The sequence below is a fragment of the Brienomyrus brachyistius genome, chromosome 22, assembly GCF_023856365.1.
Source record: "Brienomyrus brachyistius isolate T26 chromosome 22, BBRACH_0.4, whole genome shotgun sequence".
Taxonomy (NCBI): domain Eukaryota; kingdom Metazoa; phylum Chordata; class Actinopteri; order Osteoglossiformes; family Mormyridae; genus Brienomyrus; species Brienomyrus brachyistius.
The window spans coordinates 1,960,209-2,204,001 of record NC_064554.1 but is presented as its reverse complement, the minus strand read 5'-3'; the positions used below and the strand labels follow the sequence as shown (position 1 = coordinate 2,204,001).

Here is a 243,793-nt window from a genome sequence, read left to right as displayed (position 1 = left end):
CGTAGGCATAGTTATAAGATGCAACAGTTTAAAAAAATTCGTTAATTTGACTTTGGCAAGTAACCTGATATGTGGAAAATGTATATCAGACATGACAGCTGCGGCTTATCATGTTCATGGATGAAGAGCAACAGATCCCAAGTATTCGGCTGTCCCAGAAATAAAAGTACAGAGGCATTTTAGCATCACAATGGAAGAACTGCGTAACGCTGTCTTTTCCGGAACTTTATTTCGATAGATTTCTCGATTTAGCACTACCCAGGTGGTGTTCAGTAGTTAGAAACCTTGTTGTTTATTTTTAATCACAGTCTTCTAATAATCAAAACAACAAAAATGTATATATATATAAAACAGATGGAAAAAATGAGCCATATGTACTTGATTTGTCATTAAATATATTCATACATCGTTATCATAATATATTAGTCGTAATATGCATCACAGAACACATAATGGCCTTCTGTAGTGGCCACAACTAAATCTCGTTTAGTGAATTTATTGAGAAAACAACAAGAATTCAAACATCTGTGCTGTAAAGGTTTGGTCACGGAGTGAGCTGTTCTAAAATAACCCTCTACTGTCTACTAAAAACTGAAAATATAGCTTTGCTGTGTTGGGACATCTACATGAAATTGTGTCTGAATTTGTACGTGGAAACACTGATGAGCTGGAAAATAACATTTTTCATTTCTTTTGATTGTTTGCAAGCCGACGGAATTGACGGACTGTCATTGTTTTAGTCAGCAGTGGTGTCCGTGCTCACGTGTTTGAAATAGTGAGTGTGGACTCAACAAATGTGGGTGCAGCTTGTACAAGGAAAACATTTACAGAAGGGGATCAGGGTTTGTCAAACTTCTGAGTAGCGTATCAGAGGCACAGCCAGTCTGTTTATTTACATCAGCATTAGATAAAATTCTGTTAACCTTTCGCTTGCCGAATATCCAAACAAGCAGGACCGGCTGAATCGTTTTGTTTTTCGTCTATTTATATTCTCAATGCCTATGTCAATGTGGACTAATGTCAGCTCAAAATCCCATGAACAAAAAATTTGTTAGAGTTTCTTTGAAAAGTTACACAAGATGAGTTAAAAGGTCTGAGGCGTCGTTTGCTCCAAGGGTCGTTGATCAAAGGGAAGTTGAGTAGTGACTGTTTTTTTCCCCTCGTCTTGTCACCTGACACGGAAACTGAAGTCAACTCTGAGGTTTTTTTTTTTTAAAGGTTTTGAGTTTTACATACCATTCCTGTTGGAACAGCTTATTGGCAGTGATTCCTGGTACCCAAAGGTCACTCAGAAAGGACACTTGATTTACCTCCCTGACTCTATAGGAAAATTCTCAATGCTATGTATTCATGATGTACTTAAATAGATATAACTAAGAAACAGAAATGCGATACAGCAGCTTGATTCATTCCATTAACGCATTATGTGATTCTGTAAAATGCGCTGGTTTATATACTGGTAATATTAGGTGCAAACTCAGCAAGTCCACGAAAGTGAATTCCCAAAGAGAAGAACAAAGCCGCATAGTGAATCTCCTTCACAAAAGGTACTAACAAAATCTCCCTAAAATTCTCTTCATGTTTCTACACAAGGCAGTGGAGTGCGTCTCCTCCTGTTCCTGCACTCCTGTCTCCGCCTGTCTCTCCCTCCCTTGCTCCTGGCCTCCCCTGGCTCGCTCTGGGCCGGATCCGTCACCTTTAGGCTCTCTTGCACTTGCCTTTCTTCTCTCGTTGCTGGAACTTCCTGAGACGCCGTGCCCACGTGTCCTTCCACTGGACCAACAGGCTTCCCTTGTCGGCCACGACGCCCCCGCCGCGCTCAAGAGAGCCGTCTCCCCCGTCGTCACTACCCAGGAGCAGGTACTTTGTCCCGTGCTTGATTTTGGGGCATCGGCAGGCCACATCCTTGGCCCTCAACCACAGGGGTTGGTCGCCGCGTCGGATGCGGCTGCTGCCTTGCTTGTAGACGGAGATCACATTGACGATGAACTTCCACCATTCGCCGACTTTGTCTCCCTTCAGGACGTGCACCTGAAGAGCTGAGAGTCAGCAGAGAGGGAGAGATAGGCAGGGCAGTTAGAGAAGATCACCTCCCAGAAACACTGGCACCTGTCGTTCTCAGAGGGATTAACCTGCGTGAGAACTGTCAGTCTTAAACCTAACAGAAGGTTAGACCAATGAAGTCCGAGGTGACTGAGATTGAGAATGGGACACAATTCACCACTGTGACAATACAAACAAATAGCTGACCAGTTGTATTTTAACGAGGTTTTTTTTTTTCATTTTGACCTTTGCCACTTTGATTTTGTGAAGGGGGGTGAAAAGCCCAGAATGAGGAATTTTTAGCTCAGGGTTTGAACGTGGTGTTGGACGCACTCAACAGCGACCCCACTAAGGAGCCTCTGAAAGTCTGAAAGACCCGGCCAGCGGAGCAGTGTCACGGGGCATAATCTGAACCCGCTACAGGAAGTCGGTGTCTTTGTCCCCAGATGAATACAAACAGCTGCTTTTTAAGGTGCTTCGCCTGTCCCAATAGCGGTGCGCAGAGCATTCAGGAGCGAGGGAGGGGTGGGCAAAGGAGGGCAAATTGCTTGTAATTTCTGGATGAATAGAGGCTGTTGGAATCAGTGTGGCGCTCTTTCACAGGACTGCCTTTCACCAGCTGTGTGTCTTTAGGCTGAAGGCGGCTTGTTTCCTCTAAAGAAAAGGAAGCAGGGCTGGGGTTGGGGTGGGGGGGGGAGGCTTTTTTATTTGCCAACTGAGCAGTAGGAAAAAATAGTTCCACAGACTTCCAAGAAGCTCTGTGACACAGCGAGGTGTCGCGGCCCGGGCGTGTCCGCGGCGATAATGTTCGCTGGCGAGGACTTGGCTGAATAGTCACTCTCCAGGTCGGCTGACAAATTCGCCATCTGTTTTGGTGGACCGTGCGCCATTGTCCGAGGTTTGCCTCCAGGCGGACCGTGCGCCATTGTCCGAGGTTTGCCTCCAGGCGGACCGTGCGCCATTGTCCGAGGTTTGCCTCACGGTTCTTTCGGGAAAAATGCCCAGAAACGACAGACTCACTGCCACGGGACCGAAATCCCCCACCCTCCCCTTCCACAGCAGTGGTTCTCCTACTGGGGCCTCAAACCTCTAACATTATGGTCCAGTTACTAGGCTACCTGCTGTCTGGATGAATGGGAAGAAAGACTCTTGCTGTTTTTGCTTGTTCGGGTGAGCGCCCCCCCTCCCCCCCACCTCCCCGACCCAAGGTGCTTGGTGAGGGAGGCTGGTACGACAATAGCTGGTAGCTGCCACCCTGTCAGACCGGCACTCGCCGGAGGAATTGGGGGGGGGGGGGGGCGGGGGTGTGAAAGGAATGGGGAAATTGGCCAGTGAAAGACCTATTGAAGCATGGAATTGGCTCAGCTTTTGTCCGAATGGACAATATGGGGGGGGGGCAGCTTGGTGACAGTGTGCCTTCCACTGTGTTTCTCCCCCCACAGTTTGCCGATCATGCTTGCTGCTCACTGAAGGAGGGGGGGCAGGTCAGATTAAACCGAGCTCCCTGCTTCTCGCAAATCCCAACCCTGGCCTCGGTTCAGCTGACTGTCCAGGTCACTGGTACAGTGGAGCCAGCTGGGAATACGCGTGAGCAGCGGCAGCTCTGGACGTCAAGCAGGAATTCCACCATCTCTCTCAGGGGGATCCCAGGCTGACCATGTTGCTCTTGGAGTTCCAGACACATCAGTGACCTCTAATGGGTTTCCCTGTCCCTTCCTTGGAAAAATGCAGCGATCGGCCTCAGTGAGTGAAATATAGCGAGTGTGTGAGGTCACACGACGCCGCCACCACGCACAGCTGCAGTGAGCCCCTGCTGCCATTTACACGCTCGACAGGCGCTGACTGCTCACGAAACAAAACCTCACACTTGTTAAGCAGATAATAAATCCACAGCCAGTCCAATTTGTTTTCTTAAACAAGCTGATAAAAACAGGCCTTTGTATTTCCTGGCTCGTGCCTGCCACGTTCAGACACCGCTTCTGTGTATGTGACTCAAACTCAACTCAAAGCTTTTGCATGCTAGTTGGTTCCATGTAAGAGGCTCCATTGCGGGCGGACGTCAGTTTTCTTGCAGGTTAATTAAGGTGGAAAAAACACACTTAGAAACCTGTGTTGTGTGTAAATGGTCTGTGTCGGCGTCTGTGGAACATTTTTCATACTGATTGCACAGCAGAAAACACCAGCTTCTAATTGACTGTGCTTTTTACTGGGAGAGAACCCCCCCCCAATGTGCAAACTGTATGATACCCACACTCAAAAGCTCGAGTCCTCATAGACCCCTGCTGCATGCACCCCCACTCACAAATTCTGGTTTAGAAAAGGAGGGAACGGCTTGCCACCAGCAGGGGGTGCACACAACACTCTAATACAGTGTTTCCCTATCTGATCCTCCGGGACCTGCAGACAGTCCTGTTTTTTTCCCTCCCAGCTCCCCTGTGGACTGTCTGGCAGGAAGCTGGGAGGGAGCAAAAACGTGGACTGTCTGCGGGTCCCGGAGGACCGGTTTACATGGCTCTAAAAGGCCCAGGTGTGGCTAGTAGCTTTCAGGAACCTTTGTTGTCATTTTCTGTTTTGAGATGGCATTGGCGTGGTGTCCCCCCAGGTGTAATGCTACTTATCTGGTGCGCCTTCATATGGGACACAGGTCGCGATCTCGACTGCAAACTCCCACCCCCAAAATTAACTCACCGTAATCTTTCTTGCAGTACTTTTTCATGTTGATCTTCATTTTTCCCTTGGTCACCTTGCAGTAGGTGTCACAGTCTGCCAGTGGAATAGAGCAGAGCAGGACGTGCATTAGGTCGTCATAAAAAAAAAACCAGGTAAAGAGAGGAACAGGGATTCCTGCATCTACAACAGACCAGGCTGCCAGGTCGGTGTTGAATTGTGTTGTCAAGTATGACTGAGCTGTGGCGCGACCAGAATTTTCAATCAGGGGTTTACAAACCCTGCGGCCACTCTTTACTATGGAACCATTTTGCCATAATACCCCCAAAGCCACCCCTGACCCCCCTGGCCTCCCAAGCACAAAGACTCATATAGGAAAATTAGCCACCCATGAAGAAAAGCTTTTTTTAGTGTCCGCTGATGTAGGACCAAGTAGGAAAATAACTCCCACTGGCCAAGCACCACTGTGATCAAAGTGGCTGGGGTCCTACCCAGAGTCCCCAGGGGTGACGCTTGTGGACCTGCTGTAATCAGGCCAGCATTTGGGTACGTCATACTCAGGCCTAAAGCGAAGGGTAGCAAACTCTGAGGGTGACGATACACAAGGCAACTTCTGTTGCCAGGCGATGACTTTCCTACTGATATTGGACAACAAATTTTTATTTACAAAACTTTGATCAGCAGTGGGCAATTTATCGTGATCATCCAGACCCAGTTGCCCCTTGTCTCACCTGGTTGTCAATTTCCCGGCAACATTCTTCAAAAAACTGCCCTGTGTATTATTACTTTTAGAGTGCTGCCCCCGAACTGGGCTGACAGAAAACAGGAAGGATTTTCCAACCAAGGCTGAAAGCTACTAATGTATGAATCTATTCCTCTGATGCCAGTAGCGTAGCACTGTGATTATGACTATGATATGAAAGATTGCACATTCTGAACCTAAAACAGAACTCACAAGTTAAAGAATGTAATTGCATTCTGTGATATCAGTTGTCGACTCATTAAAAAGTCTATCAGTTCTTGCTTTAGGCCACAGTAAATATCATGTTTCTTTGGGTCATTCATTGATGTGGCTCTTTGGTTCCATGCATGAGTAGCTTTCCTAAAAAATAAAATTCATAATTTATCCTAGGCTTCAAAAATTCTCTTCAATCTATATTTTTGCTTTTGTATTGTATCTCTGTTTCCATCCCCATGAGGTGGAGGGCTGGGTGCAGAGGAGGGCTATTCCTGCCAATCTGGCTCTCAACAGGCTGTTCCTACACTAATTCAAGGGCCATGGGTATGGAGGTTCCCCTGTGACAACACATAGGTGTGGATGTGGAACCTTAACTCACATGGTCTCATTTCACAGTGCTGTTCATCCTTTACTGGGTCATATTGACTCATTTGAAACCGCCATGAGTTGTCCACCCTGAAGGACATCTGTCTCCATCTCGCTCTTGAACCACAAGTCAAGGCAGACACATCGGGGAACCACCTGGTCCTCAGAACCCCTCCAAGACCCAAAAGGGGAATGTCTCTCACAAGCTGACCAGAGATTGTTCTGAAAAATGTCTTCAGCAAATGTAAGTCCTGCGTGATTTAAATCAGTCACTGTTCTGCCAGGCAGTTAACCCTGAACATCTGATTTGGTTTCACCTTTGCACAGGTTTCTGTTCGCTTTGAATCTGCAGCTCCATGTTGTGACCCTAGTCAGATTCTCTCACATGAGTGTCTGTGGAACTTTTCGTCACAGCGTGCACATTTAACGCCAATGACCCTGGGGGGCTATTCCATTCTGTTTCCTGTCCCTGCACAGGAAGCCAATGAGACAGACCGCAACAGAGAGGTTAGAGCTCAGGAAAATGGTCACCTGCTGGCTCCGCCGTGCTGCTCACCGAGGTCGAGGGGGGACCCGCCGGGATTTCTGCTCACAGAGAAAAGCACAGACGTCACCGTCGCAAACAAAAACAAACAGGGCAAGATGCAGCAGCTGGAGGCACAGTGGTTAGTTGCTTTTTTTGATAAAACGACAAGGGGTCGTGCTCTTGGACCTACTAGAAGTTCCAGGTCTCCTTCAGTTAAATATCCATCGGATTCTACGAATGATTCCTAACACCTTCAAATTATGTCAGTCTTTAAGCATCCGCCTGGTAATTTTATCACGAGGGATACATTGTGGAAGAAACAATGGTGAATTGTAATTGAGCGTTTCTGGAACAGAAGCAGGCAAATGGGAGATTTCAGGGGGCACCTCCCTGTTCTTTTTGTATCCATTTGTCATTGGATAGTCCCTGTACCAATTCGGATGTGAAAACTTGATTCTTTCTGTCACCTCTGAGTGGTTCAGGAAGCTTAACGGCATTGGGATGCAAGGGTAGCGAGGACCAAAGACAGAGCAATACTGGGAATTTTTTTAAGGTTGGGGGCATAAGACAGGCCATAATTCATGCAGACGGGTCAACCTTGTCATTATCATATGTCTTGAATTGATGAGTGACAGGTGAGGGGGCACTGTGGGGGCCAATCAGTATTTAGCGGGGGTCAGTATCCCTATGGGCCCGTCCCTGTATACACCCCTGACCAAAGAATATAGAAAAAGTTCACAACGTGGGTCGATTCCAAGGAGTAACAAGGAATCGGGTTTCCTTATGGTTTGCTCTTATGTCATTGGCTGATTGTCTTTTGTAATGATGTAATAATATTGTAGAGCAGTGTTTCCCAACCCAGTCCTTGGGGACCCATAGACGGTCCACATTTTTGCTCCCTCCAAGCTCTCTACAGGCGACTGGGAGGGAGAAAACTTTGACCACTAAGGGCCAGATTGGGAAACTCTGACGTAGAGTAATGATGATGAGCAGTCTGTACATGGGTACACAGGAGAATGTGACTGTGGCTGCGCTGGTGAGATGGGGCCAGCCCACGTACTTATGCAGGGTGCGATGGGTGAGCGGCTCTGCTGGTAACCCTTAGCACATCGGTTACAGGTGATTCCGGTCACGCCGTCTTTACAGGGACACTGGCCCGTGGTCTGGTTGCAGGTCTTGCCAGCAGCTCCCACAGGATGACACTCGCACGCTGAGAGGGATGAGATGAGAAAAGAGGCGAGAGAAATGGGAGCACAAAGGGTAGGACCAGTAAACGGCAACGGGGGGGGGGAGACAGGGGAGTGGCAGGGGCATGGGGGTCACCCTGGGCTGAGAGCCGGCACAAGACAACAGTGGGGGTTTCTCAAAATGCATACTTGATCGAACTTGTGTTCTCGTGTTCCCCGTTTTATGTCATCTTCCATTTCCGATGACCAGATCCAATACTCAAGGATAGAAGTATAGAGGATGGTAAAAATCCCTGAATGTCGTTCTTGCCTCGCCCCAAATATTAAAGATACATCGATTGCATCCTCGCCGAACGAGACCAGTCTTCTTGCGGCCAAAGTTTGTTCTTGGAAGTCAAGTTGACAAGACCAGTCTTACCAAAACCTCAAGTGCGATCTTCGTGTTCTTTGCATTGAGAAACACCCAGTATTCAGTGTGGACTTCAGTTCTTAAGGATCAGGCCATCGGCCATTTCACAGTATCCCCATGGGCCCCTGTTCCATGTGATAATTCTTTCTCTTTCCCCCTGGTTCTCAGCACCCAGCTTCCTCCTAAGCCCTTAAGCAAATTTGCTGATTTTCGCAGCTGCGATGCAGCTCATGGCGGCTCTTGGAGCTCGACCAGAGACGAGTCCTTTATTGTTTGCCCGGCTTCCAAGTCCCCATGTCCTTGAGTCTCAAAACGTCACCCTTCATTTTCTCGATAATCCTCGATAGGGGTTTTCATGCCCCCACGCAGCGTGTGACCCTGCACCCCCGAACGGACAGCCCTTAATTAGTTGTAAATGTCTTCGTGCTCTCTGAGGCCCTCCCATCGTTCCCAGTTTGGCGATGTGCCCTATGCCTCCCCACCAACACAAGCATGGGAAACATTTGTAGTGGAAGCTTTTGTGGGTGTCCATGTATCGAGTGTGGAGATCCTGTGGGAGGCGGCATCTGAAACTCCGCGAAAACCCTGTCACCAGTTCAAGTCCCAGAGTCTACTTTCCAAAAATATGAAAAAGTGTTTATTTTTTGGTAAGGAAACACCAACTTTAGCATACAACTGAATTTCCAGAGCGCCAGTGATGGACAAAATGAGGCTTCATGAACCACCTGCTGTATTTTTTCACTCCACTGGATGGTGCTCTTGGTTTAGTTTGTGGCATGTTTTGTGCCCTTTGTCATTCAACGAGCTCCAAATACAGCAAATAGTTCATGAAGCTTCATTTTGTCCATCACTACAGAGCACTAAATTTCATAACTGCAAACATCTTATATATTTATAACATTTATGACAGAGACGGACTGATCATCAAGCGTGATAAACTCTGCACTGAATTTTTTTTGCGTTACTTGCGTTACATTGCAGCCTTCTTCGCTGGAACGGGTCTATTTTTCAGATCCTCATATTCTTTACTGTCTCGATTTAAGGTGAGCAAAGAAATTTGTCGTGTTGAAATGTTTATTGGTAGATGCGCCTCTTGAAATCTCAGCAGAGCAATGTTTGCAAAATGTCTAACAACATTAAAATAATTCCACACAGCAAACATTTTTCTAACAGTTTAGTTCATGGGTGGCAAAGTAGTGTGCGTCACCAGTGAATATCGGCGGTAAATATTAGGTCATCTTTAACCACTGGCTGACGGCCGATTGTTGCTGTATCAGTCGATACCGACAGATGGCCGATACAATCAGTGCAGGGGCAGCGACTTTACCCTTGGGGGTCCCGACCCGGTTCTGTACTAGTCCTTTGACTGGAAGTCTAGAAGAGGCCCTCCCCACTGAGAGCCTTTCAATCGTTCTTCCATGTAAATTTTATCGCTGCAAAAATGACTTCATTTAGAAAAGCAAAATACATAAATCATTCATTCAAAGACTGACGTGCTTCATAAAATGACAATAAGTATTAAATCAGGGAAGTCACCAAAAAAAAGCGTATTTTAACCAGAATGGATTATTGTGGTCTGTGAAGCCTGACTGTGTCAATACAAGCCATATTTTGGAGGCCATGTAATCTGTTTATGTGCTTTTGTGTGCTTTTACAAAAACATCATTGGTCCTCAGTCATATTCTCCCTGTTTTTTAAAATATATTCCCCATTAACTGAGCAACAAAACATTTTCTGAACACGGGTGTGACTGGACTGCTTAGAAGCTGAAAAGGGGTGTCCTGCTCCTCTCTGGAAGAGGTGCAGAGCAGCCTGTCTTTGGCCCTGAGACCTTCCTCAGCAGGAGATGCGTCCCAGAGTGAGAGAGACGAGACGCAGCATCATTACGTAATTCAGCCAAAGAATGAGAGACAGTGCTCAGGGGTTTGGGGGGGCAAATCGAAACTGAAACATATTTAGCTAATACAAGCTGATTTAAAACATTTAACTGCGATTGTAAGAAGTGGCTGCAGGACTGTATCTATATTTGGATGAAAGGGGGGTGGATCTGTTGAAAATGAGGATGAATGATGTTAAAATAGACTCCCCCCCCAGCCATTAACTCATCAGGAGTCCAGATCACCATTCCACGCTGGTGATACGGCCTGGACACATGGGCACTGAGTCCAGACTGCCTCGTGTCTGTTTACACACTGGGACCTTATTTGCACGCAGATCAAATGGGGGGGGGTGGGTTTGGCACAGCTGGAGCAGAGCCCTGGGGGGCTCGAACCCTGCCCCAGGTCCGCTGAGCTTCTTGGGGCCCGCTGACTGCTCCGTGATGAAGTGCTTGACAAAATGGAACAAAATAAAAGCCAGCAAGGCTTCCCCATATTTACACCACAGTCGATGAGGGATGAAGCCGTAAACCTAGGAAATATAGCCGTAAGCATTCCTGACCGCCTCCCGGGGACGCTTCCCCTTCAACTTAATGGCTTTCCTCCTACTCAATGAACTCCTGTGCAAATGAGGTGAGCATTAGAGGTTTATTTCCAGAGTAAAATATCTTCCAAGCGGCGCTGTTCTCATCTGACCGTGTCTTTTCAGTCCAATCCCTTTCCCGAAAACCCCGGAGGGAGGCCGTTCTCATGACTTAAAAAATAAACAGAGCCCCCACACCGATGGCACGGGGCAGAGTGCGTACGCGCGTCACCTGAAAAGAGCACGGCGGCGATGCCGGATTGCGAAACGCAGGGCTGGCTGGTGCTCGCAGTCGTGCTGGAACGTTCCATCAATACGCATCATAATGTTTCAGAAACGCGTGTGGTTTATTCATTAGGAGGACGGAGCCAGTCAGAGGCTCATTCCTATTGGTGCTCTGCTGTCCACCGCGCTTCAATTATAGTTTGTCAAAATATTTAAGCTGGCAAGCAGGGAGGCTGTGCTGCCTGTCGTTTGTCTCCACTGGGTCATAGAAACAGGTTATTTATTGTGAATCTGTTCTGATGCAGTCATGCTAAAGTGAAACTGAGGCTACATTAGCCGTAATTAAATTAGCGCCAGTACCCTGGATATTGTCAGGGTTGGCTCTGACCTCGGACTGGAATTTGTTTATACTTATATTATGAGACATAGCACTGGCTGTGTGGAAGTGAGGAGTAAACTGAGAGGGGAAGTCCCTTTTTAGGAAGGGCAGGGTGCGTGTGTGAGCGTGTGTGTGTGTGTGTGTGTGCGTGCGTGTGCATCGCGACTTGGCACCGAGTGCGTGAACCCAGCACTCCTAATGTCACCGAAAGGACACTGGAAGGTGTCAGGTTTGGGTCCCAGGTGCTTTTCTTTGTAAGTGTTTGTTCTGTTTTCAGAGAAGAGCTGTGAGCGAAGAGAATGTTCACACAGTGACTGACACGCCACTGAAGGCCAAATTCTAGGAGAGGGGATTTCTTTCTAATCCGTCCGATACACTGAATGCTCCCAGACCACATCAGACAGGCTGCAGAATCAGCCATTAAGCCATCTTACTCCTCCGGGCAACTAATTGAGAGATCAAGTTTGTGATGTTACCTACCATAATAACTGCTGGGTTAGTTCAAATGACACCCCCCCAGAGATAATTCGTGGGAGGGGAATTATACAGGTGAACTGACAGAGAAATAGTTACCCTTGAGCACGGGGCTCTGGTGAGAGGACGCTGTCTGTGGAATGTCAGGCGGAGCGCTGTGTCCCGACCGCCTGGGAGTCGAGACACAGCGAGGATGCGGGAAAAGCGGCGGATTACGGAATGGGGTGGGGACGAGGTCACCAGAAATCCGGGCACTTCGGTGGGCTTGGGAATTCTGCCCTCTTTACCGTTTCCATTTAGACTGAAGGTTCCAAGCGATGGCATTTTCCAGTGTCTATTGGCCAGCTCTTAATCCGTAACAGAAGCACGGAGTGTGTGTCACATCTGAAAGAATATCGCAGACTAGATCCAGCAAACCGTGGTGCAGGAGAGAGATAGATCGGAGAGCAGGTTTCCGGGGTATTAAAGCCCACAGTGTCTCGCACCCCAGCTTTAGAAAGAAAGGTTTAAAGTCTCAGTCACTCTCAGCTTACAGGTGAAGCGGTTCCTCTTTGTTAAGTTGCAGGCTTCCGCCGCTGTGTTCATGGTCCGTGTGAATATTGGCGTCTCTTTGCGTTGTTCTGCTGGCTCTGTTCTGGCCACAGAAAAACATGCATCCCCCCTCCCCCCACTATCGCCGAAAGACCTACGGAGCCTAAGAGCTGAACGCATCACATCCACAAAACGGACCCTTAAAGGCATCTTGCATATAATAACATGCATGGTCCACACAGGGATAAATACCTCTTTGCACTGCAAATAAGCTGGATGTCAGGGCTGCCCTTGACTTGATGGGCCTGTTTGTAAAATCTGTCTTCAGGTTGCTCCCATTGGCTCTGAAATGCTGCCATGTCTGTGCTTTTTTTTCTTTAAACCTCCACACTGGGCAATACTCAAGGGCAATACTCAAGGGCAATACTCAAGGCTAATACTCAAGGGTAATACTCAAGGGCAATACTCAAGGGTAATACTCAAGGGTAATACTCAAGGGTAATAGTGAATTAATATTTCAAAATAATTCATTCTGTCAGCAATGATCATTTGGGGGGGTAAGTTGATCTATTTTCTCTTAAGCACTTCCTTAAATGAATGTCAAGGCTGGATTCTGGGGAGACTGTGAAAAAGGTTAGATATTCTTATGAATCCTCATACATTGGGTGTTTCTCCATATGCATACTTGACCGTTCTTGTGTTCTCACGTACCCATTTTACGTCATCTTCCATTACCGAAGACCAGTTCCAATACTAAAAAGAGAATTACAGGGGATGGTGAAAATCCCTTTATGTCCTTGTTCTTGCCCCAGCCACAAATATGAAGGATGTACCAGTTGCATGCTCACCAAGCGAGACCAATCCCACGTCATTAGTCTGTTCTAATGCCAAACCACTCTTGTCAAGACCATGAGTACGACCCTTGCGTTCTTGGTGTTGAGAAATACCCATTGTATAGTGTGTCTGTGTGCGACGGCGCGAGTCGGAGGCAGTGCGGTACCTTTGCAGGCCTTGCGGTGCGAGATGTTCTTGGCCAGGTCCCGATAGTAACCCTCCTTGCAGTAGTGGCAGTGCCGACCCGCAGTGTTGTGCCGGCAGTTGAGGCAGACTCCGCCGCTCCGCCGACCTGACAGCTTGTACAGCTCCATGTTGAAGCGGCAGCGGCGCGCGTGCAGGTTGCAGTTGCAGGCTGTAGGAGAGATTGAGGGGTGGCCGGGGGGGGCCTGCCTGTTAGTGCAACGCCCTCACTATCGCTGAAAGGCTCCCTGGCTCAGGCACTATACTTGTGAAGTAGCAGACTGATGCAGGGCTGCCAGCTCTCATGCATCTGATGTGACACTCAAGCTATCACACTCTCACGTGCACGCAAGAAATCTTACGTCAAAGCTATATTATTCCATTATTAATATAAAATTAGCTACATCAAAAGCGTTGGGGTAGGTCACAAACCCTACGGACTATTTACAAGGTAATAAAACTCTTACATGCATGTAAATGAGTGTGCGTGTGCGTGCAGACTCGTCTCGAATTGAAAATCTCACGCCAGCCAGCTGACCGAATTTGGCTTTAACACTATTAGGATGAAAGTGGCAGAACCCAGCCTCAAAAACACCACAGGATCCACATAATGTGGTGCTTATAGGTGGAACTTTAAAGCTGGTCAACCAGCAACCGGCTTGACATACACGTTTGAAACTAAAAGACTGACATAGACCAGACCGGGTTTAGCAGCATACAGATTGTTCTGTGTAAACACAGGAAAACTAACTAACAACATTAGCCAAGTAGGAGAGGGCTGCGCACTCCACCACCGCTACCTACGTAAAACCCTCCTTTATTTTTTGCACACCTTGCATGCTTCACATGACCAGCCCTTAAAGCGGCAGTAAAATAAAATGAGAAGTACATTACGTAGCATTACGCGGGGGAATCCCCATCCTCGTTTGAGCCTCACAAGCGGACGGAATCATGCACGACTTGGTGATATTACAGATCACGGCCACTGCCCATGTTTATAACCACCATCCGATTTCTGTCTAGACGAGTGCTGATATATATTTTTTTTAAATCTGCAAAGTGATAAAAATCATGATTATACAGGTCGTGAGAACACCCCTGTTATTCGAATGACATCACCGCTTACGAGAGCTTGTTCCAGTGTTTCATTAGGAAATAATGGATTACTAAAACAGATGGCTGGTCTTGGGGGGGGGAGACAGGAGAGTGTTTGGCGAAAATTTGGAATGATCTGGTCTCCTGGATCGGAGAAGCAGTTGTGGTTTTCCTTCGCCTGTGTCACACGCAGACGGAGCAAGCAGTGTGAACAGGGGCTGCTTGTGAAATCAACAGTTACCATAAGGGCCATCCTTCGGTTTAAGGGTTAGAACCGTGTTTTGCATCCTGGTCCTCAGGGACCCGCAGATTGCCCCTCATGAAATCTACAGGGAGCTGGGTTGGAGCAAAAATATGGACTAAGGTCAGTCAGCAGTTAAGGAACTTCATTCAGCTAGACAGTTGTAGATAAAGAGCTCTGCCATTGGCTAGAATGTGTGGCTCAGCACGTTAGTGATTGGAAGGTGATTGGTTCAGATCCCGTGTTTGGCAGAAAAGACCCTTAACACCTGCAAAATGTTCCTGGGGTGACAGATAAATGTCTGACCTCAAGCCTGTATTTGTCTTAAAGGAAAGCAAGATGGGATGTGCAAAAAAATGAAAGCATTCCAAAGTGCCTGCACTTCTGCAAATAAAGCGCTGTTTCATTCAACCTGTTTGCTATTGTAAAATTATCCTGATGCATGATGGGTGACCCATGTGTCTCAGGTTATCTGTCTACTGATCAAATACTAAGTGTAATGTCATGGAAATTGAGTGTAAATTAATAACATGGTTCACTCTGTGCCCTTATAAGTACTTAGGTTTACTTTTGACTGAAATTGACTGTTTGACTGTAAGTAACCTTCCCCTCTTATGTCTGCACACCAGAGAGCAGGATTAGCGATTCACATCAGCAGAAATGCTGACGGACGCGTATAACTTAAAAAATGCCAGTCAAGTCATTGTTTTTCTGCTAGCCACTTAACGTTTCGCTACTCAGCCTTTGTCCTGTACTAACTCAGCATCAGTCAAATTTCAATTTCTGCATTCCCCTTGCTGGACTTCTTACAAGACATTTGTATGTCAAATTCCATTTGATGTATTGACTACGTTGTGCTCAAGGTAATAGCCAGTTTACTGTTTCAGTTTTTTAATTTCTATGGCACGCTTTACTGTAAACAAGCGTGTGCAATAAGACTTCTCCTTTGAGCAGATTTGAACTGGGGAGAGAGACGAGTACCAGCATGAAAAATCTTGTTATGCCATGTAAAGAGAGTACTTGGAATTCTTCAGGATGGCAGAATAATTAATATGTCCACAGGGAATTTAAAGACTGGAGTAGAATATGATCCAATGTTCTTCACAATATGGATATCAGACAATTACCATCAATTGAGGAAAAGGCTATTTACTTGGAGAGAAAAGGCGACACGTTCATGTTGTAGGATCCCTCAGCATCATTCGGGTGGACAGTCTAAGCCGATGCATCTCACCAAGGCAGCGATTTAGCTCGCCACGTGCGATCAGTGCAGTGGGCTCCTCCTTCCTGATCTTCCTTTCTCGGCTGGTCAATATCGGAATTTTTCTAAAATAAATACTTTGAGTATGAATTTCAAGGCCGGCTGCTGTCCTGTATGAATAAACAGCCAGGAAGGCTGGGCACTAGTGACACGCCATGGATTCTTTTATGAGTTTCCGGGACGCTTTTCACGGTCTGTGCAGAACATAAACAGACTGGCGATATCAGGACACTTCCTACTGGGAAAGGTTGATTGAATTTTTTATGCGTCACTCTTAAGTGATTCACCATTTTGGCAGTGCATACATACTGGAAACTTGAATATCAGTTATCCACCTATTTATTTTGAAGTTTGTTATTTCTTTGTGACCAGTTAGCGAAAACTTTACTTGAGGGGGCACAAGTCACTTAGTTGCTACTCAAGTACAAATCAACAAATATAGTAGCTGCATGAAATATGATTGATTAATGATGAACGGACATAGGATCAGCATGCAACTAACACTTAGTTTCTTACTTAATTAATGCATTAAGTAAGAGTGTAGTACTATTATTTGTGCCCCCTGAAGTAAAGTGTTACCATATTTGTCTGTCAGACCCCACTGGCCTAGAATAGCTTTAGATTTCACCCCAAAGGCATTTTGTGCTTCTCTCCTTGGAATGCTGTCATGCGAATCCCGAACTGTGTGTGGTAGGAGACTCAGCCATCTCCGTCTTTGCCGCATGATGCTGGTGGAAATACTCTTTGCAAAATGTTCTCCAGAACCTCCCATGAATGTCGTATGGTGTTTAGGTCTGATGACTGAGGATGGCATGAAAGACTTTGATCTTCATCCTGCAGCTTGTCAAGGCACCATTGAATTTGTTTAGCAGAGTGTTTAAGGAAATTATCATCTTGGAATGAGGAAGCATTGTGAGGGAGAGTGTTTGCATCACTGGGAGGAGCTGGACCCGTAAAACAGCCTCCTATCCCCCAAGCGGAGCCATCATGGATCCCAAAGACTCCCCCGACACCAGGAGGCGCTGTGTGGGCTGAAGGCATCTTTCTGCTTTCTCTAATCCTACACCGATATACGGAAACGTTATTGCCCAGGGTCTATGCTCCTTACAGCAGGCTGTGTGTCTTTGTGAAGCTCAAGGTGTGCAGTTTTTGTTGTGACTGCATCACAGGAGTCCCTGTGTCAGTTTAATAGTGACGTTCGAGGCTATCTTTTTGTCTGGTGATCGACTAATCTGTCAAGCTTTGACTTGCAGCCGCTGCTCTTCTTTACCAACGCAGTTTGTTCATGTTTGGAATATTGCTGTCCTGTTCCCTTTACTAAATAATTTCAAAATAATTTCTAAATAAGTTTTGTGAATGATGCACAAACTGCGTGGTGTTTCTGAAACTCTGTTAGTTGTGTCATATTGCTTTGAAAACAAACATGTCAAAGTGCTGATCATCAGTCCTCACTTGTAACTGACCTATACTGCTGATACTCGACCCATGGCTCACTTTAGTAGTTGTGTTTGTAATTGTGATTTAATTGCTTCAAAGTCCTTTTTCATGCGGTTTCCGTTATTTTGTCTGCTGCCTATATATGTACATATGTATCGCATTAATTTGTCATTATAACTGTGGTTTTGATAATCGTTATACTACAGCAGGCACTGCACAGTTCTTATATACATTTCTTTAATCAGCCATTTTTTAGTGAATCACAGTGCAAACATTGCTTAATATTTATAGACACACGTAATGGCTACTTTTACTTCTGAGTTTTTTGTCTTTGCATTTTCCATCTTTTATATAAGGTGACTTTTTAAACATACTGCAATTATCATTTTGTACATAATCGTACAGCTCATCATGTTACACATAATCGCAGCACACTGGTCAATTTATATGTTTAATTATATGCCTTAAATGAGTTAATTTAAACCACAATGCTATATTTTCAAGGTTTTAATTTATCTGCAGACATGGAAGGAAGTACCTCAGAGAAAACCAGCTCGCTCTTAACAAAGAAACCCCCCCAGCACAGAGCTGATTAAGCTGCCATTTGTGTTCAAGACGAACCTACCCCCCGCCCCCTCCGGCACTTTATCACCAGTTACATGCATCTACAGGCGAAAAAAGCACAACCGCGTCTCCATTTCTACTGGTCGTAATCGCGGTGCAGCGTAGCTCTGTGCCAAGCCTTATTATAGGTGGGAAAAGTGTCTCATTAAAATGTTATGCTGTCAGAGAAATCCTGAGACAGTCAGCATCATTACTGGCCGTTTACGCTGCATAGCACTTGTCGGGAAAGTAGACGAGGGTTTTGAGGATGATAGTTTAAACCCTGGGGCGGGAAACATTTCCTGTCTTGTCTCTTTGTGTCTAGGAGAAATCTGCCAGGGGGGGCAGTTTCCAGGGGCTGTTACATAAACTCCATCAGAATGATGCCCAATTTCAGGCTTAAGCCCCACAGATGGACCCCCCCCCTTTATGCGGTGGCTCCTGCACACGACTCACTGTGCGTGACACTCCCCAACTGCCTGGGTAAGACGTCCAGTTCAATCACGTTTCTGTACTTGGGACGGCTTGTCTGGAGAGACAGTCTGGGCCCAGGCTCTGGGAATTCCACATGGCTCTGCTTACCCTTTAACACTCATGCATGCAGGTCACACGGTGCTGGGGGGGACGGTGCCATGTCCACTCACTGCACATTTGTTCCACATGGGGGGTGACCCTCAAACTTGCCTTGAACTGCATGTTACAGAAATGTTCCAGAATATGAGATGAGCCCATCTGCCAGAAGTATAAACTATCTGCAAATAGTGACTCGACTCTGTTGGGGCAGCACTACTGTAATGAGGGCTGGAATCTCACATCTGCTCTGTGTGTGATTTCTATGTTCCGCTTATGTCCAAAGATATGCTCTCAGGCTAACTGGTGTCTGAATTTTCCATAATAATTGTATGCCTTTGCACCAATGAGCTTACAGTTCTGAGCTATGGAATGGCTTTAATGTCTAAATTGCTGGAAAAATCTAAGCCCATGTTATGCCATGAAGTGCAATGATCCTTTGTTTGCCCTGGGATGGGCTGGCTGTCTATGAAGGGTGTACCCCTGCTTTGTATCCTGTGCTGCCTGGGATGGGTTCCTGCTTCCCCCCCCACCGACCCTGCACTTAGAGTAAGCATGGATACACTCTCAGTGTGACATCAAGGATGGTTCCTTGTCCTTCATACAGATTTCAGGGTAACACTTTACCTGACGGGACACAGAAACTTAGTAGTAACTCAGTTACTACTGAAGTACAAATCACAAACAAATATAATAACTGCTTATGATAAAAGATGCATCACAATTCATTAATTATGAATGAATATGACATCAGTATGTAACTAAGACTTAGCTTGTGGTTAATTAACACATAAGTAATACCATAATACTAATTTATTTGTGCCCTCTCGAGTAAAGTGTTACCAATTCCAGTAAATACTACACAGCTCAACTCCCTGTAGCTGTAATGCAGATTCTCGAGGTCAGCTAATGCTGGCTACTGCTGACTTCAGGCTGAAATCCCCAATCTCTGGGTGGTCCTAAAGCTGGATCTGCAGAGTGGTATTACTGAATTAGTGACTGTGCTGGTTCAATATGGCCTAACAGAGGCGGGGGGGGGGGGGGGACTCCATGCAGAGGGCTCTCTCCGTCATCCCCCCTCACAAATTAGGAACAGCTCATCCACACTGACTTCATAAAGGCTTATTATTATAACCCGGCCCCTCTTTGAACCAGATTCCATCGGCGGGTTTGTGGTTCCGAGCTGCGGAATGACTTTAGCGGCTGTATTGGGATTTTGCGCTTTTTAAGGGGAACATTTGGAGGCAAAATTAAGGAGATCATTGTCTGTTGTGAATGCAAGAAAAATATAAGCCCATATTATGTCAAGAAATTATACTTTATTTGCCATCTGCATAGTACAGGGATATTGGCATACTTCTCTTTGCCTACTTTGTCATGTGCAGGTGAGAACAAGCTTGGGGTCACAGCAAAGGGTCAGTAAGCGTGCAGCATCCCTGGAACTGGGTGGTGTGCTAAGGACCTTGCTCAAGGCAGACATGTGACTATTCTGCCAAAGCTTGAGCCGACAACCTTTTATTCACAGAACCAGAGGCCTAGCTCACCGAGCCACTCACCATCCTCTTTGGGCACTGATTGCTTTTCAGACTTGTTACACCAGGGGGTGTGGCAGGATAAAGACCTCCTGTTGTCCCTGATTAGGTAGAAATGGGAGAAATGCTAAAGAAATCACCCTTCCTGACTCCAAACATTTTCACACTGTTTCATATTATCTATTTTTTATATTTTTATTTGTCTCTCTAATTTATCTGTGTATATAACTAACAAACACGAAGGAACAGGAAATTCGCACCACTACAGGGGAAGCCTAACAACAGTCACAGCAGAGGTCAGATACTCAGATCCAGGTCAGATACATGTCAGATATTCAGATCCAGGTCAGGTACAGGTCAGATACTCAGATAAAGGTAAGATACAGGTAAGCTATTGGTCTGATACTCAGATAAAGGTAAGCTACAGGTCAGATACTGGTCAGATACTCAGATCCAGGTCAGACACATGTCAAATATTCAGATCCAGGTCAGATACTCAGATAAAGGTAAGATACAGGTCAGATAATGGTCAGATACTCAGATACAGGTCAGATACTGAAATATAGGTCAGATACAGGTCAGATGCTCAGATACAGGTCAGATATTTAGATACAGGTCAGATACAGGTCAGATGCTCAGATCCAGGTCAGATATTCAGATCCAGGTCAGATACAGGTCTGATACAAAGATAAAGGTAAGATACGGGTCAGAAATTGGTCAGATACTCAGATATAGGTCAGATAATGGTCAAATACTCAGATACAGGTCAGATACTGAAATATAGTCATATACAAGTCAGATACAAAGATAAATGTAAGATACAGATCAGATACAGATCAGATACTCAGATACCGGTTGGATAATGGGCAGATACTCAGATACAGATTAGATACTCAGATACAGGTTGGATAAGGGTCAGATACTCAGATACAGGTTAGATTGGAGCACTACCAGTTGAGCCACTTGAAGGCCATCAGACCATATGGAACACGGTGGATAATTTTTCTAAAGAAACAGATAGGTAAAGCATTTCTGGGGTAGGCCAGGGGGCAGGTGCTGTAAGCCTGCTTTTAAGTGTAACTCAATGTGTTAGCCTTCTGAGCTGCAGGTTATCTCCCTCAATCAGTCAGTCAGCATTACATGTTCAGAGGTTAATTAAGCACTGTTGTTTCTGTTGGTCCACCTTTTCAAAGGTCTCCGCCATGCACCAGCTGGCATGGGGGCCCTGAGGATATCAGGTTAGCGCTGACCTGAGACGGCAATAAAATACAGCATTTAAACCAAATTATAGCTCCATTTAGCAACTAAACAAACCTGAAAAAGCACGATAACTGCGTTCGGTCCTAAAAATGTCACGTTACTGACTCCTTCTTAGCCTTTGTGGCACAGCATTACAGGTCCGTCCCATTTTTTCCCTCCCATCCTTCTGTGAATTTATTATTAGCAATATAAAATATGTTTCCTATCTCGTATCCTCGACCATATCATCGGGTGTCTTCTGACACAGTGGGTGTGATTTCCTCCCCCGGGTGAGGAAGCGGTTCTGGCCTGCAGGCAGGAGAGGCTGAGGTCCCATACTCACACGCCATGGGAGGGGTTTAATCGCAGCTGAACAAAGGTCTGCCGCCAAATGCCTCCATCTCTCTATGCAAAAGACTTTTTGCCGCATGTCAATCCCTGTCCTTTCCACTGCACAATGGGATAGATCCGGCAGTGAACCACCAGTAAATAATTATTCTCTCACGTGTATATGCAGCTATACATCGAGGTTTTTTTTTTTTTTTCTTGAGCTTGTGTGCACAGTACACACTGCTGTGTGTTGTTTTCAAATGGTTGTGGAGACTTCTGGGTATTGTTGATTTAGCTTGTGCTGTTGTTGGCCTGCTGTGTATGGTAACGGTGCTCATTAACCAGTTATAGAGCTGTTTAGTACCTCTCCTGATTCATTTTGATGTAGGTTAAAACCCTGTAGGCCAAATAAGTCCTGTTATTCCAGCTGGCCAGCATCAACTATTCGCACTGACCCAGTGTTAGGTCAGTATGCTAAATAGCTAATATTTCCCTATAGCGTTATATTTCCTTTACTATTAGAAATATGTCATGACATTTTCACACTAAAATACATTCATGCTGTGTTGTATGCAAAATGCATCTGCTTGTTCTAGCTTATTTTAGGCTACAGTAGAACCATAGGTGAGGAGCTTTTGAATGACACAGCAGCCTATCTCCAGAATGGCTGCAGGTCAGACCCAGTTTCATTCTCTGCTCTGTAACTTGTGCAGCTTGCAGGTCTGAGTGGGTCCTTCAGATCCCGCCTACAGTCCAAAGACAAGCGATTTGGCTGAACTGGTACCTCTGTATTCCCATAATTCCATGGCCTGTTCCCTGTCCTGGACCATCCTTGTGTGGACATTGTCATGTGTCTTGTGCTTTCTGAGACGGATTCCTGGCTCAACAGGAGCCTGCACTGGATAAGTAGTTTTGGAAAATGGGTGAATGAACTATCATGAAATTTACGGCTGTTGGGCCTTTTAGGATCACTTGTTTACTCCCTGTTGGAGAACAATGCGGTTCTAGCTTTATGGGTCTTGTGCCTTTTAGGCTCACTTGTTTACTCCCTGTTGGAGAACAATGCGGTTCTAGCTTTAGGGGTATAATTTATGGATCCATGAGGAACAGACTGTAGGACCCACTGGGAAATGATCCTGTTGCATTTATTTATCATATTTTCCTGTTAAGATTCTCAGAAATAGACACGTCCATGAAGAAGAGCCACACTGTGAATAAGCGGACAGCCATTTTAACTGTTATACATTGGGGGGGGATGCTTATCACACACACACTGTATAACAAAACAAATACTAATGACTGGCTTCTTTTATCTTCTGTTTTAATCTAATTCCTCTCTTCCGTGAGTGTGTTACTGGGTCTCCTAACTTGTGACATTTTCCACCCTCTCCTTCATGGGATCTCCTACTCTTGGGGAAACCAAATACTGTATCTCAGAATAGGAACCAGCCCTCGCTGCCTGAATGAATAAAGCAGTGGTTCTGCTCTGTTAGGGCAGACGTGAAGCCCCGAGGAATGACTGCACATCCCCAGTGCAAATTTAAGAGCAGACATTGTCATACTTGCTTAGCAGGAGCTTCCAACCTCAGATTTTTCATTTGATAGCTGTCTTAAGTAATATAGCTGGATATGATTCTTTAAATTATGTCAGTTGTGAACACGTGATGAAGTGTTTCTCCCAGAAGCCTCCCACCTCTCCGTTATTGCTCTGCTTTCCTAAACACTGAGCTTCCCATCATCAGCATGTCCTCCAAGATGCATGGGCATGAAGTCAAATCAAGTCACTTTATTTGCTAGCTTTTGTGCAAAAGTCCCACAACTGCATCAATGAAGACGTGCAAATACAACAAAGCACAATTAAACAAGAGAAGACAATAGTGCAATCTGAGCACAAGTCTGGCACAATCCAAGGGTCCCTGGATGGTCCATGGGATTCTTGCAGCTCAGTAGGAAGAGACAACTGTCCACCACCCAACAATCTGCTGTCTATCTTTTTGTCAAAAATATGGTGCACCTACTTCCAAGAATAGTAAACGGTCATTCTGAGAAGTCAAAGTCTTCGCCCAGAGACTTCAAGGTGGGGTGATGTGAAACTGCCCCCTGTTGGTAGTTTCAGGTCTTTCACCCTTACTGTTGAATGGTACTAGTCGCCTTTTATTTCTGAAGTACTAGTTCAGCCAGGAGCAGTTGTTACTGGGTGACCTTGCTGTCAGTCAGTCAACAACGTGAGTCACAGTCGGCAAAGCCAACGCGGGCTCTTCAGCACCGAGCATTGGTTCACACAGATATAAAATGAAAAGTTTTTTTTGCACCAAGAAGTCTGATAATGAGTCAATAGACAAACGCAAACCACAAGATAAGTAAAATCCGATGAGGCAAATATAGGACAGAAGCCTGGAAATCATGATAGATGGGGTCCAGTCAGACATATTTAACATCCTTTCTGTTCAAAACTTTTTCCTGCAGTGCTGTGCCTGTCCTGAATTATGTGTTGAAAAATCTACCAAAATAAAGGCTGGTGACCTTTTTACTGAGGAGTTTTCTCTAAAACACTGGTCGCCCCAGATCTCACATGTGAAACGTGTTTCAATTATGTAGAGCATGCGGATACACTTGTTGAATTCAGGGCAAGGAGTGGAGAGTGTGCCTTTCCACCTGACATATAATAACGTACGTGAACCGTTGTTCCATGTCTCAGGATGTCCTTTCACCATTGATGTAAGGCCTGTCTCAATTTATTTTGTGACACAGATCATGGTTTAAAAACACAAAACCTTCTTAAACTAATGAGAAAAAGAAGAGTTAAATTTCATCACTCTGTTGCAGAAAATATGAAGCATGACCTCAGATTTCAGCTGATTGCTTTTATGAAAAGGGGAGAACGTCACTAAACAAGGGACTGGTGGCCTCAGGGCCCATTCTAACTGTTTTATATTATTTCCGGTACTTACATTTGTTAGCGACAGCGCTGACAAATGAAGGCTTTTAAAGGATATGGTTTACAGCTGGGCATTTAAAGGATACTGAGTAAATCGCTCGTGGGAGTTTTACTTACATAAAATGTTCTGAGGGTAGAATGAAAAAATGATTGGTTCAGAGAGATGACCAATTAAATCATAGAGGAGGTGGGTTCAAGCAGCTAGAGGAGACGGGGCCAAGACATCTGATTGGTTGGTCCCACCTCCTCTAGCCGCTTAGGCCCACCTCCTCTATAATCTGATTGGTTATCTCTCTGAACATTTTTAATTGAACCTCAGTGCATTTATTTTGCAAGTAAAATATGTAAATCATGGATGGTACAATAGTAGTTTGAATTCTACTGTAGTAGCTGATGGAGAAGAAGCGGTGGATTTTCTGTGGGCTTGTCATCCTGTGTGTGGATGAGGGTGACTTCTACCACAGATTAAGGACCATAAAGCAAGTCTTTGCTCATAAATATTTATTTTTTTAAGATGGATATCCTGAACTCAACATCAAATCACCGGCAATTTCATTGTTCTTCTCAATCTGTTTAGTTTTCTATCCTAACATTTTGCTTCAACGTAGCCTAATTCATCCACAATTCATTCATAGTTTTTCTGGTATCGGGTTGTGTGACTGCTTGTCACGACTGTTTTATTGCCCTTAGGAGAGAGATATCCTGGCTATATGATACAGGGGCAGCATGTGGCTCAGCAGGTTCTGTGGTTGTGACGGGGAGGTCGCCGGTTTGAGCTCGGCCCTGGCCGTGGCCTAACAGTCACATGTCCGTGGGCCCTTGAGCGAGGCCCTTAACCCCCAGCTCCATGATGTCACTGCTGGAGGCTGCCCTTCGCTGCCAAGCTTGCTCTCACCTACATGTGTCATGGGGAGCAAGATGGGGTCGGTGGAACGAGTGTTATACCTCACTTTGAATACCTAGAGGACGACTCATCAGTCTAACTTTACGTAGCACCCTGAATAAATATTACAAAGCTTTTACAAAACAAGCAGTAAATGCTGATAAGAGTTTCGGCAAAGGTGACCTACACACATCGGGGGGGGGGCAAGAGACCCCAGCTGGATAGGTATACGCAGCATAGCAGAGAGCTTTGTCGGCAACAAGAACAACCAATGGGAACGTTTCTCAAGAAAGGAAACTTCCCTATCACAATAAAGAGATCTCATATATAATTAAATCGAAATTTTTTAAAGGATTTAATTTTGCTGCAGCAGTACTGCACTGAAGGAATTATACCAGTATAAGTAATATTTCTCATTGGATGCACAAAATGTTAAAAAATATACAAACTGCAAGTATGTGGCAGTGGGGACAATGCGGGGCTCCTGGCCTGACTCAGGGCTGACTGGGTCTCCATGTCAGTCAGCGATGGAGGAGCATGCTTTCATCCTCTCTGCCGCATCTACGTGGTGTTCACTGTGTGTGTGATGCCCGAAGCAGCTCAGTGAACTAGAGGATTAGCTTGGGTGTTTCTCACTTGGATGGGATGTGATTTCCCACAGCAAGAATCCTAGCTAGACACAAACCCTAATCCAACAGAAGTTGGTTGAGTTTCACTTGACCTTTGCAGAACATCACAACGTTTCATAGTATCTTTTTTTTTCCCAAAATGACGGAGATTTACACCCTACTCTGCAGCTGGATATTTTTACAGAGTCGCGATCTGGATGGATCTCACGATCAGTCAGTGATACTGGAAATGCCCTAAAACAATAACAACACGACTGTAAGCACTCTGCCTACTTACAGGTCACTCACATCTTCCCCAAAAGCCATAAAGAAGAGAAAGATGTATTCATGGAGATCAAATCAGAGAGACTGGCTGTTACTCTCCTGGCCTACAATAAATGTGGGTAAACTCCATGTATGCCCAGTGTTAGCATGGGGTCCGCACTCTGAAAACGTACCTATTAAATTGTAAAAAAAACTTTAGCGATTACTAAGATTCTTCTCTCTGCTTTCTATACCAGCAGGCAAGCTTGTTCAGGCAAAACAGTTCAGCGATTCACTTCTCTTGCCAGTCAGAGATATCTTTAACTGAAAGCAAACACCTGCATTTCTAATTGTGATTAGTTGATGCGACGTTACCTTCCCACAGCACAGCTCAACTGCCAGATCGTTTCTGGTTATTGGCATGGTGCAGCTGCCAGGTGTATGTACCAGCAGTGAGACAAATAGCTTTTTTGTGTTATTGTCTTATTTTATTAGGCACAGACTTTTACGTGGCTTTCCTTCAGGCCAGTACCTTAACAGAATTTGAAACGAATAGAAGAATGAGTGCTTGTGATCTCCCGAACAGGAAAAGGAGTTCCTGTAGTGAGTTTGACAGTTAATTTGGAATTCTATGACACTGTGCTTTTTAGCTTGAGGTAACAAATTCATTAATGTACCATTTAATGTTAAGTTCTGTCCTAATGGAGGGAACAGCAGTTGTTCTTTTATTAACTTTTGGAATCATTTTATTTAACTTCTATAGTATATAACATCACAAATGCTTCCATGGACGCGAAAGAGAGCACAGTCTCTGTTTGCACTCGCTGATTGAGTTCACACAGAGTGTATATTACTTCTGCTTCTTTTTTCAGTTGATGGATTACTCCCCACATGAAAATGCTTTAACACGCAAAATACTACCCACTTTGCATGAGAAATGACAGATATTATTGATTTTGACTTCTATTTTGACTTGGATTAAATGCACTTGGCAAGGAGCTTTTCATATATCGCCACTAGCACTGCACCCGGGCTACTTTTAAAAATGTAGTTCTCACAAAGGGATGTGTGCTGTTTCTACAAACGTACAAGATGAAGCATCTGTTTTGATGTGCTCCTACTGGGAGAGACGCCTGAAGTGTTTGGGGAATCATCATTTTCCTCTTTTTTTGTTGGTGTCCTGTATTGTCGCCTCTCTCCCGTGATGCTGTGTTCACAGAACGTGCAATCGTTCGGAATCCCTATTCGTCCGCAAGCCTCATGCCGGGGAAACTCCAGTCCACAGGGGCCACTAGGTCTACTGGGTCATCTGATTGCCTAACTGCAGTTACTACTGGGACAAGAATTACCTCATGATGTGCATGAACAGCCTCACAACACTGTGAAATCAATTTATGCTCCTGCTAGTCACAGTCTTGTGTTCTGTCATTGTTTTTTTTTTTGTCTTCACTTACTTTTATTTCAGAGTAATTGCATTTTTATCCATATGGGTATTTACTGCCGCGTTTCACGTTTAATCCCTCTGCTGAATGACGACAAAGAGGTCTCCAATGACACTTAAATAAGCAACTTTTAGGGTGAAAGTGAACACTATACTGGTTAAAGCCCATTATTTTGTTGTTGTTATAGGAGACGTACTATCCTGAGTCACTTCTGGGACCATAAATCATTAAAAGAAAATTATGAAGAAAAATATGGATGCTTCCTTTCTCAAGAACATTATGTACCCCGTGATGAAACTGATTTATCTTCGGGTTGCATTACACCTACGTAGGCTGAGTAAAAACTGTACTTAAACCTTCCATAGATCTTCTAGTCTATTGGAGTAGCACTTGGTTTTTTGGAATCTGTTCTTTACCGCGGTACCTGCAAGTGCGCGCGCGCGAATGTGTTCCAGAAGAAAGTGAGATTTACGGAAACGCCCGAATACTAACGGGGCTCCGGGCACAATCGAAACGTTTGTGTCGTAAGTTACAAAAAACCTGTCATTTTGCGCAAATTTGTAAATGACCACGTTTGTCCAGCAGAAATGGCCTTTAAGCAATTAATTCTAGATATTTATTGTACTGTATTAATCAACAGTGAAAGTAATTCAAAAGTTTCGAATTTTGGAGTTTAAATCGTCTTTTATTCGCACCGCATTGTGGTTAATTTAACGTACGTATTGTTGGCGCCTGATAATCCCAAATGTCTTTTGTAAAATTTACGTCAGCTTTTCAATTATTATATAATATATATAAAATCATGTTCTGTGCCAAGAAATGAAAGAAAGAAAAGAATTTGGGTGTTTAAATGACACTACATAAAACTTGGAAAAAATATCTTTCTAATCTCTCCGTCATTAAACAAAATCCCTGGAGTACTGTAGTTTCATACACAGACGGAATTATCTAAAATGATTAGATAATATTTCGAATTCTATATATACCTTGATAATGAGTTAATACATTTAATTACTTAAGTGTTATTATTTTAATAAGAAGAAGCAGAAGATAATTGCATTTTATTTTGCATTCTGTTCAAGTGGTTTCTTCGATTTAATTAACTGCCTCCGTGTCGCCTCTTATACTGACTTTCATATACTCTACCACACTATTATGTTTTAATACTGGTAGGTCAAATTGTATAAACAAATAATCGGAATTAAATCTGTACAATCAGGACTTCTGTACAATTAAAATGGCATACAGTTAACGCGATTTAAATCGGCATCTATTTTGAAAGCTGAACGGAACTGTACAATGTAAATGGCCATCCCTGGGAAACCAATGATTGACTGTCCGCTTTGCCCGGGGCCGGAATCGCATTGTCTGAGCGCCGCCAATCTTTAACCGCATTCATCATCGCTGCACAAACACCTGCAGTTACGGCACTGCAGTGGAAGCGCCGCCTTCCTCTCCTGTAGTTGATCGGGCTGTGGGGAGCATAGCCCTAGGGCACGCGCTCGCGGGCCAAGAAAATAACGCCGAGAGAATTATTATTATTATTATTATTATTATTATTATTATTATTATAGGATGACGTCTATTTGAGAGGGACCTTGATTGTATGACCATCCAATAGGCACTGAATGCATCACAAAAGTGAACTTGAACTACAGGGTACTGATTGTAAATATTTAATTTCATTAATAGTCACGGTATTATGAATATTGGTTTTCGAGTTGCATGTGACAAACCACGAAATTATTTAGTCTATTTTAGGCCAACTGTTACATTCATTTATGAGACCAGCTACACGGCCGAGATTTGCGACATTGCACTTGTCTGTGTGCTTATTTTTATATTATACTGCTAGATGTTACACCTGTTCAGTCGTTTTCCACCAGTTGCATCCTGTTTACTTCAGTTAAACTGCAGAATCCCTGCAGAAGCTTTTGATTGCTTATTATTTATCATAATAATTAAACAAAACAAAGCCCTTTCAACTGTGATGGCAAAGGTATACATTGGCGTAAATAAAATGTTTTCTTTGAGATTTCTGTGTCAGTTTTACGCACTGATAAATTACTGTGTGGTGATATGAATCAGTTTGCCTGAAAATGCAATGCAGTTGCGGTACAAACTTTTATATCCGCATTTACATTATGACTTAAGGATTTTTATAATGCGTAAATGTGTAAGGAGTGTATATATTTTCAAAGTTTAATAAATGCACTGGCCTTCACAAGATCATTCACGATTGAAGTAATAGATAGTTAAATAGCATGTAATCATCCTTCCGGACACATGTAAATACCAGTTATGATTTTGCCCTATGTATTATTTATTTTACGACTAAAACTTAACCGTCTGGGCTACATGAATTAAAAACTAACCATAATCTCCTAATTTGATGTTTTATAAACTTACGAATTCCGATTTCTCAAAGTCTACTACTAAATCAATCGGTTCATTTATGAACGAAAAAATGTGTCTATCTAAAAAGAAAATTGCTTTCATTTGCAAAATAGTGCAAGAAAAGATCGCAATGTTATCTTTAATTACGCATTATATAAATTATAATAAATAAACTATCAATTAGGCCTACGCCTAGGTTACTGATGTCCATGAATCGAATCCCAACGTTTCTTACTGTCATACAAAGGAAAATATAATCTTTAGTGTAAACGCAAAAATCTTATCGGCCTATTTAGCGTCCTGGGATGCAAATCAAGATAATTTGATATAAAATAGTTTGCTGCTTGTGGAGGTTTGCTGAAAATGAATCTAGCTGGGAATGCTAACAAATAAAGAGAGAGAAGCAAACAATTTGACGGACTTACCGACACATTCGTTAGCTTCTCTAGCGGTTGCACGTTGCCATGGACGGTCATAATGGAAAGGTTTGCATCTGTCACACTCCGGCCCAGCGGTGTTATGCTTGCACTCACACACCAGGTTTCCATCTCGGTCTTTTACACACCTTGAAGCGTGTCCATTGCATTTACATCGCCCGCCGACCTGCAGGTCTGAAACTGCATAGAAATAAGAGTCCCGCGCCAATTCCGAGTCGTCTTCATTCTCATCGCCAAAAGTGTGCAACCGGTTGAATGTCACCTTTATGTCGGTGGCTGTCACCCAGTCCTGAAGGACGGGAGAGTTGTCAAAGTCATGCGCCGAGGGTCGACCATCCAAGGTACTAAACGCTATAAGACCCCCAGAAAGAGGATGCATTTCCGTATGAGAGTCCGTGCAAACGGCTTCTTGTTCGTTCTGCTTAGTGATTGTTGCTTTGTTCGCTCTGTTGTACATCTTCTTACACTGTGTTGAGTAGAACTGAAAGGGCACCCACGATTTTCCATAGTCCATTGATTTATAGATGGCCATGGATTCAGGTCGTGGGGAACAAAACTGAAGGCTCACATAGGTGACCTCAAACTTCTTGCCCAGCGACAATGACAAGGTGACGTTTTGTGGGTACTGCACGTAGTTTTCCGACTGCCAGCACGTGAGGTTGTGGGGGTTGTTGAGGTCTGTCAAATATGCCGGTGGGTGAGACTTCTTGGGGTCCTGGGCATCGCAAGTGTAGCAGTTCCTGTTCCGTTCGTCGCCTTTCTCGGTCACCACACAGTATCTACTGGCGGGCATCCCGCAGGTGCTGGAAACGCGCACTTCCTTTCCGAAAGCGGAGTTCACGAAATCAGGGATGCACCTCCGGGGGTTGCCGTTCTCGTCGTAGCATGGATCCGGCGGAGATGTCTGGGCTGCGAACACGCTCATCCCGTAGCCACAAAGCGCCCTTTCGGCCATTAGGGACACAGCCACCAAAGTGACCCAGGGTTCCAGGATCCTTAACATTGTAATCCCCGTTCTTCAGTGTCTCTTGCGCTGAAATACACAGCCGTGGAAAAAGGTATTCTTTATTCTTATATTCACAATCTTACCGGATAACTCTACACGTATATTTTAAACATAAAATGCAAAGAATACGAAACATTAAGCTATAAGCATGGTACATTTGCACTTCGATGCTATATTTTAAAAAAAACGCTAATAAATAATACCGTATAGGTGATGACAGATAAACACGTATGAACAATTTGGTAGACGTCTTCACACAATTACAAACATAAAAGCAACATTGGATAGTATATACTACAAATAACAAGCTGTACCATTTGCTTAAAATACATAATCAGATACAGGTACTAAACGCTCTTCATACATTGTCAATTAAATCTTCTTACGAGGTCAAGAAATGTCCACATAGGGCACTTTACGCAGAATTAACAGTTCAGCTTGGCGGAATAGTATAATTTTGTAGTCAGTTTTAAAAAAAAGTCTCTTCTTTCACAAGTTGTCTTAACGCTTTTATTCGTGTTTCTCTCTGGGAACTTGGATTCGAAACTACAGTATTAATCCCGATGTAGCCTCCCCGTGTCCCTCAAACTCGACACCCCCTCCTTCCCTTTGCTCCCTCTTTCTACCTCTAGGTGTCTTGCCGCAAACACAATCACTATAGAATGTCAAGAACCAGTTAGGTCACAGTAGCGTTTGAGGTCCTTTTAATGGAGTGACACCCAAAACGGAAAAGGAACGAACAACGACATCCACTGGTAGCTTATCAACACACACACACACACAAAAATCTAAATCGAACATACTTCACAATTCATCACTGGATGGCAGTACTTTGCTTTGCATTTTTAGTAAAGTGGTAACTTATCTTTAATTGATTTAAACGCTCGAAAGACTGATGATGTGAATTATTATGTTGTCACGTGCATGACTCGATTAAGTTTATTTCAGAGACTGAACTATATACCTCTAATCAGATGGCGTAAGAACGTCATGCACAATTTATGCGTTCATGACTTAGTCACCTATTTCAAGTAAGACCAATATGCATATTTTAAATAACTTGAAATGCTTATTTCTAGAATAGCAGTGTTAAAGGAAACGGAACGTATAACTTAATATGGAATAGATAGGATGCAATTTAGTTATAACCAAAAAGACAGAATGAACTCCGTTTGGAATGTCGACCTCCAGTTCAAAGTAAACCATAAAAAGGCCAGTTATTTTGTGGGAAATCAAATTTCCCATGCGTAAACAGCACGCCCAATATCACGTTACTAATAAAATCTGTATATAGATCATTAAAAAGCAAACAATTTTCAAACCAACATTTAATTTTATTCTATATAATAAATATTTCACTTTTCATATTTATTAACACCATGGGTTAATAAACAAAAACGTTGTGTGTATATCATATATAGCCTATATTCTTTACATTTCTGTGTTGTTGGTATGTGGCTTAAAATTCTTGAGGACACAGAATTCAAAAGAAAATCGCTTACAACACAGAATATTTGGTATTTAATTTATTGAAACATAACGTATGCAAACGAAACCACAAGTATGTTCAGCTAAACCCCTTACGCGGCGCTGACACGTATATTCTATTGACTCGTAATAGGTGCCAGTTTATTGAAAAACATAATTGCAAAGGATGATACTGCCACCAAAAGGGTATTTGTATATTTAAATATTAAGAGTATTGGAGTACAGTGCTATGCGCACCCGATAAATTAGTAATTGTTCTGAACACTAGACAAACATATAGGCCTACATAATTAATATAACTGATAAGTATTTTGAAAAAAAAATACCACAAGCTGACTTGATTAAAATGTATTATTGCTGCCGACTGTGATATTCAAATTCTACTGATGTGTCACTATTTTCTATAGGAATCTCAGCTACATGAAACCGTTACATATTTTAATGCTAAAGTAAGCAAAGGACGGGTGTCTTTAGACCAACAACAGTATTATAACTCAAATAGCTTAAATAAATACACCTTAAATATATATTTTCCTTCCCGACGACGTGAAGAAATATTGACGTTTAGTCACGTGCTTATTATTATATGCAAATTAAATAGGAAATTATAACTTGCAAACTAACAGTGTTAGTAAGGCGTTAATGAAGTTTATTTTCATCTTCAGATGATATTTCTATTAAAAAACATTTTTGACTATGATTGAGATTAATCCAATTTGTTCCATACTGGAAAGGAAATTAAGTATTCATTGGCGTTTGTCTATATTTTTTGTCTGATCCCACTGAGCAAAGATACGTCAAAAATATTACTTTTGAACGTCGTGTCGGACATTAAACATTGACGTCCTATGAAGAGCCAGAATTAACGTTTTGTGACGTCTTTTAATGACGTCTTCTGAACGTCCAATATTGGGTCCTGCACCTGACCTGCACGTCCACAGACGTCCAAAAAATCTCTAAGATTTTGAACTTTATATCAATGCTTTAGAGGGATCGTAGTTAGACGTCCAAATACTGAAGCTGATTTGCACGTTATGCGGACACAGACAGCTACCGCCACAATACATACATCTGGCAGCTGTCTCGTGTTTGCTGGGATTATGACAAAGCAATAATAACGATATTCTATCCATCCATCCATTTTCCAAACCGCTTATCCTACTGGGTCGCGGGGGTCCGGAACCTATCCCGGAAGCAATGGGCACGAGGCAGGGAACAACCCAGGATGGGGGACCAGCCCATCGCAGATAACGATATTCTAATCCGCTTTAAAGATATTTTCTTTTATGGCAGTTAAATATATAAAACGCTAAAAATTGTTTAATAAGCACTAGAACGGCGACGAATGCATTAATTTCCGTTTAGGGTCTTCGTGATATAACGCACAGATTAATCGTAAAGAATTTAAATATCCAAATCGTATGTATAACATGTTTTCTACGCAGCAGACAGAGTTTATATTATAGTATACATGTAACGTATGGATCATGAGATGAGGCCCGTAATACTGATCTGAAGTTTCTATTGAATTGACACCTCGCAGCTTTGGCCTACGTGTAGCGGAGACCGGGGACAATTGTAACATGGGTTAGTTGTAACAAAGCCTATTTCTCAAATCAGGAACGATGTACAAATGACATGTCACTCAGCACATGCTCAGTTTAATCTTTGTTTTACACGTGAACTATGGGGGAAACCGTAACATTTCAGTCCACGTGTTTGAGGCTAAACCATTCTGTTTGTGTTACAAAGATAAAACCGTTTAATTGAAGACATGTATTTGTCGGTGTGTAGTCAGATTTCAAGGCACTTACCTTGAAAAGCTAACTATAAGCAGAAGTGAATGAACTCTTCCCTTTACCTGTGTACAGGGCTGCTCTCCCGCATGTGATGTCACTCGCGCTTTTAGACTCACGCTCAAGAAATCTTACGTCAAATCTATATTAGTTCATTATAAACCTAAAATTAGCGACAGCAAAAGCGATGGGGGCAGTTTGCAAATCTTACATATTATTTACAAGGTAATAAAATTGTTACATACATGTAAATGTGTGCGCAGACTTGTCTCGAACTGAAAATCTCACGCAAGCCAGCTGACCGAAGTTGGCAACCCTCTATGTAAATTGTGCACAAGTCAGTAAAATACGAATACGACATACAAAATCTTAAAGGAGAAAAAGTTCTATGGCCATCATTATGTACGTAATGTGTATTTACGAGCATTTTATCTTAGTTATTTTAAACTGCAGCTCTTTAGTGTAGGTAGTCGCACTAGGTGTCGCTGTGTTCCCGTCTAAAAAGTCTTCAGGAACATATTCATTTGAAATTACTTCCTGCAGCATGTTTTTAGTCGTGAACTTTCATTATATTCGCATTTATTGCAAATGCTCACCTGTAACATTATGTTAATCATATTTTGGTATATTAATATTTAGTCTTGTGAATTGTATAGCCTAAATATTTAAATGTTTGGGGATTGAACAAGAGACTACAAATTTAAAACGAAATATAAAAAGAACTTAAATAACAGGTTGCCGTTTTACAAGTATCTGTGATAGACGTGTAGCTTATTTATATACTGTATGACCAAAAAGACCGCTGGTCTACAAACTGTTGCATGAAACACAGAGATGTAAGAGATGTATGTTTGTGTAAGAAATAGGGGTGGCGTCACCAGGGACGGATTATGAGTTGTGTGGGCCCCTGGGCAAAACGTTCGCGAGGCCCCCCCCCCCTCCCCCCAGCACCACCACCACAACCACCACAATTCAAGGGCCCTTGGCAGCCAAACGCCCTCCCTATAGGGTCAGGGGCCCTTGTAGGCAGAGGATCAAAGAATGTAGGCCCTCTAAAATAGACAAACGAAAATACATTGTTGATAAGCATTGCAAATTGTTTTGGGCTAGGGGCCCCACGGGCCCCCTGCACCCCAAGGGCCCCTGGGCAGCGGCCCCACTGGCCCGGTCCGTAATCCGTCCCTGGGCGTCATGCCTTGCCCGTCATGTCTGCCACACCCCCTTGTTCTTCTCCCCAGCATGACTGTAACGAGCCCCACTTATATACCTGTCAATCTTGCGTCTCGTTCCTGCCCCCATGTTAATCATCCCCAGCTGTTTCCTGTTAACATTTAGATTCATTCGTGTTTAAGTGCATCTCAGGGGTGTAACCCTTCATTCCATCATTGTTACCTTTTCGCGCTGTTCTTTGTGCGATCGAGTCCCCTGCGAGGGTCTTTAACGGCACCACAGCTGGAATCTGGATCATGCTTCTCCTACCGGCGTGACACGTAGGACATAATCAATTCGCCAGTCAAAATATTTTTTACATGAAAACTGTCACAACGGACTCATTTCATCTGAAAAAAAAAACAATAAAACCCGATTACAACATCCGACAAAAGGTGCAACAACAGTTTAACGTAGTATGACTAAAGAAATCAAATCAAATTTATCAAATGCACAACCGCACAACATACAATAGATACAGGAAATGAAATGAGTATCCCTGAGAGCTCAGTAAATTAATGGAAAGTAAATGAATATCCATCCATCCATCCATTTTCCAAACCGCTTATCCTACTGGGTCGCGGGGGGTCAGGAGCCTATCCCGGAATCAATGGGCACGAGGCAGGGAACAACCCAGGATGGGGGGCCAGCCCATTGCAGTCACGGTGCACATCTATGGAAAATTCCAATTCACTTCAGCATGTTTTTGGACTGAGGTGGGGCGAGGGGGCGAAACTGGAGCAAACCCAACAATGATATGGGGGGAACAAGACCATGCAAACCTCACACATGTTAAGCTAGGGTCGAGTCTCAAGCATCGGGGGGTGTTCCACGAAGCAGGATTTAAGGTAATCTTAGCTAAATGGACTTCACAACAGCTTCACCTTACATTTCGCTCAGACAACCTTAAATCTGACTAACTAAGCAAGTAAACCTGCTTCATGGAACACCTCCCTGGTTCCAGAGGCGTAAGACAACAGTGTTCACCATGTGCCCCCTTTATCTTATTTAATAAAACTTTAAACACATTTTACTGCTCTCCCTTATAAATGTTATCATTGTGTACACTTTTTAACGCTAACTATGCTGTTGTAGAAGACAGGGGGGGGCTCTGACCATGTCAATGTCCCTCAGTTGACGATACACCTTTTGTGAATTGCATTGTAGTGCTACTAGTGAATTTGTGCACTATACATTATCCACATCAAGCACCTGTGAATCCAATTTTAGCACTAAGCACAAAACCAATTAACCAACCACATAGATTCCGGTTTCTGTCCTTTGGCAGCTGTGGCCTTCCTGTGGTTCTGTTTGGAGGACCATGCCTACCTGAGCCAGGGTGTCAACAGAATGTTACACTTGTCGTTTGGTTATTGATTCGTTGATGGATGGATGGATACAAAGGTGAAGGTTTGGTTTCAGCATTGGGAGGCACCAAATAAGCCTCGTACCCTCTGCCCCCCTAAACACACATGCATAGTAGTTCCACAGTATCATTTGGGACAGGTCCCTACCGTCCACACCCAGATATGCGGCCCTGAGTGGATGGTTGCAGGCCCGGAGGGGCCAGTCGGGAGTCTCGCGAGAATTCTCGGTGGGCCTCTTAGCTGTTGTGCTGGTCAACAAAATAATTTGACATGTTTAAAATTGAGCCGTTTGGAAAGAAAACAATGTTACAACTTTAAAGTTAAACAACAACGCTTAGGAATGCTAACTAGTGAGGTTTCTCACACGCACCCAACAAACCACGATTGCCCTACATAGAGAAACGCGCAAATAGGCGGCGCACTTGTCAGTGTGATCGTTCGTCATTTCGAGCTGACAGCTCAGAGCGCGGTTGCCAAAGTGCCACAACTAATCGCCTGCTATGGCTAATTACTGGAAGTTTCTCTAACGATGTGTGATAGAAGTGGACCAGGCGCGGCTGAAAAAGTCAGATTGCTATACAGTATAATATGCTACTTATTTATTTTCTTCTTAAAATGTCAGTAATAAAGTCCCCGGGGTAGTAAGACTTGAACTGTGGCATCATTTATCAAAGTTCCCCCAGAACGAGGACAAAATTGACTGTTTCTGGTCACCCTCTGCTATGACGGATGGATGGATGTATGGATGGGTCACAGCTCAACAAAAAAACTGCCCATTTAGCTAAACCTGCAGGGGAGGTTCTAGCTATTGAAAAGATCAGGGGCTACATCAAGTTTACCTGAGGCTTTACTTTTTTGTTTTTGGAGGGTAATTGGCATCAGGGCTAAAATACTCGGGGCTATACCCCCGACCTAACGTCGCCCCTGGGCTAAAATACTCCGGGTTATACCCCCGACCTAACGTCGCTCCTGGGCTAAAATTAGACGCAGCTCATGTAAGTGAATGTTGTAGATGACTACTAGCCACATGTAACAACACTGTCCTTTACTGGAAATATAGCAGCATGCAAGAGGCGTGAAACTGACACCAAGCCGTCAGCTGAGCTTCAGTTCACATACAGCGATGACACGGCATCCTGTTCTGCTGTAGCTGCTAACAACGTCTGATGCGTTACAGTCGGATATTCTGCAGCCGCTCCGTACTGAGCCCGTCTGTTCTGATGGATATGGCTGTGTAGGTATTAATTATTTTTAAAATAGTCATTTATGAGCAATGCAATACAGAAAAAGCCGATTTTGTATTTAATAACAAATGTACTTTTTCGCGTAGCAGTTTTGCATTTGATAAGTGATTAGTTACTGTGGTGCGTGTGTTTAGATTTGGCCACGTTTTAGTCCGTCAACATAGTAAATTACGTGGATGAAAGATTGTGTTCATTTTGACCTCTGTAAAAGAAGCCTAATGTCACAGTTCAGGGGTGTAAGTTGTATTTTCCCTTTTGGCCTGATGTTAATATAATGCGGTGTTTGATTTTGATAAGCTAAGATCTATCTAACCTGGGTTAGTTATTTTTATTTAAATCTATTTGAAACAAGAAGCATGGGTAAGTATTTAAATACAATGCTTGTAAATGTTCCTGTTATGAAAGGGTTTGACAGTGGTACACGTATCGGCAAGCGAAATATACGGAAACGTTTTTTTAACTACGTGTGTAAATCGCTGCAGTACCTCAAGCTGAGGAATGGGGAAGACAGCAGTCAGTAAAAGAGCAAGTTTTGCGAGGGCTGGTGGGCGGAGCGCCGCTGTATCTAACCCCCGATCATTACCCAAGGTATACTAAAGGACAGAAAAAGGCCAGAGGTAAGAATAGCTTTTCAGTTATAGTACAAGAATATTTAGTTCCGTGGTTGGGGTTATGCTCGTTTTCCTTTTCGTATATAATGTATGAATCATGTTACAAAACTAGAAGGTAGACTTTTCAATTAAATGGGTTTCAGTATGGATTAAATGTGATCGTTCAGCCGGATATTTGCGATAATAGAGCTGGCAAAGTATGAAGGTGAAGTGAAATGTCGTTTCAAACGTGACAAACGTGTCCAGCAGATGTGAGGACCATTGAGAAGAAATGCCTTGGTAGGGACATACGCGGCTGTCACGGAGCTTCTAATGTCTGTGTTTGCAATTATAAGTTTATGTACGTGAGGCTTCGCTTTACTTCCTGTACCCTATATTTGTGTCTACTGTTATGATAGCATTCCACGTGTCCTCATTCCTGCCAGCAGCGGTCGAAGCTGTTCATGAGCTACTTTTATTACGGGTTTCTTACCATTGCAGTACAATATAATTCCCGAGTTTGCAACGCAGCAAAAACGGGGACTGTCTGCGCGATCCCGAGGACCGCATTGGGAAACACTGTGCTGGACTATTTGAGTTCAAGGCTATTGTGGTCCTAGGATAGGAGTACAATTCCCAGTGCAAGAATATCTCTCTATAGTTTAAAGCCAAACAAGATGGTCTCCCTTGGCCCAGTCCCTGACCTAAATCTATAGTGTTCTATTTGGCTTCAGGAAGGGTGTGTTATGCTATAATCCTCTGTTGATAGTGATGTATTCTGGTACTTCTTCTGACATGATGTTGATCTCACACACTCATCACCAGTAGTTGACCTAAACATAGGTACACACTGGATTTAAATTGCATGTTTCCACTGCTGAGTAAGCTTTTCGGGGCCAAAACAACGATGATTGTTCTGTTCCATAACCTCCATGCCCTGACATGTTTCTGCTCCATATAACCTCCTTGCCGTGACGCAAGCGAATAACCCTGCGTGCAGGCGCTGTCACCAGAATGTGCTTGAAGAATGACCTTTAATGCCTCCTGGGACTCCACTAGGGGGAGCCAAAGAGCAGACACTGCAGGTAGGATTTGCTCTCTTGTATGTGGATCCACAACATAGAGCTCAGGCACCAGGTCGGGGTCAAAATAGGAGCAAATTAACACTTAATGTACAGTCAGGTACCATCAATGGATGGAGTAAAGAGATGCAATCAGTATATTATTTGATACCTTTAGAATATTTTAGAATTTCCAAAAGTCTGATGGTCCTATGCAGGGGAAGGCGATGGCCTGGTCTCCATTGAATCGAACATTTATCGCAGCCTCCAAACCATCCTCCGGGAGCTGAACAACCACACCTTGACTGTGTCACAAAGTAAAGGTAGGGTCATGTCACCGATTACACAACCTCAGGACTTATGTTCCTTTGATGTTACGGGGGGATATTACTTGATTTCTCTGTGTTCATTATTATCTAAAGTGACTTTCACAGCCATTCTGTGGGGACTCATAGCTTTGTATAGTTATGTTGTCGTAGATAATTATGTTGTTAAATGTAGAACATGAGATTCTTCACTCAAAAGTCCAGTTCTGTCGGCATCCCTGCTGGTCATGTTGGATCAAACGGTCTTCTGGTCTGGCATTAGTAATCTTCAGTTAGACAATTAACTGTGGTAAGAGAAGATCAGGGTCAATGCGAAAGCGTATTAAGAGGTAAACATACTTGTGCATCACCGCTTACGCATCGCTAATGTAAACCACGACTTGCTTCATCACTGAACGTTTCTCCTAAAGGAGTGCTACGATGGACACTGCACAAGAAAGTTCTGGAGAGTCCCAAGCACTGTGTGCTGCTTGTGAAGATACTTGTGAAGGAACTGGAGAAGGTAGGTGCTTCAGTGTGGATGCAGGCTGGTACAGACAAGTAGAGATGGAGATATTTGGCTGTGGCCAGAGCTCAGTGGGTTGTCAGCAGCATGGTTTAGTTTCAGTGCGACGATGAAGACATTAGTATATAACAAAATGGAAACATTTTAACGTTTGCTGGGGGGCTCGGGGGTTTCAGGGGGAACTACAGTAAGATGAGTTGTGTGTGCGACCAATGCTGGTCCTACATTGTATTTTTGTATTTCAAACCACATTATGCTTTCTTGAGATACTCATTTTGATTCATAAGGTCCATTATCGGCTGGGTTCGGATTAACCTGCAGATTCAGTCTACATCCAGGCCGGACTTTGAAAACCCCCCCGATCTAGTTCTTGCTTTGTCTTAATTTTTCAAATAAAATTTCTAGTTATAGAAACTTTAAACTCCTAAAAAAATTATTGGCTCAACTTAAAAAAATCATGCTAACAAGTTGCATGCCTTAAAAAATTTATTCTGGTTTCAATTATCGAATATACTATATGAGTATTTCTAAAGTAAGATTAACTTAAATATTTAAATACAGCCAAAACGATTTGCCTTCTACAAATCTAATTAAGTTAATGCAACTTGTATCACTTCAGCTTTTGAATAGATATAAAGTAAAAAAAAATATCTTAATATAAATTGACTAGTGATGTAAGAATTATTTTGGTATCCCACGTCATCCAGCCCGATAATGCTGTGGTGCCAGCGAGATGCGCTGAGCATGCTGGGACATTATATATTTTTTTAACTTGCTGTCCATCTTACGGCGTTTCTCCACAAGATCAGATAATGTGCTTCTAGTACCACAAAGTGCTGTTTTTTTTAAGATCATAAAAGCGGATGCTGAAGCAGAACTAAAAACGTGGCCCGTACGGAAGAGAGAAGTATTTCCATTGAGTTATTAGCAGGACTAACACAGGAACCCAATAAACCACAAACCGAGCACATCTCCGGAACACGGGGGTCTGATGCTGGACAGTAAGGTACACAAACGGTGTGTGATTTATACAACGCTGAAAACATGAGAGGATCTGACAGGGTTCACTTAAGACATGGGCAAATACACAAACGATAACTGAGAAATACAACAAATATTAACATTATCAAACAAGGGGCTGAGTACAATGTCCCAGCATGCTCAGCGCACCTCGCAGGCGCTACAGTGTTATCTGGCTGTACGACGTGCGATACTAAAATAATTCTTACATCGCTAGTCAGTTCATATTAAGATGAGGCTTTTTCTTACTTTACGTTCTGTACGGAAATTATAAGTCAATGGAAAAGGGAAAGTACCGACAGTACCGAATCAAAAGTATAGTACCTGGTGCTAGAAAAGCACCCAAAGCTTCCTCGTAGCTGAAATTCACTTCCAGAAGTTTCAGTAACTTAGCATTTTCCATATGTTAAGGGAGGGCTAAAATCCATCCATCCACCCATTTTCTTAACCGCTTATCCTACTGGGTCGCGTGGGGTCCGGAGCCTATCCCGGAAGCAATGGGCACGAGGCAGGGAACCACCCAGGATGGGGGGCCAGGCCACCGCAGGGCACACTCACACACCATTCACCCACACATGCACACCTACGGGCAATTTAGTAACTCCAATTAGCCTCAGCATGTTTTTGGACTGTGGGGGGAAACCGGGGTACCCGGAGGAAACCCCACGACGACATGGGGAGAACATGCAAACTCCACACACATGTGACCGAGGCGGAGATTCGAACCCGGGTCCCAGAGGTGTGAGGCAACAGTGCTAACCACTGCACCACCATGCCACCCCGAGGACTAAAATATTTCTTCAAAATACATATATAACTAAGTTTTATTTTGACTACCTTTTAAGCATAACTTGTTTTGTTGGCTAAGCAACAAAATATTATTATTATTATTGTTGTTTGTATAATAAACAGTGTAATTTCTGCAGGTAAAGAGATTACAGTACATGACCTACATCATCCCGCTGCTCCACACACTCATCTATGCAGTTTATCAGGTCAGTTTGCTTTCCTATGGTGTGTAATTATGCTGAAAAACTGGCGATGGATGGATGGTCGGTCTTAGGACCTTATTTTGAAATCGCCCACATTTCTGGGTTGACGCATTCTCGTTCAGTCCCTTTGCTTCGTGTCATGGAGTCTCTTAAGAATGGAAGTGTCTGCAGTCGATTTCTAGAATGTTCTCTCGGTTGGTAATAAGCAGCCGCCCAGCTACAGTGAAGATTTCGTTTCGTTGTCCACTGCAGTCGGTTTACCTTCCGGATGACCTGTGTCAGAGGACCTACGATCTCTGCAAGCAACTGCTGACACTGCCTCACCCTTATTGCACTATAGCGCTCGCCTATGCCAAGCTAATTAAAATGGAGCAGATCACTCCAGGTACAAAGCCTTTGCCAGATCCCGTCGAAAACACGTTAGATTGTTGGTGTGTGGCGCACATGACTTGCTTTTAAAAGATTTAAAAAGATTAACACTAAATTGGTTCTAGGGATTGATTCTGATGGATAAAATGGTGATGATGTAGCGCACATGCAAACATATACAGTTACTAAGTACAAAGCAGACAAGGTGCAAATATTAAAGAACACGGTACACAAACAGAATGTTGAGGAACAGAATATTGGGATATTAAGGAAACAATTACTTGCAGACAATAAATGAGCGATAGTATTACAGATTGCAGATAGCATCCGATTTGTATCTGTGAGAAGACAGCTGACTTCCTGACGTGTTCTGACTTGTGGTGTCTGAAGGCAGTAGGCAGGTACGATCCCCCAGCAGTGTGTCGAGCACCATGTTCTTTTTTGCAGTGAGTGGAAAGTCACAATGAAAACATAGCGTTGTTGAATTTGCGCGGCATATCTCAGCACATTAACAGATGATTTCAGTAAAATGTGCGCTGCACTGCTTCATCTCGTCTTAATGGGTTAAATAATCTTCCTCCTCCTGCTTCCAGGTGCCCTGTATCAACGGCGGATCATTGCAGAGCAACGACTGCACAACAGCAGCTTCTCCTTGCAGGAGAAGTGAGTATTTGCCAAAATGCCGACCACTTCCCCTCTACTCCCTCCCTCAGCCAGGAAAGACAGAAGGGCTTCTTCTCTGCCTTTTCTGACACTTTTCTCAGGCACCGGCCAGCCAAACATCAGCCGCTTCCGCTGCCCCACTAGCAGGAGAGTGAGGGACTCTTGGCGTGTGTGTGTGTGTGTGTGTCTATATATATATATATATATATATATATATATATATATATATATATATAGAGTTTGGTGGTCATTGTTGACACACCACAGCAACGAACAACGAAATGTGTCCCCTGCATTTATCCCATATGTGACGGTGTGACATAGCAGGGGGCAGCTAATTCAGCGCCTGGGGAGCAGTGCTTGGGGGGTGGTACCTTGCTCAGTGGTACCTTGCTGGTCGGAGATTCAAACCTGCTATCTTTCAATTACAAGCACGCTTCCCTAACTATTAACCCACCACTGCCCACACACACACATATTCAGGCATGCACGCACACACAAAAAAGTGACAAGTGTGTATGTTACACAGACGCAGAAAGTGCGGCGGGTTTTGGCGTGAATGGAAAGAGAGCTCAGTAAAACCGCGCGAGACCATACTGGCGCCCTGTCTCAGCTCTGAGCATGACAGAGAACTGAAATCCGTGTAGCGAATGAGGCAGCCAAGCTAAACACATGCAGCAGAGTGAGTTTTAGAATGAACAACGGGAAAAACCTTTATTTCCAATTAATCTTAAAAATGAAATAACACTCTGATTTCCCCTCTTCAACAAGCAATGAGAGCTTAGTGCAAAACCACCTCTCGATGACCCCCCCCCCCCCCCCCAAACCAGCCATACAATGATCTTACGCAGTAATACACACACTACAGCATGCTAACAATCAATAAGTTAATCAACAATAAACTTCCTTCAGTGTGGCAGTCCTTGAGCACCCCCCCCTCCAGTGGGATCCTAGAATTTCTCCACTGCTAAAAAATCCATGCAGTGTCTACCTTCCCATACCGGTGTCCGGGTTGATGAGGTATTTAATGCATCCTAACAGAACGGTCACGCAGCACAGCTAGCATGCATGCATGCGTGCACCACTCTATCCCTTTTCTCCTGCAGCAATTTAAAAACCTTTCCAACTTCCCATTCCCGATTAGGCAGTACCTGCCATCTCCCGTTCAAACTCATTATCTTTATCTGCTGGTGTGGTACCTTCAGATTGGAAGTGTGCAAATATAACACCCATATTCAAAAAAGGGGATCAAAGTAATTCCGCAAACTATAGGCCAATCAGTTTAAATTGCATAACTGGAAAAGTCATGGAAGCTATAATCCAAGTGAAAATGGTAGATTACCTGAATTCAAATAACATTCTGAGGGAAAGCCAAAATGGATTTAGGAGAGGTAGATCCTGTTTAATGAATTTACTTGAGTTCTTTGAGAAATCTACAAGAGAAATTGATCACAAAAAGGCCTACAATGTGATCTACTTAGATTTCCAGAAGGCCTTTGTTGTCCCCCACAAACGGCTCTTGCTTAAGCTCAAGGTTGTAGGGATTTTAGGAACTGTAGCAGCTTGGATCGAAAACTGGTTAACAGACAGGAAGCAGTGAGTAGTTATTAGAGGCACAATGTCACAGTGGGCCTGAGTTCATAGTGGGGAACCGCAGGGTTACATTTTAGGACCATTATTGTTCCTAATTTACATTAATGATATTTACACTAATGCATACAGTAAACTGGTTACATTTTCAGATGACACCAAGGTGGGTGGTGTAGCAGATACTAAACTAGCAGCACAGAGGCTACAACGGATCTTGATTTAATTAGTGACTGGGCTGATACCTGGCAGATGAAATTTAATGTAGATAAATGTAAGGTAATCTATGCAGGGAGCAGAAATATAAAGTACAGATATTTTATGGGTTCCACTGAAATATAGGTAGCTGATTATGAGAAAGACCTCGGTGTGTATGTTGATGCTTCCATGTCCCACTCTTGCCAGTGTGGGGAAGCAATTAAAAAGGCCAATAAGATGTTGGGTTACATCTCTAGGTGTGTGGAGTTTAAGTCAAGGGAGGTGATGCTACTATTATACAATTCCTTGGTAAGACCTCACCTAGAATATTGTGTGCAGGTTTGGTCACCATACCTTAAGAAGGACATTGCTGCCTTGGAAAAGGTTCAATGTAGAGCGACGAGAATGATTCCTGGTCTTAGAGGAATGTCTTATGAGGAGAGGTTAGCTGAGCTGAATCTGTTCAGCCTCAAGCAAAGGAGACTAAGGGGGGGACATGATCCAGGTATATAAGATTGTAACAGGTCTGGATGCTGTTCAGCCAAATGGATACTTTAATATCAGTTTAAATACCAGAACTTGTGGCCATAGGTAGAAATTAGCGGGAGAACATTTTAAACTGAATTTGAGAAAACACTTTTTTACACAACGCGTAATTAGAGCAGGGGTGTCCAGTCTTATCTGCAAAGGGCCAGTGTGTACGCAGATCTTTAGGATAACCTTTAGGTCAGCTGTCCAAACCCAGGTGTGAGGACTCTTCAGCCAATCAGTCCTCTAATTAGTAATCTAATTAGGGAGTTGCAGCGAAAACCCGCATACACACTGGCCCTTTGCGGATAAGAATGGCCACCTCTGAGTTAGAGTATGGAATAATCTTCCTGCTAGTGTAGCTCAAGCTAAAACCCTGGGTTCCTTTTAATCAGAGCTAGATAAGATTTTAACAACTCTGAGCTATTAGTTAAGTTCTCCCCAAATGAGCCTGATGAGCGGAATGGCCGCCTCTCGTTTGTAAATTTCTTATGTTCTTACACCAGTTATTTGAAAGTAGTACGGTGAATAATCATGTTGCCACATACCACCCCCTGCAGGAAACCTTGTACCAACCGTGGACTCTCTCCTTCACCCCCCAGGGTCTTCGTGTTTGCCGATCCTGCCGTGTTCCCAGACTCCCTTGTGACCGGTGTGACGGCAGATCTGGAGCCGGCGGCCGCAGCCCCTGGCGAGCTGGACCCTGTGGGTGCGACGGTGTTGCACACTCTGCAGGCGGCGATGGGCGAGTCCTGTAATGGGGCCGTGCTGAAACAGGCTTTGCAGGTTGGGTACACGGTCGTCGTGGGAACAGAGCGCTGGCCACTGATCTCACATGCCAATTGTGTGGATGTTCCTTTCACACTTCAAAACGCAGCCTGAAAGTTTCAAAGACCAGGCATTTCGCAACAGCCGACAAGCGTGTGCAACCTCGCATACCCAGGGTGGCAGATGTGAAGTGTTATACTGATAAGACTTGTGAATTAAAATCTTGGTGTATAAGCCACAGATGACCCTGACAACTAGCAGAGAGGAAATTTTCTTCTTAGTCACTGATGTGTCAATGATGTGTTTCATCTGCAGAGGTCATGAGTTCAGGTTCCAAAAGCAGAAATCCAGACCATGATTTTGTTTCAACCCAACCAGTTGCGCACTCTGTGCATGTGACTCTTTATACACAACTGGTTGGTTGAAACAAAATCATGGTCTAGATTTGTACTTTCTGGACCTGAACTTTCCACCTCTGTTTGTCTGTGACAGAGCCTTGGCTGCGTGGTGGAGCTGTTCTTTCATAAGGTGGTGTCCACTCTGGCCCAGCACACGGGAGATGTGGCAGCAGACCGCAGCAGTTACTGCGCCAAGCTGCAGCGGATCTATGAGGAGATCCTAAAGACAGCCAGGCTGGGTGCGCAGGGGGAGGGGGCACTAACAAAGCTTTTGCCTGCATTTTTCTTGTCAGCCAGTTGTAACTCTACATTATGATTGGTCGCTCAGATGCCCCTGAGGGTGGCTCCTTGTGCAGCTGTTCCCTACCCAACCCGGAGATGAACTTCCAAGTATGGAGGGAAGACAATGAGCTGTGTGAGTGGGCGGAGCCTGTAACAGTTGCCCCTCCTCACTTTTAGATGTTTCTTCACACATACATAGAGCTGCTGTCACATTTGATTTAATACTTACTGGTGCTGGTTTTCTTTCTGTTCACCAACAGGGGGAGCAGTGATTAAATTCGTCCGGGCAAGCTCACTGAATTACAGCCAGGAGTGTGAGGAACCGCCCACAGCCAGCCTGGGGGGAAGGTCTCGTCAGCTGGTCACGTCCACAGACAGCGGGATCATGGGGGACATAGGGACACGGGATCAGCCGTCTCTGATCCGGAGGCCCGGCCAGCGAAGGAGGCTCACCCAGTCGGACAGGATGGCGCTGATGAAGGAGTCCTTGGAGGAGCTGCACGCCACCACCGGTGCCCCTCTCCCCAAAGACGAGCGGCCTTTCACAGCCCGAATCGTGGTGATGGGAGACGACAGAACCGTCGGCAGACTGGCTAAGGCCTACCACTCTCTCAGGTGCCTTCAAAGTCTGAGGCAGTCAGAGAATTTTAGGTTTAAATGAGGTTCCCCTAAGGAGAGGTTTGTTCTTCTAGCCATCCAGAAAGATATCAGCTTTTAGGAGAATGGAACGTCAACATACTTTGTATTGCTTTTCTCTTCATTCACCTATATTCTTTGCCAATATGCACTTTCTACTCAGACAAATAGCTTTAAGCATTTACTTGGACTAGATGTATGCCCAGTACTGTATGTTTATAGGAAAAAGACAAAAGGCATTTTAAGAAATATCTTACTATTTTTAATGAATTCTGTAATGAATTTGTAGGCAGAGGGAGGCAAGATGTCTGTATTTAACTACAAAGGTGAGCCTGGAGCTGTACTACATCCCTGTCACCAGTGAGTCTGCTGTAAGCCTTTCTGAGGAGGTGAGGATGGCGCCCCCTAGGTGTTGGTATCGCTCATTACACCCACCCATGCTGATAATTTGTTACTTTAGCAGAGGGTCTTACCAGAGTTATGTATTACACTGCACAGCCATGGAATGCAGGTTATATGCATGAAAAGATTAATCAGGTGCACACCAAACAATATTTGAACCCAAAGCACATTGATTGTCACTGGTACGAATCTCTTGATGGTGTTTTACTATCTACTGCTTTAGGGAAACATTTTCCCCCAAACAAATTTGGCTGTGAGCTCGTACCTGGAAAAGATCGATCCGTGGTATGAGTGCAACATCAGCAGCTTGGGACGCATGATTCCCAAGATGGCGAAGATGGTAAGAGCCTGCAGGCGCCAAGACTTTCTTCTTAGTGGACTTAGTGGAGTGCAGAACGTACCATTTGGGTGTCGTTTCAGCCAGCGAGCCCTAGCAGAACGCCTAAGTCTGATTCCTTCCTGCCCGACGTTATTTCCTACTACATCCGCACGGCCATTCAGCCTATCTACCTCACTATCTACTCTGTAAAGGTACTGGCGCCCCCCCACCTGCCTCTGTGTGCTCAGACTTCTTAGAAATATTTGTATAATATTCTGCACCATCTAGACAGACATTCCTGCGGAGTTTTTTCACACCAATTCACAATTGCAAGCAGGCAGGATCCAAATCAGCCATGAACCCCCCAACCTCTAAAGACACACGGTCCTCCCACAATATTGGTAGCGACACATGTCCTCAACCCAAACCTACACTCTTGATTGTAAAAGACCTTCATTTGATCAAATAGAATTTGTGTATTTTTACTGATTCAGAAGTATAGCAGCAGACATTCCATGAGTCTGCACCAGTGTTTCCCAACCCAGTCCTCGGGGGAACCCCAGACAGTCCATGCTTTTGATTCCTCTCAGCTCCCAGCACACCTGTACCAGGTATTCGGTGTTCCTGATTGGCTAGGAGCTGAGAGGGAGCAAAAAGGTGAACTGTCCGGGGTTCCCCGAGGACTGGGTTGGGAAACACTGCCATAGACGGTCCACATTTTTGCTCCCTGCCAGACAGTCCACATTTTTGCTTCTTTCCAGTTCCCGGAGCAAAAACGTGGACTGTATGTGGGTCACCATGGACCGGGTTGGGAAACACTGTATCTATAGTATGCTTGAAATATAGAGTTCCTGCGTGTCTATCCTGGCTCCAGAATACTGACCATGACTTTCCTTGTCAAAGATCAACTTCTTCAATCCAGGAACTACTCCTGTGGAGGACGTGTTTGTCTGTCACCTAGAGTTGGACTTCCCCAATATCAAAATGAGTCATATAAATGGTACCGTAAAGCAATTGCACCTGTGATGTCATTTTGACCTCTGGCTCAGTTCTGTCTAGCTGTTCATTGGTGGTCGTTTCATTCTCTTCCAGAGGGATCATTCAGGATCACAAGAAGCACAGCAGAGATGGAAGGAGTGATGATTTCTGTGAAATACAAGAGGGTAAACATTTCATTGAAATATCCCTCCATTCGTGTATTTTGTCTTGATCATAACAGGGAGGTCATGTGGGCCGAAATCTAAATTTGAGATTAATCTTTAACTTTTGCAGTTGTCTGTCAGTAGTAGGGCGGAAGACACAGTGGTTTCATTAAGAGTATGGTCTGCTTTCATTGACGCCATTCCCACTACTGAATCAGAAGGTAATCACAGCATTTGCTGATTGCTAATTTATTTTTTGAGTTCTGTGTGAATACTCATGCTCGCACTCACCCTGTACTGGTGGCCACAATAACATCGGGGACCTCATTTCTGTCTTATGACAGATCCAGATCTCAGCTGCCTCACCGTGAATTTCGGTAACTTTAAAAGTGCGCGGGAGGTCTCTGTCAGAACGTGCAACATTAAGATCAGGACCCTGGAGAACAAAGCCTTCTGTGTTTGTCTGGATAAAGATTCACGCAGGACCTTCAAGGACGTTCAGTGGTAAGAAGGGCTCAGAATCTGGCTTCAGAATCCATGTTGAATGGCACATTACCAACAGTCTTAAGGCACTTCTAACTGAACTGAACCCAGACAATAACTGAGACCGCAGACAAACCCTTTATCATCATTTTAAAGCCTGTAAAGACGGGAGTTCACTCTCTCAGTCCTCAGGCAGAATGAACTTGCACATTATATAGTCCTGCGCAACCTCTGCTCCTGTCTTACATGCCTGTTTATCCAGCATTCCTGTCTCACAGTGTGGAAATTTCCCGCTGCCTCGATCCGGGGTTCAGCCTTCAGAAGTCCTCAAGGCCTCAACCTGCAAATTTCAGTCTGGGGGATACCAAGGATACTAAGGAGGATCAGAGCGCCATCCACAGTTTACCACTGCCATTGAACACTTTCGTTGGTGCAGGTCATTGACTCCGCAGAGGTGGAAGTGGAAAGATTTACAATGTTTACAACAGGTATCCCCAAGCCAAGGTGACACACCAATGCCTGCTCCACAGCCTTCAGACACTGAGCTACGACCTTCTAACAGCATTGTGTAGACTGAGCTTGCCTTTCATTCTTGAAAACAGGAAGGTGTAACCTTATTGTGCTTCATGTCAGGACCAGAATGCCCTTACATACAAGAGCAAGTTCTGTTTTGTCACTGTTAGCTGCTCTTAAACTTATTGTGTCAAAAGACCTGATCTCCAGGATACTCCTAACAGGTGATGAAACTGTCAAGAATTATTTGAATGGGGACGGGCGGGTTTTATTGATTCATTCTCTCATTCACTGTCATGCAATATGTATTAATTTTATGTGGTGTGTGTTTAGGAAGGACAACTTATCTTATAAGGTCTTGAAAAGTCTGTGATCTATATACTGAACATCTGAATGTACGAATGGGAAACTTCGGTATTTATTGCACAAACACTATTGTGTAAATAGTAAGAAACTAATTTTTAGTTTTGAAAGAGGGACAATTTTAATGAGTTAGACGTAACTCATGTTGTTTCTACAGATCACAGTTCAATAGGAGTTTGTGCAACCACTTCTCATTGTTATTGCCTTTTATAGTGATTGCCAGGGGAGACAAGACAGACCATACTGGTCACATGAATAAATTGCTACTGTCTAACTTGCCCAACCTGTTTCCTGGCGGTATTCATATGATATGTATCAACAACAGTAATACTGTGCAAACAGTAGTCAAAGAAAATGTTTAAAGCTATTCATCTGGGTAGTAAGTATATATTCGCTCAGAAAAAACACACAATTTAACATTATAACACACGCAGATTAACAGTAACACAACAAATAAAGCAAAATTTCTTATTTTCCCCAAAAAGTTCTTCTTGGACTAGAAGAACGTTGCTTCATATCCTAAACCTCCCCTTTGGGGCACTGCAACCTGTACATATATTTGGTAAATTTGACAACCAGCTCTAATTAATCAATTAATTAATCCAATGAGCTTGACATCCAGAAAATATTAGTCGCATACTTATCGTTTGTTGATCTGTTTCTATTAGTTATATAAACAACAAATAAAATAAACTATAGATAAGCTGAACGTGGTGTGTCACACCCCTCATTCCTGCTCCCTGGTGTGGCTCGCCGTTGCTTGTTAAATCTTACCTCCCGTTACAGCCCTTGTGCGCCTCACCCCAGGTGCCTCTCGTCCGCTCAGTCGCGTTCCCTGCATTAAGCGCCCGTCAGTCCTGCGCTGAACAGTCCGGTCATTGATGCTAATTCCTGTCTGTTTCGACCCCTCGTCGTCCGTTTCATTTGCCTTGTCTGTATTGTAGTCACCTTTAATGAAGCCCCTTTTGATTTCTCCCCGACGCCTGCCTGCCAACGCTTCCGTCCTCGTCCTTGACGTAACAGTGTCCGAGTGACCGAGTCAAAAAAATACACGGGTGTATTGAATGGCTACTGAAAATATTGGGGTTAAGATGAGACGTTTTGAAACAGCTACAGTAACACATTACGAGACATAATATCATAGTTTTACACCAACATGAAGATCACTGAAACATTTTTTCTTTGAGTGAAAATACTTTTGCACAGTATTGCACATCTAAATTTTTTAAAGGCGACATCTAATGGAGGAGTGGAAACTCGTATATGACAATATGGCCTTCGTGTACTTCTATTCTGGATACGTGAATTTTGCAGTTTTCCACTACTGAATAGGGACTCAAAGCATTATTTTCAATGATATTAAAGATCGGACTGTCGCAGATGGCCGTTGTAGATTTCAACAGAAACTGAGTATATGCTGGGGCAGTAATGTAAAGAAACTGAAAGCGAAAAACAGGACTAACATTCTGAAGTAGTAAACGGAAGCCTCGGGTGGTTATTTTAGACGCGAGTGACTTCCTTCACAAGGAATTATCTGCACGCCTGCCTGTGACGTTACCTGTCCTTCCACGCATTTACCCGCAGGCGTATTTCACCTGTTACGCATGCGCAGTGCTGATCCCGGCAGGGGAAGCCCCAACCATAATGCTGAGCTTCGGGAAAAAAACGTCCAGGTGTGCGCAGGTGCCTTCTGCTCAGACACAGAAAAATCCATCAAATATGTTTTGGTGAAATGTTTTAGTGTAGACGCCGCAGGATTTGACTGACATGACACAGGAGAGTCGTTCAGAGGTTCTTTTGAGGTGGTAAGTGAACCATCAGCGTTAAGTTTTCCCCAAACTATGACGTGTCAAAAGTTTCGAATAGCCATTTGCTTTTATTCGGAGTTCCGTTTTAAAAGTTCTCCTTTCAAAGGCTTCACGTTTAACTTGACTTATCGGGGAATAAACGGTGTGCATATAAACGCGTTTGTGTAGGTGCCATTCTATAATTTATTGCGTGCTTTTGACAGCTTGCCAAAATGACTAATTGTTAGGTAATATTCGTACGTTAATCGTCATACATATTACCATAATGATTACAAAGGCGAAATAGTAATGTTCATAGGTGTATTTACAAACCTTTATGTCTGAGAGCTGATGCCCATCCTGTGGGCTGAGACCGTATTTTGACAGTGTTAAGTTTCTCCAGGGGAGTGAAGAGGAGGAACATGCAGTGGGACATCCGGGGAGCGGCGGTGGTGGCCAGCGCCTTCCGCTTCCTGTACGGCTGCGCAGAGGCCTGCCTGCTCCCATTCCTCACCATATATATGCGGCGCCTTGGCCTGGCAGCCTCCATGGTCGGTGTGATCATGGGCACCAAGCACCTGGTGAGCCTCGTCTGTGGCCCCGCCTCCGCCTTTCTGGCCAGGCGTCATGACAGGCGGCGAGTTGTGGTTACAGTGTCACTGCTGGGCTCTGCGGCTGCCTGCCTGGTCTTCCTGCTGATTCCCTCTGCTGTCGAGCAGCCACCAAGTCCTCTCTGTAATGACACCTCGGGGCCTGCAGAGGGCGCTGTGGTTTCTCACGAGCTGGGTGACTTCTCCTTTCAAGCCAGCAGTGTCACGCCCAGTCCGAGCTCCATTACAAACCTGTCATTAGGTTATGACAACACGGTCTCCTACAAACCCATGCCCTCAACCACAGTTTCGGTCCCAGAGACCTATGGTGTGGTGAACATGTCCAGTGCACACAGTCACGAAGGGCTCTCTCTGGAAAATCACACAGAATACGTAGGATTTGTGAGCAGAAACCCAGAAGCAAACGTTTCTTTAGGTCAAAATGCATCGCAGACCTTGCTTTCTGGGAGAGTATCGCGGTCAGCAGACGCAGCGGAGGAGTGGAATCGGAGGCGAGGCGAGTTTCTTGGGGGCCTGAAGGTGATGGATCCCCAGCATCAGCTCTTCTTCCTGCTGCTTCTGGCAGTCAGCCTGTGGGTGGCTCTCACGGCGCCGCTGGACAGGACGGCCGCCGATGGATTGTATGAATACCTAGACTTCGTGGATGCCACTGACCGGCACCGAGCAACCCAGGCCTGGGCTTTCCTGGGGGGTGCATTTGGGGCATGTGGTGCAGGTCTCCTGGTCAGCAGGTTGGCCTGCCTGGTTTCCAGCAGCCGTGCCATCCACTTCTATGGTTACACCGTCCTCGCTGGTCTTGCCCTTCCCACCGTCTTGCTTTTGCCCATGTACAGGCACAAGAAGCAGGAGGCCGCTGGGAAGATGCTGAAGGCCCTGCGGCTGGTGCGGGGGCACCCCCGGGCACTGCTCTGTGCCTTGACGGTCTTCCTGGCTGGGGCAGCCAGGTCTGTAGTGAGTGACTTCCTGTTCTGGCAGATGCAGGACCAGGGTAGCAGTGAACTCCACATGGGTCTTGCCCTCACCCTGGACCTGCTGTCACAGTTGACTTTCAACCTCTTCAGCAGACACCTACCCCGTTTCCTAACGGTCGGCCGGGCTCTCAGTGCGGGCACAGCCTGCTTGACCCTCCAGTGCCTTTATAGCTCTTTCTTGTGGGGTCCATGGACGGTCCTGCCTGTCCAACCATTGGTTGGCCTGGGTGTTGGCGCCCTCTGGTGGGCAGTGCATGAGGTGAGTGAGGACATCGCCACGCCGGGCACAGAGAGACACGTGCTCGGTATATTCCAGGTCATGTCGGCGGGCCTGGGGGGTAGCTTGGGCAGTTTTTCTGGGGGCTTGGTGGTGCAAAGATTTGGCGTGCCGATGCTCTTTCGTGGAGCAGCGGTGGTCTTGGCGCTCTGGACTCTGGGCCTTCCCATACTCCAGTACCAGACCCCACACCAGAGGCGGATCAACTATTCCCAGCTGCTGACGGCTGACACGAGCGAGGCCAGCGACTCGGAATCGGACCAGGACCGAGACTGGCTGGCGAAAGCAATGCATGACGACAAAACCAACAACAACAATTGGTAAAAGACAAACTTTTACTGGTGGATAAAAAGCTGCACTGTAAATGACCAGACTTCCCATTAAAAAGACATTTTAGTGGTATGGATGAGCCTTGTCCTTGTAAATCCAACCACGTTAGTGTTATTGGTGTAATGATGACTGTTTTCTGTTTTCTGTTTCACATTCATCGAGTACAAAGTGTGTCCTTTGTCTCTCTAGCATGTGTGAACATCATTATGTCAAATTTTTGGATGGAATTTTATGGGCAAACATTGAGGCACACTAACAAAAATTATAACCGAAATTTGCAATGTGAAGTTAGGGCTTTGATGCTACCTGCTAGTCTGACTTAGTGACAGCCAGGTACCTAATGGTGATACTTGAAGAAATATTAATTTATGAAATACTTTGAACTGGTTGAATTCAGATTAGTAATGGTTATGCCAGTAATGGTTAGAAATGTAGCACTGTAAATACAAGGCTGTGAAACACTTGTGGGGGGGGCTGTTGGGCTCTGGGATTTAAAATGGGGGGGGGTTACCTAAGAAAATGTGAATGGACTTTTCCCCATGGCTTAAAATTCGAGGCCATGATTGATTGTCAGGCCTATATTTCTGATTGTTTGGAAAACACACCTTTCAGGTGAAATATGTTGTTGTCACCCTGTGTTTGTTTCCTTTATAATCTTCCTAAAATGGTTTAGCAGTGACTCCCTGGACATGTAAAAAACAATGGTGTTAATAAACATCAATTAAGAAAATTGCTACAAGCCATGTTGGTGGCTTCAGTGTACGACATTTTTGCATGAGTTATTGTCATATTACAGTATGTTATAGATCTTAAGACATTACATCCAGAGACTTAGGGGGCAGCGCGTGCCTCCATGGGCTTAGCTACTGTGTTTGTGATCAGAAGGTTGCTGGTTCAAACCTGATCTTGGCACATCTGCAGGCCCTTGAGCAAGGCCCTTAACCCCCATCTCCCTGGGTGTTGCTTTGGGTGGCTGTCCTTCGCTGCCAAGCTTGCCCTTATCTACAAAGAGAAAGTTGGGGCGGCATAAAGAAACTTTCCCCACAGGGATCAATAACGTATCTATTATTATCATTTAACCATTTAAATTATGTATATTCTAGAAATATGAGTTAACTTTTTTGTTTGGTTCAAGGCAAATGTCATGCTTACAGTATGTCCCCTTAACTGTGACAGGGTGTAGATTCTTTACATGCTGGTATGAAAACCGCACGTCTTGCATAAACGTATTTACCTGTCATTTTAGTTTTTGTGAAAACGTTGAGCGCAATAGACTTGTAATGTGCTATAGGTACACGTCAGTTGTATTGCAAGCCTCACAGTGGTGACATTTTCTAAGTGCAAAAGTGTTTTTCGAGAGTCCACGCTAGATGGCGCTCTTAGCTCAGATGGTTCGCCAGAAACCCACCAGCCCAGGCTCGCGGACGCCGAGCACAGGAGAACGTGCTCGTTTGTCACATTGCTGTCCTCATGGCTGTCCATCAGTACTGGCTTTGCAATTAGCATCCAACGGTCTGTAAATCGCTGTTTTTTTTCGCTAAGGAAACGGGGAAACTTTTTTTTTGGTCCAGATCTGTCATTTCTTGGAGTAAACAAGATATGGAAAAACAGCGTAAATCACTGAAGCGACATGAATCTGTGGAGTCCGGAAAGGGACTGGGGGAATCCGCCGACACAGGTAACGAGCGAAATGCACGGCAGTGGTATGCTAAACCATTCTTTTAGATTTAATTTTAATGGTGCGAAAACCATAGGATTGTCAATTATCGTCTGTATGCAAATAAATGAATCTCAATTAACAATGACATATTATCATACGGAATAATGAAAGATTAACTTTTTTTAATGTGACAAGGTCTTTTTTTACTTGAAATAAAACTTTTTTTTGAACGTGCTTTAATTTTGTTTTCATGTGAATGAACCTTCATAATATTTTCTGGGTTGCATCTCAAAAGCTGTGTAATAAATAAAAAAGACAGTGTCCTGGGATTGACATTATAGTTGTAGTATTTCAAAGGAAAATATGTTTTTACTATGAATAAATCTGCTGTTGAATAGATTAAAATTACGTGAAGTACTGATAATATATTGCACACGCTGACAGAATGAACCATTTTAAATCATATTCTGTACTTTCAGTTGTCGCGCCGTCAAACCAGGTCTTGTAACGTGAGGAATTACTTACGCTTGCATAAGCGTTAAGTGTGTGTGTGGTTGTTTGTGTGACTGCGCATGTATGTGTCCTGTGATGCATTGACATCCCATCCAGGGTGTACCCCAGCCTTGTGCCCTATTGCTGCCAGACTCCCTGCTGACCAGCAGAAGCGGTTCGAAGATGGATGGATGCTTGAGTGTCGATTTCAAATCCGAAAGGGTAAAATGACTGAGCGACGTTTTGTCACGATTCTATGAAATAGCGCCTTTTGCCCAAATGGTGGCCGGCTCTGTAGGCGCGGCGCGTACACATGGAGCCCGCCGCGTGGTGTGAAGGCGCAGGACAATGTGCAGAGGTTTGTTTCCAAGACAACGCACGGCATGTTTAATCCTCAGAGTGATTCTCATTTTTACGGAGGAAAGGTTTTTCCGTTATAGGGGTTTAAGTCTGAATGCCAAAAATATTTTTAAATGTTCAAAAAATTGGTTTAAATGGACTGATCTCAGAGTGTATCCACAGCATAATATTGTGTTAATGGATATGGCTAAACCATTAAATTATGGGGGGGCTGAAATGGGTGGTGGTTTCAGCCACCCCCCCCCCCCCATGCTTAACCTGAAGTTATGCTCTTGGGCCTGTACATACGAAGGCATGTACATTTTTTTCCACCAAAATATCATTTAGCCTTGAGCTGCTCTTTCCCAAATGGTTTTCAGGTTTTTGCCCTTCCTGGCAGTTTCTCTAATCTGCTGCCTCTGGAATTGCTGAGTGATGCTCATACGGGTGACACAGAGCATAAGGTCTGAGTTCATTCGGAGCTGCCTTTATTCTGAGCTGCCTTCATTCTGAGGTGCCTTCATTCGGAGCTGCCTTTATTCGGAGCTGCCTTCATTCGGAGCTGCCTTCATTCTGAGCTGCCTTCATTCTGAGGTGCCTTCATTCTGAGCTGCCTTTATTCGGAGCTGCCTTCATTCGGAGCTGCCTTCATTCTGAGGTGCCTTCATTCGGAGCTGCCTTTATTCGGAGCTGCCTTCATTCGGAGCTGCCTTCATTCTGAGCTGCCTTCATTCGGAGCTGCCTTCATTTGGAGCTGCCTTCATTCGGAGCTGCCTTCATTCTGAGCTGCCTTCATTCGGAGCTGCCTTCATTCTGAGCTGCCTTCATTCGGAGCTGCCTTTATTCTGAGCTGCCTTCATTCGGAGCTGCCTTTATTCTGAGCTGCCTTCATTCTGAGCTGCCTTCATTTGGAGCTGCCTTCATTCTGAGCTGCCTTCATTCTGAGGTGCCTTCATTCTAAGGTGCCTTCATTCGGAGCTGCCTTCATTCTGAGCTGCCTTCATTCGGAGCTGCCTTCATTCTAAGGTGCCTTTATTCTGAGCTGCCTTCATTCTAAGGTGCCTTCATTCGGAGCTGCCTTCATTCAGAGCTGCCTTCATTCGGAGCTGCCTTCATTCCGAAGGTCACGTATGAGAGAGTCATTAATGAACCGAGTTTTCTCTGAGAATGTGCTCCTGCAAAACAAACCCACACAACAATTCAGACAGAAACCTGCAGGGCAAAAGAGTGTCCTTCTTTCTGCAATATGGCATCTCTAATCATCTGTCAGGTTCACCTCTCAGCATCTGGCGTTCCCAGGCAGAGCACATGCTGCTTAGGAAATTGTGGAATAGCATTTTTGAAATATGTATTTTATCACAAATACAAAACACCACCGGATAAAGTAACCCGTCGAGTGTTCCGCCATACAGCCGGCAACAAGCAGCACGGCTGACTGTCTCCATGGCGACAAGTCACTGCGCTGGACCATTTCTGCCCTTGTGGCACCAGAGATGCCGCTTATGCCCAGTGCAGCAAGTGAATCTCATTCAGTTTTTGAAAGGCGTGCAGAAGTGGGGTAGAAGCGTACTGCCTCTTTAAAGGGAGAGAGGAATGGGAAGCAGCAGGTAAGGTCTGTCTCTGAGGAGGGGCGGGGCCTTGCAGCCTCACCACACAGGTTACGGTACCCAGTGCTGATCATGTGATCACATGCCCCATATAGCGTTTAGATTAAAGGTGTTTCTCAATAAGCGTACTTCACCATAATTGTGTCTTCAGGTACCCGTTTCTTGCCCCGCCCAGAATATTAAGGATACATTGGTTGCATCCTCGCCGAATGAGACAATAGAATCTGTCCCAGTACTTTTCTCCATATACTATATTTTCTATTATCTGAGCAAGTTTACCTTTTGGGGAGGGTTGGGTTGGATAAAGAGAGTTGGACGAACCCTGCGGTCTCCTGTAAGGCCATATAGCAGCCCTCAGGGACTGTAAGGATGTTCCTTTCCTTGCAGAAGGAGAGGATGTCATCTCCATGGCAGACTCGTCCATCACCATAGAGGACCTGGAAGGGGAGCTTTCGAGAATCAACCGGATACGGGACCTACTGGTCCGGAGGGAGTCGGAGCTGAGATATATGTGAGGACCAAACCTGTGTGACCTCCTTAGCGAGCCCTTCTACTGTAAGTTAGCGTTAAAGTTAAATAAATGTTTTCCATCATGTCCTGCAGGATGGACGACATCCAACTCTGCAAAGAAATAACACGACTGAAAAGGGAGCTTCACAAATTGGTGTCTGCCCCAGGTACTGCTCGGCAATGAGAAGAAGCGCGTGGGGAAGGTGACGTGGCCGTTTCTGCTGCGGTTTCCTGTCTGATTTACACATCATAGTGCCATGAAAAACAACACAGTGCAATTTTTTGTAGAATCAAAGGAAGGTGTTGCATTGAAACTGTCAGAAATGCTGCATTGGACTGCAGCTTACAATTGCAATAAAAAAACTAACAAAGTGTCTCTGAAAAAGGTCTCTGATTGGAACGGAACAGCATGAAACGTGTAGCTGTTTCTGGGGAGCAAAATATTTATCCTCTTTTGAATGAATTTTACTCCCATTCTTCAGGTGTGGAAGAGCTTGATTCTCTGACCTCATTAGAATGAAAACACTGCATGTTCGTCGTGACATGATCACACGCAGCGCTTATTGTTGACGATTCAGCTCCATCCGCAGCTGTTTGCCTCTGGAAGCTTTTCCCTCCGTGACACACCCTCTCGCATGCTGATTTGCGGACCCTGCTGCAGATGCAGACAAGTCCAGCGAGGACAGGGAGAAGGAGACGGAGCTTCTGCGGCAAATCCAGAGACTGGTGGAGACCAGGGACTTCCTGGTGGATGACGTGGAGCTGGAGAGGCTGAGGTGGGACTTCTGTGCCATATGGTTCTTCGTTCAACTCCCATGTGCAACCCAGATGATGTACTCTTCAGAAAAATCAAACTGACTGCATGAATAGGTAAAGAACTGTAAGTAGTGTCATTTGATTTGCATAAAAGCATTTACAAGTCTCCCGCAGGGAAAGAGAAGAGGACAAGGAAATGGCAGATTTCCTGCAATCCAGATTCCCAAGGAGTCTGGTGGGCAAAGGTGGGTGTCTTCATGTGTGCGGCTCATTCGTGGGCCTGGAGCGCGTGGACATTTGTTTATTACATATATAGGCAGTCCCCAGGTAAAGAACTCCCACTTACGGTCAACGCATACTTACTAACGGTCATAAAGAATCAGGATCTGAAAGCCTACTATATTCAAATTTTGGGTTAAAAACATTGGTTCGTAATAATGACTGCATGCGCTACTTTGTGACGCTCATGTGAAAACATCGCGCAGCTTCAGTGGTTCGGCGACTTGAGGTACAGCACAGTACCGTATATCGTTACTTTTTTTATTACTCTATAATAATAATTATTATTGCTCTGTTATTGTTTTTCTGACTTACCTACAAATTCTACTTAAAGACAGGATCTCATTCGTAGCGTGGTGACTGCCTTCATGTACGTACTCGATTAGCATACCAGGGCTCTAATGGTCGGAGCTGATTGGATGAGAAATTCCATGTGACTGTTTCCTTTATGCCCCGCCATAACCTCCAGACTGCCTCCATTACAGCTTTAACTTTAATCTTGCTTTATCAGGGTCAGTGCTATTGTACTAATAAAGGGAGATACACTGTGTGTCTTTGTTATTGTGCCAGACTCTTTAGCTCAGCTTGTCTTCCGGGCATATTTGTAAAGCTACGTACTTCACATGGTTTCCCTGCTGGTCTTTGGACAGGCATCCCGTCCTCCAAGGAACGTCAGTCCTCATCTCCGTTGGTTCCCAAGACTGGACTCACCCTGCTCAAGGAGTGCTGTGGGTTCAACTGCACGGTGATGTAGGGCGCAGACGCGCTGCTGGAGACCGCAGTGGGTGGGGAGTGTTCAACCTCCTCTGCTGATAGTCTAACCAGTGCCATCGTTTTTATATCTGGCGTCTTCTGATTGTCAGAGGACTTGTGAAGACTGAAACGCTACAGTAGAGCATTTGGAGGAGGATGCATAAGCGCTGTACTGATGATTCATGGAACTTGATGGAATCGTCGACGTATTGAGAGGTTCCCTAAGATGGATGCATTGTTCTTGCAAGAAAACAAACCTTTACCGCTTTGTGCACGTTACACATGACGGCTCCTTAGCCTTCTTTCCACCTCTTCCTCATCTCTCCAATGAAGCTTCAGAAACTCATCACACTGCAGGTGACCTTTAGCTATAAACTAACACGAACTTCTCGATAACAAACTGCGAACCTGCATATTTATAGAGAAGACGATTTAAATCGAGCACCTTTACTGGGCACATGCAGGCATCGAGAGTCTGGCTGTGAGCACGGTGGGGGCCGATTTAAACCGGCAGTTGCTTGTGACTTTGAGACGCCCTCCATGGGTCCACTAGCCCTGTATCCCACTGAACCTTTGCAGGGCCGGGCTGCTTTATGCAGAACCTTCAGGATCCGAACACCATGCAGAGCGTGGAGATCTGGAAAACCACAGAAGACCCTGATAACAGCATGGTGGCCATACAGTATCTCCCGACGACAGCCCAGCTCTCCTACTGGTCCGTGGCGGGATCCACCAGTCTGCGTCATTACAAGCGTCAGAAGCCCTTTTCCTGCTGGTCCAGTTCTTAGTTTCTCTGTTTTGAATGACTATTTTTGATTGAATGATTTTGAATGAAGAGGCAGAAGGAACAGGCATTAAATTTGGACATTTTTCTGTGCATCTGTATTTAACACTCCACAGTTTTCTAGCTTCTTTTGCTAAAATCTGATTTGTCTGAAGTTCTGTCATAGTTCAGTCAGCCAGCCAGTAGCTTCTTACCCGTATTTAAATGAATTAATAAGCATCACTTCAGTACTGACTACACAACGGGGTTGGATTAATCTGCTAGTCTCTCTCCTCTTGTGAATATGTTCTGTGTTATTTCAGAGGGCAGACAGCAGCATGTGATATTTCGAATCGGTTGCATCTTGAATAGCATTGCAATTTGAATAGCATCTCCATGGTTACCAACCATTACGGTTATTTCTGAGTGTACCATAATGTTGGAGTTCTGTAAAGCGATCAAAAGCGTCATAATTTACCGAGCTACACTGTGGCGTTTCTGAATATCGTGACCTTTCGCATACATACGGATGCCACCCTGCGTCGAATGAATAAATAATTCTTTCTAATTGTGTGGTTATAATAAAGTGCACATTTGTTTCATACTTTATAATTTTCTTACCGCAGTCTGCAGCACAGTGCTTTCGGGGGTTTCTGATTAAGGTTTAATAATAAGCTCCCTAAATGTAGCCTTCAAAATGTATTTTGGCCCTATTTGCATTTTAACTGTAAGCACCTGTTAGGCACCTGAATACTAACACTGTACATAGTGTGAAACTAAAAACCAATACATGTTTGCATATATGCTGAGATGGTTCGTGCAGATATGTAGCCAAGCAGCAAAGGGTCTAATCTCTCTAATGTCTGCATGTCATGCACTGCTTGTGTGATACGGATGACAGATATCGTCAGGCTGTATGGGAATGTGGTGCTGATGCGGCAACTTCAGTCCAATTTTAAGAATATCATAGACAGCCAGTGTCAGATATTGTCATGACAACAATCCAGGAAACTAACTGTGTGGTATAGAGCAAAGACAGAGGAAACTGATAGGTGCTGTTTCCATGTCTTAAATTATCATGTACCATCTTTTACCATCTAGACAGCATCCCATCTAGGATGTACCCCAGATTTGATTGTCCTATGCTGCCTTTAAACTGCCAAAGGAGATAAATATCTTTATGGTGTCAGCCATTTTATACTAACCCAGATCCAACCCTAACCATACCTTGCACAAAGCGTTAACATTTATTATGCATGATTTTTTTCCCCATCAGAATGCTGCTTCAGTGAGTTTAATGGCCGAACTTACAGCACTAAGAAAGGAACTTAGGACGAAGCTTTACAATTTAGAGGCATGATGCATGTAGCTAACTGATGCCGCAATGAATTTATGCTGCTGCTGATCTTCTCCAAACATAATCTTAATCGATTGAGTCCATTTTTACGACTGTTGTCACCAAGTACCTAAGGTGTGCACTAGGGGTGTTTCTGACAATAGAAAAATATCAGGGGTCGAGTCAGGTTTACCCAGGGCTTGGCTTTTTTTTTTTATTTGATATACTTGGGGTTATGGCCCCCCAGCGATCGGATCTACACTCTCGGAAAAGAGGGTAAAAATCTCTACCTTTGCTTGTCACTGGTGCTGTACCCTCAAGGGTCTGCCAGTTGTACCCTTAGTTGTAGGTAAAGGTACCTTTTAAGGTACAGAAATTGACTCTAATTAACATTTCACTACCACCGATGGTACATTAATGCTGTTTGTACCTTTGGGTTGTTCCAGTTACCAGGGCAGTGAAGCCCGTAGTGTGCCCAGTGGGTTTCACATGGACGTGTCGATAAAGGTGATAAGGATTTATTTTCCTGGGATTCCTGATCAATCATTACCAAGTTATCTCAGTTCAGGGTCAGATCCATATTCCCCTAACCGTTCTGTGGTGGAGACGAGTCACTCAAGATTTCATAAGGGCAAAGATAAACTGTTAACCACAAATAGTCTTGTGCTATTCACTTAAAAACTGCTTAAGAATAAAATAGCTTACATAGACCTGGTGAGGCTGTTCACCAGCGAGAGTAGGCAGTGTGAAAAATGCTGCTTTTTGATGTGTCGCATCGAAATCAAAAAGCAAAGAGGAATGTGCCGGGAATTTCTGATAAGCAAACCATTATTCCACAGATTGTCGCGGTTTTATTGGTGCTCCAGTAGAGGGCGTGGCAGAGACACAAGCCAGCCTGTCTGTATTAAATTGCACCTGGGTAGCAGTATGACTGTGATAATGAGCACAGAAGCACAGTACACATAAGAATAATAAAAAAAACATTCACTACAGAACTATTTAAATAAAAGATGGAAATTTGAACTGAAATACTTTCCCTACACAATGCATAATGGAGATGATAAAAAATGCATCAATCTAATTGTGACGAAGCACAAACGACCAGATTGAAGACATGTTTTTGGAATATTATGAGAAGATCCAGCTCTCTGGAAAAGACACTATTGCTTGGAAATGCTGAAATGATCTACAAGATGGATGGCATCAATCGACAGTAATGAAAAGCAATTGAGAAGAATGAGGACCCAGAAAGATTTTCACAAATATTCTTGAGACCTGCTGTATGAGAATATTGTGTTGTTTTCATTTCACTGTACGTCCTATATTGTGATTCATCGGTTTAATAATTTATAAATGTAATTTCTGTCGTTCTTGGTATTCTACTGACCTCTGCTGGCGTTGGAAAATAACTTTCAGTTTAAAGTTAAATCAAAAGTGTTATAAAAAGTTTATTTACATACAATGAACAACAACTGTTGAAAGATACCGTCCGACTGCAATGACACCGACCAAAATTTTCAATGTGTCAGTTTTGTCTATTACATTATAGATGTCGCCCTTTTTCTTTTGAAGGCCGATTTTGAAGTTTGCCAAACTTTAACGCGCCGAGCCGTATAGACATTGGTCTTGTAGATAATAAAATCCAGTACTACATTTAAACAATGACATAAATAAACTATTAGAAGCTGAAAATGTGATATAAAATTAAAAAGGAGTGTAATTCTAATAGCGTTCTGAATTTAAGAGGCGATATTTTAGTGTTTGTGTCTTACACTAGGGGGCGCTGTTATAAAAACACGCCTTAAGAATACAGATGGAGTGTGCAAAGTATCGTTGCATATGTATGTGAATGAATGGATACGTTCGTTTTCGGTCGTTTTGCTGTATTTGCCGAGAGACGGCAAACAGCATATCGTAGACGAAACACAAGCGTTCTGTACACCTCCAAGTTCATTTTTGAACTATTTTTCAACTAAGCTTGTCGGAAAGTCATATGGTTGACATCACCTTTCCCGGTGGTGCTACTGAATTTTGAAACAAAATCCCGTTAACAAGGAATCCCAAAGGCAATCCATAATTACAAGTTATTATTCTTGCACTTTTATTATTTTATCCGCTTGATTCCCGTCAGCGTTATCACTGTCGTACGAAATCCAGTTACTTATTAATATAATCCAGTAGGTGTGTCTGCGTCTGGCGGTAGAAATTTAGTATTGCTAAAAGTGCGTAGAGCTGTCCGTCTACAGCACACGCCTGTGGTACTACTTACTTTCGCCCTGTAAAGGTGAGAGCCGTTCTAACTGTTATATATCTATGTGGTTACGGTCCCGATAGGCGGGAGTAGCGTGGGTCGGGTTTGTTCGATTAAGGAGGAGCCCAGTGCTGGGGGTGTAACTTCGGAGTTTGGGGCAAAAAGGGAGTAGAGGTGGGCTAAGGAAAGGCATTGAGTGAAATTAAATCAAGAGGAGCATTCATTTATTTAGGAAGTTGCCCTGGTTTGTTCGTAAATTGCATTGGGTAAGTTGGGAGCGTATTTTTTGTAGAATCCTGATGGCTAACGGAGGACTCTTAGCTAGCTTGTAATATTTTATGTGAAAATGCGAAATTACAAAAATGTCAAAACAGTAATATTTGGAATTGAACACGTAATTGTTAATGTTCGTTTCTGAACAGATGCTGGCGGTCATGGAAAGGTAAGATGTTCCATACCTGTCAGCTTTTGTAAGCTAAATGCGTGCTTGATTGTGGTTTAACATCATCCGAATTTAGCTGGGTGGCAGCCTAGCCTGCTGGTCCATGTAGCTGTCACCTATGTAATAGACGGTGCCTGCCAATGCAGTACTATCAAAGTTATCTTACAGACGTCGCTTATTTAGGAGTTGCATGCAGATGCATATAATACTCAGGAACAGTTATTTTGTTTGCTGTTAGTTAACTAAGACGCGGTCATTCTTTAGTTAGCTTACCAAGCTATCCAGGTTAAATAGCTAGATGTATTGCATTGCAAATTTATTTTTCTGCGCTCTGTGGCTAAAGGGACAATGAAATGTAGACTAACACCGCATGTTATTGTAGTATATAAGCAAACGCGGCGGCCCCGCACCGCTGTAATATCGTGCTGCAGTGCATCTGCGGTCCCTGAACCGCGTCTTACGCTGCTGCCGCTTGGCACTGCCTATAGGCGGGTCTGCAGTGCCTCCCTGCAAACATAACCAGTACAATAATAAGATGGAAAAACCGCAACTGCTTTCGGATACCAGAGCCTATCTGCAGAAAACGCGATCAAGCTAAATAGGGAGGATTTTAGCCAGGAAAACAAATACGAAGCATCATTTATATGAGTAAATCTGGCTGCGGGAAGTGTCCCCTCTGCAGTATTACCTAGCGCCATGGTTATTACTACCTGTCTGATATGCACGGTCAGGTAATCTCTGTGCCATGACATAAATACAACTAAACCGACCAGGTTTAACGTATAATTTACAGTTTAGCGAGGCGAGAGGCAGCTCAGAGGTACTGCCTTTGCACAGGGTGTCCAGGTCCCGATCCCACTGTGCTGCAAGGGGGGGGGGGATTCATTTTTCGTTTTGATACTGGTTAATCTGACTGGTGTCAAGGTGGACTGTACCTATTATAATGTGTTCTGCTAATAAGGTCATAAATAAAATTACGAAATTATAAAGACATCAGATATTGATACTGAGTTAATATGATACTTATTGTTAAAGGTAGGATTTTTACCTGTTGAAGTGAAGAATCATCGTTTTAGGCCGTCATGAATACACACACACACACACACTCACTCATGTATAGATAGATTTTTTTTTTGTTTCTAATAGGTAGCATTTATTTTACTGCACTTTTTCCATATTACAGTATTACTCTAAAGAGAGGAATTAATTCTCTGGGCCGGTCAAATGTAAAACGATTGCTGTTCCTTTACGCATTATGAAGCAGTTTATAAGATTAGTGGCGATGATAGATGTTTTATTAAGTGCCTGGTGCTGAATTTGTGTGTCTTGTTGAGGAAAATGGGCTATGTCAGCCATATTGTGTGGGTTTTGCGAGCTCTCGGGTAGCTGTTATTTGTTTGAACAAAGTACTTAAACCAATTTGAGTTGTTCACATTGAACTCAAGGGTGAATTATTATGAACATAACTGTTTATTATTGTTTCAAAGCATGTTGTTAGGAACTGTGCTGATACCATTTCTAGCAATATTTGTATGTGGAATTTTTTGTGAGAGAAAGTCTGTGCCACTACTGAGCTCATGTATTAAACTGTTAAGGTGTCTGGGGGCAGTGTGTGGCTGTGCAGGCCGGAAGGTTGTTGGTCGAATCCCAAAGTCAGCATAAAAATCTCATCACTTAGTCCTTGAGTGAGGCCCTTTACCTCAGTCGCACCAGGGATGGTCTATTCCTGCTTTCACGGAAAAAATGTACGTCGCTTTGGATGTCTGTGTTTGCTAAATAAATAAAAATGCAAAACATCTTCTCCCCTAGGACTCCTGGTGTTTTTTGACACTTGGAGATGGCGCTGCATGGTCAGGAGGACGCCGAGAAGTACTTGTTCGTGGACCGGGCCGTGGTCTACAACCCGGCCACCCAGGCTGATTGGACAGCCAAGAAGCTGGTATGGGTGCCGTCCGAGCGGCACGGGTTCGAGGCGGCCAGTGTGCGGGAGGAGCGGGGGGATGAGGCGGTGGTTGTGGAGCTGGCTGAGAACGGCAAGCGGGCCGTGGTGAGCAAGGACGACATCCAGAAGATGAACCCGCCTAAGTTCAGCAAGGTGGAGGACATGGCGGAGCTGACCTGCCTGAACGAGGCGTCCGTGCTGCACAACCTGAAGGAGAGGTACTACTCAGGCCTCATCTACGTAAGTATCCTCTCCACCTGGCCTGGGTCTCAGTCTCCTGCACATTCAGCTTGCTGATGTCGTGGAAAATTTCCATCACACTCTGGGTCTTTGGGTCCTTACCTCTTAATGTTGGAATTTAGCAAGATGTGTGCAAATGCATGCCAGTTTGCATCCCTTCTCTAGTAAAATATTCTCGTTTTTGTCCCATTCTGATGTCAGAACTGGCAGATTGTTTGCATCAGATTCTTTTATAACGTCATTACATTTTTAGATGCTGATATAAAGTTTTACAAGACTATTAAAGAAAACTCTTGAGATGAGCATTGTTGACGTAGTCGTGAATCCCTTACTGAGGCGTGACCCTATGAGTGACCCAGAAGTGTTTTGCTCAGGTACCCTAGTGACACTCTCTCACTCCGGCAAGCTTTCTAGTCTCACGCTGCTCCGGTCTGTAAATCCAGATCGTCACTGCTCATAAACACTAAACAGTACGGTTGCAATGATCTAGAAATTACCTGTTGTCCTAGAAAAGACGCATTTGGGTGATTGTGGCCCAGTTTGTGACACGTATTCCAGTAATAGAAGCCAGACTTGGAGCGGCTGAGCCACAGGAGAGCGGAGCGGCAGGCTGAGCATGTTCCCGGCCTTTTCTCACGATGAGTCTCTTTCTCCATCTGAGATCTGTCTCATGGTTTGATCACCAACCGCGTTGTCGCCTCTGTCGCTTCTACCCCACAGGACGCGGTTTGCATCACACCTGCAGACCAGGCGTTTTTAATCTGCTGCCTGTCACATGGCTTGCATAGGGGATGTTTGTTCTCCTGACGGGTGGCTTGCTTGGTCATTGGGTAGTGCTGCTGCTTCGCACCTGCAGGGTTGTGGGTTCGGATCCCACCTCCGCTCTGTGCATATGGAGTTTGCATGTTCTCCCTGTGTGGAGCGGATTTCCTCGGGTGTTCCGGTTTACAAAGACGTGTGGATAGGCTAATTGGTGTCATTAAATCGCCTGTAGCGTATGATTGTGTGCAAGCTTAGGTGTCCAGCCTCGTTCCTTATGTTGCCTGGGACTGGCTCCGGGTCCCCATACCAGGGCACGTGGATAGATGGATGAATTTTTTATTAACTGGATAGATTTGCGACCTGTTAAAACTGGGCTGCAGGTCACTGCAATCCCTGACTTAGATAAGCAGGTTTTAAAAATGGCTGGATCCGTGGGTAGTTTCCCGAAGCATTTTAGGCGGAATCCTGCGTGTAACACTGCTGGAGAAGAAACAAGAAAGCAGGTCAAATTATTCATGGACATGGGGAGGTTTCAGCAGCCAGGGGCCTAGTGGTCGGGGTCTTAAAGTGCTTAAAGTCTCCACCCTGTGAAAGCTTTCTGGAGAGCGACCCTGAAGCGTAACTTCTGGGAGTTAAGGTGACGGCTTGCGGGGTGGAGGTGAAATGAGAGGGCTGACCCCGAGCACGTCTGCGAGCGCTGATGGAGGGAGGAGGTCATAGGAAGCCCCCCCCCCCCCCCCCAGCTCCCTGTGGAAAGCAGACGGCTGGGCTGGCTCCGTGCCACGCCCGCAGAGCTACAACCGGCCCATTGTCTCAGTGAAGAGTCCACAGCTGTCTGCGTTTCTAGCATTCTTCGGTCTCGTGCTTGAAACCGTTTCTTTGAGTCGAGAACCAGCTCAGCAGCCGGATCCCCCCCCCCCACACTTTTACTCCCTCCCCTGCACGTCCCGCTTCACTCTTACTCTCTGCCTCCATCTGTGCCCCTCATTTGCCTTATAATCTACGAAATGATTTTCATAGCCTTATGCTTCCAGGTGTCACTGACTTTTGAGGAGCTCAGGAGCTCGGATCAAGTTCCAGAACATGGGGAATTCAGCGAGAGATTTAACCATGACGATTTAGCATGGAAAACTCTCTGTCCCACTCCTCTTCGCTGCAGAGTGCCTTTATCATACTGTTATTCATGGTGCTGTTAAATCTTTATGAGACATGGTCTGATCTGACATGCGTACCAGGACCTCATAATGTTTGACATAAGTTGCCAGAATTTTTTGCAGTAAGCGCGTTTGTGTAAAGACACACAGACAATAAAAACACCAAACGTGTCTGGGGGACACATTTTTAGCCTAAACTTCAAGAGTGTTATATATATCGTTGGTCTGTTTCAACCCCTGCAATTACAAACAGAAGGGTATGTCTACATAGATTCCTAAATGGTGTGTAAATATTGCCTCTTCAGTTAGCTGGTAGGTCCTCGGCAGTTTCTGGGTGTAGGAAGATGTTTGTCGGTAGGTTACGTTCCACTGTTGCCGTTGATTTTATGAAATACACAAACCGACGTCCTACAAAATGTTAATATTGCTGCTTTCTTATCTTCACAATCATACCTGCATGATGATTACTCTGACATGCATATATTAACAAATTTTAATTTAACATTATATTTTGAATAAAATATGTTTTCACGATGCCAGCTGGGATAGGACACTGCGGCCTTGATGTTCTGTGATGTATTGGCATCCTGTCCAGGGTGCCCCCTACCTCCTGCCCTCGCCTTTCTGGGATAAGATCCAGACTCATTTCGAATCTGCATTAACAGTCACGGAAGACGGGTGGACAATGATTTCTGTTTTATTTGCGATTATGTTTAGGATTAAAGAAATAAATGATCGGCCAGACAAATATCCATTAGGCTCTTACTTCTTCAGTTATAAACTCTGAACTCCGTCTTGCAGGGAAGCCTCGGTACATTTCTTACGCTAAGCTCTTAAGATCCGTTTAATTAAAAGACAATGAAAGCGGGATTGACAACAGAAACAATGGAGATGAAGGCTCTTGTTCAGAGACCTTAGCTGGATGCTCTTTGCACTTGTTTTGGTGTGGAATTGATCCAGAGGATGATAAGAAGACCACTGGCCCTTCTGCGTTCTTGGGGAAGACCACACCTGCTGACATGGCAACAGGCATTATTTTCTCCAGCCTGATCATCACCTGGGTAATGGCTGATTGATCTGTGGCTCTCTGTATGATGGAAAACGACCTTGCGTTCCAACAAGCTACAGAAGTCTTCTCAGTTGGATCCAAAGTGCATCAAGCCTTTAAAGACGACTGTTAAAATTGCAAATAAAGGCCTTTTAATTCGCCATCAACATGTATCTCCTGCTATAGTCCAGGAGGGAAAAAAAGCCTTCCTCTAACTTTGCCAGACTGTTAATATAGGAGATTTTATAGTCTGTGCTTATCTAGTTCATAACCAGGGGACTGTCTGTATGTAGGTACTAGATTAGCCTATTAGGACTCTAATGGTTGGAGCTGATTGGGTGAGAAATGCCATGTGACTGTGTATTTCCTTTATGCTCCGCCTTTCCTGCTTGTCCTTGCTGTATTCTGTGGTGTTAGTCAGGGACAGGAGACTCTGTAGCTGATGCGCTGCTCAGCGGTTACATTCTGACCTTCTGTTGATCTCCTCCTCACCGTTGGAGATTTACATTCCCCCCCCACCCCCGCCCCCTCCCAAGTTACCATATCGAAGCCACGAATGTAAACGAGACAGACACAGAGCATAGTCTAGGTCCTGCAGTCTTCCCTGTGCCTGTGATTTTGGGTTCCTGGGTCCTTTGATGGGCCTCCTGGCCCCTGCGATCCACGCCCTGTCTCCAAATCCCCACGCTGGCCTTCCCTTTCCTGCCCTTTGCTTCCGGGCGTTGATCCTCTCCTGTTTCTGTGGCTCAGCTGTGGTTGTTAGTGTGTGGGCGAGGCTCTTACACCAGGCAAACAGCCCCCGTGTCACAGATAAATAAGCTTTATTTAGCTCCTGTCATCAGATCCCGGAGAATCAATTTCAAAAAATGCTCTATCCGGCTTTTGAATAGACCTGAATTGCTATTGCCCAACGCCCGTGTGTATAAGAGGTGAGCTACGTCAGCTACATTGGATAAGAGGATCTGCTGAACCAATGCAATGTTAGTAATGTGGCCACAGACAGATAAAGCCATTAGATATCAGGGTCAGGCACTTCCGGCTGCAGTGGCTTTGCGGCTCCTTTATCAGGTCCTCCGCTACCAAACCCTCTTCTGCTGAGCAGCCTGACCACCACTGGCCATTTGACTGACTGCTGCCTTTGCTCACTCCTCTTCCAGGAGACTGGGTCTTTCTCAATATGTGTACTTGACCATACTTGTATTCTCATGTACCCGTTTTACATCATCATCCATTGCCGAAGACCAGTTCCCATACTCAAGAACAGAAGTGCAGAGGACGGTAAAAATCTCCAGATGTTGTTCTTGCCCCGCTCCAAATATAAAGATACGTCAGTTTCATCCTCGTCAAACAAGGTCAATTCATCGCATCTCAGGTTCGTTCTTGGGAGGCAGGTTAACAAAACCACTCTTGCCAAAACGGCAAGTACAATCCTTGTGTTTGTTTAGTCTGAAAAGTGGCTGATTGGTTTGCAAGTTGGACGCTAAAGTCATTTAGTGATTAATGCAACTGTTTCTGCAACGGAGATGTTTGTTGGTTCCTTCCAGGGGCTGAAAAATGACAAACTTTGAAAAGATCTCAGTGGTGATTTTTTTTTTACATGAGATGCTCTGATTATTTTTCCAGACCTACTCAGGGCTCTTCTGTGTGGTGATCAACCCCTACAAGAACCTGCCTATCTACTCTGAGAACATTATCGAGATGTACAGGGGTAAGAAGAGGCACGAGATGCCCCCCCACATCTACGCCATCTCCGAGTCAGCCTACAGGTGCATGCTCCAAGGTAAGTTGGTGCGAACGAGCAGCTCAACACTAGTTAATGGTGAGGTTACCTCAGGGGCTCATGAAGCTGTAAGATGAATACACACCATTGCCACTCCACTCCCCCTCCCCTGGTCCTTTTGGAGGAACTATCTGAGGATATAGGGGGGGCCTCTCACAACTGAAATAGTCATGTTAATGAGCCTCAGCTGATGGCCCAGATGACCCAGCTGACGTCTCTATGCAGAAAAGGTCAGAGAAGCACAGACGGGTTTATTTACCTCATGAAACGCGGTTATTGGCTGTATGTGGATAATCGGTTTGCCATTTCAGAGGAGTGATGTGACTTTAACGTGAATCAGCGCTCACATCCCTCAGCCTCTCGTACGGACTCGCGTGCGTCACACGTGGCTGATTCGCTGAAGCGGCCATGGATCCTGGACCTGAAAACCAAATGTCTTCAGACAAAGGAGGATTTCCAGGAGTTGTGTTGAAAACACATTCCTTTGAAGGGATTTCACCCCATACGCTACGAAACGTTACGGAGAAACGAGTTGGTGTGTGACAGAAGTAGGTCACTGTCACAGAGAGGTTTGCAGGTCAGTTCCCCAGAGGGCAATAAAGTCAGTAAATAATTTTTCTATGTTAAAATTTAAAAATGGTATGAATTTAAAAACATATCTATTTATCAAATAATGAAAAAAGTAGCTTAAAAAATAGTATTGCCTTTTTGGGTCATAGCAGGACTGGGATTTTGGGAATGTCATTTTTGAAAAGATGCCACATTTTGGACGAGGTCTTCCATCTCGATCGCTGGATCAAGTCAGTGAGATTGTTTGTTTGTAAGGGCCAGTGGCCGCTTCGTGTCTGAAGACACTTCTGCAGATAGATGAGAGGCAGGAGAGGGACCCCCTTTCTTGGGTGTGCAGGTGTCTCGTTTTTCGTAACGCAGCCTGTCTCTTCCAGAGATTTGCGGGCCTGCGGTGTTTCATTCAGCCGCTTGACGCAGCGCCTATGGCCGCCCTGATAGGAAACATAAGCTGTGGACTGAGTTCGTTAAGGGAGAGGAGTCTCGCGTGCGGCTGGGAGGGCCCCGCACCCCCCCATAACCGTTCGTCTTCCCTTCTCCGCTTTTTCTTCCTACTGTAGATGGATCCACAGCCTTCAGTTACTGTCTGTCTAACCCCCAATCCATCAATTCAGTCCGAACATCTATTTTGTCTGCTAATGTTATTGTTGAGCAAATGTCCAAAAAATATCCAGGTTTTTTGAGAGAATTCCTGTAGACTTCTCTGGAAATTTTTTAAAAAAAAGTTTCATTGGATTACATGAGGACTGAGTGAGTTTTGGGTACCGATTCTGTGATATATGATGAGCAAGCCTGACTATTATGGTATTGGTGGTTTCATCGCAAAAATGACAGAAAATTGACAGAGTGTGGGGAGTTGTGTGTATGTCGAAATGGAGGGGTTTCCTCTGTGTGAGTGAGTGATGTGAGTGTGTGAATGTGGGGTCATTAATCCCCCCCTCACTTAGAGTAGCACTGGACTACAGACGGTGAGTCAGTCAGTCAGTCAGTCAGTCAGTCAGTCAGTCAGTCAGTCAGTCCACGCTGAATAACACACTTCTTTATGTATTTCTGACCAGCTAAGCTTTTGTCATACTTTCCATGCTCATCTGGACAATTATAGCGCTGTGTCATGCATTACAGGGGGTTGGGGGGGGGGATTCTTCCTCTCATACTCATGCCGTACAGATCTCGGGGGGGTTAGGACAGCGAGGTCATCTCCCTTCCGCAAGCCCGTCGTCATGCAGCGTGTCCCAGAAGCGCCCAAAGAGCCGGAGATCCACCGCTAGCACTGTGGGATCGCGAGCCTGTCGCATGTCTTTCACGCTGCGCTGCATTTTTCTCCTCGGCTCTTAAGAAATTCGAGCGGGAACAAACTTTCCACGGCAGGAAACGCCCCCCTCCCCGCTCCCCGCACCGCCTGCCTGTTGTCGTTCTGCATTCCAGAGCATTTATTTACAATCGTGCTTAAAAAAGGGCTCCTTTCAGCATGTCTCCCTGTCCCTGCCTGATTTGTGAACACGGCCGAATGAGCGTCTGGCCTTCGCTGGCAGGGCGTTAAAGCGGCTCTGTGGGGCGACTCCTCTGCAAAGCCGCCGCGCGCCGATGCTCCGTGAGTCCCAGGCTCGCTCTGATCGCGCCCTTAGGGGAGCTTTCTGCATAACTCGCCCTCCCTACCTGCTTCACTCTGCCATACTTCAGTTTTTGAGTTTTTTTTCCGAGTTGCCATTAACAGCAGACATAGTTTTTGCTGGCAGTTCTGGTTGTGGAGGCTTTGGTAACAAAGCGAGACCCAGCAGCAGAGGAGGTCAAAGGTCACGGCCTTAATTAATGTAGTGTTGGTGGTAGGCGGAGCTTCATTGTGTTTGTGTAGGGGACCCTGACGCTGCAGTGTAAATGAGGGTGTGTGTGTGTGTGTGTGTCAGGGTGTGCAGACGCAACAAGGAGAGAGTCATCTGGACTTTGATTGGTGCAGGACATGAGCAGGGGGGGGGGGGACGACCAGCCACAAAGGGGGCTTTGTGTAGACACTGGCAGGGTTTTGGGGGTGAAGGGTGATCTGAAAAAGGAGGCCTTGTCTGTTTCTGCAGAGCTGGGCCCCCCCCAGTGGGCTCTGAGTGATGGGACAGGTGTGTGAGAGCACAGGGCTGTCGCCAAGGGGGGGGTGTTCTAAGCGGTTGAGTGATTTAAGCTGCAGACCAGAAGGTTGCTGGTTCAGATTCCTCAACAGAGGCATATAAATTGATTTTTTTGGGTGTTAAACCTGTCCTCGGCTCCCCACCTCCCCATCGGTTTTCACAGAGCATCCCGACTCATCATTTTTGCAGATTGTGGAGGTATTTCCCCCTGTGCATAGTCCCCCCCCCAGATGCCCCCAAATCATGTTTTGTTTAAATTGTACTACAGCCCAGCTCTGAGAATAAAAAAGACATCAGCGGGGATGGATGGAAAGAATGTGCTCTCCCGATCCCAAAGGCCGTGTCGGGTTTTCTTCATGCCGATGGTTTTTAAGGCAGAGGTGGCTGGGAACAGGCAGCTGCATTGGGTCTTGTTCAATGAGCATCAGGGTGCCACTTAAAGATATGGAGAATATGCAGAGTGTGAATCCCCATCCACTAGCCACAGCTCACACCGATGCCTCTCCCACTTGACCCTTGACCACTTTTCTTTGGGTGGACGCTTCTACGTATAATATATATGTAAATGCTTTTCTTTCTTTTCTGTTTCCAAGCAGTGCAAAAAAAAATAAGCTCCAAGCTTAGCCCGGATTCCATATTTTTAGCTCCCAGTTTGCAGCCTGCAGGCTTCTGACCAAATCTAGTGTGTAGCACGGTGGAAACACACTGAAGGGATCTCGGTGCGTCCGGGACGATTTGCCGACTTGCCGGCTGCCTCCGGCTGAGCCAGCTGATCATTTTTATGTGAGTTTCTAACGTAATCGACATGAAATTCAATCACAAATCAGCAGTTGCTTGGTGGATTGGATTTTATTGGGCTGGATTACCGCCAACGGGCCGCCGCCGGTGGGAGGCGGGGCTTTCGGTCAACGCGCATTTCCTTGCAGCAGCCCGTGACGGATGGCGTCCTGCCGTCGGGATTTCGCCGAGGTGCTCGGTGATGTCCTGCAGACTGCGCTTCACATCTGCCGCTCATTATATCCCGGAATATTTTCCGCAATCTCCCCTGTTGGCTTTTGGCCCCCTCCAATGAGGTGCAAGAGGCTAATTTTAACATTTCTGGAACATGTAGTCAGGAAATGCTAATGTGCACCTAAACGAAACCATATGTTTGCTTTGGCTCGGCCAGCCACTTGAAAACTGGCTCCAGCAGCCACTGCGGCTAAGCTGCCTGTCCCTAAAAGTCCAAGCAGGTCAACGGAAGCCCAGATTGAAAAGGTATCTTCACTCGATACTGAAGTGTGTGCTGACAGTTATGCTGCTACTGCATTTGGCACACAGATAAATGGATGAAGATACACCAGTAAATTGATCTCCAAGCTACTTTGACCCTGCCTGCCTAGCGATTGACACAACCTTCAGCCAATCTGATCGCCCCATCTATGCTGTCAAGTAAAATGAGTGCCCAATGCATAGCAGTGTCACTCTGTATACTATGAACTTTTCCATTGTTTCTTACTGTGGATTCTTCAGCAACAGGCATGGTGAGTATTTGGTTAAAGAGAATGGGCAGGAAGTTCATACTTGCTCTTTCGTCCAGTAAGCTTTAACAGACCTCAGATCAGTGCTTTGTGTGAGTTTGGCTTGGATGTGAAAGCCGGATTTTATATGGAGTGTTTGTCAAAGAGAGCAAGAAAGCAGAGGGATATTCCTTCAGGCCATGTTGGTCAACAAGAGGAGTGTGCAGTGAAGCAGCCAGTGGGCACAAGTGCACAGCACCAGCAGAAGGGCTGACCACATGCTTTGTGCTGGTTTTGTTTATCTTATTGTGCTGTGAAGGCAGTAACCGGATGCTAATGATGTTCTAAGGCCATAGCCTGCCTTTGTCAGTCCTTTAATGGGAATGCAGAAAGGATCATCCTTCCTCTGATTGGTGGTTTGACGGGGACAGATCTGTCTCTCTATGTGACATCATGACCATTCCTTAGTGTGTGGGGTCATCAGCGGGGACCGGAATGTGCCGCCGTCATCAGTCCTCCATGGATGACTAATCATAGTGCAGTTAGCAGTAGCTTGGATGACTCGTGACATCCGATGTGCCCCTGCTCTTCGCAGGCTTACTGGGGGGGGGGGGGGGGTAGCATGGAGTCCTGACCGCTGTGTTCACTTTCACCCGTGGTGTTCCGCTGTGTTCACCATCCAGATGACATTAAATTTTGAAGCTGGGTAGCGCCCCCCCCCCCCCCCCTCCCCTCCCACCGCCAACCCTCATTCCATTCAGAATCATCACACAGACTTTCCTATGAGGACGACGCCCCCTACAGGTGGCTCTCTAGACTTCTGAAAGGTCTCGCGTCGTCAGTAACAGCTGTCATTGTTATTCCGGAAATCTCCTACCACTTAGCCGTAGGATACCGCTGCTGTTAGTGCACTGGTTCACCTCCGTGCTGTACGTAGCTGGCCCTTTCAGCCCAGTATGTGCTGGTGGTGTCGACCGGACAGCCCACTCCGCTGAGGCTCACGCTGAGGCTCACGCTGCGGCGCCAGCACAGGAGGGAACTCAGAGGCGCTCCGCGGCCACTCGTGTTACCGCCATGGGCAGAGGACCGGGCCAGGGGTCCGTTAGCACGGGAAGCCGTGCCAGAAACATGTCTGTGGAGTGGAATTTAAGCAGGTAAGAGTGCAGGCTTGTAAGAGGGAGCTGTGGACTGTCTGGCCGGGAGCTGGGAGGTAGCAAAAATGTGAACCGGCTGTGTACGTCCCGGAAGGAAACACTGGTATAGAGGGTCCTGATGTGTCCACCCAGATATCTGCTTTCTATGAATTTACTGTATTTTTCTTGACATCGGAGGATGAAAAATGCTGCTGGGGGGGCCTCGTTGATGCCACACGCCCCGTGTCCTGGTCCCCCTCGTGCTAGTGTTCCCCACAGCTCCATCTCTCATTTTTCACCATGCAGGCCACACATTCCATGGTTCTCGGTTCTTTCCTTCCTCCGTTCTCTCCGTTCTCTGTTTGTCTTGGAGAGTCTTTGGGACGTCATCACCGCGGATTCAGCCTATTCCATACATGGCCGGCCTTGATTTTCTCTAGCTGAAGGAATTAGTTAATAAATAAATAAACAAACAGGCGTAAGAATGTGTCATTCGGGCGGGCGGGAGTGAAGAGGCTGGCCGCCTGGCAGGGGGGCTGACAGGAATGCGCGGAATTCGAGAGGCTACTCCTTTAAGCCTTCTTTGGGGGAGTCAGTGCAGCATGGCAGGGGCAGTGTCTCTCAGTCGAGCGAGATGGACCCCATCCTCCTTCCTGTGGCCCCCTGAGAGGTCCGCTAGAGCTGCTCCAGGACTCCCAGCTTCCAGCGTGGTTCCAGACTAATTTACGGGTCAAATCCACTCATCCCGCCTCGCTACTGCTTGCTGATTTGCTCTTTTGCCTCGTCCAGCAAAAAAGCAAATTGTGTATGAGTGTCTGAATAGGCGGATGGTGGTATGAGATCATTCATCCCCTTGGCTTATGGAGCCGCACCTAGTCTGGATTGGTTATCAAGCCCCATGGCAGGAGCCCAAAAACCACAAAGTAATGAAACCTATAGCTGCCATCACCAGTGTCCCGGAGACGGAGGCATCCTGCATGGACGCCAGGCACCGTTATTGTTGACGGCTCTGGGCTTCGGGGAAATCTGCTTCTCTCTCTGGCCCCAGAGGCTGGCTTTGGATACCCGGACACCGCAAATGCCGTTCTTGGGGAAAAGCCACTGAGGAAGCAGGTATAATGTTCGGATCTCCTCACTGAGGCCTAAGCTCCTGGGAGTTGTACTTGCCCAAAAATGTTCTGAGGGCAGAAGGAAAAATGATTGGTTCAGAGAGATAACCAATCAGATTGTGGAGGAGGTAGCTCCAAGCAACTAGAGGAGGCGGGACCAAGACATCTGATTGGTTGGTCCTGCCTCCGCTTAAAACCTGTACAACTGAAGGCTCAAGATTCTTAAATGGAGTAGTTTTGTTGTCATTATTAGTTTTGTCAACATTAGTTTTGTTGCCCTTTTTCGGTATTGAAAAATATTTTTGGACAGTATTTCTTTATCCTGAACAGAACTAGTCACACAGGATGGGACTTGAATATTTTATCTTTGGAAACAGGGTTTTTGTCTGTGCTGTCTGACTGACTGTCTGAACATAAAACAGCATTTTAAAACTAACTGCAGTGGCTCTCTAAGGTCACTTTTCATGGCTGCCCCCGATTTCCCCATTTGTATGACTCTGTATCCCGTACCACTCGCCTTGTTTGATGGGATTCCTCTGTCACACTTGTAACGTCTTGGAGAAGAAATGTTATCTGCATTAATGAAATGGGGAAGACCCATGTGACGTGACCAGCGGTCCCAGGGAGATAAGTGCTTGGTGTGAAACAGCTTGATTTGTCACAGAGCTGCCCTCTGTCGGGGAGGGTGTTCTTCTTGAAGCAGTAGTTGGCTCTTAGAGAAGTTGATCATACAACGCAGAATGCAGTTTTCCAAAACGCACATATGTGATGCAACTCTCGTTTCAGTTTCCAGAATTCCATGAATATGCACAAATCATAACCGCAATTATTGTGTAATTTAAAACGTATTCCGAGATTATTCTTTCCTATTTTTCGGCACAGCATAGTTGGCAGCTGTGTGTTTTTCCTCAATTTGCACAGCTGGGATGGGTTACATACCTCTCTTAAAGGGGCATTGGTGAGTCTACTCTAAGGGATTTGAATCTATAACATTCTGGTAATAAATCAAGTCCCTTAACCCCTACATCACAAAAAAACAGCTAGCAGATGAGCTCATTTGTATAACAGATTTCCACTCAGCCCTCCTTAGAATCCATTAACATCCTTGCTCATTATTTGTGTGGAAAATGAAATCTGTTTTCTTCCACAGAAAATTTCCAACAACCGTTCATTAGCAGTGAATCGGCAAAGGTGGTTGTCAGTGGAGAAGCAGTATTTAAAGAAATACACTGGGCTGAGAATCACGCACTGTCTTACGGAGTCTGATGACCATTGAGGTGCAGGGGGCGAGGACCCCCATGCGAGAAGAAGCTCCTGATTCACCAACTGGACATATGACTCGTTAATTTTCTATTTTTAAATTTGTATTATGGGATGTCATTGTATTTTATCATGTATCTGGCTTTTGCCCCCCTGGGTTTAGTGATATTCACAGTGACATTATGTACCGTCTATTACAGGACAACTATTCAATATCTATAATTCTACTGAGGAGGCCTGTAACTAGATAATGAACAGTGTGTGTGTGTGTGTGTGTGTGTGTGTGTGTGTGTGTGTGTGTGTGTGTGTGTGTGTGTGTGTGTGTGTGTGTGTGTGTGTGTGTTTGGGTTACGACACTGATATCTAGTAAAATCATTGTTTAACACTCCCCACTATACATGGCCAGGTCCGTGGTATGTGAATGTGGGGAGGGTTAGCCCAGAGCAGTAGGTATTTTATTAACTTCCTTTAATTTGCCTTTTCCAGCAATACCTTTATGGGGTGAGAACTGAAGATAGAGGAACAGAAAGTGATTAGATGTGGCGGAAAGAGCCCTTATGAGCTTCACAGGGACTAAACGGCAAAAAATTAAGGAGCCACTTCCTACTTCCTGTCTACAGACACTGGGCAGCACTATAGAGCAGTGTTTTTTCAAATCTGGTCCTCGGGGTCCTGGGAGGGAGCAAAAATGTGCTAATGGGAGTTTTACTTACAGAAAAATGTTCTAAGGGCAGAATAAAAAATGATTGGTTCAGAAAGATAACCAATTGGATTTTGGTCAGATGTCAGACCAACCAATCAGATGACTTGGTCCTGCCTCCTGTAGTTGCTTGGACCCGCCTCCCCTACAATCCGATCGGTTATTTCTCCGAACCAATCAATTTTCATTCTGTCCTCAGAACATTTTTGTGTAAGTAAAACTCCCACGAGCCAAAAATGTGGACTGTCTGGCAGGGAGCTGGGAGTGAGCAAGAACATGGACCCCCAAGGACCGGATTGGGAAACACTGCTATAGAGGGTCCAGATGTGTTCTGAGAGTTAGCATGCATATGGTTTGACTGCATTTATGTCTCTGAGGTTTGGGGTATGCCTTTGCTGGTGCAGGTCGGGGTGGAACTTGCTCCCCGAGAGTCCAAGTCGCTCTACAGATCCTCCTGTGATAAGAGCAATAAACTTTAATGGAAATTTCTGTTCTGAAACTTTCCATGGTGCTCACTACAAGGTGGCTATCCAGGGCCGATGCCTGCTTTGAGCTCCTGCTGAGTCATACACGTGGGGAGCAGATTCGCCCTGTATGTTAGTCCCACTTGGCTAACACACACCATATCTGTACGTATCCCTTTGTAAGGGTCCACTTTGGCGGTGTCAGTAAGGGGTTTGACCCCACATGTATGGCCTTCCACCTCCTTTAGCTTAGCGTAGCTTTACCGCCAGATGGTAAAGATGCTAATGCTTATGCCTCCGTCAGTCACAGCTACATTTAGACAACCTCAGCCACCCCTGGATCCAAGGAGGAGATATTGACGGCCCTGTCTTTGCGTCTCTCTCCACAGATCGGGAGGACCAGTCGATCCTTTGCACGTGAGTAAAGCCCAGAGTCGTTTCTCCTTGACAGCCATTTTAGTCTGAACTAAATCTGCAGGATGCTTATAACCAGTGAGGATTTGGGACATTTTGTCCAATTCAGTGGCCAGACAGCCAATGATGGGATATATCCTGTAGTTTGTACTGATGTTATGCATTTGTGAGACCAATGCTTATTAAATAAGTCCCTATATCCTGCTGTTTATTTTTTTTCTATTCCAATAAACTTCTTGATTTGACATATAAATCAAATATTTTCCAGCTGCCAAACATCCCTTCATGATACCAGTGCCAGCAGCTCCCCTGTCCCACAGATTTGTTTGCTATTTTCTTTTTTGCTATTTTCCCTCTCATGCTTTATTTAATATCCCAAAAGTATTGTGGGTTTCGGTGTGAGTGGCAGTGGAAAAAAACAAGGGAGAAAATAGGAATAAAGGGAAACATCGAGTGAGCGTCTTGAGTTTCTGCGTTATTTGGAAGTTAAGTAAAGTCTGCATATTTCTGCGTAGCCTGTTATTAACCGCTGTGTTTGAGATGTAGCCTTACGAATGCACTAGGAGTCGACTTCAGAATCCTCAGACGTTTCACACAGTTATAAAAGCTAATTAAATAGCTCAGCGTTTCTGCGGATGCTGCTGTCATCACCGATCTGGGGAGATGATGTGGGGCGTGATCAGATTACAGCCCCTTGGGGCCCCCACTCGCTGCGGCTGGTGAATCAATGAGAAGAGAAAATGAAGAGCAGAGACCCCTGAGTGCGGACAGGAAGGTCCTGCTGCCCTGTCTGCCTCATGTGTCGCCGCTACTGTTTTCCCGTCCACGTAGAGGGGAATCGGGAGCCGGGAAGACGGAGAACACCAAGAAGGTCATCCAGTACCTGGCTCACGTCGCCTCGTCCCACAAGGGCCGGAAAGACCACAACATTCCCGTGAGTTCTGTCATTTCTGTCCCCGCAGATTCCTGTCTCATTCTCGTAACCCCCTCCAACCCCCCCTCCTTCCATCCCAGTGTGCCTGAGCAACAATTGCATCTAGAATCCCCCTCTCTTTTGTTTGTTAATGAGCCAGTTTGCAGTGGAATGTCAGTGGACTGGCCTGCCCCAGTAAATGGTGTGTTTGTTCTTCTGGGAGACTCAGGGGAAACTGAACCCCCAGTGAGGTCAGCGTGAAATGAGATACCCCCCACTCACTCACTCACCCGCCCACCCACTCACTCACCCGCCCATCCGCCCGCCGGAACTCATCACTGAGAAGTGAATAACGTGCCATCGGCATTCAGAGAGGGAGCATGCTGAGTCACGTGACCTCTGTCAGGTCCACATGATCTGCGGGTCGCACTATCTGCTCGTCAGTCAAGCTGAAGCGCGTTACAGCTATTCGCTAATTCAGCAGGTGCTGATGGACATGCACACGCTACCTTTAAGGCTTGCAGTCGCTCTTTGCTGATTCATCCCCATTAAAAATGTTACCCATTGCATTTAGAAACCTTTTCTAGGCCACAAGCCGGACCTTTTTTCCGCATCACCTTCTGCTCTGAATGCCTGAGACATGACATTAAACATCATGCCTTGTGTATTTCTCCTTTTTGCTATAATGCTAATTGCTTCTGTTTAATAATATGTCAAACGAGATGAATGAGGCGGGATTTTTGGTGGGCGTGCTGTCTCTTTGCGAGCGCAAGGCTGCCTGCGTTAGAGCGTGCAACCAGTGTGCTGTTCCCGCGCTTGTGAGACCTTGTGTTTGTGCTTGTGTCCCCCTGTGTGGGGGGCAGGGGGGGGGAGTATGTCTAACTCTTCCCTCTGTTCGTTTGTAACAAGCAGCCTGAATCGCCTAAACGAGTGAAGCTACAGGCAAGTCTTTTTTCTCTTCCTTCGGATAATAATCCAATCGGAACTCTCATCAGAACTCCATGGCTTACATTCTTGAATCAGTTACATCCATAAGACATTTTGCAGACCAATGTATTGTGTCAATATGAATGATAAAAATAGCATATTTATAATATTTTCTGCCTTATAAAAACATCTGAGGATATGGACTTGAAATGTTTAGCATGTAAAACTATTATTTTTTCCTGGTCTGGCAATGACAAGTATAACTTATTTAATTTATTCTAAATATAACTTTAAAAGCTCTTATTTTTGCCCGGAGTGGTGCTAGTATAATGTTGTGACAAATCCAAGCCAGACAAAGGTTTTTTTGGTAGAAAAGTACAGGCCCAGAGGGCTGTGGTATTTAATTTCAGAAGTCAGCACCACAGACAAGGAACTCAGTCCCCTGATGTGGCGGTCTAGAAAGTTCAGGTCCAGAACATAAAAATCCAGGCCAAGGATTTGTTTTAACCAACCAGCTGAGTCCTCTGTGACTGTGTCTCTTTATGCTCAACTAGTTGGTTAAAGCAAAGTCTTGGCCTGGATTTCTACTTTCTGGACATGAACCATCCACCTCTGGCCAGATCTTCGGGTGTCATAGACTCCGAAAGCACGCCCTGTCCTGAGAAAACGAAACTGTCCATCACAAAATCCTTCTGCGCTGTTATTTCTACAAATGCCTGTTCTTTCATTTTGTTTTTCTGCAACAAACCTTTGTGACTCTTCAACTTTTCATTCACGCTTTATCCCCCTTCATGACATCTGCTTTGGCGGCTTATTTGATGTAAATGCCAAGGATTGTCTCACAAATGAGTGCACAGTCAGACTGAAAAGTTGACACTTTGGGCCCTCTGTGTATCGCCATAGCGCAGAGGGCTGCACTGAGATTAAAAGTAGCCCCCCCCCGCTAATGGCTGCACAAAATTTCACAAGTCCTGTTTTTTCCACATAAAAAATGAAATGTCAGCAGTCCCTGGAGGATTCTTGTGCCAGCAGGCAACTTTGCACCTCAAAACAATTCAGAGAACAATTACTTTATCTGCTTTTTGTTGTTCTTTTCTGTAGTTTCCTGGATACTGTCCATCCTGGAGAGTTTCATAAGAACATGTGAAATGAGCCACACGTGGTGCAAACAGACACCCACCGTATGAATGAGGAATGTGCTGTTCCTTAAATCTGGGCTTAAAGCCTCCACGTCAGGATCTTGGTTAACGTTTGATCTCGAGCGCGGTTTTATGTGGCCAGCCGCGTTACGGTGGCCTGGCTGATCTGTGAAGAGGCAGCAGGGATTGCGGCCAGCAGAAATGGGTCAGCCTCCCAGTTGGCTAAGCCTGGGCTCACCCAGTTTTGTTTCCCAGAATGCTTTGCTGTGCCTGAATAAGGAAGCCAGGCCTGGATCACTGAGCTCTGCCCCTATTCTTAGCGGCTGTCTTATCCATCGGAGCAAAATATGAGACACGTGTCACCCCTTAGTATTGAAAAGGTGAGGCTCGTGGGAGTTTTACATACACAAAAATATTCTGAGGGCAGAACAAAAAAATGACCAGAGCTAACCAGTCAGATTGTAGAGGAGGAGGGACCAAGACATTTGATTGATTGAACCTGCCTCTTCTAGTTGCTTGGAACCACCTCCTCTGCAATCTTATTGGTTATCTTTCTGAACCAATAATTTTTCCTCCCACGGCAATGGTACGTTGGTGAGCCATGTCACTAGTGCAGTTATGTTGAAAACACACTCACACTGCCAACTGTGCCCGTCAGCCCACTAACTCCTAACACACACTGTGGGCACACACACATGCACTCGCTATTTATAACAATGAACATTTAACACTGCACGTAACATCACAATACAGCACCATGACATTTCAGTACATTTACAAATACATTTACAGCTATTTACAAAGTTGACACCAATCTAACCTGCCGCACTCGCATTGCCTGATGGTACCTCCAGTGCTATAGCACAGATTTTTTAAATGATACTTTAACTGGCTGCTCACTGCCTTGTTATCTCCTGGACAGGGGGTTTCTGGGCTTCTCTAGACCGCGGCCTGACTGTGGAATTGAGGCTGTTACTAATTTGGATTTGGATGTTGCTTGTTGTCTGTTTTCTGTTCAGCAACTGGGCCCAGAAAAATGCCATGGTGTTAAATTGAGTGTTAGATGTGACGATTAAATCCATCATCCTATGTCTCAATTTAGCCATCTTCATGAATTAGTCTGAAAGACATTAGCTATCCGAAAGGAGTTAATGATAGAAAAGCCCAGTTACACGGACTGAGCGGTATTCCTCGATTCTTTGCACGGAAGGCAATTAAGCAAGAAAACAGGTCTCAGTTTTCCGCTTGGGCTAATAAGCTGATGACAGGTTCTCTGAATCTTTGAGCCGGCAAAGTGCTGCCCTCTCTGTTCCATCAGCATATGCTCTCCTGCATCTTGCCACCCAGGTTCACTTTCGGCTGGTTTTGTTCTCTGGACCAGCACCCAAATCTCAGTGGCCATTTCCAGCTGGTCCCTCAGTGTTTTCAGTTCTCATTTCCTCTTTAAAATGAATCGTCTGAGCATGTGTCGTGGTGAGAGGTGGTGATCCCCAGTCTCCCCTCCCAGCCTGACGTCACACGGCTTTTCAGCAGCTCCTGTACCTTTCAGGGCGAGCTGGAGCGTCAGCTTCTGCAGGCCAATCCCATCCTGGAGTCCTTCGGAAATGCCAAGACTGTGAAGAACGACAACTCTTCTCGATTTGTAAGTCTGGTCTAACTCTCCTGGTAATTTAATCATCTTAATAGCTTACTTTGAACTTTGATGGACTTGGTCATTTCGTCCATCTGGTGTTGTGGCAGGAATGAGGAGAGCATTTGTAGGCTTTGGTGTATTTGAGTCTTTGGCTGCGGGGTGATGAATACTCAGCAGTAGAATGGAATTTGCATATGGCTTTCTGTAAGCTGTGGTCTATGCACCTGGAACATTCCGTCACCGGATTGTGGTGAATCACGTGAATCGCTGACCTCGTAGTTTTATTTTCCAAGATGTGAAAAATGAGGATCAGGCTGCAGATTGCCTAATCTGTGTGTGTGTGTGTGTGTGTGTGTCTGCTTGTTTATGCAGGGCAAGTTCATCCGGATCAACTTTGATGTGACCGGTTACATCGTGGGGGCCAACATCGAGACCTGTATCCTAAGAGACAAGGGAGCCCAAAGTCTCAGCCTAGGGAGCAAATCCGGGTTCATTGCCATTTGCATGGATACCTGCTCATTAGATGGAACTGTCACCAGTCCAAAGAGGTTTCCATGTCTTACTCTTTCATCAAAGTAATTATTTTCTGCGCATCTATATCTAGTTGTACATCTGTATCCCAGGAAACCTTAACTAGCTGGTGACCAGTTTAGTTTGTGTTGCCAGTGCTACTCAGAAACTAGCACAGGATTTACAAACAATGCTTTTTATCATTTTTCCATCCATCCATCTGTCCATCCAGCTATCTATACCTAGTTGCACATCTGCATCATTTTTTATTTTGTCAGAGTGGAAAAACCAGCCTGGTCTCTTTATTTAATTGTAGTAGATCCCTGGTGGTTTACGGAATGCCTTTTACAGTACTTGCAGATATTGTTGATCCTAAGAATGCAGAGCTGTTCTCAGTTCCAGCTGTGGTCAGCTCCATCACTCAGCTCTGTCACTGGGATCCTCCCAGTCTTAGCTGGGTCAGCTCGTCGCCCCCACACAGGAACCACCGGCAGCTGACGTGTCCTCTTTAGCGCCTCCACTGGCATGCCACTCAGATCGTTTGATCAGTCCTTGACCCCCCCACCCCCCAGATCTGCTGGAGAAGTCGCGAGCCGTCCGGCAGGCCAAGGACGAGCGCACATTCCACATCTTTTACCAGCTGTTGGCAGGAGCCGGCGAGCACCTGAAGTGTGAGTGAAACGTTGTTACCACCTAGACAGTCCAGCTATTAACACACGTTGGGAGGGGCCTGTGTCACATGGTACAAGAGCTCAGTAAAAGCTCCATCAGCTGTGCATCAGTTTAGGGCTGGGTGATATATCGATAAAATACCATATCATTCATCGTCATGAATTTGAATATTGTCGTGAAATAGCCTAAAGACTTGCTTTTCTTGCATTAGGCTTTCTGAGTTAGGATGCACTATAATGCACAGACAAAAACAAACTTAAATTAGATTTCAGTTTGAGTGCATTCAATTTGTTTTTTTATGTTCTGAATCTGAAGGGTAATTTTAAGATAATTTTAAGCAAAAGTGATGCATTTAAGTAAAGAAATTATATTGAAATTATCAATATCATTTGTATATGAAAAAAATGATCTTGACAAAATATTTTGCCATATTGCCTAACCCTACTTGAAATGACCATGTTTTAGAAATTATTCTTAACTAGTTGGGAGTTAAATACTGCACTATGGATACAGTGGTAGACATATTTGAGAATGAGAGGATGACGACTTTATGGTGACACGCTACATTCCTCCCCGTTCTCAGCGGACCTGCTCCTGGAGAACTTCACCAGCTACCGCTTCCTTTCCAATGGCAACATCCCTATTCCTGGGCAGCAGGACAAGGACATCTTCCAGGAAACCATGGAGGCCATGAGGATAATGAGCTTCTCCCATGATGAGATTACAGGTGTGAGCTACAGGGCGCACACATGGGGGCCATGAGGATAATGAGCTTCTCCCATGATGAGATTACAGGTGTGAGCTACAGGGCGCACACATGGGGGCCATGAGGATAATGAGCTTCTCCCATGATGATATTACTGGTGTGAGCTACAGGGCGCACACATGGGGGCCATGAGGATAATGAGCTTCTCCCATGATGATATTACTGGTGTGAGCTACAGGGCACACACATGGGGACCAAGACAGAGTGTGGCATCGTTAAGGAAAAACACAAGATGTATAGGCATAAAAATATGCAGGTTCTGCTATTTTGGTTGGGACAAGTGTGGAGAAAATGTCTCCATAATGGTATATTTCTTTTGAAAACATGTACACGAAACAATTCATGTTTTGCAAGGACATCCTGATTTTGCCAAATTTAGTGTGTCCCTGAATCAACAAGGGAGGGGCTGGTGTTTCACTTCTTTAACCAATCACAGTCGACATCGTATGACATCACCACATTGGGCCATTTTTTCTTATTTTAAACCTATTTTCAAAAGCTTCCAGCCATTGAGCCGGGGGACATGGCTCAGCGGGCTAAGCCCCTGTGCCTGTGATCACGAGGTTGTCAGTTCAAACCTTGTTGTTGTTATTATTATTATTATGAAATAAAGACGCACCCTTACATTGGTCCATACAGCCTTTGCAGGGGAGCATGTTCCTGTGTTTTTGTTTATCCGTGTCCCTTAATAAAATGCAGACACAAATGAAACAGGTACTTTAGGAATCGGTGCGCCTTGCTACAGAAAACACTGGTTTTACTGAAGGTGGTGACATCATACAATGAAGACTGTGATTGGTTAAAGAAGTGAAACGTAAGCCTCTCCCTTGTTGACCACATTGACACATTGAACTCGGCAAAATCAGGATGTGCATTTTGCAAGCCATAATAGTCACCAGATTTGAAAAAAAAAATGTTTATCAGTTTTCATGACTTTGTTGTCTGCTAGCAGTCAGGCTAAGTCAGAACATCACTGGGAACTCACAGCCAGTAATGTAAAGTGCGTATCTTTGTGTGTATACAGTCTAATCCTCATGTTTACCAACTAAGGAAGCTCATAATTTAACTGGGAGAGTATGTGATTTGTAATGTATATTGCTTGAGCCCGCCTGACCTCGCTGTGACCTTCCTGTGACCTTCCTGTGACCCTGTCTCTGTAGCCATGCTCAGGGTTGTGTCCTCAGTGCTGCAGTTCGGGAACATCGTATTCAAGAAGGAAAGAAACACAGACCAGGCCTCCATGCCCGAGAACACAGGTACTCGCAACCTCACACTTCCCTTTTATTGCATGTTTTCATGGAGAATATTCCAGAAGGAGGCTTTTCATGCCTATTACAACCTCTTTCGTCCAGCTCCTCCTCTCTCTACTCAGCTACATGGTCAAAATTAGCAAACTGTTATCATTTCTGACCAAACTGTCTGGTCTCGCTGTAGGTGTCTAAACAAACTTCTAGAGACACGCAGAAGGAGACATAAATTTCCTGAGTTTACTCCATAGAGTTTACTCCAGACATAGAGTTTTCTCCAGAGAGGCATAACTAGGCTGTGTTGCATATTCTTTTTTTTATTTATTTCTGTGCATTCTTAAGCGGTTAGGAAACTGAAAGTTGGTTTGGCGGTGGTTTTGCACTAGAACATATGCCAGGAGTCATTTTTCCTTAACACTTTTCTCCATTAATGGTCTGCTCTTTAGCTCCCGCGCCTGTCAGTGGGATGAACGATGTGTTGGTCCGTCTTCAGGGCCAGTTAGCTGGTCATCATTTTTCTGTCACCAGAAACCGGCTGTGTTCACAGCAGAGCCATTTTCCACTTGGCGTCGGCATCTATAAATAGGTGTCCACCAATAACCATTCCTGGTGATTTCATCCCCTAGCTGCCCAGAAGCTGTGTCACTTGCTGGGCATGAACGTTATGGAGTTCACACGCGCCATCCTGACTCCGCGCATCAAGGTCGGCCGTGACTACGTCCAGAAAGCACAGACCAAAGAGCAAGTAGGTATTCCTGAGCCGTGACAAAGATGGGGGCCGTAAAGCAAACAGACGTACACACACTATCAGGATTCCTTCTGTGCCTTGTTTACATCAGTACATAGGAATTCTTACTCACGCCATCCAGTCAGTAACATTTAACATCCAACAGAATTAGTACAAAACAAGACAAAGGCATCGCTAAACACCAAAGTAGACATAAAACTAAGTACTGTAGAGGTATGTATTTGTGTAATAAATATAAAATAAATGGAATGGCTGAAACTAAAAATATTACTAAAATAAAGTAAATAAGTGAAATGAATATATGAAATAAAGATAAATGAAAGCTATGGCTGAACCAGCAGTATGACAGAGTAAAGTATGATGAGCGTTCCTCACCTTTTTGTAGTCTGTGACCATTCTGGCTTTGCCCAGATCTGAAACTCCTCTGTAATTTGATATTTGCAAACCTTATGGACCTGATTGCAACTGTAAAGAAATTGTTTTTTGTTAAGGAATTGTTTTTTCCTGCGTCCCTGCAGGCAGACTTTGCGGTGGAGGCTTTGGGTAAGGCCACCTACGAGCGCCTCTTCCGCTGGCTGGTTCATCGCATCAACAAGGCCCTGGACAAGACCAAACGCCAGGGCGCCTCCTTCATCGGTATCCTGGACATCGCCGGCTTCGAGATCTTCGAGGTATTGGGTAACGGGTTTTTAATCAGACACAAGGGTCAGATTACAAGCAATCGGCTAAACGTTTCAGCTAAAGCAACTTGCATTTGAGTCTCTTCGCTAGTTCACTTTGGCTGTTCAGATGGTAATCCTTTGACGCTCTGTGTGATTTTCTGTCTAATTGGAAACGAATGATTTTCTTGAAGCTTAAGCTCAAAATAAATAAATCACAGGGTCCTGATGGCATCTTACCTATAGTGTTAAAAGAGATGAGGGATATTATTTGCCGACCCTTAACTTTACTGTTTCAAAAATCCTTATCTGAAGGTGTGGTACCTTCTGATTGGAAGCACGCCTTCATAACGCCTATTTTTAAAAAAGGGGATAGAAGTAATTTGTCTAACTATAGGCCAATCAGTCTAACTTGTATAACTGGTAAAGTTATGGAGGCTATAATCAAAGAGAAAATGGTAGATTACCTGGACTCTAATAACATTTTGCGGGATAGCCAGCATGGATTTAGGAGAGGTAGATCCTGTTTAACAAATCTGTTGGAGTTTTTTGAGGAAGCTACTCAGGAAGTTGATGATAAGAAGGCCTATGATGTCATCTACTTAGATTTCCAAAAGGCTTTTGATGTTGTCCCCCACAAGAGGCTCCTACTTAAACTCAAAGCGACAGGTATTTTAGGTACCGTAGCGACCTGGATTGATAACTGGTTAACAGATAGGAAACAGCGAGTAGTTATAAGAGGCACAATGTCACAGTGGGCTTGCGTTCATAGTGGGGTACCGCAGGGTTCGATTTTAGGACCACTATTGTTCCTAATTTACATAAATGATATGGATACCAATATATACAGTAAACTGGTGAAATTTGCAGATGACACCAAGGTGGGTGGTGTAGCAGATACTGAATTAGTGGCTCAGCAGCTACAGTGGGATCTTGATTTAATTAGTGACTGGGCCGATACCTGGCAGATGAAATTTAACATCGATAAATGTAAGGTGCTCCATCTAGGGAGCAGAAATATAAAGTACAGGTATTTCATGGGTGTCACTGAAATAAAGGTAGCTGATCATGAGAAAGACCTTGGTGTGTATGTTGATGCTTCCATGTCCCATTCTCGCCAGTGTGGGGAAGCAATAAAAAAGGCCAATAGGATGTTGGGGTATATCTCCAGGTGTGTGGAGTTTAAGTCAAGGGAGGTAATGCTAAGATTATACAATTCCTTGGTGAGACCTCACCTAGAATATTGTGTGCAGGTTTGGTCACCATATCTTAAAAAGGACATTGTGGCCTTAGAAAAGGTGCAGCGTAGGGCCACAAAAATGATTCCTGGTCTTAGAGGAATGTCATACGAGGAACGGTTACTTGAGCTAAATCTGTTCAGTCTCAAGCAAAGGAGACTGAGGGGGGACATGATCCAGGTATATAAGATTCTAACAGGTTTGGATGCTGTTCAACCAAATAGTTACTTCAGCATTAGTTTAAATACACGAACTCGTGGCCATAGGTGGAAATTAGCGGGAGAACACTTCAAGCTGGATTTAAGGAAGCACTTCTTTACACAGCGTGTAGTTAGAGTATGGAATACCCTTCCTGATAATGTAGTGCAAGCTGAATCCTTGGGTTCCTTTAAATCAGAGCTAGATAAGATTTTAACGACTCTGAGCTATTAGTTTAGTTCTCCCCAAGCGAGCTTGATGGGCCGAATGGCCTCCTCTCGTTTGTATAGTTCTTATGTTCTTATGTTCTTATTTGTCTGATTTAAAAGAGAAAGAGTAAAAATAAGAAATTTCATCTGGATGTGGGGGGGGCTTCTTTAAGGAGAGCTATTCTCCAGCATTGGCATTTGATACCCAAAACTCCAGACCGTGCCACCATCGCTGAACCATAATAGTCTCAGATAATTTGATTTCAAGGCTTTTGCCCTCAGCTGGTTCATTAATTTTCCAGTTTTTCTCCAGTTCCATCCAGCAATATGGCTTATAGACACAGAACAGGTTGAAAAGCTATTACCGGTACTCAGATGTAGTTATTCAGTGATGTGCCCCCCCCCCCCCCCCGCCTAAATTACCTTTGATTCTATAATGGCCTAAAAGAGAAATTCCAATGAAAGTGTGTGATTATTTTCATAATTCGATATTTGCAATGTGTTCATGATATTAACTGTAGTTGAGATCTGCATCAGCAAGATATTATTTCATTTTTATTGAAAAATTTGTATTACTGGCAGCTGTGGAACATTTCATAGGATTCTCACGAAGTGCTTTATGAAGCTGTGTCTCATGGAAGACTGAAGGTCTCAGATCTGCAGTATTAAACATGCGGCAACTGTGGTCACACCTGCCTGTAAGTTTTGGTCCACTGTGGAATGAACTGCAGCCGTCCAGTGACCTACTGTTGCTGTTTGATTTATTGTCTTAGCAGAGTTGGCCTGTTTGCTGTTTGTAATACCTGCGATTTAGTGTTTGTAACTATGGATACGTCATTCCCATGAAAAAAAAAGAAAAACATCTGCAGGTTTCCGGCCGTCTTGCCTGATTTGTTACAGATGTTAGCCCTCGAGGCAGAAATGCGACTTGCAAAAAGCCTCGACTCATAATGAGGGCAGTTAAGTCATTTGCTCACACTGTACCAGAGGCAAATACCACACTTGAGTGTGACTTCTGTAAGTCTGTAATTCATTTGTGGATTTTCAGCATCCGCAAGCTCTCTGGTTTAGAACATACAGGTTTATTATTACTGGACAACTGTGTTTTATATGATAATTCACATACAATCAAGTGTAGGAGCAGTGCAGTTGGGGGCACTTGGACTATTACACCCATGCAGTTCTCCGTGACCATCCATCCATCACCGTGACCGCTTAATCCCAACTGGGGTCGTGGGGGGGACCGGAGTCCATCCTTGGAATAAAGGGCGCTTGCAGGAACCAACCACGGGGCCTATTTAAACTCACCGATCAACCTGTCCTGCACGCTTTCGGACCGTGGAAGGGAACCAGAGCCCCTGCCGGAAACCCACATGAACATGGGGACCGAGGACACAAGGACCGGGGACCGAGCCCATGACCTTCTTGCCATGAGGCAGCAGCACTGCGTCCAGAGTACCTCCCGCTCACCATGTGCTCTGTCCTTATTCTGTCTCCTCTGTGTTTTATTGTCCTGTAGCTGAACTCGTTCGAGCAGCTGTGTATCAACTACACCAACGAGAAGCTGCAGCAGCTCTTCAACCACACGATGTTCATCCTGGAGCAGGAGGAGTACCAGCGGGAGGGCATCGAGTGGAGCTTCATCGACTTCGGCCTGGACCTGCAGCCCTGCATCGACCTCATCGAGAAGCCGGTCAGTGTGCTGGAGTCTCTGTGTAGGTGTGGGTGTTAGAAGCTACAGAGACCTTCATGTGTTTCTCTGTTTGAGGGTGAAATCTCACCTATCACAAGATACCTGATCTGAGTTTTCATACAGCAGGAAGACTGTAATCTGAGGGAGCCTCTGATCTGTCAGACAAAGTGTCTTGAAGTTACTGGTAATCTTGGATCGTAATGGACAGGTGTTCATTGACTATCTCTGTGCTCTTGTTCTTACGATGAACTGCAGACAAACCCTCCAGGTATCCTGGCCCTGCTGGACGAGGAGTGCTGGTTCCCCAAAGCCACAGACAAGAGCTTCGTGGAGAAGGTGGTCCAGGAACAGGGCACCCACCCCAAGTTCCACAAGCCCAAGAAACTCAAGGATGAAGCCGACTTCTGCATCATGCACTATGCTGGCCGGGTAGGAGAATCCTCCCTCAGAAGAAGATCCTCCATAATTCCAAAGCATTTGCAGAATTAAGTTCATACCAGGTAAACAAGGTGAGCCTGTCCAGGTCCAAATGGGTCCAAAGGCTGATGTACATCCCTGTTTTCCTGAATAAGTTGTATTTGACAGATAACACGTACCTGATCTGTATCACAGTTGGATCACTCTGTCCTGTAGGGTCGGTTTAATTTATGCACTCCCCCCTCCCTCCCCAGGTGGACTACAAGGCGGATGAATGGCTGATGAAAAACATGGACCCTCTGAACGACAACGTGGCCACGCTCCTGCACCAGTCCACAGACAAATTTGTGGCCGAGCTATGGAAGGACGGTACTGACCATTTGTGTTGAGGCGTGACTTGTGGATTTGATGTTTTCGAGTTAGTCGATTCCCAAATAAATGACAGTGAATGTCCTTGTGGCATGTGACCAAAACTTAACCAGAAATTTTTAACTTTTTTCTGCTTGTATAAATAACATTCAAGTAAACAGAGATGTTTCTCCTCCTTGTCCTTATGGACTACTAACCAGTGTTTTTCTCTTTCTGTTTGCGTGAGCTGGATCTGTTCTTCCTGTTGCTTTGTTTTATTTTAAATGTTCTGTCCCCCCCCTCTTTCTCCACATTTTTCAACTCCTAGAGATTCAGAATTTTCAGAGAGCCTCTTTCTATGACAATATTTCTAGTCTTCATGACCCACCAGGTGAATGCACATGTTGCTGTAGACGTCCCGGTTGTGTCGTGTCCTTGTAGAAGATTCTAGGCTTGCATGGTGCGCCTGCATTGTCACGATGCCTGTAAATGGTTGACGCCATCCTCTTCGGTGTGCAGCTCTTCCATTTTGGGGACAATGCTGGTTGGTTCGCATTGGCATAGTGTGGGAACTGCACGTTCTTCATCTCCGATCTTAGGAATGCCTTTCAGCAATGCTCTTTTTTTAGACTCGAACCAAACGACGGTAGCATGATAAACCGCAACTCAAATTTTTAAGTCCAGTTTTAAATGGACATCTGGAATCCTAACTGCAGCCTTGATTGTTTTCTGGTGGCTCCCTGTCCTTTTTTTTCCCAGTGTTATTTGTGGTGAGTTTCAGTGCCATGAAAGCAGAGTCGTTCACATCCCCGTTGAAACAGCCGTTTAATCATCGGCGTCAGCCACGCAAAGTGGTCACCGAAGGCTTTCAGAACAGAGACTCAGAGCAGTAATTCGCTCTCACCTGATTCTTCTCGGTTAACATGAGTGACGAGGTCAATTTCTGAGGTTTTCAACAGAGACGGGCAGAGAAATGGAGATGAGAAGCTCACAATCCTCTACGGCTTTGTTTCTCGTGTGGCCTGCGAGGAACGAACGGAGCTTTGACTGGGATCAGCAGAATAAGTTTCCCTTTTTTGTGTGTGAAATAAAATAGAGCAGAATGAGAAACACATGTTTCCTTTGACAGAGTCGACGGCGTCAATGCGGCTTCTGGCACAGGAGCAGCTAAACCGTATCTAGAGAGCATTCGCATGTTTCCTGGGCAAACATCAGGAAAAGCCTCAGGCTTTCGGAGAATTTCCGGTGGCTTCTGCCTAACGCCTGCGAAGTGGCATTTTTGGAGCGTGATCTTAAGCATGAATGATATAACGCCTAGCATGTTATTTACCGCATTGACTAATGACTTAAACTTTCACTGTCGATGAAATTTATGTGCTGAAAATTTGGCGTTTCAGCATGTTGCGATTCTATATGACACAAGACATTTATAGTGAACAAAAACAACATGGTCGACATTCAAAATGATATTTGATGGGCTGTTTATTTTAGGGTGAATTGGACTGAATGTACTAGCATCTTCTATCCAAACCTTGGGACATGTGTTCATGAGTCCACCCCCCCCTCCAGCCCTGTCTAAGAAACCAGTTAGAAGATGGATGACTGGATAGAACAAAATATGCTTTTTGGACTGAATTTCATTGGCTATTGAACTTCATATAGTTTAAAATTTTAATTGACAAATCTGTCTCGGCTTGACTTAATTTCTGCAGCAAATAAAGTAAAAGTGAAAACTGGCCACAGCACTTTTTTTTTTTTTTTTTGCTCGAATGATTTTTTTTTTTTTTAAGATTAAACATTTCCCATGTGGCATCATGTAGTATTTAAATCAGACATGAGATGTAGCACATTTTTTTTCAGTAAAAATGTCTTATGCTGCTAAAAATGGTAGCACACAGGGCTAATAGCCCTTTTATTATAGGAAAAGCCTACTGATTAGCTGACCAAGTCAAAGATTGCTGAAAGGTGGAGTGTATTGATTACAGGCCTGCATATCCAGGCAACCAGCATTGAGCCTCCTCATTCGCTGAACTAAAATGCCCAGTTGAGAACTGAGCCTTTTCATTGGCTGAACTCATCTCTAATGTCTCCTTTTAGGTGGTTCAGAACTAATGAACCATGTGACAAATATTCTTTGGAACTCCTTTGGTTTGTTTTAGATTTGAGGGGGGGGGGGGGTGACGGGCAGAACCTGTTTAAACTCACAGCGACAGAACTCTTGGGCCATTCTGAAATCCTTCATGATTCGCAAGGATGTTCGTAAATAAAGTCTCTTGTGATTTGTAGATATTTTTAATACTTTTTGGGTATTAAGATTTATTATTAATGAAAGAACAAACATTTATTCATTTACATTAGTTTCAGTAATTAATCCATCGGTATTTCCTGAGTTGACCGAAAGTGAATTAACAAACAAAAAAATGGGCCCCCCTTTCCAGTCAATGAAATGCAACATAGTGGGTGCTAACCTGGTATTTCACAGTAGAGGAAATGAAACCTTTTAAAGGACCTTCCCCTATTCTAAACCAATGCTTGTACTTGTAGATGTATCTGTTTGTGTTTTTGTTAGATTTGCCTTTTTTTTCTTCCTTCTTGTCTGTTTTGCTGATTACGCTTTCATAGTTTTCGGTCATCCATCTGAGACTGTCCCCTCACACCCAACTCAGCTTCCATAGCCTGTAGGCATAATGTTGACCCTCCGTCACCCTGACCATGCTCTGCAGACAACCTCCTCCTAGCTACTTAGCGCGCTACACCTGCTTCGGCACAGTCAAGGCTCCATCTCACCGTTACTCTCCGCCACACTTTGCTTGCCGGCAGTGGACCGCATCGTCAGCCTGGATCAGGTGGCCGGCATGAATGAGACCGCCTTCGGATCTGCCTACAAGACCAAGAAGGGCATGTTCCGCACAGTGGGCCAACTGTACAAGGAGTCCCTCACCAAGCTGATGGCCACGCTGAGGAACACCAACCCCAACTTTGTCCGCTGCATCATCCCCAACCACGAGAAGAGAGTGAGAACGTCACCTGGCCATAAGAATATCTGTATTCTGAAGAGAACAATCATTTGAGGGCAGATGTGTTATGGCAGGGGTAGGCAATCATATCCAGAAAGGGCCACTATGTGTGCAGGATTTCCCTAATTAGATCACTAATTAGAGGACTGATTGGCTGAAGAGTCCTCACACCTGGGTTTGGACAGCTGACCTAAAGGTTAAGCCTGCAAACACACCAGCAATTTGCCTACCCCTGTACTAAAGTTTCTGTTCTTGAGTAGATACATGACATACAGTTACTTTTATTTGATTGAAGTCCAGTCATATATGTTCCATAAATTAATAAAATGTCTTTATTTTTTAGACTATGTTTTTTATTTGGATATTACGTGTAAAATATTATGAGTTGTCACATGAAATATTCCATGAAATAATTCCTCTGTCCTTGCATACCATGCCAAACAGGCCGGGAAGCTGGACCCCCACCTGGTTCTGGACCAGCTGAGGTGTAATGGGGTTCTGGAGGGGATCCGAATCTGCAGGCAGGGCTTCCCCAACCGGATCGTTTTCCAGGAGTTCAGGCAGAGGTATCCCTCCTCTGCCTCATGCATCCCGGCATTAGCTGGAAAACTGCACTGTTGCTTCTTTATTTATTAAAGATTAATCTATTTTTTTAATAGATTAATCTATTTAAGTTGTTGTGGCACAGAACGACTGGATTTACTTAGTTCTATAGTTGTCAGCATGCTGGACCACAATAGAGGATTCGTTCACGTAAACAAAAAGAGGTTGCACTTTGCTTTGACACGGATCTGTCGGAAGTCTGCACACACACTGGCGAGTTTCGGGTTGTGTGCTGAAGCGGAGTGCAACCTCTTTTCGTTTACTTGTTTTATTTGGAGAAAATTTGTTTTCTAATGGTGCCCAGAGACACGGTCGTCAGTCTTCGCACTTCAAACCCTGGATGCAGCCCGCTTACTGTCTGTTTTAGGTATGAGATCCTCACACCCAACGCCATCCCCAAAGGCTTCATGGACGGCAAGCAGGCCTGTGAGAGAATGGTAACCGTCTCCGACGTTGCACAAGGGCTTACTTTAAAAGTGAAACATGAGACAAGTGCTTACATTACCAAGATTAGTTTTAGTATTGAGGTAAAGGGTACTAACTAGAAAATAATTGCAGGATGATTGGATTCTAACACAAATTTAGAAGACAGACAAGATTCGTAATTAGGTTACTGTGTGCATATGTGGAGCAGGTTCTGCTATCTAATGTGACGATCTAATGCGGGGCCCCTCTTGCGTGTTCAACCAAAGATCCAGGCCCTGGAGCTGGACCCCAACCTGTTTCGCATCGGCCAAAGTAAGATCTTCTTCAGAGCCGGGGTGCTGGCCCACCTGGAGGAGGAGCGGGACCTTAAGATCACCGATATCATCATCTACTTCCAAGCCGTGTGTCGGGGCTACCTGGCTCGCAAGTGAGTCCACTAGCAGCAACAACATGCTTTGGATTTCCAGCCGTTAAGACCGTTGAACCAAGAGCAGCAAATAAGTTGTCGATTTTGCTTGATTTAAAAAGCTAATAGATAAAAACGTGGGGGGAAATGCTGCTCAGCGCTCTGCTGCTTTCTCATCCTTACTCATCTCCTTAGTGTGAGAATCCTGCAGGTCCCTCTGGTCCTCTGGAGACTTTATCCTTATCATCCGTCTCCAGGGCCTTCGCCAAGAAGCAGCAGCAGCTCAGCGCCTTGAGGGTCCTGCAGAGGAACTGTGCCGCCTACCTGAAGCTACGTCACTGGCAGTGGTGGAGACTTTTCACCAAGGTACCAGACACTCCATCTTGAATGATCACCTCCATGCGGATCCTGCTACTCCACAAAGCCCTCTTTGATCGCACGTCCTGATTTTGCCAAGTTCGACGTGTCCCTAGGTCAATAAGGGAGGGGCTTGTGTTCCACTTCTTTGACCAATCACAGTCTTCATTGTGTGTCATCACCTCATTAATTAAAGGCAGATTTCTGGTGGCAAGGTGCACAGATTTCTAAAGTACCTGTTTCATTTGTGTATGTCTTTTATTAAGGGACACGTCATAGATAAACATAGACAAAACACAGTAATATGCTCACCTGCAAAGGCTGCATGGACCAATGAAAGGGTTCGTCTATTTCATGATTATAATAGTAATTAGAATAATAATAATTATTATTATAACAGCAACAAGGCTTGAACCAGCAACCATCCGATAACAAACCCAGAGGCTTAGCCTGCTGAGCCACACGCCCCCCCTGGTCTGATGGTTGGAAGTCTAGAGTTTTATGAGAAAAAAAAATCTCCCACTGTGGCGATGTCATACGATGAAGACTGTGATTGGTTAAAGAAGTGAAAAGCAAGCCTGTCCCTTGTTTGACCCAGTGACAAAATCAGAATGTCCCCTTTTCATCAATCACAGACCTTCCAGCTCCCGTTCCTCCATCCATAGTGTTGGGAATTCTGAAGTCGGACACAGCTGCCCGGAATGCTGTCTTACGTTCAGTCCGTGTGCTGCGGGATGCTTGCCTCTGTACGCTTAGCTAATGGTGGCCGTCCTGCACAGGTGAAGCCACTGTTGCAAGTGACCCGGCAGGAAGAAGAGATGCAGGCCAAGGATGAGGAGCTGATCAGGGTGAAGGAGAAGCAGAATAAGGTGGAGACCGAGCTGGTGGAGATGGAGCGGAAACATCAGCAGGTACAGCACTGAGATCCTTCCTTATCACCACAGAAGGTCACATCTTCCTGCCTTCGCTGTTCCACGAATGTAGTCCGTGTGTTTCTACGAAACCAGTAAACCCTGTGTAGTTTGGAGGAGTGTGCGTGCCAAGGGTGCCACGTGAGATCAGAACGGTCTCATCACAACCATCCACCGTGCAGCTCCTGGAGGAGAAGAACATCCTGGCAGAGCAGCTGCAGGCGGAGACGGAGCTGTGCGCCGAGGCCGAGGAGATGCGAGTCCGGCTGGCGGCCAAGAAGCAGGAGCTGGAGGAGATCTTGCATGACCTGGAGGCCCGTGTGGAGGAGGAGGAGGAGCGTAATCAGGGCATGCAGAACGAGAAGAAGAAGATGCAGGCGCACATACAGGTGAGGCTCCGGGACAGCAGATATGCCGGATCCTGCCGGAACATATTCCAGAACCTCTCCGTTCTATTCGGACACCAATCTGTGAGGATCCTGCAGCTCTCTGGTTAAAAAACAAAAACAGTAACATATAAAAATAAAACAAAATGAAATAAGCACATATTTTTGTAGACCAAATTTCACGTCCATTATTAGTTTAAATTTATTTTTAAAAATATGTAGCATGTTTTTAGCATTGTGTTTTATATATCTTCCGGGACCTCCACCCGCCTTGTACCCCTCTGCCCTCATATGCCCTTTGCGTTCCGGCACCTTCTAATTTACTAATGTACATGCACTCTGCTGGGGTTGTTGATTCATGTACCTGGTTTTCAGTAACTGATTCATCTCATTTTGTTAAACCAAGAGCAATGAAATTAATATTTATCATAAATATTTGAAGACTGCTACATGAAGATAGGTATTCTTGGCTGAAAACAATTTTATTAAAGGGGAACTATTATACTCATTTAGATTTACATGCTTCAATGTTCCAAAAACACATAATTTTTCTCATAATGCACATCTCTATTCACCCTCTGTCTGAAACGCTCTGTTGAGGCTTTAAATCTTACCCCCGAAGAGCCCAGTGTGCTCTGATTGGTCAGCCTGCCCTACACGTTCCTCCCCTGTCTTGCAGCCTGCAGACAGAGCCTAGCAGGTAGGCATCCAATAAGGATTGTGACATGAGGTGACCTCACCATGTCACGGAAGTAAGGGCTGGAATTCCAACGAGGCGTTTCAGGCAGATTATAGAACAGTGTTTTCTGTGGTGAGAATTACTCCCTTTGGCGTGTACTTCAAGCCTTAAGACTTTGCAGACCGTCTACATGCATGTAAAGCTATATGACGCTAAAGGAGAGGGGAGAGGGAAAAACCAGAAAAACATAACAGGTCCCCTTTAAGTATTTATGTAGTTGTTCACCTTAATTGATCTCATGATTTTTTGCAAAGGACCTGGAGGAACAGCTGGATGAGGAGGAGGCAGCCAGGCAGAAGCTGCAGCTGGAAAAAGTGACAGCAGAGGCCAAGATCAAGAAGATGGAAGAGGACATCTTGCTACTGGAAGATCAGAACTCCAAGTTCATGAAGGTAAGCTGAGCTACAGCGAGGGGCTGAACCAGGAATGAGTACGCTATGACCATAGCCCCTCTAAAGGTGGAGATGAGCTATGGAACTCTCCCATCACCTGCAGGAGAAGAAACTTCTGGATGACCGCGTGAACGAGATCACGTCTCGGCTCACCGAGGAGGAGGAGAAGGCCAAAAACCTAGGGAAGACAAAGAACAAGCAGGAGATGATGATGGTGGATCTGGAAGGTAAAGGGACTGTGACTGTCATACAGTAACACGCCTCCGCATCCTCAGGAAGTGCTGGTACAAAAACGTCCTCATCTTCCGCCTCGTCGTGTCCCACAGAGCGTCTGAAGAAGGAGGAGAAGACGCGGCAGGAGCTAGAGAAGGCTAAGCGAAAGCTTGACACAGAGACTTCGGATTTCCAGGACCAGATCGCTGAGCTGCAAGCGCAGATAGACGAGCTTAAGCTGCAGCTGGCAAAGAAGGAGGAGGAGCTGCAGGCCGCACAGGCCAGGTACCACAGGACAGAAACTCACACTGGCAGGATGTTCTTACCACAGATTACAATGGGCAGCTTTTTCCATATTTATACAGCTGGACTGTTTCTGAGGTCCCTTTAGAGCACAATAGCAATATGTCTCTAGGGATTTGAACATGCAGCATTCTGGTGTAAAGTCCTGCTTCTTAAGCACCATACTGCTCACAAGTCCAACATGTTACCAGGTGTCAAACCAACATGTGCGATTTTACTGGGCTGAGCTGGAAGCTGCACATGGGTCCCCCCCCCCCCCCAGTTGCTTTCACTTAACAGTGTGACCTCATTTTTTCCAGTGGGTTCTACCACTTGGTCTCTCTGTGTTCTCAGACTGACTGCCGTCCAATCAGATAAGAGCTTCTGTGGGCCCTTAATGGGTGTTATTAAGACCTCAAGGTCTCAAAATGCTGGCAGACTTTGACGGAAGTGCTGCCTGTTCTCACATGCTTAAAGGGGCCCTTTGCCAAGTGAACATTGCATGCATGCGTGCGAGAGATTAGATCTTCTGAGGTTAATTCAGATGGATGTGGATCAGACTACAAAGAATATCAGAAGTATTCCATGTGAGGCTGCATACCTCCGCTGAATTTCATGACGATTTGTTTGTGCTTTACTAACCATTTCCTGATAAATCAACTTTGACTTAACACGCTGTTCAAATTTTAATGGCGACCAAATGTCGCCTGAATGTAAACGATAGTCATAGTGCTGACTAGGGCTGTGGCAGCTGCTCAAGCAAAATATCCATTTGCCTTGTCGATAATATATTCTTCACAGAAACGTCTCAGTGTACTATTTTGCCTATTTAAAACTAGGTTTGAAAACAATCAGTGGGCTAAGTCTCTGTGCCTGGAAGGCCGCTGATTCGATCCCAGCCACAGCAGAACAGGCACATCTGTGGGCCCTCGACCACGGCCCTTAAGCCCCAGCGCCACCGCAGGTGGCTGGCCTTTGCTGCTAAGCTTGCTCTCGTCTACATGTGTGTCATAGAGAGCAAGATGGGGGTCAGTAAAAAGAGCGTTTCCCCACAGGGATCAATGAAGTATGATTATTATATTATCCATCCATTTTCCAAACCACTTATCCTACTGGGTCACGGGGGGTCTGAGCCTATCCCAGAAGCAATGGGCACGAGGCAGGGAACAAGCCAGGCCAGGGGGCCAGCCCATCACAGGGCATACTCACACACCATCCATCCACACACACACACACACACACACACACACACACACACACACACACACACACACACACACACACACACACACACACACACACACACACACACACACACACTCTCCTATGGGCAATTTAGCAACTCCAATTAGCCTCAGCTAATTGGAAACCCCACGACGACATGGGGAGAACATGCAAACACACATGTGACCCAGGCAGAGACTCGAACCCGGGTCCCAGAGGTGTGAGGCAACAGTGCTAACCACTGCACCACCATGCCGCCCTTATTATATTATTAATATTGATTTATTTTTTGAATTTTTTTTATAAAACTTCGTTTTATGGTATTATATGATTTAAAATCACTGTTATCACTGATACATTAATTACTGGTTTTATATTACACATTCCTGGGGTGGCCTGATAGCACGGTGGTTAGCGCTGTTGTCTCCCATCTCTGATACCTGGGTTTGAGGCTCCATGGCTCCATGTGTGGAGTTTGCCTGTTCGCCCCTCTGTCATCCTGCATTGTGTCCCATAGGCTCTGAACCCACCACAACCCTGAATAGGACAAGTGGTTACAGAAGATGGATGCTTATTGTGTGCTATGCTGTATCACTTATCTCCTCTGAGGAACTGAAGTGTATAATAGCAGTATCCTACCCAGGATTTGGCCTTGATCATAGTTGGCTACAAATGCAGCTGTCAGTCTGCATCATCAAATATGAATCTTAACATGAGATAAATGAAAAACATTTTATGTGCCACTTGCACGTTAGAATAGTTCGCTTCACCTACCCCCATCTCACTCTTCATAGCTTGAGGGTCCCAGCACAGGGTCACCCAGTGTATGGCACCCCTGGAGCTGGGGGTTAAGGGCCTTGCTCAAGAGCCCACAGGCAGTTGGCTGTTTTTGTGAGGCTGGGGCTCAACCCGGCAACCTTCTGATCACAGGCACAGAGACTCATCCCACTGAGCCCTCTAAGGTACCCATGTGATGTTGTGTTGAATGTTTGAATGAATGGAGAATGCAACCTGGGTAAACACAGCTCTAAAGTCATGTTTCACCCGTGTGTGCGCGGTGGCAGGAGCGACGAGGAGGCGGCTCAGAAGAACAACGCCCTGAAGCAGGTGCGAGAGCTCCAGGCCCAGCTGGCCGAGCTGCAGGAGGACCTGGAAGCTGAGAAGCTGGCCAGGAACAAGGCTGAGAAGCTGAAGAGGGACCTGAGCGAGGAGCTTGAGGCACTAAAGACAGAGCTGGAAGACACGCTGGACACGACCGCGGCGCAGCAGGAGCTCAGGTAGGGGGCAGCACTCGCCATCTGCTACATGCCGATACGCAGCTCCACACCCTGTTGGTAGTGGTCAGTGCATCTGAAGATTGGAGTTTGGACTGTAAAAAATAATCAATTTATGTATGTTATGCATGTTTTTTGAGGTTATAAATACTAAAGATTCTCTTAGTATCATTTATAGATGAATGTTTGTTTTTGTATGGCAATATGGATGCCTACACTCATTTTTGTCTGCTCCTTGAGCGTACAATGGTTCATGTGGTTCAGTACCGGTGATATCTCACCCGATGTGTCCCCACCCTCAGAACCAAGCGGGAGCAGGAGGTGGCGGAGCTGAAGAAGGCCATCGATGAGGAGACCAAGAACCACGAGTCCTTGATCCAGGACATGCGGCAGAGGCACTCCACTGCTCTGGAGGAGCTATCTGAGCAGCTGGAGCAGGCTAAGCGGGTGGGTGTGTCTGCGAGGAGACCACGCCAAGCAGGGATGGAGGAGGTTGTTGGGTCTTATCTTGGTAGAAGAGTTTTTCTTGATCATAGGTCTTTATCCACAGTACCTGAACCTGACACTCTTGGCAGTCTTGCATGCATAGTTAGTTTTTTTTTAGATGAGTCTGTCAGTCATTAGCCATGGGGGTGGGTACTCACTCACTCATGTCGTACGGCCTAGTTTAAAACCAACCTGGAGAAAAGCAAGCAGACCCAGGAGACCGCCAACAAGGAGCTGGTGAACGAGGTCAGAGGGCTGCAGCAGGCTAAGTCTGACTCGGAGCACAAAAGGAAGAAGCTGGAGGCACAGGTGCAGGAGGTCACGGCCCGGGTCACGGAGGTGGAGAGGTCAAAGGTTGAGCTAGCCGACCGCAGTCACAAGCTACAGGTCAGAGTCGGTCATATGTGCAGGAATAAAAACATGGGGCTGTGTGTGTGGGATTTCTCATCAACTCCTCTGTCAATATGTACAGGCGGAACTGGACAATGTCTCCATGTTGTTGGAAGATGCAGAAAAAAAGGGAATCAAGTTGGGCAAAGACGTGGCCAGCTTGGAAAGTCAGCTGCAGGACACACAGGTGAGTTGGGGGCTGTGGGAGGTAAATGTCTATGCAAGGAAAGTGGCCCTTTTTTGTTAACTATCATTTCTCTCACTACAATGGATGATACATCCGTCAATCTTTTAACTCCTTCTGATTGGGTCGTGGGAACATCTAATGATGAAATGACCGCTGTCACTCAGCCAGGACGGCTACAGCTGTCTGGCAGGCCTGTGACTGCTCCTCCGCGTGGCCTCGGCCCGTGGCTTGTGTGACCAGGAGCTGCTGCAAGAGGAGACGCGGCAGAAGCTGAACCTGAGCAGCCGCGTGCGACAACTGGAGGAAGAGAAGAGCAGCTTGCAGGAGCAGCAGGAGGAGGAGGAAGAGGCTCGCAGGAACCTGGAGAAGCAGCTGGCCACTGTACAGGCCCAGGTGAGGGGCTCACCTGCCATCATGTATCTGTCAGTGAGGGCCGTTAGCTGAAGGACTACCTGCCTACCGCAGAGGTCTCCAAAATTTATAGCAACCAATCATAAAATTCCGCAAGCTGATCGATTTTTTTTTTATCGTGACTAGCACAAATATTGGGGTGGATGTGTGAACTGCGGTAATCGTATGCATTACAATTATGTAAATTAGAGTGTTTATTGATTATGTAAGACACTAAAAGATGCTAGCGTAAGCAATGAATCAGCTACACAGAATTTTGTACAAATGTGCATGACTAAGGGTGTTTATTTGAACGCGCAGATGTCAGAGACCAAGAAGAAGCTAGAGGACGACGTTGGGACAATGGAGGGGCTGGAGGAGGTGAAGCGGAAGCTGCAGAAGGACATGGAGAACACGGCCCAGCGGCTGGAGGAGAAAGCCATAGCGTTTGACAAGCTGGAGAAGACCAAGACCCGCCTGCAGCAGGAGCTGGACGACCTGACGGTGGATCTGGACCACCAGAGGCAGACAGTGTCCAACCTGGAGAAGAAGCAGAAGAAGTTTGACCAGGTGAGACTTTCTTGTTGATGGGGATATTCAGCCTCTGGTTATGCCTGAAAAGAGCACAGCTCGGGATAAGATGAAACAGGCAGGCATTTCAGACCTTTAGGACATTTCGCCCATGGAAAAAAAGCCAATGGAAGTATGAATACAATATATCTAAATCAATGGAATTATGAACACAAAATATCTAAACCAATGGAATCACGAATACAAAATATCTAAGCCAATGAAAGCATGAATACAAAATATCTCAAGGGTGGGAATTTGAATGTGACCCAGTTCTAAGTCCGTGTCTCTTGCTGTGGCTGCCTGACAGATGTTAGCAGAAGAGAAGAACGTGTCAGCTCGCTTTGCAGAAGAGCGGGACCGGGCAGAGGCTGAGGCCCGTGAGAAGGAGACGCGGGCCCTTGCGCTGACCCGTGCACTGGATGAGGCCCTGGAGTCCAAGGAAGAGCTCGAGAGGCTCAACAAGCAGCTGCGTGCAGAGATGGAAGACCTTATGAGCTCAAAGGATGACGTGGGAAAGAATGTAAGTACCATCCACCTCTTGTGGGCAAACAGAGATCGGCGGTGACCCTGTGTGAAGTGTGTGTTACCTGGGCAGATGTTCAAAAACTGCATTACCTCTGTAGGTTCATGAGTTGGAGAAATCCAAGCGAGGCATGGAGCAGCAACTGGACGAGATGAAGACCCAGCTGGAGGAGCTGGAGGACGAGCTGCAGGCCACCGAGGACGCCAAGCTGAGGTTGGAGGTCAACATGCAGGCCATGAAGGCCCAGTTCGAGCGTGACCTGCAGGGCAGAGATGAGATGGGCGAGGAGAAGAAGAGGCAGCTGGTCAAGCAGGTGTGGCACCCTTGTCCTTCCAGCCACCTTCCTGGCACCTGGCTACCACTCGTATTTTAAGTGATGCTCTTACTTATTCTCAATCAAGGTGCGGGAGCTTGAGGCTGAGCTGGAGGACGAACGCAAGCAAAAAGCGTTGGCTATGGCCGCCAAGAAGAAGATGGAGATGGACCTCAAGGACCTGGAGGCTCAGATCGAGGCGGCAAATAAAGCCCGTGACGAGGCTATCAAGCAGCTACGCAAGCTCCAGGTCGCAACATCACTCCATCTATACAGTGATAACATCTAGCTCATGCAAGTTTCTTACACAAAAATGTTCTGAGGGCAGAAGGAAAAATGACTGGTTCATAGAGATAACCAATCAGAATGCAGAGGAGGTGGGACAGGACATCTGACCGGTTCTCTCTGAACCAATAATTTTTCCTTCTGCCCTCGGAACATTTATATGTAAATACAGCTCCCATGAACTAATATCTAACCGTCCCACACCCATAATTGCACTGCTTCTATGTCCGTTATGCTGGGCATTAATGTGGCTCCGGTCTCTCTCTACAGGCTCAGATGAAAGACTACCAGAGAGAGCTGGAAGAAGCTCGCGCCTCCCGGGACGATATCTTCGCCCAGTCGAAGGAGAATGAGAAGAAGCTTAAGAACTTGGAGGCCGAAATCCTGCAGCTGCAGGAGGTCTGTTCCTCATCCTCCTGCCATGTGATCTGGGAGCGTTTGGCTCATGTGGGCTTATGACCTTTCCATGACCTTTGGCAGGACCTGGCTGCATCCGAGAGGGCCCGTCGGCATGCCGAGCAGGAGCGGGATGAGTTTGCAGACGAAATCTCCAACAGCGCCTCTGGAAAGTGAGTGACCTTTTCCTAACATTTAATCCAGTCCAGTCCTGTCGGGTTCATAGGTCATCTCACAGCTCTGAACATTTATGCATGTGTGTTTGAAGGTCGGCCTTGCTGGAGGAGAAGCGAAAGCTAGAGGCACGCATCGTCCAGCTGGAGGAGGAGCTGGAGGAGGAGCAGAGCAACATGGAGCTCCTCAACGATCGCTTCCGCAAGACCACGATGCAGGTGAGCTCCATGACAACCCCTCCCATAGGAAGACAGGACCGGCCAGGAGTGGGCAGGTCAAGACCAGAAGACCTGCCATTAAAATCCACTTAATTTGCTTAACGTAATACACTTATTCCATGAGCCTAGCTTTTTAACAGAAAGCCCAGCAAGGTCCTTGCTTGTTTATAAACGGAGCTCCCTCCCACCCAAAAAGGTGGACACCCTCAGCATGGAGCTGGCCGGGGAGCGTAGCTCTGCCCAGAAGAGCGAGAGCGCCCGGCAGCAGCTGGAGCGGCAGAACAAGGAGCTGAAGTTAAAACTGCAGGAGTTAGAGGGTGCAGTGAAGAGCAAGTACAAGGCCGCTATCGCCGCCCTGGAGGCCAAGATCGCCCAGCTGGAGGAGCAACTGGAGCAGGAAGCCAAGTGAGGCTTACTCCGTCTGTAACTAAAACACAGGCAACAGTACATACAGTGGCATTTGGCTGAAAAATAACAGCTCAATTACTATTTGTCGGCAGATCGTTTTCCACGTTACATAAAACCTTGTTACCCTCCTTCCCCGCAGGGAGAGAGCAGCAGCCAACAAGACGGTGCGTCGCACGGAGAAAAAACTGAAGGAGGTGTTCATGCAGGTGGAGGATGAGCGTCGCCATGCCGACCAGTACAAAGAACAGGTGAGGTGTAAGAACAAATATCAATACACCACAGTAAATAATAAACACACCGAGTTGCAACTTCTTGGTTGCTATTAGCAACACAAATATTCCAGCCAATGGCAGCTAGGCGCTTTTTGACTGATATAGCCATTGGTTGCTGCCACTCAGTCCTTGTATCTCCCCCCTGCCCCAGATGGAGAAAGCCAACTCCAGGATGAAACAGCTGAAACGGCAGCTGGAGGAGGCTGAGGAGGAGGCGCAGAGGGCCAACGCCAACCGCAGGAAGCTGCAGAGGGAGCTGGAGGATGCCACGGAGTCCGCTGACGCCATGAACCGAGAGGTCAATGCACTGAAGAGCCGCCTCAGGTAGGCACACAAAAGCCTTACACAACAAATGTAAACACGTCCCGGTAGTCATGTGACCGAAAGTTATCCTCTTTCAGGCGAGGAGGGCCAATCAGCTTCCCCTCTGGCCGCACGGGCCGACGGGCACTCCAGGTGGAGGGGGCCTCCCTTGAGCTGTCAGATGACGATGGCGCCACTAGTGATAGCAAGGCCAACGAGGTGAACGAGGCATCAACGCCTTCCCCCCAGGGCGAGTAGGGCACAGCCATGCTCTCCAAGCTCCTCCCCTTTCCCCCACCCCACAGGTAGGCTAGCAATTGTGCTTTAGGGCAGTCCTCCAGCAGCAAGGGGGCACCACCACACTCCCACCGTACTCTGTAAGGCTCAGAAAAGCATTGATCTCTTCTTTGTTAATGTCATCTGGCCTTGGGATGACACTCTGCTTTCTATAAAAATTAAGTGCATTTTAAATATTCCATGTATGTGTACACACATAACTACAGTGTGTGTGTGATTTTCTTATAATAATGTGAAAATATTTCCTAAATAGCCCTGTTGTACAACCTGTCCATTTATTGAATATGTTCATATGAAAAAGGCTTATTTACAAGCAGGATAATCTTACATCTGTAACTGCATGCGGCTTCATATGCCAGCCATTAGCCTCTGTCATAAATACAATTAAAACCAGAGTTATTTGTAGTTGTTTGACGTGCTTTGACCTCTGTTCAACAGAAACATTCAGACCGCGAACAAAAGTGATTTCCAAGGGATTTTCCCACAAAATGAGCAAGCTGCAGTTAGAAATTTAGGAAACCAGTGTCATTTTCCATGTAACAGTGTTAGTGTGGCTTCAGAAACAAACTAAAATGTTAATTCCTGCACAAAGCCACGTTTATCAACATCTTACTAATGCTACGAGGAGCACGCTCCCGTGGCCAGTCCGCCCCGCCCGCATCCTGCGCATTTGACTGTTAATGATGCAACTTGCAGCAAAAACAATGCGACTGCAGGAGCGGAGCCATGTGGCTGACCACTGAGCGTGCTCAATGCCCGTTTTATTATCCAGACTTTGGGTGCTTGAAAGGTGCCACGTGTACCGAGCACAGAGCCCAATTATGTTCATGCACGAAAGACGTTTCCTGAAAGTGCCTTAGAGATGACGCAAGACAGAATCTGGAGTGCGTGCGTATGCTTACACATATAAATCACCCATTTATGGAAAAATCTTAGTGAATGTGTCAGCACTGGGCTGCCTAGAGACCTGCCTGACCACAGCGTGTCATGCAAGGTCCCCCAGGGCCGCACTGTCTGCTTCCTGTCCGCCTCCGAGCTTCCCTGCTACCCAATCTAGCTGAGGCTGTTGGGCTTTAGTAGGCAGCTGCAGGAATTGAGCACAGCAAGACTTCCCAAGACCAAACATGTAAAGGACCACACCCTCCCTTACCTGTACAAAATGTCCCGTCACCTGCCGTTGGGTTAAAAGCTTTAATGTCCGAGGTTACGGTTATTTTGGCTGCTGACCTTTTGTCCCTCCGCTTACATTCTTTCCTGTACGCCTGTGTTTCTAGAAGAGGATTTTTGTAAAAGGTAATAAACTTGTTCATTATAGAACCTCATTATTTTACATTGTGTGTGCAAGTTCATGTGGGTCTCAAAACTGGGTGACAGCTGGTCTTTTCCTTTTTAAAAAAAAAAAAAAAAAAAACTCAAATAGTTCACTACACAAATCAAATAAAAAGAACTTTATAACCAAAACAAAGAGTCAAACTGCGACAGGGCATGCAGTAGCACAAATGCACAGATGACAGTGTTTCACCCATTTATTGCCTTGCATAGTTCATTACAGTCTAAGGCTTGCTGTAGACTTGTAGGCACATCTCACCTTTCAGTGAGGAACAGACTGACAAATTAAAAAAAAACAATTCAAGTAGGACACAAAGCGTGATGTGATCCTGTGCTGGGAGACTGTTAGACTGGGAGCAGAAAAGGAAATGCCAACACCTAAATTGGACCCGACGAGTACACATAGAAAACATACAGACATGTTTCTGAGTGTAAATTAGCAACAGTCTATAGCCAAATTGCACTTGAACTCTGTCGTATGGTAGAAATGGGGGGGGGGGGATTAAAGTAAAATAAAACAGAAACAAAATTGCAAGTGGCATACAAAGACTGACAAGCACAGAAGTGGAGCGGACAGAGGTGTCAGCGGTGAAACACATTGCACATTCTCTTCTACCTCTTTTCTCACTGATGACGGTCAGCCATTGGTAAAAAATAATGGTTTTGAATCCTCTCCAAAAGCAGTCCTCAAAGTTGTCTCATCGCACTACATCTTACCCCATTTTCATCACTTCCGCTTGCTCGATGTATCCTTCTTTCTGACTGGGTGAAACCCCAGCTTTTCACATATTGCCATTTGTTAGCTCCACTGTCTGTCAATACTGTCCTCATTCCCAATTGGTCCGGGGCTGTACGGCCCTTTCTGCATTCAGTGCAAATTCCTCTTGGTCTCACCTCCCTGAGTGGGGCTGACATCTGGAGAGTGAGTGGGGAGAAAAACAGACACAGACTGTTTACGTCAAACAAACAAAACTCAGCCTCAAGTATGGTGGACAATCATGTAGTCACAATCTGAAGGACTCTGAAGTGAAGGACGGCACAGGGGTTCTATGTGAGAGCCCATTGCGAGGGACAGAGACCCCGGGGCGTACCAACTGCTCTGGGTAAAGGGGGGGGGTGGCGGGCAGGGGCACATATGAAGAACACAGGGGAGCAGCGTGGGACAGGAAAAGCAAGCCAGTCCAGGGTCATTTCAGATGGAACCAGACAGAACAGAAGAAAGACAGGTGACACCCAGGTCCGCTGTCTTGGGGGGGGGGGGGGTGGTTATGTGTCGTGGGGGCCTGGAATTATATCCCAGGAATCATGGACAGTGGGCCTGGTTTCACCAATGGTGAAAACGAGTGGAAAGAAGGATTAACAGAAGGAGAAAAAGTGTGTTGCAGGAAAACACAAGCGAATGCATGCAGACACTGCAGGAGCAAAGTATCATGGGATTGGGACCACATGTACCAAGCACAGGAACACACACACACACACACACGCCAGCGGGTTTTACCAGAGTAGTAAGACTGCCGCTGACACGCACAGCGAATAAACACCTCAGAGTCCATTCAACACTCAACCTCATTTCCATCCTATATAAAAAGGCATGAAACACACAGATCAAACCTCATTTACGTCCGTGTCAATAATCTCAAAGCCACAGCAAAATTACCAGTCATATATCTACCTAAGCAGTTACAGGGCAAAGTGATCAACTAGATACAGGCTTTTAACGTACAAAAATACTTCACAATAGTAAACTGCATGGAGAAATTATGTCCTTATGTTCCCAATGTCCGGTAATAATAACGTATAACAGTCAGCCTATTAACACACCATAAAAGCAGATCTCACACTGGCTCAGTGTCTGAAGTCAACCATGCCTCTCTTTGATTGTTAAATTCTTTTCTTAGGCTCCATTTAACTCGGTTTTAAAATGTGTCTTGTGCGCTCGGATCACAAATGGACAGCGCTAAATACAAGTGTGAACAACCAGCAAGACACATCGTGATCCGCTCACCCAAACCACTTCCGAGGTGGTCTGGGTAACTAACCAGAAATCTTTCGTAGTGTAAATGTTAAAGTGAACTGATGCGTCCCTCGGAAGGCCGTCCGCAGAGGGCAGTGACAAAACCTGAACAGAAGTGCTCAGCTGGACACCTTGGAGACGCATCACGCGGGTGTAAGCGGCGAGCTCTCGGCTGTCTGCTTATGATGTGATCGCCCAAGACGCATTTTACCCCAAGTGTAAACAGCGCCTTATTGTTTTCGGCTGATCGCCATGGCAAACTCACTCTGAGTCGGGCTGAATCCTGAGCCGCCTCCCAGCACCGTGCCGTTCCCCCCGGCTGGATTCCCCGCGGTGGCCGGGCTAAGTAGGGAGGGTGGGAACTGGAAGGGCAAGGAGACGGGAACCAGACCCCCCAGAAGGCCGAGGCTCAGCGAGAGCGGGGAGGGCGCAGGGCCCAGCAGAACGCCCCCCGCAGAGGAGCCCTGTGGACAGGGGACAGTGTCAGGCCGCTGCTCAGCATTCACACGGTTGCGGCTCGTCGCTCAATCGCCCAACACGACAGCGGCGACCTCGGTGACGCTGGGTCACACAGTCCCTTGAACAATCGGGGGGGGAGATAAGGATCTTGCTCAGGGACCCAATGGTGAAATAACTCTGCCAACCATGGGACTTGAACTGGCAACCTTCCAATCAGAGGTTCTTAACCACTGTGCCAAACAACTCCCCTATTATTCTTTTTCAGAAATAAATTCACATATATAAGCAGACAATATATAACCATTCATCACTGTAGCTACTGTACCTGTGACAGATGAGCGGTAACAGGGCCACTCAGACCCGCGACAGACACAAGGCCAACGTCCGACTTGGCTGTCTGACTGGACCCGCCCCCGGCTCTCATATGCTGTCCGTGATTGGTCGACAAAACCGCCGGGGCAGAGCTGGAGACCACGTGACTTGAAACAGACATGGTTCTCGCAGAACTTGCCGAGACGCTGCCGTGGTGGGGGGCGTTCTGCACTCCGGTCGGGCTGTACCCAGTCTGTCCTGCACTAACCTGGGGGGCAGGAGCAGGTGGCCGGGGGCTCAGCTTGATGATGGGAGGGTTGTTGCTGTGTGAGGATTTGGTGAGCGTGGCCTGCATAGGGGTGATGAAGTTAGAAACGCTATTCTGGTGCGGGCTGGGATTTGAGGGTGGCAATGAGGATGACGATGAGGTCTGAGGGGCAGTGGAGGCTCCTTTGAGAAGAGAAGAATGCGGCGTTTTATGGGAAGGAGAACTTTTATGGTTTAAGTGGGGAGAGGCAAGTCCGCTCAGCCGAGCCTGAGGAAAGAGACTGCGGCTGGTACTGCTGCTGCCATAGCTGGATTGGTTACTGCTTTTGACTGGATCAGGTGAGGGCGTGGCCAGCCCAGGCTTTGGAAGGGTAAATCCATTAAGGGGCGGGGCTAGCCGAGATGAAGGCGGGGAACGGCCTGGGGAGGGAGTGGTTTGCCCTGAGGAAGGTATGACCAGCCCGTGCTTTATCGCAGGCTTACAAAAAGCAGTCTGCTGGGGAGGTAACAGAGAGGCGGTATTCGCCGGCCTTGGTTTAGGCGGGGAGAGGGACCCAGCTGGATTGGGCTTGGGTGTCGGCGTCATTGTAGCTCCTCCCTTCGGGGCAGAGCAAGGGAGGGAGACCAGCGGAGGGAAGCCGGAAAGGGGTGGAGCCACAGGAGGGCTGTCGCTTTGGGTCACACCCTTAGCAGCATCGCCCTGGTGGGTGGGGCCATGAGAGACGTCCGAGACTGGGTCTTGGTCTTCATCCTGGGAGTCGGAGAGGCAGATGGTCTCCATGGGGGAGGCGCTGGACTGGCAGGGGGCCGGAGCTGAAGGAGGCGGAGCCACTACTGGGGGGGGCTGGTTCCAAGAAGCAGAGAAGACTATTAAAGAAGAAACAACAGCATCACACGCAATTTAAAGGGGACAGGACACATTACTCACCTTGGGCTTAGCTTTCTTCTTCTTGACTCTGGGGAGGGAAGACATGTTTGTATAGGATTAAGCCATTCACAAATAAACGAGAAATCAAAGTTAAATGAGCTGCACGCACGCTGGTATTTACCAGGAGGGATTTTCTAACATCAATAATCAGGACTGAACTGTCCGGCACTAATTTAAATCAAATCACTGTACATGTAATATCACCGTACAGGTGAGTGAATAACAAGTGCAAGATCACAACAACAGGGGTGAAGTAAAAAAATGCAAGTGCAAAAAAATAATAATAGTGCAAATAGGAAGTACACAAAAATACATACATATCATACATTAAAAAAAGAATGCGAGAAACTCACAAGTTGCCAGTCAGGTGACTGTGAACAAGTCTGCTTTCCTTAAACAGCATCCTGTGAAAGACGGATGTAGGTCACACATCACATGACCATCTGCACAGGGTGGAAAGCAGGGGTTTGCCGGGAACTGCAGTAAACGTGGGCATGGGGGGGGAGGAGCCAAGAGAACTACATAAATAATGGACTGGACTGCGGCAAACTGACCTGGACTGCATCCAGCCCTTGGGCCAGAGGGGCTTGACCTCGGTCTCCATGAAGGCCTTCAGGTAGTCCTCCACAGACAGCGGCCCCCGCGGCTCCTGCGCATAACAGGCCAGCTTCACGCGCACCAGGTTGCAAAGCAGGGTCCTGGCAAACGACCATGACAGCCGTCATAACGCTGGCCCATCCACCCAGTCACAAGTCCACCGCAGATCTTTCGGAATCGTGGCGCAGCGCTGCCATCTTGTGGCCGGCAGCACTAAGCGAACACGCCGCACCTGAGTCTGTCGTCCCAGATGAACTTCTTCCGCAGGCCGGCCGCTTTGCGGCCCGGTTTCTCCTCGTCCTCCTCCTCGGAGGCGTTCCTCTCCAGCTCCTCGGACTGTTGCCTGCAGGATACAGGTGACAGGCTTTCAGGTATCCGGTCAGAGAGGCCGGTCACGCGCACCAGGGCCGCCCCCCATTTCCCGGGCGAGACACACTTGGCGGCTTTGGCATCGAGGTCCATGTTGTATTTGGCGATCTGTGCGGGCATCGCACTGCACACCGCCAGCTTCAGTCGCAGCAGTGGCATTTTCATATGGTCGTCCTGCCGGAGGGGGGAGACGCAGTCAATGACACTGAGGCACACGCCCTTGCCGAGATCGGTGGCGGCACAGCCACACTCTGCTGCTGGCACTCACCTGCGCAGCTGGGTTAGCCTGCACGCAGACGGAGCCGGCCTGCACGCAGACGGAGCCAGCCTGCACGCAGACGGAGCCGGCCCGTGTGGTGTTGCTGAGTTTCTTCAGTCGCTTCAACAGTGCCCCCCTGCTGCAGGGCACGAATGCCTCTAGGTGCGAGTAGACGGCCGAGCGCACGGACATGGGGTGCTCCTGCACCTGCAGCTCAATGCTGGGTAGACAGCATGGGGGGGAGGCTCTCAGGTCAAGCTACGAATGGCAGCTGACCCCCTAAATGCCTACTGCATAATTACAGCTAATTAAACGGTGCAGGTAACTACAAACAGACAGACTTACTCCAGAAGGATGTTGTTCATCTCCAAAGTGAAGAATTTCTTCCTCCCTTCCTCATCGAACTGACGAGATGCCTGACACAAGACATGCGATGCTTTGAGATGCCGTTACACATACTACCCACAATGCAACAAGGCCGGACCGCAATCTCCGTTATATCACAAAACTACCCTCACTGTAAAACCTGTCACTCTCCCTCACCGGTTTTCCCCCTCTCACAGAGGTGGACATTTCAGGTCCAGAAAATCCAACTGGACCAGACCAAGATTTTGATTCAACCAACCAGTTGAGTATAGAGTGTCACAGTCACAATGTATTCAACCGGTTGGTTGAAACAAAAACTTGATCTGGATTTTTACTTTCTGGACCTAACATATCCACCTTTGATTACTAGCTTCATGACACGGACCAGGGGAAGGTATTACTGCGTCTGTCTACAAAGAAATCAGTGGCACTACTGGAGGATGTTATTCTGAGACATACCACTCGGAGATCTTCGATGCGCTTCACAAGGGCACCAGGCAGGCCGCTGGGGAGCGGTGGAGGTTTTAGGAGACCAACACTCAACCCCTGAGGCCCCTGAGCCTTCGGTAAGACAGCCCCGCACGACTTCTGACCCACCCCCGTCACTGGAAGTCCGTTCTCCCCCTGGACAGAACTGGGGGGCAGCGGACGGTCCAGTTGGGACAGGTCAAGTTCACCCACAAGGTTCTGCAGTATCGGGTTGCCTTTGGTCGAGTGCAGCAGCGACATCAAGGCAGGGTCTAGCGACAGGTGGGTGGGTGGAGGGGTGACATGGGGCAGGGGGTGAGGGTGTGGAGGCACGCGGGGCACCGGTGTCCCATTTGGGGCCCGGCTCCCGCCGCTGGAGCCCTTGTCCGGGGTGAGGCGGCGGACCATAGCGGCCAGACTGAGGGAATCTTTCATCAGCTGTTTCCGCTTTTTCTTCTCCGGTCGATGGGCATTCAAAGACAGAACTCTGGGCAGGGACAGACAAAGAAAAACAGATGAGAAGAATAAACACGCATGTCGATACGACTAGAACATAGCAGAGGGGCAGCTGATGGTTTCCTTTTCCGCTCCCTCACCTCTGCTTGGGCTCTTTGACCTTTTTCACCTTCTTTTCCTCACTATTGCCCCCATCTTGTTTCTTCTTCCTCTTTTTAACCACTCGTTCCTCTCCGCCTTTCAGCTTCTGAAGCCAAGCAATAAACACACATTTGGATAAACTCTTTCCGCAGCCCCGAGACGCGTCACACACTTCTTTAAGTGCCCGGTGAAGGTTTCAGTCAAATGTTGGTAAAACGTTTATGTAGAAACAAAGCATGTTTCTTTGGCATGTATTTTTTGCCCAGAGTCTGTTCGGAAGGTAGCACGTTTCTTGCCTGGAAGCCTTTTTTGTCTCTTCCAGCTTCCTCCCCATCGGAGTCAGAAGCTGCCCGGAACTGCAGGGTCCCCGTGTTGATGTAGAATCCTCCGAGCTTGGTGGTTAGGGAGGCTGGTACCAGCTCATCATACTGAAAAGAGGGACCAGTTAAAACGTACACTGAAAATAATTACACACTATACCAGGGGTAGCCAGTCTTATCCGCAAAGGACGTGTTTTCGCTGCAACTCCCTAATTAGATTACTAATTAGAGGACTGATTGGCTGAAGAGTCCTCACACCTGGGTTTTACCAGCTGACATACAGGTTATCCCAAAAACCCGCAAGCACACATGCCCTTTGCGGATAAGATTGTCCACCCCAGCACTATACGAACGTTCTGCAACTTTAGGTGATACACAGGGCAATTTTTTGAGCAATGTTGCCGGGCAACGCCAACCAAGTGAGACAAAGGACGACTCATCTGGATTGGGATGATCTCAAAAAGTTGCCCACTGTCAATCGAAGGTTTTCAAATAGAAATCTGCTACCCAATATCAATGGGACAATGCAGCAACGGCCAGCCTTGCCCTGTTTATCACCCTCAGACAATTAGAGAAACACCTACTAAATAGAGCAAGAGGCCAAATAGCAGAAGTACCCAAGCTTGATTCTATGCCTCATTTTCAGCAGCCTCTCTCACCTTCAAGAGTTTCATTTAGAATAATGGTTAAGAACATAATTATCTTAATCCCCCATTTGCATAATCTGGGGAAAAGAGTGTTGCGCCATTGACAGTACTTGGCCTAACCTGGTTATATGCAATAATTCAGCTACAGCAGGGGGGTTTGCTGACAGATTAGCATTATTTGTGATGTTCCACACTGGGTTGGGGAGGCAGGGGGGAGCCCATTAGGATGCCTCGAGTGTCTGCAATTGAGTGCCAAGCGAGCAGAGCAACGATGCAGATGCTGTTCTGTGTGGTACACAAGGCCAGCATGCGGGAAGGCGATGTGCCGGAAACTGTGAAGCATCCTCCATGCAGGGAGGGACTGTGGGTAGCTATGAGCAAGCCATATCGAACTGTAGTGCTAGAATGGAGAAACTGGGGAAACTGGTGCAAGATTGGAGGGGCTTTCAGTAAAAAAAAAGAGGAAGAAATAAAATGTATTATTATGTTAAACGCTGCGTTTTGTGGAGATTAGCGGGAAATAGGTCTGATCAGCAGTTAAGTAATGACAGTCGAACCCAAATCAGGGACGAAGTACTAACAGCTTCTGAGTTGTCTATGAAGGAGTCACTTTCGTCATAGCCGAAGCCGATGTCAATCAGATCCTGCATTCGGTCTGTCCTTCTCCGTCTACTAGAAGTGCCCTGCAATGCAAAGAAGGAAAAGAATTAAGACACATACAATTAACCCAGAAATTTTATTGTGACAATGCTTGGAGTCACTACACAACTTTGTAATCCCTTGAAAATAGTATACAAATATATGACAACTGATTTTTGCTACTCTGAACAGCTTGGTACAGACATTTGAAAGAAATGACTGTTCTCTTAATAACATTAACAAGTTCACCCAAATCATCCAAACCACTGCTAAAGGAAGTGAGAGAGGCTTTCAGACTCACGTATTTGCTCTCGAATTTCCTGGCCAACCCCTCAACTTCTAGTCTCTCCCTCTCCTCATCTGCAAAGGGGTCACTGGGGTCAAAGGCAGGTGTGAGTCTTTCAAGGGGCTTTTTTGTCTTGGAAGGAGAATCGTGCAAGAAAAAAAGGCAAGGCGAGAAGAGGTCGGGACCGGTGTGGAAGAATAAAACCAGCCTCCACCGTTAAGCAAAAAATGCAAATTGTCATGCAAGTTCGTAAACTCCTGGTTTTATTCATCGTCCAACTCGAGGTATTACGAAATCATAAACGGAAGAAACATTGCTTATTTGATTAGATACAATACTGCAGATCAGATTTTTTTTAAATATTTTTTAATGCAAAACATCGACTCTAACGACATTTTCCCCATCTAACTAACTTACCTCGGAGGACTGGACCAGCTCCGCGTAGCTGAACTCGGCAGATCCACGAGCGCTGGGCTCGGAGAGGCGGAGGTTGAGCCGCACCGTGATTCGCCTCGGGCCGCCGTCGCCCCTGTCACCGGCCGCATCGATACCTGGCAAACCGCAGCTGACCCCGGCCCCCATCTCCGGACCCCCAGACCGCCCATTTATCCCGGGACAGTCTTCGGCGTCGGCCTCCAGTCGGGGGTTCTGCGGGTCGGCGGCCGCTACGGAGCTAAAAGCCGACACGGTCACAAAGGGTACTTTCCTCGGTTCGGCCATTTGGACCGTTAATGTGAGAACCGTCCGCCTGACCGAAGCCGAGCAGCGGCAGCCGCAGAGACCCCACACAGACAAACTGCTTTATATTCTGTTTCGGGGGCTACAATTTTTTTATTAAAATACGTAATTGCTGACACAACTCGAATGTTTATCCCTTCACCGTCCACACTAAGTTCTGAAAACTTCTTTAGTGCAAGGAAGTTATATTCTGGGCGGATGTATCCAGTGCCGAAGCTTCGAAGATAATCAGGGAAGCCATCTTGCATTTCAGCAGTAAATAAAATGATTGATGGAGGAAGTCACTGGGCATGCGCACTGACCAAGGGCGGGGAAAGTGCCGAACTCTGCCGAACTCTTGATTCTCCGCTTCATGCCGTACGAGACGTAGTAAACAAAACTAAATGCATGATAATGAAAAGATAAATATAATACCATTCAGCCTGCTGGGAGGTAGTGTGACTATTAATTGTATATGAGAAAAGCAAAATTTATTTTAAAAATTCAGTAAATACGTATTCTGAATAAGAAATTTGATAGCTGAGCTTGGTAAATGGATGGAATGAAAAAAATAAGTATGATATATCATTTCATTGGGTGGATGTAAAATAATGTTTAATTTAAACAAAATGTTTCATTTCAACACGCGTATTTGCTTAGTTAAGCACACGTTTCATCTTTCACCAGAAAGCGGCATCCTGAAATGTATAAATAATGCCTGCGTTTCCGTCATATTTTCACCTTCGAACAGTAGCCTTAACTGTTTTGTTTTATTCCTGCGCAGTTCTGTATTATGATTAAATGAACAGATTTAATGGTCAATAGTAATGAATAATCATTATATAAAAACATTAAACTTTCATAAAGCTTTAATTTGCCTAATATAAGTAAAAATAGAAATATTTTAAATGATAAATGTGAGAAAATAACTATGTTAAAAGGGCTAGTGATTATTCTGTCGATGTACTTCCCGAGAGTTCCCATATTTAATGTTCTATTTGCCTCACTTGCACATCGCTTTCAACAAAAACGTCTGATCATAGCCGTAGAAACCGGCAGTATACTTCCCAGTATTTAATTTGGTTTCATACGTCCTTTGCATTTACATCTGCATTTAAATTACGTGACCCATGCGCCTTATTTTCTTACAGGAGAAAAATTAATATGTACAATACATGTGTAATTTTAAAAATAAAAATGTTTAAGTTCAGCACTAACTGTAGTCAGGTAACCCAGAATGTGCACTTCGGTGATGGCCTCTAGAGGGCAGTGAAAATTCCAATTCTGCACAAACCTAGACTGATAAAGTTGCCGGAAGGGGAGCATATTAAGAGCATGGAATTTATATTAAGACAATACAGAAACAATGATTGATTCCTAAGTCGAAAAGGGTATTATGTTATTGTGAGTTTTTATCTGCTGTGAGATTTGGTGTTCAAAGATAAGATATTGAATACAGTGATTAAGCCACCTATCACGTTTGCTTGGCAAGCAAAAAGCAAACATGATCTGAGATTAAAAATGGTTAGGAATGTTTAATGAATTCTTATTAATTCATGCTTTTTAAAATAATTTTATGTGAAATCATTTTAAACTACTTTCTGATTTTAATAAAAGATAAAGAAAATTAAAACATATATTACTTTAACAAGAATGACACATTAATCTTAGCCTGATGTCCTGAAGCAATAGGACAGTATAGCGGAGCAAATACATCAGTGTTTCCCTATCCAGTCCTCAGGGCCCCGCTGATAGTCCGAAAATGTGGGCTGTCTGGCAAGGAGTTGGGAGGGAGCAAAAACGTGGACCGGCAGTGGATCCCCTAGGACTGGGTTGGCGAACACTGCTTTGCATAATCATTAAAGCCTTCACCTCTAGAATAAATAGAAAAGTAATCAAATGTCACATAAACATGCCCCTGTTTAAAAGCTGTTCCTCTATTCTCTCCTCGCATCTGTCTCTGACCCACACGCATGGCCCTCCTCCCTGCTCTCAGCGATTCAGCCCCTTGCGAGTCATTAGCTGCTCATGTGCATTCCATGTCATGGCAGCCGTCATGGTTCAGCACAGACAGTGAGGCAGCACCCCACAGAGAAAGCTGGCTCTGCCCGTGTTCCTAAAATCTCACTGCTCATATTCAACAACAGTAGATTCGGTGAGAAAAAAATAACTGTTAGATTTTCTTTTGGGGCTTTACTAGTGATTGCCAAGTGAGGCTTCATGAACTACTTGGTGTATCTTCAGACACCACTATAGTAGATGGTGCTCTCTGTTCAATAACATTTCTTCTTCCGGTTGTCTGAAAAAATAACATAACCAAGCGTATTTCCTGCCTCCAAAGTTTTTAGTAATCTTATAATTTGCTCTCAAAAGCAAACAGCTGTTTCGTGTTCCAATACGGCTGCTTCAAGCTGTCAGAGCCAAATAGTCAGATCAAGTGAAGTCAAGTCAGACATTGTTTGAAGGTCCTGATTAAATCAAAGCAAATCAATAAAAAAACTGATTAAAACCCACTGACCGGGTGTGATGTGTGATCATATCCGTAACTAAAACCTTGAACATTTCTTGCTCCTGGGAGGTACTTCCTTGAATATTTTTCGTGTTACACAAACTGGATCATTACAGTCCCTTGAAAAAGTATTCATACCCCTTGAACCTTTTCACATTTTGTCACCTTACAACAATGTGATAGACCAACACAAAGAAGCACATAATTGTGAAGTGGAACGAAAAAGATACATAGTTTTCAAAAATGTAATCAAATAAAAATCTGTGCCTTTGTATTCAGTGCCCCTATATTCTGATACCCCTTAAAAAAATCAGTGAAAACAATTGCCTTCAGAAGTCCCCTAATTAGATGATGAGTCCACCTGTGTGTAATTTAGTCTCATCATAAATACACCTGTTCTGTGAACAGTTTTTTACTTTTTTACTGCACCAATACTTGTAAAATGTCAAACTTGCTTGTAAAAAATTTTAAATGTAAAAAAAAATAAAACATACAAAATACAGAGAAACCAGAAGCACATTCTAAACAGGGCTTACACAGTATGAATCGGTCAGAACATTATTCTTTTTTCTTTTTGCACAGATATGGCAAACAATTGTCTTTCTCATATTGGGCACATTCAAAATGTGCCCACCTACTGCACATATCACACTGCACATATCACCTACTACACATATCACACTGCACATATCACCTACTGCATATATCACACTGCACATATCACCTACTGCACATATCACCTACTGCACAAATCACACTGCACCTACAGGTGAGAAAAGCAAAAAATAACAATTAGGTACATATAATTATACAATGAGACAAATTGTATGGCACTATGCACAGACATGCTACAGTCAATAGTACAAAACACACATTTTTGTTAGACATTACCATTCCCATCATGCTCTTATCAGCATCAGTGTCCGGCAATGAGCAAACCACACAAAAGCCATCTGCATCCCCTAGAAACAATGTTTTATTATAAGGTTTAAAACTGTTCTGATTCTATATGTGTACATTATCGCACACTCCGTATATTTCATATGTGAGTAAAAATGCACATATATTTTATTTGTTGTATTAAGTTGAAAGAAATTTGATATTTTCTTTAAAGCTGCCAAAATAACTATTATACTATAGGTGTAATAGTTTGATATTTAACATTATTAAAACTAATTTGCATACTGATACAGTGGTAGGAACCCATTTAGAAAAGTAATCTGTTGCTGTTAGGATTTACTGGAATCCGTCCTCTTTTGGTAGAGGTCCCGTCAGATCAATGCCAGTGAGCTCCCATACAGCAGAAACCTATCAAGGTAAAACAAATACATTTATTTATAGATTTATGTCTTAAATATAAATTAAAATTGATGCTTTAATTAATAGCTGTTTTATAATATCAATAAAGCACAATATACATTTACCTTAATACACTCTAATGGTTGTGTAGCAGTCAAAGGTTTTCCAACCTTCTGGCACATGTCACATTCCAAGACCTTTAAGAAATCAAGTCTTAATATATTGATACAGCATCCACAATTATATAAAACAAAACAAATGAAAACTCAAACCCAGCGGTCAATATCAATGGTCATGCCAAGCCAATAAAATCTAGAGGACATTGCATTGCGCGTTTTCAGGATGCCTGAATGCCCCCCCATTGGAGAAGAGTGAAATTCTTTGAAGAGCTTTCTTGCATCTTCTTTCGTCTTAATGACTTTTCTTCTGCCATAGAAGAGCTCTCCTTCTGCAATTAACATTAATTCAGAAACTAACATCATTATTGAGCTATTTCACCAAGACACCAGCTACATTTGAATCTATTGCAGATACTCACCGTTCAATGTGAATTTGGAAGCTACATCCTATGGTTTAGTTTCTGGGATTTATTGTATCCACACGGGTATGTACCCAGAGACAGAAAGTTAAATAGTACTGCCCACCTTTCCTCCATAGCTAAGAGATGAGAAATAACATTTCCACACACAAATAATTAATTTTATTATCACAAACTAATATATATATATATATATATATATATATATATACACACAGTACTGTGCAAAAGTCTTAGGCAGGCAAAGAAAATGATGTTTAGATTACCCTCGTGTTGGTGTAAACTATGATATTATCAAAGTGTGTCAGCATTTCAGAACCTCTGCTAAAATCATCCTAGTATTTGCAGCGACCGTCCAGTGCAGCCATGTATTTTTTGACTTGGCCACTAGCACACCTCATACAGCTAGTCAATCTCTCACTGACTTTTTAAACCAATATATTTAATTATTTAATTGAGCTATTGGTGAAATTTAACAAAATCATGGAACGGCTGAGGTGCCCCTGAGGAGAAGTTTGGGAACTGAAGTGGTGTTCATCTAGCCATCCAACTAGATATCATCCATCCATCCATCCATTTTCCAAACCGCTTATCCTATTGGGTCGCGGGGGGTCCGGAGCCTATCCCGGAATCAATGGGCACGAGGCAGGGAACAACCCAGGATGGGGGGCCAGCCCATCGCAGGGCACACTCACACACCATTCACTCACACATGCACACCTACGGGCAATTCAGCAACTCCAATTAGCCTCAGCATGTTTTTGGACTGTGGGGGGAAACCGGAGTACCCGGAGGAAACCCCACGACGACACGGGGAGAACATGCAAACTCCGCACACATGTGACCCAGGCGGAGACTCGAACCCGGGTCCCAGAGGTGTGAGGCGACAGTGCTAACCACTGCACCACCATGCCGCCCCTAACTAGATATCAGTAACTTTTTATAAAACAGAAGAAATTATTACTAGTTTTTATTGTGTTACTCTTAATTTCCACATGTTCTAATGTTAAATTGTGTTTTTTGTTCTAAGCCAAAATACACTTGCTACCCAGATAAACGGCTTTAAACATTTCTTTGGACTGCCTAAGACTTTTTGCACAGTACTGTGTATATATATATATATATATATATATATATATATATATATATATATATATATATATATATATATATATATATATATATATATATATATATATATATATATATATATATATATATATATATATATATATATATGTGTATGTGTATGTGTATGTGTATGTGTATATGTATATGTATATGTATATGTATATATATATATATATATATATGTATATGTATATATATATATATATATATATATATATAGGGGCGGCATGGTGGTGCAGTGGTTAGCACTGTCGCCTCACACCTCTGGGACCCGGGTTCGAGTCTCCGCCTGGGTCACATGTGTGCGGAGTTTGCATGTTCTCCCCGTGTCGTCGTGGGGTTTCCTCCGGGTACTCCGGTTTCCCCCCACAGTCCAAAAACATGCTGAGGCTAATTGGAGTTGCTGAATTGCCCATAGGTGTGCATGTATGAGTGAATGGTGTGTGAGTGTGCCCTGCGATGGGCTGGCCCCCCATCCTGGGTTGTTCCCTGCCTCGTGCCCATTGATTCCGGGATAGGCTCCGGACCCCCCGTGACCCATTAGGATAAGCGGTTTGGAAAATGGATGGATGGATATATATATATATATATATATATATGCTTTTGATATATATAGATATATCAAAGCATGCAATTCATTTTCTAACTGTGCATTGACTATTAGTGCAAAATGAAGGGTTTTAGCACATATTAGTCTATCAAATTGTGCTATACATTTATTGTGACTACCATTTCGTCACCATTTCATATTTACACTAAAAGATAAATTGCTTTATTATTCGTACGGTAAACCTTTTCACCGTTACATTAACGATATATTTCAATGAAATTCTTTAATAACATAATTATTAAATGGTTGCAGTATTGGTTTGTGTAATGAGGACAGTTGCCACAGCCCCTAATTAACAGCGCATTTTCTCTTCTGCCAGGTTAATTTGTGAGATTCACAGCGTGGATTAGCATCTCCGTCTCCGTGGTATGGTATCGCTTACACCCAGATGAACGTATCCAATAAGTGACACCTCTTTAGTGGCTCTACAACATCGAAAAAAATCAAAACTGAATAATATGGTTTGAAATAATACAGCAGTCAACACGAACAGTTGAGAAAGCCGTCTTTATTGCTATACCAAATCTTAACTGCAGAGATGCATATAAATGAATACAAATTAGGGGATTTTAAATGCAAGAAATTAACTAAATTTATTCATCAATAATTCTCCCCCATCCCCTTTCCAACAGTATGAGCAAATAGCTAAACTGAGCACAGCGTAAGAGAGACCCTGCATTCCATTCAGCCAGCCAGTCTGGAAGAGACCGGCTCGCTTGCACCAAACGTCTTGGAACCTCTCATCTGTTCCCTTTTACATAATTTAGGGAAACTGTAATAGATGCACGGGTGCACAGTGTTCAGTAAGGCCACACGTACGAAACAGTATGTCCGCTACTGATGAAAATCTTAATTTACCAATTTACCCCCGGCTTGCTTCCACCCCCCGTAACTCTGATCTCTGGGAGACTGTGCGCAGAGAATACAATGTGTTGCAAAACCTTCTCAGCCACCCAGTTTTCCCTGTAATGTATAGATATTGAAATCTTAAGAAATGAGTACTCACAATGAATGGCGCCCTTAGGATTTGCCTGTATTGCGAATGCCACGGGCTGGCCCGCATTAATGTAAACGTATGAATATTAACGCTGCGGGTCTTATCATGGTGATTGCCAGGGTCTTTCAGCTAACATTACTGGCCTTTTTTTGTGCTGTTTCGGTTTGCATTGTTCTGTATGTAACAGGAGTGTAGTTTAAGTTTATTTCAAATGGAAGAATGAAAAAATACCTATATGTGCATTACATTTTGAACATAAATCTAGGCTATGTTACGAAAACCACTTGTCTATCATTTTACTCACGGCTCGGTCATAAATATATGTCTGACATTTGTAACGAACCAGGACAATAAAAAAGCAAAAAGGACGCTTCTCAAATTTGCCGAATTATGGTTCTTTATTTCTGAATGCCAGCTTAATTGTCCCTGATAGACGTTCATTCATTTTAAAGGAGCTCTACCCCGTCCCAAGATGGCGGCCCTGTTGACGCATTCGCTCCCATATACGGCTGTATTCAACCCGACATCCAATGCTTATATCTATGGTACTGATCTAGCATCGTTACCTCACACCTCTGGGGCACTGGTTCGAGTCTCCGCCTGGGTCACATGTGTGCGGAGTTTGAATGTTCTCCCCTTGTCGTCGTGGGGTTTCCTCCCGGTGCTCCGGTTTCCCCCCACAGTCCAAAAACATGCTGAGGCTAATTGGAGTTGCTAAATTGCCCATAGGTGTGCATGTGTGAGTGAATGGTGTGTGAGTGTGCCCTGCGATGGGCTGGCCCCCCATCCTGGGTTGTTCCCTACCTCGTGCCCATTGCTTCCGGGATAGGCTCCGGACCCCACGCGACCCAGTAGGATAATCGGTTTGGAAAATGGATGGATGATCTATCTGTAGTATGATTAAATACAGTAAAACTCTTCACATAAACCCGCATTAGAAACAGAGGTACAACGAGAGTGTAAAGAAGCTATACTTTATCCATTACTATAAAAAGAGTAAAATATTACTCCAGATTGCAGTGGTGCTTTGGCCTCCTTTGCATATTTTCCTTTCCCTTCAGAATTCAATTAGAAAAAATAGATACAGAAAGAGGAATAATTGGAATGTTTCCTTATAGAAACAGTGGGACAAGATAACACTGTGGCCGATATGAAGCCAGGCGCCGAAAGTTGGTGACGTATCCCAGCTAATAAATGTTATTTACGAGAAAACTAATGTGGATGTCAGTTCTTCTTTATGCGTGAAGGATGACGCAATGGCCCTGGTGGACGGTGTGGCCAGTGCTGCTGACAACCTTCGGCTATGATGCAGTCCCAATGACCGAGCTGGAGCACACTTCCACTTTTAGGATTGGATGGAGAAGCAGCATAAAAGATCGACGGCAAGACAACTTCACCTGTCCAGCAAACCAACCATGCCGACCTGGTCTCTACTAACAGAAGTGAGAAGTACTTATGCAGGGAGTGTTAAAGGGGAAAGAACATTCCCATCCTTGCGTCTGCCGGAGTGCCCCCTCAAGTGGGTGTGACCGAATTCGATGGATGAATTGGGCTGAATGTACTATGACTATGTTAAATGCCAAAATACAACGAAATAATGTTCAACGAATGTTAATGACATCTAATCATAGTACATTGAAGCAACTGTGGAGTATTAGTTCTATTATGTGTTTACATCTAAAGCCTGAAATACCTCAATGTAATGATACTTTATGTACTGGGCACTGCGGAATGTATAATGTAACTACTCACCAAGCTCTATGTAGATTCCACGGGTTGCCCATAATAGCTGGCTGGGTATAATGGTGTCGTGGATCGCCCCGGGGAAGCCCCTATGACGTCACACGGGACTCCCCTGCCACACCCCCCGCGGTTTCCCTAAAAGGGAGTTGAGCAGCGGCCGTAGCTTCTACACCAGTCCCGAGAATCGGCAGAACCGGTTGCCGTTTGCCCTCCACTACCAGCTGATGCCCGTCGGGGTAATCGGAGAGGCTTTTTATTCACGACTGGCATGCCAGCCAGATGCGAGATCTTCAGCCTTCCGTGCTAAGTTCCAGCGTTTATTCCCTGACCTGTCTCCACCTCTGTTCTGCCTCTGCCGACCATCGCTTATAGACTAGCCCCCTCACCTGCCTGTTTTCACTGCCTCGACTTTGGATTTAATTTATTTCTGTCCTATTGCTCTTTCTCCCGGTGTTGACGGAGAAGATAAATATTTTTCCTAAACTGATCCACTATAGCGTCCTGCTTATTTTTCGTAACCTCTGCCGTGATAAATGGACTCTACAGGTAAAGGGAGAATAGCTAGATACCCATACTAACAAAATGTATGATATACGAGATTATGATAAAACTGATAGAAGAGATATATGCTCACTAGGAATGCGCCATATTAACCCATGTTTTAATACGAAGGGAAGCGCGTGCCCCCCCCCCCCCCCCCCCCCCAGATATGCTATTTGAAGTTGGTCCTCACGTCCTTTGTGCGAGTACCATCCACGTCCATGAACATCTACCATCCGTGCCATATTCCGGATGTTTGAATAACACATATATTTGTAAATGGCAAAACAAAACATATTGGTTAAAAATTTGAAAACCTTATGAAAGTATAAACCAAACGCAAATGTCACAAGCAACGCAGTTACTGAATATTTTGAATGCGTGAAACTAATGTCAATATCTGTCATTGCTTGTTGCACATGCTTGAAAATTAATCAGAAATCTGGGAAAATGAATTAATGCTGTATGTATGTTCACTACAAAGGGCTGGCATCTTGTCGGGGGTGTACCACAGCCATGCACTTTCTGCATCCCCTGTTCTCTTGTACTGGAAAGCTGGATGGGTATGTGGCTGGATGCAGATATTCTACGCCATCTACTGTGTATCTGTACTTGGCTCCAGGTGTTCCCGTGACCTTGTACTGGATGGATGGATAGGTGACTGTTTAGTCTTGGTGCCCTGTGCCTTACTGAGACCTGGCTTAAACTGGATGAATTCATGGCACTAAATGAATCTACTCCAGCGGAACACAGTTATAAGCATAACCCTCGACCAAATCGCAAAGGTTGCTAAGGTGTTGCTGCAATTTTTCAGTCCAACTTAGGAGTGTCTGAGAAATGTGGTGTGAGTTTCAGCACATTTGAAACTCTTGTTCTTAGCCTTGCTGGCTCATCTCTTTCTAGTTCGTCACCCCAAATCACCATGGTTATTGTGTATAGACCGCCTGGGCCGTACAGTGATTTTCTTAAGGAATTTGCTGATTTTTTAACAAACCTGGTGGTCAGTACTGACAAAGCCGTTATTGTGGGTGATTTTAACATTCATATGGAGCAGGATAATGATCCTTTAAAAATAGCGTTTGCAGCTATTCTTGACTCTGTAGGTGTATGTCAGAATGTAGTCGGGTCTACTCATGTCTGTAACCATACCCTTGATTTGATCATTAGTCATGGCATCCTGGTAGAACATGTGTCTATTATGCCACAGAGTCCTCTGCTCTCAGATCATTACCTGTTAACATTGAAATCCAGTATAGCCTCCTGTTGACCACCACTCCAAAGTATAGAATCAGACGTTCTATTAAGGCACTAACTACAACAACATTTATGAAACAACTTCCACAGTCCTTCAGCCTTACATCTGAAGCATCGTGTGTAAATGAACTTGAACAGGCAACTTCAAACATGGAAAAATCCCTTCGCAGCACTCTAGATCTTGTGGCTCCACGTAAGAGAATAAAGCATAGCAATAACAAACCTGCCCCCTGGTACTCTGGTAATACACGTAAACTCAAACAGGCATCACGCAAGCTAGAGCGAAAATGGCGCTCAACTAAACTGGAAGTTTTCAAATCTGCCTGGAAAGAGAGCCTCTCTAAATACAGACAAGCACTAGTGACTGCTCGGTCTGTGTATCTCTCCAGATTAATAGACATGAACAAAACCAATCCTAAATTCTTAAACTCTTCTGTTAGGCTTGGATATGTTCCAAAACCTTTTAAAATGGCTGTTATCAGACCCGTTCTAAAGAAACCAAATCTTGAACCCAGTGTTTTAGGAAACTATAGACCTATCTCAAATCTTCCTTTCATTTCAAAGATCATGGAAAAGGTTGTAGTTCGTCAGTTGTCCTCTTTCCTACAAAAAAATAATGCCAATGAATTATATCAGTCTGGCTTTAGACCAAACCATAGCACAGAAACTGCTCTAGTCAAAGTAATGATTTACTTGTAGCTTCTGACCGTGGCTGTGTATCTCTGTTGGTATTGCTAGATTTAACTGCAGCGATCAATACCGTGGACCATAATATCCTCTTGGACCGGTTAGAAGGTGTAGTTGGCATTACAGGGACAGCACTTTCTCGGTTCCGCTCATATTTATCTGATCGCTATCAGTATGCCCATGTGAACAATGAATCATCCAAGGCCACAAAAGTTGAATATGGTGTCCCACAGGGATCAGTCCTGGGCCCGCTACTGTTTACCTCTACCTCTTGGTAACATTATTAGAAATCATGGTATTGGGTTTCATTGTTATGCAGATGATACACAGTTGTACATATCTGTTAACCCTGATGATATATCACTGCTATCTCGGTTAGAAGACTGTCTATTAGATATCCGGTGCTGGATGGCAAAAAATTTCCTTATGTTAAACACAGAAAAAACAGAAGTTCTGGTAATTGGTCCCAAGGCTGCTAGAAATAAGTTTCACCACCTCAACGTTGGTAGCTTTCCTACACAACCTAACATGGTGGTTAGAAATCTTGGCGTTCTTGTTGATTCAGATCTATGCTTTCATGCTCACATAAGAAGTATTACTAGAACTGCGTTTTATCATCTACGGAACTTAGCCAAGCTTCGTAAGATGCTCTCACTTAATGATGCAGCAAAACTAATACATGCCTTCGTAAATTCCAGACTGGATTACTGTAATGCCCTCCTATCGGGTTGCCCGTCTGGATCCTTGCATAAACTTCAGATGGTACAGAATGCTGCAGCCAGAGTTCTAACAAACACTAAAAAATTTGATCATATTACAGCGGTCTTATCCTCTCTTCATTGGCTGCCAGTTAAGTCTCGAATTGACTATAAAATACTGCTATTAACTTATAAAGCACTAAATGGCCTTGCACCAGAATACCTTAGTGATCTGCTGACCACATACAACCCTCCATGCTTGCTTCGCTCTCAAGCCATGGGATATCTGTTAGTGCCTAGGGTAGAAAGAGCTACGGCAGGCTGCAGAGATTTCTCCTACAGAGCTCCTCAGCTGTGGAATGGTCTTCCCCGGGATGTGCGGGTTTCAGGTTCACTCTCAATATTCAAGTCCAGACTAAAAACACACCTGTTTAGTTTATTGTATAGGGACACTAGTTCTAGCCCTAGCTAACTCTTCACTCCCAGTCAGACCTGTAGTATGAGGTGTAGAGCTGGGTGGGGATCGGTGCCATTTGCTTTGGATGTACTGGACTGTCAGTGCTGTCACTCTAGCAATCTCTTGTGGAACTGGAGTGCTGACATTTCAGGGACTCCCCATGCCTGCATTCCCACTTGCCTCTCCCTCCTACTGAAGCTGCCATAGCCATATCTGCCGGAGCTTGCACATTGCACTTCATATTGCACTCACCTAGCTTTTAGCACTGCCAATAGCCTCCTCTACTTTGCCTAATTGTACATTTTATTTCCCCTACTCCTCCTGGGGGGTGATGCTTGGAGACCTCAATCTATCAAGACGTCCAGCACACCCGGCCACATGTGACGTCGCCACCACCAGTGACGTCCCTGCATCCAGCTCGCAGTTCTGATCTTCCATGCATGACCCACTGCCTTACCTCTGGTTGCCTGGCGATTGGAAGAAGACTCGGCATCGGCTTGTCATCTTCCTTGCTCTCCAGTTATTTCCCAAATCTTATGATTGGGACAATGTGACTTGGCGCTTCCCCATCTCTGGCACTTAACCATCTCTCTATTTGACTATCCCTGCTGGCCCTGGAGGATGGGCTCCCCCTTTGAGTCTGGTCCCTCCCAAGGTTTCTTCCTTCTAGGGAGTTTTTCCTTGCCACCGTCGCCTATGGCTTGCTCACTGGGGGCTTTGGGTGAGGATGCTGTAAAGTGCTTTGAGACAATGTAATGTTGTGATAATGCGCTATATAAAAATAAATTTGTTGTTGTTGTTGTGACTGTACAGGTGGGTGGCTATACAGTTTCTTGCAAATGTACTGAACCCCCTTAAAATGATACATACTAATGGTACATGCACATAATCCTCCTGTCAGTATTTTTCTTGCAAACCTATAGCCTCTGTGAGAAACCAGGAGTGTACCCTTTATGTTCTGCAAAGTCTTTCTACTGTATATAAATATCAAATTTGGATAAATGTGCACGTGAATGGTTCTCATCTATTTTGTTCATACAAAGCTTTTACAAAACACCTCATTTGTACCTGCATTCTTGGCTGATTTCTGACTGTGATTTCGTTTCGTCTTTGTAGCCCTTTTGGTTTGGATCATAGTACTTTGGATTTGCCTTGTGATTTTTACCCTGACTCTTGGATTACTTTTTGGTGCTTATCATTCATTTATTAGTTTTACATATCCTTCCATTCACCCATCCATCCATCCTTCCATCCATCCATCCATCCATCCTTCTATCCTTCCATCCATTTTCCATACTTTTTTGTCCTATTCAGGGTTGCTTAGGTGCAGATCTCATACAAAACCTGTGGCAGCAAATCAGGGAATAACCCAAGAAGTACAGCCAACCCATTGCAGTCTTCTTTGTGAAATGCTAAACCTTGCTTGCCAGATGTCATGCACGGCTCGTACGCTCGTGTTTGCCACGTCCCCTGATTACCCACGTGTGCTTCCCTGATCGTCCTCAGCTGTGTCCGATTACTTTGATTAGTCCAGTCCATTTAAGTCCTGGTCTTGCTTGTATCCATTGTCCGTCATTGTGGTTAGGTGTGGTTTAATGTTTCCTGCTCCCTGTTCCCACAATAAATCCCTTAGTTTGACCTGATTTACGCCTGTCAGCCTGCTCATTGTACGCTTGCCTGCAATCTCTCCCGCAAGGTTCCGCGAAAATCGTACCACCAGACCTTGGCAAATTCTTTTCGCCATTTCAGAAGAACACATTTTCATTGTCACTGCTGAAGGGATGTGGCTGTTTTATTATGTAAAAAAGCAAACACTTCAGCTGCATTTCATGCCTTAGCTAAGTTATATTTATGAGTGCATATAAAAGGTGTGTAAAGCAGGTTATTTCCGATAGTGTATAGCTGCCTTCATACTCTACTCCTGCAGCATGTTCTTCGTGCGTTGTTCAGGACAAATATATGTCACATCGCAGTGCACCACCAGACTCCCTGCATTCTCTCCTTCAGCAGTGGAATAGAGGGGGTCTCTGGACTCTTCTGTCTCCATCTTCATCAGCGCTGGATCTCTTGCCAGCAGTGGCTAGTGCTGCTATCAACAGCCAGAAAGTGCAAATGTACATCATCTAAGGCAGACACACTGAAATGGACAGATACTAAGTCAGCACTATGTAATGCAAAATAGAATAGGTCAGTGGATTTAATGAACAGAATCAATAAAATGTTTAAAAGATTTACACTCTTATGCTGTGATATATTCATGTATGTTTTTGTGTATTGAGGCATATTTTAAACACCCAGTAGGTAACACTGTTGCTTCGCACCTCCACAACTCATTGCTGGACTCCTGCCTTCACTCCATGTCCATGTGTGTCCTACATGCTAAGACATGCAGTTAGAGACATTAATTAGCCTATGTGTCCCATTGTGTATGACTATGTGTGCATGTATATGCCTTGCGGTAGACTGGCATCCAGAACAATTGGAGGCCCATGTGGTTTCACAGCCTAGGCCGCCCCTGGAATCTGCTGCTGCTGATGCCAAAGAGAAGCACAAACAACAGGAGTAAAGAAGATTTCTCCTCGTTTAATGTTGTGGTTTTTCCTTCCCCACCAAATCAGGAGTCAGAAGCCGCTCCGCTCGTGTAGATACAAATTCAGTCCTTATTGCACCAATGAGGTTACAATCAAGGCCGTACACGTAAAGTGTGTCCAATACTGTTTAACACCAATTTTAATTTTTTTCCCTATCATTTAACAATATCTCGCTACTTAAACATCATCACTCCTTCAACCATTCACAATCATTGTTTTCTTCTTTGATCCACACCCCTAGGTGATAAGTTTGTCAATCATTTCCTTTACTGATTGCTTCTTTGGTCGAAGATAATTGTGGCACGACCATCTCTACTTGGGTTTTAAAAAATGCTCAGCCATGAAATTTTGGTGAACTCAAGCGAATCCCTTTCCTTTAGTAGCAAACCTTGGCAGCTTCAGTGTGTTGCACATTATGATAATAATAATAATAATAATACATTTTATTTATAATGCCCTTTACATCCCAGGATCACAAAGGGCTACAAGTTAAAATAAAAAAAGACAAAATAAATAGTTTAAAAGTAAACAAATTTAAAACCTCTAAGTGGAGGAACCAAAGGTTTTGTTAAAAAGAAAAGTCTTTAGATGCTTTTTAAAACAGTCAGTGGGTTGTGGTGCCCTCAGGAAGTCAGGGAGGGCGTTCCATAGGCGTGGAGCAGCAGCACAGAAAGCCCTCCCATCTATCTCCCATAGTCATCAGATTGGTTCTTGGTTTGTGGAGGAGGTTAGCCTGCGTAGAACGGAGGGAATGTGTTGCGCGTTGTGGGTTGATAAGTTCTTTGAGGTAGGGGGGGGAGGTATGTCCATGGACGCATTGGTGTGTAAGAAGCAAAACCTTATACTCAATCCTGGCGGAGACGGGAAGCCAATGAAGTGAGTGAAGAATGGGAGTGATGTGCTCATGTTTTCGCACTCTCATCAGGATCCTTGCTGCAGAGTTTTGAATGTATTGGAGCCTCTGCAGGCTCTTGCTAGGTATCCCAAAGAGAAGTGCATTACAGTAGTCCAGTCTAGAGGAGATAAAGGCATGGACCAGCTTTTCGGCATCAGATAGGGAGAGAAGACATTATCTAACTAGAGGGTTGATAATATATTTGTCCTTCAACATAGTGATCAGATATAACACTAATAAAGCTGGATATTCATACAGATTCAACAGAAGCACAATACAATTACACAATAAAGTACATTTAGTTTTTAGCAGTCTGTAAAATGTTAGCTCCTATTTCTTATTAAATAAATGTATAAAATCAATCACGTCAGCTCTTTTCTATATCTCATGTGTTTTTCAAGCATTCAAGCCGAACACTAACGTTGCCACTCAGCGGGTGTGAGCGCAGTGACTTCCGCCTGCTGTGACGTCAGGGGCATACCCTTTGCAGTATGAGGAGCGTGAGAATATCAGATAAGAAGATGACAATAAAGCTGGAAGTTTTTTACGCTTTTAACAACTAGTAGGACACCAATTTGCAATCTTTGTAAAAGAAGAAAAAAAGTTTTGAGAGGCAGAAGTAGCGTTTAGTGGAAAATCCCACTGAACAAAGCGCAGGCAATTGTGTCTGACAACGCGAGTAATATGAGAAAAACAGTGAGTGATTTGGGAGTCGCTAGCTTGGGCAGCTTGCGGACACCGTCTAGGAAGATATTCAAACTGACGTTTAAAACAAGATGCACAAACGAGGTTTTTAGTAGTAGTAATTAAAGATTTTTGGCATACATTTTCCATCTGTATTTGCTAATTTAAAAAACATTAATGATATATATAGATATTTATATTATATTACTGCATGCCTCGGTGTAGCTCCCTCCTGGCACAGGCACGTGCTTTTCTTGTAAGTGGTTTATTTGTCCTTTCCAAATCCAGAATGAAAAAAGTGAGGAGGACAATATGTAACACAAATCAATAGCATGCACATCATGTGAAATTACATTTAACTAAACCAAGCTGCAAAGAAACATTAAATGCATTCTTGGCCGCATGCCACAAGGGAAAGTGTCGGTCTATGTTTTTGTAACAAACTTTCATTTCCAGAGTTCCGTGCTTGCGGCTTGCTTATCACAGGAATCACGTGTGTGTATATATATACATTTTTTTCCCCTTTATTTTATGTTATCAATCGTATATTAAGTATATTACGCCAGCACAGTAATAGTGCGATTGCTAAATTAAATAATAAATATACTTAACTAAATGCAACTTAAATTCCCCTCTATATTCCCCTTTATAAAATAATATCAGGGCTTCGTCTCCGCATGCTATATTAGCAGTATGGACGCAGGGCTCCGCGCGCTGTTTACAGCCGGCGCGCGTGCTGGTGTTTACTACCTGTGATTTCTTCGAAAAAAAAAGAAGTTCCATGTATCCGATCGAATTTCTGATGTGGTCACAGAAACATTGAATGCACCTTGTTCTGTTGCCTACTTACTTCACACCGAAGAGTTTTGAAGGTGGTCGAAGTACTGCTGGATAGCGATTTGGTGTTTTTCGTGCGTTATTATGTACTGCGACATGGTTTGTCCTGCTTGGCTCGAAGCTCAGCGGGCGGCTAAGAAGAGGAATGAAGCGCCTGAGATCCTCTTTGATCCCGGAAATTTGCGGTTTTACCGCAAACTCCAACTGCTGGGAGAAGTATGTACTATAAAGATATTGTAGACAATTAAGTTGCAAGTTATTAGTCTTGCTGGAGAGTAGATTCCGGAAAATGGATATCAATTAGATATGGCAGAAATACTTAATACACTTGTGTTTTTAGGGAGGCTTTGTCAAATGCTTCCAAATGATGGACATTTTAAGCGGGGAGATCTTTGCGGTGAAAGTTATCCCCATAAAGCACTCCGCTGGAATTAAAGAGGTATGTGATCTAAATCCTGCTTGAAGTCAGCCCTCTCCACAGTCAAGCTGCATTTCCCTTATGCTCATTGTGGTGACGCGTCTGACATTTCAGAGTCTCAGAGAAGTGGAGATTCTGAAGACGCTGCAACACCAGCACGTCGTCAACTTCTCCCACATCTTTATGGAGCTGTGCAGTAGGGGGGTGAGCCCAGTTGTTTCTGGCCTTTGCAGACAGTTTGTTAAGGTTTAGACTCTGTCGACTCACACCGTCCTTTCTTTTCCCATTCCAGTCGATGCTCGACGTCCTACAAGCGCGACAGCTTCTGAGGACCTCTGAAGTGCGGTACTACATGAGACAGCTCATTGGCGCACTAAAGTACATGCATGGAAAAGGCATTCTCCACAGGGACCTCAAGCTAGGTATGTGTGTGTGCACGCGTGATTTGTTTAATTCTTCACATGTTAGTGTTGGCATTTTACATGGCATTTCCTATGTGCTTTATATGATTGCTGCCTGCTGTTGTTGTATTCTGCAACTGTTTAATGTCTGGTGTTATTAGGTGAAGTATTTGATTCATTGGTCTTTCAGAGAATTTATTACTAACAGAGAAAATGGAGCTGAAACTGGCCGACTTTGGACTGGCAACGAAGCTGCAGCCAATGGGAGTCGAGGCAGAAGTGAGTTCTTTTTCTTAGATTCTCCAGCAAATCTTTCAAATTGCTCATGCAGCAGGCTAAGGCATATGTATACTGTTTTCCTTTTCTGTGTGTTGTAGATTCTTTTGTGGCACAAGAGAATACGTGGCTCCTGAAGTGTGGCAGATGGAGGGACATGGCCCAGAGTCGGATGTCTGGGCGCTGGGCTGTATCATGTACGTATACATTCTCAGTCATCCTCACAGTCAGAGCCAGAGTGAAGAATGCATGATATCTGAGATGCACCAACGCTGAATGTTGTTATATGCAAATGAAACTCAAATAACTTTGCTGACTTTCTCAACACAGGTATACAATGCTGGTTGGGGCATACCCCTTTTATGGCGATACTGAGGAGATCAGACAGAGTGTGACTCAAGCGGAGTACATTCTACCAAAGACCCTCTCCTCATCAGCCCGGAAACTGATTTCTTGGATCCTTCAGAGGAATCCACAGGATCGGCCCACTTTGGATCAGATCCTAAGTCACAAGTTCTTCACTAAGGTAAGTGCACATGCAAACTGCTGGTCTGCCGAGTTCAATAATATTCATGCCTCCTGAGGACTTGGTTTGCTCAACCAAAACATCTTAAACTACAACCCTAGGGCTTCACTCCTGAGGAACTTCCGTCAAGTAGTTACTGCAAGGTGCCAACGTTCAGATTGGCTAAACGTGTGAGGAAGTTCTTTGCCAGGCTGTTGTAGCGCATATTTAGAAAAAAAGAGATCCAAAGGTAAGCTCCTTCAACAGAAGCCTTACAAGTCCAGTATCTCTCAGTTCATCCGGCTCAGATACCTGGTTTTCCCATGTTTTTTTGCAGACATGGCCAGTTCTGGATCCAAACAGGAAATCCGCAAAAAGACCAGCAGTTATATGGTGTATAGCAGGGGTGTCCAAACTTTTTTTAGTGAGGGCCACGTGCAGAAAAATATTCCAAGGGCTGGGCCAACTTACTAGATGTTAAGTATATTGGCTCATCTCTTGTGTATTTATGTTCAATGAAATATGGTCAATAAATTATAATAATGTAATGTGTTTATATCATGCTCCTCCCGTGTGCCGCACCCCCTCGTTACGTCGTATGGAATCCCTGTGTTTAGCAGCTATTTCTCGGAAACACTGTCCATATCCAGTGATGCTTGCATCTGAGAAATGGTGCATTTCTCCTTTTACCACTCTTCCAAAGTTAGCAGGCACATAGCATCTGGGTTTCCTCACCTTCTATAAATTAATGAGGTCCTTTCTCCAGTGCTCCCATCTTGGCTTAAGGTGTTTGGGTAACTGGTCGTCCCAACCTGTATCTTGAAGACACATCTCTTGTAAGATGCTCTTACCATTGAGCAGGTAGGGGGCGACATCCAAATGGATCGTATACAGCAGCAACGGCGGACAGTATTCCGCGCCGTGTGGGAGGTTGGTCTTTCAGTTCAATGTTAAATGTGAAGCATTCATTCTCTATATTCCAGTGTATGCCTAATGCTCTTTCTGTATGTGCTTTGCAAAAGGAAAGGTCTTTCGCTTTGCTGTCTGCTGTTTGTTCTGAGGCTGGTATACTGTTGCGAACAACATCGCTGTTTGATGTACACTTGTGCAGTCGTATACCACCTTTTGCACACAGTTCACATGCTTCTCTTGCCATTTGTATAGTCTTCTATCATCTCTACACTTGTGACTCCATCATCTACATTTTTCTTGTGTCGCACAAGAGCGCTGTTTGGTGTTGCCTAAAGCGTACAAGGATTCCAGTCAGATTGTTAATCATGTCTGGTCCAGTTAGGATGTGTTTGTTGAGGCTGGTACCCTTACGCTTAGCAGAGCAGTCAAAAACAACACGGTGGGGGGGTGTATGTCATGCATACTACGATGGGGATGGCCATTTATACTCCAATTTTACTCACACCATGTACATTAAGGGTCTTGATGAGGGAGTGATGTGGAGGAGAGCTGTTCACAGCGACTGGTGAAAGGTGACTCCAGCGTTTGGCTGTTTCGCAGGTTGGTATGTGTTCACGGTTTGCCGGTATATAGTCCTTATAGTTTTTCCCATTCCAGGTCTCTGACATAGCTGTCATCATGAAGGCAAGTTGGGTGTCTCTTCGTGCAGGTGTCACATGTGAGACGATGACGACACTCCTTCACACAATGACCTTGCTTCATACAGCCTCTTGTCCCTAATATATGCCCTTCTCTCTTCCAAGGACATTTTCATGAGGTTTGGACATTTGATGAGCTTGCGAGCTTCTTGGCACAATATATGCTTACCTGCTTGCTCTTTACTGATTGGTCATCACTCATTTGTATTATTTCTCATTTGTTATAGGCTTCCAATCTAGAGTGAGCTGCTTCCACGTTCTTATCAGCCTGCAGGCGTTCGAGCTCAGCTCTTTGCCTTTCCAATTCCGCTTTGTGCTGCTCCTCCAGAGGCTGCATCCGTTCTTTCTGTTTTCTTTCCTCTTGTGCGATCTTGTATTCAACTTCCTTTGCTGCTAGTTCTGCAGCTGCATCTGCTCGTTTTGAGGTGATATATGATGAGAATGAGGAGAGGGAAGCTTTTGACTTTGCAGCGGTAGAATCATAAATGGAGAGGAGTGCATAGTCACGATCAAGAAGTTCTCGTAGACGGCTTCTTTCGCGCTCTCCCTCAAACTCTCCATCGATGCCTTTTATAGATGATTTTAACGATGTCACCGGTTACTGCTTCACAAGCATCAACTTTCCTCCTTAAATCGGCTGATGCTGCTATGAGAAGTCTCACTTCGGTGTACAGTTTCCTAATGTCGTCTCTTCCTTTCTCCAGAATGTCAGCAAGTGATGACAGATGTGCTTCACTTAAATTTACCTTCAAATCTTCTCTTGCTTCCCTTGCATGTTTTTTCCATCGGTCATAGAAGATGGTCGGCCTCTTTTCCCTTTTACTTACTTCCTCTCTTTGATTAACAAGCTTCCTTTCTGTGGGTATTTTAATCCTTTTTTCCATTCGCTGCACAACTGTGTTTCTGGACATGCTAACGTCGCTGAAGTCCTGCATTGTTTTCCGGGCATGTTGTTCCTGCAACTTTAGTGAGGCACTGTTTTACAAAGTCACCATCCAAGAAAGGTTTCCCATGTTGGGCAATGAGCTGAGCTGCCTTGTAGCTGGCCAGTGTGGCATTTTCTTCTGTTTTGTTAGCACAAGAAAAAATGCATTGTTGTGCTTGCAGGCTGGGTGTCATTTACGTAACTCTCTTTTCTCACACGGCAGCAGTGTAGGATGTGTAGGTTTGATGGTTAGTTTCATAGTGTCATCATTCATTATACACTTTCACCACTGCAACAGTTTGAAATATCCCATCGTGTTTGAAATATTCTGCCCTCACTTGTTATCTTGCATTTCTTTGGTTCTGCCATTTTTGTTTTCAAATGTTTCTTTGCTTGTTTGGTGTAGAAGCTATATTATTTTAAGCAGCACCATCTAGTGTTAAAACAGTCCATTTTCTTATGTGGGCCATATTCCATTGCTGTATGTGAAGTGAGCAGTATTGCAGTATAAACAGTATTGCTGTTTGAAGTGAGCCAATTAGAAATGGACAGTGGGCCGTAGTTTGGACACCCCTGGTCTATAGTGAAGCCCAGCTGCATACCTGCTGCCAAGTCGGCCCCGGGACAGAGACCGCGCCCCATGGTCATACGCCTTCATCGCTACCAGGTGAAGGACCTTCTTATCCGAGAGACTCGACGGCGAGGGAAATCAGAGTACCAGGGTCTGCAGATTCATATTGTGGAGGACTACTGCCTGGAAGTTTTAGGTAGACACAAAGTTATGGCTGAGTTGTATAAACACGTCTTCAACCCACTTTGCTGTATCCTGCTCGACTTCACATCACGTCCCAGAGCAGAGTAAGAAAGTGGCTGCACTTGTCTGATGAGGCGAGCAGATATAGAGCGTATGTGTATATAACCCAACTATGTATGGTTATGATTACTGATCCCCTTCAAGGCTGACAAGCAGTTGCTCTCTATCCAACCTCCAGTAGAGTTAAAAGGAGTCCCATGTTCAGTAAAAGAATGGAAATACTGGAAAGCTTCTGACTGGGGATCTCTTATTATACAGTATGCATTACCAGTGTTGCATGGTGTTCTTTCCACAAAATACTGGAACCACCTCTTCCTTCTTGTTTTTGGAATTTATACTCTGCTTCAGGAAAATGTTAAATTGGTTGACATTAGTACAACTGAGAAAGTACTGAAGAAATTTGTTATAACCAATATCATTTTTTTATATACAGTTGAGGCCAAAATTATTAGCCCCCCTGGAATCATGGAACATTTTCCTAAACTTCTCCCCGAAGTTTGCAACATTGATGAAACTTCATATAATCAAACATCCACCAGTGCTATGTACTAGCTTTTGATACATTTTGTAATATAAAATATATTTTTAGTCTTGCTGTATGTCAAATATAGTAAAAAATGGGGTGGTCAAAAATATTAGCCCCATGTTAATGTTTGCTTTCAAAACACACCTACAGTAATGAACCAATCAGCTTTGACACCACAGCTGTGCAATAAATTGGCTTCCCAACAACACCTGCAGTCAATTGGCTTCCTAACAACACTCAATCAGCATAAAAAGACTCCCGAGGAACAGGGCTCTTGAACACATGAGAGGGACTACTGTTACTGACCATGCCAAAGACAAAGGAAATCAGTCTGGAGCTCAGAAAGAAGATAGTAGAGGCTCATGATAAGGGGCAAGGCTACACTGCCATTTCCAAGCGATTCACAGTGTCTAGAACTGCTGTACATTGCATCATTGCCAAGTACAAGGAGACAAATTTTGTTAGAAACAAACCTGGCCGTGGCCGTAAGCGCAAGATTTCAAGAACTCTGGAGAGAGAAATAGTAGCAAGGAACCCCGGACATCTGCCAAGATGATTGTTGCTGACCTGGACTCTTCTGGAGTTGATGTGTCAAGGAACACAGTTGTGAGGGCTCTTCACCGTGGTGGGCTTCACGGCCATCGTCCCAGAAGAACCCCTTTACTCAAAGGGCGGCACATCACAGCCCGACTGAGGTTTGCCCATGAACATTTGAAATGTAAAGATGATTTTCGGAAGTATGTGCTTTGGTCTGATGAGACTAAACTAGAACTGTTTGGGCACATGAATGTAGCCTATGTTTGGCGAAGAAAGGGACAGGCCTTCAACCCTAGGAACACAGTTGCCACAGTGAAACATGGTAGTGGGAGCATCATGCTGTGGGGCTGGTTGCAGCCTCAGGTACAGGGAGCCTTGTTCGGGTGCATGGCATCATGAAAAAAGAAAATTATGTTGACATTCTGAGGGAGAATATGCAGAAATCTGCTTGTAGTCTAGGCTTAGGTCGTCGCTGGGTCTTCCAACAAGACAATGACCCAAAGCATACATCAAAATTAGTTCAACAGTTTTTCAAGAATACCAAAACCAAGATCTTGGAGTGGCCCGCACAGAGCCCAGACCTCAATCCCATTGAGAATCTGTGGCAAGTGCTCAAAGTGAATGTCCATGCTCGGAAACCACGCAATTTGGACCAGCTAGACCAATTTGCAATGGAGGAATGGACCAAAATCCCTCAGGAGACCTGTGCTAATCTAGTAAAGACCTACTCTAATAGATTGTTGTTAGTTGTGGCTCAAAAAGGGTACAGTATTGACTATTGATGGGCATAATAATTTTGGATGTCTCATTTTTGCCCTTTCTTGTTTCCACTCAGTGTCAATACAATTTCCAAACTACAATTAGTGGACTTTGTTAATTTGGACACAGATACGCTTTAAAAACCAAACATTTGTTGTTAATGGTAATTTTCATATTGGAATCAGGAGTGTTGCCTAATTTCATAAGGGGGGCTAATAATTTTGGCCTCAACTGTATATATTCCCTCCACCACCCCCCCTCTGCGGAGGACTACTTTATTTCCATTTATTTATTTCCTCAAGAGAGGGAGAGGGAGACAGAGAGGGACAAGACGAAAACGGAGAAGAAGGGAAATATAGAGGGAGGGAAAAGAGAAAAAAAAACAAAAAAAAGAAGAAAACCACAGATAATCTGCTTCAATACCTGCTGATGAGAGAAAACAACAACCAACATCTGTACGAATCACAATGAGCATGTTAAGAAGCAACAGTCGATCAAGACAGTGTGTGTTTATGACAACCTGTTTGTACTCCTGTTTGTGTCTGTGAGTACCTGTTTGTACCCCTGTGTGCACACCTGTGTATGTGAGCGCGCTGGTGTTCAAAAGGTTTCTCCATGTAAATGTCTAGTAGTGTGTGTGGGGAGCCACAGCCCCATCCCTCAGGACACGAAGCAGACACGGAGGAGGCCCGGACCCCAGATATCCAGAGGCCCCCCAGGGCATGGGAGCCCCTGGAAGACCACCGCAGGGAGAATAGCAGCCCCTCACCCAGAAAAGGGCAGAGGAGAGCTCCGGAGGGAGGCCATCCGGCAGCCACAGTGCAGGAGCCCCAGGGGGCCGTGGCGGCGAGCCCGCAGGCTCCGCCGGCAGCTGGCCCCACCAGGACAGACCAGGCCCTGGGCCCAGAGATCCAAGGGCCCCCCCCCCACCCCCCAGCAAGGGCCCGACAGAGCCAGATCCCGCCAGGCAACCGCCGAGGGTGAGCCAGCACCCACCCGAGCACCCAGCCCCGGACATCGAGAACCACGAACGCACCAGCGGCCGGGGGCCCCATCCACCGGCAGGGAGTGTGGCGGGGCGGAATAGAGCCCGAGATGTTATTTCGGGTGGAGTCTAGGACCCAACCTGACACATGCGTATAGACAAACAGGCATACACATATACAAGCATATATATATACAACATATTTACACATTCACCCAACAGAGACACACAGAAATGAACGCTGTACACATACTCTTGTGAAAAGACCCCATGCCCCCCTTCGCCCACTCAGATGTGGTGTTAGTGCGTGTTGTTCTAAAGTGCTTTTAAAACAGGTGAAGGGCATGACGCTAACCACCCCCTGCCGACCAACAGCTGGTGTTAGCTCGGCCCCTCCCCAGAACCCTCAATGTCTATGTGTGATTAAAATTGAGATGTGGGCCCTGGCACCAGAGGTAAGGCTGAATGAACAGACCACCCTCTGGATGCCATTCTGTGTGCCCACCCCCAAGGCCCTACGTGTCGTGTATGTGTCGTGAGAGAGTAAGTAATGAGAGTGTCTAAGTTGTGATGTATGATTGAGATACAGGTGGTCGCGAGGTGACAGAGGAGGGAGGAGGGAGGCACTTCGGAATGGGGAGGCCAAGTTCCCCCCCCTCTGGAGCCAGCTCCCCCGCTGCCCTCCATAGGCACCCCCCGTTCCCCGAAATCCATACAGGGCGTGGGGCCCAGGCCCATCCAGAATGGGGCCCAAGGCAGTGGCACCACCCAGCCCCACAGAGCCCAAGGCGCCCCACCGAACCCCACCCCAGAGGAAAAACTACCCCCGCCCCAGCATTCAGTCAACTCCCATACTGCATAAGACAAAAGACATCCAGGTTGAGTCCCTCCTCCTCCTCTATTGGATCCCCCCCCACAGAGTGGATACCCCAAAAGCAGGGACCCCCTGCGGAATAGATGGTAAGAACCTCCCCGCCAGCCGAGGAGGCCCCCGCACCGGGGCCGAGCCCCCGTGCATGCACCGACCCACACCCCGGCGGCACACCTACCAGGACCCAAGCCTCCCCAGCCCAGCCGGAACCCCAGCCCGGAGAGAGAGTGCCCCCAGAACCCCGAGCCCGCCCCGAATCTACCCAGGAGCAGCACGGCCGCCAGGCCGGTAACCTACGTCCGCCGGCACAGGCTCCCCCAGCAGCGCCACCTGCAGCCGCCAGAAGGACCCCACCCAAGAGCCACCAAAGCCCCATCCAGGCCAGGACCGCAGTCCCAGCGCTGAACCCCCCCAGCAACCCACCCCCAGGGAACCCCCAGATGGCCCGAGACAATATGCCCCAACCCCTTGCCAACGACAATGACCAAAAGCGGGACAAAACCGTGACCCCCCACCCCCACTAGGTAATGGAGCTAATCAAAGGAGCCCAGAGAGATCTAGTGTGGCGGCAGAAGCTGTATCAAGACTAATATGGTTCAACCAACTGTCTCTATATTGGTTGATATTAAGGTTATTTTTATTCTTCCAGTTCATAAGGACAGTCTTCTTAGCAATGCATAAGGCGGTGAAAGTCATGTGGGTTGTGGTAAAATCTGTAGTGACACCATCTAGGTCGCTCAACAAGCAGACTGAAGGGGATGCTGGAATGGTACATTTCAGACACTTTGATAAGTCTTCACAGATCCTGAGCCAGAACATCCGAGTAGGTGGACAGAACCAAAAAGCATGGATATAACTGTCAGGTGTGTCGCCTTGACAGTGTGAGCAGTTGTTAGAAGACGTAAAACCCATCCTGAACATCCGATGCCCTGTATAGTGCACTCTATGCAGGATTTTGTATTGTATTAACTGTAAACTGGGATTTCTAATCAGTTTAAAGGTTTTTAAACATATCTTAGACCAGAAATTGTGGTCCCAGCTGACTGATAGATTTGCCTCCCATTTTGCAATGGGAAGGGATATTGATTCATCCATTTTAGAAAGTGTCCTGTATATTTTGGACAGTAATTTGGGGGGGGGGGGTTTAGATTAAGGAATTCTGCCACACTTGGTGGTATTTGTAATTTGATTTGATTAAACCCTAATTTCTTTTTTAATATATATTTAACTTGTTGATATTCTAAAAATTTGTTCTTCTTAATCCCATATCATTTAACTAATATGTCAAAGGGAATAAAGTCTATTCCTTCGAATATATGTTCCAAGTATTTAATACCTTTACAACTCCAATCTGGGAAGTTTATCATATTATTATTTAGTAGTACATCAGGGTTGTTCCAGATGGGAGTACGTTTGCATGAGATTAATGAAGACTCAGTCGCTTTTAGAAACTCCCACCACGCTGTCAGAGAAGAGCTGATACTGATGCTTTTGAAGCATTCGTGTTGTTTAATGTTTGAGCTAATGAATGGTAGATCCGAAATCTTTATATTATTGCATAGTGCTTGTTCTACGTCTAGCCAAGGCTCATCTAAGAGGGTATGTTTTAACCATCCTGAGATGTTTGGAGCCTGTTGACTAAGAAATAGTGGTGAAAGTTAGGCAGATCTAGTCCTCCTTTGTCCTTAGTCCTTTGCAGTGTTTTTAAGCTAATACGTGGGGGTTTATCTTTCCAGAGGAATTTAGAGATGGCGGAGTCCAGAGATCTAAACCAGTCAGGTGATGGTTTGCTCGGGATCATTGCAAATAAATAATTAATTTTTGGCAAAACCATCATTTTTATTGAGGCGACCCTTCCCATAAGTGATATGGGTACGGACTTCCACCTAACCAGATCATCCTCTACTTTTTTTAAAAGTGGGGTATGGTTTAGTTTAGTGAAATCTGCCAGCCTAGGTGAAACGTTAATACCTAAATATTTAATTATTATTCCAGAATTATTCTGGAAGGAGCAATTAATTGGAAGAACCGTAGATTTTAACCAATTTATCGAATAATCTGAGACTCTTGAGAAAGAGTTTATTAATGTAATTACCTCAGAAAGACTGGTTTGTGAATACTGGAGAAAAAGTAACACATCATCCGCATAAAGACTTATGTTCTATATTCCTGCATTTAATGCCTTTGATCACTATACCCTGTCTAATTGCCGCTGCTAGTGGTTCAATAAAAATTGCAAATAGTGAGGGGGAGAGAGGGTATCCCTCCCTGGTGCCCCTCTTGAGACAGAAACTGGAGGATGTTTGGTCATTCGTCCTGACATATGCTGTTGGGGAGCTGTTGGGGAGCATATTTTTAACCAGTTCATGAAAGAGTTTCTGAAACCAAATTTGCGTAAAGCTGCAAATAAAAAGTTCCAGTTAACTCTATCAAATGCTTTTTCTGCATCTAGAGACAATATTGTAATTTGAAGGTTTTTATTGCATGAATAGTCTATCAGGTTAAGTAATCTTCGTGTATTTGTTGATGAGTGCCTCCCTTTTATGAAACCAGTTTGGTCAGGATGAATTATGAGAGGGGTTATCTTCTCTATTCTTTCTGAGAGAGCTTTGCAGATTATTTTAAGGTCAACGTTAATAAGGGATATTGGACGATAGCTGGTAGGCAATGCAGGGTCTTTGCCTGGTTTTAGCAAGAGACTAATGTTAGCAGAATTCATATTTGGTGGTAGCCTACCATTTTCCCTGGTTTCTTGCAACATTCTGTGGAATGTTGGTGCCAGAATTGTCCAGAATTCTTTATAGAATTCTGCTGGAAATCCATCTGGACCTGGTGCCTTTTTATTGGGCATACCGTTCAGGGCTTCCTGGAGTTCACCTGGAGTCAGCGGAGAATCCAGTGCCATCGCTTGATTGTCTGATAATTTCGGAAGGGTTATACTATCAAGAAACTGATCAATTTCGTCTTTAGATGGGTTTATCTGTGGTGAATATAAAGATTTGTAAAAGTCCCTGAAAATATTATTTATTCTGTCAGGATCATATACTGTATCCCCATTTGAGTCTTTAACAGCACATATAGTTGTTTTTTTCCTTATTTATTTTTAACTGATTAGCTAAAAATTGACCTGATTTATTACCATGTTCATAATTTTGCCAGCGAAGCCCTTGTGCTAAGAATTGAGTTTTTTTTGTTAATATTTCATTTAATTCTAGTTTCGTTTTACGTATTTCATTCAGCATTTCCTGTTCCTGGGATGAAACGTAGGCTTCTTCTAAGGATTTGATGGTTTCTTCCAATTCTTGAATACACTTGTTTTCTTTTTTCTTTTTATATGATGAGAATGAGATTATTTTACCTCTCATCACAGCTTTGCCTGCTTCCCAGAGAACAGATGCTGATGTTCCAGGCAGGTCATTATAGTCTAAATATAAAGCCCACTCTTTTTTAAAATAGTTAATAAAGTCTCCATCTTTAAGCAATGATGCATTAAATCTCCAGTTTCTACTTGGTGGAGTGGCCTTCCTATTTATTAGGGTTAAAGAAACAGGAGCATGATCGCTGACAGCTATAGGGTGTATCTCTGTGTCTGAAATGTCACTCAGCAGTGAGCTACTGACTAGAAAATAATCCAGACGAGAGTAAGAGTGATGGACATGTGAGAAGAAAGTATATTCCCTACGGGTGGGGTGAAGAGAACGCCATGCATCGCAAAGTCCGTAGTCGCTCATGTACTGTTTAACTATATTTCTGGATTCCCAATTGCGCTGAGCAGCTGTACCGAGCCTGTCCATTTCTTTATCTAGTCCAAAGTTGAGGTCGCCCCCCATAACAAGTGCGCAATCTAGGTGTTCAGAGAGTGCGGTAAATAAAACGTGGAAGAATGAGGGGTTATCAACATTTGGACCATATATACTAACAATACATAACTTTTTGTTAAGTATAGATAATTTAATAATTATAAATCTACCCTCTGGATCTATAATTGTGTTGAGTATTGTAAAATTGACATTTTTATGTATTAAAATTGCTACCCCTCTTTGTCTAGAGTTATAGCAGGCTGAGAGCACATTAGGAAATTCAGGTGTTTCAAGTTCATCAGTTGCTTTGGCAGGTCTATAAGTCTCTTGTAATAAAACAACGTCTGCCTGTAGTTTTTTAAGCTGGCCAAAAATCTTTAACCTCTTTTCTCTGGAGCCAGCTCCATGCACATTCCATGAGACAAACCTTAGTGTGCCCATAGACCGGTGTGTGCAGCTAATGTTGCACATGCGAATGAATGAGGTTTGAACGAGCGTGTACGCGCTCGTGTGTGTCCTATGTGTCTGCGTGCGCTATAAGGTCGGAGTGGTTGTGCTGACGCTGAGTGCGTATGTACGTGGTCTTGCCGTGCAGATGCGTAACGACTGAAGATATTGTGTGTGACAGAGTAGAAAAGCAGGTGATCGGTGTAGTGAAAGAAGGGGAAAGTGAGGGAAACATACAAAGGGGCAAGTTGGTAAGGGTATACATGGGGGCAAGAGAAAAGCGGAAACATCGCTAGTACTATAGCGCTGCGGAGACTGACGGTAATGTATTCAATATAACATCACGTTAAATTGGCAGAATGACATGTATGAGCTAGAGAGATGTTATTGGAAAAGGATTAGAGGAAATAAGAAAAATATATAACGGGTTCTTATCTGGACTGGCATTAATATAACCAGGGAGTGGTACTGGGGTCGCGGTACAGCTGCCCATCCACGTAGAGCCGGTCTACGGCGATGACAGCTCGGGAGCCCTTCTGAATGAAGTTACGTCGGATTGGGAACAGAACTTTGCGTCGCTCCAGGATCTCTTTATGGAACTGGTTGTTTACACCAAAGTCCGTTCATTTCAGCTCCCTGCCGCGGCTCTTCACCTGCTCCTTCTGCTTAAAATATCCAAATTTAGCCACAATAGGACGCGGTCTTAGTGCACTAGGCCTCTTGGCTCCCAGCCGATGTACTCTTTCAAAGCAGATGTTTTTCACATTGTCATCCGAAAGCTTCAGGTGGTTCTTAATAAAGGCTTTGACAGTAACTTCTGCGTCTTCTTCGGCAGATTCCGGAATGCCTGAGAACACCAGGTTATTTCTCATACTACGGGCCTGTAGATCGATGACAGTCTCTTATTTTTTTATTTTCTTCATTCAGATGGGTCACATTCTCAGTTAGAGACTTAACCGCGTCCCGTAGTGAGGCGTTTTCAGCAGCGAGTGTTTCCACCTGCTGCTGGCTAAATTCCAAAGATTTCTTCAGGGATATGAATTCCTGATGTAGAATCTCGACTAGCGCTAACCTCGCGTCGAAGCTGGACAATCGTTTGTCGATTGAATCCAGGATGTCGGCAAAGTTTTTACCAGTCGGCGACGTTGTTCCGGGGAAGTCTGCCGGGCGACTTCTCTTGGAAGACGGCGTTTCGCTTTGGGCTGGAGAGGATGTGTTCGCGCTCTTCTTCATGACTATATTGCTGACGTACCAGTCGATATACTCCTCAAGAGAATTTTCTTCGCTGTTCATTCAGAGTTACCGCCAAGTCTCCGGCGTCTGACGTCACCTACAGCATTTCCGGTTTCTCCAATAGCATTTTAAATAAGACTGAATCAATTCCATTTAGAAAAATTAGACTAAAGTGCTACAAGAAGTCTAACGGTTTGTAGCATGTTTTTAAAAGCATAATTAACTACGTCTGTATCGACTCCCTTTTGGTTGGCCTCCCTGCAAAATCTATACAAATGCAAAATGTAACCTATTATTATTATTTACTATAATAATTACTATTACTATTACTATAATAATTGTTATCATGTCTTAATTACACAAGTATTTAATACATTTAAGTACATTTTTCAAGTACATTAAGTACATTTTTCAATAGTATATTTAATTGTGGAGTAGTATGATTACAATGCACAAGTAAGCACATTAGAAATACAAATGTATTCCAAACATCCATCCATCCATCCATCCATTTTCCAAACCGCTTATCCTACTGGGTCGCGGGGGGTCCGAAGCCTATCCCAAAAGCAATGGGCACGAGGATGGGGGGGCCAGCCCATCCCAGGGCACATTCACACACCATTCACACACACATGCACCCCTATGGGCAATTTAGTAATTCCAATTAGCCTCAGCATGTTTTTGGACTGTGGGGGGAAACCGGAGTACCCGGAGAAAACCCCACGATGACAAGGGGAGAACATGCAAACTCCGCACACATGTAACCCAGGCGGAGACTCGAACCTGGGTCCCAGAGAGGTGAGGCAGCAGTGCTAACCACTGCACCACCATGCCGCCCCTATTCCAAATGTAGTCTATGAATTTCTAGTACATTTTAATAAGTAATTAGAGCACTTTATTCGACCTGGGCAGTGACCAATGATTTTTAGCGATACACATAGTGATTACAACAGAAAATATGATTTATTTTCCGCATCTAGACTGCTTTTTCATTTCCCGATTTCCGTTTCCTGATTTTTTCAAAAGAAAAAACAAAATCGGTTATTTCAAGATTATGTTTTTTTTCCACTTTAAAACAAAAATCCGTTGGCCGTCATATACACAGATCCCAGAGGCATTTGGAATGAATCACAGAAGGGCAGGAACAAGAGTTAAGACTAATCTAGGTAAGTAATCTGGGCTTAGACAGCACACTGTGCACATGGATGCTGGACTTCCTGAGCAACAGACTCCAGAAGGTCAGGATGGAAGATGCGACATTATTCACTCTCATCCTGAACACTGGTCCACCACAAGGGTGAGTCCTCAGCCCCATCTTCTCCTCCCTCTTTACCTATTCCCCATCCATGCTACCAACACTGCAGTGAAATTCTCTGACAACACCAGAATAGCAGGACTAATATCGGACATTAATGAGACAGCCTACAGAGAGGAGGTTCAGTATGTGGCAGAATGGTACTGTCACAATATGCGCTTAATCACTACAAAAACAAAAGAAATTATGTAAACCTCAGGAAATCAAAGCCCAGAGAGCACTCTGCCCTTTGCATACACGGGGAGAAGGTAGAGAGGGTAGGGAATTTTAAGTTTCTTTGTGTGCACATCTTGGACGACATCACCTAGACCACACACATCTCCCATCAGGTGGCGAAGGCCTAATAGAGGCTTTACTTCTGAAGGAAGTGAAGGGACTCCTACCCCAGTAATCACCTGCAGACCAACTTCTACCAGTCAATAATAGAGAGCCTCCTGATCTACTGCTGCATGGTATGATTGACCAGCTGCCCAGAAGAGAACACGAAGAACCTGCAACAGGTGGTGAGGGTGACAGCAGACCAGCGGCACTACACAGCCCTCCATCAGAGACATTAACCGGCAGACTGCAAAAGAAAGCCAGTTGCATTTCAAAGTATCCCACCCAGCCTGGACATCACCTGTTCTATACACTGCCCTCTGTGGGACTCTTGGAGAGGAACAGGACAGATCGGGGACATCAGCAGGAAACTGACAGCCACGATGGGTGGGGCAGCATTTTCATTCCACTTTTCAGATTAAGGCCAGAGGTGTTTCGATTGTAATTGACCAAAATATTCCCTTTGAGAAACATAATGTAATTTCTGATATTAACGGCTGGTATGTTTTTGTCTCTGGAAATCTCTACAATACAAAATTAGTTTTAGCCAGTATATATGCCCCCTAAACTGATAATGTAGATTTTTTTTGAGCGTGTTTTTTCACGACTGCCTGATCTGAGCTCATACTCTCTCATACTTGGTGGAGATCTGAACTGCTGGTTGGACCCTGTGTTAGACCGATCTTCTTCTAACCCCAGCACTATCAGTAAATCTGCCTCTTTCATTCAATCCTTTTTATGTAACGATGGTGTCTCTGATGTTTGCCGCTGTTTACATCCTAACAGAAGAGAGTACTCTTTTTTTCACAGGTCCACCATACTTATTCTAGGATTGATTGTTTTCCCATTGATACTCGATTGACCTCGTGGCTCCCATCCTGTGATCACCAGAGCATAGTAATATCAAATCATGCCCAGGTTGTATTATCAATGACTTTTCCTGATCTTCCTCAGTTCAGTCGACACTGGCGTTGAAATTCATCTCTCCTGGCTGATGACAACATCCAAGAATTCATGAAAGACCAAATAACCTTGTTTTTCCAAAGGAATACTGCAGGAGAGGCTTCTAGCCTAATAACTTGGGATACACTGAAAGCCTTTCTCAGGGCACAAATTAATTCCTGTGTGCGAACATGAAGAGAAAGGCCTGTATAGAAGGACTCGAATTAGTTAGACAAATTAAAGAAATAGATCTGCTCTATGCGATAATTACTTATATCTTCATAAAGATCAACCAAAGGCTTTATGAAATGCTTTGCACAGAAAGGAACGTCACAGCAGCATATCATCCCCAAAGAAATGGCTTGGATGAAAAAACAAATGATTACATCAATACTTATTAGTCTTAGAAAATGTATATTTCACATACTCAGTAATACATAAATATATGCTACCTGTGGTTCATGGCCTTTAAAGTGTCTTATACTACGGGACCGTTGAATGCTTGAATCTGATTGGCTGACGAACGTTCTGAGGTGTGCAATTATTTTCAGATAAACGCACGGTGAACGTAGTTCCAGGTAGCTCTCTTGACCGCATTACAGTTCCATATCACTTCGCATAGTTAACTGTAATAACGGAAATTAGCACACAGTACCTATACACCACACAGGACTAACAAAAACAACATGACAGACGATTTTCCGAAAGTAAATTTTAATATTTACGGTGAATATGAAACTTTCAACAACTGGGCTGCAGCAGTATTAGTTAGCCTAGTGTACCAACTTAAAGGCTACACATGACATTTCTCACTAGCGAGGTAATAACAGCGCTGCATCTTAAAGCAGACTTACAATTTAGAGACGGTGCTTCAGAACACTGTTGAGGGACACACAGAGGTAGCCTAATTCATACAAGCTATCTCTCTCGCTCTCTTTCTAATAACTTCATTATTAACTGCATTAGTCTGCTATCAACGGCTCAAGCCTCCATTGCCAGCTTTAAAATGACGTTTTGGAACTAGCAAAAGAGTCGTTGGATGAGATGCGGAAGAAATAATCCTACTCACAATAGCGATTTAAGTAGAAAAACCGGACGAATCCCTTGAAATATATCATCTGATCGATGTCTTGAGGTGTGGCAACCGTAGTATAAGCGGAATAATTGACTCCGGACCGTTGAATTATTAGAAAATAATGCACACCCGAGGTGGTAATGCGGCCACGACGCGAAGCGGCCTGTCGTCAATTATTCCTTACATAATTAATATCTAAACAGGTTAAATACCTATATCAATATTCTTTCTATGGTGTTAGAGCTACCGAGTACATTTGCACATCACAGCTGTAGAGTGAACTATTGGGTGACGTTTTGCTAACTAAGCCAAAATAGCAGGAATTAGGCTACACCCCTGGTAGGACTGTTTGATAGCACAGCAGAAACCGATAGATGTCGCTATAAATAGGGAAATTCTGACAAGGTAGAAAAATGTGATAAAACACCCAGCATCCCCCCCCATTTCTGTGCAGGCCTTTACCTGGTGATTCTTCTCCCTCCACAAACGGACCCAAAACAGAAATTACTTTGTCATGTAAGTTTACGATGGCCACAGAATAAATGTGTCAAAGTACATAAAAGACAGAGAAATACAACAAAATTATAACAAGCAATGTTTATCTAGGTGCTGGTTAGTTATACAAAACTAACTAACTCACTGCTAGTGAACTTCCTCATAGCGGGTACCGCAACTTCTTAAGCATATTACATATTACATTTAATCAAAAGGTGAGCCCTCCTCTGGTCTGGAAGCATAAATTTCTGGTAAAAACCCATTTATTTTTTTTAAAAAAGGTTTAACTCACTATTCCACATTAAAAAAGTGGATTTTGCAGATACAAAGGCGTTACAAACTATACATCCCCCAGTTATAGCCGGTGCAGATATATTTAAGCTGGTCATCCTATCGTGACGTTTTATGCCAATACACCGATGCGGATCAGGGAATCTTACCATCCCTAGTGTATCCCTTCCCTATGTGCCTGCCCCTTATCTAGGGGTGTAGGACTGACCCAGTTCCTGCCCGTCTCCCGCCAGCGCTGGTCCATCTAATATAGGCACTCTAATCCAGCCTTAAGGCAACCTGACCCCCACCCTACAAACCCACACTAGCATCTCTGAGTGGTATCAAAAACTCTAATAAAGAGGTCAGTCAGTTTTCAGGTGAGTAGGCTTCACCCTGGTTCCATAACCCTCACGCTCAGGCTCTTTGTGACTGGGCTGCTGCTGATGCCCCCTGCTGGACATGCACGAAACAGCACATTTATATCCCCTGCTGGCACAGCGCTGAGAAGTAAAGACCCCCAAAAGCGTAGTAGCCATCTAAAGCTCCTGGACAAGCCATTTAACTAAGCTGAATGAACAGTCAGCCCCCCCACACAAGTACCATGCAAACACGCTGGTTATGTAAGAGCTGTGAATGTGTCGCTACAGCACAGAAACACGCTTTTGGTATAGACTCTCATGGGCCGTGCTGACAATCTTGCTGCTCTCCAACCCAAAGGAAGGATCCAGCTCGTCCGTTAATATTTGTGGAAACCTAGATGTTCACTGACTGCTCTACGTGTCTCAGCGTCCAGCAGGGTCAGGGTTATTCATAAATGAGCTCACCAGGATGGCCCACTCCTCTTGCCTTCTACAGGAGGCCTGACCCTGTTTCCTTTTGGAGAAACAGTTTCTCTCTAGCCTAACCCACCCCATAAGCCCAACCCCAAACCTAATGGAAACCCTAAACCGGCCGATGTGGGGGGTTGTCCGCCGGGGTGGGAGGGGGATGGGTCCCGGTTGATGGGGCCCTTCGGCCCTGGACCCGCTTTCCTCGGTAGGAGGGTTGTGGGCGGGACTGGGGGGCTCACCGCCTGTCTCCCCTCTGCGGGCCTCCTTGTATGGGGGTTGGTGCCCCCTTAGTCCCTCACGGGCTCCCTATCGGGTTGGGCGGGTGGATGTCCCAGGAGCGTATGGCCGTGGACCCTTGTGCCTTGGGGGTGGCCTCAGTTGCCTGGTTCCCCCTGCTTTTGCCTTGGGCCCCAGAGTTGGGGGGGGGGGGGGGGGGGGCGGGTGCTGTCATGTCCTCTGACGGCATCAAATGCCAGAACATCCAATGACAAAGGAAATGACACCCAAGAGGTCACAACTAAACTTGCACATACAAGAATGGGCGTATAAGAGGTTGAGCGATCAGTATCATTATTACTTCTTAGTGTATATTACTGTATAGATATAGGAATTGAAATATACATGTATATGTGTAGGATCACGGGTGTGTCTGCTGCATATATATAATACTTATTTGTAACATTATTATTATTAGTATTATTGCTGATCTTGTTGCTGATATAATTTTTGTTGTCTGATATCCTTGTAATGAGTGTTATGTTTCTTATGGTTGTTTGTACTCTGTATTCCCCTACACTGTGTTTTCTCCATCCCACCTTTATTAATATTCTTATTATCATTTCTGTTTACATATATAAATATATTTTTTTTCTCACCATGGTGGTTAATGTCTGTTATTGTGACGATGGTTGTGTCGGTGTCCCCCCCTCCTTTTTTGTTTGTTTTTTTAATCACGGTACTAGGACGGGTGAGTTCGGAGCGGCCACGCTCTTTACACTGTACCTTTAATTTAATGTAAAATAAAGTTGTCCTCCGAAGAGGGGGAGGGGGGGGTGCTGGTGTGCAAAAACAAAAAAAAAACAAATGTATACGTTAGTATCAATTTCAATGTTATCCGAAATGTAGGCTAACCAAACTGCAGACATTTTATATATATATTAAATTTATGCCTCACAAAAATATTTTCACTTCACTTTATGTGAGAACTATTTCAAATACGAATGGAGAAATTTTTAGTGGGGATCAGTGAGGAAATAAAGACAAACGTGCTTGCAACCGGGCAATGGGAGCTTTTGAGTGAACTGAGCGAGGGGGTGCAAACTTGTTTCCGTCTCTTGTCGCCTACAGCCATTATGCCTGACACTTAAATACACAAATAAGTAAAGGCTACGTGAACGTGAATTAATTAAAATGATAACACAATGCAAAAATTTCTGGGTCTGCCAACTTATTTGCAAATGACATTTACTGTATGGGATGATATGGTTTCAAAACGCCTGTAACGTCCGCGGGTGGACCGGCAGGCAGGAAGCGGGGAAGGACAAGGCAGTAAGGCAGGATAAAGGAAAACAGGGTTTATTAACGGGAGACAGAGTAGACGGCGAACATTAATGACGGATCTGAGGAATACGGACTTAGACTTGGACTAAATACACCAGACATGCCGAAATTACAGGAAAGAGCTGGGCACAATCGGGGAAGCACATGTGGATGATCAGGGGGCGTGGCACACACGAGGACTGGACGCGCAGGTTATGACAGCGTCACCAAATAAAAAATGTAAACACGCAAGTTTACTTGGCTTTCTCCCGCTTCTAAATCTTTATTTAAATTTATGTGACACTGTCTGTTTTATTCACCTTTGTTCCCAAGTGTTTTCCCCTGTTCAGACACCAATTTACCATGTTTGAGGTGAGACACCTCGGATCATACCAGACCCTGGCTCACTTACATCTCCCTCTTATATATATATATATATATATATATATATATATATATATATATATATATATATATATATATATAGGATTATATTTGGAGCAAGCAGGGCGTGATCGGGGCGGTTGCGGGGGCACCGTGCCTAGCTTGCCAGTGCATGCGCTCATGGAATACGAATCAATGGGATTCTGACGTTTTAGCGTCTCAAGAGATGATGGAGAAATTAATGCATTTCAGGATAACACGGCAATTTAAATCATACTTTTAAATACCCATCAAAGGATGAAAAAACAAAGTTATGACCGAGCGAAACAACTGAGCGATCAGCTGATACAGCGGATACAGGGAGACTGTAATTCATTCCCATCATATATTAAAACGTGGCCACGATACACATCATTTCTATCGTTATGTCATGAGCAGTGCATTTTGTGCCATATTAATTAAACAAGTTTATCTAGAGCGAGAACTGTGTGGCGGCCAGTGAAAGTTAGGACAGTTTAACTGATGTCCTAGAGTTAGGAGAGACTACTTAGGATTTGGACGGAACAAGCAAAACGAGGTTATAAATGAGAATTCCGTCGACTGTGCGAAAATGATTTGTTGTGACTTAGTTTGCAGTGTAATCAATCATAATTTTGGTTTTTTTTAAAGCCCGCCCACTGAGTTCAATGGCTGACTGAGAATATTTTAATGGCCCTACTTGGGTGATTTAAATGGTCATTTAAATACTAGTTTTAATAATGATAGAAATAATCAAATTCTAATAAAAAAAAATTGTATGACCCCTATTTATTGAGTATTGTCACAAAATACCCTTCTCAGGTTAATGGCCTTAGCGTATTAAAAAAATGAAATTTACATTTTAATTATATAAACATATAAATTTTCATAATCGTTGTTGTGCCTGGGCATCTGAACCAGTACTTAATGCATACTTTTACTCGCAGTATACATAGTCAGCCATTTAAATCTTTATTTCGAGTTTTATTTTTTATATTAAAACTACAATAGTTACGATGGAAACACCTGTTATGCTGAATCGGCCAATCAGAGAGCACGAAAACGCAAACCTTGGCTCCAGCGCCACCTCTGGTAAGATACATAAATACACACGCTGAGCTCAGAAAGATTCAGTTTTTTAACAAGACCTTCTTACGCAAGAAGTCACTGAGATAGTACCATAATACCACCCACTGCCTTTATTGTTACTGTTATACTCATTTATGTAAGAAAATTCTAGGGTAGTGAAAATGCTCATATTTGAGTAGCTGCCCAAAGGTGATGCTTGTAAAGAAGCTAAATAGTCCTGTGTCCTAGAAGGCATATTGAAAATCGTATAATCAGAGGACGGCCTACCTGTCTTTCTCGTAGGTCACTACGTCAGCGACAACTTTAGCGTGGCAGAGAAGGGCTGGCTGTCTTTCAGTGACCACGTAGTGACCAGATCAGAGGAGGAGCATGTGCTGAGAATGAGGCAGAGAAGCACGTACATGCTGTTCTACACCCAGCAGGTAAGCAGAGAAACACAGAATACACTCTGTTATACTACATGCAGAAGCTAAATACAGACACAGTGGACACATATTCCACACCCAAGACGCAGTTACACACCTCACTGCAATATGTCAGACTGTCAGAAATATATAACTGAGTCGTTTGTATTTTATGCTACACCAATGAAAGCCTGCTGCTTCTTCCACTTGATGCATATGTGATGTGGAAAATGTGCTCTTTTGTAGGAGGACTTACACTGAAGACAGCTGATGCATCCATACTGGGGACTAATACTTAAAAAGTAGGCAAATGCTGTGGTTTCTGGTTTTGTTGAGCCAAAAGAGGAAGGAAACGGTACCAATGAGTGTCTGATTACAGGTATGGAAGTAGGAGAACATGGAAGAGGACCAGAAGCACACGTCTGCATGAACCTGCGTTGGATATCACCATCGCCATTTTCACCGGGACAATCTACAGCAGCAGTCCTCCCTATTTAGATAACTTAAAATGTCCATTTTCTTTTATTTACACTATATTGCCAAAAGTTTTGGGACACCTACCTTTACAGACATATGAACTTTAATGACATCCCACTCTTAATACACAGGCTTTAATATTGAGTTGGCCAATATTGCCACTACATATTATTGCCAAACAGTTGACTGTGGAATATTTAGTAGTGAGGAATGGACAGGTGTCATCCTATCAAGGTACCACGCTTCAGTTCACTGAGCTCCTGAGAGCGAACCATTCTTTGGTAAATGTTAATAGATGCAGTCTGCATGCCTAGGTGTTTGATTTAATACATCTGTGGCTGTGGAAGTGATTGGACCACCTTTGGAGCGTGGACAGGCTGATCTGTTGACCAGCGCCCCCCATGGCTGCAGGGCCGGATGGCTGTTTGTCTATGCTGGTTCCTACAATGTCCTCCCCACTGGAGTACAGTCTGGGGGCTGTGTTTTTATTCTCCTCCTCTCTCCTCATGTTATTCTCTTTCTTATCTTCTCTCTGTTTGCCCCTGTCTCCCGGCCTGTCTCCCCCTACTGTGATGTTTGTGTATATGTATGGTCGGGTTGATGGCCAGTTTTTTCGCTGGTACTTGTACTAGTACTAGTGACATGGTGTATTGCAACAGCAATAAAGGGTTCTCATATCATCATATCATATCATATCATATCATATCATATCATATCATATCATATCATGTCCCAAAACGTATGGCAATATATCGTATGTCAATATAATCGATTGTAGATAGGAAGTATTGCGTGACCATCTGTGATGGACCAAGTTACAAGCATAGGGGGAAGTAATATACTGTTATATAATGTACAATAATTATTAACAAAATAACATTGCTTGTTTTACACCAGTCTCATGAAAGTATTGATAATTTCCATGGTCCCTGAGGAATTTGTTTATAGCATCTACGTTCAGCAGGGACCTTTATTTGGACAATTGTCTTACTTTGTCTCGAAATGCAAAATCTGTGAACATTTGTTCTAGTAAAATGTAAAGCATTTTGTTTGTACGCAAATGGTGTTTGATGCAGTTCTAGGTTCATGACATACATGAACATTAGGGGAAGCGAGCATTAAAGTATGTGGGTACCCCACTACAGGAATTACCCAACGCTGAGGCAGGTGAACCATTAAGTACACAGTCACATGGAAGGTTCACCTTCTTGGATGCACTGTGATGGAGCCAGTGACATGGCTAATGATGCCAACAAAGCAGTGGGTCGGGCCCCCCCTCCCTCCAGCTACAGAGAATAATGCATAACGCCTGGCGGTACAGATACCTAATGGTGCAGATACTGCTTCAGTTTTGGTGTCATTTCTCTGCTGACCAGCACGCTTGTTTAACAGCATTACCAGCTTATTGTATATTAGATATACCAGCATTTCTTGTGCTTTGGTGCCGGTGGACCTGCATCATTAATGACATATTGCTGGTGGACCAGTTTCATGTGCAGTCAGATCAGCGCAGCTATGTGCTTCCACCAACTGCACCAGCACCAAACATACTGGTCTTTGGTGTGTTTTTCAGCATCGGTTGTCTTGATATGAAATCAGATGTAGATCTTCTTGCATATAATGTTATTGTCATGTGGTTCTTTCTGAGTTACGTTGGTAACAAGATCAAGTGTCCAAGTCTGTCCTGCTCTTTGCTTTCACTATCCTGCAGCGCTTCAGTCTTGGTCCGATTTCTCTCAAAATGAAAGACACCGATGCGATGTGTCTTTAAAGCTTGTAAAAGACCCATCAGATAGTTTTGAGATGGCTTGTCTGGCTCTGGAGAGATTGACATACATTGTAAAAAAGAAATATAAGACCTTTGCTAATCTATGGAACCCCTACATACACTTTTTGGAAACTCATGATTTCTAATAGTGATTAATCTGAAAGGTTCTGTAGGGTGTGCACTGCTGTGATCGCGTTTATCTTCCTTTATCTTCACTAATGTTTTCCATTATTTGTATATTTATTTTTTTATTTTAATTGACTTTTTGTGCCTATTATTTTTATTCATTTTAGTTTATTTAGTTACCTTTTTTATTATTTTGCTAGATGGGGGAGGCTGAGTATCTGATTTGTTGGGATACTGATGTTTAAAGTTAAGGAGAATATTTCAATAAAAATGTTTATTTTTTTAAAAAAAAAAAAACATCATTGGAAGTTGCCTGTCGCCTTCTGCTTCATAAACACTGTTTCACCAGACACTCAGAAGATTTAACTCCTGCAGGCCCTGGAGGCTCTACATGAGCGTGGCATTAAAGTTGTGTGAGTCACAATGGATGGCCACATGTCCAACATCAACATGTGCACCATTTTCGGATGCCAGCTGAAGTTGAATTAGTCTCTCAAGACGTAATTTATCCCCTTTCCTCAGGGGAAAATGTCTGTGTGATCATGGACCCCTGTTACATGCGGAAATGAGCTAGATACATGCTTGAGGCCTACAGTTCCATCGTAAGTCCTGCAGGAGCGGTGAAATTCATTCTTTTAATTAACAAAAATAATTCCAGGCGGATGGAACAACAATCCAAGTGTCCTTTACTTCCAACATGGTCGCTGTGACATTGCTCCAGGAGACGGAGGCGACGTTCAATCACAGGATGACACCACATGTCTGCAGCTGTTGACATGCCATTAGTGGTGCCAGCTGAGGATGATGACGACATTGCAGCCTCTGCTTTTGAGCAAGTCACTGGTGTTGTGTTAGACCATAGCTACTTGCCAGCCAGCTTTGGAGCCCTAGCTGAGAATGCTCTGGTGTATATCGCAGGTTTTGTCGTCATGAAGCAGCTGAAGTATGATGTATGCTGCTGTGTCTTGGTTAGTACAGCCGTGCCTTCACGTCTCGGTCAGAACTATCATCTGCTGACCTTGTGTAAGAAAGGAGGCCTGCTGATACCAAGCCATGGTACAGTAAAGGTGATCAGTGATCAGCTGAGCAGTGCATCAGACAGGCCTCCAACCTCCAGTCTGCAGCACGTCAGTCAGAGTCTCTGCTGAACAGGGTTGTGAAAGCAGATATAGGTTCTCAGGATATATTTAATATTTGTGATCACATTGCTGAAAATCAAGATGGCATCGACAACCATCACTTCAATTTAATTTCATTTATCTTGTCTTCCTTTCACAATTTGAGAAAACACCATGTGGCAAAAGTACATACTGTCCAACTACAGAGCAGCAGTTTGAGGAAGAAAGTGTGTAAAGTAGTATTCTTACAAGGATACTAAATACTAGACACAGAGTCTCTGTCTTCTCACCCCCACCCCACAGGAAAGACACAGCTTCTGTACTGACACCTGTATATATTGCAGTTCATTGTCTATAGTTCTTGACAAATCTATACAAGATGCCTGTGTGTATGGACCTGCCCTGTCTATAGTTTTTTCAAAATAAGCAGGTAAATGGAGGTTCATCTTTCATATTAAATGTAAAAAAAATAAAGTATTTTCCTTCTCTGGAAAATGTATTGTGTAAAGTTTATTGTCTATAGTTCGCTACAAATCTATACAAATGCCCGTTGCTTTGATAAAAGCGTCTGCTAAATGCATAAATGTAAATGTATGAGTGGTAACGCTGCGGGGCTTTTCATGGAGTTTGCCAGGGTCTTTCAGCTAACATTGCTGGCCTTTTTTGTGCTGTTTGAGTTTGCATTGTTCTGCATGTAGTAGGAGTGTAGTTTAAGTTTATTTCAAATGGAAGAATGAAAAAATACCTATATGTGCATTACATTTTGAACATAAAATTAGGCTATGTTACAAAATCCGCTTGTCTATCATTCTACTCGCGGTAAATACATGTCTGACATTTATAACGAACCAAGTGAATAAAAATCGCTTCTCAAATTTGCCCATTTATGGTTCTTTATTTCTGAATGCCAGCTTGTCCCTGATAGACGTTCATTCATTTAAAAGGAGCTTTACCCCGTCCCAAGATGGCGGCTCTGTTGAAGCATTCGCTCCCATAGACGGCTGTATTCAACCCGACATCCAGTGTTTATATCTATGGTACTGATCTAGCTGTAGTTAGATTAAACGCAGTATAACTCTTCACATAAACCCGCATTAGAAACAGAGGTAGAGAGAGAGTTTAAGGAAGCTAAACTTTATCCATTACTATAAAAAGAATAAAATACATTAATCCAGATTGCAGTGTTACTTTGGCCTCCTTTGCATATTTTCCTTCACAATTCAGTTAGAAAAATAGATCAAGAAAGAGGAATAATTGGAATGTTTCCTTATAGAAACGGTGGGACAAGACAACAATGTGGCCGTTATGAAGCCAGGCGCCGAAAGTTGGTGACGTATCCCAGCTAATAAATGTTATTTACGAGAAAACTAATGTGGATGTGAGTTCTTCTTTATGCGTGAATGATGGCGCAATGGCCCTGGAAGACAAACTTCGGCTATGATGCAGTCCCAGGGACAGAGTTGGAGCACATTTCAACTTTTAGGATTGGATGGAGAAGCAGCATACAAGATGGACGGCAAGACAAATTCACCTGTCCAGCAAACCAACCATGCTTAACTGGCCCCTACTAAAGGAAGTGAGATGTACTTCTGCAGGGGGTGTTATAGGGGAAAGAACATTCCTATCCTTGCATCTGCCGGAGTGCCCCCTCAAGTGGGTGTGACCGAACTCGATGGATGAATTGGACTGAATGTACTATGACTATGTTAAATGCCAGAATACAACGAAATAATGTTCAACGAATGTTAATGACATCTAATCATAGTGCATGGAAGCAAGTGTGTTCTACTATGTGGTTACATCTAAAGCCTGAAATAGCTCAATGTAATGATACTTTATGTACTGGGCACTGGGGAATAAATAATGTAACTACTCACCAAGCTCTATGTAGAGTCCACAGGTTGCCCATAATAGCTGGAGGGGCATAATGGTGTTGTGGATCGCCCAGGGGAATCCCCTATGACGTCACGCAGGGCTCCCCTGCCACACCCCCGCGGTTTCCCTAGGAGGGAGTTGAGCAGCGGCCGTAGCGCTTCTACACCGGTCCCGAGAACCGGCAGGACCGGTTGCCGTTTGCCCTCCTCTACCAGCGGATGCCCGTCAGGGTAATCGGAGAGCCTTTTTATTCGCGTCTGGCACGCCAGCCAGATGCGAGATCTTCAGCCTTCCGTGCTAAGTTCCAGCGTTTATTCCCTCACCTGTCTCCACCTCTGTTCTGCCTCTGCCGAACCTCGCTTATAGCCTAGCTCTCTCACTACCGACGACGATGGCCTGACCACCTGCCTGTTTTCACTACCTCGGCTTTGGATTTTATTTGTCTCTGTCCTATTGCTCTCTCTCCCGGTGTTGACGGAGAAGATAAATATTTTTCCTGAACTGATCCACTATAGCGTCCTGCTTATTTTTCGTAGCCTCCGCCATGATAAATGGACTGTACAGGTAAGGGCAGAATAGCTAGATACCTATACTAACAAAATGTATGATATATGAGATTATGATAAAACTGATAGAAGAGATATATGCTCACTATGAATACGTCATACTAACCCATGTTTTGATACGAAGGGAAGCGCGTGCCCCCCCCCCCAGATATGCTATTTGAAGTTGGTCCTCACATCATTTCTGTGACTACCATCCACGTCCACAAACATCTACCATCCGTGCCGTATTCCGGATGTTTGAATAACACGTATATTTGGAAATGGCAAAACAAAACATATTGGTTAAAAATTCGAAAACCTTATGAAAGTATAAACCAAATGCAAATGTCACAAGCAACGCAGTTACTGAGTATTTTTGAATGCGTAAAACTAACGTCAATATCTGTCAGTGCTTGTTACACATGCTTGAAAATTAATCAGAAATCTGTCCACTTAAAAATACGTGAATAAAGTCTCAAAAATAACACAATAAATCACAACACGCTGAAATCTTTGATCATGTTCTTATCGAGCGGCCACACACATCACTTTCTTGCTTTCCGCGCTTTTAATTTTTAAATGTTTAATGTGGATGTTTTAACGCTGTCAGAATGAACGAACGAACGAATCGATGTCAATGGAATATAAACATATAGTAATTCCTGTACATGTGTGTAAAATGGTTAGCGCTGTGACTTGTAATTTTCTCATACCGTTAAATAGAGCTCAACGCCTTCATATATCACAGACCGTAAACATGAATGATTTTAATGAGCAACTCTAATGTATCAGTTAATATGGTCAGTATAATGCCTATATAAATGTATTCGTCCAATTTCCTCAAAGTTCTCTGAAGTGGGTGAATCTGAATACAAAAGAAAGGCAAGTTGTGACAAATCGTCACATTATCCAAGAGGTAAGATAAAGATTAAAAACAAATACTATGAAACTAGTCCTTTTCAGAAGATTTTCTCAGTCGACTCAGTCAGAAACTATCAACATACCTGATCTTATAACAACCCTGATCTTATAAGCAAATCATTTACTTTGTGCTAAAGCGCCATCTAGCGGTCATTATGTGTCAGTAACAGTGTCCCTGTCTAAAGACTTAGTGGTCTTTTGACCGTCTAGCCGCGCTATAAGTATGTCAAACCAGCACGGCGCTTCTAGTGTTAATAAATCACACTTCAGAAGATATTCTGACGGCAGCGCAGTGGCGCCCTCTACATTCCGCTATAAGAATATCATTGCGGGATCATGCTTAACTGTTACATGAATCTCTGCAATTAATGCAGATAACTAAAGACCACGAGCATAACACTACTCAATTAGCTGTGCATACCTTTGTGGTTGGAGGGAAATTTTGGGAAAAATTATTGAATCCACGACTCAGAATGCCTGGTGGAGCATATTTGTAGGATGGTCCCAAAAGGCCCGACGATTCCTGAACTGAACAAGCTGCACTAATTATGACAACGAGCTACAGATACCGCAGGGGGCTAAAACTCAAAACTACAGTTCCTACACGGTCCGCAAGGTGGCACTCGCCGCCCACCACTCCCTGCAACAGTCGTCTTCACTCTTCATCACAGGAGTACTTACCAAAGCTTATGATATCTCCTAATTTTGTATCGCTAAATTTATCGATGTTTGTGGCATTCCATAATTTTGTCTTATTATATACCATAATTTTGTAATCATTAAAGAGACTACTTACTATTGCTTATTATATTTCATGGTTTTGTCTCACTTATATTTCATATTTTTAATATATTTCTGAAAAGATCCGAGCCTGTTTGTTCCTCCGACAGCCCTATATCGCCTCTCGTACTAAACCACCCAAATAACCTTTGCCAGGATCCTCTCCCTTATCTCCTCCATCTTCTGCATGTTCATAAATAAAAGGGGAAAGTGAATTAATGCTGTATATATGTTCACTACAAAAGGCTGGCATCTTGTCGGGGGTCCATGCACTTTCTGCATCCCCTGTGCTCTTGTACTGGAGAGCTGGATGGGTATGTGGCTGGACGCAGATATTCTACGCCATCTACTGCGCATCTGTACTTGGCTCCAGGCATTCCCGTGACCTTGTACTGCATGGATGGATAGGTGACTGTACAGGTGGGTGGCTATGCGGTTTCGTGCAAAAGTACTGAACCCCTTTAAAATGATACATACTAATGATACATGCACATAATCTTCCTGTCAGTATTTTTATTGCAGACCTAAAGCCTCTGTGAGAAACCAGGAGTGTCCCCTTTCTGTTCTGCCAAGTCTTTCTATAGAAATATCAAATTTGGATAAATGTGCACATGAATGTTTCTCATCTATTTTGTTCATACAAAGCTTTTACAAAACACCTCATTTGTACCTGCATTCTTGGCTGATTTCTGACTATGATTTTGTTTCGTCTTTGTAGCTCTTTTGGTTTGGATCATGGTATTTTGGATTTGACTTGTGATTTTTACCCTGACTCTTGGATTACTTTTTGGTGCTTATCATTCATTTATTAGTTTTACATATCCTTCCATCCATCCATCCATTCATCCATCCATTTTCCATACTCTTTTGTCCTGTTCAGGGTTGCTTAGGTCCAGATCTCATAAAAAACCTGTGGCAGCAAGTCAGGAAATAACCCAGGAAGTGGAGCCAACCCATTGCAATCTTCTTTGTGAAATGCTAAACCTTGCTTGCCAGACCTCGGCAAATTTTTTTCACCATTTCAGAAGAAGAACACAGAGACATTTTCATTGCTAACTGTCACACCGCTGAAGGCATGTGGCTGTTTTATTATGTAAAAAAGCATACAATTCAGCTGCATTTCATGCCTTAGCTAAGATATACTTATGAGTGCATATAAAAGGTGTGTAAAGCATGTTATTTGCGATGGTGTATAGCTGCCTTCATACTCTACTCCTGCAGCATGTTGTTCAGTCAGGACAAACATATGTCACATCGCAGTGCACCACCAGACTCCCTGCATTATCTCCTTTAGCAGTGGAATAGAGGGGGTCTCTGGGCTCTTCTGTCTCCATCTTCATCAGTGCTGGATCTCTTGCCAGCAGCCCAGCGGCTAGTCCTGCCATCAACAGCCAGAAAGTGCAGATGAACATCATCTAAGGGAATAAAGGCAGACACACTGAAATGGACAGATGCTAAGTCAGCACTATGTAATGCAAAATAGAATAGGTCAGTGGATATAATGAACATAATCACTATAATGTTTAAAAGATTGACACTCTTATGCTGTGATATATTCATGTATGTTTTTGTGTAATGAGGCACATTTTAAACACTCAGTAGGTAACACTGTTGCTTGGCGAACTCAAGCGAATCCCTTCCCTTCAGTAGCAAACCTTGGCAGCTTTAGCCATTTGCACATTATCTAACTAGAAGGTTGATAATATATTTGTCCTTCAACATAGTGATCAGATATAACACTAATAAAGCTGGATATTCATACAGATTCAACAGAAGCACAATACAATTACACAATGAAGTACATTTAGTTTTTAGCAGTCTGCAAAAAGATAGCTCCTATTTCTTATTAAATACATTTATATAATCAATAGTATGTCAGCTCTTTCCTATATTTCATGTGTTTTCCAAGCATTCAAACCGAAAACTAACGTTGCCACGCAGTTTTTCTGCCACTCAGCTGGTGTGAGTGCAGTGAATCCCGCCTGCTGTTATGTCATGGGCATACCCTTTGCAGTATGAGGAGTGTGAGAATATCAGATAAGAAGATGACAATTAAGCTGGAAGCATTTTACGCGTTTAACAACTAGTAGGACACCAATTTGCAATCTTTGTAAAAGAAGAAAAAAAGTTTTGAGAGGCAATAGTAGCGTTTAGTGGAAAATCCCACTGAACAAAGCGCAGGCAATTGTGTCTGACAACGCGAGTAATATGAGAAAAACAGTGAGTGATTTGGGAGTCGCTAGCTTGGGCAGCTTGCGGACACCGTCTAGGAAGATATTCAAACTGACGTTTAAAACAAGATGCACAAACGAGGTTTTTAGTAGTAGTAATTAAAGATTTTTGGCATACATTTTCCATCTGTATTTGCTAGTTTAAAAAACATTAATGATATACAAAGTATAAATATGTATATTATATTACTGTATGCCTTGGTGTAGCTCCCTCCTGGCACAGGCACGTGGTTTTCTTGTAACTGGTTTATTTGTCCTTTCCAAATCCAGCGTGAAAAAAGTGAGGAGGACAATATGTAACACAAATCAATAGCATGCACATCATGCGGAATTACATTTTACTAAACCAAGCTGCAAAGAAACATTAAATGCATTCTTGGACGCATGCCACAAAGGGAAAGTGTCGGTCTACGTTTTTGTAACAAACTTTCATTTCCAGAGTTCCGTGCTTGCGTCTTGCTTATCACAGGAATCGCGCGCGCGCAATATATATATATATTTCCTTTCTTTTTTGCTATCAATCGCATATTAAGTATATTACGCCAGCACAGTAATAGTGCGATTGCTAAATTAAATAATAAATATACTTAACTAAATGCAACTTAAATTCCCCTCTATATTCCCCTTTATAAAATAATATCAGGGCTTCGTCTCCGCGTGCTATATTAGCAGTATGGACTCAAGGCTCCGCGCGCTGTTTACAGCCGGCGCGCGTGCTGGTGTTTACTACCTGTGATTTCTTCGAAAAAAAACAAGTTTCATGTTTCCGTTCGAATTTCTGATGCGGTCACGGAAACACTGAATGCACCTTGTTCCGTTGCCTACTTATTGAACGTTCACACCAAAGAGTTTTGAAGGTGGTCGAAGTACTGCTGGATAGCGATTTGGTGTTTTTCGTGCGTTATTATTGCGACATGGCTTGTCTTGCTTGGCTCGAAGCTCAGCTGGCGGCTAGGAGGAATGAAGTGCCTGAGATCCTCTTTGATCCCGGAAATTTGCGGTTTTACCGCAGACTCCAACTGCTGGGAGAAGTATGTACTATAAAGATATTGTAGACAATTAAGTTGCAATTTATTAGTCTTGCTGGAGAGTAGATTCCGGAAAATGGATATCAATTAGATATGGCAGAAATACTTAATACACTTGTGTTTTTAGGGAGGCTTTGCCAAATGCTTCCAAATGATGGACATTTTAAGCGGGGAGATCTTTGCGGTGAAAGTTATCCCCATAAAGCACTCCGCTGGAATTAAAGAGGTATGTGATCTAAATCCTGCTTGAAGTCAGCCCTCTCCACAGTCAAGCTGCATTTCCCTTATGCTCATTGTGGTGACGCGTCTGACATTTCAGAGTCTCCGAGAAGTGGAGATTCTGAAGACGCTGCAACACCAGCACATCGTCAACTTCTCCCATCATCTTGAAGATGACAGATTCCTGTACATCTTCATGGAGCTGTGCAGTAGGGGGGTGAGCCCAGTTGTTTCTGGCCTTTGCAGACAGTTTGTTAAGGTTAAGACTCTGTCGACTCACGCCGTCCTTTCTTTTCCCATTCCAGTCGATGCTCGACGTCCTACAAGCGCGACAGCTTCTGAGGACCCCTGAAGTGCGGTACTACATGAGACAGCTCATTGGCGCACTAAAGTACATGCATGGAGAAGGCATTCTCCACAGGGACCTCAAGCTAGGTATGTGTGTGTGCACGCGTGATTTGTTTAATTCTTCACATGTTAGTGCTGGCATTTTACATGGCATTTCCTGTGTGCTTTATACGATTGCTGCCTGCTGTTGTTGTATTCTGCAACTGTTTAATGTCTGGTGTTATTAGGTGAAGTATTTGATTCATTGGTCTTTCAGAGAATATATTACTAACAGAGAAAATGGAGCTGAAACTGGCCGACTTTGGACTGGCAACGAAGCTGCAGCCAATGGAGTCGAGGCAGAAGTGGGTTCTTTTTCTTAGATTCTCCAGCAAATCTTTCAAATTGCTCATACAGCAGGCTAAGGCACATGTATACTGTTTTCCTTTTCTGTGTGTTGTAGATTCTTTTGTGGCACAAGAGAATACGCGGCTCCTGAAGTGTGGCAGATGGAGGGACACGGCCCAGAGTCGGATGTCTGGGCGCTGGGCTGTATCATGTACGTATACATTCTCAGTCATCCTCACAGTCAGAGCCAGAGTGAAGAATGCATGATATCTGAGATGCACCAACGCAGAATGTTGTTATATGCAAAAGAAACTCAAATAACTTTGCTGACTTTCTCAACACAGGTATACAATGCTGGTTGGGGCATACCCCTTTTATGGCGATACTGAGGAGATCAGACAGAGTGTGACTCAAGCGGAGTACATACTACCAAAGACCCTCTCCTCATCAGCCCGGAAACTGATTTCTTGGATCCTTCAGAGGAATCCACAGGATCGGCCCACTTTGGATCAGATCCTAAGTCACAAGTTCTTCACTAAGGTAAGTGCACATGCAAACTGCTGGTCTTCCGAGTTCAATAATATTCATGCCTCCTGAGGACTTGGTTTGCTCGACCAAAACATCTTAAACTACAACCCTAGGGCTTTACTCCTGAGGAACTTCCGTCAAGTAGTTACTGCAAGGTGCCAACATTCAGATTGGCTAATCGTGTGAGGAAGTTCTTTGGCAGGCTGTTGCAGCGCATATTTAGAAAAAAGAGATCCAAAGGTAAGCTCCTTCAACACAAACCTTGCAAGTCCAGTATCTCTCAGTTCATCCGGCTCAGATACCTGATTTTCCCATGTTTTCTTGCAGACATGGCCAGTGCTGAATCTAAACAGGAATTCAGCAAAGAAACCAGCAGTTATTTGGTGTATAGCAGGGGTGTCCAAACTTTTTTTAGTGAGGGCCACATAAAGAAAAATATTCCAAGGGCTGGGCCAACTTACTAGATGTTAGGTATATTGGCTCATCTCTTGTGTATTTGTGTTCAATGAAATATGGTCAATAAATGATAATAATGTAATGTGTTTATATCATGCTCCTCCCGTGTGCCGCGCCCCCTCTTTACGTTGTGTGGAATGCCTGTGTTTAGCAGCTATTTCTCACCGTGGTTAATTAGTGCAATGTATTTAAGTCTCCGTTAGGTATGTTTTCCCCGGTCCTGTCATTAACGGTGTGTGAGGTCGTTTCATGTCTCCGAGTGTGTTCAACCCGGATAAATCACATGTTACCCTTTTCCACGGCTCCCTGCTCCTGTTTCCCCGTTCTGTCACGCAACATGCAGGGAGCCATGGAATCAGGTGATGTGGGATTTATTAACGTGTTCTTTCACTTTGTAGTAAAAGATGCCATGTTTTCTTTAAGAGTGATTTTTCTTGCTGCCTTCTACCACATTACTGTTCGTCATCTCTTCTCTGAGCATGTTACTCTCAGCGACAGAGATTGCTGCAGCAGTTAGTTCTAATCTTGGGATGGTGGTTACCTTTGTTGGAGAGACACGAGCCTTTCCCATCTTGTGTCGCACAAGAGCGATGTTTGGTTTTACCTAAAGCGTACAAGGATTCCAGTCAGATTGTTAGTCATGTCTGGTCCAGTCAGGAAGTGTTAGTTGAGGTTGGTACCCTTATGCTTAGCAGAGCAGTGAAAAGAACACGGTGGGGAGGGGCGGGGTGGCTTTTGGCGCTGGCGGTGCCCTGGGGTGTGGTTGCCGGGGGCCCCGGGTCCGCTCCTTCCCGCGCGGCGGTGGGGGGCTGGGGTGCCTACTGAGCCAGCTGGTTAGCTGGCTCTCTTTTGCCAGGGGGTGAGCAATCTGCCCCCTGGCCTTATGAATCCCAGCCCTTCTCCCCCCTCATTCACAATATGCCACGCACACATGTAGGGCCTCGGAGGGGGGGGGGGGTGTATGTCGTGCATACTACGGTGGGGAGGGCCATTTATACTCCAATCTTACTCACACCATGTACATTGAGGGTCTTGATGGGGGAGTGATGTGGAGGAGAGTTGTTCACAAGCAGCCCTCCTCTACGCTTCCCCCATCAATTTTAAATTCATCTTAGTTTCTCAACAGTCATACTCATCCCCTACACTACATACAGTCTCATACATCTGCACACGCATCCAACACTCTACGTCTCACACAGGTGCATGGGGGAGGAGAGTGGGCGGGTCTTCCTACACCCCTGCTCTCCGCCGGGGGTGGGGGGGGGGGTGCTTGGGTGGTAGCTCGGCTGGCGGCGCCCTGGGGTCGCGGCTGGCGCTGGGAGTTGCATCCGTTCTCTCGCACGTCGGAGGGCAGTCCAGAGTGGATGGGCCTGTGTCTTTTTGTCTGTGTGTGTGGGTGTCTGTGTATGTTGTGGGGATGTGTGTATGGTGTATGTGCATGGCTGAGAGGTATGTTTGCGGAGTGTCTGTGTGGATGGTGGGGGCCTGCGTCCGGGGCTTGCTGCTCCGTCCGGGGTGCGGTTTGGTCTCCTGGCCATGGTTGCTGGCCCCTTTCCTTGGGGTGGTGGCCCGGGGGGGGGCTCGGGCCTCTCCGGCGTGGGTGGGGCTCTCTACCAGGGGCTGGTCGCACCCAGCCGCCTGGGGTCCTAGGGGCCCTGGCCTTGGCTCGTACGGGAGCGCCCACGCCCTCGCGGGGTCGGCTACCTGTTGTCTCTGCTTCATACAGCCACAACACACTCTCTTGTCCCTAATATATGCCCTTCTCTCTTACAAGGACATTTTCATGAGCTTTGGACATTTGATGAGCTTGTGAGCTTCTTGGCACAATATATGCTTACCTGCTCGCTCTTTACTGATTGGTCATCACTCATTTGTATTATTTCTCATTTGTTATAGGCTTCCAATCTAGAGTGAGCTGCTTCCACGTTCTTATCAGGCTGCAGGCGTTCAAGCTCAGCTCTCTGCCTTTCCATTTCCGCTTTGTGCTGCTCCTCCAGAGGCTGGATCCGTTCTTTCTGTTTTCTTTCCTCTTGTGCGATCTCGTATTCAACTTCCTTTGCTGCTAGTTCTGCAGCTGCATCTGCTCGTTTTGAGGTGATATGTGATGAGGATGAGGAGAGGGAAGCTTTTCACTTTGCAGCGGTAGAACCATAAATGGAGAGGAGTGCATAGTCACGATCAAGAAGTTCTCGTAGACGGCTTCTTTCTCGCTCTCCCTCAAACTCTCCATCGATGCCTGTTAGTCTTTCATAGATGATTTTAACGATGTCACCGGTTACTGCTTCACAAGCATCAACTTTCCTCCTTAAATCGGCTGATGCTGCTATGAGAAGTCTCACTTCGGTGTACAGTTTCCTAATGTCGTCTCTTCCTTTCTCCAGAATGTCAGCAAGTGATGACAGATGTGCTTCACTTAAATTTACCTTCAAATCTTCTCTTGCTTCCCTTGCATGTTTTTTCCATCGGTCATAGAAGATGGTCGGCCTCTTTTCCCTTTTACTCACTTCCTCTCTTTGATAAACAAGCTTCCTTTCTGTGGGTATTTTAATCCTTTTTTCCATTCGCTGCACAACTGTGTTTCTGGACATGCTAACGTCGCTGAAGTCCTGCATTGTTTTCCGGGTACATTTTTCCTGCAACTTTAGTGAGGCACTGTTTTACAAAGTCACCATCCAAGAAAGGTTTCCCATGTTGGGCAATGAGCTGAGCTGCCTCGTAGCTGGCCAGTGTGGCATTTTCTTCTGTTTTGTTGGCACAATAAAAAGTGCATTGTTGAGCTTGCAGGCTGGGTGTCATTTACGTAACTCTCTTTTCTCACACGGCACTCACTTGTTATCTTGCATTTCTTTGGTTCTGCCATTTTTTTTTTTCAAATTTTTCTTTGCTTGTTTGGTGTATAAGTTGCATTGTTTTAAACAGCACCATCTAGTGTCTATTTTCATATGTGGACCATATTCCATTATGTTTTTGGAATTTGAAGTGGGTCAATTAGAAATGGACAGTGGGCCGTAGTTTGGACACCCCTGGTCTATAGTGAAGCCCAGCTGTATACCTGCTGCCAAGTCGGCCTCGGGACAGAGACCCCGCCCCGTGGTCATACGCCTTCATCGCTACCAAGTGAAGGACCTTCTTATCCGAGGGACTCGACGGCGAGGGAAATCAGAGTACCAGGGTCTGCAGATTCGTATTGTGGAGGACTACTGCCTGGAAGTTTTAGGTAGATGCGCTGTGGACAAAGACGTTATGGCTGAGTTGTATAAACTCGTCTTAAACTTCTAATTGTTCTCCTACTATTGTGATATGTACAGACCTTTGTTAATGTTCTTGCAATTTGTAAGCATTGAGGTTATTAGACGTTTCACTGCTTCCAATGACCTCAGAGCTAATCTATGTCATGTTTTGTTTTCATATTAGCTATTGTCATAAAGTTTAAATGCTGATTTAGGAGTGTTGGTGGGTGGGCGGTGTGTGGGGGGTAGATGGTGGGTGGGCGGTGGATGGTGGGTAGGCGGTGGAGGGGGGAGATATCCTGTAATGCCAGGGTAGTATTAGGTTATTGTGTTAAGTCGGGGGACGCCGGGACCTTTCTGTTTTTTGTTGCAGACTCATGTTTGTTTTCTTTCTTGTTTCTTTGGAACTCTTTTTACCTGCACTTGTTGACTGACATTCTTAGTGCAGGACTATGGGTCACTTAAATTTTGTAAGCTGGAATGTCAAAGGTTTAAATCATCCTGTAAAAAGAAGGAAGGTGCTCTCACACATAAAACAGTATAAAGCGGCTGTTGTCTTTCTGCAAAAAACGCACATTTGCGGATCGGATAACTCTCGCCTCATGACCCAGTGAGTGGGGCAGCATTTTAATTCCACTTTTCAGGCTAAGGCCAGAGGTGTTTCAATTGTAATTCACCACAATATTCCCTGTGAGAAACATAATGTAATGCTGAATGGCTCAGGGACTTTATGTCTTATTATCATCGAAATGATCCCTTATTCGATTAGCAATAGTAGCGAAAAGTTTTACAAGGTGTGGGGGCACTTCCTGACATATTTTTCAAAGCTTCAGGTTGAAAACCCGACTTCCAGCACTACTTAGTAAATCAATGTAATGGTCCCGTGGTTTTTTTCTGTGTTTTTGTTCCTTTTAAATCTGGTTTGTGGACTGTGTGGCTTCTTGTTTATGTGCAGGAGTTACATCGATAAAACACAACAGGAAGATCTGTGAATGTGTTAGTGCACTATAGTCTACTTTCTCAGTTTATTATCTTTTTCTTTTCTAAAAGTAATCAATTTGTAACTTACTTACTTATTGTATAATAACTTTGTGTGTATATGTGTCTCAAATAAATCTGTGTGATTTTTTTACTGTGGTTATTGTCTGTTGGCTTTTTATTTTTAACACAGAGGGATTTAAATATTTATTATTGTCTATTTATTATTGTTTGTCTGTTGTGTGTGTCTGTGTGTGTGTGTGTTTACAGTAACGTGGTTTATCAAAACACTTGTTAATAAAGAGCCAATCATAACCCATTCTTCAGTTACATATGTGTATATAACCTAACTATGTATGGTTATAATTACTGATCCCCTTCAAGGCTGACAAGCAGTTGCTCTCTATCCAGCCTCCAGTAGAGTTAACAAGAGTCCCATGTTCAGTAAAATAATGGAAATACTGGAAAGCATCTGACTGGGGATCTCTTATTATACAGTATGCATTACCAGTGTTGCATGGTGTTCTTTCCACAAAATACTGAAACCACCTCTTCCTTCTTGTTTTTGGAATTTATACTCTGCTCCAGGAAAAGGTTAAACTGGTTGACATTAGTACTGTACCACTGAGAAAGTACTGAAGAAATTTGTTATGGAGTTTGAAAGGTTGTACAGTAAGACGAACATCTCTTAGTGTGCATTTGATGACAAGTCTGAGAAACTGGGGTCCTTTGTGGATCACCTTAACTTTTTCCTTTGAATCTTTTAATGGCACTCTGTTGAAGTACTTTAATAGAAACACGTATGTCCAAGATGAAAAGGTCCCTGAGGTGGAGGGATCTCACACATAAGGCTGACAAGTACATGAAAAATGAATTGGTATATACTGTATACATATTTAGCAGTAGAACAATGTTACAATTATACACTTGCAAGTACAGCCAATAGCATTTTAAATAAGACTGAATCAATTCCATTTTGAAAAATGAGACTAAAGTGCTGCAAGAAGTCTAACGGTTTGTAGCATATTTTTAAAAGCATAATTAACTACGACTCCCTTTTGTTTGGCCTCCCTGCAAAATCTATACAAATGCAAAATGTAACCTATTATTATTACTATTATTATTATTATCATCATTGTTATTATGTCTTAATTACACAAGTTTTTAAAGTACATTTTTCAACAGTATGTTGAAGTGTGGAGTAGTATGATTACAATGCACAAGTAAGCACATTAGAAATACAAACGTGTAGGGAGCCGCCCACTGGCCCAATGGCGGAATCCAATGGCGCAGCCGAAGGCTGTGAATGCGTGTTGGTCCTTCCAAGCACTCCTGGGAATTACTTACCCTTTTTAATATACAAAATATTCTTTTAGACACATATCTGACTCCATTTTATTAATGACCTTATTTCAGTATATTGTAGTCATGATGTTTATGTTGTTCGGATTACTTCGAGACTCTCCTTTAGATTACCAACTCTAGTTTACCCCTGATGAAGGAGTCCGCCAGATTCGCCTCGGCCGACACATACTTCTTGCCTGTTCCACAGGGTTTGTCTTAAAGGTACGGAAATCACCACCATTTAAGACAATGTCGGCCTCTGATTATTCGGGTCCCTCGACCTATATAATTTCCCAAAGGCTCAGTGTCTGCCAATTACTGAGCATGTGGGTGCCTCGGAGATTAAGCCGATGTTTACCCGAACCACACGTACGTCCACCTCAGAGGCTCAGCCGGGGGCAGCCCATATCATAACATGTGTCAACCTCAGCGGCTGTGACGGCGCACCTTTTGTTGCGGTAGTTTGTACGAGGTTTACTTTGGGCTCGTCTCAGGGACTCCGCCGATGCCGCCCATTGTCTTACCATGTGAGCGTCTCAGGGACTATGCCCGGTGCCTAGGAACATAGTGTGTACGCCCCTCAGAGGGTAGACCGGTACCTTTCATCAGCATGTGTTGACCTCAGAGGTTAAGTCAGCCCGTAACTGAGCGTGTGCGAACTCCAGAGGTGTAGTTTTGGTATCCACCTAACTTAACTTGGGCAGTCGAGTTTGGAACCCGGATAAAGGGGATTTAACCCAGAGGCTGCAAGATAGTATTTACCACTTTAGTCCTAATCAGCATCGAAGCCCAATCTGGAAAGTTTATAAAAGGTTAGCAAATCAGACAGTCATGAAGTAATCAAGACAACATTTATTAAACATATTACAATATCCAATCATTGACATGTGGCCACATACTTGTAAATACATTTGGACAAATACAATATTAAACAATCACATTCCTCAGCTGAGAGTGCACAAAGTTCTGCGGAAAGTATCTGACTACAGATGGGCGTTCACGCAGTTCTCTGTGGGAGCTCTGATTACAGAGTGACTCCCCGACTTCTTCTGAGGCCCTTCCTTAAGTATCCAAACCAGGTGATGGCATGTCTCTGAAGACTGACCAACTTCGGTCAATGGTTAATTTTAGGGGCATTGTTGGCCTTGGTTCTCAGGTCCCCAGCCAATCAGATCACTTTAGGGGGTGGTCGTAATCCCCTTGTTCAGCCATGTGAGAGGCTCTCTCAGTTTGGTGGGTTTAGCCGAAGTTTCTATAGTTCTCTTAGGGAAAACTATACTGCCTTAAATCTAAGTGTATAACACTCGCTGTCTCATGCCTATTCAAACGAGACCAAACATGCGTGTATTTGTCCCTAACATCTATGTGTGGTGAGTTATCCTGTTTATAGTGGAAAAGGTGTCTGTGTCTGGAGACTGACAGCTGTTGTTGCTGTGGATTGACTGTGGAACTCTGGTCACTCCGGGGGTGAAAGGTCTTGCTTTTTCTGTGTTGCTCCAGTTATTCCTATCCAGTCTCTCAGGAGCCGGCAGGCCTTTGCCTTCCTTAAAAGGGGTGGTTTGAAGAGTTGAGTCCAGTCTTACTTGGGCCAGTGGAGCTCTGAAATAGACTGATGCAGGCTGATCAGAGTTGGGGCCTGCAGCACCTTTAAGTTTCATGTCCTTACAAACGTATTCCAAACATAGTCTATGAATTTCTAGTACATTTTAATTAGTAATAAGAGCACTTTATTCGACCTGGGCAGTGACCATGGATTTTTAGCGATACACATAATGATTACGACAGAAAATATGATTTATTTTCCCCATCTAGACTGGTATTTCATTTCCCGATTTCCGTATCCTGATTTTTTCAAAACAAAAAACAAAATCGGTTATTTCAAGATTTTGGTTTTTTCCACTTTAAAACAAAAATCCTTCCACAGATCCCACAAGCAGCTGGAATGAATCACAGAAGGGCAAGAACAAGAGTTAAGACTAATCTATGTAAGTAATCTGGACTTAGACAGTACACTGTGCACATGGATGCTGGACTTCCTGAGCAACAGACTCCAGAAGGTCAGGATGGAAGATGCGACATTATTCACTCTCATCCTGAACACTAGTCCACCACAAAGGTGAGTCCTCAGCCCCGTCTTCTCCTTCCTCTTTACCTATTCCCCATCCATGCTACCAACACTGCAGTGAAATTCTCTGACAACACCAGAATAGCAGAACTAATATCGGACATTAATGAGACAGCCTACAGAGAGGAGATTCAGTATGTGGCAGAATGGAACTGTCTCAATATGCACTTAATCGCTACAAAAAACAAAAGAAATTATGTAAGCCTCAGGAAATCAAAGCCCAGAGAGCACTCTGCCCTTTGCATACACGGGGAGAAGGTAGAGAGGGTAGGGAGCTTTAAGTTTTTTTGTGTGCACATCTTGGACGACCTCACCTGGACCACACACATCTCCCATCAGGTGGCGAAGGCCAAACAGAGGCTTTACTTCTGAAGGAAGTGAAGGGACTCCTACCCCAGTAATCACCTGCAGACCAACTTCTATCTGTCAATAATAGAGAGCCTCCTGATCTACTGCTGTATGGTATGGTTGACCAGCTGCCCAGAAGAGAACAGGAAGAACCTGCAACAGGTGGTGAGGACAACAGCAGACCATCGGCACTACACAGGCCTCCATCAGAGACATTAACACCGGCCGACTGCAAAAGAAAGCCAGTTGCATTTCAAAGTATCCCACCCAGCCTGGACATCACCTGTTCTATACACTGCCCTCTGTGGGACTCTTGGAGAGGAACAGGACAGATCGGGGACATCAGCAGGAAACTGACATGCTCGATTAAACCCTTTGTTTCAATGCATGGGGGCAACAAACTCCTGCCGCAAGTGAGAGGCCAAATGGATGGATGACCCCAAATTGAAAATGGCCACATGAGTGACTCTCAGCCGAATCGGCAGCAAGACTCTGTCACCATCACCTCCCTGTTTACGGGCTTCTACATTTTCTTCATTTGCTTCATTTATACTTCTTGCCTGTTCCGTCCTCCTTTAAGCTATCTCCCACGCCGTCTGTGCTCATGTACTCTCCTTCGCCATCCCCAGCTGCATCCTTATCCCCTCCTCTGTCTCCATGCGTGGCCTCACCTGTGAGCCTTGCTCCGATTTCATCTCAGATTCGTCATTGTGACTCATTTCAGTTCAACCTATAACCCCCTTTCTTCAGCTGGCTACAGGTCTGACACTCCCGTTTATGCCCAATCCTGATGTTGCAGAGCAAATGTACAGGTTCCTGCAGAACTCTAATTACGACCTGTACAACTGGCGTGCCATGTCCCCTATGGAAAGATACTGGCTACAGTACTACTGTGAAACACTAGAGTATGAGTGCATGACTACAACTCGCAGCTATTACAATCAGCAATGGAGAAAAGGGAACTAGGAAGAAAAGGAACAGCTCTCCATCTGCATGACGATGATGAGGGTGTCCGTGATGAGCTCCTTTTTCCGGATGACATTCTAAATCAGCTCAGCTCCATTCCTGGGCTCCTGGAGCTGGCTGTGGAGATGGGCTACCTGCCAGACGTGAACAGCCACGTTGGGTGGGGCACTTTTCAGGTTTAGGCCAGAGGTGTTTCGATTCTAATTGAGCAAAATATTCCCTTTGAGAAACATAATGTAATTTCTGGTATTCTGTCTCTGGAAAACTCTACAATACAAAAGTAGTTTTAGCCAATATATATGCCCCCAAAACTGATAATGTAGATTTTTTTGAGCGTGTTGTGATAGAAAAGCCTTGATTATGCTAATCAGTAATCAATAATGGAATATAGATGATTATGCAAAATGCATTACCTAATCAGTAATTAACAATTGAGTTTATAATGGTGTTGTTGATTTACACATAGTGGTTAAAACAATGTAATTTACTTGTCATTAATTGAATGTATCAAACAATAATGCAAATCTGCTTAAGTAAGAGATTTCTATTTTCTATAGAGGAACTAACATGTTTGCCATATATTGCTTGTTCAGCAAGAGGCACAGGTCAAAGCAAAGGCATGACCTGAGAAGTAAGCTGTTGCAGAAGATATTATAAAATGTATGCATGGTATTAGATAATATAAAATGTAGAAAAAGAGAACGAGTCCTAGAATAATATAGCAAAAGGAAAAGTCCCAAATAGATAGACTTGTTCTAAGTTGATAGGTGGACCTTGAAAAAGTAGAAGAAACTGGTATCTCCAGATGGCCAAACTTTCCTTGAACTGCCTGGACCTCAAAAGGCAGACGTAACTGGAACGTCCAGATATCCGACTTGTCCTTTATTTGTCAGACGACTGTCGCATTTTAGGCCATAAAAGATGTACGCATTTGTTGCTCGGGGAGCAGAACATGAGATGCATGATTGCTGAGTGTCTGTTCCCTTTGAGCTCATTGAATAATAAAGTTCTGTCAAAGACTTAAACATCGGACTTCGAGAAATTTCTTCCACAGTGTTTTTTCACGACTGCCTGATCTGAGCTCATACTCTCTCATACTGAACTGCTGGTTGGACCCTGTGTTAGACCGATCTTCTTCTAACCCCAGCACTATCAGTAAATCTGCCTCTTTCATTCAATCCTTTTTATGTAACTATGGTGTCTCTGATGTTTGCCGCTGTTTACATCCTAACAGAAGAGAGTACTCTTTTTTTCACAGGTCCACCATACTTATTCTAGGATTGATTATTTTCTCATTGATACTCGGTTGACCTCGTGGCTCTCATCCTGTGATCACCAGAGCATAGTAATATCAGATCATGCCCCAGTTGTATTATCAATGACTTTTCCTGATTCACTGATTACAACATCCAAGAATTCATGAAAGACCAAATAACCTTGTTTTTCCAAAGGAATACTGCAGGAGAGGCTTCTAGCCTAATAACTTGGGATACACTGAAAGCCCTTCTTAGGGCACAAATGAATTCCTATATGCAAAGATGAAGAGAAAGGCCTGTATAGAACGACTCAAATTAGTTAGACAAATTAAAGAAATAGATCTGCTCTATGCGATGATTACTTATATCGTCATAAAGATCAATCAAAGGCTTTGTGAAATGCTTTGCACAGAAAGGAACGTCACAACAGCATATCATCCCCAAACAAATGGCTTGGATGAAAAAACAAACGATAATATCAATACTTATTAGGGTTAGAAAATGTATATTTCACATATTCAGTTATACATAAATATATGCTACCTGTGGTTTATGGCCTTTAAAGTGTCATACTTAATATCTAAACAGGTTAAATACCTATATCATTATTTTTTCTATGGTGTAAGAGCTACCGAGTACATTTGCACATCACAGCTGTGAAGTGAACTATTGGGTGACATTTTGCTAACTAAGCCAAAATAGCAGGAATTAGGCTACACCCCTGGTAGGACTGTTTGATAGCACAGCAGAAACCGATAGATGTTGCTATAAGTAGGGAAATTCTGACAAGGAAGGAAAATGTATTAAAACACCCAGCATCCCCCCCCCATTTCTGTACAGCCCTTTACCTGGTGATTCTTCTCCCTCCACAAACGGACCCAAAATAGAAATTACTTTGTCATGTAAGTTTACGATGGCCACAGAATAAATGTGTCAAAGTACATAAAAGACAGACAAATACAATAAAATTATAACAAGCAATGTTTATCTAGGTGCTGGTTAGTTATACAGAACTAACTAACTCACTGCTGGTGAACTTCCTCATAGCGGGTACTGCAACTTCTTAAGCATATTACATATTACATTTAATCAATGTAATGTGAGCCCTCCTCTAGTCTGGAAGCATAACTTTGTGGTAAACACCAAGTTATTTTTTTAAAAAAGGTTTAACTCACTATTCCACATTAATAAAGTGGATTTAACTGATACAAAGGCGTTAGAAACTATGCATCCCCCAGTTTTAGCAGGTGCATATATATTTAAGCGGGTCGTCCTATCGTGACGTTTTATGCCAATACACCGATGCGGATCAGGGAATCTTACCATCCCCAGTGTATCCCTTCCCTATGTGCCTGCCCCTTATCTAGGGGTGTAGGACTGACCTAGTTCCTGCCCGTCTCCCGCCAGCGCTGGTCCATCAGCCACAGGCGCTCTAATCCAGCCTTAAGGCAACTTGACCCCCACCCTACAAACCCACACTAGCATCTCTGAGTGGTATCAAAAACTCGAATAAAGAGGTCAGTCAGTTTTCAGGTGAGTAGGCTTCACCCTGGTTCCATAACCCTCACGCTCAGGCTCTTTGTGACTGGGCTGCTGCTGATGCCCCCTGCTGGACATGCACGAAACAGCACATTTATATCCCCTGCTGGCACAGCGCTGAGAATTAAAGACCCCCAAAAGCGTAGTAGCCATCTAAAGCTCCTGGACAAGCCATTTAACTAAGCTGAATGAACAGTCAGCCCCCCCACACAAGTACCATGCAAACACGCTGGTTATTTAAGAGCTGTGAATGTGTCGCTACAGCACAGAAACACATTTTTGGTATAGACTCTCATGGGCCGTGCTGACAATCTTGCTGCTCTCCAACCCAAAGGAAGGATCCAGCTCGTCCGTTAATATTTGTGGAAACCTAGATGTTCACTGACTGCTCTACGTGTCTCAGCGTCCAGCAGGGTCAGGGTTATTCATAAATGAGCTCACCAGGATGGCCCACTCCTCTTGCCTTCTACAGGAGGCCTGACCCTGTTTCCTTTTGGAGAAACAGTTTCTCTCTAGCCTAACCCACCCCATAAGCCCAACCCCAAACCTAATGGAAACCCTAAACCGGCCGATGTGGGGGGTTGTCCGCCGGGGTGGGAGGGGGATGGGTCCCGGTTGATGGGGCCCTTCGGCCCTGGACCCGCTTTCCTCGGTGGGAGGGTTGCGGGCGGGACTGGGGGACTCGCCGCCTCTCCCCCCTCTGCGGGCCTCCTTGTACGGGGGTTGATGCCCCCTTAGTCCCTCACGGGCTCCCTATGGGGTTGGGCGGGTGGTTGTCTCGGTGACGTATGGCCGTGGGCCCTTGTGCCTTGGGGGTGGCCTCGGTTGCCTGGTTCCCCCTGCTTTCACCTTGGGCCCCGGAGTGGGGGGCGGGTGCTGTCACGTCCCCTGACGGCATCAAATGCCAGCACATCCAATGACAAATCAGTTCACACCTACACTTGCATATACAAGAATGGGCGCATAAGAGGTTGAGCGATCAGTATCATTATTATCATTACTTCTGTATGTTATAGATATAGGAATTGAAATATACATGTATATGTGTAGGATCACAGCTGTGTGTCTGCTGCATATATATACTACCTATTTGTAACATTATTATTATTATTAGTATTGTTGCTGATATCATTTTTGTTGTTTGATGTCCTTGTGTGTTATGTTCCTTATGGTTGTTTGTACTCTGTATTCCCCTACACTGTGTTTTCTCCATCCCACCTTTATTACTATTCTTATTATCATTTCACTTTATATATACATATTTTTCCCACCATGGTGATTAATGTCTGTTATTGTTATGTTTGTTGTGTCGGTGGCCCCCTTCCCCCTCCTTTTTTATTTGTTGTTTTAATCACGGTACTAGGACGGGTGAGTTCGGAGCGGCCAGTCTTTACACTGTACCGTTAATTTAATGTAAAATAAAGTTGTCCTCCGAAGAGGGGGGGTGGTGGTGGGCAAAAACAAAAAAAAAAACAAATGTATACGTTAGTATCAATTTCAATGTTATCTGAAATGTAGGCTAACCAAACTGCAGACATTTTATGTATATTAAATTTATGCCTCACAAAAATATTTTCACTTCACTGTATGTGTCACGCCCAGCTCGTACGATCCTCGTGTGTGCCACGCCCCCCTGATTATCCACGTTTGCATCCCTGATTGTACCCAGCTGTGCCCTGTTGTCTTGTCTATTTCAGTCCCTGTCTTGCCTCTGTTGATTGTCTGTCATTGATGTTAGCGTCTTTGATGGTTCCTGAGCCCCTAGTCTTTCGAATAAATCCCCGTTCCCCCCCCCCCCCCCCGTACCTTGCCTGCTTCCCTGCCTGTTCGCTGTCCAGCACTTCATTTTCATCCGGCGATCGTGACAGTATGTGAGAACTATTTCAAATAACAATTGAGAAATTTTCAGTGGGGATCAGTGAGGAAATAAAGACAAACGTGCTTGCAACCGGCCAATGGGAGCTTTTGAGTGAACTGAGCGAGGGGGTGCAAACTTGTTGCCGTCTCTTGTCGCCTACAGCCATTATGCCTGACACTTAATTACACAAATAAGTAAAGGCTACGTGAACGTGAATTAATTAAAATGATAACACAATGCAAAAATTTCTGGGTCTGCCAACTTATTTGCAAATGACATTTACTGTATGGGATGATATGGTTTCAAAACGTCTGTAAAGTCCACGGGTGGACCGGCAGGCAGGAAGCGGGGAAGGACAAGGCAGGAAGGCAGGATAAAGGAAAACAGGGTTTATTAACGGGAGACAGGGTAGATGGCGAACAATAATGACGGATCTGGGGAATACGGACTTAGACTTGGACTAAATACACCAGACATGCTGAAATTACAGGAAAGAGCTGGGCACAATCGGGGAAACACACGTGGATGATCAGGGGGCGTGGCACACACGAGGACTGGACGCGCAGGTTATGACAGCGTCACCAAATAGAAAATGTAGACACGCAAGTTTACTTGGCTTTCTCCCTCTTCTAAATCCATCCATCCATCTTCCAAACCGCTTATCCTATTGGGTCGCGGGGGGTCCAGAGCCTATCCCGGAAACAATGGGCAGGAGGCAGGGAACAACCCAGGATGGGGGGCCAGCCCATCGCTGGGCACACTCACACACTATTCACACACACATGCACACCTATGGGCAATTTAGCAAGTCCAATTAACCTCAGCATGTTTTTGGACTGTAGGGGGAAACAGGAGTACCCGGAGGAAACCCCACAATGACATGGGGAGAACATGCAAACTCCACACACATGTGACCCAGGCAGAGACTTTAACCCGGGTCCCAGAGGTGTGAGGCAACAGTGCTAACCACCGCACCACTGTTGCCTCACACCTCTGGGACCCGGGTTCGAGTCTCCGCCTGGGTCACATGTGTGTGTAAACTCAGTCCAAAAACATGCTGAGGCTAACTGGAGTTCCCTGCCTCGTGCCCATTGTTTCCGGGATAGGCTCCGGACCTCCCGCGACCCAGTAGGATAAGCGGTTTGGAAAATCGATGGATAAACGGTGGGAGAAAACAAGGCGAATTTCTGGAAAGGTGTCGAGAAACGTGGGCGCCTGCAGCTGTAGGCCTGTATGCATTGTGCCTACCCTTGGCATTTAGACTTGTAGAAAATACGTGATTTTTATTTGTTCCTCATGTTTAAGTGAGAATAGCAGGGCTGCAGGATTCTGTATAAAATATAAATTGCGATTTATTTTTACTCACGATTGAGATGATGATTTTTAATCAGGGTTCTTGAGCAACATGTTTCTTTCTTGATATCTGTCTTTGTATTCAATGGCTCATTTCTACATCCTGATTTCTGTAAAGCAGCAGTGTGACATCGCCGCTACTCAAGGAGCACTGGATGATCAAGTTGCCAAGAAGAAGCCCCAGAAGAAGAGGTTCAAACTTGGACGCAAGTTTCCATGGCTGAAGCGTGTGAAGTCCGGAGCAAAGGAGAGGTTGGGCCCAAGATTTCTTTCCAGCTCTAGCTGTCTCAGTGTCATAGCTGAACTGTAAATTGTAAAGTTTTCTTTAGGATAGTATGGTTGGCTAAGGAGCATACAGTGATGAAAACACGCCTTATCCTGAAAAATGTTAAGCGATCTGTTTCATATAAACCAAGATGGCGGCGCGTGCGTCACGCGAGGCTCAGCGTCTCTTCAGATTTTGCAAAATAGCAGTTATATTTCTGCTCATTTCGGGTCAGTTCATTCAGAACAGCTTCGCTTTTACATCTTACACCCGACAAGAGCTTTTGGATATAGATCTGCACAACTCCGACTGTTTTATCAGTAGCCTTCGTCTCATCCCTGAGATAAGAAGAACACCCGACGCTTTGCAGGCTACTCGGCCGACCGGAAGTGCTCGAAGACGGCGCAGAGACCGTAAACAAAGGCGGGGGAAACGCGGAGGACTAACAGCTAAGCTAAGGCTATCACCACATCGGCTTTCCTTACCCACTATTTTCCTCACTAATGTGCGGTCCCTGGTGAACAAAATGGATGAGTTACGACTTTGGATCACCGACAACAGGAGACTTATGGACTGTAACATCCTAATATTTACGGAAACATGGCTACACAGTGGTATACCTCACGATGCTATTGAGCTAGTCGGACGCCAAACTCTCCGGGCGGACAGAACAGCTGATGTTTCCGGTAAGACAAGAGGCGGAGGACTGTGCATTTATGTTAACAAGGCTTGGTGTACGAACTCTGTCATTGTTGGAAAACATTGCTCAGCTGACCTTGAGTATCTCATGGTTAAGTGTAGAGCATTTTATATGCCGAGGGAGTTCACCTCCACTATAATAACAGCTGCTTATATCCCACCGGATGCTAATGCTAAGCTTGCTATGAAAGAACTATATGCAGCCATTAGCAAACAACAATCTGCTCACCCCGAGGCTGCATTTATTGTAGCAGGGGATTTCAACCACTCCAACCTAAAGACAGTGCTACCTAAATTTCACCAACATGTATCCTGCCATACCAGAGGGGATAAAACTTTGGATCATGTTTATACAAACATTGTTGGGGCCTACACAGCTACACCCCTCCCCCACCTGGGACAGTCAGATCACCTTTCTTTGTTTCTCACCCCCAAGTACTCACCACTAATCAACCGTGTGAAACCAACAGTAAAGACCATCAAAGTGTGGCCAGCGGGGGTAGACTCTACACTCCAGGACAGGTTTAAGGACACGGACTGGAGCAGGTTTGCCTCTCGGGCCACCTTCGACTCATATATAAACATTGACTGTTACACACACTCAGTACTGGAATACATCAGCACCACAATTGACAGTGTTACTACAGAGAAGCAGATCACAACGTATCCAAATCAGAAACCATGGATGAACAGGGAAGTGCGACTTCTGCTAAAGGCACGTAACAAAGCTTTCAGATCAGGTGACGCACAGGCTTACAGTACATCCAGGGCAGAACTGAAGAGGGGCATCAACAAGGCCAAGCTTAGCTACAAACTGAAGGTGGAGGAGCACTTTGTCAACTCTGACCCCCGTCGCATGTGGCTGGGCATCCAGGCCATCTCTGACTACAAGCGTAGCACTTCCACACAGACAGCCATGAACGTGTCCTCCCTTAATGAGCTGAATGACTTCTACGCTCGTTTTGACAAGGACAATAAGGAAAAGTCCACCATAACCCCACACTCTGATGACTGCCATACCCTCACACTCACCCACACAGAGGTACATGATGCACTGAGCCGTATCAATGCTCGTAAGGCTGCTGGCCCTGACGGCATTCCTGGACGTGTGCTTAGGGCATGTGCTGAACAGCTTACAGGGGTCTTTACAGACATTTTCAACCTGTCCCTTGCCCAGGCAGCAGTACCAGCATGCTTCAAAACCACCTCCATAGTGCCAGTGCCGAAACACTCATCACCGATGTGCCTGAACGACTACCGCCCTGTAGCACTCACGCCTATAGCTATGAAGTGCTTTGAGCGACTGGTCCTGGCACACCTCAAGACATGCCTGCCCCTCACACTGGATCCTCACCAATTTGCCTACCGAAGCAATAGGAGTACAGAGGATGCTGTATCCACAGCGCTTCACTGTGTACTCTCACACCTGGACAATAAGAACACTTATGCAAGAATGCTGTTTGTTGACTTCAGCTCAGCATTCAATACAGTCATCCCTTCTAAGTTGATCACTAAACTTGGGGATCTTGGTATTAACAATTCTATCTGTAATTGGATCACGGACTTCCTGACCGACAGACCCCAGCATGTCAGGTCAGGCCATAACTGCTCTACTACCATTACACTCAGCACTGGCGTTCCACAGGGCTGTGTGCTGAGCCCATTCCTCTACTCCCTTTTCACCCATGACTGCAGGCCTATGTATGGATCCAACTCCATCATCAAGTTTGCAGATGACATCACGGTGATCGGTCTCATCAGTGACAACGATGAGTCTGACTACAGGGAAGAGGTAAAACACCTAGCTGCATGGTGCGCTGATAATAACCCGCTCCTGAATACCTCCAAAACCAAGGAGCTCATTGTGGACTTCAGGAAGGAGAAGAGAGACACCCACCACCCCATCCACATCAATGGCATGGCTGTTGAACGGGTTTCCAGCTTCAAATTCCTGGGGACACACATCTCAGAGAACCTGTCCTGGACAACCAACACCTCCAGCCTGGTCAAGAAGGCCCATCAGCGCCTCTTCTTCTTGAGGACACTGAAAAAGAACCAACTGTCTGCTGACATACTGGGCAACTTCTACCGCTGTGCGATAGAAAGCATCCTGACCAACTGTATTTCAGCATGGTATGGGAATTGTACTGTAACTGACCGCAAGGCACTGCAGCGGGTGGTAAAAACCGCCCAACGAATCATAGGGACTCCAATTCCTGCCATTGAGGATGTCCACAAGAAGAGATGTCTACGCCGAGCACGCAACATCCTTAAGGACTCCTCTCATCCAGCCAACAAACTCTTCCAGCTCCTCCCCTCCAGAAGGCGCTACAGGAGCCTTCGGACTAAAACCAGCAGGTTCAGGAACAGCTTTTTCCCCACAGCGGTCACACTACTGAACTCAGTCCCCCGCTAAACACACAACACACCCGTACATTGCACATCTATGTATGTGTATATATATATATATATTATAGCACTCTTAGTATTACGGCACATACATAGTGAATCTGTATATCTGTATATTGTACATCTGTGTATATGTATATTATAGTACTTATAGTATCACAGCACATACATAGTGCATCTGTATATATCTGTATATTGTACATCTGTGTATATATATATTATAGTACCTATAGTATCACAGCACATACATAGCGCATCTGTATGTCTGTATATTGTACATCTGTGTATATATATATATTATAGTCTATTATTATATATATCTATATATCTATTCCCACCTTCACTGTGCTCTTAACTGTACATACTGCATTTAACTGTGCATACTGCATTTAACCATACATATCACATACTATATTTATTGCACTTGCTGCTCTTTGCACTTCTGATTAGATGCTAAACTGAATCTCGTTGCCCCTGTATTTATACATGTGTAATGACAATAAAGTTGAATCTAATCTAATCTAATCTAATATATATTTTCAGTCCGCAAGCATTTTCTGTTTATCTCCTGTCATCTAGGACGCCCATGAGTTCTTCAGTTGCCTGATATCGCAGCTGAATGAGCTGGGAAAGCTAATTCAGGCCTGGGAGACAACAGCCACATACGCCTGTCCTGTGGAAGGAAACCTATCGTTCGAGATGCTGTGCCAGAGGACGTGTACCAGGTTCACCCTGCTGCTTTTATTGGTTTTGCACGCCTGTGTGAATGAATTACATGATGCTGCCACAAAGACACAAAGCAGTGATACACCAGCATTGGGGATTTAGTTCTTACTGAAGCTCCACATGTTAGTGATTGAGAATATAAGAAATATTCAGTTTCTTAGTATCTCTTTCCACTTTCTTGGTCCCCTGCAGCTGTGGAGCACAGTCCTCCAGCACGGAAGAATTTACGAATCTCTCCCTGGACGTCCTCCCACATTCGTCAGTGGAAGACCTGCTGAAGATCTACTTCAAGGTGTCTTTAGTTCCGCACACAGGTTCACTCACAACTAGCTGTTTTCTAGAAGAACACACACTCACCCTATGCCTTACTAGTTGGTTGTGACACATACAATTGTTGTGTTGTGATGGTCCTTGTAAAAGGCACTATTGACTGAGTACCGCTGTGTGCTGATTACAGGATTCCGAGGTGGAGTTCAGATGTGCCACCTGCAGGGGGAGCCATGCTGTCCTGTCATGGGCATTTATTACACTGCCTCGGTGAGTTCATTACTTTCCTAGCAAATAAGAGCATCAGTTGTATGCATACATGGTGCTCAGTAATGTGCACAGTGTGATTAACCGATGTTTTTGGGTTGAGCTGTATGTAGTTAGTTTGCTCATAGACAGTCAAGTGTGTGTGTTCAGTGCTGTCCCTGTCCCCTTTCTCTTTGACTCTCCTTCTGCATCTGCAGTGTCCTGGTCCTGAACATGAAGAGATTCAGCTTCACACCACAGTTTGAGCTGGTCAAAGTGCAGGACCCACTTCTCCTCCGCACGGCTCCAGGAAGCTCACCTGATGGATGGCCAGACCACACAGGAGGCACAAATGTAAGTTATCTGCATGGAAATGTGCAGCGACTGCTAAATTAAGAAGTGACACACACTCATCTATCCATCCATGCATTTTCCAAACCGCTTATCCTATTGGGTCGCGGGGGATCGGGAGCCTATCCTGGAAGCAATGGGCATGAGGCAGGGAACAACCCAGGATGGGGGGCCAGCCCATCGCAGGGCACACACCAGTCACTCACACATGCACACCTACGGGCAATTTAGCAAGTCCAATTAGCCTCAGCATGTTTTTGGACTGTGGGGGGAAACTGGAGTACACATTGTAAATTCTTTTGAAAATGGGAATCGCTGTAAATAGACAAGGTTACTTATGCAAATGCATGGACAATCGTCTGATTGTATGTATCTCCTGCAGGCCGGCTGAAGAACAACCAAGGGATGCTTCAAGGATGTTAAGTGGAGATGCAGAAGATGGTGCTTTGGAGGAGGACAGCGATACCGTCTGCAAGAACCTGCATACAGTGGACTCACTGCCCCCTGCAGGTACACTGGCCTCAAACACACAGTGGGCACTGGTGAACACCTTCACAAGAAAGTGAAAAAGTTCCTTAGGGTGCACTGCCAGTATACATAATCATAATATACTGTGCTATTCAGCAAACTATATAAGGGATTCTACAGTTTAAAGAATTTCAGAGTGGTAGTGGTGAAACCAGTAAGAGTAGATCAGGGGTGTCCAGTCTTATCCGCAAAGGGCCAGTGTGTATGCGGGTTTGCGTTGCAACTCCCTAATTAGATTACTAATTAGAGGACTGATTGGCTGAAGAGTCCTCAAACCTGGGTTTGGACAGCTGACCTAAAGGTTATCCTAAAGATCTGCGTACACACTGGCCCTTTGCAGATAAGATTGGACACCCCTGGAGTAGATCATCTCACCACAGAATCTGGTGCCAAGTTAGTGGGATGTTCTGGGACAGACCCCTGTCATTGGGCTAAAGAAAGTTACCAACCACACTTATTTTGGTTAGAGCACTATTTTATCTGTCTCCAGTAGAAATGTCATTTCACCTCCCATCTCATTGTGCTTGGTTTCTCCTGTGATCCCTGTCTCTCTTAAGCAGCTGGACCAGAGACAGAGCAGCAAACACCTGCACTGCTGAGGGTAGGGAGAGTTAGAGGAAGACACATGAGTGAGAGGGAAAGAGAGAGTGAGCTTAGGACATTAGTAAAATTTACTAAGGACAGAGAGTAAGAGAGACTGGAGATACGCAGAGTGGTGGAGCTGCCTTAGAGGTAGATGAAGTTCATGGTGAGTTTTCCCTTCAGGCGGAAACAGTGGTTTCCGAGACGTCGGAAGAGCAGCCAGCCGGACACCAGTACCAGCTTGTCGGTATTCTCAGACACCTTGGCTCCAGCGCCACCTCTGGTAAGATACATAAATACACACGTGAATCTCAGAAAGGTTCAGTTTTTTAACAAGACCTTCTTACGCAAGAAGTCACTGAGTGAGTACCATAATACCACCCACTGCCTTTATTGTTACTGTTATATTCATTTATCTAAGAACATTTTCAGGTAGTAAAAATGCTAATATTTGAGTAGCTGCCCAAATGTGATGTTTGTAAAGAAGCTAAATAGTCCTGTGTCCTAGAAGGCAAATTTACTGTAAGAGCCACTGGCTGATCACTTATGTTGAACTAAAAGACTTACAAGATCCGTTTAGGGTTACTAGTGTTTAAAGTTTTTAAGATGTTGGCGAGTGAGGCACTAAAATTAAACTGTTATTTTTCATTTTCAATTTTGCTGGTTCGAGTTGTTTCCATTGCTGGTGCTAAAAAGGAAGCAGTTTTGTCAATTTAATTACAATTATGGAAAAAAGAAGACAGCCCAGTGGTCCTCCCAGAGGTGGAATGGAAGAAGAACCAACCAGGATAGAACTCACAGTAGCGAATGGAATTGAGAAGATTGGAGGTTGAAGGAAGATAACGACTCTGAGGCTTGAGGGTACACCAAGGGATGGAGATCGGCCTCCAGGACAACCACAGGCAACTTTGTACTGCTCAGGCAGATGAGACAAGAAGGACACAGAGCCGGGTTGAGCACCACAGCGTTATCAAGCCCATTGTTGCCAATAATCACATTGCACCAGAACCCCCTGACACTGACCCCCTGGGCAATTTCCAAGCAGCAGAGCGGACACCAGCAACCAAGGATCGAAGGAAAGAGGTCTTGTGGCCAAAGGCAAAAATGTAGAAGTTGGGAGAAAATTGAACAATGACTTGGCACTCATCTGGAAGGCAAAGTAGAAAACAAAGGGAACATCTTTAGTCATATCATCTATGATCTATGAATGCCTCAGTAGACTTGGTCAGACTGGGACAAAGGAATACATGGCCAAAGCTAAGAGTAGAAGGGGAAAAGGAAACCCTTCAGCTGGCGGAAGAACAAAGAGCCCTATGCCAGACCAGGCTGGTTTCTGTGTGTCCTTACAGTGACATACCTGCTGTGCACTATGTACCTGCCTGGCCCAAGATGAATAAGACCTCATAATTCCTATTGGAACCGTGGCTTCTTATTCAAATCAATGTCCACTTGCTCAGCATGACCTGCTGCCATTTGACTGCCACAAAAGAAAAAGCACATTAATCCTGGGTAACTTCACCATTTTGATTACAGGGACATTTCTGAAATTTATATATATGAAATACATGTACTGTAAGTGCCTGTCACGATCGCAGGTGAAGCAAGCGGCGATCGTGCGGGTAGGCAGGTAAGGAACAGGCAGGCAAGCTGAAATCGGGGCAAAACTCGGGGTTTATTGTGGAAACGGGGCACAAGAGACATTTACCACACCTAAACCACAATGACGGACCAGGGATACAAGCAAGACTAGGACTTAAAAGGACAGGACTGATCAAAATAATCGGACATACCTGGAGACGATCAGGGAGGCACACGTGGGTAATCAGGGGGGCGTGGCACACACGAGGAGAGTATGAGCCGGGCATCACAGTGCCAGAGCTTAAACGTTTCATTCATACAGTATTTTGTATTTTCAAAATGTCTTTATTATAAACTGCACAGCATGTGCTGCTGCGAGCGCCATCCTCCGGAGGAAAACTGCAAATAAGAAGCCTTTAACCTGGGCAGAAAAGACATTGTTTGTAAGTAGGACTTAGTGAAAGAATACCGGTGTTCTGTCGAAACATGCTACCCATTGAATTGTGCTACTTAGCAGATCTGCGCATGCGCAGTCCCACAAGTTTGCACTCTGTTTTCACACCCATGAATCCGTGCTACCTTGATGCTGAGACTTCGGTTTAAAAAGGTGAGTTTAAACTGTTTTTTTTTTTGCTTAATTTGACTGAAACATTTGAATTTCTGCTAAACTGTTGTGAATGAGCCTTAAGGTTGAGTGAAATAAAAACTTAGTGAAGAAAATTATAGTGGAAAAGCTTTATTGCGATCCAACCAACAATTCCCTGCCAGCCCACGGATCCGCAGACCGAAACTGGTTTAGGCTCCCAAATTTAAACACCTACGTTTACATCTTTTTTTGTAAACTTGAATATCTTGTGGTTATCATGTGTGCAGCGCTATTCAGTGCACAGTGTGGTTCATACGTAAATGCTTACGCACGTGATGACATATGCGATCAGCTACCTTTTGATTAAATGTATGATAATGCTAATAAAAACGAACAGCTCTTCTAATAACATTGAATGTCCAGAGTAGTTTTTCAATAATTTCGGTCAGCATTTATTAACTTTACACAAACGTTAGTAACAATAAGTGCAAATGAACTCCTAATTTCTGTGCCATTACCCTGGTGAAAAGGTTTACCGTACGAATAATAAAGCAATTTACCTTTTAGTGTAATGAAATGGTGACGAAATGGTAACCACCTAATACTCAATGCACAGTTAGAAAATGAATAGCATGGTTTGATACTCTTGGTACTATTGTGGTAAATTTTTCAAGTGTGTGTGTGTGTATGTATGTGTATATATAGTAATAATAAAATTCGTTATTTGTGTGTGTAATTTTATTTCTCATCTCTTAGCTATGGAGGAAAGGTGGGCAGAACTATTTAACTTTCTGTCTCTGGGTTCACACCCGTGTGGATATAATAAATCCCAGAAACTAAACCTTAGGATGTAGCTTCCAAATTCACATTGAAAGGTGAGTATCTGCAATAGATTCAAATGTAGCTGGTGTCTTGGTGAAATAGCTCAATAATGATGTTAGTTTCTGAATTAATGTTAATTGCAGAAGGAGAGCTTTTCTATGGCAGAAGAAAAGTCATTAAGACAAAAGAAGATGCAAGAAAGCTCTTCAAAGAATTTCACTCTTCTCCAATGGGGGGGGGGGGCATTCAGGCATCCTGAAAACGCGCAATGGAATGTCCTCTAGATTTTATTGGCTTGGCATGACCATTAATATTGACCGCTGGGTATGAGTTTTCATTTGTTTTGTTTTATATAATTGTGGATGCTGTATCAATATATTAAGACTTGATTTCTTAAAGGTCTTGGAATGTGACATGTGCCAGAAGGTTGGAAAACCTTTGACTGCTACACAACCATTAGAGTGTGTAGCGCCCCTTTGTGCATTAAAAGTAACACGGGAGCTACCCTGAATTCTTTTCCCTTGATACGTATGATATTTAGGGTCCCATATCCATTCTCTTTAAATTCCAAACAAAAATACATGCATCACTTTCCACAAAAGAACATAATCAACCCAGTAATACAATCAAACGTAAATGATAATATTTACTCATTTATGACTGTTTATAAAAGACCTTTCACTCAGGAAAAAATATCCTAAAGGTTCCAAAATAAAATAAACGATGGCCGTTTATTTGAAGAAACTCCTCTCCACAACGGTGCAGGCCTGTTGTGAAGCTCGGGCACGTTATAGCCAAACAAAATGGGGAAAAAAAGGCTGCTTCACGCTTGTGAGCTACAAGCGCAATGTAAAATAAAATAAACCACACTCACAATATCCCTGGGTGTCGTCCCGTGCAGAGTGGATCCGCCAGTTAGGTGCACCTTTCTGCGCTCGGTCTCTCCCCTGAGCGTACGATCCAGGAGCTTTCGGTGGATTCGTGGGCTTCTTCCCACGGGCTGGCAAAGTCACTTTCGGAGTCTAGCTATCAGCTTTCCCGAACTTCGTGTGAAAGTTCGCTTTCACAAGACTCCTTACTATAAGCTTAATACATCATCTGGTCGATGATATCGCTATTTTTATGAAATGCGTGAGCTACACATTTCAACCACAGCTCTCCGCCATTACACCACCTTCCTCTTCCCCGCTCTCTTCCCGCGCCTCGCTCAACCTTGACCCTCAGCGCTCATTGGATCACACCTCACCCAAATGAATACATGAATAAATTATAACATGCCCGCTTTACAATAATACAAGATATCAACACAGCACATATACAAACATAAGAATTTCCTGTTTTCTTCTTTACCTCAAAAGTTCAACATTTAATACATGAACATAATGAAGAAATACAAAAAACCCAAACATTTTTAACACTTGGGTTACAAGTGTATTAAGGTAAATGTATATTATGCTTTATTGATATTATAAAACAGCTATTACTTAAAACATCAATTTTCATTTATATTTAAGACATAAATCTAAAAATAAATGTATTTGTTTTATCTTGATAGGTTTCTGCTGTATGGGAGCTCATTGGCATTGATCTGACAGGACCTCTACCACAAACTGAGGATGGGTTTCAGTATATCCTAACAGCGACAGACTACTTTTCAAAATGGGTTGAAGCTTTCCCATTAAAAACAAAAACAGCAGCTGAAGTGGGACGCCATATTTGTTCTATTATATATAGACATGGTTGTCCTAAAAGAATTTTCTCAGACCAGGGAAGAGAATTTGTGAATGATGTATGTGTGTTTCAAATTAGTATTGTAGTAAATATAACCCAGGAATTATTTCTTTCTGCTTTGATTGTATTTGTTCTAACAACATTTTTTTTAGCTCAACAACAGCCTTTGTAAAATTTTGGGTATTGAAAGAAGTGTCACTGCTGCATATCATCCCCAAACCAATGGCCTGGATGAGAAAACAAATGATAACATAAAACAGCAAGTCTGTTTTTGAGGTTTTTTTAGAATTGTGTGAGACAGGTTCTAGTCTTTTAACATTACATAATGAATTATTGATATTTTTGACAATAAATCCCTTAATATTTATTCTATATTCATATTTATTTAATATAATTGATCTCAGTATGTTATGCAGTCCATGATCAGAGCAAGAAATTCAAAACTCTCTGAGGCAGAATTTATCTCATTTTTGCATTTCTTATCTTACATCTTAGGGCTCTGAAAAAATTGGTCAATGAGAAGCAGAACAACTGGGATGTCTTCTTGGATGCTACATTGTTTTCTCTTAGATCTAAAATCCACACCACCACAAAATTCTCTCCTTTTCTGTTAATGTATGGAAGGGAGGCAGTTTTCCCCTCTGAGGTTCCTGTTGACATGCCTGTAGGTTTGTTTCTGGAGTGCTTTATAAAATCTTAATGATTTGTGGCAAGATCGGATCATGTGTGTTGAAAAGTTTCTCATGACTGACAAGTAGTTATTTAAGAAGTCAAACTTTAACAGAAATAAGTCATGGATGTTCATATCTTGAAACAGCAAATTGCATTGTTCTTAATGATTTAAAAAATAATATTTTTTGTCATGATCTATGAATAATAATAATTTGCTGTGAATGTTTTTCCACTTCAGCTTTCCACAATTATTCTTCCCGATGAGAAAAGCTATGGCATGTTTTTTGATGAAAAAAATAAGGTGGTTGAGACAATAAAAACAACAACAGCTGAAAACATCTCCAAGTCACAGGAAAAACAGAAGCAGGCATATGCTAAACGAATACAAAAGAAGTACCAAAACACAGATTATCATGTTGGAGATGAGGTGCTTCTGTTCAACATGAGGAAGCAGGGACGGAAGGGAGGAAGAACGGAACCGGATTTTACTGGACCTTATGTCATCCAGGCAATATGTGGCAAGCTGGTTACACTGTCTATTTCTAAAGGGGCAACTTTAAAGAACAAATACAATGTAAACCACATCAAGCCATACAGAAGGAGCCAAACTGATGTCCCAAGTCAGGAATCACACAAGGTGCCAGAAGAGTGTAAGACCAGTAAACCTCCCTCTAGCCCAGAGCCTCTGACAGAGAGGCCACAGAGGCCTTCAGTAATTCATTTTTCTGCAAGAAAAGATGTTAAAATCCTCCATGAAACAAGAGGGGTAAGAGCAAAATCACTACCTAACAGACTGTATGTGCTCTTTTTTTCCCCATTGTATGTACTTTTAATAGTTTTATTCTACATTATTTTTCAAAATACTGTCTACGAATATAGACAGTTTTGTTACATTTTGTTGTATAACTATGTGAAATCTTAAATCTTTCAAAGGAAAAAAATTCAAAGGAAAGCTTACAAGAAAGAGGTTGTAGTTCTATTTGTGCATGTTTGACCCATTGGTCATTTGTTTGGCCTACCCAAGTTTGTTTGCATGAAAAAGGGGTTTGGCCTGGTCATGTTGGCCATTTTGACCCGTTGGTCACTGGTTGTGTAATACAATATGTTGGCCTGTTGGCCATTTTGACCCATTGGTCACTGGTTGTGTAATACAATATGTTGGCTTGTTGGCCATTTTGACCCGTTGGTCACTGGTTGTGTAATACAATATGTTGGCTTGTTGGCCATTTTGACCCGTTGGTCACTGGTTGTGTAATACAATATGTTGGCCTGTTGGCCATTTTGACCCGTTGGTCACTGGTTGTGTAATACAATATGTTGCCTTGTTGGCCATTTTGACCCGTTGGTCACTGGTTGTGTAATACAATATTTTGGCCTGTTGTCCATTTTGACCCGTTGGTCACTGGTTGTGTAATACAATATTTTGGCCTGTTGGCCATTTTGACCCGTTGGTCACTGGTTGTGTAATACAATATGTTGGCTTGTTGGCCATTTTGACCCGTTGGTCACTGGTTGTGTAATACAATATGTTGGCCTGCTGGCCATTTTGACCCGTTAGTCACTGGTTTTCTTCTACAGTATATTGCCAAAAGTATGTGGATAACCATTCCAACGGATTTGATCAAGCAATAAGGGAAATCTTTGTTCCAGCATGTAAAGACAATTATGTGGGTTCAGCTTTTCACAACTGTTTTAAAATGTCCTTTTTGTGACATTAGATCCCAAACAGAGGCTTACTGAGGCTAGCCTTGAACATGTTTGAAAATAAATGTTAAACAAGCACATATAATTATGACATTGTGGCGTCGGTATACTTTTGGCCATATTACAGTAGTGCAGGGACTCTACAAAAATCTCTGTGGTTTAACATGTATTTTGCGTTTTTAGTTAGAATGCTCTGGTCTGCCGAAGATCATGGCCAGGTGGAAGCAGTTGTTGGACCATACAAATTGTATGATACATCTTTCCGAACACTGCATGGGAATGAATGGTTGGCTGATGAGGTAAGAGACTGCTTAGTTATAAATGTATTAAAAAAGAATATCTAAAATTGTTATTAAATTTGTTTTCTATACTTCAGGTTATTGATGCATACTTGTTCATTCTCATTGAAAAACAGCAGGCAAGTGGGAATCATATTTATGTAACTTTTGTTTAATATTTCTTGTACTATAATTTAGTGTTAAAATAATTTTGTGTTCAACAGAAACCTGTTTATCAAGTCTGTGCTGTTGTTGCAACATCACTTTTTTCTGGACAGTTCCAGAGACTCAGAAAGGTAACTAATTTTTCACAGCATCTATATTAGTGATTATCTATAACAATAATTAATGATAACTTGGAATTGAACCTGTTCTTCAGATGAAGTTTCCAGAGGAGGGAATTTGGATATGTCCTGTAAATGTTGGAGCTCATTGGATTGTATTGGTATGGTCACATTTTTTGCTTCTTCTATAACGCAATATAATTGACATTAATGAAATATTATTTGCATGTATTTTGACTATATATATTTTACTTGACGGCTAATGCAGCAAAATTCATACTCTTTGGATAAAGCATCTGCTAAATAAAAATAAATGTAGAGAGAATAACACAACTGCACTGAATATTTTCAGATTGTCAACATGTGTGAAAAAGTTCTTGTGCTGATCGATCCATTGGAAAATGAAGGTGCTTATGAGCGCAGGTTTCACAACTGGAGGTAACAGTTCTGTCTAAAGGTGTCTAAATTGACTGTTGCAATACAGAGCAAAGTTTAAGGCATTTTATGTAACGGAAATTGAGCTGAAGCTGTCACTAAAAGTGATCATTTGTCATTGTGAACATACCACAAGACATCACACAGTGCATCACAAATGAAATGTGACCTCTGCATTTAACACATTTAATTTATTATTATTTTTTACAATAATTAGGAATTTCTTGAGGACGACAGACTGTGGAGACCATGGAGCAAATTGGACAGTACAAGCTATGCAGCACAACAAGCAGGCTGATTCCAGCAGCTGTGGCATTTTAGCACTGATGGTTAACATTTTGTACTATTATTTTTGGCATTTATAAGTAAATTATACTTATACTGAACACACTAAAATGTAATGCAATTTTGCAGTTTTCTGAACATTATCTTGAGAGGGGAGACATCAGTGGTGTCAAGACATCTCCACAAGCAATAAACAAGGCAAGACTTGAAGTAGCCTGTGCACTGCTCCAGTGTAAAGGTGAGTAGAATCAAACACTTAGTGAAAGCAAATTAAAAAATGGACTACAAGGAGTTTGTCACGCCCACGCAGGCGGACACCACCGGCTGCGGCTCATTGCGCAGAATGAGCCTAGAGTTAAAACCAGTCAGACGTCACTTACACGTTGCGAAGTATTGCGCTGATGTATAGAAGCCATACCAAGCACTTTCTTGTCGATTGTCTCTCCCTGATACCCAACCCTGCCTGTTTACCTAGTGTCTCCTCCTTACCCCCCTCTCTCTCTCCCGTTCCAGACCCTTCCCGGTACCTGATCCGTCCTCCCAACCTGCTCCTGCTCGTCCTGTTCCCGCACCCTTGTGTGTTCCTGTCTTGAGCTTCCTTGTAGGACTGACCCCCTGGCTTACGACCTCCCTGCCTGTCTTTCGACCTTGCCTCTTGCCTGTCCCTTTCAGTGCCTCTGTTTGGTTTATCCAAATCAAGCGCTTAGCGGCTAGCATACCCGGATCCCGATCGCTCGGTCCTGGTTGTCGTGACAGAATACTTCGCCGTTGGCATATGGATCCAGCAAGCCGCGCTCGTTTTGAGGCTCGCCTGTCAGCTGTAGAGCAATTCCTAGCAGCGCAGGCAGCCCAAACCCCACGTCCAGCATCCCCACTTCGCCAAAAGACGTCCGCTCCGATCCCGGTTCCTGAACGTTATGACGGGGATCCCGACCAATGCCGCGGCTTCCTAATGCAATGCGGCATTTATGTTGAGGAACACCCCGAGATGTTCACCACCCAGGCGGCAGAGGTGCGGTTCGTAGTGTCGCTCCTCACCGGCCGCGCACGAGAGTGGGCGACGGCATTGTGGACAACTCACAGCCCGCTCATTGAGTCAACCCAGGACTTCCACCGCGCTCTGGTCGAGGTATTCGACCATCCGGCTGCCGGGCGCCTGACCGGAGATCGTCTCCTGGAGTGTCGGCAGGGGAATCGCTCCGCAGCGGATTTCTCCATAGAGTTTCGCACCATCGCTGCGGGGCTCCAGTGGACGGACGATGCTCTCCTTACGATCTTCCGCCGCGGTCTTAACCAGGAACTCCAGGATGAGCTCGCTTCGCGAGGGGAAGCAGTAACCTTCGATAACTTCGTCCACTTAGGTGTGCGGCTGGACAACACGGTGAGGGATCGCCGTCACCGCCGGCTCCGAAGCGAGGCTCGTCGCGTCTCGCTGACGTCAGGTTCGGAAACACCCGAACCTAAGCAGCTAGGATGAACGCCGATCCCTGCGGCAGAGCAGCGTATCCAGGCGGGTACATGCCTCTGCTATGGAGAGGCAGAACACCCACTCCGAACCTACCCCGGGCGCCCTCGCCTAACAAAGGAGACGCTTCCAGGAGGCGATCCGCCTGCTGTATCCCTCACCCGCAGACAACTTACCGTTCCGGTGAGCATTGGGACCGAAGAACGAGGACCCTCAATTCAGGCGTTGGTTTATAGCGGTGCGGCCGGGAACTTTATCAGTCTCTCTCTCACACGCCAATTAGGGCTGCCCTTGCAGAGGCTTGCGAAACCTCTCGCAGTGTTCGGAGTGACTGGAGAACAGATGAAGGAGGGGACCATCACTTACTGCACTCGCCCCTTTACTCTGCGCATCGGAGTCCTCCATAGGGAGGAGACAACTATGTATGTCCTACCCAGAGCTAAGGACCCCATAATTTTGGGGTACCCCTGGCTACTCCTTCATAATCCCAGACTCGATTGGAGGACAGGCGAGCTAGCTGAGTGGTCCACTGCATGCCAGTCTGCCTGTATGTCTGTTCCTTGTAGGACCTCCAACGTCGAGAGCCCCAGACCCGAAGACCTCAGTCAGCTCCCGGAGGCTTACCAGGAGTACCAGGACGTCTTTAGCAAGGCAAGAGCATTCGCCCTACCGCCCCATCGTGAGTGTGACTGCGCCATCGAGACCGTGGAGGGGGCTAAGCCCCCTAAGGGTAGATTGTACCCAGTCTCACTCCAGGAGCAGGACTCATTGGACACCTATATCCAGGAGAGCCTGAAGCAGGGAATCATCCGGCCCTCCACGTCTCCCTACTCCGCGGGTTTCTTCTTTGTTAAGAAGAAGGATGGAGGACTACGTCCCTGCATCGACTACCGGGCCCTGAATGCCATCACGGTGAAACGGAGAGAGCCCCTTCCACTGATTCCCTCCTCCCTAGAGCAGCTGCGAGAGGCGCGGGTCTTCACCAAACTCGACCTACGCAGTGCTTACAACCTTATCCGAATCCGGGAGGGGGATGAATGGAAAACCTCGTTCATCACCAGTAGGGGGCAGTACGAGTATCTCGTGATGCCGTACGGTTTAGCTAACAGTCCCTCTATCTTTCAGGCCTTTATGAATGAGGTGTTCAAGGACCTCATTCATCGCTGTGTGGTGGTGTATATCGATGATATACTGATCTACTCACCGGACGAACAACTACACCACCAACACGTCCGGCAGGTCCTACAGAAGCTAAGGGAACATTACCTCTACGCGAAGCTCAAGAAGTGTGAGTTCAATCAAACCCAGATACAATTCCTAGGTTACCTCATTGGACAAGGAACCGTCGCCATGGAGGAGAAGAAGGTGGCAGCGATTCGCAACTGGCAACCGCCTCGCAACCTGAAGGAGCTGCAACGCTTCCTTGGGTTCGCTAACTTTTACAGGAGGTTTATCCGTAACTTTAGCCAGGTGGCGGCACCTCTCACCTCCCTGACTCGTAGTACAGCCACACGATGGATCTGGACCACGGAGGCCGATGCCGCCTTCAGAAAGCTCGAGAGCCTTCTGCTCCGCCCCCGTCCTCGCTCAGCCACAGCCCGACCTTCCCTTCGAGGTGGAGGTAGATGCCTCCGAGTCCGGAGTAGGCGCGGTGCTTCTCCAGAGAAATCCCCAAACCGGACGACGGCACCCGTGTGCGTATTACTCGAAGAAGCTAACCCCTGCTGAACATAATTACCCCATAGGTGAAAGGGAGCTGCTCGCCATCCGTCTGGCGCTAGAAGAATGGAGACACTGGTTGGAGGGGGCCCGTCACCCGTTCGTGGTGTTCACGGATCACCGCAACCTAGAATACCTCCAGTCAGCCAAACGCCTCTCAGCTCGGCAAGTTCGCTGGGCCCAGTGGTTCTCCAGATTCGAGTTCCAGGTCCGTTACCTCCCAGGAAACCGGAACATGAAAGCAGATGCACTATCTCGGCAGTTCGACCCCCCCGTCAGTGCTGAACGGACAGAGCCCATTCTCAGCCCTGCCTGCTTCACTTCTACTATTTCCTGGGACCTGGAGGAGGACATCCGACGAGAGAACGAGGTGAGGGCTCCCCCTCCAGGTTGCCCACGGGGACTCCAGTTTGTTGCACGGAAGCATCGGGAGGCCCTGCTCAATTGGATCCATGCACAACGGGGAACCGGACATCCAGGTATCGCCGCCACACTACATCTCGTGTCTCGAAAATTCTGGTGGCCCGACTGGCGGAAACAGGTGACTGGATACGTGGAGTCCTGCCCCGAGTGCGCCCGAATGAAGACTCCACCTCAGGCGCCCGCCGGCCTGCTGCACCCCTTACCTGTCCCCGCCCGTCCATGGTCCCACTTGGCCATGGATTTCATTACAGATCTTCCACGCTCTGCAGGACGAACCATTATATTTACGATTGTAGATAGATTCTCAAAGATGTGTCGCCTCGTCGCTCTCCCTAAGTTGCCATCTGCTTCCGAGGTCGCCGACATTCTAATCCAGCAGCTATTCCGATACTACGGAATCCCTGAGGACATCGTCAGTGACCGGGGACCCCAGTTCAACTCCCGGGTCTTCAAGGAGATGTGCCGTAAGCTAGACATTTCTCTCAGCCTGTCCTCTGCATATCATCCCCAGTCTAACGGTCTCGCCGAACGGACAAACCAGGAGGTGGTGAAGGCTCTACGTCTCGCCTGCCGAGCCGAGCCCTCCAAGTGGACCACCTATCTGGTATGGGTGGAGTACGCCCTCAACTCCCGGGTGAGTCCCGTCACGCAGATTTCCCCATTCCAATGTGTGTTAGGCTACCAGCCCAAGCTCTTTCCTTGGGACTCCCCGGAGGGACCTGTGCCTAGCGTGGAGAAGTGGTTCCAGGACGGCCGACGGGCGTGGCAGCAGGTCCAACGAGCACTGACGTCCCACGTGCAAAAGGAGAAACTTCAGGCGGATCGACGGCGTCGAGCGGGACCCACGTATCGGGTGGGTCAGCTTGTATGGTTGTCTACACGAAACCTGCGGCTACCTGGATGTAAAAAACTGACCGGCCGGTTCCTCGGCCCTTTCCGCATCCTGCGGCGAGTGGGTCAGGTGGCCTACCGCTTGCAGCTCCCCAAGGTTTACCGTATCTGCCCTACCTTTCACGCGTCTCTCCTCAAACCAGTAAAGCTCTGTCCCCTGCGACCCGAAGTCCCTCCGCAGGAGGATTCCCCGGAGGACATGCCGGAGGATGATCCGACCCCCCGAGCCCGTGTCCTCCTAGACTCTCGCCGACGGGGCGGTCAGCTCCAATATTTGGTGCACTGGGAGGGGGAACCCGCGGAGGACAGCAGCTGGGTGCCGGCCAGCGTGGTGGTCGACCCAGAGCTCAAGGCGGCTTTTCACCTGGCCAACCCCTCCCGTCCTGCTCCGCGCCCTCGGGGTCGTCCCCGCAAGTGCCCTCGGCCTCCAGGAGGCGGCCGTCGGGGGGGGGTACTGTCACGCCCACGCAGGCGGACACCACCGGCTGCGGCTCATTGCGCAGAATGAGCCTAGAGTTAAAACCAGTCAGACGTCACTTACACGTTGCGAAGTATTGCGCTGATGTATAGAAGCCATACCAAGCACTTTCTTGTCGATTGTCTCTCCCTGATACCCAACCCTGCCTGTTTACCTAGTGTCTCCTCCTTACCCCTCTCTCTCTCCTGTTCCAGACCCTTCCCGGTACCTGATCCGTCCTCCCAACCTGCTCCTGCTCGTCCTGTTCCCGCACCCTTGTGTGTTCCTGTCTTGAGCTTCCTTGTAGGACTGACCCCCTGGCTTACGACCTCCCTGCCTGTCTTTCGACCTTGCCTCTTGCCTGTCCCTTTCAGTGCCTCTGTTTGGTTTATCCAAATCAAGCGCTTAGCGGCTAGCATACCCGGATCCCGATCGCTCGGTCCTGGTTGTCGTGACAGAGTTCCTACTTAATAATATTAAATATAAAACTATAACTTTAAAGTAAATATCAAATTTCTTTCAATTTAATACAACAAATAAAATACATGTGCATTTTTACTCACGTGAAATATACAGAGTGTGCGATAATGTACTCGTATAGAATCACAACAGTTTTAAACCTTATAAAAAAACATTGTTTCTAGGGAATGCAGATGACTTTTGTGTGCTTTGCTCATTGCTGGAAACTGATGCTGATAAGAGCATGATTGAAATGGTAATGTATAAAAGAATGTGTGTTTTGTACTATTAATTGACTTTAGCATGTCTGCATAGTGACATATAATTTGTCTCATTGTGTAATTATATGTACTGTTACGTGCCGTAAGGTTTGGGGGGGGATTGTCCTGATTGTTGTTCGGCTGCCTTCGTCTCCGCCTCCCGGACCTGGCCACGCCCCGAACCTCGACGCTACTTCCGCGTTTGTGAATTGAAAAGGCCGGCGCGGGAGAGTAGCGGGAGCTCTGCTCATAGTTGGTTTTTGTGGTATTGGTTTGCTTGTGTTCTTTTGATTGATCGTGTATGACAGTTTTTGGTTTTCCGGTTTTCGTCTCTTGCCTTATCCCTCTGTACCTTTGCCTTTGGTTTTGACTGCTTTCTGGTTTGTGATCTATTGCCTTCCTCCTGACTCCTCTCTTGCTTCGCCCCTCGGATACTGTGTTTCGGCTTTGGTGTTCTGTATGTCCGTTTCTGTTAAGTGCGTAGGGAGTGACGGCTGTTTTGGTTTGCGTACGTGTTGCTTATTCTGTGTTTTGGTTAGGGAGTTAGGATTAGTCTGTGTCATTTTCTTTTCGTTTAGAGTTAGCTTAGTTTGGGACGTATTCGTTAGTGGTGTTTTGTTTATTGTTTTGCCGGTGTCACTCCCGAAGTCTGTTGCCCTATTGTGCGTGAAGGTCTTTGTGAATAAACATAAAAAAATACAAAAAAAGATCCCTTTGTGTCCCGTGTTCCCTTTTCCCATACCCTGGTTGTCTCGTTTTCCCCTCTCCTTTCCCTTTACCTTTCTGGTGGTCCTCAACCCTAGACTGAGGAGCGTAACAGAAATTGGGGGCTCGTCCGTTCCTTTCTTTTTTCTGGTGTTTGCCTGGCGGTTTATTTTGTGTGGGGGGGGTGTGTGGTTGTGTGGTGGAAATGGCTCGGTTCGATCTCGTTGCTTTCACCCTCTACCCCACACTCGAACAGTTTGATAAGTGCCGTAAGGACGATCTGCTAGGAATAGCAGACTTCTTTAATGTTTCGGTCCCCGCTGAAGCCTCTAAGCGGGTTATAAAACAAGCGTTGCAGGACGAGCTGATTCGGCAGGGTATCCTACCCGAGTTAGGCGGCTCGCCGAGTGTTGCACCCAGGGGCGCCGCTAGCAATTTTGGGCCCTATGACAAAATATGAGGTTGGGCCCCCCTACCACACCCATTCAGATCTCTGGGGGCCCCTAAAGGGCGTGGGCCCTTAGAATTGTCCCAACTTTCCCCCCCTTAGCGGCGCCCCTGGTTGCACCCACTCCCGTACCGTTGACAGCTACGGCGGAAGCCGGCAGCGTTGATCTGGGAACAGGGATCCGCATGGATCTCGGCGATCTACGCTCAGCCAGGGAGGATCTGCTGCTGACAATTCGACTTAGGGAGCTGGAACTGGAGATTAAAAGGCAGGAGTACCAGGCTCAGTTACTCCGTGTCCGGGAAGTGGAGGTTGAAGCTGACAAGGAGGTGGCACTGCGCAGAATGGGTATGGGTGAACAAAAACCTGTTCCCCTTCCGCGTCGAGTACAATCACCACGTACAACCCCTCAAGCCGACCTGCCCGCCCGTGACCAGGCTGATGCCCCAGACGCTCCTCGGTCTAGCCTTCGTTCTCCCTCAGGTTCACCAGTCTCCCAGGAAATTGGAGGTAGAAATTCTGACTTTGATGTTAGTCGCCATATCGCTCTTGTTCCTGTGTTTCGGGAGAATGAGGTGGATGCTTATTTCGCTATGTTTGAGAAGATTGCTATGACCTTGAACTGGCCTAGACATTTGTGGTCATTGCTTCTGCAATGCAAGTTAGTGGGGAAAGCTCAGGAAGTTTGCTCGGCTCTGGCGTTAGCACAGAGTCTTGATTATGACATTGTTAAGGCTACCGTATTAAGGGCGTATGAATTAGTACCTGAGGCTTACCGGCAGAATTTCCGGAAGCTGGTTAAAACCGCCAGCCAAACCCATGTTGAGTTTGCCCGTGAGAGAGCTTTGTTGTTTGACAAGTGGTGTGCTGCGTGTGGTGTTACCAACTTTGAGCAACTCAAGGAACTATTGCTGTTAGAGGAATTTAAAAATTGTGTTCATGATCGGGTAGTAGTATACTTGAATGAACAAAAGGTAACATGTTTAGCTGAAGCTGCTACTCTGGCTGATGAATTTATTCTGACCCATAAGACTGTGTTTACCCCAACCCCTTTGCCTCGCAAACTCGGTTCCCGTCCTGTGATATCCTCTCCTTCGTCCGCTTCTTATTCACCACCTGTAGAGAAAAGAGAGTGTTTCTATTGCCATGAGGTGGGTCACATCATTTCTGTTTGTCCCGCTCTTAAACGTAAAGAGACCCGTGCAGCGACCAGAAAGGTGCAGATCGCAGCTCGTGTTAATGTGTTACCGACATGTGAAACTGTTGAACCTACATTCCAGCCATTTGTGTTTCCTGGTTCTGTGTCGCTCGGTGAAGACGGGGTACGTCACCCGGTAACTATCCTACGGGATACGGGAGCGGCCCAGTCTTTCGTAATTGAAGGAATTTTACCTTTAGATGGTACCACTTACTGTGGCACCGACGTACTGGTGCAAGGTATCGATCTGTGTGTGGCTGCGGTTCCGTTGCATACTGTATATTTATGTACTCCTGATTTCTCCGGACTTGTGCGTGTTGCGGTCCAGTCCCAGCTACCTGTTCCAGGGGTCACGTTCATTCTGGGGAATGACATTGCGGGGAAAAGGATCGTTCCCCTTCCTGAAGTTGCCCCAGAGCCGGAGATCTGCGCCGATGACGTTGCGGCGGAACTGCCCCAGGTGTTCCCGGCTTGTGTGCTGACACGGGCCCAGCAGCGCAAGTTCGCCGACGTTCAGCTGGCTGAGACATTTATGTCCGACCCAACACCTTCGACTTGTGACTCGGACTCCCTGGTCTCCGTGGAACCTGCTGTGTCCCCTGAGGTCCCTTCCACTACGGACGCTTTGACCAAGGCACAGGCGGAGGATTTGTCATTGGAAGCGTGTCGTACCTCCGCTGTGAACAAGGAAGAATTAAAGAACCACCCCACAGCCTATTTCTACCGCAACCAGGTATTAATGAGGAAATGGACCCCTCCGGACTCGCCTTTTGAGTGGGCTACTATATTTCAGGTGGTAGTCCCTGGGTTATATCGGGATTATGTGTTGTCTCTCGCTCATGACCACCCGTGTTCGGGGCATCTTGGAATTAGAAAAACCTTAAATCGACTCTTAGCATATTTTTTTTGGCCAGGTGTTAATACGGACGTGAAGAGATATTGTAAAACCTGTCGTGTGTGTCAGCTGGTAGGTAAACCGAACCAAGCCATTGTACCGGTTCCATTACATCCGATACCGGCTATTGGCGAACCTTTTGAGCGTGTGTTGATCGATTGCGTAGGTCCATTGCCAAAAACTCGTTCGGGTAACATGTATTTGTTCACCCTCATGTGTGCCGCCACTCGTTTCCCGGAAGCTATTCCTGTCCGTAGTCTCCGGACTCCCGTCATAGTAAAGCAGTTAATTAAGTTCTTCACTACTTTTGGGCTGCCTAAGTGTGTGCAATCCGACCAAGGCACGAACTTCATGTCGAAGTTATTCGCACAAGTTGTTCGCGAGCTAGGAATACGTCATACCGTCTCCAGCGCCTATCACCCTGAGAGCCAAGGGGCGCTGGAGCGTTTCCATCAAACCTTCAAAAATATGCTTCGTACCTTTTGTTTAGATGCAGGGAGAGAGTGGGATGAGGGAGTGCCCCTTCTACTTTTTGCAATACGCGATGCTGTCCAAGAATCGACCGGGTTTAGTCCTGCTGGACTTGTCTTTGGCCACACTGTTCGAGGTCCCCTGAAGGCGTTACAGGAGCAGTGGTTATCCCCCGATGCGTCCTCCTCTACGCAGGATGTGTCCAAGTTTGTGAAATCCCTTCGGGACCGGATGTCTACAGCTAGGGAATTGGCTCGACAGTCTCTGGGAATAGCACAGAAGAAAATGAAAGGGCAATTTGATAAGTCTGCAAAACCCCGGTGTTTCCAGCCTGGTGATCGTGTCTTAGTCCTTCTCCCGTTGCCCGGTTCCTCCCTTAGCGCCCAATTCTCAGGTCCATATGTGGTACTAGAAAGGCTTAGTCTCACCAACTATGTTGTAGAGACCCCAAACCGCAGGAGGAAGACTCGCGTGTGCCACATAAATATGTTGAAACCGTACCTTGATCGCTCGGTCTCCGTCCCCTCGCCTACTTCTGTTCCGGTCCCCGCTCCTGTGGGCGTCGTGTCTCTCAGTAAGTACTCGCCAGAGACTGATGACTTGCACCTCGGTAGGAATTGTCTCCCCTGTGCTCGCCTTCCTAACTCAGAGGCTCTGCAAAACCTTATGTCCCGGCTCAGCCACTTACCTGGGTCAGCCCAAACTGACATTTTGTCCCTAGTAGATCGCTTCCGACCCCTGTTCGCTGATACCCCTTCGTGTACCCCTGCTGGGGAACATGATATCGAGGTTGGTGATCACGCTCCCGTTAAGCAGCATCCCTACCGGGTCAACCCCCGGAAGAGAGCTGTGTTATCTCTAGAGACCGCTTACCTGGTAGAGACGGGTCTTGCTGTTCCCAGCAATAGTCCTTGGTGTTCCCCGTGCCTGCTTGTTCCCAAACCGGATGGGACGTTCCGGTTCTGCACGGATTATCGGAAGGTTAATGCCGTGACTCGTCCAGATGCTTACCCCCTGCCTCGTATGGAAGACTGTGTTGACCGTATCGGTTCTGCAAAATACGTGACTAAGTTGGACCTATTAAAGGGCTATTGGCAAGTTCCACTGACCCCCCGTGCTTCAGAGATTTCCGCGTTCGCTACCCCTGACACCTTCCTCCAATATACAGTCATGCCCTTCGGATTACGGAATGCCCCAGCCACCTTCCAGCGGCTGATGCATAAAGTATTATGTGGTGTCCAAAATTGTGAGGCTTACCTAGATGATGTGGTGATTTATTCCGACTCGTGGGAACAGCATGTGAGTTCCCTTGAACAGGTGTTTGTTTGGTTACAAAAGGCTTCGCTGGTGCTCAACCTCGAAAAATGTGAATTCGGACAGGGCAGGGTCAGCTATTTGGGGAAATTAGTGGGTCGAGGCGAGGTTAAGCCCCTGGACATAAAAGTCCAGGCTATCCGTTTATTCCCCGTTCCGAAGACGCCGCGAGAGCTGAAGCGGTTCCTCGGGATGGCAGGGTATTACCGTTGTTTCTGCCGAAATTTCTCAGAGGTTGTCATGCCCCTTACTCACTTGCTTCGTAAGGGGGTGCCGTTTGTGTGGTCCCCAGACTGCCAGAGTGCTTTCGATTCGGTGAAAATGTTGCTCAGTAGTTCCCCCGTCCTAGCTGCCCCCGACTTTGCCAAACCGTTCAAGTTAGAAGTAGATGCCAGTGGATTGGGTGCTGGTGCCGTCCTCCTGCAGGAAGACAGTCACGGGTTGAACCATCCTATATGCTACTTCTCCAAGAAATTTTTAAAACACCAGTTAGCGTATAGCACAATCGAGAAAGAAGCCCTAGCCCTCCTTTTAGCTTTACAGCATTTTGAAGTATATGTAGGGGACAGTGCTCGTCCGGTAGTGGTGTATACAGACCACAATCCTTTGGTTTTCCTCGCTCGGATGTGTAACACTAACCAGCGGTTAATGCGTTGGGCTCTCATTATCCAGGCGTTTAATTTAGAGATCGTACATAAAAAAGGGGTCACTAATCTCGTGGCTGACGCCCTCTCCCGAGCCTGATTCCGGTTCTTCCTGTCTATTAGTTACTTGTTATTTATTTTGTATGCCCGCAGTTATGGAGGATTGCGAACACCTGGCAGGTTCGCTCTTGTGTGGGGGGGTATTACGTGCCGTAAGGTTTGGGGGGGGATTGTCCTGATTGTTGTTCGGCTGCCTTCGTCTCCGCCTCCCGGACCTGGCCACGCCCCGAGCCTCGACGCTACTTCCGCGTTTGTGAATTGAAAAGGCCGGCGCGGGAGAGTAGCGGGAGCTCTGCTCATAGTTGGTTTTTGCGGTATTGGTTTGCTTGTGTTCTTTTGATTGATCGTGTATGACAGTTTTTGGTTTTCCGGTTTTCGTCTCTTGCCTTATCCCTCTGTACCTTTGCCTTTGGTTTTGACTGCTTTCTGGTTTGTGATCTATTGCCTTCCTCCTGACTCCTCTCTTGCTTCGCCCCTCGGATACTGTGTTTCGGCTTTGGTGTTCTGTATGTCCGTTTCTGTTAAGTGCGTAGGGAGTGACGGCTGTTTTGGTTTGCGTACGTGTTGCTTATTCTGTGTTTTGGTTAGGGAGTTAGGATTAGTCTGTGTCATTTTCTTTTCGTTTAGAGTTAGCTTAGTTTGGGACGTATTCGTTAGTGGTGTTTTGTTTATTGTTTTGCCGGTGTCACTCCCGAAGTCTGTTGCCCTATTGTGTGTGAAGGTCTTTGTGAATAAACATAAAAAAATACAAAAAAAGATCCCTTTGTGTCCCGTGTTCCCTTTTCCCATACCCTGGTTGTCTCGTTTTCCCCTCTCCTTTCCCTTTACCTTTCTGGCGGTCCTCAACCCTAGACTGAGGAGCGTAACAGTACCTAATTGTTATTTTTTTTGCTTTTCTCACCTGTAGGTGCAGTGTGATATGTGCAGTAGGTGGGCACATTTTGAATGTGCCCAATATGAGAAAGACAGTTGTTTGCCATATCTGTGCAAAAAGTGTCAGAAAAAAGAATAATGTTCTCAATTATTTCATACTGTATAAGCCCTGTTTAGAATGTGCTTAGAGTTTCCCGTATTTTGTACGTTTTATTTATATTTTCTTTTTTACATAAAAAATTTTTTTTAACGAGTTTGACATATTTTACAAGTACTGGTGCAATAAAAAAGTAGAAGCATTATTTTGGTTTGGACTGTTGGTGTATTACTTTTTTAAGTAAAGATGTTATTCAAAATACATTTAAATAAATAACTTTTGGGCGGCATGGTGGTGCAGTGGTTAGCACTGTGTACCTCACGCTGCTGCTTTACAGAAATCAGGATGTAGAAATGAGCCATTGAATACAAAGACAGATATCAAGAAAGAAACATGTTGCTCAAGAACCCTGATTAAAAATCATCATCTCAATCGTGAGTAAAAAAATCACGATTTATATTTTATACAGAATCCTGCAGCCCTGCTATTCTTAACTTAAACATGAGGAACAAATAAAAATCATCACGTATTTTCTACAAGTCTAAATGCCAAGGGTAGGCACAATGCATACAGGCCTACAGCTGCAGGCGCCCATGTTGTGTTTAACACTAGAACTGCCAAATCTACGCGTATTTTCGTAAATTCCCTGGGCCTAACACCTACTAGCATCCCTGCTGAGAGTTTCTTGGGCCATTGTCCTCCTGCTTTTGTTGTGCAAACACACCCATTACCTGTGAGGCCTGGCACATTTGCATTTTTTTACTCAGAGCAGCTAAAATCCAAGGCACGCTAAACCTCTGTGTGTGACATGGAAACCTTCACAAAAGTCTGCCATATCTATACAAAATATCCCACACACTGACTGACCTGCAAATATGAAAGACACACATTCACAAAATATATGGAAGCACAAGTCTGTTTATTCATAAAAAAAAAATTAGTGTTTCAAACTTTGCCGTGTTTGCAGACCCAGTGACCATCATCCCTGCATTTGGCGCAAGTGAATTTGACCTGAGAGGGCAGAAGTCCTCACACTGCCCACAGCGATTCTGCAGGGCACTGACCAGTGTCTCATCCAGGGGCTCAAGCAACCAGCAGTGTACACCTCAGAAAAACATGTGTGACAACCCTGAGGACCTGCTTGCATACCACAATGGTATCCCATCTCCCCTTGCTCTTTAAAGGGGTACCACCCATCCAGTATAGTTATCACTGGGCTATCACAATGTCATCACAATACTAAAGACTGAAACAAAGCCATGAGGTCAGACCCTCTGTATACAGCACACAGTCTCACCCTCACATCCTGTATGACCACATTTCTGCTGTTCACATGGCATTTCTCCAGCTTCCATTGCCCTGCAATGGACTGACCCATGAAGGTCTACCTCACTTTGCACTTTGCCCATGTCTTGTGTGTATACCCTGTCCGATCCTAACGTGTATTTAGTGTGTGTAAATCTCTCACTGCATCTGCATTTCGCAGTTCAACTTCTGACAACATTGTGTTTCCCATCTGTGTATTTGGGTTCGGTGCTTGTTGGGTGCCTGTCGTGGTCCTTCTATTTACAATTGTACGCTGGGCATGCTGGGATATGCGCCCCGCCGGTGTTACACTAGTATAAAAAAAGGAATCTGGTGAAAATACGTTTCTATATCAAGTTGAATTATTTTTATTTCTATAGCACATTTAAAAACAATCTATGTTGTGCCAAAGTGCTGTAGGTCAAAATAATATAAATATATAGTAAAAGTAGAGACATTGGCCAATGTTACACAATGTTACACAAAAAATAATCAGAATCAGACTGTGGTTTATTGCCAAGTAGGTTGACCCTACAAGGAATTCTTTTTGGTATAATGGTGCTCCATGGAAAAACAAGACTAAGCAACAACCAAGTTCAAAAAACAGTGCAAAAGTTATACAATAATCTAGTAATAAAAATAAATGTTAAATACATGATGTGCAAAAGCAGAATAGTCAGATTAAATAGATAAATAAAATGTGTTCCTGTGTGTGCAGGGTCAGTACAGAGATGCATCTAATAAGAAGCGGTGTAAGGCTGAATTAGCTCCGAGACGGACTGGGGACCTATGCCATGTATCACCTTAGAAAGAAATAAGAAATCTTTAAACTGTATTCTCAGAAATTCTCAAAACTTAACAGTTAGCCAATGCAATGCAGCCAACACAGGGGAAATTTGGTGTCTATTTTTTGTTGAGAGCCTGGTAGCACCGTTTTGAACAAGGTGTAGTCAGAATAAAGATGCTTCTGGTAAACCTGGGTACAGAGAATGGCAGTAACCCAATCAGGATAAAAGCAGGAGTAACTCTCCAGGTCTTTGGCTGAAAGGTGTGGTTTAAGCCAGGCTATTGAACTCAGCTGACAGAAACACCCCTTCACAACAGCATTTATTTGTTTATCAAACTCAGTGATGAATCAAAGATGACACCAAGATTTTTAGTATGTGACTGGAAGTTTTCTGAATGAGGCCCTAATTGTTCTCTGAGATCATGAACAGTGACCAAAACTCATTACCTCTGTCTTGTTTTCATTAATCTGGACGAAAGTCATTGCTGTCCTGTTCTTAATATCCTCCAGACAGTTAGAAAGGGCCACCAGAGAGCAGCAGTCACCAGGTTTTAATGGCAGATAGAGCTGCGTATCACCAGCATAGCAATGATATTTTACATAATAACGTTCACAAATAGAGCCCAAAGGAAGCATGTATAGAGGGAATATGAGAGGGCCTGTATCACAGGACTGGATATGTTTACAAGTAAGGCCATAGTACTGAAGGGGTGTGGCCATCCCACACAGTGACAAGCCCATTCATTCACCTCATCTAGGCCTTTTACTAGGGATTTAAGGTCCTGGTTTTCCTCTCAGACCCTAGAACACACTGCCAGGCTCAGATTCCCGATCCCACATCCTGCTGAAGCCCTTCCCAAGATCAGACACTAGTTTTGTTTTCCTTGTTCTTATAGTAAAATGATGGTCTTTGACTTTTATACATCATCACTGTTCTGTTAATTACACATGACGTAATATAAGTATTATACAAGCCAAGCATCATCACTTAGAGATGTCATGATGTGGAAAATCCTTGTTCAGCTAATTATTTTTCCCACAGGTGCTGACAGTGTGTCCACAGTGAAATGGGTCTGTGTACAGAAAGGATGATCTGTAACAATCCCATGTTCCTATGGTGACAGATATAAAACTCATGTGAAATACTGGTGCAGAGGGTATAATGTGAGGTCATGTACTCCCATAGTACACACTGACTCTCCACAGGAGGGTAAAGTGTGAGTCAGAGATGATCCTGACCAGCGAGTCTTCACTGTGACCATCAACAATCTGACAGCTGAGGACTCCGATCGGTACTGGTGTGGTGTGAAGATCAGTGGAGCCTCTCTGATCAGGTTAATCTGTCAGTCACTGATGGTAAGATGTCTGTACTGCAAACTGTAGCCAATGAGATGCACAGTATGTAACATGTCACTGAGTCAAAAAGGAAGGACCTTAACACAAACACTGATGGAAAAATGTTTTAATATTTTAAAAATCTGCATTTTAATTTAATTCAATATGATAAACGAGACTTGGAAGAAGTAACAGTGTCAGCTAAATCGGGCGACTTCATGAGGTTAAATATGATAAGCAATATGTTAAAAAATGTCAGTTTATTGGCCAAACATTTACATACAGTATGTATGTTGTAATGGGCTGACATTCATAAAACATTTCATTGCTGTGCAAGTCTTTGAGTGTTTTACCTGTGTGTTGAAGTCCTCCAGGGCTGTCAGTGGACAAACAGGAGGTGACGGGTGTGGATGGAGACAGTGTTACTATGGAAACAACAAAAGACAAAGGATGTGGTGTAAGATTGGGGGCTCCTGTGCATCAGAGAGATCAGTGAGTTTGCATGGGAGGCCTGTCCTGATCAGGGATGACACAGAAAATAAAACCTTCATTGTGACAATGAGTGGGCTGGAGAGGAAGGACACTGGCTGGTATTGGTGTGCTGCTGGAATCCTGCAGATTCCAGTTCATATTACTGTTAAACATAAGTAATTGATTTAAATCTGCCTGTGAATTATTTATGCTTGAATATAGATACATACTAATCAACCCAGCAGTTTCACTCACGAAGGGGTTTGTGCTTCTTTGTGGGGATAATCCCCTATTTATCAGCTGTTGTGAAACAGAGTTATTTATTGGGATTATTGTTTCAATGATAGTGGCACGGTGGTCCAGTAGGCGGCGCTGTTGCTTCACGCCTCCAAGTTTAGGGGTTTGAATCTGGCTTCTGCTCTGTCTGTGTGGAGTTTGCATGTTCTCCACATGCTGTGTGGGTTTCCTCCAACAATCCAAAAACGCACAGTCAGGCTAATTGGTGTCTTTAATATTGAATGTGTGTCTTCTAGTTTATGATCAGTCTGTAATATGACAAAAATCACAGCGTTTTCCACAGACATACAGCCAGTCACTTGTCATGTATACAAATCCAGACAAATCCATGTAGCTTGCAATATAATTCAGGCATTTTTTCATCTTTGTGAGGATGAATTGTTACTAATGGTGTGCAGACTGACTAACATGTCTGTAGGTGGTTTTTCATTGCAGCGTAGACCAGTGTTACAGTTGTACTCTGTAATATCTGTTCCAGTGCTCTATCCATCCATTGTCTGAAACTGCTTGTCTAACTCAGGGTCCCTATGGGCGCAAGGCAGGGAACGTCCCATGACAGGGTGCCAACCCATTGCAGGACACGCTCACACTCCATTCCCTCGCACAAGCACACCTACCGGCAATTTGACAACTCCAATTAGCCTCAGCATGTTTTTGGACTGTGGGGGGAAATCAGAGTCCCTGGAGGGAACCCCACAATGACACAGGGGGAGCATGCAAACTCCATACACACGGAACTCCAGCGAAGACTTGAGTACACGTGCCAGAGGAGTGAGGCGACAGTGCAAACCCTGCTTTTTATTAACTATCCTTTCTCCTGTTTCTCTGCACATGATGAAGAAGGAGGGGATAATGAAAAACGGAGGTAAGCATTCAGCAGCATTTACAGTAGTGTGGGGGTCCAGCTAGCAGCATTTACCTGATCACACAGTAATGGGAAACTGTCATTTTAATTTTAAGGGAAAAAAATATTTTTTATTTCATTTTCTTAATAATAAACTTGAGATCCCATCCCATCCAGAGTGAGCCCTTGCCTTGTGCCCTGTGCTGCTGGGGAATGACTGCAGGCCTGTTTTTACAAAATAGTGTAACATGTTGTGTGATAATCTCTAGCTATTTTCATGCTCTTTGTTAATGTCTCCTGTTCCTCACATGTGTTCTGTGTAATAGTACAGATGTGGCTGTACCGTGTTTCTATAAAGCATGTAAGACTTTACTGTTCACATCCACCCTCTTATTCAGCTCTTTGGTCCAGCTGGCTCTGTATGTAGGACTGAGCTGATCGGTGCTGCTGTCGATTATCAAGGTGGTTTTACTTCAGTCAGAACAGATTCACTGTTTTGTTCTTCAGGTTTAAATGTGATATGTGTGACTGACAGACACACTGGTGTATTATATGTCTCACAGGTGGGAGCAGGTTCTGGATGCTGTACTGAAAGCTGGGACTGGTGTGTTTTACCTGATTTGCACCATCATCACCATTCAGCTGCACTGGACCTCCTGTAGAAAGCGGGAACCAATCAGAGAGAAGCAGAGGGTCTCCCTGGATCAGAGGAAGCTGGCAGAGGAGATGACCTTCGTGGAGCAGAATGAGTCAGACGAGCTGTAAAATAAACGGTTATGCTAACTGCAGTGAGGCCTCTCTCACTCGGCCCTGCTCAGTCTGTACAGTCATAGCATGAGAGTCAGTTAAACACAGAGGGGTTGATTATCTGCTGGCAACCTGTACAACCACGGATTGGCCACTTATTCACAAGTGCTTTGCTGCCACCTGCTGGTTAATGTTTAATAATCGTTATCTTGTGAAGGTAAGACTGGTTTTTATTAAATTGTCTCTTGATTTTGAAAAAATATGGTACTATGCAAAAGTCTTGGGCCATCAAAGAAAACGTTTAATGCTATTTAATTGGGTTGTGTATATTTGCTCAGAACAAAAACACAATTATCATAAAAATATATGCAAATTAAAAGTGACACAATAAAAACTAACAAGAATTTCTTCTTTTCTCCATAAAGTTACTGATGCCTTGTTGGATCGCTACATGAACCACGCTTTGGATCCTAAACCTCTCCTCAGGGGCACCCCAGCCATTCCATGTATTTGTTAAATTCCGCCACCAGCTCACTTAATTAATTAATTTAATTAAACAAATGTTAATGATGCATTGATTAGCCATAGGAGTTGTGTTCACTGAAGGCAGCAGAGCATCATATGTTACTGCTAACGTTTCGTGTTGTGTTCAGGTTGTTAAATAACATATACTGTCATTCTGATTTCTTTAGATAAACATTGACTTCATTCATATTGTTATTGATTTATCGACAGACCATCATACGTTTTAGACGTTATAATAATAACACTCTATTGATCACCAAAGAGAAATTCTCTCCTTGCCTGCCCCCTCTTACTGTCCATGATACACAAGCACATATGTAGAAAAACGTCAGCTTGGAAGCCAAGGCTGGACTTAACCTACTCCTTAGGGCTTAACTGGAAACTGCCCCATGGCCGAGTGGTCTCATTCGCCCGACTCAACGTAAACAGCCTTCCGAAGTAAGGTGTATTCTGTTCTCCGAAGTAAGGCGTGGGTTCGAATCCAACTTCCGACAAAAGTTCTTCAATCACTACAGCAGCAACTGGTTAGCTCTAATTGCTTTCTTTTATTTTTGTGTTTCAGGCAAAACTACATAACACTTAAAGACACTTCCGGCATGTAAATGGAGAACGAAATTATAGTTATACCGAATCTCCTACACACAATACCAAGGTTACCAACTTTGCTCAGCTGACCGGAGTCAGACGTTCAATTCGCCACAAGTCTGCACACCCAGACACACGGATATAAAACCTATGTAACAGTTGTGTTACCTTTTAAATAGTCTGTAGGTTTTGCAAACTACTCCAACGCCTTTGGTGTCGCTGATTTTACGTTTATACTAGTGTAAAATAGACTTGCCGTAAGATTTCTTTGCGCCAGCCTGAGAGTCTGAAAACACGTCACACCAGATGCATGAGAGATGGAAACCTGGAATATTCAGTCGAATTAGATCAAATATGATGCTAAGTTAGTACTAAGTTAAAATATGTTCCGGACTTGTAACATGCACCCATGATTTGGAACAGTGGCCAGGCTGTCTCTGGCCACGCCCCCTACAGTCAGTCCGGACCCTGCCTTTTCCTGAATTCTGATTTCTTTAGATAAACATTGACTTCATTGATATTGTTATTGATTTATCGACAGACCATCATACGTTTTAGACGTTATAATAACAACACTCTATTGATCCCCAAAGAGAGAAATTCTCTCCTTGCCTGCCCCCTCTTACTGTCCATGATACACAAGCACATATGTAGAAAAACGTCAGCTTGGAAGCCAAGGCTGGACTTAACCTACTCCTTAGGCTTCACCTGGAAACTGCCCCATGGCCGAGCGGTCTCAAGCCTCCGACGCAGCGTGAATGGCCTTTCGAAGTAAGGTGTATTCTGTTCTCCGAAGTAAGGCGTGGGTTCGAATCCAATTTCCGACAAAAGTTCTTCAATCGCTACAGCAGAATTTGAGCAACTCATTGGCTTTAATTGCTTTGTTTTATTTTTGCGTTTCAGGCAAAACTACATAACACTTAAAGACACTACGGGCATGTAAATGGAGAACGAAATTATAGTTATACCGAATCTCCTACACACAATACCAAGGTTACCAACTTTGGTCAGCTGACCGGAGTGAGACGTTCAATTCCCGTAAGATTTCTTTGCGCCAGCCTGAGAGTCTGAAAACACGTCACACCAGATGCATGAGAGATGGAAACCTGGGATATTCAGTCGAATCAGATCAAATATGATGCTAAGTTAGTACTAAGTTAAAATATGTTCCGGACTTGTAACATGCACCCATGATTTGGAACAGTCAGCAGGCTGTCTCTGGCCACGCCCCCTACACTCGGTCCGGCCCCTGGCTTTTCCTGAATTCTGATTTCTTTAAACATTGACTTCATTGATATTGTTATTGATTTATCGACAGACCATCATACGTTTTAGACGTTATAATAACAACACTCTATTGATCCCCAAAGAGAGAAATCCTCTCCTTGCCTGCCCCCTCTTACTGTCCATGATACACAAGCACATATGTAGAAAAACGTCAGCTTGGAAGCCAAGGCTGGACTTAACCTACTCCTTAGGGTTCAACTGGAAACTGCCCCATGGCCGAGCGGTCTCAACCCTCCTGCGCAGCGAAAATGGCCTTTCAAAGTAAGGGGTATTCTGTTCTCCCAAGTAAGGCGTGGGTTCGAATCCAACTTCCGACAAAAGTTCTTCAATCGCTACAGCACAATTTGAGCCACTGATCGGCTTTAATTGCTTTGTTTTATTTTTGCGTTTCAGGCAAAACTACATAACACTTAAAGACACTACGGGCATGTAAATGGAGAACGAAATTATAGTTATACCGAATCTCCTACACACAATACCAAGGTTACCAACTTTGGTCAGCTGACCGGAGTGAGACGTTCAATTCCCGTAAGATTTCTTTGCGCCAGCCTGAGAGTCTGAAAACACGTCACACCAGATGCATGAGAGATGGAAACCTGGGATATTCAGTCGAATCAGATCAAATATGATGCTAAGTTAGTACTAAGTTAAAATATGTTCCGGACTTGTAACATGCACCCATGATTTGGAACAGTCAGCAGGCTGTCTCTGGCCACGCCCCCTACACTCGGTCCGGCCCCTGGCTTTTCCTGAATTCTGATTTCTTTAAACATTGACTTCATTGATATTGTTATTGATTTATCGACAGACCATCATACGTTTTAGACGTTATAATAACAACACTCTATTGATCCCCAAAGAGAGAAATTCTCTCCTTGCCTGCCCCCTCTTACTGTCCATGATACACAAGCACATATGTAGAAAAACGTCAGCTTGGAAGCCAAGGCTGGACTTAACCTACTCCTTAGGGCTTAACTGGAAACTGCCCCATGGCCGAGTGGTCTCATTCGCCCGACTCAACGTAAACAGCCTTCCGAAGTAAGGTGTATTCTGTTCTCCGAAGTAAGGCGTGGGTTCGAATCCAACTTCCGACAAAAGTTCTTCAATCACTACAGCAGCAACTGGTTAGCTCTAATTGCTTTCTTTTATTTTTGCGTTTCAGGCAAGACTACATAACACTTAAAGACACTTCCGGCATGTAAATGGAGAACGAAATTATAGTTATACCGAATCTCCTACACACAATACCAAGGTTACCAACTTTGCTCAGCTGACCGGAGTCAGACGTTCAATTCGCCACAAGTCTGCACACCCAGACACACGGATATAAAACCTATGTAACAGTTGTGTTACCTTTTAAATAGTCTGTAGGTTTTGCAAACTACTCCAACGCCTTTGGTGTCGCTGATTTTACGTTTATACTAGTGTAAAATAGACTTGCCGTAAGATTTCTTTGCGCCAGCCTGAGAGTCTGAAAACACGTCACACCAGATGCATGAGAGATGGAAACCTGGAATAGTCAGTCGAATTAGATCAAATATGATGCTAAGTTAGTACTAAGTTAAAATATGTTCCGGACTTGTAACATGCACCCATGATTTGGAACAGTGGCCAGGCTGTCTCTGGCCACGCCCCCTACAGTCAGTCCGGACCCTGCCTTTTCCAGCGTCGAGTCGGGAAACTTCGACGCGTTTCGTACCGCTGGCACGAGTTCGGCTGCTTCGTTTCAAAATGTTTAATGTAGAACAGCGCTATGAAAGCAAATGTTAAAAGACATTATGTCAGGACTTTCACTGAAGGCAGCAGAGCATCATATGTTACTGCTAACGTTCCGTGTTGTGTTCAGGTTGTTAAATAACATATACTGTCATTCTGATTTCTTTAGATAAACATTGACTTCATTCATATTGTTATTGATTTATCGACAGACCATCATACGTTTTAGACGTTATAATAATAACACTCTATTGATCAGCAAAGAGAAATTCTCTCCTTGCCTGCCCCCTCTTACTGTCCATGATACACAAGCACATATGTAGAAAAACGTCAGCTTGGAAGCCAAGGCTGGACTTAACCTACTCCTTAGGGCTTAACTGGAAACTGCCCCATGGCCGAGTGGTCTCATTCGCCCGACTCAACGTAAACAGCCTTCCGAAGTAAGGTGTATTCTGTTCTCCGAAGTAAGGCGTGGGTTCGAATCCAACTTCCGACAAAAGTTCTTCAATCACTACAGCAGCAACTGGTTAGTTCTAATTGCTTTCTTTTTTTTTGCGTTTCAGGCAAAACTACATAACACTTAAAGACACTTCCGGCATGTAAATGGAGAACGAAATTATAGTTATACCGAATCTCCTACACACAATACCAAGGTTACCAACTTTGCTCAGCTGACCGGAGTCAGACGTTCAATTCGCCACAAGTCTGCACACCCAGACACACGGATATAAAACCTATGTAACAGTTGTGTTACCTTTTAAATAGTCTGTAGGTTTTGCAAACTACTCCAACGCCTTTGGTGTCGCTGATTTTACGTTTATACTAGTGTAGAATAGACTTGCCGTAAGATTTCTTTGCGCCAGCCTGAGAGTCTGAAAACACGTCACACCAGATGCATGAGAGATGGAAACCTGGGATATTCAGTCGAATCAGATCAAATATGATGCTAAGTTAGTACTAAGTTAAAATATGTTCCGGACTTGTAACATGCACCCATGATTTGGAACAGTCAGCAGGCTGTCTCTGGCCACGCCCCCTACACTCGGTCCGGCCCCCGGCTTTTCCTGAATTCTGATTTCTTTAGATAAACATTGACTTCATTGATATTGTTATTGATTTATCGACAGACCATCATACGTTTTAGACGTTATAATAACAACACTCTATTGATCCCCAAAGAGAGAAATTCTCTCCTTGCCTGCCCCCTCTTACTGTCCATGATACACAAGCACATATGTAGAAAAACGTCAGCTTGGAAGCCAAGGCTGGACTTAACCTACTCCTTAGGCTTCACCTGGAAACTGCCCCATGGCCGAGCGGTCTCAAGCCTCCAACGCAGCGTGAATGGCCTGTCGAAGTAAGGTGTATTCTGTTCTCCGAAGTAAGGCGTGGGTTCGAATCCAACTTCCGACAAAAGTTCTTCAATCGCTACAGCAGAATTTGAGCAACTCATTGGCTTTAATTGCTTTGTTTTATTTTTGCGTTTCAGGCAAAACTACATAACACTTAAAGACACTACGGGCATGTAAATGGAGAACGAAATTATAGTTATACCGAATCTCCTACACACAATACCAAGGTTACCAACTTTGGTCAGCTGACCGGAGTGAGACGTTCAATTCCCGTAAGATTTCTTTGCGCCAGCCTGAGAGTCTGAAAACACGTCACACCAGATGCATGAGAGATGGAAACCTGGGATATTCAGTCGAATCAGATCAAATATGATGCTAAGTTAGTACTAAGTTAAAATATGTTCCGGACTTGTAACATGCACCCATGATTTGGAACAGTCAGCAGGCTGTCTCTGGCCACGCCCCCTACACTCGGTCCGGCCCCTGGCTTTTCCTGAATTCTGATTTCTTTAAACATTGACTTCATTGATATTGTTATTGATTTATCGACAGACCATCATACGTTTTAGACGTTATAATAACAACACTCTATTGATCCCCAAAGAGAGAAATCCTCTCCTTGCCTGCCCCCTCTTACTGTCCATGATACACAAGCACATATGTAGAAAAACGTCAGCTTGGAAGCCAAGGCTGGACTTAACCTACTCCTTAGGGTTCAATTGGAAACTGCCCCATGGCCGAGCGGTCTCAACCCTCCTGCGCAGCGAAAATGGCCTTTCAAAGTAAGGGGTATTCTGTTCTCCCAAGTAAGGCGTGGGTTCGAATCTAACTTCCGACAAAAGTTCTTCAATCCCTACAGCACAATTTGAGCCACTGATCGGCTTTAATTGCTTTGTTTTATTTTTGCGTTTCAGGCAAAACTACATAACACTTAAAGACACTACGGGCATGTAAATGGAGAACGAAATTATAGTTATACCGAATCTCCTACACACAATACCAAGGTTACCAACTTTGGTCAGCTGACCGGAGTGAGACGTTCAATTCCCGTAAGATTTCTTTGCGCCAGCCTGAGAGTCTGAAAACACGTCACACCAGATGCATGAGAGATGGAAACCTGGGATATTCAGTCGAATCAGATCAAATATGATGCTAAGTTAGTACTAAGTTAAAATATGTTCCGGACTTGTAACATGCACCCATGACTTGGAACAGTGGCCAGGCTGTCTCTGGCCACGCCCCTTACAGTCAGTCCGGACCCTGCCTTTTCCAGCGTCGAGTCGGGAAACTTCGACGCGTTTCGTACCGCTGGCACGAGTTCGGCTGCTTCGTTTCAAAATGTTTAATGTAGAACAGCGCTATGAAAGCAAATGTTAAAAGACATTATGTCAGGACTTTCACTGAAGGCAGCAGAGCATCATATGTTACTGCTAACGTTCCGTGTTGTGTTCAGGTTGTTAAATAACATATACTGTCATTCTGATTTCTTTAGATAAACATTGACTTCATTCATATTGTTATTGATTTATCGACAGACCATCATACGTTTTAGACGTTATAATAATAACACTCTATTGATCAGCAAAGAGAAATTCTCTCCTTGCCTGCCCCCTCTTACTGTCCATGATACACAAGCACATATGTAGAAAAACGTCAGCTTGGAAGCCAAGGCTGGACTTAACCTACTCCTTAGGGCTTAACTGGAAACTGCCCCATGGCCGAGTGGTCTCATTCGCCCGACTCAACGTAAACAGCCTTCCGAAGTAAGGTGTATTCTGTTCTCCGAAGTAAGGCGTGGGTTCGAATCCAACTTCCGACAAAAGTTCTTCAATCACTACAGCAGCAACTGGTTAGTTCTAATTGCTTTCTTTTTTTTTGCGTTTCAGGCAAAACTACATAACACTTAAAGACACTTCCGGCATGTAAATGGAGAACGAAATTATAGTTATACCGAATCTCCTACACACAATACCAAGGTTACCAACTTTGCTCAGCTGACCGGAGTCAGACGTTCAATTCGCCACAAGTCTGCACACCCAGACACACGGATATAAAACCTATGTAACAGTTGTGTTACCTTTTAAATAGTCTGTAGGTTTTGCAAACTACTCCAACGCCTTTGGTGTCGCTGATTTTACGTTTATACTAGTGTAGAATAGACTTGCCGTAAGATTTCTTTGCGCCAGCCTGAGAGTCTGAAAACACGTCACACCAGATGCATGAGAGATGGAAACCTGGGATATTCAGTCGAATCAGATCAAATATGATGCTAAGTTAGTACTAAGTTAAAATATGTTCCGGACTTGTAACATGCACCCATGATTTGGAACAGTCAGCAGGCTGTCTCTGGCCACGCCCCCTACACTCGGTCCGGCCCCCGGCTTTTCCTGAATTCTGATTTCTTTAGATAAACATTGACTTCATTGATATTGTTATTGATTTATCGACAGACCATCATACGTTTTAGACGTTATAATAACAACACTCTATTGATCCCCAAAGAGAGAAATTCTCTCCTTGCCTGCCCCCTCTTACTGTCCATGATACACAAGCACATATGTAGAAAAACGTCAGCTTGGAAGCCAAGGCTGGACTTAACCTACTCCTTAGGCTTCACCTGGAAACTGCCCCATGGCCGAGCGGTCTCAACCCTCCAACGCAGCGTGAATGGCCTTTCGAAGTAAGGTGTATTCTGTTCTCCCAAGTAAGGCGTGGGTTCGAATCCAACTTCCGACAAAAGTTCTTCAATCCCTACAGCACAATTTGAGCCACTGATCGGCTTTAATTGCTTTGTTTTATTTTTGCGTTTCAGGCAAAACTACATAACACTTAAAGACACTACGGGCATGTAAATGGAGAACGAAATTATAGTTATACCGAATCTCCTACACACAATACCAAGGTTACCAACTTTGGTCAGCTGACCGGAGTGAGACGTTCAATTCCCGTAAGATTTCTTTGCGCCAGCCTGAGAGTCTGAAAATACGTCACACCAGATGCATGAGAGATGGAAACCTGGGATATTCAGTCGAATCAGATCAAATATGATGCTAAGTTAGTACTAAGTTAAAATATGTTCCGGACTTGTAACATGCACCCATGATTTGGAACAGTCAGCAGGCTGTCTCTGGCCACGCCCCCTACACTCGGTCCGGCCCCCGGCTTTTCCTGAATTCTGATTTCTTTAGATAAACATTGACTTCATTGATATTGTTATTGATTTATCGACAGACCATCATACGTTTTAGACGTTATAATAACAACACTCTATTGATCCCCAAAGAGAGAAATTCTCTCCTTGCCTGCCCCCTCTTACTGTCCATGATACACAAGCACATATGTAGAAAAACGTCAGCTTGGAAGCCAAGGATGGACTTAACCTACTCCTTAGGGTTCAACTGGAAACTGCCCCATGGCCGAGCGGTCTCAACCCTCCTGCGCAGTGAAAATGGCCTTTCAAAGTAAGGGGTATTCTGTTCTCCCAAGTAAGGCGTGGGTTCGAATCCAACTTCCGACAAAAGTTCTTCAATCGCTACAGCAGAATTTGAGCAACTCATTGGCTTTAATTGCTTTGTTTTATTTTTGCGTTTCAGGCAAAACTACATAACACTTAAAGACACTACGGGCATGTAAATGGAGAACGAAATTATAGTTATACCGAATCTCCTACACACAATACCAAGGTTACCAACTTTGGTCAGCTGACCGGAGTGAGACGTTCAATTCCCGTAAGATTTCTTTGCGCCAGCCTGAGAGTCTGAAAACACGTCACACCAGATGCATGAGAGATGGAAACCTGGGATATTCAGTCGAATCAGATCAAATATGATGCTAAGTTAGTACTAAGTTAAAATATGTTCCGGACTTGTAACATGCACCCATGATTTGGAACAGTCAGCAGGCTGTCTCTGGCCACGCCCCCTACACTCGGTCCGGCCCCCGGCTTTTCCTGAATTCTGATTTCTTTAAACATTGACTTCATTGATATTGTTATTGATTTATCGACAGACCATCATACGTTTTAGACGTTATAATAACAACACTCTATTGATCCCCAAAGAGAGAAATTCTCTCCTTGCCTGCCCCCTCTTACTGTCCATGATACACAAGCACATATGTAGAAAAACGTCAGCTTGGAAGCCAAGGATGGACTTAACCTACTCCTTAGGGTTCAACTGGAAACTGCCCCATGGCCGAGCGGTCTCAACCCTCCTGCGCAGTGAAAATGGCCTTTCAAAGTAAGGGGTATTCTGTTCTCCCAAGTAAGGCGTGGGTTCGAATCCAACTTCCGACAAAAGTTCTTCAATCGCTACAGCAGAATTTGAGCAACTCATTGGCTTTAATTGCTTTGTTTTATTTTTGCGTTTCAGGCAAAACTACATAACACTTAAAGACACTACGGGCATGTAAATGGAGAACGAAATTATAGTTATACCGAATCTCCTACACACAATACCAAGGTTACCAACTTTGGTCAGCTGACCGGAGTGAGACGTTCAATTCCCGTAAGATTTCTTTGCGCCAGCCTGAGAGTCTGAAAACACGTCACACCAGATGCATGAGAGATGGAAACCTGGGATATTCAGTCGAATCAGATCAAATATGATGCTAAGTTAGTACTAAGTTAAAATATGTTCCGGACTTGTAACATGCACCCATGATTTGGAACAGTCAGCAGGCTGTCTCTGGCCACGCCCCCTACACTCGGTCCGGCCCCCGGCTTTTCCTGAATTCTGATTTCTTTAAACATTGACTTCATTGATATTGTTATTGATTTATCGACAGACCATCATACGTTTTAGACGTTATAATAACAACACTCTATTGATCCCCAAAGAGAGAAATCCTCTCCTTGCCTGCCCCCTCTTACTGTCCATGATACACAAGCACATATGTAGAAAAACGTCAGCTTGGAAGCCAAGGATGGACTTAACCTACTCCTTAGGGTTCAACTGGAAACTGCCCCATGGCCGAGCGGTCTCAACCCTCCTGCGCAGCGAAAATGGCCTTTCAAAGTAAGGGGTATTCTGTTCTCCCAAGTAAGGCGTGGGTTCGAATCCAACTTCCGACAAAAGTTCTTCAATCGCTACAGCACAATTTGAGCCACTGATCGGCTTTAATTGCTTTGTTTTATTTTTGCGTTTCAGGCAAAACTACATAACACTTAAAGACACTACGGGCATGTAAATGGAGAACGAAATTATAGTTATACCGAATCTCCTACACACAATACCAAGGTTACCAACTTTGGTCAGCTGACCGGAGTGAGACGTTCAATTCCCGTAAGATTTCTTTGCGCCAGCCTGAGAGTCTGAAAACACGTCACACCAGATGCATGAGAGATGGAAACCTGGGATATTCAGTCGAATCAGATCAAATATGATGCTAAGTTAGTACTAAGTTAAAATATGTTCCGGACTTGTAACATGCACCCATGATTTGGAACAGTCAGCAGGCTGTCTCTGGCCACGCCCCCTACACTCGGTCCGGCCCCCGGCTTTTCCTGAATTCTGATTTCTTTAGATAAACATTGACTTCATTGATATTGTTATTGATTTATCGACAGACCATCATACGTTTTAGACGTTATAATAACAACACTCTATTGATCCCCAAAGAGAGAAATCCTCTCCTTGCCTGCCCCCTCTTACTGTCCATGATACACAAGCACATATGTAGAAAAACGTCAGCTTGGAAGCCAAGGATGGACTTAACCTACTCCTTAGGGTTCAGCTGGAAACTGCCCCATGGCCGAGCGGTCTCAACCCTCCTGCGCAGCGAAAATGGCCTTTCAAAGTAAGGGGTATTCTGTTCTCCCAAGTAAGGCGTGGGTTCGAATCCAACTTCCGACAAAAGTTCTTCAATCGCTACAGCACAATTTGAGCCACTGATCGGCTTTAATTGCTTTGTTTTATTTTTGCGTTTCAGGCAAAACTACATAACACTTAAAGACACTACGGGCATGTAAATGGAGAACGAAATTATAGTTATACCGAATCTCCTACAGACAATACCAAGGTTACCAACTTTGGTCAGCTGACCGGAGTGAGACGTTCAATTCCCGTAAGATTTCTTTGCGCCAGCCTGAGAGTCTGAAAACACGTCACACCAGATGCATGAGAGATGGAAACCTGGGATATTCAGTCGAATCAGATCAAATATGATGCTAAGTTAGTACTAAGTTAAAATATGTTCCGGACTTGTAACATGCACCCATGATTTGGAACAGTCAGCAGGCTGTCTCTGGCCACGCCCCCTACACTCGGTCCGGCCCCCGGCTTTTCCTGAATTCTGATTTCTTTAGATAAACATTGACTTCATTGATATTGTTATTGATTTATCGACAGACCATCATACGTTTTAGACGTTATAATAACAACACTCTATTGATCCCCAAAGAGAGAAATTCTCTCCTTGCCTGCCCCCTCTTACTGTCCATGATACACAAGCACATATGTAGAAAAACGTCAGCTTGGAAGCCAAGGCTGGACTTAACCTACTCCTTAGGGTTCAACTGGAAACTGCCCCATGGCCGAGCGGTCTCAACCCTCCTGCGCAGCGAAAATGGCCTTTCAAAGTAAGGGGTATTCTGTTCTCCCAAGTAAGGCGTGGGTTCGAATCCAACTTCCGACAAAAGTTCTTTAATCCCTACAGCACAATTTGAGCCACTGATCGGCTTTAATTGCTTTGTTTTATTTTTGCGTTTCAGGCAAAACTACATAACACTTAAAGACACTACGGGCATGTAAATGGAGAAAGAAATTATAGTTATACCGAATCTCCTACACACAATACCAAGGTTACCAACTTTGGTCAGCTGACCGGAGTGAGACGTTCAATTCCCGTAAGATTTCTTTGCGCCAGCCTGAGAGTCTGAAAATACGTCACACCAGATGCATGAGAGATGGAAACCTGGGATATTCAGTCGAATCAGATCAAATATGATGCTAAGTTAGTACTAAGTTAAAATATGTTCCGGACTTGTAACATGCACCCATGATTTGGAACAGTCAGCAGGCTGTCTCTGGCCACGCCCCCTACACTCGGTCCGGCCCCCGGCTTTTCCTGAATTCTGATTTCTTTAGATAAACATTGACTTCATTGATATTGTTATTGATTTATCGACAGACCATCATACGTTTTAGACGTTATAATAACAACACTCTATTGATCCCCAAAGAGAGAAATTCTCTCCTTGCCTGCCCCCTCTTACTGTCCATGATACACAAGCACATATGTAGAAAAACGTCAGCTTGGAAGCCAAGGCTGGACTTAACCTACTCCTTAGGCTTTTCCTGGAAACTGCCCCATGGCCGAGCGGTCTCAAGCCTCCGACGCAGCGTGAATGGCTTTTCGAAGTAAGGTGTATTCTGTTCTCCCAAGTAAGGCGTGGGTTCGAATCCAACTTCCGACAAAAGTTCTTCAATCGCTACAGCAGAATTTGAGCAACTCATTGGCTTTAATTGCTTTGTTTTATTTTTGCGTTTCAGGCAAAACTACATAACACTTAAAGACACTACGGGCATGTAAATGGAGAACGAAATTATAGTTATACCGAATCTCCTACACACAATACCAAGGTTACCAACTTTGGTCAGCTGACCGGAGTGAGACGTTCAATTCCCGTAAGATTTCTTTGCGCCAGCCTGAGAGTCTGAAAACACGTCACACCAGATGCATGAGAGATGGAAACCTGGGATATTCAGTCGAATCAGATCAAATATGATGCTAAGTTAGTACTAAGTTAAAATATGTTCCGGACTTGTAACATGCACCCATGATTTGGAACAGTCAGCAGGCTGTCTCTGGCCACGCCCCCTACACTCGGTCCGGCCCCCGGCTTTTCCTGAATTCTGATTTCTTTAAACATTGACTTCATTGATATTGTTATTGATTTATCGACAGACCATCATACGTTTTAGACGTTATAATAACAACACTCTATTGATCCCCAAAGAGAGAAATCCTCTCCTTGCCTGCCCCCTCTTACTGTCCATGATACACAAGCACATATGTAGAAAAACGTCAGCTTGGAAGCCAAGGATGGACTTAACCTACTCCTTAGGGTTCAACTGGAAACTGCCCCATGGCCGAGCGGTCTCAACCCTCCTGCGCAGCGAAAATGGCCTTTCAAAGTAAGGGGTATTCTGTTCTCCCAAGTAAGGCGTGGGTTCGAATCCAACTTCCGACAAAAGTTCTTCAATCGCTACAGCACAATTTGAGCCACTGATCGGCTTTAATTGCTTTGTTTTATTTTTGCGTTTCAGGCAAAACTACATAACACTTAAAGACACTACGGGCATGTAAATGGAGAACGAAATTATAGTTATACCGAATCTCCTACACACAATACCAAGGTTACCAACTTTGGTCAGCTGACCGGAGTGAGACGTTCAATTCCCGTAAGATTTCTTTGCGCCAGCCTGAGAGTCTGAAAACACGTCACACCAGATGCATGAGAGATGGAAACCTGGGATATTCAGTCGAATCAGATCAAATATGATGCTAAGTTAGTACTAAGTTAAAATATGTTCCGGACTTGTAACATGCACCCATGATTTGGAACAGTCAGCAGGCTGTCTCTGGCCACGCCCCCTACACTCGGTCCGGCCCCCGGCTTTTCCTGAATTCTGATTTCTTTAGATAAACATTGACTTCATTGATATTGTTATTGATTTATCGACAGACCATCATACGTTTTAGACGTTATAATAACAACACTCTATTGATCCCCAAAGAGAGAAATCCTCTCCTTGCCTGCCCCCTCTTACTGTCCATGATACACAAGCACATATGTAGAAAAACGTCAGCTTGGAAGCCAAGGATGGACTTAACCTACTCCTTAGGGTTCAGCTGGAAACTGCCCCATGGCCGAGCGGTCTCAACCCTCCTGCGCAGCGAAAATGGCCTTTCAAAGTAAGGGGTATTCTGTTCTCCCAAGTAAGGCGTGGGTTCGAATCCAACTTCCGACAAAAGTTCTTCAATCGCTACAGCACAATTTGAGCCACTGATCGGCTTTAATTGCTTTGTTTTATTTTTGCGTTTCAGGCAAAACTACATAACACTTAAAGACACTACGGGCATGTAAATGGAGAACGAAATTATAGTTATACCGAATCTCCTACAGACAATACCAAGGTTACCAACTTTGGTCAGCTGACCGGAGTGAGACGTTCAATTCCCGTAAGATTTCTTTGCGCCAGCCTGAGAGTCTGAAAACACGTCACACCAGATGCATGAGAGATGGAAACCTGGGATATTCAGTCGAATCAGATCAAATATGATGCTAAGTTAGTACTAAGTTAAAATATGTTCCGGACTTGTAATATGCACCCATGATTTGGAACAGTCAGCAGGCTGTCTCTGGCCACGCCCCCTACACTCGGTCCGGCCCCCGGCTTTTCCTGAATTCTGATTTCTTTAGATAAACATTGACTTCATTGATATTGTTATTGATTTATCGACAGACCATCATACGTTTTAGACGTTATAATAACAACACTCTATTGATCCCCAAAGAGAGAAATCCTCTCCTTGCCTGCCCCCTCTTACTGTCCATGATACACAAGCACATATGTAGAAAAACGTCAGCTTGGAAGCCAAGGCTGGACTTAACCTACTCCTTAGGGTTCAACTGGAAACTGCCCCATGGCCGAGTGGTCTCAACCCTCCTGCGCAGCGAAAATGGCCTTTCAAAGTAAGGGGTATTCTGTTCTCCCAAGTAAGGCGTGGGTTCGAATCCAACTTCCGACAAAAGTTCTTCAATCGCTACAGCACAATTTGAGCCACTGATCGGCTTTAATTGCTTTGTTTTATTTTTGCGTTTCAGGCAAAACTACATAACACTTAAAGACACTACGGGCATGTAAATGGAGAACGAAATTATAGTTATACCGAATCTCCTACACACAATACCAAGGTTACCAACTTTGGTCAGCTGACCGGAGTGAGACGTTCAATTCCCGTAAGATTTCTTTGCGCCAGCCTGAGAGTCTGAAAACACGTCACACCAGATGCATGAGAGATGGAAACCTGGGATATTCAGTCGAATCAGATCAAATATGATGCTAAGTTAGTACTAAGTTAAAATATGTTCCGGACTTGTAACATGCACCCATGATTTGGAACAGTCAGCAGGCTGTCTCTGGCCACGCCCCCTACACTCGGTCCGGCCCCCGGCTTTTCCTGAATTCTGATTTCTTTAGATAAACATTGACTTCATTGATATTGTTATTGATTTATCGACAGACCATCATACGTTTTAGACGTTATAATAACAACACTCTATTGATCCCCAAAGAGAGAAATTCTCTCCTTGCCTGCCCCCTCTTACTGTCCATGATACACAAGCACATATGTAGAAAAACGTCAGCTTGGAAGCCAAGGATGGACTTAACCTACTCCTTAGGGTTCAACTGGAAACTGCCCCATGGCTGAGCGGTCTCAACCCTCCTGCGCAGCGAAAATGGCCTTTCAAAGTAAGGGGTATTCTGTTCTCCCAAGTAAGGCGTGGGTTCGAATCCAACTTCCGACAAAAGTTCTTCAATCGCTACAGCAGAATTTGAGCTACTGATCGGCTTTAATTGCTTTGTTTTATTTTTGCGTTTCAGGCAAAACTACATAACACTTAAAGACACTACGGGCATGTAAATGGAGAACGAAATTATAGTTATACCGAATCTCCTACACACAATACCAAGGTTACCAACTTTGGTCAGCTGACCGGAGTGAGACGTTCAATTCCCGTAAGATTTCTTTGCGCCAGCCTGAGAGTCTGAAAACACGTCACACCAGATGCATGAGAGATGGAAACCTGGGGTATTCAGTCGAATCAGATCAAATATGATGCTAAGTTAGTACTAAGTTAAAATATGTTCCGGACTTGTAACATGCACCCATGATTTGGAACAGTCAGCAGGCTGTCTCTGGCCACGCCCCCTACACTCGGTCCGGCCCCTGGCTTTTCCTGAATTCTGATTTCTTTAAACATTGACTTCATTGATATTGTTATTGATTTATCGACAGACCATCATACGTTTTAGACGTTATAATAACAACACTCTATTGATCCCCAAAGAGAGAAATCCTCTCCTTGCCTGCCCCCTCTTACTGTCCATGATACACAAGCACATATGTAGAAAAACGTCAGCTTGGAAGCCAAGGCTGGACTTAACCTACTCCTTAGGGTTCAACTGGAAACTGCCCCATGGCCGAGCGGTCTCAACCCTCCTGCGCAGCGAAAATGGCCTTTCAAAGTAAGGGGTATTCTGTTCTCCCAAGTAAGGCGTGGGTTCGAATCCAACTTCCGACAAAAGTTCTTCAATCGCTACAGCACAATTTGAGCCACTGATCGGCTTTAATTGCTTTGTTTTATTTTTGCGTTTCAGGCAAAACTACATAACACTTAAAGACACTACGGGCATGTAAATGGAGAACGAAATTATAGTTATACCGAATCTCCTACACACAATACCAAGGTTACCAACTTTGGTCAGCTGACCGGAGTGAGACGTTCAATTCCCGTAAGATTTCTTTGCGCCAGCCTGAGAGTCTGAAAACACGTCACACCAGATGCATGAGAGATGGAAACCTGGGGTATTCAGTCGAATCAGATCAAATATGATGCTAAGTTAGTACTAAGTTAAAATATGTTCCGGACTTGTAACATGCACCCATGATTTGGAACAGTCAGCAGGCTGTCTCTGGCCACGCCCCCTACACTCGGTCCGGCCCCTGGCTTTTCCTGAATTCTGATTTCTTTAAACATTGACTTCATTGATATTGTTATTGATTTATCGACAGACCATCATACGTTTTAGACGTTATAATAACAACACTCTATTGATCCCCAAAGAGAGAAATCCTCTCCTTGCCTGCCCCCTCTTACTGTCCATGATACACAAGCACATATGTAGAAAAACGTCAGCTTGGAAGCCAAGGCTGGACTTAACCTACTCCTTAGGGTTCAACTGGAAACTGCCCCATGGCCGAGCGGTCTCAACCCTCCTGCGCAGCGAAAATGGCCTTTCAAAGTAAGGGGTATTCTGTTCTCCCAAGTAAGGCGTGGGTTCGAATCCAACTTCCGACAAAAGTTCTTCAATCGCTACAGCACAATTTGAGCCACTGATCGGCTTTAATTGCTTTGTTTTATTTTTGCGTTTCAGGCAAAACTACATAACACTTAAAGACACTACGGGCATGTAAATGGAGAACGAAATTATAGTTATACCGAATCTCCTACACACAATACCAAGGTTACCAACTTTGGTCAGCTGACCGGAGTGAGACGTTCAATTCCCGTAAGATTTCTTTGCGCCAGCCTGAGAGTCTGAAAACACGTCACACCAGATGCATGAGAGATGGAAACCTGGGATATTCAGTCGAATCAGATCAAATATGATGCTAAGTTAGTACTAAGTTAAAATATGTTCCGGACTTGTAACATGCACCCATGATTTGGAACAGTCAGCAGGCTGTCTCTGGCCACGCCCCCTACACTCGGTCCGGCCCCTGGCTTTTCCTGAATTCTGATTTCTTTAAACATTGACTTCATTGATATTGTTATTGATTTATCGACAGACCATCATACGTTTTAGACGTTATAATAACAACACTCTATTGATCCCCAAAGAGAGAAATTCTCTCCTTGCCTGCCCCCTCTTACTGTCCATGATACACAAGCACATATGTAGAAAAACGTCAGCTTGGAAGCCAAGGATGGACTTAACCTACTCCTTAGGGTTCAACTGGAAACTGCCCCATGGCCGAGCGGTCTCAACCCTCCTGCGCAGCGAAAATGGCCTTTCAAAGTAAGGGGTATTCTGTTCTCCCAAGTAAGGCGTGGGTTCGAATCCAACTTCCGACAAAAGTTCTTCAATCGCTACAGCAGAATTTGAGCTACTGATCGGCTTTAATTGCTTTGTTTTATTTTTGCGTTTCAGGCAAAACTACATAACACTTAAAGACACTACGGGCATGTAAATGGAGAACGAAATTATAGTTATACCGAATCTCCTACACACAATACCAAGGTTACCAACTTTGGTCAGCTGACCGGAGTGAGACGTTCAATTCCCGTAAGATTTCTTTGCGCCAGCCTGAGAGTCTGAAAACACGTCACACCAGATGCATGAGAGATGGAAACCTGGGGTATTCAGTCGAATCAGATCAAATATGATGCTAAGTTAGTACTAAGTTAAAATATGTTCCGGACTTGTAACATGCACCCATGATTTGGAACAGTCAGCAGGCTGTCTCTGGCCACGCCCCCTACACTCGGTCCGGCCCCTGGCTTTTCCTGAATTCTGATTTCTTTAAACATTGACTTCATTGATATTGTTATTGATTTATCGACAGACCATCATACGTTTTAGACGTTATAATAACAACACTCTATTGATCCCCAAAGAGAGAAATCCTCTCCTTGCCTGCCCACTCTTACTGTCCATGATACACAAGCACATATGTAGAAAAACGTCAGCTTGGAAGCCAAGGCTGGACTTAACCTACTCCTTAGGGTTCAACTGGAAACTGCCCCATGGCCGAGCGGTCTCAACCCTCCTGCGCAGCGAAAATGGCCTTTCAAAGTAAGGGGTATTCTGTTCTCCCAAGTAAGGCGTGGGTTCGAATCCAACTTCCGACAAAAATTCTTCAATCGCTACAGCACAATTTGAGCCACTGATCGGCTTTAATTGCTTTGTTTTATTTTTGCGTTTCAGGCAAAACTACATAACACTTAAAGACACTACGGGCATGTAAATGGAGAACGAAATTATAGTTATACCGAATCTCCTACACACAATACCAAGGTTACCAACTTTGGTCAGCTGACCGGAGTGAGACGTTCAATTCCCGTAAGATTTCTTTGCGCCAGCCTGAGAGTCTGAAAACACGTCACACCAGATGCATGAGAGATGGAAACCTGGGATATTCAGTCGAATCAGATCAAATATGATGCTAAGTTAGTACTAAGTTAAAATATGTTCCGGACTTGTAACATGCACCCATGATTTGGAACAGTCAGCAGGCTGTCTCTGGCCACGCCCCCTACACTCGGTCCGGCCCCTGGCTTTTCCTGAATTCTGATTTCTTTAAACATTGACTTCATTGATATTGTTATTGATTTATCGACAGACCATCATACGTTTTAGACGTTATAATAACAACACTCTATTGATCCCCAAAGAGAGAAATTCTCTCCTTGCCTGCCCCCTCTTACTGTCCATGATACACAAGCACATATGTAGAAAAACGTCAGCTTGGAAGCCAAGGATGGACTTAACCTACTCCTTAGGGTTCAACTGGAAACTGCCCCATGGCCGAGCGGTCTCAACCCTCCTGCGCAGCGAAAATGGCCTTTCAAAGTAAGGGGTATTCTGTTCTCCCAAGTAAGGCGTGGGTTCGAATCCAACTTCCGACAAAAGTTCTTCAATCGCTACAGCAGAATTTGAGCTACTGATCGGCTTTAATTGCTTTGTTTTATTTTTGCGTTTCAGGCAAAACTACATAACACTTAAAGACACTACGGGCATGTAAATGGAGAACGAAATTATAGTTATACCGAATCTCCTACACACAATACCAAGGTTACCAACTTTGGTCAGCTGACCGGAGTGAGACGTTCAATTCCCGTAAGATTTCTTTGCGCCAGCCTGAGAGTCTGAAAACACGTCACACCAGATGCATGAGAGATGGAAACCTGGGGTATTCAGTCGAATCAGATCAAATATGATGCTAAGTTAGTACTAAGTTAAAATATGTTCCGGACTTGTAACATGCACCCATGATTTGGAACAGTCAGCAGGCTGTCTCTGGCCACGCCCCCTACACTCGGTCCGGCCCCTGGCTTTTCCTGAATTCTGATTTCTTTAAACATTGACTTCATTGATATTGTTATTGATTTATCGACAGACCATCATACGTTTTAGACGTTATAATAACAACACTCTATTGATCCCCAAAGAGAGAAATCCTCTCCTTGCCTGCCCCCTCTTACTGTCCATGATACACAAGCACATATGTAGAAAAACGTCAGCTTGGAAGCCAAGGCTGGACTTAACCTACTCCTTAGGGTTCAACTGGAAACTGCCCCATGACCGAGCGGTCTCAACCCTCCTGCGCAGCGAAAATGGCCTTTCAAAGTAAGGGGTATTCTGTTCTCCCAAGTAAGGCGTGGGTTCGAATCCAACTTCCGACAAAAGTTCTTCAATCGCTACAGCACAATTTGAGCCACTGATCGGCTTTAATTGC

The 243,793-nt window shown here is 44.7% G+C and overlaps 8 protein-coding genes and 6 long non-coding RNA genes across 34 annotated transcripts; 10 read left to right on the top strand and 4 right to left on the bottom strand.

The window, feature by feature from the left end:
• Positions 1-224: 224 nt before the first annotated feature.
• Positions 225-37,612, bottom strand: LOC125718495 (netrin-1-like). 3 transcript variants are annotated; one of them, XM_048992385.1, is made up of 8 exons: positions 37,533-37,612; positions 36,202-36,284; positions 30,508-31,552; positions 13,226-13,414; positions 7,621-7,770; positions 6,566-6,619; positions 4,732-4,806; positions 225-2,039 (listed from the first exon to the last, which is right to left on the bottom strand). In XM_048992385.1, exons 3-8 carry the CDS (start codon positions 31,520-31,522, stop codon positions 1,699-1,701), a joined length of 1,824 nt encoding a protein of 607 aa, XP_048848342.1. In that variant the 5' UTR covers positions 31,523-31,552; positions 36,202-36,284; positions 37,533-37,612; the 3' UTR covers positions 225-1,698. The 3 variants fall into 3 exon arrangements, with proteins under 3 accessions (XP_048848342.1, XP_048848341.1, XP_048848340.1); XM_048992384.1 differs by lacking the exons at positions 36,202-36,284; positions 37,533-37,612 and adding an exon at positions 31,890-32,175; XM_048992383.1 differs by lacking the exons at positions 36,202-36,284; positions 37,533-37,612 and adding an exon at positions 31,912-32,175.
• Positions 37,613-38,502: 890 nt separating this feature from the next.
• Positions 38,503-52,052, top strand: LOC125717920 (phosphoinositide 3-kinase regulatory subunit 6-like). 6 transcript variants are annotated; one of them, XM_048991289.1, is made up of 20 exons: positions 38,503-38,619; positions 39,112-39,246; positions 40,220-40,304; positions 40,499-40,603; positions 41,017-41,108; positions 43,058-43,126; positions 43,376-43,508; positions 44,086-44,155; positions 47,071-47,254; positions 47,729-47,873; positions 47,963-48,049; positions 48,177-48,531; positions 48,842-48,941; positions 49,178-49,294; positions 49,375-49,485; positions 50,177-50,273; positions 50,366-50,436; positions 50,546-50,636; positions 50,760-50,919; positions 51,177-52,052. In XM_048991289.1, exons 3-20 carry the CDS (start codon positions 40,247-40,249, stop codon positions 51,340-51,342), a joined length of 2,211 nt encoding a protein of 736 aa, XP_048847246.1. In that variant the 5' UTR covers positions 38,503-38,619; positions 39,112-39,246; positions 40,220-40,246; the 3' UTR covers positions 51,343-52,052. The 6 variants fall into 6 exon arrangements, with proteins under 6 accessions (XP_048847246.1, XP_048847250.1, XP_048847245.1 ...); XM_048991293.1 differs by having other exon boundaries at positions 38,512-38,623; positions 40,545-40,603; XM_048991288.1 differs by having other exon boundaries at positions 38,512-38,623.
• A 736-nt stretch (positions 52,053-52,788) lies between these two features.
• Positions 52,789-56,480, top strand: mfsd6l (major facilitator superfamily domain containing 6-like). The gene is made up of 2 exons (XM_048991294.1): positions 52,789-53,579; positions 53,965-56,480. Exons 1-2 carry the CDS (start codon positions 53,542-53,544, stop codon positions 55,742-55,744), a joined length of 1,818 nt encoding a protein of 605 aa, XP_048847251.1. The 5' UTR covers positions 52,789-53,541; the 3' UTR covers positions 55,745-56,480.
• Positions 56,481-56,975: 495 nt separating this feature from the next.
• On the top strand, positions 56,976-63,477 carry LOC125717687 (bMERB domain-containing protein 1-like). Of its 4 annotated transcripts, none has more exons than XM_048990881.1 (6): positions 56,976-57,428; positions 60,236-60,359; positions 60,452-60,525; positions 61,020-61,134; positions 61,289-61,359; positions 62,044-63,477. In XM_048990881.1, the coding sequence occupies exons 1-6, from the start codon at positions 57,350-57,352 to the stop codon at positions 62,145-62,147; spliced, it is 567 nt and encodes a 188-aa protein (XP_048846838.1). In that variant the 5' UTR covers positions 56,976-57,349; the 3' UTR covers positions 62,148-63,477. The 4 variants fall into 4 exon arrangements, with proteins under 4 accessions (XP_048846838.1, XP_048846835.1, XP_048846836.1 ...); XM_048990878.1 differs by having other exon boundaries at positions 61,279-61,359; XM_048990879.1 differs by having other exon boundaries at positions 61,269-61,359.
• A 3,143-nt stretch (positions 63,478-66,620) lies between these two features.
• On the top strand, positions 66,621-113,219 carry LOC125717684 (myosin-10-like). 8 transcript variants are annotated; one of them, XM_048990868.1, is made up of 44 exons: positions 66,641-66,762; positions 66,919-66,938; positions 68,748-69,120; positions 73,708-73,864; positions 83,103-83,130; positions 83,959-84,061; positions 84,950-84,982; positions 87,656-87,748; positions 88,112-88,175; positions 88,822-88,920; positions 89,505-89,648; positions 90,848-90,943; positions 91,561-91,679; positions 92,201-92,353; positions 95,506-95,679; positions 95,935-96,108; positions 96,351-96,465; positions 96,773-96,835; positions 99,265-99,458; positions 99,906-100,027; positions 100,432-100,501; positions 100,757-100,917; positions 101,154-101,262; positions 102,033-102,164; positions 102,347-102,553; positions 103,544-103,681; positions 103,785-103,908; positions 104,008-104,179; positions 106,465-106,677; positions 106,977-107,121; positions 107,341-107,547; positions 107,633-107,737; positions 107,978-108,130; positions 108,449-108,697; positions 109,008-109,220; positions 109,324-109,536; positions 109,625-109,786; positions 110,092-110,220; positions 110,302-110,390; positions 110,486-110,609; positions 110,806-111,014; positions 111,157-111,265; positions 111,441-111,613; positions 111,691-113,219. In XM_048990868.1, exons 3-44 carry the CDS (start codon positions 68,776-68,778, stop codon positions 111,848-111,850), a joined length of 6,042 nt encoding a protein of 2,013 aa, XP_048846825.1. In that variant the 5' UTR covers positions 66,641-66,762; positions 66,919-66,938; positions 68,748-68,775; the 3' UTR covers positions 111,851-113,219. The 8 variants fall into 8 exon arrangements, with proteins under 8 accessions (XP_048846826.1, XP_048846824.1, XP_048846827.1 ...); XM_048990869.1 differs by lacking the exon at positions 66,919-66,938 and having other exon boundaries at positions 66,621-66,762; positions 84,953-84,982; XM_048990867.1 differs by lacking the exon at positions 66,919-66,938 and having other exon boundaries at positions 66,621-66,762.
• Positions 113,220-113,397: 178 nt separating this feature from the next.
• On the bottom strand, positions 113,398-122,466 carry LOC125717686 (ubinuclein-2-like). Of its 2 annotated transcripts, XM_048990877.1 has the most exons (16): positions 122,164-122,466; positions 121,762-121,878; positions 121,403-121,504; positions 120,151-120,282; positions 119,854-119,960; positions 119,249-119,744; positions 118,769-118,839; positions 118,433-118,643; positions 118,232-118,338; positions 118,028-118,138; positions 117,753-117,896; positions 117,552-117,602; positions 117,199-117,226; positions 116,017-117,114; positions 115,498-115,696; positions 113,398-114,133 (listed from the first exon to the last, which is right to left on the bottom strand). In XM_048990877.1, exons 1-16 carry the CDS (start codon positions 122,464-122,466, stop codon positions 114,087-114,089), a joined length of 3,324 nt encoding a protein of 1,107 aa, XP_048846834.1. In that variant the 3' UTR covers positions 113,398-114,086. The 2 variants fall into 2 exon arrangements, with proteins under 2 accessions (XP_048846834.1, XP_048846833.1); XM_048990876.1 differs by having other exon boundaries at positions 118,028-118,338.
• LOC125717688 (uncharacterized) lies at positions 121,870-122,605 on the top strand. Its single transcript, XR_007384586.1, has 2 exons — positions 121,870-122,030; positions 122,171-122,605. It is a non-coding gene; the product is annotated as an uncharacterized LOC125717688 (long non-coding RNA).
• A 3,636-nt stretch (positions 122,606-126,241) lies between these two features.
• Positions 126,242-126,824, bottom strand: LOC125718036 (uncharacterized). The gene is made up of 3 exons (XR_007384741.1): positions 126,544-126,824; positions 126,397-126,468; positions 126,242-126,280 (listed from the first exon to the last, which is right to left on the bottom strand). It is a non-coding gene; the product is annotated as an uncharacterized LOC125718036 (long non-coding RNA).
• Positions 126,825-162,452: 35,628 nt separating this feature from the next.
• Positions 162,453-163,321, top strand: LOC125717771 (uncharacterized). Its single transcript, XR_007384615.1, has 3 exons — positions 162,453-162,740; positions 162,969-163,024; positions 163,102-163,321. It is a non-coding gene; the product is annotated as an uncharacterized LOC125717771 (long non-coding RNA).
• A 10,022-nt stretch (positions 163,322-173,343) lies between these two features.
• Positions 173,344-176,683, top strand: LOC125717764 (serine/threonine-protein kinase PLK3-like). The gene is made up of 9 exons (XM_048991019.1): positions 173,344-173,594; positions 173,719-173,817; positions 173,911-174,027; positions 174,116-174,245; positions 174,415-174,502; positions 174,601-174,696; positions 174,830-175,025; positions 175,127-175,253; positions 175,341-176,683. The coding sequence occupies exons 1-9, from the start codon at positions 173,478-173,480 to the stop codon at positions 175,475-175,477; spliced, it is 1,107 nt and encodes a 368-aa protein (XP_048846976.1). The 5' UTR covers positions 173,344-173,477; the 3' UTR covers positions 175,478-176,683.
• A 19,446-nt stretch (positions 176,684-196,129) lies between these two features.
• Positions 196,130-200,700, bottom strand: LOC125717770 (uncharacterized). 3 transcript variants are annotated; one of them, XR_007384613.1, is made up of 5 exons: positions 200,400-200,700; positions 197,897-198,016; positions 197,563-197,686; positions 197,339-197,452; positions 196,130-196,819 (listed from the first exon to the last, which is right to left on the bottom strand). It is a non-coding gene; the product is annotated as an uncharacterized LOC125717770 (long non-coding RNA). The 3 variants fall into 3 exon arrangements; XR_007384614.1 differs by having other exon boundaries at positions 197,915-198,016; XR_007384612.1 differs by having other exon boundaries at positions 197,563-198,016.
• Positions 200,701-201,664: 964 nt separating this feature from the next.
• On the top strand, positions 201,665-204,092 carry LOC125717765 (uncharacterized). Its single transcript, XM_048991020.1, has 4 exons — positions 201,665-201,920; positions 202,167-202,694; positions 203,816-203,931; positions 204,009-204,092. Exons 1-4 carry the CDS (start codon positions 201,870-201,872, stop codon positions 204,073-204,075), a joined length of 762 nt encoding a protein of 253 aa, XP_048846977.1. The 5' UTR covers positions 201,665-201,869; the 3' UTR covers positions 204,076-204,092.
• A 35-nt stretch (positions 204,093-204,127) lies between these two features.
• On the top strand, positions 204,128-204,608 carry LOC125717769 (uncharacterized). Its single transcript, XR_007384611.1, has 3 exons — positions 204,128-204,206; positions 204,290-204,355; positions 204,547-204,608. It is a non-coding gene; the product is annotated as an uncharacterized LOC125717769 (long non-coding RNA).
• Positions 204,609-204,635: 27 nt separating this feature from the next.
• LOC125717767 (uncharacterized) lies at positions 204,636-217,384 on the top strand. The gene is made up of 4 exons (XR_007384608.1): positions 204,636-204,958; positions 205,044-205,152; positions 210,514-210,584; positions 217,231-217,384. It is a non-coding gene; the product is annotated as an uncharacterized LOC125717767 (long non-coding RNA).
• The last annotated feature ends 26,409 nt before the right edge of the window (positions 217,385-243,793 follow it).

Bases quoted from the DNA above. Each gene is read 5' to 3' on its own strand.
- LOC125718495 (XM_048992385.1), bottom strand. From the start codon at position 31,522: ATGTTAAGGATCCTGGAACCCTGGGTCACTTTGGTGGCTGTGTCCCTA. The intron at 13,415-30,507 runs GTAAGTCCGTCA...TCTCTCCTACAG, and splicing joins AGAAGCTAACGAATGTGTCG to CCTGCAACTGCAACCTGCAC. The intron at 2,040-4,731 runs GTGAGTTAATTT...GCTGACTCTCAG, and splicing joins GTACTGCAAGAAAGATTACG to CTCTTCAGGTGCACGTCCTG.
- LOC125717920 (XM_048991289.1), top strand. From the start codon at position 40,247: ATGACCTTTAATGCCTCCTGGGACTCCACTAGGGGGAGCCAAAGAGCA. The intron at 49,295-49,374 runs GTAAGAGCCTGC...GTGTCGTTTCAG, and splicing joins TTCCCAAGATGGCGAAGATG to CCAGCGAGCCCTAGCAGAAC. The intron at 50,437-50,545 runs GTAAACATTTCA...TAACTTTTGCAG, and splicing joins TTTCTGTGAAATACAAGAGG to TTGTCTGTCAGTAGTAGGGC.
- mfsd6l (XM_048991294.1), top strand. From the start codon at position 53,542: ATGACACAGGAGAGTCGTTCAGAGGTTCTTTTGAGGTG. The intron at 53,580-53,964 runs GTAAGTGAACCA...AAGTTTCTCCAG, and splicing joins TCAGAGGTTCTTTTGAGGTG to GGGAGTGAAGAGGAGGAACA.
- LOC125717687 (XM_048990878.1), top strand. From the start codon at position 57,350: ATGGAAAAACAGCGTAAATCACTGAAGCGACATGAATCTGTGGAGTCC. The intron at 61,135-61,278 runs GTGGGACTTCTG...AGCATTTACAAG, and splicing joins GTGGAGCTGGAGAGGCTGAG to TCTCCCGCAGGGAAAGAGAA. The intron at 61,360-62,043 runs GTGGGTGTCTTC...GTCTTTGGACAG, and splicing joins AAGGAGTCTGGTGGGCAAAG to GCATCCCGTCCTCCAAGGAA.
- LOC125717684 (XM_048990867.1), top strand. From the start codon at position 68,776: ATGGCGCTGCATGGTCAGGAGGACGCCGAGAAGTACTTGTTCGTGGAC. The intron at 90,944-91,560 runs GTACTCGCAACC...TTCATCCCCTAG, and splicing joins CTCCATGCCCGAGAACACAG to CTGCCCAGAAGCTGTGTCAC. The intron at 107,122-107,340 runs GTGGGTGTGTCT...CGTACGGCCTAG, and splicing joins AGCTGGAGCAGGCTAAGCGG to TTTAAAACCAACCTGGAGAA.
- LOC125717686 (XM_048990876.1), bottom strand. From the start codon at position 122,466: ATGGCCGAACCGAGGAAAGTACCCTTTGTGACCGTGTCGGCTTTTAGC. The intron at 119,961-120,150 runs GCAAGAAACGTG...GCTTGGCTTCAG, and splicing joins GAGACAAAAAAGGCTTCCAG to AAGCTGAAAGGCGGAGAGGA. The intron at 118,840-119,248 runs GTATGTCTCAGA...GTCTTGTGTCAG, and splicing joins GCATCGAAGATCTCCGAGTG to GCATCTCGTCAGTTCGATGA.
- LOC125717764 (XM_048991019.1), top strand. From the start codon at position 173,478: ATGGCTTGTCTTGCTTGGCTCGAAGCTCAGCTGGCGGCTAGGAGGAAT. The intron at 174,246-174,414 runs GTATGTGTGTGT...TTGGTCTTTCAG, and splicing joins CCACAGGGACCTCAAGCTAG to AGAATATATTACTAACAGAG. The intron at 175,026-175,126 runs GTAAGTGCACAT...CTACAACCCTAG, and splicing joins GTCACAAGTTCTTCACTAAG to GGCTTTACTCCTGAGGAACT.
- LOC125717765 (XM_048991020.1), top strand. From the start codon at position 201,870: ATGTATGGAAGGGAGGCAGTTTTCCCCTCTGAGGTTCCTGTTGACATG. The intron at 202,695-203,815 runs GTAAGAGCAAAA...TTGCGTTTTTAG, and splicing joins TCCTCCATGAAACAAGAGGG to TTAGAATGCTCTGGTCTGCC. The intron at 203,932-204,008 runs GTAAGAGACTGC...TCTATACTTCAG, and splicing joins ATGAATGGTTGGCTGATGAG to GTTATTGATGCATACTTGTT.